General features: G+C 37.0%; 5 protein-coding genes across 6 annotated transcripts; 1 reads left to right on the forward strand and 4 right to left on the reverse strand.

The window, feature by feature from the left end:
* Positions 1–30,945: 30,945 nt before the first annotated feature.
* On the reverse strand, positions 30,946–34,748 carry foxa3 (forkhead box A3). The gene is made up of 2 exons (XM_073850534.1): positions 34,308–34,748; positions 30,946–33,591 (listed from the first exon to the last, which is right to left on the reverse strand). The coding sequence occupies exons 1-2, from the start codon at positions 34,377–34,379 to the stop codon at positions 32,347–32,349; spliced, it is 1,317 nt and encodes a 438-aa protein (XP_073706635.1). The 5' UTR covers positions 34,380–34,748; the 3' UTR covers positions 30,946–32,346.
* Positions 34,749–39,929: 5,181 nt separating this feature from the next.
* irf2bp1 (interferon regulatory factor 2 binding protein 1) lies at positions 39,930–43,817 on the reverse strand. Its single transcript, XM_073850322.1, has 2 exons — positions 41,725–43,817; positions 39,930–41,260 (listed from the first exon to the last, which is right to left on the reverse strand). Exon 1 carries the CDS (start codon positions 43,598–43,600, stop codon positions 41,738–41,740), a length of 1,863 nt encoding a protein of 620 aa, XP_073706423.1. The 5' UTR covers positions 43,601–43,817; the 3' UTR covers positions 39,930–41,260; positions 41,725–41,737.
* Positions 43,818–44,003: 186 nt separating this feature from the next.
* Positions 44,004–51,991, reverse strand: slc19a3b (solute carrier family 19 member 3b). The gene is made up of 5 exons (XM_073850323.1): positions 51,697–51,991; positions 50,475–51,240; positions 48,288–48,480; positions 46,351–46,492; positions 44,004–44,885 (listed from the first exon to the last, which is right to left on the reverse strand). Exons 1-5 carry the CDS (start codon positions 51,841–51,843, stop codon positions 44,688–44,690), a joined length of 1,446 nt encoding a protein of 481 aa, XP_073706424.1. The 5' UTR covers positions 51,844–51,991; the 3' UTR covers positions 44,004–44,687.
* Positions 51,992–53,913: 1,922 nt separating this feature from the next.
* On the forward strand, positions 53,914–67,786 carry daw1 (dynein assembly factor with WDR repeat domains 1). The gene is made up of 13 exons (XM_073851110.1): positions 53,914–53,953; positions 54,094–54,166; positions 54,628–54,772; positions 58,497–58,555; positions 58,642–58,764; positions 59,043–59,142; positions 60,768–60,875; positions 61,484–61,590; positions 63,759–63,861; positions 65,203–65,317; positions 66,773–66,849; positions 67,487–67,690; positions 67,739–67,786. The coding sequence occupies exons 1-13, from the start codon at positions 53,914–53,916 to the stop codon at positions 67,784–67,786; spliced, it is 1,302 nt and encodes a 433-aa protein (XP_073707211.1).
* Positions 67,787–70,783: 2,997 nt separating this feature from the next.
* Positions 70,784–145,159, reverse strand: sphkap (SPHK1 interactor, AKAP domain containing). 2 transcript variants are annotated; one of them, XM_073850676.1, is made up of 12 exons: positions 144,926–145,159; positions 133,945–134,047; positions 126,925–127,035; positions 100,730–100,789; positions 100,199–100,336; positions 99,844–100,102; positions 95,122–98,500; positions 94,227–94,403; positions 88,538–88,621; positions 88,061–88,107; positions 77,038–77,222; positions 70,784–72,221 (listed from the first exon to the last, which is right to left on the reverse strand). In XM_073850676.1, the coding sequence occupies exons 2-12, from the start codon at positions 134,026–134,028 to the stop codon at positions 72,066–72,068; spliced, it is 4,680 nt and encodes a 1,559-aa protein (XP_073706777.1). In that variant the 5' UTR covers positions 134,029–134,047; positions 144,926–145,159; the 3' UTR covers positions 70,784–72,065. The 2 variants fall into 2 exon arrangements, with proteins under 2 accessions (XP_073706777.1, XP_073706778.1); XM_073850677.1 differs by lacking the exon at positions 94,227–94,403.
* Between the last annotated feature and the right edge of the window lie 118,604 nt (positions 145,160–263,763).

A 263,763-nucleotide genomic window follows, 5' to 3' on the forward strand; every position in this document is an offset into this window, starting at 1 on the left:
TATATATCAGTTCTATAAACATAAATAATTTCAAATGTATTTCAAGAAATTACATTTTTACATTTGCATACAGAAAAAAATGTGTTTTAAAACTAATATTTATTATTTCTGCAACATTTTTGGGATATTATTATTATTTTTTTTTTAATTAAGCTAATTTCTCCCTAATTATCCTGAACAATTCTATATTATATATCAGTTCTATAAACATTATATATAATTTAAATGTATTTCAAGAAATTACAATTTTACATTTGCATACAGAAAAAAAGTATGTTTTAAAACTAATATTTATTATTTTTGCAACATTTTTGGGATATTATTATTTTTTATTAAGCACATTTCTCCCCAATTTTCCTGAACAATTCTATATTATATCTTAGTTATATAAAAATTATATACAATTTAATTGTATTTCAAGAAATTACATTTTACCATTTGCATACAGAAAAAAACATGTTTTAAACTAATATTTATTATTTTTGCAACATTTTTGGTATATTATATAAAAAACAGATTTCTCCCCAATTCTCCTGAACAATTCGATATTATATATCAGTTATATAAAATTAAAAATAATTTCAATTGTATTTCAAGAAATGACATTTTTACATTTGCATACAGAAAAAAATGTGTTTTAAAAATAATATTTATTATTTTGCAACATTTTTGTGATATTATTTTTAGAAAAAATAAGCACATTATTCCCTAATTCTCCTGAACAATTCTATATTATATCTTAGTTATATAAAAATTATATATAATTTAAATTGTATTTCAAGAAATTGCATTTTTACATTTGCATACAGGAAAAAAAGTATGTTTTAAAACTAATATTTATTTTGCAAAATTTTTGGGATATTATTATTTTTTTTTAAATTAAGCAAATTTCTCACCAATTCTCCTGAACAATTCTATATTATATATCAGTAATATACAAATTATATATAATTTAAATTGTATTTCAAGAAATTAAATTTTTTACATTTGCATACCAGAAAAAAAGTGTGTTTTAAAACTAATATTTATTATTTTTGCAACATTTTGGGGATTTTCTTTTAGAAAAAATTAAGCACATTTGACCCCAATTCTCCTGAACAATTGTGTATTATATATCAGTTATATACAAATTATATATAATTTAAATTGTATTTCAAGAAATTAAATGTTTACATTTGCATACAGAAAAAAAGCATGTTTTAAATCTAATATTTATTATTTTTGCAACTTTTTTGAAATCTGTTTGTATTATATTTTCACTGTAATGCAGTAAAATATTACTATTTTACAGCAGTGAGAAACTAATGAGAATCATAATTTGACAATAATGGGAACGACAATAAGTAACATGTCCAGATGTGTTAATTTATTGAAAACAAATGCAAAATGCCAAAAAAAAAAAAAGTGTCTTATGTATAAACTCATGTATAATCATTTTAAACTTTTTTCTTTTGATTTTGTTGATGAAATATGATTCTGCATATGTTATTGTGAGATTTACCCAAGCACAATTGTGGCCTAGACTGACCTACATTTACAATAACATGCATATTTAGTGTCCCGCACTCCAAGGGTCACGGCTAGTGCTCTAACTAACTCAGTGCAGGTCACACTGGTCCCAAAGACCCTCCACCCACATGCCATATTGAGCAAACATGACGAACAAACAGTGGGGTGTGCCTCAGATACCCCTCTCCTCTGTGTGTCTCTCTCACCCTCCTCCTCTCGTCTCTCCATCTCCAGCGCACTCCGCCCAGGGCCCAGGCCATTAGCAAACACTCCGAACAAAGGGGCGGATGAATAATCGGAGGGAAATGTCAACGTTTCATCATGGCCGCCCCGGCTGCAGCAGTTATCCATTAACCACACAGAGAAGTGCTGTATCGGCCAACCACCTAAACCACAGCACTACAGTCAGAGAGACAGGTGCGGACAAACAGATTTCCCTATTAGAGAAGTAGACAGAGAAAGAGACAGACACGTTTTGGGTAATGAGAAAAAGAATAGAGAACAATGAGAAAAACACAGTAGACAATAGCATTCATACGTCATGAAATCATTTTTTAATCAGATCTGATTGTCTTACCAAATCTTATGAATGTTTTGTCAAGAGACTGAAATCTTCTGCTTCTCAAATGTTTCGCCTCTTGTATTAAACTCTCGTAAAAAGTCGTAAAAGTTCAGCAGAGACAGAAAAAAATGCAGAAAAATGCAAATTGTAAATTGATTTGCATTTTAATGAGTGAAATAAGTATTTGACCCCTTCTCAAAACATGACTTAGTACTTGGTGGCAAAACCCTTGTTGGCAATCACAGAGGTCAGACGTTTCTTGTAGTTGGTCACCAGGTTTGCACACATCTCAGGAGGGATTTTGTCTCACTCCTCTTTGCAGATCTTCTCCAAGTCATTAAAGTTTCAAGGCTGATGTTTGGCAACTCGAACCTTCAGCTCCCTCCATAGATTTTCTATGGGATTAAGGTCTGGAGACTGGCTAGGCCACTCCAGGACCTTAATGTGCTTCTTCTTGAGCCACTCCTTTGTTGCCTTGGCCGTGTGTTTTGGGTCACTGTCATTTTGGAATACTTATCCATGACCCATTTTCAATGGTTCTCACCCAAGATTTGAAGGTACATGGCCCTGTCCATCGTTCCTTTGATGCGGTGCAGTTGTCCTGTCCCCTAAGCAGAAAAACACCCTGAAAACATAATGCTTCCACCTCCATGTTTGACGGTGGGGATGGTGTTCTTGGGGTCATAGGTGGCATTCCTCCTCCTCCAAACACTACGAGTTGAGTTGATACCAAAGAGCTCGATTTTGGTCTCATCTGACCACAACACTTTCACCCAGTTCTTCTCTGAATCATTCAGATGTTCATTGGGCCTGTACATGTGCTTTCTTGAGCTGAGGGACCTTGCAGGCACTGCAGGATTTCAGTCCTTCAAGGCGTAGTGTGTTACCAATTGTTTTCATGGTAATAATCGCACCAACTGTTGTCACATTCTCACTAAGCTGCTTGGTGATGGTCTTGTAGCCAATTCCAGCCTTGTGTAGGTCTACAATCTTGTCCCTGACATCCTTGGACAGCTCTTTGGTCTTGGCCATGGTGGAGAGTTTGGAATCTGATTGATTGATTGATTGCTTCTGTGGACAGGTGTCTTTTATACAATTAACAAGCTGAGATTACGAGCACCCCCTATTAAGAGAGTGCACCTAATCTCAGCTCCTTACCTGTATAAAAGACACCTGGGAGCCAGAAATCTTGCTGATTAATAGAAGATCAAATATTTATTTCACTCATTAAAATGCAAATCAATTTATAACTTTTTAAAATGTGTTTTTTTTTTTCTGGATTTTTTTGTTTGTTGTTATTCTGTCTCTCACTGTTCAACATTAAAATTATAGACTGATCATTTCTTTGTCAGTGGGCAAACAAACAAAATCAGCAGGGGATCAAATCATTTTCTCCTCTGTAATAAAACTAAAAAAATTCTCAGTACATTCTTCCAAGACTAAAATTATCGAATAGACAGTCAAATTTATTTTTATAGCTCTATAAATGTTTACTGTACTTGACTATATTTCTCTAAAGAACTTTTTGAACAAGGTAATATTTGAATTGAAATGATGGTAACAGCACTGTAAATGGTCAGTGCTACCTGACAAAAACTTTCAAGTAAAATGTCATTCAAGATGTTCATATCTTTCTTTCTTTAGTCGAAAAGAAATTAAGTTATTTGAGGAAAATATTACAGGACTGTTTTCCATATAGTGGACTCCAATGGTGGCCAACGGGATGAAGGACCAAATTGCAGTTTCAGTGCATCTTTAAAGGGCTCTAAACGACCCCAGACACAGAATAAGGGTCTTATGTAGTGAAACGATTGGTTATTTTCTAAAAAAAAAATTAAATTGAGATACTTTTTAACCACAAATGCTTGTCCTGCACTAGCTGGACTTTACGAATTTGTGTTTACAAAGCGAATGTGCGAAAAAGGTCAAATGTCCTTTACAAAAAACGTTAAAGAAAAATGTTGGACGATTTTGAAGTTGGAGGAGAAAATGAGATGGAGTTTTTTGCAATATCCTATCTTTTTGAACAAAGAACTAACTGTAGCTATGTAATGCATGAAGTCATAGATGTGCATCGCAGAGCTAGTGCATAAGACGAGCATTTGTGGTTTAAATGTATATACATTTTAATTTATTTTTAGAAAATGACCAATCGTTTGGCTAGATAAGACCTTTATTCCTCGGCTGGGATCATGTAGAGCCCTTTGAAGCTGCATTGAAACTGTAATTTGGACCTTCAATCCACTGATATTGAAGTCCACTATATGGAGAAAAACCTTGGAATGTTTTCTTCAAAAATCTTAATTTCTTTTCGAATGAAGAAGGAAAGCCATGAACATCTCGGATGATATGGGGGTGTTACAAATAAACATTAACTGAGATAAATAAAATGACAAAAAAAATAATAAATTATAATATGTGACCCTGGACCACAAAACCAGTCTTAAGTCGCTGGGGTATGTTTGTTGCAATAGCCAAAAATACATTGCATGGGTCAAAATTATTGATTTTTCTTTTATGCCAAAAATCATTAGGAAATTAAGTAAAGATCATGTTCCATGAAGATTTTTTGTAAAATTCCTACTGTAAACCTATCAAAATGTAATTTTTGATTAGTAATATGCATTGCTAAGAACCTAATTTGGACAACTTTAAAGGTGATTTTCTCAGGATTTGGATTTTTTTGCACCCTCAGATTCCAGATATTCAAATAGATGTATCTTGGCCAAATATTGTCCTATCCTAACAAACCATATATCAATAGAAAGCTTATTTACTGAGCTTTCATATTCTATATACATCTCAGTTTTGTAAAAATTTCCCCTTATGACTGGTTTTGTGGTCCAGGGTCACATATAATTTCAGTAAAACAACACTGGCCATTGGTTGATGTCATCTTCTAAAAACATTAACTAACAATAAACAATATATTTGTTGTATTTATCAATTTTTGTTAACATTAGTTAATAAAAACAACTGTTTATTGTTAGTTAGCTCAGGTCTATATTTACTAAATAATATAATCAGTTACAAATAAGTAATGGTAACGTAAAACTAAAATTAACTAAGATTTATAATGCTTTAAAAGTATTTTTTGAAATTAGTTAATGTTAAACTAATGTTATATTTTAGATCCTTGTTGTAAAGTGTTACCGAAATAAAACAAAACTGATATTTTCTAGAGCTATGAAAGAGCAACCTCTGAACAATAAAACGGTTACATAACTATAACTGAATCCAGTCATTTCTCTTCCATCCAACCAACATTCATTGATGTAAATGAGGCTCCAATCTATTTATTTGCTTTTATTACATAGGTCCACTGTACAAACGACAGTGTGTTGAACCCAGTAGGTTTGGGGGAGGGAGACGCAGCAGCACACTATTTTTTTTTTTTATTCCAAATGAAGCCGAGCTGAGGATCTGGAAAGCCAGGGGCCTGCAGCACAGCTAAATAAGATGTCTAATTCATGGAGCGGATGTTTTGAAGGAAACTGTCTGAGGATGTCGCTGTGCAGACCCGCTCACCGACGCTACCCTTCCAACCTCCGTCTCTCTGCCCGGCCACGCTGGCGTCGCACCATGCATGCAAGCGTAAATGTGTGTTTGTGAGAAAAAAAAAGTGTGTGCATGACCCCTAGAAGTATTTGGACTCATAAATGGATAAAAAAAAGCCACTAGCTCTAAGATGTTCAAGTTGTAATAGTATGAAATTAAAAGTTACATTTTAAATAATTTATGTTTTAATGATCTTTTGTCATGCTTTAAAGAAATACACTTACTTAAAAGTTCTTGATTATAATTTTAACTGTAGTGTGTTTTTTGATACTACAGTTAAGGGGAATATATGTTAAATGAACTAAATTACAATAAATATATTCTTTAAGTACATGACATACAAGTTTTAATAAAAATTACATTGTTTTGGTTGACATACACTGCTGCTCAAAAGTTTGAAATCAGTAAAATCTTAAATGTTTTTTAAAGACGTTTCTTATGCTCATCAAGGCTGCATTTATTTGATCAAAAATACAGGAAAAAATGCAATATTGTGAAATATTATTTTAATTTAAAATACCTGCTTTCTATCTGAATATATTTTAAAATGTAATTTATTCCTGTGATACAAAGCTACATTTTCAGCATCATTGCTCCAGTCTTCAGTCTCACATGATCCTACAGAAATCATTCTAATATGCTGATTAATAAAACAATTGTGCTGCTTTTTTTCAGGATTATTTGAAATAAAAGGATAAAAAGAGCAGCTTTTATTTTAAATAGAAAGGCTTTTCTAAAAAAAAATATACACTACTATTCAAAATTTTGGGTCAGTACATTTTTATTCTCTCTCTTTTTTTAAAGAAATTGATACTTTTATACAAAGGATGTGTTAAATTAATAAAAAGTGATAGCATAGATTTTACATTGATAGAAAAGTTTTTAAATAAATGCTGTTTTTAACTTGTTATTCATCAAAGAATTCTAAAAAAAAGTATCACAGGTTCCAAAAAAATACTTGTTTGCAACGTTGATCATTTTATAAATCAGCATATTAGAATGATTTCGGAAGGATCAAGTGACACATGAAAATTTAGATTTGCATGACAGGAATAAATTATATTTTAAAGCACATAAAAATAAAAAGCGTTATTTTATATTGCAGTAACATTTTGCAATATTACAGTTTTTTTTTTTTTTTTTGTATTTTTGATCAAATAAATGCAGGCTTGATGAGTATAAGAGACTTCTTTAAAAACATTATAAGTCTTACTGATTTGAAACTTTTGACCGGCAGTGTAAATGTAAAACTACACATTCAGTTCATATTTTACTATATTTCCGTAATAAATTATAGTATATTTTTTTCATAATATAATATAGTACTCTTTTTAAAGTTTTTTTAATAAGATAAAGTGCACTCTTAAAAATAAAGGTGCTTCATGATGCCATAGAAGAACGTTTTTTGTCTAATTGGTTCCATAAAGAACCTTTAACATGTGAAAACCTTTCTGTTTGAAAAAAAGTACTTTGTGGCAGAAGGTTCTCCAGATTATAAAAGGGCAAGAAAGAGATGGTTCTTTAAAGAACCTTTTACCGAATGGTTCTGTGGAACCAAAAATGGTTCTTCTATGGCATCGCTGTGAGAAACCTTTTAAAGCACCTTTATTTTTAAGAGTGTGTCACAAAAAGATCAACCCAAATAATAATATAAGAAATATAAAGTTTCTTAGTCTTTAAATATAAAAAATAATATATAATAACGATCAGAATGAGGACAAAAATCATTTGGAGACTTTTTCTATCATAATCATAGGTAATATGCTGAACTACACTTTTAAAAATAAAGGTGCTTCAAAAGGTTCTTCACAGCGATGCAATAGAAGAACCATTTTTGGTTCCACAAAGAACCATTCAGTTAAAGGTTCTTTAAAGAACCATCCCTTTCTTACCTTTTTATAATATAAAGAACCTTCTTTTGCCACAAAGAACCTTTTGTGAAACAGAAAGATTCTTCAGATGTTAAAGGTTCTTTATGGAACCATTTAGACAAAAAAGGTTCTTCTATGGCATTGTGAAGCACCTTTCTGTTGGCATACGCATTTAAATACTTCTTGACGCCAGCATGGCCAAAATATATTTCTGTCCTATTCATCATCTGTTAAAATGAATGGCAAGAACGCAGCTTGGCAAAGGTGGCTGTTCTTTTTCCGGCCATTAGTGTTTTTCAGGCAGGTAAGAATACTTCCTCTAGGAGTGATGCTGGAAAGTTAGCGTCAGGACAGCTGAAGTATGGAGACCCTGAGCAAAGCCTGTAAAACCGAACTGACCCACACTGGTTCAACTGACACATTAAAACGCTATTTACCCTTTCCTATTTGTTCACCTATTTATGTTTTGAGTGGGAAGTTTTTTTTTTTCTCAGAGTGGAATGACTGATAGAAAGAAAGACATGGCATTGGGAGAGAGAACAGTGAATGAGCCGGTGTTATTTATTTGGTTTGGAGCAGTGAAAAATCACCCGCCGTATCACTAATTCCGTCTCCCCCCGGCCACCGGACGAATGAAAGCACTTTGAGAGCCAAACAGACCAGAGCAGTGTGTGCCACACTACAGTGAACGTACAGCATCCAGCCGCTGTCACACACTCGCACACACTCGCTCTCTGTCTCGCGCACAAACACTCACACGCAAACTCACACTCAGGCAGAGGTGTCAACCACACCGCACCCATTCAATGGAAGCAAAACACTGTTGTTTGTGCTTTTATGATTTAAAAACGCAGATTATTTTCTGTTTTTTAGACATTGTTTTCTTTATTGGCATATATATATATATATATATATATATATATATATATATATATATATATATATACAGTCAAGCCTGAAATTATTCATACCCCTGGCAAATTCTGACTTAAAGTTACTTTTATTCAACCAGCAAGTTTTTTTTGACTGGAAATGACACAGGCTTCTCCCAAAAGATAATAAGACGATGTACAAGAGGCATCATTGTGGAAAAAAAATATTTCTCAGCTTTTATTTACATTTGAACAAAAAGTGGCATGTCCAAAATTATTCACCCCCTTGCAAACTGTCACAGTCTATGGGAAAATCCAAAGTTCTATACCATTCCAAATAGTCCAAGCTGTTCTAAAGCATCCTAATTACCCTGATTCATTGGGAACAGCTGTTTTAATCAACTCAACAGGTGAAAAACAGAAGCTCTCTGCTGTTGGTTTGTGGACAGTCATGGCTAAGACAAAGGAGCTCACTGAGGACCTGCGGCTGTGCATTGTGGCTGCTCACAAGTCAGGAAAGGGCTATAAGACCATATCTAAATGTTTTGAAGTTCCAGTGGCTACAGTGCAAAGTATTATTAAAAAATACAAGGCGTTCCGCACTGTGAAAAATCTCAGAGGACGTGGTCGGAAGCCAAAAGTGACACCTGTGCTGGCCAGGAGGATAGTGAGAGAGGTAAAATGAATCCAAGGATCACCACCAAGGCCATCCTGATGGAACACTGCACACCGCTGGGTTTCACGGACGCACACCAAGGAGGACACCACTTCTCCAGATAAGTCACACAAAAGCCTGCTTGGCCTTTCCAAATGCTTCAACCCTAAGAACACCATCCCCACTGTCAAACATGGTGGTGGGAACCTAATGTTTTGGGAGTGTTTTTTAGCCGGTGGACCAGGAAACCTAATCACAGTAAACAGCACCATGAAAAAGGAGCAATACATCAAAATTCTCAACAACAACAACAACATCAGGCAGTCTGCAGAGAAACAGTGAACATTTCAGCACGACAATGACTCAAAACACATAGCAAAAGTGGTGAAGAAATGGTTAGCAGACAAAAACATTAACATTTTGCAGTGGCCCAGCCAGAGTCCTGACTTAAATCCAATTGAGAATCTGTGGAGGGAGCTAAAGATCAGGGTGATGGCAAGGAGACCCTCCAACCTGAAAGAGTTGGAGCTCATCACTAAAGATGAATGGGCAAAAATACCAGTGGAGACATCCAAAAAGCTGGTCAGCAATTATAGGAAGCGTTTGATTGGCAATAAAGGCTTTTCTATTGATTATTAAGAAGGGTATGAATAATTCTGGACATGCCACTTTTTGTTCAAATGTAAATAAAAGATGAGTAATATTTTTTTCCACAATGATGCCTCTTGTATATCGTCTTATTATCTTCTGGGAGAAGCCTGTGTCATTTTTGGTCAAAAATAAACTTGCTGGTTCTGGTTGAATAATAGTAACATTAAGTAAGAATTTGTAAGGGGTATATATATATATATTATTTTATTTATTTTTTATTTCATGTACTTACCAAGCAGCATTTATTTGATCCGAAGTATAGCAAAAACTGCCAAATTTTGAAATATTTTTACCATTTAAAATAACTGTTTTCTATTTGAATATATTTTAAAATGTAATTTATCTCTGTGATCGAAGCAAAATATTCAGCATCATTACTCCAGTCACATGATCCTTTATAAATCATTCTAATATGCCGTTCAATTCTTGCTAAATTAAAGTATTACTTTCTTTGAATGATATAGTATATTATCTTACAAAAGCTTTTTGATTTCAGATAAATGCTGATCTTTGGATCTTTCTATTCATCAAAGAATCTAAATTTTTTTTTAAACCGGTTTAAATATTGATAATAATAATAATAATAATAATAATAATAAATGTTTATGAAACAGCAAATCAGCATATTAGAATGATTTCTGAAAGATAATGTGACACTGAAGACTGGAGTAATGATGCTAAACATTCAGCTTTGAAATCGCAGGAATAAATTACATTTTAAAATATATTCAAATAGAAAACAGTTATTTTAAATTATATAAAAAATATTTCACAATATTACTGCTTTTGCTGTATTTTGAATCAAATGAATGCAGGCTTGGTGAGCAGAATAAAATACTTTAAATATAAAAAAATCATTTTTTTATAAAAATAATTTTTAGAGTAGTGTATGTATGTATGTCTGTATGTTTTATATATATATATATATATATATATATATATATATATATATATATATATATATATATATAACATTTTGTGTCAGCTTGATTAACAGTGATTATTATCAAATCCAAAAAAGTCTGTGTTTACAAAATGTATTTGTGTGTTTGTATGTACATATGTTTAAGAAATATATAATATATTTACTTATATAGAAATCATATATCATGATGCCATATATGATCATATATATACATGCAAACATTTCTTCATTCCAAATATATAGTATATCTTAAGGGGAGACACTGCAAAAAAAAAAAAAAAAAAAAAAACAGTTTTTTTTGGGCTTTTTGGTTTTTCATTAAGTTTTTTTTTTTCAGACTAGCGACTAGATAAGTGTTACTTTTATACACTATTGCAATTACAATACATATAAGGCCGTTTTCTCAAAATAAGTTTTGTCTCTTACACTCAGCCATAAATCTCCACTTCAGTAGCACTTACACCAAACTTTACATTTTTATTCCTGTCTATATCCTGAAGGTTTTTACAGAGGGATTTGTTCATATATCATTTGCTTGATTTTAGACAACATTTTATGCCCCCCAAAACCTATAAAAATATATTGCTTTCTGTCTGTTCTAAATATTTTCTGAATATGGAGTGACAAAATGAAATACCCAAAATTCATTCTGTAAAAACATTTGACTCTAAAATGTAAAAAAAATTAAACAAGAATTTTGAAACTAACTTTATCCAGTGTTTAGATTTTTTGTACTAGAAATGTATGCAAATTAGAGGATATTGAATTAAATAATGCATCATTTGCATTTTAAAACCTAACATTTTAGAAAACTTAATTAATTATCAATTTAATCGATCAACTCTCTAAATAAGGTGATAACTATTAGTTATTTTTTTATTACCCTATTCACCAGTGTCTTGCCTTAAATACACAAATAAATATACACAGTACACACACATATATTAAGTATATTTTGTTACACAAACTTTTATTTTGGATGTGATTAATTGATTTGACAGCACATAGCACCTATATATAAATATATAATGCTAACATGTATTTTTGTGGTCTGGCCAATGGAAAAATAGTTGAGTCATGTAATGTATTAAAAAAATAATTGAAAGAGCTCTGTGTCCGTTTAGCTGTTCATTTATTTTGGAAGGAGTGTTTGCTTTTTTATAAAACTAAAATAAAAAAGCACTGACTGGCTAACTTTGGTTGAATAAAATGACTACTTCTAATTATAAGAGAAAAACAGTAAATTACATAGAAAAAGAGCGAGGGAAAGATAGAAGGCGGCTAAAAGGTTGAGTGAAGTTGAAGCAGCCATGAGTCATGAATGAGCACACATTGTTAGCTCAGTGAAAATCCTCGCAGGTTCTTGGAAAAAAAAAAATCCTGCGTGACACCAGGATGCAAGACAGAGCTGAAAAAAGAACAGAGAAGAACACAGCTGTGCTTCTGCTAACATTGCAGGTCCGGCGCTAATCTACAGCACAAACTATCCTCCCGCTGCCAGCACTGTTCAACCTACGTTAACAAGTGACGGATGGTCTCACATAATACATATAAGTACTTAAAAGAAAAGGAGTTTCGATATTTCCACTCCTCTTTAAACCGAGCTATTTTTTCATCTTATACCTTTCTATGTTTATCATCTTTTTCTGGCCTTCACCTTCCCTTCATTTGAATAAAGTACACAGCTCGTTTACGGGAACTACCGAGGAAAACCATCACTCCTGGCCCCTGTTTTCCGCTCTCGCGCGCTCCACCTTTTTCCAAATGGTTTTTGCGAGCCTAGAAATGTTTTTAATTTTACTCTACACAACTACCCGCACCTAAGAAATGGACAGCGGTGAAGAAGGAGGCTAAATATAAACCTGTAAAAGGTAGCTTTGTGAAGGCGGGCGCTGGAGAGAGTGAGACCTAGAGACATTCTCCCTGCGGCCTAACTGCTAGGAAGGAGCCAGGGGCCGAATTTTTTGCCCTCAATGAAAGAAGCGATTGTCCGGGGCCCTGCAGAGCCAGGAAAGTTACCCCAGTGGTCTGGTCCTATCTGGCAGGAATGCAAAAGAGAGAAAGAGAGGGGGACAGACAGACTCGCATTCGTTCGGTCAGATGCCTTCCACCTTTTAAGAAAAAAGCAGCTTTTGAGGTGTTTATAAATATCACCTGTGAAGCGTACAGCAGACCGACTGAAAAAGAGCATGTTGGGAATGTTCAAAAAAGACTCTCAACTTGTTTGTTTAGACAGCGGCCAGCAAGAGCGGGACGGGGAAGAGTGGAGGGGAGAGAACAGGTATTTTAGGAGCAGACTTCATTGAGAAGAAGGCCCCATTGATGATGATGGCGAGGAGGGGATGCTCTTTGGAGAAATGCGCAGGGAGACGCGGTACGCTCGACACTGCGCCGCTGTTTGTCTAGCCACGGAAATCCAACAATCTCTATTGCTGTTTCATTAGGTGTCTTCCTATTATAACACGAGACTTGAGAACAGTGAGCATCTGTGAGCAAATGAATGCTCAAAAACATAACTAGTGGAAAGCATTTTAAACACTGTTTGCGAAGGTAAACAATCTCTAACTGTAGTCAGTAGTCATTTTGTAATTTTTCTTCAGACTTTTCACCTGACAGATTATAAAAAATAACCTTTAGGACTCATTTTTCAATCGCTTTTACTCTAAGCATTAAAGTTTGGCACATAACTCATCCTCAAGCTACACTGGGAGTGCTTTTTCTAAGCTGTAAATAAAACTAAATTATTAGAGTGGATTTTACGTTAAATTACTGTTTCAGTATTTTCAGTCTAAATTTGACATTTTCCCTTTTTTTGTGATTTATTTATTAGGGTAAATGGTTTCAAATTAATCCTAAATCATTTCTAAGATAACCTAAGCCTTCAGTAGCTATTCTTAAGAAAAGAAGAACTAAACAACAACACAACAAAACAACAAAAGAACCAAAACACAAATTATATTATACTGAAAAACAGTATTTTTTCCGTCTTAGCCTGGACAAGGGTTTCACAAACACACGCACGCAAACGCCATGGAGGGAAACTGAAAAACATTCACAAACTATTTAATATATTTTACAGTTCAAGATAAAACTTAAAAGATGTAGTTATTAAATTATATGAAATGTTTCAATATATAGGAATTATCGATTCACGAGGCAGTAGATCAGTCTCAAGAGTGTCCACCTAATATATAGCACATATAAAATGAGCTTTAGCGGAAGTTTACGAGCTGCTTATCTTTATGCAGAAGTTCTAAAGAACGCTCCATGCATACGATCATTTCAATTTCCATCAGAGTTTCCACATTAGGTCAGGTGTCTCTTGACAGGCGCGAACACAGATGGCAGTGTGTTTCAAGATACTAAAGCAAGCGCTGAGATTGGTCCAGGAAAAATGTCATTTATAAGAATTGTCCAATAATGGCCTACATGGCACGCACGCCCACCCCACTCCCTCTCTTGACAGGCGCGAGCTCAGTTGAGATTCCGATCGGCCCAGATGTCAATTAACTCAAGCCCAACCCCCCCCCCCCCCTAAAAAACTCTCCTGTTCTACACGATTCACGTGAATGACCCAATTGACAATGAAAACGGCGATTGTCGCCGAAAAGCGACAAGTTTGCAGGTATGAAAATGAGATTTAAGTGTACTTTACTTATACTTAAGTATATTTGAGCTATACTTTTGCTCTGAGAATTCGTATTCTGTATCTTCTGTTCAGAATTTCCAAAACACAAGTAAAGAAGAAACCGAAACAACAGATGCTTTCACATGTAATTTAACACAATCGTCAGACATAAAACAGCATCAAAACCATAAGTATGTAAAACCGTGTAACATTATGGAATAAAATGTCGACCCATGAAGAGGTAATAATGACTGTCAAGCTTTAGGGCGTTGATCAACTCCATCTACATTTTGATTATCATTAATAGTCTTTATGTTCAAAATATTGTTTGTTTGTTTATTTATTTATTTATAAAACTATATGTGTGACCCTGGACCACAAAACCAGTCTTAAGTCGCTGGGGTATATTTGTAGCAATAGCCAAAAATACATTGTATGGGTCAAAATTATTGATTTTTCTTTTATACCAAAAATCATTAGGAAATTAAGTGAAGATCACGTCCCATGAAGATTTTTTTTGTAAAATTCCTACTATAAATATATCAAAATGTAAGTTTTGATTAGTAGGCTAATATGCATTGTTAAGAACTTAATTTGGAGAACATTAAAGGTGATTTTCTCAATATTTATATATTTTTGCACCCTCAGATTCCAGATTTTCAAATAGATGTATCTCAGCCAAATATATATAATATTTGTACATCTCAGTTTTGTAAAATTTAACCTTATGACTGGTTTTGTGGTCCAGGGTCACACATATAAAAGGAAGAAGCTAGAATTTTTAGATACCATGTTCTTTCTTTTGATGTTTTGTTCAGATATTTATATAACAAAATATATACAAATTAATACCTAAATAGGGACATAGTAGTATACTTAAAGTATGATGTAAAGTTCTCTTAAAGAAAACCTACGAGTATACTTACAGTACAAAACTACTAAACTAGTAGTTTTGTGAGACTACTTTAAGTGTACTAAAAATGTATTAAAAGTATTTAATTAGTAAACTATCAGTAAACCTATAAGTTCTCTTTTAGTAGACTTGCAGTACAAACTGAAAACATAGATGTAAACTAGTTGTGTACTCAAAGTTTACTACTGTTATAATTAAAAGTATACTTTTATATACTAGAAATTGGACAAATTTAGTCCCAATGAGTATTAAATTAGTACACTTAAAAGTATACTACTAGTACACTGATTTTGTTATACTTACTATTTAAATACTTGAACTTTACTTAAGTATACTTAATAAAATAAACTTGAAGTATACTCCTTTTTAGTAAGGTAGTTAGCAACACTGAAACTATACATCATACTTTTTACTGTGTGATATATTAAAAACAACAAGCTGTAATTTGCCTCAAATTAGCCTCAAATGCCTATTTATTATCTCCAATGTTTCTTCTATGCTATAATTTTCCCTCCCTTTTCCTTGTTGTTTTCCTGTATATAGGTTATTTGCAGCATTGCAAACTGTGAACCAGACCCGATTTTACAGGAAAAGGTAAAGCTTTAACAAGGTGGCTGATTTCGTATGAAAATGATTTTTTAGAAAAGTGTAAGCATGAAGGTTAACTCTTAAACCTAACAATCATTAGGGTATAATGAGATCATACATATACCATTTAGAGTATATGAAGTCATATAAATAACCCACTAATTCACCATAACATAGTTACAAATTGCCATGAGATATTACTTTTACCTTGACCCAAAATACCCTAACAAACCAATGCAGAAACATCCTAGCAATGCTCTGGCAATCCCTGCACAACTTGATAAATAAGATGGTACGTTTTGCACAGGCAAACACTATTCAAATTTTGTTCAGAAACTGTAAATATCCTGTTATAAGTGTTTAAATATTTTAAATGTAGAGACACTTTTGTGAACTGCGCTCATAGAAACAGCGACAGCTCATTTTGGCAATGAGCGCTGCTGGACATTACCTCTATTCATCCTTCTACCTCTCTCCCTGTCCCCCTCGGCTCCAGCCACGGCTGTTTATGGACCCCAGCAGCCTAAAAACAGATAGATGGAAAAAGCGAGGGAGAAGAGGGAAGAAAAGCTTAAACTCTGTTCTGTTCTGGATGAACCGCTCCAGTTTGGAAGGAAACCTCCACCCATTAAAACACTGACAGGTATTTTACAGACCTGTTGCATACCTTTAGATTTTAATTTAGATTCAATTATTTTCTGAAGAAAATTTGAAGTGGAACAAACCTCCAGGGCTGAGCAATGCTAACAAGTATACTAATGAATTTGATCATGCCTCTTTTTAGAATGTGAACTGAGTACAACTTGCAGAATCTGCAAAATGTTCATTATTGTACCAAATTAAGAGGGATCATACAAAATGCATGTTGTTTTTTATTTAGTACTGACCTGAAAAAGATATTTCACATAAAAGATGTTTACATATAGTTCACAAGACAACATTTATAAATCTGACCTGTTTAAAAGTTTACATACACTTGATTCTTAATACTGTGCATTGTGTTTTTGTTTTTTGTTCAGTGATAGTTGTTCATGAGTCCCTTCTTTGTCCTGAACAGTTAAACTGCCTGCTTTTCTTCAGAAAAATCTTTCAGGTCCCACAAATTCAGTGTTTTTTCAGCATTTTTGTGTATTTGAACCCTTTTCAACAATGACTGATCACTCTTAAAAATAAAGGTACTTCAAGATGCCATGGAAGAACCTTTTTTTGTCTAATTGGTTCCATAAAGAACCTTCAACATCTGAAGAACCTTTCTGTTTCACAAAAGGTTCTCTGTGGTGAAAGAAGGTTCCTCAGATTATAAAAATGTAAGAAAGAGATGGTTATTTAAAGACTGAATGGTTCTTTGTGGAACCAAAAATGGTTCTTCTATGGCATCGCTGTGAAGATCCTTTTAAAGCACCTTTATTTTTAAGTGTGTATGATTTTAAGATCTATCTTTTCACACTGAGGACAACTGATGGACTCATATGCAACAATTACAGGAGGTTAAAATGCTCTTCTCAAGGGCAGTACTAAATGGAAAAAAAAATTGGAAAAATAAGAAAAATCTACACATCCTCATTATGTTCAAAAGTTTACACCCCCTGACTCATAATGCATCGCGTTTCCTTCTACAGCATCAGTGAGCCTGTATCTGTATATATTAAGTGTATTATGTACAGTGCGTCTAATAAACATGTATATTGTTAAAAAAAACTTTGGTTACATTACTTGAAATTTTCACTTTCTGAAGGCTTGCCTGTTTTAGCTAAAGCGTTAGTTCGCCAAATCATTTTCTCACCCTGATGTTGCTCCAAAATTGAAAGACTGTTCTGTAAAACATAAAAGAAGATATTGTGATGTTTGGACCCTAACATTCCTCAAAAGAAAATCATACAGGTTTGGAATACTACTCTTTAAGTACGACTGATTTACTGTTCTTTAAATATTACATTGAAAGGTTGTGAGATGACAAGCCTACAAGACATTTGATCTGATGTCGGGGACAAATATAGCCTTAGAGAATGATCTGTCACAGTTTCTGGTGACCATAAAGAAAATGTGTGTTGTGTTTGGTAAATATACTGGTAATGCATATGTGAAGGGATGTGTGTGTATGTACAGATGTGTGTATGAGAGCAGACATGAGAGAATGTGTGAGTGCATGAGGAAGGGAAGTATTCGACACATTCCAGTGCTACGGCTAGTGAATGATGTGATTCTCTCTTTCTCACACGCGGGTGTTGTTTTTAGACCCTCGCGCTGCTATAAGGAGAGGAGGGTGCTGGTGGACCATTAATTTAGCCCAGCTGGATTCCTGTCATTGCTAATTGGTGCAAACGAGGGAAACCTGAGATTGGCAGGGCACGAAAACAAACCCCCCAGTAACGGGACTGTGGCAAGGGTTGGGAAGCCGGAGGGGGGCTGAGAACTTGGCGGCACTTACAATACTTTCACCTATATTCACCTAGAGATGTTTATCTCACCATCTTCAATGAGGTGTGATGCATCCATACGTTCCAGATATAATTGTCTAAAGCTACAGTTGTGGCCACAGGCAAGAAGCCTGTCAATTGAACACATCACTCAGTTGGCCAAGACAAGCTGATACACTACACAGACTGCGATGTTTCTTTACAGCTCCCTCGGGCCATACATGCAAATGAGAAGCTGCTTTCAAAGACGTTCAAAAGAGTGGCAAATAGTGAGAGTGAGCGAATAAAATATATATTTATTTTAAAATGTTCGTATACTTTACTTACTACTTTTACTTTTTTACGTGCTATCTTTTTTACGTGTTATTACACACATATACAGTGCCCTCCATAAGTATTGGAACAGTAAAGACAAAATTGCTTTCTCTGCTGTGGAGTCAAGACATTTAGAAAATATGATTAAAAGATGAATATGAGCCAAAACTACAGAATGTCACATTTTATTTTTGGGTGATTCAACACATACATGTTTTACCAGCTAAGAAGATCAGCACTTTTAGAGTTTCATCCCTCTATCTGATGTGAGCAGAAGAGCCTCACAGGATTTCTAAGTGATCAGCTGTGTCCTGTTGCATTAATTCTTCCGATATTAAAAGCAGGGAATGTGTCGTAGCAGTGATACCCATTGCTTCTACATTCAAATTCTTGCATTCGATGATGACACACACAAACCAGGATGAAGGCGAGGGAGCTGACTTCATGAGAAAAGCAACCAATTCAAAAGTTTGGAGACCACCGAAGACATCAGCAGCCAACAATGACCTGATCGGCTGAGAAAACAACAGCAGTTGATGACAGACAAATCATAAAAGCTGTGAAAATGAACCCTACAATGTCTGTAAAAACGCCAACAACCTCCATAAAGCTGGGGCACTGACAATCCACTGTCCACAGGAGACTTTGACACAGAATTCCATAGGCTACAGCAAGATACAAACCTCTGATCAGCACCAAAAATAGAAAGGCAAGATCAGAGTTTGCAAAAAAAAGCACAAAGGTGAGTCAGTAGAGTTTTGGAACTGAGTTTATGGACCGATGAGACAAAGATTAACCTTTATCTAAGGGTCTTTATCTAAGTGATGGGAAAGCAAAAGTGTGCAGAAAAAAAGGAACGGCAAATAATCCCAAGCATCTCATCTGTAAAGCAAAGTGCATGCATGCATGGCTGCTTCTGGAACAGTCCCTCTCAGTTTTAATGAGGACTTAATGTATGATAACAGAATCAGAATGAATTTGGAAGGGTACAAAACCATATTGGCTACCAATAATCAAGAAAATGCCACCAGACTCATTAGAAAGTACTTCATATTAGATCAGGACAATAACCCAAAACACCCTGCTAGTTCAGTCAAGAAGTTTATAATCCCTAATCAATCTCCAGATTTTTATCCGATTGAACATGAATTTTACCGGCTGAAGAGGAGACTAAAGGCAGAAACTCCCCCAAAACAAGCAACATTTGGAATTGGCTGCATTAAAGGCTGGGAAAAAGCATTTCAAAGCATAAGACCAAGAGTTTGGTGTTGTCTATAGGTCGCAAACTCACTACTGTTATTGGACACAAGGGATCTGCAACTAAATATTAGCTTTTAATCTTTTACATCTGCCTTAAATTCAACTGTTCCAATAGTTATGCTCACATCAAATATTGGGATGAACTCTAAAAGTGCTGTCCTTTTTATTTGGTAAAACATGTATGTGTCGAAAGACCCAAAATACAAAATGTGACATTCTGTAGTTTTGTTTTATATTCATCTTTTAATCCTATTTGCAAATGTCTTGACTCCACAGCAGAGAAAGAAATTTTGCCTTCACTGTTCCAATACTTATGGAGGGCACTGTATATACACATATACATATGACATGTCCACTTTAAATGATTTTCTCTAACTGATTGGATCTTTGACATGCCAGAATGAGTATTTATGGTGGATGAGGTCATAGATGAGGGGGCAGAGCCTGTGATGAACTGACCAATAACACTAGTGTTTGCACAGACGAACAGTGTGTGAGCAAGGAAGAGGAGGCGTGTTCTGCTTCAGTAGATAATTCAACACAATATGTCTGCACCTGCTTGTTATCAGTCTGCCATATTTTATGTTTGTGTTATGACCGACAATCATTCAGCTGTAGTCTTGTGGTCAAACTTCACTCTAACACTTTTAGTTTAGACCCACTAACCTTAACATACTCTAGACACTATCACTCCATTGAGAAATTTTTTTATTACTTATGGAGGTGTGGAAGATGATTCAACGTGGCTATTGGCCACTTTTTAGATATTTAGTAATACACTATATTGGCAAAAGTATTGGGACACCCTCTTCTAATGAACAGGTTTAACTACTTTAATAATTCCCATGAGTACAAATCTTTATGTTTAAGCATATAATGATATTCTAGGGAACTGTGTGCTTCTAATTTTATAGCAACAGTTTGGACACAACCCTTTTATATTCTAACATGACAATGCCTCGGTGCATAAAGCAAGGTTCAAACAGAAATGATCGATTCAGTCAATGTGGAAGAAGTCCTAATTCCATCTGAACACCTCTGGTGTGACTTTAAATGCAGACCTTGAGCCAAAAACTCATCACCAAACACCAATGACTTATACATATGGGTACTGTCATTTTAGCCACTTCCAAAACTGGTGCAACAGAGATGGAACATTTTTAAATACATGAATTATGCTTCCATCTTTGTTGCCACAGTTTTAGAAGTGCCTTTTTCTGATCTAAAGAAGGTGGTGTCCCAATACTCTTGTCCATAGTGTATGTACAAGTCATTGGTGTTTGAGATTTTGGCTCAAGGTCTGCATTTAAAGTCACACCAGAGGAATTCTGCTGGGATTAGGACTTCTATGCAGACCAGTCAAGTTCTTCCACACTGACTGAATCAATCATTTATCTATGTTCAAACTGTTGCTATAAAATTATAAGCACACAATTCCCTAGAATATCATTACATGCTTAAACCTTAAGATTTGTACTCACTGAAATTATTAAAGTAGTCAAACCTGTTTATTAGAAGTGGGATGTCTCAATACATTTGACAATATAGTGTATGACCAAAAAAGAGCAATCCTAATATGGATATTGAACAGTGCAGATAAATGAAACCTGTTTTTGGAAAGGCCTTTATCAGTTCAGTCAATTATTTGATCTTAAAAGTGTCTTTAGAGGTCAAAGGTGAGGTTTGAGGGTTTGTGTGCATGTTTGAAGACACTATGGGAATGAACTCAACAGGAATGTCTTCGCACATCTGGGGTCCATGTGGACATAAGGGGACAGATCAGGAAGAAAGTGTCAGTCTTGACTAGACCAAAAGACAACACAGCCTGACTTGACAACCACCATCCATGGCCTCGTAAATCACCGAAGCACTAATACACACTCACATGTATCTCAGCCTCCTCTATGTGAAATGTAGACCATATAAACCTCTTTTCTTTAACACAAAAGAGTAGTTTCTTCATAGCATGGGGAGATTTACCACCAGAACATTAGGCACACACATAGAAAAATGTATTCACTTACACTGAGAAAAACAATAAGTAAATTTGCTTAATTTTTATTTTGCTAGTTTTTGCACAAAAATGAGTGTTGCAAAAGTTTGATGAGTAATTTCTACTTAATTATTTTAATTTTACCCTGCAGTCCTTAAGTACAATTCACTCAGCCATGGTTTGTAAACTTTACTCAAACATTATAGCACTGAAAAAAATGCCATTAAAGCATGTGGTTCACTTACAAACATGTACATGAGTAGATAGCTCCTTATTGTTTTTAAGGTTATATGTTGATTCAATGTAGTTACTAACCAAATGAACACAGAGACCTCAATACTTGGCACATGATACACAATGACAGTTGAATAGCAGTAAATAGGTTTTGAGTATAAATGGGTCATTTTAAGTAGAAAATGAACATAAAATGTTACAAAACAGCAAGTTACTTAACCTACCAACAAAAGCAACCTAAAAACAGTGTAAACACATCTAGAAAACAGCAAAAATGTTGTAACCTTATTATTTATTCATGCCTAAGTGCATGATGGGAACAACGGTATCATGACTTTGATATTTACTTAAACAATCTTTGTAAACATAACAAACAATTCCAAGTAAAATATATGTTCATTTTTTAATTCTACAAGCTTAAATTGAGCACTAATATTGAATTTACTCTTTTTTCTTAATTTCTGCCTAACTAAATTATTTAATGTAAAAAATTATATTTGTTTTTCTGTATTATTTGTATTGTATCATTTTATCAGTTTAACTGATTAAAACCAGGGGTGCTTACCTTCTATATAAGCTTTATTTGTAATTTTACTCTAAATAGCCTATAGGTAAGCCAATAAAGCTGCACTATAAGATTGTTGGGTTAAAGATTAACAACATTACATCATTAAGCAAGTACATAAGAACTCTCAAATTAAATCAAATTTCTGTTTTTGCTTATCCCGGAATATTAGGATTGGCTTATCTTTTATCTTTCATTATTTTTTTTTTATACTTTGAGGGAAATCATAGCTTTTCCTGTTGAAAAAAAAACAGCATATGCTAGTTAGGTAGGTTTTGATGCTGGGAAGCTGGTTCTTTGCTGGTTTATGCTGGTCTTTTGCTTTGCTCGTTTATGCTGGTCCTTGACCAGCAACATGACCAGCAAAGGACTAGCATAAACCAGCAAAGCACCAGCATAAACCAGCTAAAACCAGCATCCCATCATCAAAACTTACCTAACCCGGATATGCTGTTTTTTTCAACAGGGTTTGCATGTTTACATCAAGACCTTAAACCAGGGGAGTTGCTAGACCTAAAGCTCTACTGGGGCACAGGCCCCCATTACTCGTTAATTCAAATGTTGAAAGTAGTTTAATGTCTTTATTTTTGGATTATCATCGTAAATTATAACTCAAATTTGAGATTTTACTGGGGCACAGCATATTTTTACTGGGGCACGTGCATTTACCATAGAACGTTCTAACCAGTAAACCCCGTTAACAACCCTGTGGGGAAAAAAAAAAAACAAGGACCTGCAAATGACCAGCTTAAACCAGCAACGCAGCATCAAAACCTCCCTAACCAGCATATGCTGTTTTTTTTTCAACAGGGCACCTGGGAAATTTAAACATTTGTAAATTTAACGTATCTGGCTTCCAGTTTCATACACTTCCAGGCTGTGTTTGTTTTGCTTCTTGATATTGCAAACGGGTGTGTCTTACAATATTTTAATGTATTATCTTAATTATGAGCACACTGGTTTGTAGTGCAAATAGTTTTACCGTTTACTGCACATAGTTATTCTTCTGATTATTTCCATACAGTGGCTAATGAACCGGAAGTCTCGCACATTCACAGAAAACGGCGTTTAAAAATAAGGTGGATAGAAACTTTGAACTGCAGAGAGTTTGCGATCAAAACTATTCCTAAATACAACAGCAGATATGATACTTAATTGCTTAGATGAAATTTTTATTGAAATACATACGCTTAGTTGGAATTTCTCTTATGGTCTAGATCCGATTTGATATGACGATCCCCGGTAAACATGGAGATTCAAAATAATCCGATTCATCCGGAAGAACTGACGCACAAATTACGTTTAATAACGCTCCTCGAAGTATGTGTAATTTTATATTAAACATATAGATGGCGATAGAGAGGCCATTTATGACAAAGTTACTTAGTGCAGCTTGAAATCTTGCCGTTTTTATTCTCCTCGCCAATTTTAAGTATCAAATGTGACCCTGGACCACAAAACCAGTCTTAAGTAGCATGGGTATATTTGTAGCAATAGTCAAAAAAACATTATATGGGTCAAAATTATCGATTTTTCTTTTGTGCCAAAAATCATTAGCATATTAAGTAAAGATCATGTTCCATGAAAATATTTTGTATATTTTCTACCATAAATATATAAAAATTTGATTTTTGATTAGTAATATGCATTGCTAAGAACTTAATTTGGACAACTTTTAAGGCGATTTTCTCAATATTTTGATTTTTTTGCACCCTCAGATTCCAGGTTTTCAAATAGTTGTATCTCAGACAAACATTGTCCTATTTTAACAAACAATATATCAATGGAAAGCTTATTTACTCAGCTTTCAGATGACATCTCAATTTCAACAAATTTACACTTATGACTGGTTTTGTGGTCCAGGGTCACAAATGAACTTAACTTTTAATATACTTTTAAATATATTTCTGGTTTTTAATAAACCTTTAGTCTATTTTAAACAACAAAGATTAGAGAGTAAAATATAAATGGAACGTTTCCTAATACACTGCAAAAAATGTTCTTCTTACTTAGACTTTTTGTCTTGTTTCCATCCAAAATATCTAAAGATTCTTAAATCAAGAAGGATTTTCTAAACAAGGAAAAAAATTTTTTTTTTTTTTTTTTTCAAAAGTTTTTGCTTAAAACAAGCAAAATAATCTGCCAATGGGGTAAACAAAATAATTTTATTTCAAGCAGAAAACTAGATTATTTGTCTTACCCCATTGGCAGATCATTTGGCTTTTTTAAGCAAAAACTCACAAAATTTTACCTTCTTTTTTCTGAAAACAAAACAATAATTTTCCATGTCTAGAAAATCCTTCTTGATTTAAGAATTTTTAGATATTTTGGCTGGAAACAAGGCAAAACTTCTAAGTAAGAAAAGCATTTTTTTGCAGTGCACGAAGGTCACCTCGACATATAAGCCTCGTAATGCCTCTGACTGATTTTATGAAGACAGAAAAGTTTACTTCCAAATACTTAAAGTACATTTAAATGTAGTAAATGTGTTTTGTTTGTAAATTGAGTTTACTCACAAAAATACCTAGAGGCCTCCTTTAACTTAATAAAATTTCGATGTGAATTTTACACCTTTTATTTAAACTAAAAAAAGGAAAGAGAATATTTAAATCTAGTTATGCTGAGCAAGTATAGCTGGGACTGGCTCTAAAGTGTACGTTCAAGGTAGAATGAACTGCCTCCATTGACAGACTGCATTTGACTGCGACTATGAGGCCTATACAGTTACGAGAACACCAGGTCTCTGTTTTGTTGACACAGTGATCAAGCCAAGATCAATCTGCCTCTGAAAGGAAAATTTAATCATGCTGTTCGGCTGTCGTTGTCTCTGTCTGGCCTAATCAGCAGCCATTTTACCTTCACCCACAGCATGCCACAGAGCAAAGTCCAGCCCTTTATCTGCCTCTAACCTGCACACTATGAATGCTCCCTGTGACACACACTCACTCGCTTGCTCGCTCTTTCCCGCTCTTGTTTATGTTCTTTTGCTGGCTCAGTTTCTTCAGCAAAACCTGTTGTGGACAGAGAGCCAATGGCGTGACAGTAACTTGTGTTCAAAATAGCTTATGGACGGTTTAAAGTAAAAATACACTGGAGATATTGTAGTACTTTGAGACAAGACAAGTTTTGCTTCTAAAAGTTCTCACTTATTTTGATTATTTGGTTTCATTCTCGATTAGATGACAACAGTGCACTCAAAACCACATCATTTACCAGTCACTCATACTAATGAAGTCACTTTCTACTTTCCATTCCAGAAAAAGTACATGTTATTGATATGCAAATGCTTCAAATGAATGTCACTTTGACAGACTCTTAATGACTAATATGCAAATGGCTCATTTATCATCATAAATGACTCAGACGTCAGCACTCATGAAGAGAAAAAAAGGAAAAGAAAGAAAGGAAAGTTTAAATCCATCCGCCTCAGGGCACACCTTGAAAAAACCTGACACCTAAGCAATCGCCTGTGGCATTAACAGGTTGTGGCTCCGTGAGGCCGTGAGCACGTCTTTAAAGAACGCCCGCTAAAGTCAACAAAGCACACCCCTCCTACAGGATACAGTTAAGGATGCTGAGCTTGTCATTTGCATAGCACATCTTCTGGGACAACCAAGTGCGTATATTACCTCTCCTTTTCCTTATTCCCTTCCCTCCATTTCAGTTTTATTACTCTGTCCATCTTTGCTCCTTGAAACGTTGTGCAGTTCTAAAAAATGGCTGATTTAAAAAAAAATGGCTTGTAAAGCTATATTATCAACATATTATTCTATTTTGGCCAAGCTGTTTATTAACAAAAAGAAGTATACTTCAAGTTTATTTTATTTATTTTAAGTATACTTTATGTAGTAAGTATAAAAATATCAGTGTACTAGTAGTATACCTTTAAGTACTATTTCAATAGTTTTTGGGACTAAATTGGCCCACTTTCTAGTATATAAAAGTATACTTTTAAGTACACAACTAGAGTTTGAGTACACAACTAGTTTACATCTATGTTTTCAGTTTGTACTGCAAGTATACTAAAATTAAACTTATAGGTATACTGATAGTTTACTAATTAAATACTTTTTTATGCATATTTAGGACACTTTGAAGTATAGTCTCAGTAACTGCTAGTTTTTACACTGCAAGTATACTTGTAGATTTTCTTTAAGTGAACTTTACATCATACTTTAAGTATACTACTAATTATTATTAAATATTAAGTTGTATATATTTTGTTATATGAATATATAAACATACAAAACATCAAAAAACATAGGAACAGGGTATCTGCTTGTAAACAAAAACATTTTTTTCTAGCTTAATGCATTCTTTTTTATAAACACTTGAATGTGAGTAAGTTTCATAAAAAATAAATAAATAAACAACATTTTTAACAAAAAGCTAAAAAAAATATTGCTTGACAGTCATTATTACCTCTTCATGGGTTGACAATTTATTCTGTAACGTTACACAGTTTTCCATATCTAGGGTTTTGATGCTGTTTTATGTTTGACGATTGTGTTAGATTACATGTGAAAGCATCTGTTGTTTCGGTTTCTTCTTCACTTGTGTTTTGGAAATTCTGTTCAGGAGATGTGCGCCCCTAGCGCATATAGCTTAATGAAAACATGGATTCTCAGAGCACAATTATAGTTAAAATATATTTAGACTTTCTAAGTATAAGTCAAGTATACTTAAATGTCATTTTAAATATATTTCTGAGAAGTATATAAAGCGCATTTCTGCGAAGTAGACTGAAAGTATATATATATATATTTTTGTTTAAAAGAAGTATACTAATACTTGAATATACTTCTTTTTCTTTTCGTAAGGGGATCAATGAGGCCTATGATTGAAAAGAAATATAAAACCTGTGCTATCTAAAAGAAAATGCGTAGATAAAAAGATTGAACCCAATATTTGATAATAATAAAAGATCTACAAGCAATTTTTGTAGGGTGGTCATTTTTGACCGGGAAAATCACAAGTGACACGGTAGAAAAAACCTGTAAAACATAAGTCAGTAAGTTTTAGTCCAAGGTAGTAACATTAACTAGGATTTTTTGGAAACTGGTCAAAATGATCAGAACACAACATTGCACATGCTTGATTAAGTTTAAAAAGTGGCAAACACTATCAGTAACTTAGCAAGTCTAAGGAAGCAATAGAGATGAAAGTGATTTTATGCACAAATGTCTCTTATCAGCTTCTGGTGGCCTATCAGCAGAATATGGCTCATAACAGCCTGGATTAATACTGCAAGAACGGAAGTTATTACTCACCTTCACGATGTCCAGTAAAAGACAGACGCCACAAGTGCCATGTTTTTCCACTATCAGCATCAGCGCAGTGTAGCACCTGTCGCAGTTTAGAAAAAACATAGTGGTTTATTGTTTGACACTTTTAGGGCTAATATTGTTGTGGGAAAAAAACTTACTTTTATGCACTGACTAACATACACATGCACATATAAAGATTATATGTTTAAGTGTACTGTGTTATGCACAACATACATATAAAGATGTAATTAAGTCCTACTTAAGTGGGTCAACAAAAAGTACTTATACAATCAACTAATTCCACTTTAATATAAATTTAAAGTATTATACATTTCCATTTTATTGTGAACAACATGCAATTAAGTGTCCAATTTTTTTTTTCTATAATCACTGCAAAAAATGATTTTCTTACTTATTTTTTGTCTTGTTTCCAGCCAAAATATCTAAAAAAATTTAAACCAAGAAGGATTTTCTAGACGAGTAAAAATTATTGTCTTCTTTTAAGCCAAAACAAGTCGAAATGAAGCGCGTTTTTGCTTAAAACAAGGAAAATAATCTGCCAATGGAGTAAGAAAAATAATCTTGTTTTCTGTTTGAAATAAGATTTTTTGCTTACTCCATTGGCAAAATGTTTAGCTTGTTTCAAGCAGAACTCACTTAATTTTGATTTGTTTTTTTCTGAAAACAAGAAAATAGTTTTTACTTGTCTAGAATTTCCTTCTTGATATAAGAACTTTTAGATATTTTGGCTGGAAACAACAAAACATCTAAGTGAGAAAAGCTTTTTTTTTTTTTTTTTTTTGCAATTATGAGTATTCTTAATAATAATTAGACTCTCTGTTTTTGACATTTGAAAACTGGTTTTCAAAGGGATACACTCTTAAAAATAAAGGTGCTTCTAAAGGTTCTTCAAGCAATGCCATAGAAGAACCATTTTTGGTTCCACATTCAGACAAAGGTTCTTTAAAGAACCATCTCTTTCTTACCTTTTTATAATCTGAAGAACCTTATTTGCCACAAAGGACCTTTTGTGAAACAGAAAGTTTTAGAGCCTACTGACTTTCAAAAAACGGACATAAACAGTTTTTGCAGAAGAAAGAAAGTCATACCGTTTCTGAGCAGCATTAGAGTGTGTATTTTGCGATGAACTTTCCATTTACGACTGAAACAACCGAAGTTCTTAATTAGGTCACAAAGGAAAAGGTACGTTCCAGTTTAGTCATCATGGGAAGGGCCCTCTGTTCCTTGTCCTTAATTTGCCATTGTGTCGTCATAGAAACCATATCAGTGGCGTATTGGCGTATCTTATCAGACTAGAGCCCCAGCAGCAAGGTCCCTTTGTGTTTCTCATGAAGAAATAGCTACTATAGATTCCCACCAGGAGACCCAGGGCAGAGTCTACTTTACATTCTCTCTCTTTCTCCAGGCCTGTATATCTTTCATCCTTCCCTCGCTTTTGCATGCGATCCGCTCTGCCTTTGCTCTCCAGAGTGACGTGACAAGAGAATGGTTTCACAGCTCTCTGTGATAAAGCAAAAAACACTGAGCTGAACCGTGGCTTCAGAACTCTGCGGCCATCAATCTTAGAGGAGAGAAGTAACGAGACAAAAAGAGACAGGGTGGGATATTTCACACCAAAAGAGAAAGAACACAATAAAATGCATGTTTAAAAATGATTTTTGGCGCTTGTGGTATAAATGATTCATTGCCGGATGCTCTCGGGACAATAAAACATAATAGGGTTATTATCCTGGCAGATGGAACATGCCTGCAACGTGGTGATTATATTGCTCATCCAGATTTTACAGTAAGGGTCTTCAATATGTCACTTACAGTTGAAGTCAAAAGTTTACATACACCTTGCAGAATCTGCAAAATGGCAATTATTTTATTATTTATAGAGGGATCATACAAAATGCATGTTATTTTTTATTTAGTACTGAGCTGAATCAGATATTTCACATAAAAGATGTTTACATATAGTCCACAAGAGAAAATAATAGTTGAATGTCCTGCACAGTTAAACTGCTGTTCTTCAGAAAAAAATGTATAGGTCCCACAAATTCTTTGGTTTTTCAGCATTTTTGTGTATTTGAACCCTTTCCAACAATGACTGTATGATTTTGAGATCCATCTTTTCACACTGAGGACAACTGAGGCACTCATATGCAACTATTACAGAAGGTTCAAACACTCACTGATGCTCCAGAAGGAAACACAATGCATTAAGAGCCAGGGGTGAAAACTTTTGGAATTTGAAGATCAGGGTAAATTGAACTTATTTAAATTGTCCAATGTATTTCTAAAATAGGTTTTATCCGTCTTAGTCAAACTTTTATCTCAAACGTTTTAAAAAATGTAAACTTATTTTTTCTCTTCTGTAGCTTCTGAAGAGCAGTACTAAATGAAAATATGATATTTAGGCAAACTAAGACAAATTTACACATCTTCACTCTGTTCAAAAGTTTTCACCCCAGGCTCTTAATGCATCGTGTTTCCTTCTGAAGCATCAGAGAGTGTTTAAACCTTCTGTAATAGTTGCATATGAGTCCCTCAGTGTAAAAAGATGGATCTCAAAATCATACAGTCATTGTTGGAAAGGGTTCAAAAATGCTGAAAACCAGAGAATTTGTGGGACCTGAAGGATTTTTCTGAAAAACAGCAGGCAGTTTAACTGTTCAGGACAAACAAGGGACTCATGAACAACTATCACTAAACAAACAAACAAAAAAACACAGCTGTGGATCATTCAGGTAACAACACAGTATTAAGAATCAAGTGTATGTAAACTTTTGAACAGGGTCATTTTTATAAATTCTACTATTATTTTCTTTTGTGGACTATATGTAAATGTCTTTTATGTGAAATGTCTTATTCAGGTCAGTACTAATATGCATTTTGTATGATCCCTCTTATTTTTGTAAAATAATTAACATTTTGCAAGTTCTGCAAGATGTATGTAAACTTTTGACTTCAACTGTATATGTGTATAAGAATGTGTGGGGGAACAACAGAAACTGGACAACTTTGTTTCTTATCTACCACTAAAAGGTGAATATTAGTACCTAATTTAAATAAACATATCATATTAAATTATTTTAAGAAAACATGTCACAATTTTACTTTATGAATATGTAATAATGAAAAGAACTCCAAAGCATATGTGAGAAGTTTTTTTTTAATAAGAAAAGAACATAACAAACTTTAAGAACATACCATGAAACGATCAACCAAATAAAGCAATATATATATACACATATATATATATATATATATTAAGACACTTATCTTCTAAGCCCAATGGCCAAAAAGCTGGGTTTAAATATAAACTAAACAAGAACATCAATTCTGACCTGCTTTCTTACAAATTCCAAAAAGACTTGAAAGAAATTTGTTTATGACATGATGGCTTGAGACAAAGTTTTTATTTTTAAAACTGTTTAGAAATCTCTGAAGGAGATTTTTAAATGACGAGATCTTACAAAAATACATCATGGCAATTTCAACAGGGTCTGTAGAATTTTCTGATTAAAAGGTAGTTACAAAGCATTGTTGTAACAAAATGATCTCCCCCCTCCCCAACAGTGAAGAACAGAGAGGTCACTAGTGCAAGTATTGTATGGAAATGGCCCTTAGTGCATTGTCTGCTGATCTTACTAACAGCCCAAGCCAAGGTGAGCAGACCATGAGGCACACTGGAATAACAGCGAAAGCTTGCGGACTTCTTTTTTTTATGAATGTTATTGCCAGTCTTTCTAAAAAAGGGAAGTCTGTAAAACAAACAGTTGGATTTACCACAGTTTTATCCGTCTTTGTCAAACTTTTATCTCTATATATACTTAAATCTTCAGAATATACAAAATGACTTCATGGCCAAGTGTAAAAAAGTAATTTCTTCAGCTTCTTCAAGGGACAAGCATAATGATACACACTCTCCATACATGTACACTGTATGTTAGCGCACTTCAACTGAACATGCGTTGTGCTGTAACACAAAACAGAAGAGTTTCCCTGTAACACAGTAACACCTGCTCACAGCAGTAACCTGAACTCAAACGCTTCCGCAATCACGCTCACGTCCTCTTGTTATCACATTGTTAACGTAACTTCACAACACAAAATCATACAAGATATATTAAATTCTTCCCTTCATAAATAAATGCCTGACTCCTGCTTCCCCAAAACAGTATATACATGTGGCATCATTTGTATACATCTTCTGTGTTACATCCGAAACCAAAACGTTTAGTTCCTGAATATATGTTAATTAAATTAGTTTTTTGGGAAAAAAGGCATTGGAACTCGTCCCTCGGTTCTGGTAAATTTTTCTCTCACACTCTTAAAAATAAAGGTTCTTTTTGGCATGGATCCATGAAGAACCTTTCTCATCACAGGTTCTCTGAGCAACCAAAAATGGTTCTTCTATGGCATCACTGTGAAAACCCCTTTTATTTTTAAGAGTTTAGGAACCCAAAGCTTAGTTATTACTGGCAAAGCAAGCTCTGTGTTGAAGATGAGTCCTGCCATTAAGAGTCTGTAGAGTTCAGATGTCTGGTAAACACATTAGGATGCATTGAGGACAGACCTGCTGTAGAGGGTCTGGTAGTAGGCACCAGAGTCAATAGCGGATGGACCTGCACTCTCATAGATCTGTTTGGTGGCCACCGGAGAAGTTGTGGTGTAGTTGTTGTAAGCCATCACCTGGTCCTGATACGACTTGAGGTCCATCTTCTGCTCGTTGGACATGAGGTTGGTGATGGAGAACGGATGGTTGAAGTTGTAGTGGGGGTCCATAGACTTCAGTGGGTCGTTCTGCAGATCCAGGTGCTGCATCGGGCTGGCCAACAGGTGAGGGCTGCCGCCCATTCCCTGAGAGTGCAGGTGCGAGCCAGACGGAGGCATGGAGGAGGACACTGAAGATGGAATTGGTACTGGCGAGCTGTGTGAAAGGTTAGGAGCTTGAGACGGGCAATCCAGCTGCACCATGCTCCTTTGCTGCTCCTCTGATGCATGGGAGCTGTCTGAATGGGCAGAGTCGGCACCTTCGGAGCCCGTGGCGGGACTGTGCTCCTCTTGAATCCCCTCACTGCTGTGACCACCCTTGGTGCTTCCGCCTTCCTGAGACTTCCCCGAGCTCTTTTTCCCAGATTTATCCTCAATCTTGAAGCGCTTCTGGCGACGCAGGTAGCAGCCGTTCTCAAACATGTTCCCGGAATTGGGATGCAGCGCCCAGTAGGAGCCCTTGCCGGGCTTGTCGGGGGACCGTGCCACTTTGACGAAGCAGTCGTTGAAGGACAAAGAGTGGCGGATGGAGTTCTGCCAGCGCTGCTGGTTCTCCCGATAGTATGGGAAGAGATCCATGATCCACTGGTAGATTTCGTTGAGGGTCAGCATCTTGCTATTGGACTGCTGGATGGCCATCGTGATGAGGGATATGTAGGAATACGGTGGCTTGGCATGGGTCAGAGAGCGACGATAAGGCTTTGGCATCTCCTTAGTCCGGTTGAGAGAGGTAGGAGAGGGGTAGCTGATCTGGGACATTGGCTGACCCATGCTTTGGTAATGCGAGAGGGAACCCAGGGAGGAGGCAGAAGAGCCTAGCTGGGTCAGAGAACTGGGGTTCAGAGAGGAGCCAACAGGGGACAGGCTCATGTGGTTGGGGCCTCCACCCATGCTGGTCAATGGGCTGCTGTTGAGACCTGCGCTGGGGTAGCCCATATTCATGCTGGTTGTAGAACAGGCAGAGTTCAGATTTATGTAGCTGTTCAAGCTGCTCACTGAGTTCATGGCGCTTGCAGAGGAATACATCTAAAAGAAAAAAAGACAGGACATTAATGTTTGTCATCAGTTTGTAGCTATAAAACAAATTCTACCATAAGGCATTTCGCCTAGGATGCTATATTATAAAGTTAAGGCCAAACTACAATGTATAGGCTACTTTGTTTGAATGCATTTCTTTTCATTTCGTTTTACACATAAAATCAATTATTAGTTAAACTCGCACTTTTAAATCTCCTCAGAAATATTAGAATTAATCAAATAAAAAAATAAAGTTAAGCAAATAAGAAATAATTAATTCCAATCTGACGCCGTGTTTGCGGTCACAAAATTGATGTGCGCAAAAATAACAGTTTAAATGCAAATGATCAAAAATCAAGACATTTCTAAGAAATAATAAGACGAAAATGAGAAATCAATACTGCTTTACGAATAGCCTAGTATCTATTTTATAGCATTAACCTGGAAAGTTTTCTATCAGCTCTACTGAAAAGTAAAACGGTTACACAAGAGTGTAACGCGAAATTAAAATCGAAATCTAATCGAAAGCTAAAAGTGGATCCCTAAAAAATTATATATTATATTAATACAATAAATGTAATATGCAAACATTACAACAATACATGATTTCATCGTCTTAGCTTTTAAATATAATATTATAATATATTTTATCTATATATCTATCTGTCTGAGAAGATAGATATTTTACTTTCTAAATAGAATGTTGAAGACTTTCCCGAACTTACCTCACTTGGCTCGCTGTAGAAAGCATTCCATTCCGGAATTTCGTGAGATTCCATCTTCACAGAGCTCAACATCCCCAAATAAAGTTGAAACTCGTAAGAAGCGCGATACTGACAGCAGACTAAACGTGTATTAAAATGCCGTTGAGTTTTTTTTAAAAGGGTTTCTTTAAGAAATAAAAATAAAAACACAACGTCCCGCTTTGTCAAGACGACACACTTTGTAATTCCACGTAATTCTACAGCATGAACCGTAACAAAAAGTTTTGTAAAGTTAGGCTCTTCAGTTGTCTTCAGTCCCGTGGATCAATAAGTTGTTTTCTCATGATTAGCTAGTTAACTTAGTTTACTCAGTATTTTTTTATTTTTTTTTGAGTGGCAGCACCTGTAAACATTTTCAAGTAATCCTGAGAAGTCCAAAGTTGAAGCTGTCGTGGAGACTGCGTCAGGTCTCTGTGGTGAGTAATGTAGGAAAGCCTCACCTCAGGCTTTAAACACGCGCAGGTGAGGGACCGCCCAACAGGCCCCGGGACTCAGGAAGACGTCCCTAAAGGTCTCTCTTGCCCCCTGCTGTTCTGTATATTGGCCGGCCGACATGTCCATCCCAATTGTCATCCCAGACAACGTCAGGCCTACAATGAAAATGAATAGAATGGAAAGGAAAGAAATGGAGAAGATTTAGGGCCTCTGCTGTGACTTACAGAAGTATAGGCGTCTTTATATTGCCAAAGCTGCTTAGAATTCAGTGTAAAAATGCAATAACGCATAAAAGCCAGACCAAATTATTCCAATACAAAGGTGAATTTACTGTGTAAATGCGTTTGTGCCATCACTAAAGACAGCTAAATGCCTCTTAGGAAGCGCTTCTGTGCCACCTTTGGAGGGTGAAAATTTGCATTACATAATCATACATGTATGTTAGTTTAGATAGATAAATAGATAGCCTACTGAAGTGTATGAAGTTTGCATTTATTCACGCGTTTCTTACATGACATGCCAGTAGTTGATTTGTCATCATCAGGCAATCATTTAATGCTTTTCTATCGTCAGTGATGTGTTCAGGCTGGTATAAACTCATCAGGGCTTAAACTCATCACGGCAGGGGTCCACATCAGTAATCTGAAGTGCCAGTTTTAAAAGTTGTTAAATCCCCTCGGCTATCACTTTCACATAGGTCACAGTGAGCGAAGGACCGTGATTAATTCTCGAGATTTAAAAAGATGATCTCATGCCGCCTTTTCTCAAAACTGAGTGCATTTGAACAACTACAAATCAAAATACAGAATCAAAATACAACGATTTGATTGATGAGCAGAATATGATTCGAATATGAAGTGACAAAATTGCCTTTCCAAGTATTTATTTTCGTCTTAATTAGATAGTCGCTATTTTATTTATTTTATTTTTCGTTTTAATTAGGCTGTAGCCTATTTTTTCCACATTATTTGCGAGGTTATTGTGGTCAAACGTGCGCATTTTCTTGCACAAGCGCAAATTCGAATTTTGAAGATTATTTCCCACACATTTAATTGTGAACTTAAACTTTTCCTGGCTTGAAATGACCCGTGAGCCTATCCGTATAGGCTGTGTGAATACACATCTGTTGTTAGGCGCAGACAGGAACATCACAATGTCAATGCATTTCCTAATGGCTAATGAATGGAGATGTAATTGATCAATTGACGGGGGGTCGAAAGGATTAGGAGAGACCTGACCCCCAAAATGCAACTTTATGAGATGTTCCCACAACCCGTGTGCCACCAAATGTCTAGCTAAAAGCTATATATTAATTCCTTCAATTCTTGAATAGCCAGTTGCTCTTAATTTTGTGATAGCATGCATCAGATCAGATTAATAGATTATTTTTTTTCCACTGCAAATGTTCCTCTAATAATTAGTAGCTACACGTTTAAAAATAAAATGCAAAAAGATGTCTTGCGAACTTGTAAACATGTCTATCTAGTGTTTGGCACGCTTTTCTTCCTCAGTAATCCCTGCAGTGTCTTGAGATGGTGTATTGGCGAACACACATCTGAACATCCTCCTGCTGTCTCAGCGCTTCTCATGCCAATGCAGCGGCGCATCGTTCATTAACACCTCTATAATTGGATAACAATAGTCTTAATGGGTGACGCTAATGGAGGAAGCAGAATATTAGAAACGTGTCTTAAGGCTTTTGACGGGTCAAACAGCAGTGAGTCATTAATGATAGTCTAAAACACATGGAAGCCTTCAAATAGCATGCAGGCTTCAGCCAGGAAATGTTCACCCGAAAATCGGTTGCGTCTTGCAAGAACAATGTTAAAGGAGTAGATCACTTTCAGAACAAAAATTTACAGATAATGCACTGACCCCCTTGACATCAAAGATGTTCATGTCTTTCTTTCTTCAGTCGGAAGAAATTATGTTTTTTGAGAAAAACATTTCAGGATTTCTCTCCATATAATGGACTTCTATGATGCCCCCGAGTTTGAACTTCCAAAATGCAGCTTCAAATGGCTCTAAACAATAAAAGCTGAGGAAATCCAGCAAAACGATCAGTTATTTTCTAAAAAAATTACAATTTATATACTTTTTTAACCTCAAATGCTCATGTCTAGCTCTGTGTGTACTAGAGATTATAAAGTATGTAAATTGTAAATGTTTTAGAAAATAACCGATTGTTTTGCTAGATAAGACCCTTCTTCCTCGGCTGGGATCATTTAGAGCCCCTTTGAAGCTGCATTTTGGAAGATCAAACTTAGGGGCACCATAGAAGTCCATTATACGGAGAGAAATCCTGAAATGTTTTCCTCAAAAAAATAATTTCTTTACGACTGATTAAAAGAAAGACACAAACATCTTGGATGACAAGGGGGTGAGTACATTATCTGTAAATTTTTGTTCTGAAAGTGAACTACTCCTTTAAGATATTTTTTGTAATGTAGCATGGTATTGTAGGCTATTTATATGTCATACATTGAATGTGTACTCTCTTATGTTTTTTTTAAATATACTTTTGAAGATTTGAAGTACATTATAAGTGCACATTCAAAACTTATTCACAAGGAGTGCTCTTTTAGGTGAAGAAATGTATAAAAAGTACGTAATATTATTAATTATTACTGGTTTGGCCAATAATTTTGTCGAGGCTGCATATTTGATTCAATTCTGTTATAATTCTATAGAAACGTATAGGCCTATCTGTCCTTTTGAAGTTGTACAGACTGCACGACAAAGCTAGAAAAGTGTGTTTTAAATCTAAAACAGTTTTCCATGTTTTGGTTTAGTTCCATGAGGAGTACGACCAATACCCTATTGAACATGACATATACTTTTTGTTTATTCATTTCCACTGCTTACCAACTTGTGTTTGCTAAAGCATCAAAATACAATTCTCTTTCTGTTGTAGTATGTTGGTAGAATATTTCCATCTGCTGGACAAAGTTTAGCATTACATCAAAGAGAGACATTTACAACCCTCAAAAGTGAAATCCGTAGACTTCCTATAATTTAGATAGGCCTACTATTATTATTTTTATTTATAATTAATAGTTTGAATATTATCTTGTTTTTTAATTTCCGTTTTAATGTTTTTTTTTACTACAGTTTTTTTTTTGCTTTAGTTATTTTAACATCACATTCAGCTAAATGAAATTCTTTGGCAACTAGCTGACATAATTTCATATTTATTATATTAAAATATTCATTTTATAAATGTATATAAATGTATAAATCTTTTTAAGTTTTTAGTTTTAGTAAATAATAACCCTGCCGACTGACATTACCTGGACATTGCAGTGGGTCACAAATTTGATAACATATAACTGCTAACTAACTGTAAACCATCATATATGTCTAATAATAATATAAATAACTCTAAACTGTGACGTTTGAAATCATGTCCTTTCCCCACAAAAACACAGCAGATAAGCAGCGGCTAAGAAAGCAAACATGCTCTGTCCTTGAACAGTTTTAGAGTCTCTAGTTATAAAAACAACCCAGTGAGGTTTACACATAATCACACTTTCATAATGATCAAATCAAAGTCCACTGCGGTTCCACCTTCTGTAGTTGCCTGGGTCTACTATACTGTAAAATGTTTTGCCAGATAAGCTAAAAGTGTAATTCAAGTTTACTTTTAGTCAAAGAAATTCTTAGCAGTAAAACTGACTACATTGTGTTACATCAATGAAAATCATTAAACGGGTTACAGTAGATCAGGCAGACAAAGCTAATCCAGCGAGCAATGTGCTCACTTTTATAAGCACAAAATAAAAACAAAAACAAGGCAGAGATTTGGTCTAGAATATAAAAACCTCAAACTGAACAATATCAAGCTGTATATGATTCATCCCACTGCAAGAAGTCAAAAGTTTACATACACCTTGCAGAATCTGCAAAATGTTAATTATTTTACCGAAATAAGAGGGATCATACAAAATACATGTTATTTTTTATTTAGTACTGACCTGAAAAAGATATTTCACATTGAAAACATTTACATATAGTCCACAAGAAAAATAATAGATGATTTTTTTTAAATGACCCTGTTCAAAAGTTTACATACACTTGATTCTTAATACTGTGTTGCTACCTGAATGATCCACGGCTGTTTTTGTTTTTTTTAGTGATAGTTGTTTATTAGTAACTGCCTGCTGTTCTCCAGAATAATCCTTCAGGTCCCACAAATTCTTTGGGTTCCAAGCATTTTTGTGTATTTGATCCCTTTCCAACAATGACTGTATGATTTTCCATCGTTTCACACTGAGGACAACTGAGGGACTCATATGCAACTATTACAGAAGGTTCAAACACTCACTAATGCTCCAGAAGGAAACACAATGCATTAAGAGCCGGGGGTGAAAACTTTTGAACAGAATGAAAATGCGTACGTTTTTCTTATTTTGCATAAATATATATATATATTTTTTCATTTAGCACTGCCCTTACAAGGCTACAGAAGATACGCTTCCCAGAAGACAAAATAAGTTAAATTTACCCTTATCTGCAAATTCAAAAAGTTTTCACCCCTGGCTCTTAATGCATTGTTTTTCCTTCATCAGTGAGTGTTTGAACCTTCTGTAATAGTTGCATATGAGTCCCACAGTTGTCCTTAAAATCAAGATGGATCTCAAAATCATACCGTCATTGTTGGAAAGGGTTCAAAATACACAAAAATGCTGAAAAACTTGTGGGACCCAAAGATTTTTCTGAAGAACAGCAGACAGTTTAACTGTTCAGGACAAACAAGAGACTCATAAACAACTATCACTAAAAAAATACACAGCTGTGGATCATTCAGGTAACAACACAGTATTAAGAATCAAGTATAGGTAAACTTTTGAACAGGGTCATTTTTGTGTACGTCTTTTATGTGAAAAATCTTATTCAGAACTAAATAAAAAGTAACACATTTTGTATGATCCCTCTTTTTCTGGTAAAATAACATTTTGCAGAGTCTGCAAGGTGTATGTAAACTTTTGACTTCAACTGTATTTAGATGCCTAAAACAACTACACTTGTATACAATATACAAAACATATACAAAAATATTGAATATCATTGATATCAACAGTAGCATTTGTAAACATTTGTATCACTAAACTGAATGAAGAATTAAAATAAGCAGCAATAGTCCGGGAGTTTGTGAAAAGTCAATCTTTTAATTTAAATACAATTTAAGCTGTAACATAAATGCCGATTAAACAAAACAGTACTTGTGCATTTATATATTTAGTCATATATTTTCCAAAGTCATAAAACAAGACCGAAGACATTGAAACAATATGGAGAACCAAACCTAGTGTTCCCAAAATATCTGGAAGCGTCCAAATACGTTTGGGGCTGCTGTATAACAAGACTACATGTCTAATAGATCCTGGCTCTTTCAAATCTTTTACAATAAAACAATTGTCATAAAGTATGCTTTGAACATGTAAAAATGGAAAGAAAACAATCTGGACCATATATACTTGTAAAAAACAGAGCAGATCTGTTGTGATAATATTAAACTAGTCATCGCCTCCAAGGATTTAAAAGCCAATGGGTTACAATAGAAAATATAGTGATCTGCTTACTTGTAATAAAAATCTATTGTGTCTACCCATTAAGGTTTAAATATAAGTTCCCAATGTAAAACGCTCCCCATATCTGTCCTTGTTATCTGACGAAAGCCACAAAACCATTTTACCACAAAAATATATGTTATAGCATCATATGATACGACAATATTCAGCATGTCTATCTTTGGTTTTCTATTCATTCAAAGACTTAGTGGTACATAAAGCAACATAGTATCAAATCTAGAGATTGCACATCTATAACCATTGAAAGGGATAATTCTTGTACAATCTACACGGAGTAAAAAACATAAAGATATCTATTATACATGCTGTATCAAGAAGCGATTTGAAGGAAGGGCTTTTAGCACTTAGTAATATTCCTGGACTACTTAACAGTTTTATGCAGCATAGACGACAGCAAATACAAGAGTGGGCCTGTAGTCGGTGCAGTTCTGTGATTGTAAAGGAAGTCGCCGTTTCCAAACAAGTACAATCTGCATCTGTCTGGTGGTTTGTAGCACAATCTAGAAAATCGCCCCACTGGATCTTTGAAATGTGTTTTTTTTTCTTCTCATAGTCAATACAACAGGACCTGGTTTTAGTTTGCAGGACTACAGCTGATGAAGAATCGATGCGGATCAACAAATCTGAAATAAGTGCTGGAGGGTTTAATACATGGGCATCTCTAAAGAGAAAAATGGCTGCATTCTCCACTGCCTCAGCCAAAACAGAGACGATGGAGAGAAGGAAAAAGGGGGGGGGGAAGACGGCAAAGGGCAAGAAGGGGCCTGGGTAGATGGAGGAAGAGGACCTGCCCGCCAGCAGCCGTCTCTTCAGTGCTGTGGGCCACACGATCACGGCGGCCATCTTTAGGGCTCAGGATCGCAGCTCCCTCAGAGTGAGGTTTGAGTTCTGTTGGGGAGACATTAAAAAAAAAGTTACATAAAGATTTAGCAAAATCTGTAATACAAACATATATTATCATTCAAAAGTTTATGGTTTTTGAAAAAAAGCCTCTTATGCTCACCAAAAATAAAGTAAAATCAGCAATATTGTGAAATATTACCATTTAAAATATTCAGTTTCAATGTGAATATGTGTTATATTGTAATTTATTCCTGTGATCAAAGCTGAATTTTCAACATCATTACTTCAGTCTATAGTGTCACGTCACCCTTCAGAATAATCTTTGCTACTCAAGAAACAAGAGCTCAAGAATTATCAGCTTTGAAAACAACTTCTTCATATTTTTGTGGAAACTGGTTTCCAGGTTTCTTTTATGAAAAGAAAATTCTCAATAACTATTTATTTGAGATGAATAAAATGCCTATTGTCTACTTCAAGCACTTTTTCTGAATAAAAGCATATTGTCAAACCTGCTGCTGGCCGTTAGGGGTCTCGTTCCTTCTTCACCTTCACATCACCCGCCAGGATCGTAGAGATCTCGCCTTGCATGAAGGCCCACGGCACGTTGGAGCCCACGAGGGGGCACTTCTCTCCACTGGGGCAGTACACCTCATTTCCTGAGCCCTGTCTGCAGATGAAGTCCCGAGTGCAAGGGAAGCAGAACTTGTGCCCGGGCACGGACGGACACTGGACGAAGTGTGTGTCCTCCAGGCGCTCGTGGCAGATGGTGCAGCACAGAGGGGCACCGCCGGCACCTCCGGCTCCTCCTGAGCCTTCACCTCCCATAACGGCACCCTGGTCAATGAGGGATGCAGTGACCGTTGTGGTCGGTCCTCCTGCGCTACTGCCCACCGACGGTTCTCCGTTGCGCGACGCCAGTCGCCGCTGACTGCCTGCGGGTGAAGGGCTTGCGCTGTTCTGCCGCCCTGCGTTGGCTGAGTGGCCTCCGCTGGCGCCTGGAGCATCTTTAGGGGACTGGGTGGCTGTGCCGACATTGTCGGCTACACTCATGAGCGCCGAGATGGGCGACGGGTCGCTCCCATGTGCCCCCATGCCCTCTGGAGGCTGTCCCACGCTGGCTAGCGAAGTTGCGGGCATATGGCCGGGCAAGCCCGGATACACTCCAAGCGGCCAGTGCTGGCGCATCTCCTCAGAGGTCATCCTCTCTGCACCGTCTGGCTCGGGCGAGGCTTTGCGCCTGCGTACTCTGGGTTGCGTGGGACGGCCGATGTGGCAGAGCGCACTGGGTAACATGGAGCAGCTGGGGTCCAGGTAAGGCTGCGGAAGAGATTCTGGTGCCGGCGCATCTTTGAAAGCCCGCACTCCATCGCTGAGAAGCTCAGACAGGAGGCGCCAGTCGCCGGTACCGTGCCTTTTCTCATACTCCACGTATTTAAACCCCGAGTTAATGACCTTGCCAGTGTCTTTCTGAGAGTCGTGGAACATCTGCTTGACCAGCGCCAATACGCTGGAGAACACGTTACCGGACCCGCACGGGTACTCGATGAAGACCTTCAGCTCCAACTCAACCATCAGCTTGGCGTCAAAAGCAAACACCCTTCCCACCAGGCCGTGGTCTTTCTTAAAGCGGACATTGAATGGGGTGCAACCAGAAAGGCCGTGCAAGGCCTCACGCATGTGTTTGGGGCGTCCAGCCCAGTCTTCCGCACGGTTCCGAACGCTTTCGGACAGCTCAGCGAGTGCTTCAGCGTTCCTTTGCTTCTCCTTGAACTCCTTTTCAAATTCTGGGCTCATGAAAGACGCCACACCCACGTTCATCCCCATGCCTATGGCCTGTCTTTTACTGAGCTCATTTAACATGGGAGCGGAAATGGTCAAGGGGGCACCCCCGGCTCGGGCATTCAGACCAGGCATGGCGGTCAGCAGGCCGTGAGGGGCTCCGACAAGCCCTTGCGCCATTAAATTGGGTGGCACAGCCCCCACTAAAGTCCTCCTGGCAGTTGGACTCTGTCTACTAACCTCGGGCGGACCTCCATCTTCCAGTCTAGGCAGTCCATTGGGCAGCCTGGCAGACACATATTCTCCCCTTCCCCGTTCATATCGCTCGGAGGGCGGTCTGCCGGCCTCCATAGGACCCTCCTTGCCAGCGGGACCGTGTTTACCGCTGGGCTGCGGACCCGGAGATCTGCCGTCCTGCATCACATGTGTTCGCTTGAGCTGCCGCGCCGTGTCGATGAGCAACTCTATTCTGTCCGCGCCCTCGTAGTTCACACAGCCTCTGCACACGGCCTCGCTGAAGTCCCAAATCATGGCCCACGGCATCTTTGGCAGGTCGCAAAGGTAGCACCATTGCCGCCTGGAAGATGCCTGCGAGGAAGAGGACATATTTGATAGGCCCTCGCGATCTTGCGTTCTCAAATCCACCCTGAATCTTTTTCACAGCCAGCCTCCGAGCGTTTGCGATCGACTATTTCCTCGTTACGGACGAATATATACAACTCCGTTGGGTTTTGTGTCATTCAGAAACGAGGTGTTTGATGTTTCTGCCAAGTCGTCTGGGCCGCAGAGTTTCTCCTGGAAGACGTTCCGAAAGTTACGCAACTCAGCCCCGTGGAATTGTGGGAAGTGGAGTTTTGTACAGCTGAACGCGCTTTTCCCCATAGAGCTTTTTCCTAAAGAAAGTCTTTTATTTCTGAAATAAGGTTGTCGAATATTTATGGAAGAGAGGCATCGGACATCACATTGTTTTTTGTTGCCAGGATACACTATATGTTTTGTAAACAGCTTATTTAATTATAATTATTGTGGAAATAATTGGTATGTATTTTTTGATCGCTTTTTCCTCTCATTTATTTTGAATATATGTTGTATAATTTTATTAGATTTATCTCAAACTATAGTGACATATATTACCTCGGTTATTTATTTATTATTATTCTTTGCGATCATTGCAGTGATCATTGTTTAGGCAAATAAAACTTAACCAGTCTAGCAATATTAAATATTAAATGTGAACGATAGTAACGTGTTCTTGCAAAAGGTTATTAGACTGCAATTCCCATTTTACAAACAGTTGACGTCACGTCCGCTATTCCCAACTGCGCGTTTCAAAAACTTCCGGTGTTATATTACAGAAATGACGTTCTGTTTGGTGTAACTGTAGTAATCGCTGTTAATGTGTTTATTTTATTAACAGTTTATAAGATACTAATGATATTTAGACTCGTGTTGACTTGTTTATAATACTTAACGTTACCATCTTCGAAACGTCCAGTTTACACAAGAAGCGTCTTGTTGTTTTTATCATTTTATTTGAATGTTAGCTTTTGGATACAATTTGCTAAATACAAATAGTAATTACTTATTTTAAATCGTATACATGAAGTGATATCACAGAACAGTCTATGCAAATATACTGGGCAAATAAATAATTATTTATATACAATGCATAACCGCTTGTGATTTTTCTTACTCATAATGCTGATTGTTCTTTCACATTTTGTGGGCGAAGATCGTGTCCGTCTGCTCCATATTTATCCTCCAAAATGGCAAAGGGTCGGTCTGTATTTGTTTCTTCTGTAGATTTGCGGTAATGCTTACAAACTGTGTACAAGCCTTGTATGAGGAAGAGCAATGATATGGTGCTGTAGTAACCTCCATATACAAGAAACTAATAGAAGGGGGGAAATATAATGTAACACATTTAAACACGTTAATTCAAACAGTTCACATCTGAATGCCTTTTATGCATGTTATGCATAGATTTCTGTTAATCTCTTAATCTTTTAACTGTATCATACTGTAGCATATTTGATACATCTAAATTATCATAATGTTCAAAACTTGTGAAAAACGTATTGTACACAATCTACTACTTGTCTTTTGCCATCTGATTGACAGTTTCTACTTTTAGTATACTTGTAAAAAAGGTTCACCCTCAAGTGGTGGTTCACACATTTTTTTTATACATACGTTTGAGGTCAAAAGTTTACATATAAAGTTTGCAAATACATTATTTGACCAAAAAAAGAGGGATCATACAAAATGCATGTTCTTTTTTATTTAGTACTGACCTGAATAAAGATATTTCACATAAAAGACATTTACATATAGTCCGCAAGTGGCAATAATAGTTGAATTTATAAAAATTATCCTGTTCAAAAGTTTACACACACTTGATTCTTAATACTGTGTTGTTACCTGAATGATCCACAGCTGTGTGTGTTTTTTTGTTTAGTGATAGTTATTTATGAGTCCCTGGTCTGTCCTGAACAGTTCAACTGTCCGCTGTTCTTCAGAAAAATCCTTCAGGTCCCACAAATTCTTTGGTTTTGTATTTGAACCCTTTCTTACAATGACTGTATGATTTTGAGATCCATCTTTTCACACTGAGGACAACTGAGGGACTCATAAGCAACTATTACAGAAGGTTCAAACGCTCACTGATGCTTTAGAAGGAAACATGATGAATTAAGAGCCAGGGCTGAAAACTTTTTGAAGATCAGGGTAAATTTAACTTATTGACTTAGAAAAAAAAACAAAGAATTTGTGGGACCTGAAGGATTTTTCTGAAGAACAGCAGGCAGTTTAACTGTTCAGGACAGATAAGAGACTTATGAACAGCTATCATAAAAAAAACACTGGATCATTCAGGTAACAACACAGTATTAAGAAACAAGCATTTGTAAACTTTTGAACAGGGTCATTTTTATAAATTCAACTATTATTTTCTCTTGTGGACTATATGTAAACATCTTTTATGTCAAATATCTTATTCAGGTCAGTACTAAACAAAAAATAACATGCATTTTGTATAATCCCTCTTGTTTTGGCAAAATAATTAACATTTTGCAGATTCTGCAAGGTGTATGTAAACTTTTAACCTCTGTATTATTGGGATTTGATATTAAATGTTATTGATATTTATGCATTTTATATAATTAGCCTGTTATGTAGAGATATAAAGATGTCAATGATTTGCATGTTATTTGAATTTTATCTTACATTTTCGCCATTTTTTCTTTAATATTTTGTTAAAAGATTCAATAAATGGTTCCACTAACAATAGCTGTTTCTGACTATTATTTGATAAGTCAGGCTTATATTTCATTAAGTTTAGTTTAGTGAAAACTTACCTGGGTCACAATGTCCAGTCCCAGGACTGAACTGTCCACCACAATAGCAGTAAGTATAGTTTGAAGTGTAAGAGCAGCAAAAGTGTTAATGCCAAATGTTAGAGCATAACATTCCATAGAGAGGTTAACAGCTATCTGAAACCTTCAACCATAAAGAGGAGAAAAAGTTTAAGAAAAAAGTTAGAGTCAAGGAAAAAATACCTATTGGCCATTCTACAGAATTGGACTTTTTCCAGTCCATTTCCACAAATTTTGTATATATGCAAACTGTATAATATCCAAGGTACACATTTTTAGTAACTGTGCAGTTAATTCTCATATTGTATTTTCAGAAAGTTTTGGAATATTTGTCCTCTTCTCAAATTTGTCACTATCGAAACAGCAATATATAATTAAAATAGGAAGGGTTATATTGACCTATTATTTTTCTTACATTGTAAATATAGATTTTTTTTTATTTTGTTACAAAATTTAGAGGTAAATCAATAATTATTACAATGTTAACAAAAATTCAAGTGTGATTTATGAGATTTGTTGTATTCTGAATCCAATTTTTCTTTGTAAAAGGCAAACAGTTGATCATACTGATTTCAGATTTAAGAATTTATTAGTTTAAATACACAATGAACCAAACACTATCATAACATCTTAGCTGATAATTCAGTATACTTTATTTTTGACAAAAATACCATGTTTCGGCCATGACTGCACATTTTAGATAGTGACAGATTTTTTTTTTTTTTTTTTGAAAGATTTATTTAAACAGGAAGCGAAGTGGGAGAGAGATAGGGGGCGGGATCGGGAAAGGTCCTCGAGTCGGGATTCAAACACGGGATGCACAGAGAAATTCGGGGGTTAGGGTTTGAGAAAGCCATCTTCCAACTAAATGATCATTTTATATATATTAAGCTTACTGATAATTTAAATATTATTGTGGGTTTCAATAGATAATAAAATGGTCTTACTATAAGATTTGAATACTTAAATGGTTTTTAAATGTGTTTTTTGATTGTGGGACAGCAGTGTGCACCAGTTCTGTAGAATGGCCCATATATCTTCTTTTTCATGACATTTCATGACACTATATTGCCAAAAGTATTGGGACACCACTTTCTAATTAACATGTTCGACTACTTTAGAAATTTCCATGAGTACAAATCTTAATGTTTAAGCATATAATGATATTCTAGGGGATTGTGTGCTTCTAATTTACAGCAGCAGTTTTGACAGGACCCTCTTCAATTCTGACATGACAATGCCTCTGTGTATAAGGCAAGGTTCAAAAAGAAATCACTGATTCAGTCAGTGTGGAAGAACTTGACTGGTCTGCAGAAAGCAAAGTCCTGATCCCAGCTGAACACCTCTGGTGTGACTTTAAATGCAGACCTTGAGCCAAAAACTCATCACCAAACACCAATGACTTGATACAATCTATGGACAAAAGTATTGGGACACCCCTTCTTTACAACAGAAAAAGGCACTTTCAAAACTGTGGCAACAAAGATGGAAACAATTCATGTATTTATAAATTGTATTTCCATCTTTGTTGCAACCGTTTTGGAAGTGTCAGAAATTACTGTACCCACTGTACAAGTCATTATGTTTGGCGATGAGTTTTTGTCTCAAAGTCTGCATTTAAAGTCACTCCAAAGATGTTCAGCTGGGATCAGGACTTTGCTTTCTGCAGACCAGTCAAGTTCTTCCACACTGACGGAATCAATTATTTCTTTTTGAACCTTGCTTTATACACAGAGGCATTGTCATGTTAGAATAGAAAAGGGTCTCTTATCAAAGCTGTTTCTATCAAATTAGAAGAACACAATACAGTAGTTGTACAGTAGTCAAACCTGTTTATTAGAAGGGGGTTGTCCCAATACTTTTGGCAATATAGTGTATATCATACGCTTCATATGTCCATTGTGTAATGACTAACTTACATTGTGATTGTGATGAGGAACATGTATGATGCTTTGAAGATAGCATAGCCTGCGTAACACAGCCAGATATTGTTGGTGAGGCCCATGAGAAAGACACACCCTGCACCAATGGCAGAGAAAACACCCAGCGAGAACTCGCCCCACACGCCCCACTGTACTCTGATATAACCCACAGAGAAAGCTGCCGCTGCACCTGAAAGCAACAATCACAACATGAATCACAATAAGGGAGATGTCAAATCTGTGAACAAAGAAGAGGCACTACACAAGGCGACAATTAAATCTGGGAAATGCATTTAGACAGCATTTCTATTCTGTATGGCACTCAGAACTCATTTATGTTGCCTTTGTTTGAATGTTCTTGTCAAAGCATCAAAACTGAGAGACATTCTCTTCTGCTGAAATAAAATGACTAACCAAACCCCTACTGTTGTAATTGCTTAAATTTTCTTCCCCCACACATACTGAGCTGCTGAATTCCTATGCAAACCGTAAAACAATTAAGCGTTAGAAGTCTTTTGCGTAACATACATGAAGATTCAACAGATGATTTGCGTATAAAGCTGGACAGGTTCGGCTATATATTCCGATATCTTTCGCTATAAAGATAAAAAATTTATTACACTTTTGATAGTGTTTATAGTTAATAAAGTCGCTGATTCTTATTGGCATGTGGTTCAATGAAGGACCTTTAACATCAAAACCCTTCCCTCTGCAAAAAGGTTCTTTACACTATTAAAGGCATAGTTCATCCATTTTTGGCATCATCTATTTACCCTAATGATGCTCTTTCTTAGTTTTGAACACATAGTATTTTTTTTCTCATACTATGAAAGTCAATGGCTACCAGCAACTGTTTGGTTCTCAGCATTCTTAAAAATATCTTCTTTTGTGTTCAACAAAAGAAACTCATGTTCCACATAGAACACTGGTTCCAAATTCCAGGCCTGGGATACCAATGCTCTGCACATTTTGTATGTCTCCCTTATTTAACACACCTGATTCAGATCATCAGCTCATTAGAACAGACATCCATGAACTCAAATAGGAGAGACGTACAAAATATGCAGAGCATTGGTACCCCAGGTCTGGAATTGGGAACCACTGCCACAGAAGAACCATTTATGCTTCCACAAAGAACAGTTTTTTGAAAATGGAACAATGGAAAGGTTCCATGGATGTTATAGACGGTTTTCACAATGCGTCATCAATCGGTCATATTGGTGGCACTTAATGTAAAAAAAGCAACTTAACCGAATAAAACATGCATATTTTGCTGTTTGTGGCTGCTTAAAATGATCAATTAATGTCTGTACTAATTGGTCAGACCAGGAAAAACATTTGGAGTACTACAGACTGCCAAAAGTTATAACAAATCAAGAAGAAGAGCAGTGCAGAAAATGTCTGAGGAACTGGTTGGCCAAACTGAACTGGAATTCAACATTCATGTTTGTTCTTATCATTTCCAGTCAGGTGGGTGAAATATTAGGCTAATAGCTTAATTATTACTGCTTGTACGTATCTTTACCACCTATTAACTTTAGTTTGTCAAAATATTGCACCCTTTCCTGCTTACTGCCATGATTTAGCAGCTTCCACACATTTTTTTTCATGGTTTAGACAGCATTTAATTATCAGAACAACCTATTCAGTAGTAGACTAATTGTGCAATTCATGCTGTTGTTTACATCTGAGTATCTCCAATATGGCTGCGCATCCAGGTAAAGGCCTTTCTACACTGAGCGCAAAAAAGTGAAACAAATATTGCACGCGATGACAAGCTGGAATAAAACAAGAACAAAAACCAGCAGGGAATAAAGGATGCTTATGATAATAAGCAGTGTGGCATTATTAAACATACAAAGAGTGCATGTCTGCCTATTATAGAATCAAAATTAACTGCAGATCACAATTAGAAGTTATTACAAGCACTCAATGGACGATGTTATACAACATACATATCTGAGAAAAAATGCATTGTTGGTCGATGCCACCTCGCTTTGTGTTTTCACATCGCGCTCAGTGTGGAAAGTCCTTAACTGACTATGGGTTCTTTATGGAAGCAGATGCCAAGAAAAAATATATATTTTAAAAATGTTTTACTGAAAGGTACTTTTTGGAAACTCTTCTGTTGCAATGCTGTGAAAACACCCTTTTGGAAATATTCCACAGAACTAAATACCTCACCTACAAGTGCGCAGACCGCCTCCACTCCCCCATTATACACAGAAGATGTACTTGAGGGCTCAATGTGGTCCCACATCAGCTGAACGTAGTTAAAGACCTGTCCATATCCAGCTGTAGCCAAAGCCCACCAGAGGGACCACTGCACCAGCCTTCTGGAGGAGTAGGACTCTTTGAGACTCCCCCACATTTTTCCCCCAGACGTTTTAATGTTTCCCCAATCGCAGCATGTTCCTGTAGCCTGCTTTCCTAGATCCATTTCTGCCCCAAATGCATCTGTAACCTCTTTTAGCGTGTCTGTAGACACCTCCACCTTTTTCTTGAAAAACATGCCGTGTTGAGGCATTGGCAGGCCCAAAGAAATACAGAAAGCCACTGACACTATACCCAGAGTAATAGTGTTTACATGAAAGTAGCTTGTGTCAGCCAGTGAAATTAGTAGTTGTCCTAATGTGGCTCCAAAGGTATATCCAGCCAGCATGGCACTGCGAACGTACCCCGTGGCTCGTTGGTAGCGTTCAGGAGGAATGACGCTGTAGATGTATGAAAAATAGGCCACATCGGTGGAGGTGACCATTGCAAAGTTGAACTGTAGGTAGGTCATAGCGGTCAAGCTGGAAGCAAAGCATAGAAGTAAATAATTTGTGACAAGAAATAGACCTTGGGTTACTATTAGAGGTTTGTATTTAAGCAAGTCCGTCAGTAGGAAGACTGGACAGAGCACAGCCAGATATGAGTACGTCCAGATGGGGAACATGTAGTTAGTTACCTGGATGAGAGGAAAGAAGACTGTTTTTGGTCATTTGAATAAGAAACGGCAGGAAGTGTTTAGGTAAATGATTTGAAATCATGGTATATTGCGTAAGAGATAAGACTCACGAGGCATTGGTAGCATGAGTGAAGCATAACTATGGTAGTAATTAATAGAGTTAATGCAGTTAATCAATATTTTGACTAGTTTTAGTTTAGTTATACGATTCTGAAGTTCTAAAACAGATATTATGATTCTTTTTCACCCCAGAGAAAGGTTCAGGTAAGGAAATATGTTTTCAAGAGCACCTATTATAATACATCTAGCTTACAAAATCAACACTACACATGTAGCCTTTATCATTCCCGTTGTAATGCTCAGTGCATTATAGTGTAAATTGTACTGTGTGTACTGTCTGAGCTCCTAAACAATCTCTAAGCCAACATGAAAATATGAAAAAAAAGCAATACTTACCACTTCCTCTGATATGTTTTTGGGTCCCACCAAGTAAGGAGTAAGAAAAGGCTCTGCCGGTCTGCAGTTCGCAAAGAATCCATAAAGAGAGAGCAAAGCAGTGGGGAAGACCCAGTCTGACCTCTTCATTTTCTTCCAGAAACTCATTCTGATCTGCCTGTCCTGTCTGTATTTTCACTACCACAAGATTATGCCTCTTCTTTTAGGTCCAGGAGTTGGTAGTTTGGTGTATTGGTGTTGTTGTTTTTTTTTAGCTGTTTGCATAAAGAAAGCCAAGTCCAGTCCCTGATTTCCACAAAAGGAGCAGTGCAAGGTTGGTGAATGAAGATATTTATGATGGAGACTTTGATCTGTGTGCAAGTATAGGCCCCAATTGTTGGTGCGTGCGTATATGCGTGTGTGTTGACAAAAAAAACAAAAAACAAAAAAAAAAACACTGTAATTAGTTAGGTTAGACTAGGGAAAATGCCCCCCTTAGGAACTGTATTTTTTTCTGTGAAACAAAAGTTAAATATATTTAGAAAAGTTATCATAGTTTTATTGACAATGACATAAATTCTAAACAAAGTATGAAAAATGTCCAGTTTTCATGTTATTAGATTTTTTAACAAAAATTTAATTTGTACAAGGGCCGTTTTACCCCACCTATGGGGTAAATAGTCTGACCAAGCTATTTGCTTTAAACATTTACAGCAAAATCAGAGTACAGTCAGTTTTAGCTTAAAATTAAAAAGAATATAATCAATAATTATAAATTACAAAATTATAATAGCCTACCCTGCTAGAAATTTGACGTTCACAGAATGTTCTCAGAACGTCCCCATTGGTGTAAAGGACGTTGCCCATTAACGTTCCCAGAATGTTCTGAGAAGGTTATGATATGGAGTTCTTTAAAGAGTTGGGGGACGTTATTTGGGGGACCTTTACAGAACATTCAGGACGTTCTCAGAACGTTTAGGGGACCATACTTTTTTAGGAAATTTGACATTCCCAGAATGTTCTCAGAATGTCCCTGTTTGTGTAAAGGAGGTTGCTCATTAGCGTTTTCAAAATGTTCTGAGAAGGTTACGATATGGAGTTCTTTAAAGGGTTGGGGGACGTTATTTGGGGGACCTTTACAGAACATTCAGGACGTTCTCAGAACGTTTAGGGGACCATACTTTTTTAGGAAATTTGACATTCCCAGAATGTTCTCAGAATGTCCCTGTTTGTGTAAAGGACGTTGCTCATTAGCGTTCCCAAAATGTTCTGAGAAGGTTACGATATGGAGTTCTTTAAAGGGTTGGGGGACGTTATTTGGGGGACCTTTACAGAACATTCAGGACATTCTCAGAACGTTTAGGGGACCATACTTTTTTAGGAAATTTGACATTCCCAGAATGTTCTCAGAACGTCCCTGTTGGTGTAAAGGATGTTGCCCATTAGCGTTCCCAAAATGTTCTGAGAAGGTTACGATATGGAGTTCTTTAAAGGATTGGGGGACGTTATTTGGGGGACCTTCACAGAACATTCAGGACATTCTCAGAACATTTAGGGGACCATACTTTTTTAGGAAATTTGACATTCCCAGAATGTTCTCAGAACGTCCCTGTTGGTGTAAAGGACGTTGCCCATTAGCGTTCCCAAAATGTTCTGAGAAGGTTACGATATGGAGTTCTTTAAAGGATTGGGGGACGTTATTTGGGGGACCTTTACAGAACATTCAGGACATTCTCAGAACGTTTAGGGGACCATACTTTTTTTTAGGAAATTTGACGTTCCCAGAACGTCCCAGCTGATGTTAAGGATGTTGCCCAGTAACGTTCCCAGAACGTTCTCAAGATGTAGAGTTCTTTAAAGTGTTTGAAAACATTTGAAATATTTTGTTAGATGATGCTGGCTAGCTAACTAGCTACCTGATGCTAACTTAAAGCCAATCTACAGGCCCTGTACTGTATAATACAGTAATATTCTGCAGTTTGTCATTAATATCATGCAGTATTTTCAGTGTTGAAAAATTTAAAATTATAAGAAAAAGTGCAACTTTTTCTAAATAAAAAGTAACTATTTTACGAGGTGATGATTTCGTATGAACCGTTAGTAGAACATAAGCAGATTTTACAAAAACGTATTAACCACAAATCCGCCAAGTAGGTATGAATTTGCGCATGCGCAGTATCCAGCACATGTGTCTCTCGTCGCCTTAGTAACGGTTTGTTGACAGTGTTCATTGGCGTCATGAGACTGAAACGGCTACACATACGATACTACCCACCAGGTAATATACGTGTTTAAAGTTTTATATTGCACATTAATCACCTCGTACAGTTTTGCTGATTTTCAGGTTCAATTTGAAAATGATAAACCGTTTGATTGAAGGCTTGTTTGCAAAATAAAGCTTGTTTTGTTGTTGTGCAGGAATATTCCTGGACTATGAGAAAGGGGGGCAGCTTCGGACGAAATCCATCGATCTGCTAAACTTGACTCCAGAGTAAGTATGACTATCAAACTACTTCACGTAACTAACGTTACACATGCACATTTCCTCGTGTTGTGGTGTTAACAGTTTAAAATAAGGTTCTACTTGTTTTCAGTAGGTACATACATTAGTAAGATTAGCTAACAATGGAAATACTTCTAAAGCATTTATTAGTTGGTGTTAGTTTCAGCATTTAATACATAATTAAAATCAAAAGTTGTGTCTTTTAGTATTGCTGGTATTAATGGATCTGAATTAACATGAACTTACAATGAACAGTTGAATTTTTATTATCTAACATTATAAAGCTAAATAAATACCGTAACAAATGTATTGCTTATGGCTAGTTAACGCATTAACTAATGTTATCTAATGGGATCTTATTTAAAAAGTGTTACCATATGACTGACTACATATTTATCTGATAAACAAGTCTACATCTTTATACATAAGTCTTAATTTTCCTCGTCTAGGACTGATGTGAATGAGTTACTGTCAGACATTAGAGCAGCTGAACCTCTCATCACCTCATCCTGCGTTGAGCAGGTGAAAGTCCTGATCTGCAAACTACAGGAGAAAGTCGGCCAGAAGGATGACCGCAAGTTCTACCTTTTCAGGGTAATAATAAATGCAGACCAATCATGCACAAGCATATTTGGGTCTTGCATATTTGATCTGTTTTGCTCATTTAAAGGAATAGTTCACCCAGAAATGTAAATTTACTGTAAATATACTCACCCTCAGGCAGAGCTGAGTAGACTGCTTGCAATTTGTAATCCGTTACTGATTCCAAATGACATGACAAAAATTATAGAAGCTTAAGAAACGTAATCCATTACATTACACATTTAAGGTAATATTTAGACTACTTATAGATTGCGTTTGATCTAACTTGTTTATCACATTGATTTATATAGGATAATCTTGTACCATACTAACAAAATATATTATATTTGTTGGTTTTAACATAAAGTGCATTAAACATTTTAATTACATTAGGTTTCCCAAACTGTTGTTTGTGAAGGAACTGCAGGGGGTTTATTTGTTTAATGAAAAGCTAATAATTTAAATATCAATTAAAAATAAATAACTAAAATAATTATTAAATCAGTCAAAAAAAAAAAAAAAAAGAAATATTTTATTTGTTTACCTGCATGTCATGTGACCGTAACCAACATCAGAGAACCAATGAACATGCAAATGTAATACTTAATTATTAAAATAGTTATTTTAAAATCTCAGGGGCACTTCAAGTAAATATATCAGGTGATAAGATGACAAAAAGTGAATTTGTTCATTTTAATGTGCTTGAAAGACAAAAGCCTTGGAAAAAAACATAGAAATACATGGTTAAATAACCCACAGAGTGATATTTCAAATTAAAATCAATGTGTTCATTAGCAGTTGGTGCAATATTGAAACTGAATTTACAATTGAAACTGAAACTTGATTTTTGTAAATCCATCAGTCAAATACAGTGTAGCCACCTGACTAATGACTGATCTCTGTGTCAAATGACCACAAAACTGAAAGACTTTCTAAATGTATATAAGCAGTAGTCTATTTTAGAAAGGAACATTTAAAAGATAAAAAAGAGGAATTAGGGAGAATCAATAAATTATGTATCAATAAATAATTTATTGATATTGTGTAAATAATATGTAATCATAGTCTGATTAAGAGTATTTTAAGATGTAACATACTCTAATTACAAGTACTTAATTTCTGGAATCTGATTACATAATCCAGATTAATCAGGCCGTCCAAGATGTAGGTTTTTTTTCTTTATTGAAACAGATTTGGATAAATCACCAGTGGATCCCCTTGTAGTGAATGGGTGCCGTCAGAATGAGAGTCAAAACAAATGATAAAAACATCACAATAATACACAAGTGATCCACACCACTCCAGTCCATCTTGTGAAGCCAAAAAATTGCATGTTTGTAAGGAACAAGTCCATCATTAAGATGTTTTAACTTCAAACAAGTCCTCCATTCATAATAGGCCTTAAAGGATTAGTTCACTTCCAGAACAAAAATTTACAGACAATGTACTCACCCCCTTGTCATCCACGATGTTCATGGTTTTTTTCTTCAGTCGTAAAGAAATTAAGTTTTTTGAGAAAAGCATTTCAGGATTTCTGAATGTATGGTGCCCCCAAGTTTGAACTTCCAAAATGCAGTTTAAAGGAACACTCCACTTTTATTGGAAATAGGCTCATTCTCCAACTCCCCCCGAGTTAATAAGTTGAGTTTTACCGTTTTGAAATCCATTCAGCCGTTCTCCTGTTCTGGCGATATCACTTTTAGCATAGCTTAGCATAGATCATTGAATCCTATTAGACCAATAGCATCACGTTCAAAAATGACCAACGAGTTTCAATTTTCTAGGCTGATAAGATTAGGAACTACACTTCCATTCCGGCGTAATAGTCAATGAAGTTTGCTGCTGTAATATGGCCAAAGCAGGAGCAGTAATACCACGCAGCACGTGCAAATGCTAAACTAGCTGGGAACTCATTTCTGATAATACTCCGCCTGCTTCGGCCATGTTAAGGCAGCAAACTTCCTTGACTATTACGCCGGAATGGGAGTGTAGTTCCTAATCTTATCAGCCTAGAAACTCACAGCTTTGCATTTCCACCGGTCTTAGTACACGATATAACTACAGAAGAGTCAAGTTTTAAATACAACAAATATGGAAACTCGTTAGTCATTTTTGAACATGATGCTATTGGTCTAATAGGATTCAATGATCTATGCTAAGCTATGCTAAAAGTGATATCGCCAGAACAGGAGAACGGCTGAATGGATTTCAAAACGGTAAAAATCAACTTATTAACTCGGGGGGAGTTGGAGAATGAGCCTATTTCCAAAAAAAGTGGAGTGTTCCTTTAAATGCAGCTTCAAAGGGCTCTAAATGATCCCAGTCGAGGAAGAAGGGTCTTATCTAGCGAAACAATTGGTTGTTTTAAACAAATTGACAATTTATATACTTTTTAAACTCAAATGCTCATCTTGTCTCATCTCTGCCATGTGCATGTATAGTCTGTGTAATCCGGGTCAATACAGTTAGGGTATGTCGAAAAACTCCCATCTCATTTTCGTCTTCAACTTCAAAATCATCCTACAATGCTAAATGTAAAGGACGTTTGAACTTCTTTATATGTTCACTTTGTAAACACTGGGTCGGTACTTCTGCAGCGATGTAGGATGATTTTGAAGTTGGGGAAGAAAACAAGATAGGAGTTTTTCGACATACCCTAACTGTATTGACCCGGGTCACAGAATACGTCCCTTCTTCCTCGGCTGGGATTGTTTAGAGCCCTTTGAAACTTTAAACTTGGGGGCACCATAGATATCCATTATATGGAGAGAAATCCTGAAATGTTTTCCTCAATAAATATAATTTCTTTACGACTGAAGAAAGAAAGATCTTGAATGCCAAGGGGGTAAGTACATTATCTGTACATTTTTATTCTGGAAGTGAACTAATCCTTTAAAAAACTTGTTCAGGTGTGTTTTTTGGGGGGTAGGAGCTGAAATCTGCAGGATGGTAACTCTTTGAGCAGGGTTGGAGACCCCTGAATTATAGTATTTTGGCTAGAAATGACGGTTTAAAGTTAAAATGCCTACATGATGGATTTGTTTCTTACAAATGCAGCTTTCACATCACAAGATGTTAACTGATAGACTGGAGTGGTGTGGATTACTTGTGAATTATTGTGATGTTTTTATCAGCTGTTTGGACTCTCATTCTGATGGCACCCATTCACTACACGGGATCCACAGGTGAGCAAGTGATGTAATTCTAAATTTTATAAAGAAACAAACTCATTTACATCTTGGAGGTGAGAATTTCATAAAATTTTCATTTTGAAGCGAACTATTCTTTTTAAACAGCTTGTTGCTACTTCATTTATATTTATTAAACATGTACCCTTTTACAACTGAGAGACATGACATTTGTAGTTTTATTAATTTATCCGTCACACAGCACAATTTAGATATTGAAAATTAATCATTGAACATTAGATCATTATTTTATCCAGACTTTTATTCTATTCTTCTGCTTTTCTTCATTACCACCATAATTATATATACTAAATAGCCTAATTAAATGCATTTAAAAGATATTCTAAGGACATTTACTGTGATCAACACATCTTATATCGCTATTACTCACTAGGTGGCAGCAGAGGGAAATCTGCTGCTTTTGTACATCAAAGGCATAGTAATTATGTATGGAAATTACACAGTCAAGCTTATAGATCTGAAATGAATTAATGTGGTTAAGTGCATCCCCCCTCCCAAGTATTTGTCTTCTCTGTCTTCTTCTACAGGCACTTCAGGCTCACATCTTGCCCCTGACGAATGTAGCCTTCAATAAATCAGGATCGAGGTGAGTTTATCAGCTGTGCTCACATGCCTGCTCCCCCTCCCTCCTTCTAATTCTGCCTCTCTCCTTTACTTTCCGTCTGTTTGCAGTTTTATAACCGGAAGCTATGACAGGACTTGTAAAATATGGGACACTGCATCCGGAGAGGAGCTGCATACTTTGGAGGGTCACAGGAATGTTGTGTACGCCATCGCCTTCAACAACCCTTACGGGTAACAGCGAGGGTCTTGCGCATTTGATCGCATATGCCCTGAATCATTCAGAATGGCTTACCCTTCATTTTTCATTTTTCTTTTCTATGAAATAGAGAAAAAACCCTTTCCGTTACCTCTCTGTCTCTTTCTGCAGGGTTAGGGCACTGCAGGGTAACTGGTGTTGTTATTACAACAGGACCATTTGTCACTTTGAGTCATAACAGAAGCCCTTGTCCTTTTTTCCCCTCTCTCTCTGCCCTCTTTCTCGCTTACTCTCTCTTGTTTTTTTCTCTCAGAGACAAGGTTGCCACAGGCTCCTTTGACAAGACCTGCAAATTGTGGAGTGCTGAAACAGGAAAGTGTTTCTACACGTTTAGAGGGCACACAGCAGAAATCGTACGTCTGCATTCTCACTGTTTTCTCTCCGCATTCAGTCTAGTCTCAGCAGTTTAAAGAACAGTTCATCCCAAAAGGATAATTCTGTCCTCATTAACTCAACCTCATGTCGTTCCAAACCTGTATGACCTTCCTTCTTCAGGAGATATGTCCTGGCATAAGACCACTCACAATGTGGCACAGTGTGGGTTGATATGTTCCAGTGTATGAACTTAAATAGAAAGTCTTTTAATTGTTAGTCGGTTCCTCGAACAAAGGCTTTGGAAGGCTAGAAATATAGCATGACTAATATTGGTTATAGTTATGATACTTTTATCATTTTTGCCCTTTGTGAAGCTCGACAGCCCCATTCCATTTCACTTTATATGAAAAAAGTAACTGGACATTCTGCCAAATTTGTGTTCCACGGAAGAAAGGAAAACAAATGGGTTTGAACTTCAGGAATTCAAGGGAATGAACAAAATTAATTGCATGTTATTTTTTTATTTAGTAGTGACCTGAATAAGATAGTTCACATAAAATACATTTCTATATAGTCTACAAGAGAAAATAAACAGTTGAATTTATAAAAATGACTCCACAGTTGTTGTTTTTTCTTTTAGTTAAAGTTTGTTCATGAGTCCCTTGTTTGTCCTGAACAGTTAATTCTTCAGAAAATTTCTTCAGGTCCCACAAGTTCTTTGGTTTTCCAGCATTTTTTTTTGTATTCGAACCCTTTCCAACAATGACTGATGCTCCAGAAGGAAACGCGATGCATTAAGAGCTGAATATGAATATTCTGAAGTATCTTCTGTAGCTTCTAAAGTGCACTACTAAATGAAAAAGAAAATTATATTTAGGCAAAATTCTTCAAAATTCTTTTGTTCAAAAGTTTTCATCCCCTGGCTCTTAATGCATTGTGCTTCCTTCTGGAGCATCAGTGAGTGTTGAACCTTCTTTAATAGCTGCATATGAGTCTCTCAGTTGTCCTTAGTGTGAAAAGATGGATCTCAAAATCATACAGTCATGGTTGGAAAGGGTTCAAATACACAAAAGTGCTGAAAAACTAAAGAATTTGTGGGACCTGAAGGATATTTCTGAAGAACAGTGGGCAGTTTAACTGTCCTGTCCCTCTCACTTTGGTAAAATAATTAACATTTTGCAGATTCTGCAAGGTGTGTGTAAACTTTTGACCTCAACTTATATATATATTTAACTGAACAAAAAAAAAAAAAACAGAAAAATTGAAGTATGTTGACAGATTTTGTCTAAGGGTTTGACTTGCCAAATGGGGCTGAACTTTGTGCATGTATACTGTGCTTTTGGTATTTCGTCACCTTAGAATTATAAGGTTCTATCTGCATTCTGAGCACTTTCGAGATATTGAGCTTCAAAGTTTTTGCGTTCCATAGTCTTCTGTAGATAGAACCATTTTTCTTTTCTTAAAAAAGGCCCAAAATGTACACAGCTTACAAAGAAACATCAAATAATGTAAATAAGTTGTTACAGAACAAGAATATGTGAATAACTCAATTTTGACAAAAATGTCAGATAGAACCTTATAATTCTAAGGTGACGATTTGTCAGACACCATTTGTTCGATTAATCTCAAATACTGTCTCTATTATCTTTGTGTCTACTATTAGGTCTGCCTGGCCTTTAACCCTCAGAGTACCTTGGTTGCTACGGGCAGCATGGACACCACAGCTAAGTTATGGGATGTTGAGAGTGGGAAAGAGGTGTCCACATTAGCAGTACGTGTCATCCTGTGGATTTTCTGCGTTATCATTCAACATACACATTTCACATATCCTACTTAGTCATTTTCCCCCTCATCTGCTCATCTCCTATGGGATTTTTAATGACTTCTCAATTATCCGCTGTGATCTCCAGTGATCAGTGAAAATTCATTCATGCTTGTGTTTATTAATGGATTTGTCATCAAATCTGTCATTACAACCATTTAAGGGATAATTCAAGCATTCCACTTTTACTCAAAAAGAAGCGCACGGAATACAAACAGATGCGTCATGCAACACGATCTGAACCGGAGTTGTATAGATGTGAGAAACGTGCGGCCGGAGGGAGAGGGGATGAGACGGAGCGTTTGGAGGTCTTTTCCTCTCTGCAGCATATGGCAGAGCAGTGTGACTGAGCACAGTGTCTGTGTGTGCTGCGTAATTACCCCTCTTAACTCTCCAATTATTCCTCTATGAATCTAAATTATGAATAGCTCAGTGAGTTCTTACCGATGAATTGGGGAAATTAGTTTGATATTTCTTTGCTGAAGTGAAAAAGGCTGCCTTTTTATTAGAGCTTCCTCTCTCCACTCATAGTGTTTCTCTATTCAACACTTTCTCAGGGTCACTTCGCCGAGATCATCTCTCTCTCCTTTAACACAACGGGTGATCGTTTGGTCACAGGGTCCTTTGACCACACTGCCATTCTGTGGGACGTTTCTTCTGGCAGGTCAGTGAACTTCCTTTTCAATACAATAACGGGCAATATTTAAACCTCTTAATTGTCTTGAATGCACAAATAAAGTTGAGGTCAAAAGTTTAAATACACCTTGCAGAATCTGCAAAATGTTAATTATTTTACCAAAATAAGATGGATCATGTTCTTCAAAAAAATCCTTTAGGTCCCACAAACTTTTCATCTCAATTGTATGTCACTGCCGGGGCCTCATTTATAAAACTTTCTTACGCACTGATTTGATCTTAGAGTGTTCGTACGATCAAATCCACGTCAAAGTACAGATTTATGAAAACCGTCTTTGACGTGGAAAAGTACTTATCTCCACGTCAGATTCCAGCTTGGCGTACGACCGTTTCCTTGTGGTAATGCCTGGTATTGCAGATAGTTCAGCCTCACTATAATTTGATTTCTTGCGCTCCTTTTTTCTTGCCATTGTCACAGAGTTTTTGCTTTAGGAATGAGCTCATTTTATTTGTTAATTAATTAAGCAGGGGCGTTTCGACGGCGGAACATTCAGCTGCACACAATTCCACGATCATTTGTGATTTATAACCGAATGACTGGCGTACGCATGGATTTCGTGGTACGTTCGTTTTCTCTGAATCGCTCTTACGATCAAATCAGAAAAGTTCTTAGATAAAATCAAGGATGGTTTTTACGCAAGTCTTTATAAATGAGGCCCCAGCACTGATATCATTGCTATATATAGACATAACAGTTTGACTTTCTGTTCATTTTTTAAACAATATGTATTATGAAAAGAGCTTAAGAAATAACAGGGTTTCTACAAGTTTTATGAACTTTTTAAGACCAGAACATTTTAGCACCAGATTGAAGTAAACACAATAAGTTAATATGTTCTCAAAATGTATTTTTCTAGGGTGCAAAAAAATTGTAAACACACAGTGCCTTGCGAAATTATTCATACCCCTTAATTTTTTTCACATTTTGTTATGTTGCTGCCTTATATTAAACTACTTTAAATTACTTTTTTCCAACATCAATCTACAATCCCTACTCCATAATGGCAAAGCAAAAAATAGGTTTTTAACATTTGTGCAAATTTATTAAAAATAAAAAACTGAAAAGATCCCATTGCATAAGTATTCATACCCTTTTCTGGGACACTCGAAATTTAGCTCAGGAGCATTCATATTGCTTCTAGATGTTACTACACTTCGAGTGGAGTTAAACTGTGGCAAATTCATTTGAATAAGTATGATTTAGAAAGGCACACACCTCTCAGAAGCTAAAAATGCACATCAGAACAAAACCCAAGTCCTGAGGTCAAGATAACTGCCTGCAGAGCTCAGTGACAGACTTGCATTAAGGCAATGATCTAGGGAAGAGTTCAGAAAAAAAAATCTGCTGCATTGAAGGTTCACAGAAGCATGTAGCCTCCATTATCCATAATGGAAGACGATTGGAACAACTAGGACTCTAGAAAATGTCTGCCAGCCCCCATCCAAGCTGACAGAGCTTGAGAGGTGAAAAGGTGAGGCAAAGAATGGCAGATAATTGCCAAATGCAGATGTGCAAAGCTTGTCACATCATACCCAAAAATACTTGAGGCTCTAAAGGTGCTTCAACTATGTACTGAGTTACGGGTATGAATACTTATGCAATGTACTTATTTCAGTGTTTTATTTTTAATAAATTTGTAAAATTTGCTAATCTGGTTTTTGCTTTGTCATTATTATGGTGTATGGAGTGTAAATTGATGTGGGGAAAAACTAATTTAAAGCAGTTTAACATAATGCTGCAACAAAACAAAATGTGAAAAAAATGAAGGGGTATGAATACTTTGGCACTGTACATCTCTTGAACAGATCTCCATTACTCTTAAATACTATAATAATCGTGAGTAGAATACTTACATTGAGAAGCAACATGACAAGATGAGAAGTCTTGTTTTCTGAGAAATTTATCTAAATGACAGTTCATGAATAAAACAAGAACTTATATATCAGCCAATGCATGGGCTCAGAAAAACCAAGGGAAAACACACTTTAAGACTTTATGCTCTGATTTAAGACTTTTAAGGCCTTAATAATATGTGGGACAGCAAATTAAGACTGTTTAGAACCTGCAAAAACCCTGATTTGACTTGACTTTTCAGACAGCCTAATAGCAATTTGTGTTTTGTCTGTCTCTCCTAGCAAAGTTCACGTTCTCACAGGTCACAGAGGAGAAATCAGTTGCGTTCAGTTCAACTGGGACTGTTCCCTCATTGTCACGGCCTCTCTGGATAAAACCTGCAAGGTTTCTGTCTCTCTTCACTTTGTAATTCTCATTCTGTCTCGTAAAAGAGCTTCTTAAATTATGATTTTTCCCCTGAGGTCCTTTTATAATAATTTTGTATCCAAATTTAGTTTTTCCCTTACCAGTGCTTGACAGTTGCAAGCAGCTTGACAGCAAGATGCTGAATCAGATTAATTGGGTTGTCATTAGTTTATATTTACAAATGTAGCAAGTTTCCAGACTTCCTACATTTAAATCTGGAACAAGACATTTTGCAAATGGTCTTTTTGAGTTTTGAGTAACTATGTTTGCATGGTACATGACTCAACTCTTTTATTTCAAAAGGACAATTCTGTTTTGCAGGATGTAACCCGTTTAATGTTTTTTTTTCTTACATGTTGCATTCACTTTCATCCGAGTAACTCTCTGCCTCTGATTGTCTGTCTGTTCCTAGAAGTGTGAGGACTTTTAATTATTTAGCACAGTCTGATGTTTCTCAAAAACACAGTGAGACAAAATTCCTCTCACAGTTTTGTACAAGTGTCAGTGTCAGTTCATTTGGTGTGTTTGTGGTTAGATAACAGCACTGAGATGTCTGCATGAATATGTCAGTGTTGAATTAAGAAAATGAGCAAATTCCATTGAAGGGAACATGCACTGCACCCCTCACAGCACTCACACTTCACGACTGACCAGAGCAGAGTGATGCCCACTTTCTAATGGAATTCACTCAGTCTGTCTGAACAATGTCTAAAAGCTGTATGAGACAAGGTGTACAGTAAACAAGCTAAAAAACAGAGAACTACATTTTTATAAGCTGTCGACCTACAAAACGAGTGTTTAAGGACACAAAAGTAGAGCACAACGTGTCTTATTACTCTAAGAACTACGCCCGCTGGAGGGAAATTTAACGGCGACAGTAAACATTCATTATTTTTAACCATGTCAAAGTATTATTTCACCACCCTTAAGAGGAGGAGATGTATTGAGAACCAAAAGTGAACTGAATGGCCCAACGTGAAATACCCTGACATCTATAACTATCTGTGTCCTTAAACACTCTTTTTTTGGGTCGACAGCTCATAAAAACGTAGTTCTGCGTTTTTTAGCTTGTTTACTGTACACCTTGTCTAATAGCAGCTTTTAGACATTGTTCTGTTTTTGTTATAAGTCAGAAATACAAGGAGTCAGCTTCCGGCAATACAAAGTCAATGGAGAGCGTTGGATTGTTTTTCCCCCCGGTGTGGGCGTGGCCTAAATGCACTCTGTCTCTATATAGTGTGTTTGTGAGGTTACAGTATTTTTGGTCGTGGTGTGGTTTGTATGTGTTATTTAACAGGTTGTGTGTGTGTGTGTGTGTAGGTGTGGGACGCAGACAGTAGTCAGTGTTTGGCTACTCTCTTGGGTCATAATGATGAAGTGCTGGATGTGTGTTTTAACTACACTGGTCAACTGATTGCTACGGCCTCCGCTGACGGTGAGACATCTCCAAACGGCACAACTTTCTCATATCTATGCACCTGATTCTCACAATATCTGCCTAGAACATGTGAACAATATATTTTTATTTAATATAAAAAGAATTGAGAAATTACATTTTTTGCTTTACGTTAAGAATATTTGGGTGTTGTGCTCACAAAATGTTTTAATGTACCTAAGTCTATCTATTTATCTATCTATATATCTATCTATCTGTACCTAAACACTTCATTTACACACACACACACACACACACACACACACACACACACACACACACACACACACACACACACACACACACACACACACACACACACACACACACACACACACACACATGTTGGGTTTACATGTTTTATGGGGACATTCCATAGGCGTAATGGTTTTTATACTGTACAAACCGTATTTTCTATCGCCCTAACCCTACCCTACACCTAAACCTAGCCCTCACAGGAGATTGTGCATACTTTTACTTCCTCAAAAAAACTCATTGTGCATGATTTATAAGCCTGTTTCCTCATGGGGACCTGAGAAATGTCCCCACAAGGTCAAAATTTACTGGTATTCCTATCCTTGTGGGGACATTTGGTCCCCACAACGTGATGAATACCAGGTACACACACACACACACACACACACACACACACACACACACACATACACACATATACATACTCATAGTTTAAGTCAAAAGTTTCTTCAGAATCTGCAAAATGTAAATTATTTTACCAGTACTGGCCTGAATAAGATATTTCACATGTAAGATGTTTACATATAGAGGAAATAATAGTTGAAATTATAAAAATGACCCCATTCAAAAGTTTACATATGCTTGATTTGTAATCCTGTGTTGTTACCTAAATGATCCACATCTGTTTGTTCTGTACAGTTAAACTGTCCACTGTTCTTCAGAAAGATCCTTTAGGTTCCACAAATTCTTTGTTTTTTCAGCATTTTTGTGTATTTGAACCCTTTCCAACTATGACTGTATGCTTTTGAGATCCATCTTTTCACACTGAGGATGACTGAGGGACTCGTATGCAACTATTACAGAAGGGTCAAACGCTCACTGATGCTTCAGAAGGAAAAACGATGCATTAAGAGCTGGGGGTGAATACTTTCGAACAGAATAAAGATGTGTACATTTTTCTTATTTTGCCTACATATCATATTTTTTTCATTTAGTACGTGCCTTCAGAAGCTACATATGTTTCCCAAAATACAAAATAAGTTAAATTTACCCTGATCTTCAAATTCAAATAGTTTTCACCCCCTGGCTTTTAATGCATCGTGTTTCCTTCTGGAGCATCAGTGAGCGTTTGAACCTTCTGTAATAGTTGCATATGAGTCCCTCAGTTGTCCTCAGTTGGAAAAGATTGATTTTGTGACCTGGACATGTTTTGGTGAGATTAACCTATAATCGAGTCTGATCATGTGTTTTCGTGTCCAGGTACATCAAGAGTGTTCAGCGCAGAAACCTTCCAATGTTTGTGTCAATTAGAGGGCCATAAAGGAGAGATCTCAAAGGTAAGAAATCACATTAGCTCTCCATCCCCACCTTGTCACTCCAGGTTCAGACTCAATAATCCTCTCATATCTCTTCACTCAATCTTTCTTGGTCTGCTCAGGCACTCATTTCCTGTCTGGGTCCCTTCCTGTTTATATCCACCTGTTCTGCCCTGTTGCCTCCATCCCAGCATCCATCCAGCCTGTCGTTCGTCATCTTCTCTGCATATTCATGCGGCCGTTTGCCTTCTTATTGCTCATCTCTTCTCTCAGGCCTATCCCTAAACCATCTTACCATAATATCCTCTCCTTTCTTTTCCATCCCCCTCCCCACCATCATCAGCAGAATATTTCCATTTCCTGTGTAAAGGTGATAACTCAAGTACGCACATACACACTTGCTTCTTCAGCGCTATAATAAAACGCCTGTCATACCAACACAGGTCAAATTCAGTTCAGCTGTCTTTCTCTCCGTCCAACGCACTCTTCCTCCTCCCGTTTTTCTCCTGCATGTTGAAAAGGATGTTCCACATGCAAAACAAAAAGTCATTGTTTCATGACAGAATATGACAAAGGGCTGTCCCGATGCATTATCATAACAAAAGGCAGAAATATAATTCGCTTCTTATTCGCTCTTCCTTTTATTTTCTCTCCGTAGGTGTGTTTTAATCCGCAGGGGAGCCGCGTTTTGACAGCGAGCGTGGATAAGGCGGCTCGTGTGTGGTGCGTGAACACGGGAGCGTGTTTGCAGGTGCTGGAGGGACATTCTGATGAGATCTTCTCCTGTGCTTTCAACTACGAGGGAGACACCATCATTACAGGCAATTACACGCACCTGCGTAACACTCATAAATCCACAAAAGTAATCATACGTCAGTAATTTTAAGCCTTGTTGTCAATCTTTCCGCAGGCAGTAAAGACAACACCTGCAGGATCTGGCACTGATAGAGCGGACTGAACTCTGATCTTACAGTATTTATACACATCTTTGATTAAGACATTGTGTGTCATCTTGTCACACTGCCATGGTATTTCTATTCACAGTAAACGTGTTTGTGTGAAGGACATTAGGGTAACACTTTACTTGAAGCCTTTACATATAATGCATGCAATCAGCCCATGATTTACTCACCTTCAAGACATTCTAGGTGCATATGACTTTATTCTTTCAGACGAATCTAATCGGAGTTGCATTAAAGGAGTAGTTCACTTTCAGAACAAAAATTTACAGACAATGTACTCACCCCCTTGTCATCCAAGATGTCCATGTTTTTCTTTCTTCAGTCGTAAAGAAATTGCTTTTTGAGGAAAACATTTCAGGATTTCTCTCCATATAATGGATATGTATGGTGCCCCCAAGTTTGAACTTCCGAAATGCAGTTTAAACGCAGCTTCAATGGGCACTAAACGATTCCAGCCAAGGAAGAAGGGTCTTATTTAGCAAAATGATCGGTTATTTTAAACAAATTGTCTTTAAACATCGTCTTGTCTCGTCTCCCATGTCGTTTTCGTCTTCAACTTCAAAATCATCCTACAACGCTGTTTTACTTTTTTTGTAAAGAGCGTTTGATCTTCCTTGTATGTTCACTTTGTAAACACTGGGTTGGTACTTCTGCAGCGATGTAGGAACATTTTAAAGTTGAGGAAGAAAATTAGTTGGTAGTTTTTCGACATACTCTAACTGTATTGAACCGGAAGACACAGACTATGCATGCGCATCGCAGAGATGAGACGAGATGAGCATTTGAGGTTAAAAAGTATATAAATTGTCAGTTTGTTTCGAAAATAACTGATCATTTCTCTAGATAAGTCCCTCATTTTTCAGCTAGGATCATTTAGAGCCCTTTGAAGCTGCATTTAAACTGCATTTTGGAAGTTCAAACTTGGGGGCACCATAGATATCCATTATATGGAAAGAAATCCTGGAATGTTTTCCTCCAAAAATTTAATTTTTTTACGACTGAAGAAAGAAAGACATGAACATCTTGGATGCCAAGGGGTTAAGTACATTATCTGTAAATTTTTGTTCTGGAATGATCCTGGCTCTTCCAAGCTTTATAATGGTAGTGGGCGGGGGTTTCTCTAAATCAGTCCAAAACAAGTCCAATAAAGTGCATCCATCCATAATAAAAAGTGCTTTACACTGCTCCGGTGGGTGAATAAAGGACTCTTGTTGCGAATCAATGCGTTTTTGTAAGAAAAGTATCCATATGTAAAACAAAGTAATCACTTTTCTCTAGTTTGCGGTAACTGTTGTACACAAAGCTGTTTTGGACGGATGACGTAGGACATATACGTTGTGCATGCGTTGCTGAAAAGTGACGAACGGGGAAGTGGAGAGGAGAGAGCAAAACAAAACACCAGTCACAAATTAGAAGTACAAAACAAGGATTTGTAAAAAAAAAAATATTGGAGGATTTCGATAAAAGTTTTTATTTGCTAAAGTAAGGAAACTTTGCTTCCATTGCTCCTGTAAGCAAACATTGGTTTTCGTCTTACACATATGACAGCGCAAGCTAGAATAAAGTAATTATTACATTTTAAATATGGATATTTTTCTTACAAAAACACATCAGGAGGCCTTTATTCATTGTATTAATTAATTTATTGTGAGGCACTTCTTATTATGGATGGATGCACTTTATTGGACTTGTTTTGGACTGATGAAGAGAAACACCCACCCACCGCCATTATAAAGCTAGGAAGAGCCAGGATCATTTTTAATATAACTCCGATTGTATTCGACTAAAAGAAGAAAGTCATATACACCTAGGATGCCTTGAGGATGAGTAAATCATGGGCTAATTTTCATTTAAATGCATTATTTGCAGATTTGTCATGTTTTAATGCATTAAATTAGCTTTTTATGGGTGTAATGCTGAATAGATAAGTATTATGATATATTTTAACTGTTACAATACATTATAAGGTGCATAATTTATGCATTTTGCATGTTTTTTTATAATGCATTATATATAGGGCTTCAAGTAAAGTGTTATTTTTGCCATTATCTTTCACCCTTAAAGAATATTCTTGGTCAAATACAAGTTAAAGTCATATGTGACATGTTGTCAATTATTATAAAAATCATTTTGATTTGTACCCATTTTGGTTTGCTTAACCAAAAATGATCATATGTAATGGAAAGCCAATGGGCAAACTGTTGTGCATGCTTGTCAACATTTTTCAAACAAGCTTTTCAATATAAAAGGCTTACTGTAATAAATTAAAATTATTTTCTTCTGTATTTAACCTGGGCCATCTCTATTTTAGCATTTTTTAGGTTAAAGGAATAGATGACCCAAAAATGAAAATGTGCTTGAAATGTGTCAGGCCAAGGAACCGATTTGGAGAAATTTAGCTTTACATCACTTGCTTACCAATTGATCCTCTGCAGTGAATGGGTGCCGTCAGAATAAAAGTCCGAACAGCTGATGGAAGCATCACAATAATTCACACAACTCCAGTTAAACCATTAACGTCTTGTGAAGTGACAAGCGGTGTGTTTGTAATAAATCCATCAAGACATTTTAACTTTAAACCATCATTGCTGGCAAAATACAAGATGAGATGTTTTTTTTTTCTCACAGGAGAAAGCAATATTATGACTAGAGTACTTATATTTTAGCCAGAAGCAATGGTTTGATAGATTTGTATTATTAGAAATGCACATCTTTTTGCTTCACAATACATTAATTGATGGACTGGAGTCATGTTTTTATCAACTGTTTGGACTCTCATTCTGACGGCACCCATTCACTGCAGAGGATCCATTCAATTTCTCTAAATCTGTTCTGATGAGAAAACTAACTCGTCTACATCTTGAATGGCCTGAGGCTGAATAAACGTTCATCAATTTTTCATTTTTGAGAGCACTATTCTTTGAACAGCTGGCTGAATGTTGTTTATTCAAACACGTATCGCTCTTTTCAAATAAACGCTGTTGACATCAAACTCACCGTACGCAAATTTTATTTTGAAAAGATAAATACATTCAGGTATACCGTGACAGACTGGATACAGTTGTGTGCCTTCTACGCTGATATTAAAACACATTACTATTATGTTACTATGCGGAGAAAACCAGAACGCCACCAGATTTCACGTTTACACGTCAACTTTTACGTGACAGAACTGTACTTGTACTTTAAATATACTCTTATGTTCATACTTTTATATTCAAACTTTTACAGTAGTCTGGTGAGACTTTCAGTGCTGCCATCCTGTCAGTCATAAAACGGAAAATTGAAATTTCCATTTGCAGCCCAAAGGTACAATAGCTCACAGTCTAGACTATTTACATCTAGCCAAAATAAAATCTCTTGAATAACAGTAGTCACACAAAACTAAACACAGAATTCAGTCTCAGAGATACAATAAAATGGCCGAACGTGTTCGCCAATGTAAACTCAAAACAACAAAATGTGTTTGGAATGGGATCTCACTAGATTTCACTCTAAATACAAACATTTAAGTATCTTTAAATCCCTACGCCAGAGCTCGCACGTCCAATGTCCTTAATTAAAAAGTCACGTTGTGCATTTGAAACGGATTCTTTGTATAGTAAAAATCTGCAAGCTACAAAACCTCAAGGCTGATTGGTCGGTTTAAACCATGTTCCTCTAACCAGCGCTGGCTGGTGATTGGTGGATCTAACGTTACGTGCGCATAAAGACAGGAACATGCGTAATTTAAAGGGAAGTGTCGTCAAATCACAATCTATGCGAATGTGCATCTCTAGCACGTATTTATGGACAAGGCATTTCTTCCAACCGTATATCCCATAACTCCTGTGATCTAGCAAAGACATGTACAAGTGTGACAGAGAGGGAGGTATCAGAATAAAGGTTTGGTTTGTGCAAGCTGTGAATCTTAAGGATATCATATGTGGATGTGCTGGTGGTCAGAGAGGGCAAGTTCAGTACTAAGGAAGCCTCATGCTAAGGATCTTGGGATTGGGAGCCGTTAATGCGTGTGGACAACTTGTAAACCTTGCTATCCTGTGATAAACAGAGATTTTGAGCTGAGCTCTAGAAAACGTGCTGATGTACAGTCATGGCGGTGCCTGTGGATGAGTCTGTGGGATCTACGAGTCTATAAACAGTTTGGTCGTGTGAGGGTGTATTAGCGGCTCAGATGGGATGCTTGTTGGTGTTTTCACACTGGCTCCTGACTATGTACGTGTGCTAGAACAGGACGGATACGTGGCGTCTCCTGGTCCATAGATGGATGGCACTCTAGCGCTTGGTTTTCAGTATCCAGTCAAACAGGCTGGGCACGGGTCGTCCTCTGTGCTCCAGGTCCTGGTGGAGCTGACAGAACTGAGCCACGGCGCTGAACAAGTCACCAACACGCCAAGCCTTCTGACCTGCCAACTGCACCACTCTGTGGAACTGAAAAACAGACACACGCTGTTCAGTTCTTTATCAGCCATGAGTTCTATCATTATTCTTTTTTATGATTAACTTTTTATTTAAATTTAAAATATACACATCAATTTTGTTATGCAGCATACATGTAACAGTTACAAACATCCAGATGCCAAAGTCAAATTATTAGACATGTTTTCTTTTACAGATAAAATCTGTAGTCAAAAATGAGATTTAACTCAGTCTGAAAAGTCAAAAAATTATTAAATGCCCAATGGAAGCAGGGTTCCCACTCTAAGCCAAATGTCAAATTCCCTGACTTTTCCCTGACTTTCACTGACGAAAAAGCTGAATTTTCATGATCTATAATGAACAGATCCATCCACTTGTAAGCTTTATTTACTTGTGCACAGATGTTTTTAGCACAAAACACTCTTTTGTTTTTGTGAAATGCGTAAAACAACATGATAAAAAATACGGAATAGAAAAATTACATTTTGATAAATGGAAACTAAAATTTAAACCAACAAACAAAAATCACTGATATTTCATGACTTAAACAAAAAACATAAAATTCCCTGACTTTCAATGTCTGAAATTGACCTTTTAAAATTCCATTATATTCCAGAAATTCCAGGATGCAATACTAATGAAATACTAGACTTTGCAAAGTTAAGGCATGACCATTGGACAGCAAAAATGCTTGTTGGGTCTGCATGGTCAGAAAAATTTCCATGACCTATAATGAACAGATCCATCCATTTGTAAGCTTTATTTACTTGTGCACAGACGTTTTTTTAGCACAAAACTAAAGTAAAGGTCTTGACATTTACATTTTCCTGGCATGTCAGTCTGGTGACTGCATTTGACTTACATGATTGCCAGATGACAAGTGGGAAGGGAATAAAATGGTGCTAAAAAATAACCTACCATAACAACCCACCATAACAATAGGCAAAACATGTAAAATAAAATAAAATAAAATTCCACGATATTCCAGAAATTCCATGACCTGTGGGAACAATGGAGAAGGATGCAATACTAATGAAATACTAGACTTTGCAAAGTTAAGGCATGACCATTGGACAGCAAAATGCTTGTTGGGTTTACATGGTCAGAAAAAACAGGTGCAGGAGAAAAGATGCATGTTAACTGCAAAAGAATTAAGAAATGACCATATGCATGAAGTGTTCTTTAGAACTTCCACATAATGATAAGCCAGCTCATAAACTTCCGCTGAAGCTCATTTTATATGTGCTATATATAGGTGGACACTCTTGAGACTCCTCTACTGCCTCGTTCTTAGGCTCTCGTGTTTAGCCTAACGTGTTTAGGCTAACGCTAACTAGCAAGCGATACTTCTCTTCAAGGCATCTTAATCATATTCTTGATATTTAGTAACTTGCCTTTATAGTCATGAACACATTTTTAAAATCTTATAATATTTTAAAGCCTTTATTATTTTTCAACTCTACAGCTGTGCAATAAAATTCACTTCAAATACTCACTTTTCATTCATAAAGACATGGAATTTTTTTTTCATGGAAAGCAACATCTTTTTAAAATGAAAATGACATGGAATTACCCATATAACCAGAAGATGGCAGCAGAGGATCAATTATTGGCTGCAGCTGCCATTTCAATATAATACATTTTTGTACTTTTATCGCACTGACATAGCATAGCAAGTGCAGAAAGTCGTTAAATTAAATAAATAAATAAAGCTCAGACACAAACAGCCTATGTGAATTTTCATTAATCCAGTCTTCAGTGTCACATGATCCCTTCAGAACTCACTCTAATATGCTGATTTATTATCAATGTTGGAAACAGTTGTGCTGCTTAATAATTCTTTTGGAACCTGTGGTACTTGTTTTAGTATTTTTAGATAAATAAAATGTTAAAACGAACAGCATTTATTTTAAATAGAAATCTGTTATAACAATATTCACTACTGTTCAAAGTTTGGGGATGGTACATATTTCTTTCTTCTTTAAAAAAAAAAAATTAAAAACTTATTCACCAAGGATGTTTTAAATTGATAAAAAGTGATAGTAAAGACTTGTTAGAAAAGATTTCTATTTTAAATAAATGCTGGTTCCAAAAATATTAAGCGGCACAACTGTTTCCAACATTGATTATAAATCAGCATATTGGAATGATTTCTGAAGGATCATGTGACACTGAAGACTAGTGTAATAGCTGATGAAAATGTAGCTTTGCATCACAGGAAGAAATGACATTTTAAAGTATATTAAAATAGAAAACTGTTATTTTAAATTGCAATAATATCTCATAATATTACTTTTCCCCTCTATTTTTGATCAAATAAATTGAACTTTGATGAGCATAAGAGACTTCTTTAAATGATATTAAAAATACTGATCCCAAACTTTTGAACAGCAGTGTACTGTAATAATGTAATATAATGCGACAAAATCTGAAAGCTGTTTTTGGATTAACAAAGTAGTTTTTTTTATAGTACAATGACCTCTTGCATGTCAAAAAAATCAAGGAAAATTTGATTTCCCAATTTATGAACCCTTTAAGTGATGTTAACCACAACCCTTATTTTCCTCACAAATCGAAAACTGCTTTTCTAAAAAGCCATTAGAAATTCCAGAGGGAATCCATGCTAATTCTTTTTCAGGTTTTAGGACTATAAACTGAACAGCTCTACACCCCGGAGCCTTGCTGAAGGGCACAGTGACGAAGGGCTCATTCCTTTGCGGTGCACAAAACACTGCCTTTGTACACTTCGTCCTAATTTTTCTAAAAACAGAATAGAATGTGAACTGTTCTATATTTGTAAAATGCAACATTACTGTGCATTACTGTGTTTTATCTGTAAGAATAAAGACCCAGATAGATTTCACAGTTTATTTAAGTTAGCTGTTGTTAGAACTTGATTCTGATTCTGCAGAATGAATTTAAATATTGTAAAATTTAAGCAATGTTTACCAGAGCTCAGAGTATTAAATTCTTATTGCTAGCTGACACTATAATAAAAGTAGGAAAATAAGATCTTAAAGGGATAGTTCATCCAAAAATGAAAATTTGATGTTTATCTGCTTACCCCCAGGGCATCCAAGATGTAGGAGATTTTGTTTCTTTAGTAGAACACAAACGAAGATTTTTAAAAACGTTGCAGTCTGTCAGTCATATAATGGCAGTCAATGGGACCCATGACTTTGGGAGTCAAAAAAACATACATAGACAAAACCAAATTAAACCCTGCGGCTTATGATGATGCATTGGGGACTTAAAGGGGTCATCGGGTGCAAAACTAACTTTTCCAAGTTGTTTGAACATCAATGTGTGTTGGCAGTTTGTGTATACAACCACCCTACAATGATAAAAATCCACCCAGTGATATTTTTTTAATCTTTAAAAGTAATATCTCCTTTTTAAAATCAGTTCATTCTCAGCTTTTTGTCAGTGTGACAAAACAGTTGATTGACATGAGCATCTTACCTTAGACCCGCCCTCACCGAGCTGAAACAGTCGAATACGATCCTCATTGTGTGACTCAGGTGCAGAGGAAGACTCTAATTGAGCGATTGAGGTGTTCTGTTGTTGGATGTAATAATGAACATAGCAGTCGTCATTTACTCCCGACATCTGAGCCGCTGAAGACGCAGAGGACAACGCTACTTTCGTTTTTAAATGGAAAGCGCCAATCCCGATCTACATATGCATCTATCTTCTTGCAAATCGTTCCTGATGCAGCTTCACCCACAGCAGAAGTGAGTTTAAGGGTTTTTTATGCATTTTTGCAAATGGCCTTTCTTAATAATGTGCTTGTTGGTAAGTTTTGCTGATAAACGCAGCTAAACGTGGGTAAAGTAAACATAATCCCAGAGAGGGGTGGAGTGAGCAGAGCTCGATGGCATTTAAAGGGGCCATGTCTTAAAATGAGCTGAAATTTTGCAGAGCTGATTTTGACAAGGTAAAAGAGTGTTTTTTTACACTACTATTGAGATTTTTTAACCAAAGTATATTAGAGACTTTTCATTAAGACCCTAAAGAATCATATGAACTTGTGGAAAATAGACAACTGATGACCCCTTTAACACACGAAACAATCGGTCTGTGCAAGAAACTGAACAGTATTTGTGTAATTTTTTACCTCTGTCCAACTGTCCTGAGCGTGTTCACAACAGCCGGAGCGTGATGCGTCAACATGTTTTGGCATAGTAGACGCATGAGTGGAAGCGATCCGTCGCTTGTATACGTCACTCATTGTTTACACAGAGAGATTGTGGGTACGAAGGCTACTCAAAATGGTAATTACTTGCGCTTATCCTGATTGTTGCAACTGATTAAAAACTAAAAGATTATGTTTGCTTGTGCAAACTCATCTGGGAGTGTTGACTTTTCACAGACTCCCAACTTTTAAGCCTGACTGAAGTTATGGTTGCTTGCTCTTCATCAGGCACCGGCTGTTGTGAACACGCTCAGGACAGTTGGACATTGTGGTGGATCAGAGAAAAAAATGATATAAATACTGTTCAGTTTCTTGCACAGACCGATTGTTTTGTGTGTTAAGTCCTCAATGTATCGTCACGAGCCGCAGGGTTTCATTTGGTTTTGTCCGTGTATGTTTTTTTGACTCTCAAAGTCGTGGGTCCCATTGACTGCCATTATTTGACTGACAGACTGCAACAGTTTGAGTTTAAAAAAAATCTTTGTTTGTGTTCTACTGAAGAAACAAAGTCACCTACATCTTGGATGCCCTGGGGGTAAGCAGATAAACATCAAATTTTCATTTTTTAATGAGGTGCAGATTCTGCTTGGACCTGATTATTCTAACAAATGCACAACCACCGTTTGTCCTCACCTTAGCGAGATTGTGCTCCTGAGTCTTTCTGAAGTAGAGTGCCGGTACGCCGAGCTCAGACGCGGCGATCCACTGAAGGGCTGCTCTCAGTTCTCCATCCACATGCTCTGAATCCATGTCAAAGTTCAGCACCAGGAGCTCCCGCTGACAGCTGCTGCCGGCTGTGGACAGCCCAGATGTGACTTCTGTGAGACAAAACCAGACCGGTCACTTTCAGCCACTTCTGTGAATGTTACTCTGTGTGATAGATAGATTTCTATAGATCTAATATGTTGCAAGTAGAATCTGATGGAAAGGGAAGGTAGCTCTGATAAACATGCATCTTTTAACCTTCTGGTGCTGTTCAATAATTTTTTCAACTAAATACACTACCTGTCAAAAGTTTTTGAACAGTAAGATTTGAAATGTTTTTTTTAAAGGAATCTCTTGTGCTCACCAAGCCTGCATTTATTTGATTCAAAGTACAGCAAAAACAGTACAATTTGGAAATATTTCCACTATTTAAAATAACTTTCTATTTGAATACATTTTAAAATGTAATTTATTCCTGTGATTTCAAAGCTGAATTTTTAGCATCATTACTCCAGTCACATGATACTTCAGACTTCTAAAAAAAACATTACAAAACCTTTTGAATGGTAGTGTACATTCTTTTTTTTACTTCAAGGACATGATTTAAAAAAAGTTTAAATGGTCCTGAAAACAGTCAAAAGTGTACTGTTTGCAGTCAAAAATGACCACACAGGAAAATAACAGAAAGTGAATTTCATTTAGTGGAAACGCTTGGCACTGGGCCTAATCAAAATCTTACTGAAAGCTCATTTTTTGTATACCTCAAATTTGAAACACAACTCGTTTAGATTTATTTTCAGAGTAAAACCGGAATTATAAATTGTGCTTCCTCATACACATAACTTTTTTGTTTCACTTTTTTTTACTTCAATTTATTATTTTGTATATACAGGCTAATATGACTCAGCTTTTTAGTCTTATTTTAGTATCACTGAGATATTAACATGATTTTTAAAACCTTTATTTGTTGGAGTAGCTCTTTCTGTGTATTTGCTAATGATTTGCACATTTTAGAGAGAACAGAAGAAAGGAAAAAAAAGAGAAAAGAATCAGATCATCATTGCTTTGATGCGATAAGCAAGTTTAATTAAATGATCATGTTATATTTTGCTTGCATTTGTGAGTTAATAAAAAGTACATCATATTATAAAATAGGCACATAATTAGTGTTATTTTAATATCATGAAGATACTATTATAGTCTCTTATTTTCATTTAATTTATTTTCATTTAAATTCGTTTTTTGAATAATTTTGTTGTTTTGTCCTTTTTTGTTGTAAATATGTCTATATAGTTTCATAGTTTTATATAGTTTTACTCTAGTACATCAAGATAAGCTAAATAAAAATCGATAAATGTTTACTTGGTAATTACCAGCAAAATATTTATTTTTATTTCAATTAATGTTTCTAACCCTGCACATAATATCAATAGTATAGGGTCAATGTAGTAAGGGTCAATTTTTGGAAACTGCGATTTATACATCAGCTTAAAGGATAACTATTGCCAAAATGCAACCTGGGCTGTTTTTTTACTGTAAACGAGACAAACTTATATCTAAAAGCATAATTACGACAAACGAGCCGTTTTTGAGATTGACCGCGATTTCGTTTTGTGGTCAATGGCCGGTGAACGGGAGTACTAGGGGCATAACTTTGAGCGCATCAAAATCGATATTTTTACAACACTAAGAAGACTCGACACACCATGAAACTTCGCTCGAAGTATCGCCTGGGTCTCTACACATGAACTCAAGCATTGAGAACATTGTTTGTGTACACAGAGTTTACTAAAAAGAAAGTTTTTGAACAACTCACTTTCACTGTTTGGGTTTCCGCTCGCAGCCGTCTTGCCACTCAAGAAGTGTCGATCTCCGAATGCGAATGAATGGACTCCATAGGACGAAATATTAGGCAGGGTGGCCGCGGATCCTTAAAAAGTCTTAACAGGGCTGCCAACTCTCACGCATTCAGCGTGAGACTCACGCAATTGACACTTTTCACACGCTCTCACGCCACACATCCATTTTCTCACGCAGTCAAAAGCACCCTCAGTTAAAACTAATAATAAGATATTGGCTAAACAGATTTGGCAAAAGCTCCAGTGCGTATTTGTGTTTGTGCTCTGGAAATCGCCAAAAGACAACGTGTTTTCGTAGCGCTGAGCAATGTAGCCAATCACAGACATTTATGTTGATCTAGAACGCCTGTGATTGGCTACATTGCGTTCTGAATTCACTCACCTCTAAACGCCAGATTGCACTTGTGGACTCTCACTGTAAATAAGCGGTTCATTGATAATAAAAGGACTTTTGCGATTAACTGAAGCGACACGTTTTAGTGATTATCAATGAAGGGCTATTGCGCACTCCAAGGCTACGTATAATCCGTTTAGAATTTGAATAAAAGTTTTGTTTTTCGTCCTGCTAACAGCTGTATACCCGGTACAAGAAGCAGAATTTCGGGAGTGATAAATCCCTCATGAATGAAGGATTAATTTTCGAATATGAGAAAAATATAATTTCTCAGAACAGCAGACTAAAGAAAAATATTTGAATTTTCGTGTCAAAATATATATATATTTTTTTTAAATGCAGTTGCAATTATTTATAATGACTAAATCTAGGAATTCTTTTACTGCACATAACTTTTTACCACAAGAAAAGTAAATAGTTTTGCAGCACTGCAACAGTTATTTTACATCATTTTATAATAAAAACACAGTATGACATTTTTATAAATATATTTAAAAATAACAAATAATTTCACAATGCTGAAGTCAGACCAAATTTTAATAAAAAAACTGCTCATGCGAACGTGTGTAGCACCTTTTTTGTTTCATGATTTAAAATGCAGTGTTTAGTTCTAATTTTCAATTTATTAATATTTTTTTAACTGCAAAAACATTTCATTGCCAGAAAAAAAAATATTTATGGCTGGTAAATTCTCTCAAATCACCAAAAAATGTCGCTTGTATCATGAATAAAATGGCAGATATGGCAAAAAGTTTTAGGCCGTGCTTGTAAGTGTAGAAATTACAACTAAAGTATTGTAATTCCCCTACTGTAGAATAAGAGAAAATAACATACTGGTGAAATACTCATTTTTATTTACTTTACAGAATTGTTTTCCAATATTACTGTCGTTGGAATAATAATATAAAATTATTATTATTATTATCATTATTCTTTTTTCAAATTATTTTTTATTCTAATATAGACTGAGACACTATATCACAACTAATAAGAGGATTAAGTCCCCTTTAAACCTCAAGATCAAGTCAATTCACCAGCTTTTTTCTTTGTTTAGTTTTCACACTGAAACTGTATTGGAGCTCTGAATTGTGAACTCTCAAAGTACACCAGATAGATGAATTTAACTGTAAAATGTACAAAATTTTCTTACGGGGGAGCATGCCCCCGGACCCCCCTAAAGACACTGCTGTGGGAATTCTCACTCCAAGCTGAACTCAAAAGTTGGCAGCCCTGGTCTTAAAAAGTCTTAAATTCCGTTGTCCTAAAATAAGGCCTTTAAATGTCTTAATTTGTCTTAAATCTAAATCCAAGGGTCTTAAATTTTTTACACTTTGAAAAGGAAAAGTTTATCGTTTTGAGGAGAATCTCCTGCGCAGGTTCTAAATCTGTTCTGTTGCTTGACAACGCCTCAGTGTTGCCAGATTTAGCGGGTTTCCGCCCAACTACACGCATTTGAATCGCAGATTAGCTGTTAAGTTTAACCATCATAGAGTAAAAGTTTATAATTAGCACATGTTTTTACGTTGCCGCACACAACTGGCGCGAGCACGCGCAGAGAGAGAGAGAGAGGAGAGAGAGGCGCGCGGCGCGATTCACACAGATTGATTCCTCTTTAACTGCTATTTGAACGGAAACGTACATACCAAGTCATGTCTTAATACCCGTTTTGGTATTCTGTTTAACAGTCGTTTATGTCTTCAGTGAACCGAAACAGCTGAGAAAGAGATGCGTGCCAGTATTCGGTTTGGGCATTTGGCCTTAAAGAGACAGCGTCCTATAAATACCTGCAGTGAGAAACACTAGTTATTTTACAATTAATTATTAAATTTCCCCTCCTGAATACTAGTGTTATTGATTTTATTACTAACTTTATGTTGTATTCATTTACACTTGTCATTTGTGTAATTGTTCTTGTTTTGTTACTGAACTTTAGTTCAGATAGTAGTTTTTGCTGTGGATGAGAAGTAGCCTACCTAAAGTAAGCATTCAGTAATTAGGAAAAAACAAACTTTTTTTTTTTTTTTTGCTGATCCGAAAAATGATCCGATCCATGACTCAAAATCCGTGTTTGTTACACTGTTACATTGGCTTCAAAGTGTGTGAGAGCCTTGACTTTGTCATGGAATAGAAAATAATTTCTTCTTCTGGAATAGTGTTTTCTGTTGAATATTCCCAAGAATAATCAGTTAAATAAAATAATAATTTAAAATATCTTCATAGTTTTGTGCTAGACTTTTGCGGGACTTTCAATTTGGTCTTAAATTTTGTTTGAAAATGGTATTAAAAAGTCTTAAAATGTCTTAAATTTAACTTGGTCAAACCTGTAGACACCCTGTTAGGCTTATATGAGGCTCTTTTTACAACTAAAAGGTTAATATTGTTTTTCCCTTCTAACAAAACAACGAATTAGCCGTGCATTTATATGGAAATATGCTTTAGGAGCTATCCATCCTCGCATTCGACACCTCTTGACTGGCAAGACGGCCAAGAGCAGAAACTCAAACAGTGAAAGTGAGTTGTTCAAAACCTTTCTTTTTAGTAAACTCTGTGTACACAAACAATGTTCTCAATGCTCGAGTTCATGTGTAGAGCCCAGGCGATACTTCGAGCAAAGTTTAATGGTGTGTCGAGCCTTCTTAGTGTTGTAAAAATATCGATTTTGATGTGCTCAAAGTTATGCCCCTAGTACTCCCATTCACCAGCCATTGACCACAAAACGAAATCACGGTCAATCTCAAAAACAGCTCGTTTGTTGTAATTATGCTTTTAGATATAAGTTTGTCTTGTTTACAGTAAAAAAAACAGCCCAGGTTGCATTTTGGCAATAGTTATCCTTTAACATTAAAGCTGAATAAAATAAGCTTTCCATTGATGTATGGCTTGTTAGGATAGGACAATATTTGACCGTGAAACAACTATTTAAAAATCTGGAATCTGAGGGTGCAAAAAAATAAAATAAAATAAAATAAATCTAAATATTGAAAATTGAAAATCGCCTTTAAAGTTGACCAAATGAAGTTCTTAGCCATGCATATTACTATTAGCCATGCAAAGTACGTTTTGATATATTTGCGGTAGGAAATTTACAAAATGTCTTCATGGAACATGATCTTTACTTAATAACCTAATGATTTTTGTAAAAAAAAAAAAAAAAATGACAGTCCCATGTTGCGTCAGTCCTCAAATGACAAATGACTGTCATGACCAATTAAAACGTATGTTTATTTAAATGCAATGTGTGGAGTTTTTATACGGTCCCTTACCCACCATCTGTCCCATTTCCGTTTTCCAAAACATTTTACATTTGCATTTATGCATCAGGCAAGTGATTCAGAGTGCATATCGAACCCACGATCACATGATTGAATATTGTACCACAATGCATTACCTATTGAGCTACACAAAACCCGAATTATGACGCAAATAAATAAATATGAAAGTGTCCTGTTGTCCATAAGGGTGCAAATTTAGTAAACGCTCCGATGGGTTGTATTTCAGGGATTTGACAAATGACCTATACAGGCGTATTGGTTGAAGGACATGTTGGAAGGATCACATATGTGACCCTGGAAAAACCAGTCATAAGAGTAAATTTGACTGAAAGCTGAATAAATTAGCATTCCATTGATGTGTGGTTTGTTAAGATAGGACAATATTTGGTCGAAGTACAGAACAAAGTTGTCCAAATGAAGTTCTTAGCAATGCATATTACTGATCAAAAAATACATTTCGATATATTTACGGTAGGAAATATCTTCATGAAACATGATCTTTACTTAATTTCCTAATGATTTCTGGCATAAAAGAAAAATCGATCATTTTGACCCATAGGCCTACAGTGTATTTTTGACTATTGCTACAAGACTGATTTTGTAGACCAAGGTCACATATATCAATTACAGAGCAATGAATCAAATCAAATCGTGGGATGTCTTGAAGTATCGGCAAATTGTATCTGGCTAACAAAATTAATGTCAGATCATATTCTGATGAAATGTCTGATTTACACCACTAGTACTTGTGCATTTTAAATTCACATTATAAAGTCAAAAGCCAACATCTATTGCGAGTCGAGACCTTTACTTTAAGATCCACTGTTCTATTTAAATGTGGATCAGTGCGAATAAAAAAGAGCTCATGGGAAATAAAGAGGAGCTTAACCATTCAGACAGCCCACCGTCTCACTGCTAAAACCTATTGTGTTTGAGGAACGATAGGCTAATCTTCTCTCCCTCCACTTTTCTGGAGTTACAACATTTTTCTTGTTTTTTAGCTTCTTTTTAAAAGCAATTCACACTTCACAACTTTTTCTTTGCCTCAGTCATCATGATATATCTATGCTCCTCCCCAGCACTCTGAAAACATCAAGATCTGTTCCAAAATTAAGCTATCCTGTTTTCTTGTTCTATCACACATCTTCCCATTTTAACACCCTCTCCTCATTCCTCCATCTTTCTCCCAGCAGGATGATGCTTCGCCTGTCAGCTCCTGTGTCTGAACGTCTCTTTTGTTTCTTCTGCATGTGAATGAGTCTGCATGTGAACAAAAGTCTCTGTGGATTTCTCTCTCTCTCTGCTTAAGAGCGCCTATCCGTCTGCCAAAGACTAGAAGCACACTGAGCGATGAGGGGCAGAGGGCAAGCAATGCACATGTACTGTACTGTAGATGTTACTCAGATAGAGGAGGTCAAAGATTAAAGGGCAATGAAACAAACATCAGAGAGAACAATACATCAAGGTCATGAGAAGAATCAGAGGAACCACAACAGGGCTGTACAGTGCCATATTTGTGCTTGCAATCTTTAAAATTATACTAAGGAAGACTATTTTAATCAATTAGCATGTGTGAGGTACTGTAAGTTTCATTGCTGATGCTTGGAAAATCAAACAACGAACACGTGCAATGAGTCTAATGCTTTGCCTTTGCCAAAGCCTGAGCACTCAGAGCTGCACTGCATAATTTAAGGCAGAACAGTAAAAACTAAGACGATCAATAAAAGATAAAAGAGGATATATCACTCTCATAATGATTTGTAGCATGTTAGTAAGACACAAACATCCAATAGGCTATTTAGATCAGAGGTTAACATATGTGGGTTTTCAGTGGGCTATTCTTAGACCACTAGAAAGAATATGCTGAGGTCAAAAGTTTGCAGAATCTGCAAAATGTTAATTATTTGAGCAAAGTAAGAGGGATTATACAAAATAAAAGTGTTATTTTTTATTTAGTTCTGACCTGAGTAAGATATTTCACATAAAAGAGATTTACATATAGTGCACAAGAAAAAATAGCTGAATTTATACAAATCACCCCATTCAAATGTTTACATACACTTGATTATTTATACTGTGTTGTTACCCGAATGATCCACAGCTGTGTTTTTTTGTTTAGTGATAGCTGTTCACGAGTCCCTTGTTTGTCCTGAACAGTTAAACCCGCTGCTGTTCTTTAGAAAAATCCTTCACGTCTCACAAATTCTATTTTTGTGTATTTGAACCTTTTGAGATCCATCTTTTCACACTGAGGACAACTGAGGGACTCATATGCAACTATTACAGAAGCTACAAAAACTCACTGATGCTCCACAAGGAAAAAAAAATATGCATTAAGAGCCAGGGGTGAAAACTTTTGAACATAATGAAGATGTGTACATTTTTCTTATTTTCCCTAAATATCATGTTTTTTATTTTATTTAGTACTGCCCTTCAGAGGCTACAGAAGATACTTACATGTTACCCAGAAGACAAAATTAGTTAAATTTGCCCTGATCTTCAAATTCAAGCATAGTTGTTCCTTCTGGAGCATCAGTGAGAGTTTGAACCTTCTGTAATAGTTGCATATGAGTCCCTCAGTTGTCCTCAGTGTGAAAAGATGGATCTCAAAATCATACAGTCATTGCTGGAAAGGGTTCAAATACACAAAAATGCTAAAAAAAAAAACAGAAGGGTGGTTTAAGTGTTCAGGACAAACAAGAGACTTATGAACAACTATCACTAAAAAATCATTCAGGTAAGAACACAGTATTAAGAATCAAGTGTATGTAAACTTTTGAACAGGGTAATTTTTTATAAATTCAACTATTATTTTCTCTTGAGGACTATATGTAGTAATCTTTTATGTGAAATATCTTATTCAGGTTGGTACTAAATAAATAAAAAAAAAAACGTGTTTTGTATGATCCCTCTTATTTTGGTCAAGTAATTCACATTTTGCAGATTCTGCAAGCTGGATGTAACTTTTGACTTCAACCGTAAATAAGAAGGTATCCCTTGTGTATTTGTGATATGACTGAACAAAACCAAGTGTAAACAGGGCCTGAGTCATTGTGAGATACTAAAAAAAGGTTCACTCTAAAATTCAGTTGCAGCCTGATGGTCCGTGTACTTTGTGTTCATTTGTTTTTGAATTTAAAACGAAATAAGCAGAAATGAGAAAACAGTTCCTATATTCGTTTTTTTCATTTGTTCAGAAAACGAAAAAACGAAATTTCGACTCGATTTTTCGTTTTTTTTGTTTCATGGGTAGAAAACTGATAAAGGACTTCAAAATTCGTTTTCCACTTGTGGGCGATTACAAGACGCCCCTTTCCGCCGATTGGTCAACCAAATCTGGACAGGTGCCATCCATTGTTCATTCAACAAAATAAAAGACCATTATTTATTTATTTTCATTCATCATAATTGCAGTCTTTGAAACAACGAACATACAAGGATAATAACATTAATCGTTACAAATTATGCAAACAAAAGATTTTCAGGCTTTAAAATAATTCACAGGTTGTCGCGTTATTTCTTGTTTCTTTTAACGAATACAGGTTGCTATACCTGTTTCTATTAAAATAAGTAAAAATAGATATTATATTTTTGTTTCAACACATGATGATGGCTTTCTTCTGTTCAACCTATCTCGTTTCATAAATATTAATCTGCATGTTTTATTTTTTAAATCTGACAGTGCAAAGAAGAACGGATCAATGTTCAGCCAAGTGTAAATACACAGCAGTCATAATTTTTCTTTTAGACATGCTCAGTTTTGGACTAGAGATGGTAAGTGCAAATACTGTAAAGCAAATCGACTGAAGGTACTCAGGTGGAGAATTTAATTTTTACTGTACTGTAGACCTATATATCATAGCCACAGGAAAGTTTCATTTTGACAGCTTTGCCAGCTATTATAAATGTGCACAGCCTAGATGCTGATAAAATCAAATAAAATAAAATATTATTATATATAATAATATATAATATTATAAAATAAAATGCTGATAAACAACTAGTTAAATTACGCTTAGGCTTGAAAAGTCGGTGTTGGTGTTAAATTACTTGCCCACCGCCCCAGTGTAGTTTTTAATAGAAATTTTATAAAGAAATCATTTTTATAGAAATAATATCGATAGTTCAGCGGGACAATCATCATTGTGGTCGTGTCAATCATCTCGCTGGATCACTCGTCTCATACGCTGTTGCTCATGCTGTATGAAGCAGACGATTGTCGCTGTACTACCTTGATATTATTTCTTTAAAAAATATTTCTATATAATATTTCAATCAAAAACGATGGTAGGGCGGAGGGCAAGTAATTCAATCGTTGAATGACCGAACACCGTGAATCACCGACTTTTCAAAGCATTATTAATTATCTAGCTGATATCAACATTGTACTTAAGCATCTAGGCTGTGCACGCTTATAATAACTTAAATCCTGGCAAAATGAAACGTTCCTGTGGCTATGATATACAGTAAAAATTAAACTATTTGTACTTCTTATGTACATGTGATTTTCTTATTCTTTTCCTATTTTATTATTATTATTTTTGACTTAGTTTATTATATTTTGGTAATTAATGTTATTGCACTTGTATGTTTGTAGTTTTAAAAAACTGCAAAAGAATGAAAATAAATAAATAATGGTCTTTTATTTTGTTGAACGAACAATGGATGGCACCTGTCCAGATTTGGTTGCCCAATCGGCGTAAAGGGGCGTCTTGTAATCGCCCACAAGTGGAAAACAATTTTTTTTAGTTTATCCGTTTTCTACCTGTGAAACAAAAGATTAAAAATTGAGCCGAAATTTTGTTTTTACGTTTTCTGAACAAATGAAAAAACGAATAAAGGAACCGTTTTCTCATTTCTGCTTATTTCATTTTAAATTCAAAAACAAATGAACTGATAATCTAACTAAGCCATTTTGCGATGTTGGTTTTATTTCGATTAATCACACAGCCTATTGCAATGGTTGTTTGCTTTAGCAGTCCAACATGTAACTTCAGTCTCAGAAGCGTTACGCCCACTCACGCTGCCCCCTCAGATTTCAGAGCCAAGTGGATTTGAATAATTACATTCAATAACTTCCGAAATCAAGTTTTAGAGAGTATCACATTTGCATAAAGAACAACTGAAATTGAAAAAGTATCTCATCTAGGGCTCCAAGTGAGCCTCTGGTGCCTCTTAAAAAAAATCTCAAAATCCTCATTCGCAGAGAAATAACATGAAGTTCACTTTCGAGAAGAACATGCAACATTTATATAAAAGATCAGGCTGCCAGAAAATGAGAAACGCAAACGGCTTCAGACTGAATACATTAGCGCAGAAGTGTGAAGAGCGAGAGCATGATTTCTTTTTAATTCCAAACACAGTTCCAGCGATGAGCCATTTTCATTCGAATATGTATGTGTGCATGTAGAGGACATATCACTCACCGTCCATCTGATCCTGACAGTGTGACGCCTTCCTCTCTCTCTCCTCACTGCAAACAGAGACACTATCATTATCATGCTGTATAGAGCAATGCTGGCCTTGTTCCAGTCACCTCATGGAGCCCTTCAGGAGCCATGACTATACTGCACTCATCTAATAAGAGCTCAAAATAGTAAATGACTGAAGGCTTTTGGCACCCATTAGAACTGCCCATGTTTGAGACCATTCCCAGACACAGTAATCTAAGCACATTTGCATATTCGTAGAAGAAACTATCGCTCTAATATGACAGAATGTGATCCAAGTTTGACCCATATTTCTTGTCCTCTAACTGTGGCTGTATCCTCACGAGGAGTGCTGCAGATGTAAGGATTTGGACAGCGCTCTGGGTTATGGATGAGCGCTTAACAGCCATTAGCTCCGCTGCTCTGCGCAAGTCTCTCTAAGTGTGCCGCGGTTAGCGTGTTGCTGTTGGATACCTGATTAGGTTGCTGGAGATGGAGTAGTCTAGAAAGCCCTCCAGGTCTGCCAATCCCAGACTAGAAGCACTGCTGTTCCCATTTCTGAAACACACACACACACACACACACACACACACACACACACACACACACACATAAAAAGATAAATGTGTACACATACACTAGTCAGAAGTGTGGAATAATTATGACTTTTGAATGTTTTGAATGGTTTGATGCTTCTTGATTTGATTAAAATGCATCAAAAACAACAATATTGTTAAATATTATTACAATTTTAAAAAATTGTTTTGTATTTGAATATATTTTAGAATATAATTTTATTCCTGTGATCAAAGCTAAATTTTCAGCATCATTACTCCAGTCTTTAGTGTCACGTGAACCTTTAGTAATCATTCTCATACTGCTCAAAACAATGCTTTTTTATAATTTTTTATTTGTTAAAAACTATTTTTGCTGTTTAAATATTTGTGTGGAAATCATAATGCATTTTTCAGGATCCCTTACGAAAAATAAGTTTATTCAAGTGTGCTGTTACTTCTTTTAAAATAAAAATAGAAAAGTATACTTTCATTCTACTTTTTATATACTTCTCAGAAATAAACCTCAAAATGACATTTAAGTATACTTGATATATACTTTGAGCTATATTTGTGCTCTGAGAATCTGTGTTTTCATTGTTATACGCTAGGGGCGCTGTTATACATCTTCTGAACAGAATTTCCAAAACACAAGTGAAGAAGAAACCAAAACAACAGATGCTTCCACATGTAATCTAACACAATCGTCAGACATAAAACCTAGATATGGAAAACTATGTCACGTTATGGAATAAAATGTCGATCCATGAAGAGGTAATAATGACTGTCAAGCTTTGAGGTGTTGATCAACTCCATCTACGTTTTGATTATCTTTTTTTTAGCTTTTTGTTTAAAATGTTGTTTATTTATGTATTTTTTTTTATTTATGAAACATACCCACATATAAGTGTTTATAATAAAAGAAAGCGTGAAGCTCGACTAAAATGTTTTTGTTTACAAGCAGATACCCTGTTCTTTCTTTTGATGTTTTGTTCAGATATTCATATAACAAAATGTATACTAATTATTACCTAATAGGACACAATATTATACTTAAAGTATGATTTAAAGTTCACTAAAAGAAAACCTACAAGTATACTTGCAGTATAAATCTGCTAAACTAGTAGTTTACTGAGACTATACTAAAAATAAAGTGCACTAAAAATGCATAAAAGTATTTAATTAGTAAACTATCAGTATACCTATAAGTTCACTTTTAGTATACTTGCAGTACAAACTGAAAACATAGATGTAAACTAGTTGTGTACTCAAAGTTTACTACTGTTATACTTAAAGTAAACTTTTATGTACTAGAAAGTGGGCCAATTTAGTCTCAATGAGTATTGAAATAGTACACTTAAAAGTATACTACTAGTACACTGATATTTTTATACTTACTACATAAAGTATACTTAAAATATACTTGAACATTACTTAAGTATACTTAATAACATAAACTTGAAGTATACTTTTTTTTTTTTGGTAAGGTATTCTTTCCTGAAAGTTCAAAAGGACAACATTTATTTGAAACAGAATTAAAAACAGTAAAATTATAAAAGTCTTTACTGTCACTTTTGGTCAACTTAACACATCCTTGCTGAATAAAAGCATTAATTTCTTTCTTTTTTTAAATTAAAGCTTACTTGAAGCTGAAAGATCATGTGACTATGGAATACCTAAAGGGACATGGTGGTGAAAAAAAATTTGGGGTTCAATTTTTTGCATTCCCTTGCAAAACTTCTCTCACACAGATAAACACTTCATGTTTACTTTACAGCATGTCCCTTTAGGGTCTCCATATGTGACACTCAAGATGCTGAAAATTCAATTTGCATCACAGGAATAAATTACTTTTTAAAATATATTCAAATAGCAAACAGGTCTTTTAAATTATAATAATACTTCACAGTATTACTGTTTTTACGGTATTTTTTGAGCAAATCAATGCTGACTTCTTTCACCAACATAATAAATCTTAATTATTCCACACTTTTTCTTTCTACGCATCCTCTTGTTGGTTCTGTAAGGGTGCGAACAATGCAAAAGCTACTAATTGTCTCAGCAATGATCACTAAGCCGTGGACAGCAGCAGGGCTTGGAGTAGAGCGAGTAGGCATGAACACTGGCATGAGATTAATTAGCATGGGCATCGTGGGCAACTCACTGCCAGCTAATGACTATGAACGTGAGCCACCTGTGCCCGTACCGACAACAGCCGGATGAACAAGCAGAGCGTAACCTTTCCCCCTGACAGGGCGGAAAGACAATGAAGTGGGGGTTAAAGCCAGATGGAGGCGAATGGCCGCATACCCAGACTCAGGTAAGTGAGGATGGCGTTGGGTTGGCACAGGTTAGGAAGCCTCGGTGAGCGTGGCAGGCTGGGCATGATTTAATCAGCAAGAGGTACTCACACAGCCATTACGTCCTTTTCGTTCTAGAGTCAAAAGGATGTGACATATGACACCTGCCTGTCACTGTGAGGTACATCCTGTCAGGACTATAAGCACTGGCTGTGGAGTCTTTGGGTGAAGACCTCCAGTCATGCTGTCAGAGCCGTTAACTCACACAGCTGTACTGGACTGAACTCGCAAATGGCATCTCTCTCACTTCAGAGAGTTACATTACCTCAAGTACTGGCTTAGAGTGTGTTTATAGGTGTGTGTGTGTAATTGAAATAATAATACTTTGTTTTTTTGTGACCTGGACCACAAAACCTGTCTTAAGTAGCATGAGTGTATTTGTAGCAATAGCCAAAAATACACTGCATGGGTCAAAATGATCGATTTTCTCTTTCATAAAAGATATTTTGTAAATTTCCTACCATAAATATATCAAAACATAATTTTTGATTAGTAATATGCATTGCTAAAAACTTCATTTGGCTTCAACTTCAACTTTAACAAAACTTCAACTTTAAAGGCTTTTTTCTCAATATTTTGATTTTTTTAGATTTACACTTCTCTCATGTTTTCATCAATTTGCAAAAGAGAAAGTAAGTAGGCCTATAGAAGAAAGTAAATAACTGTAAAAAAAAAAAAAAAAAAAAAAAAAAAAAATGGTGAAAAAAAGCCGAAGTCGAAGAGGCCGAAGCCACAGAAACCATAGATGGGAAACCTAGGCAGAAGCAGAGAAGAAAGTAAATAACTGTAAAATAAAAAAAGTAAATAAAAAAACGGTGAAAAATCTGCAATTTATTAAGACATGCATTACCATTCAAAAGTTTGGGGTCAGTAAGACTTGTAATAGTCTTTAAAGAAGTCTCTTATGCTCATCAAGGCTGCATTTATTTGATTAAAAATACAGAAAAAAACAGTAATATTGCAAAATGTTTTTACAATATAAAATAATGTTTTTTATTTTAACATACTTTAAAATAGAATTTATTCCTGTGATGAAAAGCTGAATTTTTATCAGTTGTTACTCCAGTCTTAAAGGAACACTCCACTTTTTTTGGAAATAGGCTCATTCTCCAACTCCCCCCGAGTTAATAAGTTGATTTTTACCGTTTTGAAATCCATTCAGCCGTTCTCCTGTTCTGGCGATATCACTTTTAGCATAGCTTAGCATAGATCATTGAATCCTATTAGACCAATAGCATCGTGTTCAAAAATGACCAACGAGTTTCCATATTTGTTGTATTTAAAACTTAACTCTTCTGTAGTTATATCGTGTACTAAGACCGGTGGAAATGCAAAGCTGCGAGTTTCTAGACCGATAAGATTAGGAACTACACTTCCATTCCGGCGTAATAGTCAAGGAAGTTTGCTGCCGTAATAAGGCCGAAGCAGGCGGAGTATTATCAGAAATGAGTTCCCAGCTAGTTTAGCATTTGCACATGTGCTGCGTGGTATTACTGCTCCTGCTTCGGCCATATTACGGCAGCAAACTTCCTTGACTATTACGCCGGAATGGGAGTGTAGTTCCTAATCTTATCAGCCTAGAAAATTGAAGCTTTGCATTTCCACCGGTCTTAGTACTCAATATAACTACAGAAGAGTCAAGTTTTAAATAGGACAAATATCGAAACTCGTTGGTCATTTTTGAACGCGATGCTATTGGTCTAATAGGATTCAATGATCTATGCTAAGCTATGCTAAAAGTGATATCGCCAGAACAGGAGAACGGCTGAATGGATTTCAAAACGGTAAAACTCAACTTATTAACTCGGGGAGAGTTGGAGAATGAGCCTATTTCCAAAAAAAGTGGAGTGTTCCTTTAAGTGTCAGATGATCTTTCAGAAATCATTCTAATATGCTGATTTATTATTAGAATGATCAATGTTGGATAATATCAACAGTTGTGCTGCCAAATATTTTTTGGAACCTGTGATTTTTTTTCAGGATTCTTTCATGAATAACAAGTTTAAAAAGTGTTTATTTAAAATATAAATATTTTATAACAATGTAAATTATTTATTATTAACTTTTAATAAACTTTTAATTATTAACTTAATACATCCTTGGTGAATAAAAGTATTAATTTCTTAAAAAAAAAAAAAAAAAATGTACTGACCCCAAACTTTTGAACGGTAGTGTGAAATGTTCATGTTTTCATCCCAATATTACTATTAGTTTTGTTTTATCTATGTCCTTAACAAGCCATACATCTCAATTATTCAGCTTTCAGATGATATGTAAATCTCAATTATATATAAAAAAAGGCCCCTTATGACTGGTTTTGTGGTCCAGGGTCAAATTTTATTTCAGTTCAGTTAATACTTTTTTAATTTAGTAATTATGTTAGTTTTGTTTTGTCTGTTTCCACTTTTGTCCTATCCCACTAAAAAAATAAGGTTCTTTAAGATATAATCTTCCAAGAAGTGACATTACATTTTGTGGGAAAACACTTGTATTAACAAAGGATTTGATGTTGGTTAATAAAACAGTCCAAATCTTGTTAAAATTAGTACTTTAAAAAAATCAGGATTTCAAAAGATGATTAAGAAATACATCCAATTGAACAAAGCTGACAGCCTCATGTAAGCTAACTCTAAACTGGCTATATTTCCACCCTTCTGTTCTGTTAGAAATCCTTGAATCATTTTCTTGCCATTGTGTATATAATTTAGTTAAAATGAATTATGCAGTACTGAGTCTGGTAACTATAAATTACATCACCTAATCATTTTTTGTTTAATTTACAGAGCTCAAATAGTACTGCATAACAGGAATGACATAAACGTCTAGTAGGCAATTTTCTTATATTTATTACTCTGTATATGCATGTCTCTTCAAGTCATTATGTCTGAATCTGTATCACTATGCGTGTGCATTTGTGTGCTATAAGGTGAATTAAGGGCAACTGCTACAGACTTTAAAGACTGAGGACTAATCACACAAGCCACATCACATTAGTATCGATTAAGATGTTTAAAAACTGTTACATTAGTAATGCAGTGAGGGCAAAGTAAATGCTTTAACTCTTAACTCTCGCCGGAGCTCTAAATGAATCAATCGCTGCTGTAAAGATGAGGGAAGCAGGCTCGCATATAGGCGCTACACTGCATTCTGGACGTGCCCAGCGCTGTTTTGCATCTAGCACATTAATGAAAAGCCAAATGGAGAAGCCACACTGTCCAGCAAGGCATGATGGTCTACTGGAAGACTGACCCCTCGCTTAGCTGGATAAAGCTACTGGTGGTCTCCTCCTGGGGGTCGTCTTCAGGGGCAATCTGGGCCCAGCTGCCTGAGCCACTTTCCTCACTGCTAGCGCTGAGAGAGCGTCGCTCCACCTCCACATCTGCAGAGGGCGCTGTGGCCACTGAGGAGGCCCTGTCTTTGTCACTGCTGAGGGGGGAAAGAGGACACACGGCAAAACTGCAGTGTCACAATAAGCCAGTAATTCTACCTGACGACTGATCCTCAGGCAGCAGCTGAGTTTTTTCTTCTATGAAAAAGTGCTTTCCTTTTTAAATTTAAACTGCTAACTTCCCCCAAAGTATCTTTCAGTGTCCAGAGATTGGGTCAAGAAAAGGAAAAATCAATCTATATTTCTCTCTTTTTTTAAGCACTGTAAGAAACTACGCCAAAATGAGGAGAATCCACTTTTTAGAGATGTGAGGTTTTGTTTTTGTGTGACAACACATGAAGCAAAATTGTCACATTTTTGTGTTGTGTAAACTTCTGAAAAAGAGTCATGAATTGACAATTCTCCATGGTATTTCGACATATAACTGTATTATAGAAAAACACTAAGTTGTTAGTCCAAAAAACAGCTTTTATTGAAACCAAGGTGCCAAAGCAACTAATTTTGTACTTTTGTCTCTGTATTACGTAATAAAGATTAATGCATCAGCACAAAACTGCCTGTGCAGACACAGATCAATGCCTACTTCATCATCCCGTCTTTGGCCCACCAACTTGCACGGTAAATTCAGGGCAGTATACAATTTAAGAAAAATGCAATTCATGACACCTTTTATATTTCTGTAGTCCTTCCTTCTTACAGTAATAAGAGGCTTAACCTCTGAATAAAGGATGTGAGGTTTTTTTTTGTAGACTGTACCTGCTTTTGGTCGCTGTCTCACTCTCTTTGCCACTTTGTAGCTGGACCTGATGCGATGCTTCTCTGTGGTTGGGCCCAACCCTTCCCCTGTCTTCTGAGGCCTCTTCTCTTTGATCTGGTTCAATGTGAATCAAGGGTACCTCCCTCTGTCCACGCCACGCTTGCCTCATACAGGACGAACTGTGAGAGCTACCGCTATTCTCCTGATGCTCTACACTTGGCCGGTTTACACCATTTTCACGACGAGAATGTTTAAAGCCATGTCTCCTTTCTCCAACTGGAACTTGTGGCTGACAAGCAGCCACAACGCCATCCTGTTGGCCTCCAAGCAGGGATTTGCCACTCTCTACGATGTCTGCCGCTAGACGGTTAGCAAAGAGCTGTACATGTGGCTGTGAGTCTGCTGAATCGAGCTCCACACTGTCCTCTGAGGGCTCTGCAATTATTTTATTCTTGCGCATTAGAGACTCGATAGAGCTGGCCCAGGTTTCGTGAATCAGCATGTCTGTGATTTGGTCCGTTTGGCCACGTTTATACAAGCAGGAATCAGACTTGCAGAGTCCTGTTGATGACACAGAGTTGGTTGGATAAATGTTGAGCGAGTCCCCGTGTACATTTCGGGCAAAGCCATCGAATGAATTGGCCTTGATGGGTGAGTTTACAGTTAGTCTGGAATCTGAGGATCGCCTGTCAGGAACAGAAGACTGACGGATACAAAATGGGGTTCTGGGGGACGGGGGTAATAGGCTATTACTCCACTCTTTGGTCTTGGTCATATTGTAGTCCTTGTTCTCTTTGTCCATGTCTTTCAGCATGAAGCGATAAAACTCCTCGGTGATACTCTCAGTGCTAGACTGCTTAGAGAGACAAGATGATGTGCGCACATTGAGGTGTCCATTTTTTTTACTGGCAGCTTGCTGAACAGCTGCAGCAAGGATGCTGCTGGCATTTTTTCCAGCATAGTAGTCCAGCAGAAGGTCAAACCCTCGACCCTCTGTCTCCATCTGGTTCACCATGAACCGAGAGAACTCATCCGTAATGCTCTCACAGCTGGACTGCTTGGAGATAGAGCTACCTCTGCTTAAATTGTGCCCAAGCCTATTTCCCGGTCCCAAAGTGTTTGATGTTCCGGAGGGATCTGCGTCCTCCTCTGGAATGCTCTCGTAGCTTGACGCTTTCCCCCTGCTGCTCCATCTTTCACACTGTAGGCGACTGCGAGAAGACTGTCCAGATTTGGAAGTGTCAACCACGCTCAATTCTGGACAGTTCATTATCCTGGCTGTGACCTCTGATGCAAAGAGTGCAAATGGATCAGAGGGTGTAGGTTCGTCTAGATTGACAGTTTCATCCACGACGCGGTTGACCAGGCGCTCCATGAGTTCAGGTTGTTCTTCGGTTTTACGTTTGATTTCACTGAGACGTGGAGGTCTGTGTTTCTTGGTGACTGCGGTGCCATTTTGTGTCTCTTTCCGGCGGAGGGCTGCAGCTGTGCGACAAGGCAGAAGCAGCCCCTCTGGACCTTCCGAACCACCCTTTAAGGCGCAGAACCATGGCTGCTTTCCGCTCGAGTTCTCCAGGCATATCGCTGCCAGCTCTGTAGCCATGGAGACCACTGTGGTCGCCAAGTCTTCAGCGAAGCATGTGACAGGAGTTTTGGGCTCATATGAATCCATTTTAAGAGCCACAAGTGCTCCTGAAGAGGACAATAGAGATTGCTGCCTGATCTCGCTCTCTCCTCCTGCCCTCCCTCGTGGCATGTGAAGTGGTGAGCTTTCAGCTGAAGGGAGCACAGAGTCTCCGTTCTTGTCACTCCTGCCAAGCTGTGCTTGCAAGTCAGATTGCTCTTTGACCATAGTGGCAGTCACCCTGTTCAGAGTGAGTCTGTAGGGTTCTTTCAGTTTTGTCTCACTTTCTTTCTCCTCCTGTATGTGCTTTTGCTCTCTCTCTCTTTTCCCTATGAGAGCAGACAACTTCTCCACACTGCTTCGCCTCTCACCATGATTGTAAGTCTGGCTTGGCTCAATCAAATGCTGTAATTGGCTCAATGCTTCTCTGCCAGACTTGGTATCAGCCTCATACTCCCTAAAGCTTATGCTGCCTTCTTGCCCGTCATATGATCCCATATTACATTTTGAAATGTCACTGATTTTCTTTGATGTTACACATAAGACATCAAATAGCAAATTATTCACACAATCCAAGAGGAAACCCTCAATGTTTGGGGCGTCTTTTCCAGGACCCTCAAGCTCTTTTCTCTTCTCGGCCTTCTCAAGGGCATACTGAAAGATATTATCTGATATTTCCTGGGTGAAGTTATCAAGATCCTGTTGTTCCTGATAAGGCCTTCTTGGGTTTGTGATGCCATCCACTATCTTGTTATGTGTGGTCTCAAGGAAGTTAGCAATGCTTGAGTAGCTTTGTTTGTGGGTAAGTACAGCTGAAGCTTCCCTGAGGAGAACCTCAGCCACATTGGCTCTGAAAGCCTCAACGCTGGTGCCCTCTGCAATGCTACAGTGGAGAGGCACTGCAGTTGATGCTTGGGCAACTGACAGAAGTCCCACAGAGGCAGAGTACATGTCTGTTGAGTCTTCATTATCCCCAGAGTCGTCTGCTAGATCTACCGCGGCTACGGCTCCAGCAACCTGAGACATTCCACATACTGCAGAGGAAAACGAATACTCCCCTTGTTCGGTCTCACTCTCTTCTTCTTCACCCTCACACTCATCTTCTTCTCCTGAGTCCAGTGTCAGTTGTTCTGTGACCTGAGGGGTGGTAATGGTACCGATGACACTCGCAGCACATGCCAAAGCTATTTCCACTGGTTTAGTGGCGTGTCCAATTGACGAGTTGTGCTGGGGGTGACTACCATGCTTTGTTTTGGCTCTGTTTACTTTATCTTGCTCTGATGCACCATGTGACTGCGCATCCGGCCACTCTGTTACCTCCTCACTGTTGTCAGGACTCTGGACTATCACAATTTTAGGAAGTTCAAAAGAGCAGGCTCGTGCCCTCAGTGGCACTTCAGTAGAATGGCTTACTTCACTTGAGTGCTGCGAGGTGGTGGACACACTTACAGCTGCCTCCGTGACAAAAGAAGGTTCGTCCTGTGACAAGTGAATAAAAGCATCCTGCAGGACTGACTCAGCCAGATTAGTGGCATAGTGACCAGCTGACTCGCTGGTGTGACGACTGACTTTATTTGGCGTAGCAGGTGGGCCTCTTGAGGGGGCGGAATATGTTCTTGAAAGCTTTTGGGAGTTAGACGAGGTGCAGAGGGTCTCCGAGTCTTCACTGTCCTCTCTTTCTATTTCATTCCTTCTTTGAGCGTGGGCTGCACTCAACACCTTAACTGACTGAGGCATGATAGAAATCTCAGGATCTGCAGAAAGAAAGACATTTGGCAGGGTTGGCGAGGAACGGGGTGAGGGGCACACAGAGAGAGAGAGAAAATAGATTAAAGCCAGACCTCTGAAAATGACTTCATAATCCTACACAAATAGTCAAATTCAAAGCACATGTGAATGATGCCCATTTATAGGACAAGTAAGAAATTAGTAACAGAAAGACAGCCGGGACAAAACTGAGAAAGGAAGTAAAACGTGTCCAGATTTATCCTCTCCTGTTGCTTGCTACTTCAAATTGTTATAGCTAGGTTAGAGTGAGTCCAGTCAGACCTATTCATACCACTCTGTTGTGTGTGTATCCATTTTCCTTTTCCATAACAAAGACCGTACAAACGCAGATCTCTATCTGGGGTGATCTGATTATGAATATTACATTGCCTTTGAGGAGAGCATAACCTTCACACAGTGTTACTTCTAATTTCATATGAGAGATTAATTATAGATTATCGCAGTGTATCTTGTCTCTTTAATATTAGACTTGAGGCAAGTATCATAACATGTAGACATTCAGGGGATTGGCTTACTGTTAGAGGCCAAAGCAGGGGCACAGAACAATGCACGACAAACAAGCTTTCAGACATGCACAATGGAAATGCACAAGACATTTTGGGGACAGTGCTTCTATGTTAGGGAGTCTTCCATGACATATTTGTAAAAACAACCTTCATATAAAATGTTTTGCAACTCTTTCTGTTTGTCCCTCTTTCTCTATCATACACTTACTCATTAACATATACTGAAGAGAATTAATTGTTTCACTGCTGTATGTTCTGATGCATCCATGCTGTTGCTTGGTTACTTTGTATCTAAATAAGTATAGCAGATTGCAGATCCGAATAAGAATATTATAACCAACACAACCCAGACAAAAGTTGAAATCCAAATTATTCCCAAAGGCAAAACTAAAGGCTTTGCTTTTTATAGATGCAAATTTATGTGACATGCCCAAATTGTTTTGAAAACCATAATCTCATCCGTAGTGACTAGGGCTACATTGTGTTACTAAACTAAGAAATAGCCTAAGGGTGGAAACACTCCCGAAAAGTGCTAGAAACAGGGCCACTCTTATCGAAGCAGGCTCACAGAATGCTCATTCAGCCATAATTCAAGCAATTTTCTCCCCATTCACAAGGTGGACAGGAGGGAAGATGCAATGAAAGTGCCAGAGCTGCACTGAAGTTGCATTTTCTGTGCAACAAGGACATAGAAAATACCATACAGAAGATCAGATATTGACTTTGGATGAGGTTTCTGACTGATCTGGATGGACAGATGAACTGGATTTCTGGGTGGACTGGTAGATGTATGGACTGTTTACCATTTCTGAATGGGTCATCCTCGCTGTCTTCCCCAAGCTGTTCAGAGGCAGTGAGGAAGTCTTCTTCGATGGATGAAACAGAACGGTTGGTGTCATCTTCAGCAGCCCGCTGACCAGCCAATCGGCCATGCCTCTGCCTCTCCTGCCCTGACTGTAGTCCAATCAGGAATTTGTTGATCTCAAAAATGACACTATTGGTTTGGGCAGGGTGGCGCCCACAGGAACAATGCACCAGACAGACATCCGCTGTTCTGTGGCTCTGAGATTCACATACATAATCACAAACACAGTTCAACCACACAGACTGTAAGCGGTGAAATTATGTCAGATGTTCCGGTCTATATTCATAACTTACCTGTGGGTGGCTGGGGTCATGCTGGCAGGAGTCCGGTGACTCTAGGCTGCTGAGAAGCAGAATCTCATTTTCTTTGGGTTGCCGCACTCCGAGAGACTCAATTAACCGTGGCAGCTCTGGGCACACTGAGGCCAGTTTCTGTGGGGAAATTTATGCTAATATTCAAGTCACATAAATGTGGGTCTTTGCTCACATTATCTTGGTCAGTTGTATTGTTTCTAATTTCCCTTTTAATTAGACGAAACATTGTTTATGTCGTACGCTTAGGAAATGATGAAAGACATTCATCTATTTGTTATTAACTTTAAATGAATTGGAAATGAGAGGGTGGACGATATTTATTTGGATATTAATGAAAAGGTCAACTGGAAATGAGAAAACACTAGCCTATTATTAGTGATAGTTAAACGTTTTTAAAGATGCTTTTCCAAAGCAACCTGTTTTTTTTAGCAGTATATGCATTGCCTGAGAATCAAGCCCATTACTTTTGCATCATGCACATCTTGAAATAAAGGAAGGAGAATTTTTCACCTTAATGTAGCTGTCGTCATGCCGATCAGGGGTATGTCTGTCCAGGTTTACGAAGCAGATCTGCGAAAAGAGAGGCTGAGCTTAGAGAAATAAGCACATACCTGAAAAGTGAAGTATCTGTACATGCGTTATAACACACACACAGCGTACCACAAGGACACACAGGATACACAACAGCAGCACTGAAAATCCTCTGAACTGTTGCAGCTTTCAAATGTCATTTTTCATTCCGCATATTCATCACTTTCATTTACATCGTCAAATCTTATGCAGCGCTGCCTAAAAGTGCCATATTGCACAGAATGTAGTGAATAATAACTTAAAGGGGGGATCCAATGTTGTTTTATGCATGTTAAGTTATTTACACTGTTAAAGAGTTAGATTCCATTGCTAAACATGGCCAAACAAAGTTTCTAAAAATAATTTGAATTTATAACAGAGTATTTCTGTGCCGAATACACACTTTCGGGTTTATTACAATTTTCAGAAAGTTTTTTTTTGATCATGGCTCTTCATGACATCCTGAAGGGTGGAACTCTTTCTATGGGCATTTCCCCCAAAAGAGCGTGTCTGCGCACACATCAACCAGAGCGAGCGCAAAAGTGCGCCCATAAACGCACTTCATTCGGCTGCACTGCTGCATGGGACTCAGGAAGAATGTCTCTAAAGAAGTGTCGTTTTGGTTGTAAGGCTGTTTTCAGAAAGAATCGTGAAGCTGTATCTTTATTTTGTAAATATGATAAAACTAAATCTTTTTGGAGATATGAAGGATGCATTACTACTTTATAGATCCTCAAGATTAACATAACACTGGGTGAAACTGTGTGTGTTATGCCCCCTTTAAAGTTTACAGATTTTCATCCAGCTCTGTATTGTTACAATGTCGGTATTATAAGTAACCTGCACATTTGTCAGCAGTGTAGGGGAAAGTTACTTTTAAAAGTAATGCGTTACAATATTGATTTACTTCCTAAAGAAGTAACTAATTATGCTACTTTGTTACTTTTTATGGAAAGTAATGTGTTACGTTACTTTGCGTTACTTTTTAAATCTGGATAGGGCTTGCTTGTTTGTTTTAATATAAAAAGTTCTATTTTTGGCAAATGTAAATGCATTTTCACACCAAAATCCTCAGGCTTAGAGAAAAGTAAATTCACGCCTGTACAGTAGACCGCAGAAGAAAAATGCCAACTTTTCAGCAATAAAAAAAGGAAAACAAATGTTAGATTATCTGAGTACTTTTTTGCTTATTAGTATAGATGAATTGGTTTATCGAAGGTCGGCAGCAAAGACATCGATTAATAAAATATGGTTAAATACATAAAGGATATTTGTATTATTTAACATATTTAATTATTGCAGGTTTGCGTAGAATTTCACTGTTTTTATTCATTTTGAGGAATAATGTATCTGTGTTTTTAGTGAGTGAGATGAATTAATGCATGTTTACATTTACTCTAGAACTAAAGTAACACCTTACTTACAATTTCTCTCAACATGGGGACAGGAGAGCTTTTGATCAATAAATGGGGGGAAAAAGTAACTGGGGTTACTTATTTGAAAAAGTTTTTGTCCATTAAAAAGTAATGCGTTACTTTACTAGTTACTTGGAAAAAGTAATATTATTACGTAACTTACGTTACTTGAAATGCGTTACCCCCAACACTATTTGTCAGTAAATTGAGGACTTTTGACAGCATCAGGGCTTTGTTAAAACCACAGATCAAACATCTGTATTTTTGTACACCAACCATTGGCAAACAGATCAGGCACTGCCAATTTTATCTGTTTCTTTTGGTCATGTAGCACCGATTTTGCATAGACAGCCAAGTTTGATTAAAAGCCCATCTTGCAAGCAGTGAATTACTCCCTAAATGTTAGTCTTTTCCTCTCACAAAGCTACCATTGGACTTCGAAGACTTGGCATACAGTGCAGGAGTCACAGACCACTTTTATGGTGTTTTTTTTTTTGTCGGCTTTGACAGCTATGTCACTATGAACAGCCAGTGTATGGAAAAGATTTCTCCTTTTGTGTTTCACTGACAAAACAAGGTGGAGTTGTAAGCCACTGCATACAAAACCTTCATCTCCTTCTTCCTCATGTTTACACAGCACATATTATCAGTTATTTATCACTCTTTATCACTGTTAAACAAAGCTTTCTCACTCTCTTTTCTGTCTGCATTCATCTCACATCACTCTATTCACTTCACATCATTTTGATTTTGAGTTTTAATTGTTTTTTATCGACTCTCACACGCACACAATCACACAGACGCTGCACCTTACTGATTCTGATGACTCATCGCTATCTTAAAAGCATATCATGTTGCTCGTCGCATGTTTATTTCAACTGTGTCCTTGTGAATGTGAAAGAGCTCTTCTTTCACTCTTCACTCAAGACATCACTTAAGATCACATTAGTGACAAATGTCTCTGGAATCTGTAGGTTTCTTTGAGTGAGGATGGATTTCACCTTCAGGTATCACAAATGTAGCACTTCATCTCTCTTATTCCTGCTGCTGGTACTTAATGCAACAGTAAATGATCTAGTACATCTATAAGGGTTTATATTTAAGTGTATGAAGTGTGTTAATAGTTCTGGCCTGAGGAAAGCATCTGCTATTGAAAGACAGACAATGAGAGCAAGAGAGAGCAAGAGAGAGAGAGAGAGTAACCTGCCATAATTGTCCTGAACTGTCATATTCACATAAGAACCGATCTTGTGCTGGAGGATTGGAGTGTCTCAGCCGTCAGCTGGCACCATTAATGTATTGTGGTGCACTGTCACTGCCTTCTTTTGACACACACTCACGTAGTAAACAAATAAACACACACACACACACACACACACACACACACACACACACACACACACACACACACACACACACACACACACACACACACACACACACAATGTGCATTCCTAAAATAAATGGTAGGTCTAATTAGATTTATTTTTTTCAAGAAAATATGCATTGTGCTTGGCCATGCAGAAGGTGCTGGTTTGCCATAATTCTGAATGGTTGCTAAGATTTGGCTAGTTGAGTGTTAGGGTGTTTCTTAGTAGTTGCTAGGTGACTGCTAGGTACCTATTGCAAAGAGGAAATTAGCTCGTATGATGCAGTGAGTGACACAATGACCGCTGTTTGTCATTAACATGCACTGAATAAGCAACCAACTAAATAAGGATTCAAGCTTATTTTTTATGAATCTAATCCAAAAATCTAAATATGTATGCCTGTTTATGCTATCAATTCAAACTAATAACTAATAATACACTGGATTTTCTGAACCAGGGTTATTATAGTTAACTTAAATTAAAACAATTAAAACTAGATGAAAAAAGTTCTTAGACAAAGTCGGCTTGAGAAAGCATTGTCTAAAAGTTCGAAAATTTTGAAAAGCTAAAAGTTTGAATTTAATTGTTGAAATTGAAGTTTGGGACAATGTGGGAACACACACGTTTCTAGCATGAATCAGCATGTTTCTATCATAATTTAGCTTTAACCATGTTGCTAGCATGATTTAGCATGAATTAGCATGGTGCCAGCATGATTTAACATGAATTAGCAAGTTTATAACATGATTAACAAGTTAGCATGTGTTGGCATGGTTAGCATGCCACTAGCATGATTCTAGCATGATCAGTATGTTTCTTGCATGTTTAGCATGTTGCTAAAATGATTCTAACATCATTTGCATTTGATTCTAGCATTTTTAACATTTTATTAACATGTTGTTCACATGTTCCTGGCATGATAAGCAAGTTACTAGCATGTTGCTACCACGATTCTAGCATGATTAACATGTTACTAACATGATTAGAATGTTACTAGCATGATTCTAGCATGATTAGCAAGTTACTAGAATGTTGCTAGCATTCTGCCAACATGATTCTAGCATGATTAGTATGTTTCTAAGATGATTAACATGTTTCTAGCATGATTTTAACATGATTAACAAGTTACTAGCATGTTGCTAGCATGTTCTTAACAAGATTAGCAAGTTACTAGCAAGCTGCCGACATGATTCTAGCATGATTAGTATGTTTCTAACATGATTATCATGTTTCTAGCGTGATTAGCATGTTACTAACATGTTGTTAGCATGTTCTTTACATGATTAGCAAGTTACTAGCATGTTTCCACCATGATTAGCAAGTTACTTGCATGCTGCCGACATGATTCTAGCATGATTAGTATGTTTCTAACATGATTAACATGTTTCTAACGTGATTAGCACGTTAATGACATGTTGTTAGCATGAGTACATTTTTTTAGCATATTTCTAACACGTTTCTAGCATGATTAGCAAGTTGATGTTGATGTCCTAAAACACGAAACGATCGATTTTTGTGAGAAACTGAACAGTATTTATATCATTTTTACCTCTGATACACCATGAGCTCAGCATCCGACTCATTACACATGTACGTGCTCTGGCGTAGTATACACAAACGCCGGAAGCTATCTGTCGCGTGTATACGACACTCATTGTTTACACAGTGCATAAAAATTGTGGGTATAGCGGCTATTCAAAACGGTAATTACTTGCGCTTATCCTGATTGTTCAAACCCATTTAAAACTAAAAGATTATGTTTGCTTGTGCAAAGTCATCCAGGACTTTTCACCGGTTTCCCCTTCCGGCGCGTTCACGTGTAACGAGCCGGATGATAAACTCGTGCTCAGGACAGATGGACGTGGCTGTTTATCAAAGGTAAAAAATGATATAAATACTGTTCAGTTTCTCGCAAAAATCGATCGCTTCATGTCTTTGGACATCAATGTATCGTCACGAGCCACAGGGTGTAATTTGGATTTGTCTGTGCATGTTTTTTTTTTTACTTTTAAAGGTCTGGTGCCCATCCACTCCCATTATATGGCTGACATGCTGCACCAGTTTTAGCTAAAAATCTTTGTTTGTGTTCTACTGAGGAAACAAAGTCGCCTACATCTTGGATGCCCTGGGGGTAAGTAGATAAACATCAAATTTTCATTTTTGGGTGAACTATCTCTTTAAGTTTAAAAAATAATCCTTTTTCAAGAACTACAACAAACGGCTCATTTGGACTACAGAATATCATTCAATTAAATCCCGCCTACGGATATTCAAATCGTTGGTGGGTGGGGAGGGACGAGGTGGGGGATTCGCCTAACTTTAACTATGTAGGATGGACATCCGCTTCTGGGATGCTTCATAAATGCGAGCATTGACTAAAGTGTCCGCAAACTGCTCCGGTAGCCGTGCTGGAGCCACGCAGTTGATGTGTGCGGTATCGAGGGTCGAAACAAATGTGGAGCTGCGGCTGATGTAAACACAGGCATTGACCAAAGTGATGATCATCGGTGGCCGTAGACGTGTGCAGTGTGTGGTAAGAGATTTACATTTTACATTTTTTCATCATATAGTGTAGATAGCTTCACTAGCCTTATGCTGGAGCTGGTTTCGGGCATGTAAATAATTAAAAAAATTAGCGCAATAATGATAATGAATCATGAATCGGCGATCTCACAGGCTGACGTTAGGAGCAACACTACTGTAACGTATTATTTACTCACTCTCCAGGCATCCTAGGTGTATATGACTTTCTTCTTTCAGACGAATGAAATCGGAGTTATATTAAAGGTCCCATATTGTACACATTTCTCGAGGTTTATTTTAGTTGTTGATGTCCTTAAGAATATATATTTCGGGTTTAAGTGCCAAACTCCATCTCAATATATTTTTACAGCACATTTTTTAGGAGCTCTGTCAAGAACAGGTCAATTTTGGCCCATCTAATTAATAATCATGAGCCTCTCTTCTGATTGGCCTGTTGTTTTCTGAGTGACGCACAGCCAGGCCAACCACAGGTGACTACGGTCATGTATGCTGTAGCCTAGCCCAGAGCCATAGAGAGAGCCTAGCCTGCTGATACTCAACAGGATATTTCAGAATGATCATTAATGTTTTTTTTCTTTTTCAAACACCGAATGCAGTAAGCTACATAACTGTTGCTTTAGTAAAGCCCCTTTCACAATGCATGCTGATTCCGGAAAATTACGGGAACGAGCGCTGTGTGAACAAAAGCCAGAACCAAATGCCATAAAGGCAGTGTTGTAGTGATGATGCACGTTACCGTGCGACTCTTCACGACGGAAAAATACGTGCAAAGTGGAATGAAGCAGCGACCAGGGAGCTCCTCACTATCAGCGCTGAAGCACAGATTGTTCGTCAGGTTAGTTTCAGTTTAGTGAAATGTACGTGTCGCATTACATCTCACATCCAAATGTCACATACTGGTTGTGTGTAAAGCACGCACAGATTCCGGAAAACAACTGTGAATGAACCAAATTTAACAATTCCGGAACAAATCATGGGACACATTATCCGTGTATTTTCCGGAATGGCTGTGTGAAAGAGGCTGAAGTTGACGTGCCACTGGTCTCATTAACATTGTTCAGAAGCCTGTGCAATGATGTAGTTTCCTGACATCCATTGACTGAACAGCGTTTACTCGACTTGTTTTCGTGTTGTTGTTGCTTAGCAAAAAAATGGATGCGATGTCTGGGGGTTTGACAAAAGGAGGGTGGGACGTGATTGGTGCTCGGGGTGATGACTGAAGGCGGTGACTGAGTAGATCGGATGTCACATTTTTACGGAAGTCACAGAGGCTCGTGAAAATGAACAGCTACTTTATGCAGGCTGTGTGCCTTTTCCTGTGGATTGACTGTTTTGAAACTTATATGGTAGTTACATAGCCCCTAGACCTCAGTTATCATGAAAAAAAGCCAGGAAATTCGATTTTGACAATATGGGACCTTTAAAAATAATCCTGGCACTCCCAAGCTTCAGAACAACATAGATAAGTGTTTCTCTCCATCAGTCCAAAACAAGTCCATAACAAAAAGTGCCTCACACGCCTCCAGAGGGGTCAGTAAAAGCCTCCTTTAGTGTTTTTGTAAGAAAAATATCAAAATTTAAAACTTAAGAATCTCTTTTTAAGCTAGTTTGCACAGTTGTACACTTTGGGACTGCTAACCAATCACAACACATTTAGTATTTCGGAAGGTGGATCTTCATCAAACCCGGAACTAATCGAGCCATTTGTGCCATTGAGAAAGCTATTGTAATAATGTAAATTATGTGAAAAATAATGCGTTTTTCGAACCACCAAGCATGAGAGCATGTTTTTGTGCACCCCCAAAAGAAAATAAAGACTTGGCTAAGTTACTTTATCAGTTATTTTACTGATATTAATGGCATATATTTCTGTTTTTATTAATATGTTTTTAATGTTTTTATTTTTGCCATTTTTCTATGAAATGTTCTATGAATACATCTTTTATATTTAATCAGATGGGGTGTACTCATTTATGCTGTGCACTGTACAATTCACTGCAGTTTCTGAAATAACTGAAATTAACACTAACATCAATAAAAATGCAACAACTTCTTTCACTCAAATTTCTTTTCACTCAAATTATGATTAATGGGTTTAATATCATGTGGTTCCTTGCATTACATAACCAGCTCCATCTGTATGGTATTTCTAATGTAGGTAACTTGCTTGGTATCTCACCCGGTACAAGTCTAGATACAAACAAGTGATAATAAAAGAGACCAACGACTTGAAGAAGAAAGCTAAAATGGTTGCTTGTATTTAGTGTAGGCAGTACATTATTTTCATGTTATTTTAAAGCCACTCACTGGACATTTAATTCCCGAAACTGCAACGATACTTAGACAGACATAATAAAATTGAGCCACATTCATGTCCATCGGATTAAACAGGATTATAGTGAATCTAATAGCCAACTCTGCTACATTCTCCAAATAAGACTAGCTGTCAGTGTAAATCCCTGTATAAATTTATTACCAGGCCTGAATGAAATCTGCTGGCTTGTTTATTGTGCATTTTCTAGGCTGACTTTAGGAGAAAATCTGTTCCACGGAATGGCTTTATATGTTGTAATACAGTATGTGATAAACATAGCTGATGTTCAGTTGCAAATATAATCAAATTGTCCAAAATATTTTATAAACAAGCAAATAAAGCATGAAAGATGCATATAATTTTGAGAAAGGTGATGGTTTCTGTTTTGTGGAAATCAGCAGAGATTTCTGTGGGTGCAATCACATCCCGTTAAAGTCACACAGACTACAATCGAGCATTTTGAAATGCTTCTCACATCCTGGTCATTTGCTGTAACACTACATCGCAATCACAGGGCACCAGACTGCGACTAAACGGTCACATTTTGAAAGATCTGCTACAAACCTGAACAGGAACACCAAATGACTTGGTACTTTAACAAACATTAACAGCCCCGGCAGTTCCAGACAGCATTTATGAAGAAAACAGGCACCAACATAGTGTTTCAAAACCCCAAAGTTAAACTAACTGTAGAAACCATAGTGTTATCTCTAACTACAGTACTGAGGATGCATGGTTTAACGTGTTTGTCACAGTCTTTTTACAAAAACCATGGTTGATGATATACAAAACTATGGCAAATTTAAAAAGTAAAATCATGAACTTTAAAGGCTCACAGCTATTTTCCTCCTGTGTAATAAATGTGCCGTTCTAATGAACTGATGAAATCACCGGCTTTATTTGCCTTCAGAAACTCCAAGCTGTGACTGAACTTCAATAATTAAGATACTGATGAAGAGAAAACAATATCTGTTAAGGAGTCCCAAACTCAGTGTTCCTGCTGTGAGAATAATTTATTTTTCAGCCTTATATAAATTATGTGCTAATTAACATACCAACTCAAACCCAATGCATATTAATTTGTCTACTGGATGAAATATGCAAACACAATAGCTATTTCCTTATTATTATTGATTTCTGTTCTGAAAATGTTTATTTTAATGGTTCGTTGCTCCAGTCTGTGCTTCTAAATCAGGTGCCACTGCTCTCACATGTTAGTCTGGATCACGTCAACTTTTCATTTATTATTCATTAAGCACGCATGGTCGTAGAAGCGTGTAGGTCATTTCAGTGTGGGTCCACTTAACTAAAGATACAGGCTTTTTTTTCTTACTATTGCTCAAAATGTACCCATCTATACATTACATTTCTCTTTACACAGTAGTAGTCAGTGTGCAGCTTGTATAGCAGTATAGATTTACTGTCCTCTGAAAATAACTAAACATACAGCTATTATTGTCAAAATAGAGTGAGTACACCCTAAGTGATAACAGCATGTTGTTTAACCATGCAAAGCCAAATGTCCTATTCATCCTCTTTATGTTTTTGTCTGCTTGACAGGACCATACAAAGTTGTGTATCTTGTATTAGAACAGTTAAAATTTGGTGATTCGGGTACAATTCTCTCATACTGACCACTGGATGTTCAACATGGCATCTCATGGCAAAGAACTCTCTGAGGATTTGAGAATTAGAATTGTTGCTCTCCACAAAGATAGCCAAGGCTATTAGAGGTTCAGTAACACCCTGAAACCGAGTTACACTACAGTGGTCAGGATCATACAGAGGTTTTCCAAGATGGGTTCCATTCGGAACAGGCCTTGCAAGGGTTGATCAACGAAGTTGAGCACTCGTTCTGTGCGTCAGGTGCAGAACATGGCTTCAAAAAACAGATGCATGAGTGCAGCCAGCATTGCTTTAACAGTTGCAGAAGTAAATGGTCAGCTTGTCAGTGCTCAGACCATACGCTGCACACTGCAACAAGACGGTTTGCATAGGCGTTGTCCCAGAAGGAAGACTCATCTGAAGCTGGCTCACAAGAAAGCCCGCAAACAGTTTGCTGAAGACAACCTGTCCAAGAGCATGAATTACTGGAACCATGTCCTGTGTGGCGATGCCCTGGTGAGGAGTATTTGCAATGGGACACCAAGACTAAAATATCTGCCTGTCTATACATCATTTAAGAAACAATAGGAAAAAAAAAAAAACTTTGATCTTTATATATACTACCGTTATGCTACAATTATTTTTATATTTGTATGTTTTTCTGCAAGGATGTATTAAATTGATCAAATATTTACAGTGAAGGCATGTATAATGATATAAAATATTTCTAGTTTTAAAAAGTTTAAACTTTCTACTAATATAAGAATCCACATAATATTAAGCAGCACAATCTACTATTAATCTAAAATCCAATATTATAATAATTTCTAAAGGATCATGTGACACTGAAGACTGGAGTAACAATGCTGAAAATTCAGCTTTGCATCACAGGAATAAATTACATTTCAAAATATATTCAAATAAAAATTACATTTTAAATTGTAATAATATTCCACAACATTACTATTTTACTGTATTTTCAATCAAATGAATGCAGCTTTGGTGAGAATAAAACTTACAGAGGACAAACCTTTGAACGTTACTATATAATTCTGTATTTTTATTTAATAATAAATAGGGATGCACGATATTTATCGGACAGATAAATTATCGACCGATATGGGTAAAAATTACGTCATTTTTATTGCTCCGATAAATAAATAAAACCCGATCCGATAAAGTACTCTTGCTGGTAAATCAATCAATCAGTCTGGTTTATCTGAGATTCATCTGCTTTCCGAGTGCAAGTGACTGCAGCTGTAAACTGCAGTGACTCTCGGCCTTTGTCGCGTGTAATACGTCATCATCTGTGTCGTCATCATCGCCTTCGCAGGTCTGGAAGTTTTTCATGGAGGCAGATGAGGACAATGCTACTGCTATTTGCAACACATGTTTAACAAGGATTCCGAGAGGAGGTAAAAAGCCGTTAAGTTTTAACAATCTTATATCTCACTTCAGAGGTCGTCATCGCGGTGAATCTGTTTTAGGGGCCGTTCACATGTCACGTCTAAAAACGCGTGGAAAACGCTGAAGCGCCGCCTTCTCTTTCTTTCCAAACCCAAAGTCTTTGCCAAACCGCTCTGTAGTTTGAGCTCCAGTGGCGTCTGCCGTTGCTAAGCAGCCATGACATGCGCTCTCCATAAAGACGCGGTAGTTTCAGCAAAGAATAAATAGATTTTCAGCATTAAAAATCGCTTGCAGTAGCTCTGTTATCAAATTTATTTAAAAATGTTTATTCCTGTACAGCTTTGATAAGCTGTTTCTCCACCTTGCCAGTGCTTTCAGTGTTATTAAGGGAAAGGATGAAGCTGATTGGTTGGTTCATGTCACATGACCTGCGTTGCGCTTGCAGCATTCTGAAGAGTTGAGATGTTTTTATCTCGATTCTGATGTTTTATTCCCCGCCTTGTACGATTTGGCTGCTGCACACATTCATAATATGATCAATGAGAATGGACTACATGTAAGCTTTACCACAGACATTTGGACATCTGACTTTACTCCATGATGCACTTTTCATTTTTTCCAGGTTGACAAAATGTCAAAGCATATTATTTTATTTAGAATTGTGGTGCCTTACACACAAAAAAAAAACATTTTTGAAGAGTCAGGACTGTTTGCTATGATTGTTAGACCAGATATATAATATAAATTTCATTAGTTTATCTTAGATTTTGTATTTTCCTGTGTGCACAAAATTATCATATCAAAATATGAATGTATTGGTTATCGGTATCGGTATCGGCATCGGCCAAAAGAAGGACTTAATTATCGGCTATCGGTATCGGTTAGAATTTTTCATATCGTGCATCCCTACTAAATAACCTTGAAGATTACAAAAGCAATTTAATATATAACTTGATTACTATTATACCTTAATACTTCATACTGCTATTGGACACATACAGCACTGTTTAGTTGTATCTCGGTTATATTGCTTGTAATTCATTTCTCTCCATATTAATTTTTCAGATATTTTGATGATATGACAACCCTAGTTCACACGATCTGTCACTGTCTCACATACGCACACACTGCACAAGTCCTCAAAATTGCTGGGTTAGAGAGGTCAACTCACAACTTAGAACATTTCACTCTTCACTGGAGTGGGAGACGGCAAGACAGATGGGAGAGAGAGAAATACAAGCTTGGAAAGAGGAGAGAGGCCGAGAAAGAGTGAGGGAGGAATTTGTGGGAATGAGATATCGAGACAGGAATGGAAGGACAGAGATGGCAGAGCGTCGTCCTTGCCAAGGACAAACTCATTTCACCCATTATCATCAGAGGGGAGACGGCAGGCACTCGCCACCGTGGCTAAAAATTACCTCCGCTGAGATGCGCCGCCACCTCGTCGCTCGCTACACCGCTGAGATTGAGAGAGAGAGAGATAGAGAAATGAAAATAATGAAAAGGGATGGAGAGGAGCGTATAAAAGAACAAAGCTGGGGATCATGGGAGTGGAAAGATGTTGTTTTGAGATGTTGCCATATTGCACTACTGGAACAAAGCAGACGTGCTCTTTATCATTTCCGACCGAGTGGGTTCACACACACCGATCTGCGCTTTCATATCCACTGAGCCTCTAAATGGGGCATGGAAGGAGTGAAAAAGCAGACACATGAACACACATTCCCGTTCCATGGCGAATCTGTGATGTGTCCTGTCATCTGAAGTTATCAGAGACCTTGACAGACCGTTGCGTCACGGAGAACTCAGGTTCTCATGGTTTGGACACAAGAATGTCTGTGTTTGTGTTTGTGTGTGAGTGTCGCCTGAGGCCTCAAGCCTTGGTTCACTAGGTGCCCAGTGAGAAAGCAAATTCACATCTGTGCATGTGGTTATGACTACGCAAGACTGTCACATCCTGAAGGCGAGATCTGCCTGCAACGAATAACCAGTTAAAGCCCCTTCTTAAAATTCTTTCAAATCACGTCATTTTGTTGACATCCAGGCGGAGATATTGTTGTGAGAAACTGGCTGTTCTTTTCTCACATCTCGTTTTGCTTTAAAGCTTTGTTTAAAGAGGTATCTTTCCATTTCAGGATTTTTTGATTGTTGTTTAGGGCAAGAAAAAAAAAAGCACAGGAAGAGATGCTGTAGTTGTATTTTCCCTCTAAAATTGCACACTGTTACTACTGAGACGTCTAAAACCACGTACCAGCTGAACTAGGTTGGTTTTTGGATGTTTTTGAAGGACTGAATGAGAATTTATACATAAAGAATAATGCTACAACTATAAGATATTACAATTTATTAAGGAAAACGAAATGGTTTTGCACAGTAACCACTACATTTAGTAAAATGTGTTGATGCAGCAACCACTATGCATATATGAAAATGCATAACTATGATAACAACAAGCATTTTATGTTTAGTGAAAGATTTGCAAGAATTTTTTAGAGTACAAGTTGTTATGGAAGCCTGTTTAGGACAAAAAATAAAAAAGGTTACTGAGACTTTTTATCTCACAATTCAGATTTTTTTTTCTTCAGAACTGTGTGATATAAATTCACAATTCAAATTCAATTCAAAGTCAGAATTGTGAGATAAAAACTCTCAAAAACGAGTCAAGTTTTGAGGGGGAAAAAGAATGTTCACATAATTCTCATAATATCTCACAACTCCGACTAAAAACTCACAAATGAGTGTTACAAAGTCACAACTGTGAAATCTACATTTTATTTTTATTCAGTGGTGGAAACAAGCTTCCATTATATATGGAGATACATATTCCAGAAAAGAGTGCTAATGAATTCTGATCTGTATGCATGCAAGAAAAATTTTTAGTCTCCACAACTGAAGATATTTCAGACATGTTATATTAATTAACACACAAGAAAATGTACTTAGTGCAATGTAGTGATCTGCACCAATCAAACCAAAACATTTGAAACTACACTAGGAGAACCCACCCTAAAATGTCCCTTGACCTCCAGCCTGCACAGTCAAACCTATCTGTGCCTTAGAGGGTTAAACAAGTATTAAAATGATCATACTGAGAAAACTTTCTTTGCAGTCCAAAAAGACATTCTATTGAAACTAAACTGCAAAACCAGCTCACTGCAAACGTTCTGATATCAAATAAACCAACACACTGACATCTAAATGCATTCCAGCAGCAGATTGTTCTATGAATCTGTCACAATGTAATGCAGGCTTTGCAAAGAGGCTGTAGTGGCCAATATAATGGACCCATAGCAGCTTAGTCCCAAACCCTTCACAAGTGACTAGTGACAGAAAACAGTACAGAAAGATGCTTTATGATTCTAGATGGTGTAGTTACAGCATCTTCTAGCACAAATTAACAGCCTGGTAAATTATTGCTAAACAACCTGGCTCTGTAAACAACCACTCTGTTTCACAGTATCCTGGATCTTTGACTGAATTATATATTATGATAGGTGTCATTTTATCCAAGATTCAAGGGACAGACAAGAATTTCAAATAAATCCTGTCATATCGCTGACCTTATAAAAGAGGTGAAAATGGGGTTTATGGTTAGCTGGCTGTAGTCAGTGAGGATAGGACTGACCTACAGTATCACTCCTACTGGAGGCACAAATACAAACAAAAGTCTGAATAAAAGATTTTGCTTGTCAGTGTGTAAGTGTGTAATCTCATGTGAGCAAACAAATCTAGGATGGCCTACAGCTTTGGTACAAAACACACACACAAATGTCAAAATACAGATACACATCATGTCTCTGTCGTGTCACACTACACACAGTGCCCTCCACAAACCTTCTGTCTGTCTGTCAGGACATTACATAACCTCCGTGGCTATGTACAAGCCTTCTGCTGCAACGAGACCAGACGACATGAGAGACAAGAAGAGAAGAGACGAGAACAGATGAAATAAGTTGGGATGAGAGACAAGAAGAAAAGAGACAAGATGGGATAACATGAGAAAAGATGAGAAGAGGTGGGAAGAGACAAAAAAGACAAACAGAAACACAAAAGACGAGATGAGAAGAGACAAGGTGAGAAGATGAAATGAGAAGAGACAAAAGGCAGTAAAAAATACAAGCCAAGAAGAGACAAAAAGAGATGAAGAGACTGGAAGAGAAGAAAGAGAAGAAGTGCAGAGAAAACAGAAGAGAACAAAAGAGACAAGAAACAGACCAGACAAAAAGAGAGGAGAAAATATGTCAATGAGTCAAGTAGGGAAGAGAACAGAGACAAGAAGACATACAAAGGGGACACGGGACAAGGCGAGGAGAAGAGAAGAGATAATGTGGGGTGGGAGGAGAATGGCAAAGATGAGGCAAGATGAGACTAAAAGAGAAAAGAGACAAGAAGACACCTGAGAAGAGGAGAGTCAAGGAGACAAAAGAAGAGACAGATGAGAGACAAGGAGTTGTGAAGAGATGAGATGAGAAAAGACAAGAAGAGATGAGAATAGGTGAGAAAAGACTAAAAGAAGAGATTAGAAGACGAAAGACAAGAGAAGAGACAAAGCGAGGAGATGAAAAGAGAAGAGACAAGAAGAGGCAGGAAATTCAAGCCAAGAAGAGACGAAGAGACTGGAAGAGAAGAAAGACAAGAAGTGCAGAGACAACAGAATAGAACAGGAGAGACAATAAACAGAAGGTGAAACAAGAAGGGAAGAGGGACAAGAAGACACAAAAAGGACACAAGACAAGGTGAAGAGACAAGAAGAGAATAGAAGAGAAATTCGTCCACAAGGGAACAGATTGCATCATTGTAGCACCAGACAGTTTGAAAAGACATCAAATCCTTCATCATCTTATAAAATTTTACCCAGTTCTTAAAAATAGGTACAATTTCACATACTTCTTCACCTTCTACTTTGTTTCTCCTACTTATATACACTGCCATTTCTGCTTCACCCAACAAAAAATTTAAAAGCTGTGATTTCTTTTTGCTTTTTGCTGAGTACCGATAACCCAAAATAAAGTTTTGAACATTAAAACTTTCGTTCAATTTATTAAAAACAAATGTAAGAAAATTAAATAAACAATTGAGTCTTAAACATTCTGTAAAACAATGAAAAATAGAAGAGACAAGGCAAGAAAATGAGAGGTGAAGAGAAGAGATAATGTGAGGTGAGAGGAGATGAGAAGAGGTGAAAAATGACAAGATGAGAAGAGAAGAGGAGGTGAAAAGGTGAAAAATGACAAGATGAGAAGAGAAGAGGAGGTGAAAAGAGGAGGTGAAGTGAGACAAAAAGAGAAGAGAGACAAGAAGATACCAGAGAAGAGGAGAGTCAAGGATATGATGAGAAGAGAGGCATGAGACAATAGATGGGAAGAGGCAAGAAACGATGAGATTAGGTGAGAAAAGACTACGAGAAGAGATTAGAAAACAAAAGACAAGAAGATGCATTATGAAGAGATGAAATGAGAAGAGACAAGAAGAGATGAGAACAGGTAAGAAAAGACTAGGAAAAGAGATTAGAAAACAAAAGACAAGAAGACACGAGAAGAGACAAAGCAAGAAACAGAATGGAAGAAAAGAGATGAGAAAAACAAAACAAGGTGACTCAAGAAAGAAAGAGAGACAAGAAGACACAAAACAGGACACAAGACAAGGTGAGGAGACAAGAAGAGAATAGAAGAGACAGGGTGACGAGAGGTGAAGAGAAGACATAATGGGAGGTGAAAGGAAAAGAGAAGAAGTGAGAAAAGACAAGATGAGAAGAGATAACAGACAAAAAAGAAGAAGGAAAGTGAGACACAAAGAGAAGAGAGACAAGAAGACACAAGAGAAGAGGAGAGTCAGAGAGATGATGAGAAGAGATAAGAAGAGATGGATGAGACAATAGATGAGAAGGAGAAAAGGGAGGACAAGAGGCAAGGAGTTGTGAAGAGATGAGAAGAGACAAGAAGAGATGAGAATAGGTGTGACTACGAGAAGATATTAGAAGACATGAAAAGAGACAAAGTGAGGAGATGAAAAGAGAAGACACAAAAAGAGGCAGGAAATTCAAGCAGAGAAAACAGAAAAGAACATGAGAGACAAGAAACAGAAAAACAAAACAAGGTGAATCAAGAAGGTAAAAGAAGGGACAAGAAGACACAAAAAAGGACACAAGACAAGGTGAAGAGACAAGAAGAGAATAGAAAAGACAAGGCAAGGCAAGAATATGAGAGGTGAAGAGAATAGATAATGTGAGGTGAGAGGAGATGAGAAGAGGTGAAAAATTACTAGATGAAAAGAGAAGTGAAAAGAGGAGGTGAAGAGAGACAAAAAGGGAATAGAGACAAGAAGATACCAGAGAAGAGTCAAGAAGACAATGAGAAGAGACGGATGAGACAATAGATGAGAAGAAAAGAGATGAGATGAAACGAGACTAGAAGAGATGAGAATAGGTGAGAAAAGACTACGAGATAAGATTAGAAAACAAAAGACAAAAAGACATGAGAAGAGACAAACGAGAAGATAAAAAGAGAAGAGACAAGAAGAGGCAGGAAAATACAACCCAAGATGAGATGAAGTGACTGGAAGAGAAGAAGGACGAAGTGCAGAGATAATGTGAGGTAAGAGGAGATGAGAAGAGGTGAAAAATTACTAGATAAAAAAGAGAAGTGAAAAGAGGAGGTGAAGAGAGACAAAAAGGGAATAGAGACAAGAAGATACCAGAGAAGAGTCAAGAAGACAATGAGAAGAGACGGATGAGACAATAGATGAGAAGAAAAGAGATGAGATGAAACGAGACAAGAAGAGATGAGAATAGGTGAGAAAAGACTACGAGAAGAGATTAGAAAACAAAAGACAAAAAGACATGAGAAGAGACAAATGAGAAGATAAAAAGAGAAGAGACAAGAAGAGGCAGGAAAATACAAGCCGAGATGAGATGAGAAGTGACTGGAAGAGAAGAAAGACGAAGTGCAGAGAAAACAGAAGAGAACAGTGGAGACAAAAAACAGGTGTAGAGAAGACATAATGTGAGGTGAAAGGAGATGAGAAGAAGTGAGAAGAGACAAAATGAGAAGAGATAAAAAGTGACAAGAAAAGAAGAGGGAAAGTGAGACAAACAAGAAGACACCTGAGAAGAGTAGAGTCAGGGAGATGATGAGAAGAGATGGATGAGAGAATAGATGAGAAGGAGAAAAGAAAGGACAAGAGGCAAGGAGTTGTGAAGAGATGAGATGAGAAGAGACAAGAAGAGATGAGAATAGGTGAGAAAAGACTATGAGAAGAGGTTAGAAGGTGAAAGACAAGAAGACAAGAGAAGAGACAAAAAAGGAGGAGATGAAAAGAGAAGAGACAAGAGGCAGGAAATTCAAGCAGAGAAAACAGATAAGAACAGGAGAGACATGAAACAGAAAAACAAAACAAGCTGAATAAAGAAGGTAAAAGGAACAAGAAGACACAAAAAAGACAAAATACAAGGTGAAGAGAATAGAAGAGACAAGGCAAGAAGATGAGAGGTGAAGATAAAAGATAATGTGAGGTGAAAGTAGATGAGAAGAGGTGAAAAATTGCAAGATGAAAAGAGAAGTGAAAAGAAGAGGTTAAGCGAGACAAAAGAGAAGAGAGACAAGAAGATACCAGAGGAGAGCCAAGAAGACAATGGGAAGAGACGGGTGAGACAAACGATGAGAAGAAAAGAGACGAGAAGAGGCGTCATGAACAGATGAGATTAGAAGAGACAAGAAGAGATGAAAATAGGTGAGAAAAGACCACGAGAAGAGACAAGACATTGAGAGACACTGAAAAGACAGAAAAAGTTAGAGCAGAGGAAACAAGAGGAAACTTGAGGAGAGACGCAAGATAAGAGAAAAGATGAGAAGAGAGAAGTGACAAGAAGATGAGAGAAGATGGAATGAGAGGATATGAGCCAAAGTGAAAAGAGATAAAACAAGAGGAGAAGATAAGAGGAGCTTTCTAAAAGAGGGACAACATTCTCTACCTTCTTAGTCATTGTGTACAACTGCACACTCACAAAAACGATTTAATTACAGACTGAACCTATCAATTATGTCATTCTGTTTCCACAGGAACTTGACACAGCCTCCTAACTAACCCCAGCCTGCCACTGACCCCTGCCTCTCAACCAAACCAACATAATCAGTTACAAAGCACACATCATTATCAAACTGAATTTAATCAGAGAAGAACATTCCTGGGATGGTTTTATCCTAATGAATTTTTTTTCTGATCTAATAATGAAATGGATGTACAGTAAATCCCAGGTATGAGTGACCCAGAAACTGGAGGCTTCTCTTGAGAAACACACTGAACATCAGACTGCCCCAGAGGGACTGGCTGTGCAATTAGCATTTTGGCGCAATTAACGCCTTTTTCCTTTACAAGAGACCTTCTGCTAAATGACAACTAATAATCTAAATTAGAATGAATGCCAAATTTATTTCCACACACTTTGTGGGTGCACGATTCCTCCTCCGAGCATGTCCAGCAGAGATCAATGCACAAGTTAATTGCTCTATTAGCAGGGAACTGATTATAAAGATGAGAGAAACAACATTAGATTACACAAACTTTAATGTCTTGTGATTTTTCACCAAAAAGAAAAGAATCAGAGGATGAAGACAACTGAGAAGAACTGAAAAATGTCAAGAAAGGTTGAAAAAGATATTAAGTGCGTTTATGAGCTGATGCTTAATGAACCGACAATGTGTAAGGTCATGTTAACACCTTAAACTGTTCAGTTATCAGGGAAAGGTCATTAACGGTTTAAACAAAACCCCTTGACGCTCTTAAATAGTGTGAAATCTCTATCAGTGGTCTGTCAGCTAATTCAATGTTCCCTTCCGAGGGAACTCAAACTGCATCCTCTAGAGGACACTAGAGGATGCAGTGTCTCATTCCCCTTCTCAGGGAACCATGGTTACATACGTAACCTGAGACTTTCCCTTCCAAGGGAACTCAAACTGCATCCTCTAGTGTCCTCTAGAGGACGCAGTGTCTCGTTCCCCTTCTCCGGGAACTATGGTCACATACGTAACCTGAGGCGTTTTCTACTGTGTTTATATTTTACTGTGCAAACATAATTTAAACAGTAATATTATTACAATTTAAAATAACTGTTTTCTATTAGAATGTATTTTAAAATGTAATTTATTCCTGTGATCATTACTTCAGTCTTCAGTGTCACAAGATCCTTCAGAAATCATTCTAATATGCTGATTTGTGACTCAAGAAACATTTCTGATTATTATCAGTGTTAAAACAGTTGTGCTGCCTTATATTTGTTTGATATATATATATTTTTTTTTCAGAATTTGTTTGACGAATTGAACGAACCAGGTCAGAAATGGCTAACATGAAATCTATTTTTTAAATGACAGGGCTAGGGAAAATATCTATTTTAATGCATGTAACTTCAATGCAATTTTCATGAAACCCACAAAGTCCATGCCTCTGTATTTTCCCCAACATAATGGAGTGATTACAGCATGTTTGATGGGCTGTGGAGGATATATACAGTAGCTGATTACTGATAATGGCAGTGAAAGCAGCTGTGTGGACGTGTGATACAGCAGGCTGTGGCTTTGATAAACAGCAGAGCAGTCATCATTAGACTACTTTACACTGGTTTAGAAGTTCCATATTCAAGTACAAAACTTTTTTTTTTAAACATCTAGAACAAATTACTTAATTTTAATGATTTGATTAAGTAAAAAATTAACGCTAAATTGTATCTATCTATCTATCTATCTATCTATCTATCTATCTATCTATCTATCTATCTATCTATCTATCTATCTATCTATCTATCTATCCACACACATACACATACACACACAAACAAACACACACACACACACACACACACAACACACACACACACACACACACACACACACACACACACACACACACACACACACACACACACACACACACACACACACACACACACACACACACACACACATTATTTTTTTAAACACAGCTTCTTCTTAAAAAAGCTCCAAAGGTCAACATCCCACATTCTTACACTTATTTCACTCTAAAAACAATAAATAAACAAATGACAAGAAAAAAGCTGAACACATTTTGCATTAATCTTTTTGTTAAAGAATGTAATCATTTATAGCATAAACACACATTTTTAAGTTGAGGACTCAAAAAATGAAGTTGTTCCAACTAAATTAGATACAATTGAGTTATACCCATGGAACCCATTAATCAAATCTTTTTCAATTGAGATAAATAACTACGCACAGGCTAAATGTAACCTATTTAACATGCACATTTAATATTTAATAGACATTAGTTGTTACCAGAGCATAGTGCAACATACTGTACTTGTAGCCTCATGTAACCACCCACAACCAAGAGTTCTATTCTTCAGCACAATAATATCCACAAAGAGTTCAACAGCATCGAAACATTTAAATATCAAACATAAAAGCATTAAACACTAATAGGTCTTTACTAAAGGCATGCAGGGAACTAGAAATGCACTGCTCAAGTTATTTATTATTATAGTTTTAAATTTATTAACGCAGAAATGATCAACATTATGTCAACAGAACTCGTCAAAATAATGTTTGCAACTTAAAATAGTTTAATTAAATCAGAAAATTATAATTTTTAACTTGCAACCATGCATTTACTTAAGTCGTGGCAATGTGTCTCCTGAATTTCTTTAGAGTGTATCTTTCTCACGTTCTCTCTCTCTCTATTTGAGTGTAGTGTTGGCACTCAGTGCTGGCATTAGTATCTCAGCGCCAGCTGGTGTGTGTGGGTTTGATTCCCTGTGTGGAGCTTTTGTGTTAAAGGAACATCATGTGTGACATCAGCGCAGTAAAAGCACAGCCCTGATGAAACCTGTTCTGACTGCACCTGAGCCTGCAGGCGGAGTAGTCACAATCTGACCAGCCCAGCGCACTGATACGGAACATGGTATGTGATTTTCTGCCATCACAAATTACGGGTTGTGGTTTCCTGGCCACAGAACCAGCAGTCATCAGCACCACTTTGAACAATTAAAATTGTCTGGGTTTTTATTTCAAGGTGCACTAAGTAGTTTTTTGTTCGACTGAAAAAAAAAATACAACTTGCAAAAAGTTCTTCAAACAAATGTAAAAAAGTAGCTCAAACAAAACTATTTAAGTTGGAGGAGTCAGTTTGCTATTTTTATGTACTTAAGAATACTTTAAACATGATGCTAACAAAAAGCTGTTCAATGTATTTGTTTAAAACTTGTCCAAATGCCCAAAATTAAGTCACCTGATCAAACAATTTTATGTTAAACAATGTTTTGCAATTTCCCAGCAGCCATTGTATTTTTACACTTGTTAGACGAACCTTTGCGAGTTATATATATATTTTTTACAGTAAAACAAACAAAAACAATGTGCACTTTGACATAAAAATAAAAAAAACGATATGTTGTTTAAACTCAAAATTTTAACAACGCAGAATTAAGAGATATAAACACAATTTGGAGAAGAAAAGTTCAAGTTGTGATATATACAGTGAGGGAAAACATATTTGATCCCCTGCCGATTTTGCACGTTTGTCCACTGACAAAGAAACTATCAGTTTATAATTTAATGGTAGGTTTATTTGAACAGTGAGAGACAGAATAGAAACAAAAAAATTCCATGACCTTAATGTGCTTCTTCTTGAACCACTTCCTTTATTGCCTTGGCTGTCCGTTTTATGTCATTGTCATGCTGGAATCGACCCTTTTTTAATGCCCTGGGTGAGGAAAGGAGGTTCTTACCCAAGGTGATGGTACATGGCCCTGTACATCGTCCCTTTGATGCGGTGCAGTTGTCCTGTCCACTTAGCAGAAAAACACCCCCAAAGCATAATGTTTCCATCTCCATGTTTGACAGTGGGGATGGTGTTCTTGGGGTCATAGGCAGCATTCCTTCTCCTCCAAACACGGCGAGTTGAGTTGATGCCAAAGAGCTTGATTTTGGTCTCATTTGACCAAAACACTTTCACCCAGCTCTCCTCTGAATCATTCAGATGTTCATTGGGCCTGTACTTGTGCTTTCTTGAGCAGAGGGACCTTGTGAGCACTGCAAGATTTCAGTCCTTTATGGCATAGTGTGTTACCAATTGTTTTCTTGGTGACTATGGTCCCAGCTGCCTTGAGATCATTGACAAGATCCCCCCATGTAGATCTGGGCTGATTCCTTACCATTCTCATGATCATTGAAACTCCACGAGGTGAGATCTTGCATGATGCCCCAGACCGAGGGAGATTGACAGTTATTTTGTGTTTCTTCCATTTGAGAATAATGGCACCAACTGTTGTCACCTTCCCACCAAGCTGCTTGGCGATGGTCTTGTAGCCCATTCCAGCCTTGTGTAGGTCTACAATCTTGTCCCTGACATCATTGGACAGCTCTTTTTTTTGTTGTTACTCTGTCTCTCACAGTTAAAATAAACCTACCATTCAAATTGTAGACTGATCATTTCTTTGTCAGTGGGCAAACCTACAAAATCAACAGGAGATCATTTTTTCCCCCCTCACTGCAAAAATTCACATGCGAGAAAAAAAAATTGTAAGGTAAAAATTTGTGGCGAAAAAAACAAAACAATTAATTGCAATTCAATTACCTTTTTTTGTGGCGGAAAAACAACAACAACAGAACAGCATAACCAAAAACATAAAAATTCAGAAAGTCACAATTACCCTCCATGGCAGAAATAGGCTTCCATAGTCACTGTTAGTTAGCTTTTAGGGTTAATATTTTCAATGTTTGTTGATCTCACAGTGTTTGAGTGTGTTTATATACTTTTTAACCTCAAATGCTCGTCTTGTCTAGCTCAGTGTTTTTCAACCACTGTGCCGCGGTACACTAGTGTGCCGTGAGAGATCGTCAGGTGTGCCGTGGGATATTATTCAATTTCACCTAATTGGTCTATTTAATACAGCAGTTAAATAAACAAGAAGTTATTATTAAGTGACTTACATTGACTGACTACAACACTATTGCTTGATTTAGCTCTATTTCTTCGTCAAACGTCGAACAATCTGAAACAAGTCACAACTGCGCGCATCTCCATTCAAACACAGTGGTGTTTCGTTTATGAATGAAACGTGCGTTTTTAAACGAATCTAGTGAAATGATTCACTTTCCCATTCATAAAGACAGTCACTTGCTTTGTTCCCGAATGAACCATCCGTTCAAACGAATCAAATGAACGATATGATTCAGTAATTAAATCAGTGTCTTGCCGCCACCTGCTGGCAGATCTGTTCAGTTTTTTAAATTTCTGTAGTCATAATTTTATATTAAAAACATTAATCACAACATGAATTTATGATTTTGATTGCATTCATTTCACATCTGAGCTTTATTAAACAAATGAAAGGATAAAAACAAAGGTAAAAAACAAAATTCCCCTGTAAATCACTTTGAGGAGTCAAATAGCACCTCGTAATAGGAAGGCTATTTTTTTTTTTTATCAGAGTTTTGATTATTGGTTAGACTGTGCCCCTATTTTTTTTAAAGTTAGGAGCACAAGTGCTCCTAGCAAGAAAAGTAAGTATAGAGCCCTGAGCCATTTTTTTATTTATATTGTCAGACAGCTAAAACATTTTACAAAATGTGTTAAATCAGCTGCACAAAGGGATTGGCATGCTGAAAAGATTTGTCTATTCTTATTTTTGTTGAATGATAAATATAGCCTACTTAAAAATCATCATATTACAGTTCTTTTTTTTTTAAGAATTGTATATATTCTATTAATATTAATAATATTGTATTCTATTGATGTTGATTTTGATAGTAATATTCTAATCTGTATTCTACCTCAATTGATCATTGTTTGGAAAATATGTCTTGTTCTGACAATAAACCATAAATAATAATTAACTATCTGGTTTTTCTTTCATTAAGGAGAAAAAATCTGCCTTTAATATTGATAGATATAAAGATTTGACATTTATCGTAATAATTATCGATATCGACTGATATGAAAAAAATTATCGTGATACATTTTTTTTGCCATATCGCCCAGCCCTAATAGGCTACAGAGTTTCATTTTTTTACAGTTTCGATTGTTGGTGTGCCTTGTGATTTTTTTTCAATTAAAAATGTACCTTGGCTCAAAAAAGGTTGAAAAACACTGGTCTAGCTCTGCATCAACTATGTGTATTCCAGTTCATGACATTTAGGGTAGGTCGAAAAACTCTCATCTCACATTCTTCTCCAACTTCAAAATTGTCTTGCATTTGAGGTTAAAAATTATATAAATTGTCAATTTGTTTAAAAAATAACCAATCGTTTCGCTAGATAAGACCATTATTCCTCGGCTGGGATCATTTAGAGTCATTTGAAGCTGCATTTAAACTGCATTTTGGAACTTTAAAGTCATGGGCACCATAGAAGTCCACTATATGGAGAGAAATCCTGAAAAGTTTTCCTCAAAAAACATAATTTCTTTACTGAAGAAAGAAAGACATGAGCATCTTGGATGACGGGGGGTGAGTACAGTATCTGTAAATTTTAGTTCTGGAAGTGTTCTCCTTTAATGTCATGTAGTGGTTTGTAGTTTCTTGCATTATTAACACTAAACAATCTTTACTTGCCTTTTATTACTAAACACAACTCTCTTTATTTATTATAAAAATGTCAAAACAAATGATTCACAGAGGTTTTGAAGCTTCACAAAGCAGTGTTTTGACTAGTTTAGTTTTCATGAGTTCATTTAACAAAATGACTGCAACAGGATGGCAAATGTTTTAATTTATGTCAAATTTTTTCACAGTGTTTCTAATAAACTGACAGCTATCAGCAAGAAGGCATAATTTTGTTTAGTAGTTTTGCCAAAATAAATGCATGTTGAAATATATATAATATATAATTCAGATAACAGTACAATATTTTTTAAAGAAGTCTGCTGCATTTTCCAAACTAAATTGACAATTTCAATTGGTTGAATTGTAGTAAACACTTTGGAGCTCATAAAAATTAAGCAAAGACTTGCAACACTGAACAATCCTGACATTACATTTCCATAAAATTAGCATTACGCAGATAATCAGACAGGTAGCGTTTCATCCCCAAGGAGCAGAAATGCTAGCATGATCGTGGCATAATGTTATGCATAGTGAGATGGGTGCAGATTCGTCATTTACATGAGATAAGAAACTTGTCATTAAAGTAAAGAGAGGTATAAAATCTGTCATTAGACTCTAATTATCCCATCCTACAGTTAGTGCAGCTGTCATCTATGTGCAGCTAAATGCATTCTCTCAGTTCAGAGAATTACTGCATATATTATTCAGCCACAGCCAACATCATACCACATTATCACCCCAATCAAGAGCACATTTATCAGTGGGAGGCTGAACACAATATAAATGCCACCGCACTTTCACACGTACACACACACACACACGCAACATTTAATCACATGTATGGACATATGCGTGTGGATGGTTTCAGCACTTCTGAGAGCGTGTGATACGTGAGAGAGACTCACTGTGGGGCAGCCGCTGTCATGCTGGTCTTCCAGAAACCCAATTCTGCAGAGCGCCTTATCGTTCTTCAGCCAGTACTCCGACGAATCCAGAACACTGTTACTGCACAAAACCTAACACAAACACACTTTTTTCATAATGAGGCACAGCATTTAAAATTAAACATTACATTTTGAACTTACAGACCCTGTAAACATCTGTATCGAATGCCCTGCTCATACAGTTGAAGTCAAAAGTTTCCATACACCTTGCAGAATCTACAAAATGTTAATTATTTTATGAAAATAAGAGGGATCATACAAAATGCACGTCATTTTTTTAAAGTACTGACCTGAATAAGATATTTCACATAAAAGATGTTTACATATAGTCCACAAGAGAAAATACTAGTTGAATTTATGAAAATGACATTGTTCAAAAATGTACATACACTTGATTCTTAATACTGTGTTTTTAACTAAATGATCCACAGCTGTGTTTTTTTTGTTTAGTGATAGTTGTTCTTGAGTCCCTTGTTTGTCCCGAACAGTTAAACTCCTTACTTGCTGTTATTACAGAAGGTTCAAACAAACACATGCTTCAGAAGGAAACATGATGCATTAAGAGTCGGGGGTGTAAACTTTTGAACAGAATGAAGATGTGTACATTTTTCTTATTTTGCCTAAATATCATATTTATTTCATTTAGTACTGCCCTTCAGAAGCTACATGAGATTCCCAGAAAACAAAATAAGGTAAATGTACTCTGATCTTCAGATTCAAAATGTTTTGACCCCCGGCTTTTAATGCATTGTGTTTCCTTCTGAAGCATCAGTGAGTGTTTGAAACTTCTGTAGTTGCATATGAGTCCCTCAGTTGTCCTCAATGTGAAAAGACGGATCTCAAAATCACAGCCATTGTTGGAAAGGGTTCAAATATTCAAAAATGCTGGAAAACCAAAGATTCTTTGGGACCTGAGCTTTTTTCCTGAAAAACAGCAGGCAGTTTAACTGTTCAGAACAAACAAGGGACTCATGAACAACTATCACTAAACAAAAAAAAAAAAAAAAAAAAAAACAGCTGTGGATCACTTAGGTAAAAACAGTATTCAGAATCAAGTGTATGTAAACTTTTAAACTTGGCCATTTTTTATAAATTCAACTATTATTTCTCTTGTGGACTATTTGTAAACATCTTTTATGTGAAATATGTTATTAAGGTCAGTACTAAATTAAAAATAACATGCATTTTGTATGATCCCTCTTATTTTGTTAAACCTTTTTAAAACTGCTTAGAAATTTTGAGAAGTTGCCATGTGTGATTAGATTTGATCAAGAAAGGTCTCTGATTTCATGCAAGTGTATAATGTTTTGTTGATTTTAGACAAAACTATGGAGTCCAAGTGCTATTTAAATGTAAAATGAAATCTTAAATGTCTGGAATCAATTACAATGTGTGTAAAAAAAAAAATCATTAATAAGTTAATTATTAATTTATTAATAATCAATTATTTTAATGCAAAATGATTTGTTTAATCTGCTTAAAGATGGAAAATTATAACTTTTCAAATATTTAAAACATTTAATTCATGTTTAAAATGTTAGTTAAATGTAATAATAAAATAACACATTAATAACTTAATTTTAGATGCAACTTTTAAATTTTAAAATCTATTTGTCATACCAATTTAAATGGGTGTGGGATTTTTCCACGGTAAATTCTTAGAAAAGGCTCTCCCAAGCTCAATAATCCAGTGAATGGGTGTTGAGATTTTGAAGTCCAATAATGTGCATCCATCTATTATAAAAAGCACTCTGCACAGCTCTGGGGGTTAAATAAAGGCCTTCTAAACCTAATCGATGTGTTCGTGTAAAAAAATATCCATACTTAAAACTTTATAAACCATAATGTCTAGCTTCTAATTCGTGACCAGTGTTTTGCTTTGGTCTCTCCTCTGCACTTTCGCGTTTGTTAATTCCCAGCAGAGCTCATGTTACGCCTTCATCCTCCATCATCTGCTGGAACACCACTCTCATGTGAATGTGTTTTTGACAGTTAGCGGAAGATAGAGATTATTGTTTCTAAAGTTTTAAATATGAATATTTTTGTAACACAAATGCATTGATTAACATCAGAAGGCCTTTATTAATCCCCTTCAGGACTGTGTGGAGTACTTTTTAAGATGGATGGATGCACTTTTATTGGACTTGAAAAAATCTTAAAAGCCATTCACTAACATTATAAATCTTGGAAGATACAGGACATTTTTTTAATATAACGCCGATAGTATTCATCTGCAAGAAGAAAGTCATACACATAGGATGGCTTGAGGGTGAGTAAATCATAGGGTGGTTTTCATTTTCGGGAAAACTATCCTTTTAATATAACATAATTATGAATAAAATACAGACAAAATAAAACATGCATATTTGAACTTTCTTAAAATGTTCTTTAAAAATCCACTTCATAATTATTCAACTATTCAGGCTTCCTAAAAGCAAATATTCTGTCCATTTTAATGTTTCATTTACTTTATCTGTGTATTTCAATTACATTTTTAAACATAGACTAACTTGTTTAGACTTTTCCATTTCATATGATTGAATTATTGATTTCTTCATTTTATTTTAAACAGATCTCCCAGTCCTCCATTTAAACCCTTTGGCACAATGCTAATGTGTTAGTTTGAATAAGCAGCTCTTTGCCGTTAGGACTCTGGGACTATTCAGGACACATTAGCATTTACACTACAAATGTTAAGTGGCCACGTGAAACTGAATGTGCTTTAAAATTTCAGAAAATCATTTACACCTGTATTTAGCACTTTTTACTGATCAGATTTTCTAAGATGTGATGATTGTAGCATGACTACGGGACCACACTCTCCAAAATAACTCAAATATTGTATAAAAACTAAACTACCAGTATAGATTACAGTCAGCGTTCGAAATTAACACCCGCCAACCCACCAAATGCAGGTAAAAATCAGCTGTGGCGGGTAACGGTCAAATCACCAGCCAATTTGGCTGATTACATTTTGTGTATGTTCACTCATTAATTTATTTGGGGAAGTTCATGCAAGCCAAATCTGTGCAGGTTTAGTGCAAATACTGAACTTGTGAGACATGATGACATTATGGATTATGTTGCAAAAAACAAACAAAACACTCCTACAGAAATGCACGCATTCACGACTATGTGATGAAGTCAAATTTAGTGCGTGTGCGAATTTAAAGTGCATTTTTTCACTGCATGAATCAGTCTATTAATATGCATTAAATCAGGAAATCAGCAAGATTGCAAATGTGATATTGATTTTATACAGTTCAATAAACAATAAGACTTACTACGTACGTTTTAGACACCATATTGGCTGTTTTTGCTCTATTTCGCCAACAAATTATTCCAAACACAGCCACAGCACTGTTTTGCATCTCAGAGCAACATGATGGTGTTTCTTTCAACCGTTTAAATGATTCAGTTTAATTGCAATGACTCACTTATTAACAGTGACTTATGCCACCTACTAAAATAATTTCAAATATCAGTATTCAATGTTTTATGTTTAAAATATCAAAACGTTATTTATGCATTTGTAACTACAGGTTAAAGCATTCCATGTCCCTCTGGGCTTCATTAAACAGTGTGTAAATACATCTAAAAGGCACCTTAGATGCACAATGAATTTTGTTGATACTGATTTCATTTGTATGGTAACAGCCTTAATGCATTATTATATTATAATTGACTGATTAAATGTAGGAATTTCACTCAAAAGATGATGCACACTTTAAAAAATGGCTTTATAAAGGTAAACATCAATTTAAACTTACTGGAAAAGATTAATGTCTATCACTGGAGTGAACCGGCCACACAGAATATGAAGAATATCAAAGAATTCAGAAGTCAGTTGTCCAGACACAATAACACACTCCGCATAATACTGTCTAATTATCTTTAGCAATACCGTTAGCGATAAAATCCCCAGAAAATATTGAGATATTATTTTTTGTCAATATCACAGACCCCTAGTACTGACACAAAATGATCTGCAATGTTCGTTTTGTCACGTCCGGTATAGACAGTCTCAAACTGTTGGTTTATTTCAGTTTTTTTTTTTTTTTGGCTAGTAGAAGTTATGAATGGTCGGTAACTTAAAAATTTAGCTGAATTGGCTGGAGAGTGAAAAAGTTAATTTCAATCCTTGAATACAGTGCATATTACTAAGATTAATACACTTAAAAATAAAGGTGCTTCAAAGGGTTCTTCACAGCGATGCCATAGAAGAAGCATTTTTGATTCCAAAAAGAACCATTCAGTCAAAGGTTCTTTAAAGAACCATCTCTTTCTTACCTTTTTATAATCTGAAGAACCTTCTTTTGCCACAAAGAACCTTTCGTCAAACAGAAAGGTTCTTCAGATGTTAAAGGTTCTTTATGGAACCCTTTAGACAAAAAAGGTTCTTCTATGGCATCTTTATTTTTATGAGCTGAATTGCTGCAGTATGTGATTACAAATTTAATTTCTTTTCAATCTATCAATCTTAAAATGTATTTCCTCAATCAAATATTCAGCATACTAACCTATCAGGGGAAGCCATATCTTTGGTATCTGGTAATTTATTATCATCATTTCCATATGATTATTTAATACATACTTCTGGCAATCATGCTGTCACTGGTGTGTAACATACCAACTTCACAGCCAAGTAACCATGTCAGTAATGGACTATTATATATTATTAATGAAAAGTTAAGTGTGTAGCCCTTCAGTGAACCTTGCTAAATGTGTAATATTTCATAATGTAAACGTATTTGTGTAGGATGTGTGCAGGCACAAATAGTAGTTCTGATGCAAACTTAAAATGTTTGATAAAAATATATACCTCTTAATTGAATTAGCACTACTACTGATATGTGAGACGTCTCTAAAACAAACACAAACCCTCTCTGTTAGTGTGTAACCTTCAGCTTGATTCATTATCAGTGTGGCTATGTAAGCATTGATTTTCTCAGTGTGTAGTTAAGGAATAAACACATCCGTGTATGTGTGTGCGCACGTGTTTTCTTTGTTTAATTAGAGGCTGTGGGTGTTTGTATGTGTGAGCACATGTGTGTATTTTCTCTGCCCTTGCTGTGTGTGCCATCTGTACCGACTGTTTTCCTGGCAGAGTCGACCATATGACAGGGTCGCTGGGACAGTTGCGTCACGGTTCATCATGGTTAAACTACTGAGAGAGCTAATATGTCATTACAGGAATGGGTAACCTTCGGCAGATGGGTAATCATTAGCACACAAGGGATGAATATGTATTTATTTTATTTAGTAGTTTCATTTAGAAATGGACCTAATGGCATCTGCTTGCCAAATGAAATTACCTCTCACAGTAATCCTTTATTAATTTATGAAAATAAATCAGATTTTTTTTAATACTAAGTTTATCAATAAGTTCCAAAATTGATTCAAGTAAGAAGCACACTTTAAAACAAAACTATGATTTTGAGATGCATATTTTCACACTAAGGACAACTAGGGGGCCCATATTGCAACTATTACAAAAGGTTCAAACACTCACTTAGCTCCAGAAGGAAACACAATGCATTTTATAGCAGGGGGTGAAAACTTTTTGAATTTGAAGATCTGGGTAAATTTAACTTATTTTGTTAAATTGGGAAACATGTAAGTATCTTCTGTGGCTTCTGAAGTGCACTGCTAAATGAAAAAAAGATGATATTTACGCAAAAGTAGACAAATGTACACATCTCCATTCTGTTCAAAAGTTTTCACCCCCAGCTCTTAATGCACTGTGTTTCCATTTGAACCTTCTGTAATGGTTGCATATGAGTCCCTCAGTTGTCCTCAGTGTGAAAAGAAGGATCTTAAAATCATACAGTCATTGTTGGAAAGGGTTCAAATACAACTCAATACAACTTTAGCAAAAATGCTAAAAACCAAAGAATCTGTGAGAGCCGAAAGACTTTTCTGAAGAACAATGTAACTCTCCAAGACAAACAAGTAACTCACGAACAACTATCACTAAACAAAAAAAAACAGCTGTGGATCATTCAGGTAACAACACGGTATTGAGAATGAAGGGGATGCAAACTTTTGAACTATAATTCAACTATTATTTTCTATTGTGCACTAAATGTCTTTTATGAGAAATATCGTATTCAGGTCAGTACTAAATAAAAAATAGAATGCATTTTGTATGATCCCTCTTATTTTGGCAAAATAATTGACATTTTGCAGATTCTGCAAGGTGTATGTAAACTTTTGACTTCAACTGTATGTCCAAAAGCAGAAATAAAACAAATTAAATAATTAAAATGAATTCTACATATCAACTACTGGACACTTAAGAGTAAAAATAAGTTGCATCACTAATAATAAAAAATGGGGAAAAAAATCACCTCATATCAATCAGTTGTGGAGTACTACTGTACTATTCCCATCAATAAAGACCTGTTCACCTTAATCTCATAACAGCTCCTGTGAGAGCTACAAAAATGATTAGTACACTGTCACGCTATTGTAACTTCCTCTTCCCCTGATCCAGCATCTGCTCCCACAGGGCCAGCTTTCCTTTAAGACCAATCCACTAATAAAGCGCTTGGCTGAATGAGACAAAAGGTAAAAGAGCTAGAAGACAAGGGAGATATTGGACTAATCATGCTGCTTGTTCTGTCACACTCTTGGTTTCTCTCTCTCTCTGTTCTTTTTCTGTCTGGCAGAGCATCAGCTAATGTAACCTGACTTGTAGTGCAGCTGCCTACAGAGTAAAAAGTGCTGATGGCAAAAAGCCACAGTCTCTGTTCCCTGGACAGGTGGGAGCAGTCAGCCAATCAGTAAAGCTTCATGTTAATCACACTGTGATTGGAGCGTGAGATTCTTGCTAGTGCACAACCACAAGAGCTCACATGGTGAACATGGTACCTTGGGCCAGAAACCTACTGCACACTAACTAAATAACCTTTGTGTAGCTGGAAGTGTTGGCGCTCATGTATTTGCGTGATTTGGGTTTTAACAGACACATACACACACCTTCCTGCAGGCGGAGACAGAGGACCCAAGGGTGCTCTCAGATTTGACTTCCTGTGTGTCCGCGGACTCAGACCCCTCAAACATGGCAGATGGTTGGAAATTACTGTGGAAAAAGAGAAAGACAACAACTGAATCCACCATCACTTTAGCAGAGTGCATTAGCGGCCATCCACTTTTTCAGCTGTGTTGATTCTGCACTACAAAAAAATGTTTTCTTACTTATATTCATTTTGTCTTGTTTCCAGCCAAAATATCTAAAAATTCTTAAATCAAGAAGGACTTTGTAGACAAATATTGTCTTGTTTTCAGAAAAAATAAGTTAAAATTAAGTGAGTTTTTGCTTGAAACAAGCAAAATAATCAAGTTTTCTGCTTGAAATAAGATTATTTTGCTTACCCAATTGGCAGATTATTTAGCTTGTTTTAAGCATAAACTCACATAATTTTGACTTCTTTTTTCTGAAAACAAGACAAGAATTTTTAGATATTTGGGCTGGAAACAAGACTAATCTAAGTAAGAAAAGCTATTTTTGCAGTGTGAAAGTTTTTTCCATTTATTTCCATAAGGATTTTAAAAGCTTTTGTTAAAGGAATAGTTCACCCTCACCCTCAAGCCACTATATATGTATAATTTCTTCTTTTAGACGAATACAATCAGAGTTATATTAAAAAATGTCCTGGCTCTTCCAAGCTTTAGATTTGCAGTGAATGGCTGTTGAGATTCAATAGTTCAAGTTGAAGTCCATTAAAGTGCATCCATCCATCATAAAAAGTGCTCCACACAGCTCTGGGGTGTTAACATAGCTTTTTTGTGTTTAGCAGAAAATTCGTACAGGTTTGGAATGATATGAGAGTAAAATGTGAGAGTAAATGATGTCAGAAATTTCATTTTTGGGTGAACTATCCCTTTAAAGCTGAAATAGCATGAATGGACGCCTTCAACAAAAGCATTTACCATCGATTAACAACCTCAGAACCCAAAGCATGTCTGTATTTAAAGATTTATAAGTTGTCGTGAAAAATCAAATTCCCTCTAGCCATAAAGAATGTTTTTACTTCCGAAACCTGACTGTTGCACTCTATAACAAACTGTCTCATTTACTGAAAAACATTAGGTCTGAAGACATGTTAGAATGGGTTAGCAACTTTTAGGAGTTGGCAGTCTGGATGTCTGAATAAAATGAAGCAAATTCTCTGTTCATGACATTTGTAGATAAAGACAGTGAAAAGACAGTCAAAGTAAGGAAAAGAAAATAACATGGACTGTTTAATTAAATTTGTCAAGATTAATTGAGTACTGGGAATACATTAAGCAAGGATGAAACACTACAGCCAATCCTCTGAGGTGACAGAAGAATAACATTATGCAGATCTTACAATGTGCAGTTGATGTTTTTCTGCTCCAGAGCATTTCTATCTAAGCTCTATATTTTCCCCGAACACAGACAAATTAACCTCTTTTGTTTATATTATAAATGAGCCCACAGTTTATTCATAAATTATCCCTGTAGAATGCATGTGCTCTTCATTTTTTTATGGCAGCAGCGGTTGGTCCCTGGTCAGGGTTAATTGTTGGACACCAACCGAATTGCATGTGAAAGCAAATTTAAGCGATAGTTTACTCAGAAACATAGATTCTGTAATAATTTACTCACTCTCACGCTGTTCCAGACTCCTACGGTTTTATTTTCCCTCAATTGTGAAACACTAAATGAGATTTTGGCCTGCTCTTTTCCATTTAAGTGGACGCTGATTTATATGGTGGTCAACCTCAACAAAGAGCAAAAAGCACCATAAGTGGATCATTAAATGATCTGCTCATAAATTAAATCATCATTAAATGTGACCCTGGACCACAAAACCAGTCATAAGGTTAAATTTTACAAAACTGAGATATATACAACATATGGAAGCTCAATAAATAAGCTTTCTATTGATGTATAGTTTGTTAGGATAGGACAATATTTGGCCTAGATACATCTATTTGAAAATCTGCAATATAAGGGGGCAAAAAAATCTAAATACTGTGAAAATCACCTTTAAAGTTGTCCAAATTAAGTTCTTAACAATGCATATTACTAATCAAAAATTACATTTTGATATGTTTACAGTAGGAATTTTACAAAAAATCTTAATGTAACATGATCTTTACTTAATTTCCTAATGATTTTTGACATAAAAGAAAAATCAATAATTTTGACCCATATAATTCATTTTTGGCTATTGCTACAAATATACCCCAGCGACTTAAGACTGGTTTTGTGGTCCAGGGTCACAAATGCGATCAATCAAAGCAAAATGAAAAAAAAAACAAAAAAAAAACAACAACCACAAATGACATTTGAAGCCACAGAATTTAAGACTTCAATAAAATGTTACTACATAAAAGCATTAGTAAAGACGTTTGCTGTGTTTTCTGTCATTTAAGCGCTTGCAGTATAAATCAAACACTTTTTTTGAGAACTTGTCCTCCTAAGATTTCTTTTTGGGGTCAAAATGACATGATAGTAAATAATGAACTGTGGTCAGTGTGAGCTATTCTTTATTATCTTTTACAAAAGATTTCAAAAGTCCATCTTGTGCTTTCTGAAACGGACTGTGAAACACATTAGCGATTGGTCAAAATTACCTACTTAGAAAATCAATTAGTAGTGGTTAACCTGAATGATACACTCTTAAAAAGAAAGGTGCTTCACGATGCCATAGAAGAACCTTTTTGTCTAAATGGTTCCATAAAGAACCTTTAACATCTGAAGAACCTTTCTGTTTCACAAAAGGTTCTTTGTGGCAAATAAGGTTCTTTAGATTATAAAAAGGTAAGCAAGAAATGGTTGCTTGAAGCACCTTTATTTTTAAGAGTGTACCTGATTTTCAGGTTATTGCATTCAAAAACATTTAGAGTGCATCAGAATGGAAAAGAGCACAGACGAGACATGTTTTTCAATGTCTGGACTACTGTAAACTGATTTAAAACACTACACTCATGGCAGACGGCTGAAAAACAGCTTGAGATGTGATGCATGTGACATGACGTCTGTCTAAATGTAACATTTCAGAGAAGGTTACATACCGTGCAAACTGTCGAGCAGCTGAAACACAGCATGTGAGCAAGCTAAAAATGTCAAAATAAGAAAATAAAATCTAAAACAGTTACTAGTCAACTATTGTGACTTATGCGTATGTGTTTTTATTTCATGCCGTTGTCTTTTCCTCTCACTAATCCGACTGTGTAGTCAAGCCATCCCTGAGAAAAGACCAGTTCTACTGGGCTTTCCTGAAGGTCATAAAGGTTAGATAGCAAATGACATAAGCTTTCCATCCAGGAAAACAAACACTGGAGCATCAGAAAGCTTAACCTCTTCATTCTGAGATGCTGGCCTATATTCACCCAAAATGTCTATGAATATCTTTCAGCCTCAATCCTCAATCGAGGACTACCTGAGAGCCTTAAGGGATCTTTCAGCACTAAACACTCAAAGAAACACTCAAAATAGCTGCAGATATGAGCAACTGTTTTGTCACAATGTGTGGCTTGGTTGATGGAAATGAGAGAAACGTACTTCAAATCCCTTTCATCAACACTTTGGCAGATCAAGCGCCAGGGCTGCCATGATAATGACAAAACACAGTTCTTTCTCAGTTATTCTTAGTTAATTTTGAGCTTAGCTCAGTCAACTCGTCAATATGATCAATAATTGTTTGTTTCTGGCTACGTGACTCAAACATTGTGTCCAACCTCAACGACAAGCAATTTGTGTCTGTCAACACCAGATGAAGCTACAAGATGCAACAAAATCAGTCACAAGTCACAGCCAATCAGAAGAGTGCATGGGCGGAGCCAGCACTGCTGCACTACGAAATGGATAAATACACAACTTTGTGATTTCTATTAAAGTCATGCAAAATATTAGCCTGACAAGCCAGACCCACATAAATGTAGGGTCTGGGCACTCTCCATAGACAGAGCTCAATCAGAGGGGTGGGATAAACGGTTGTCTTTCAAACTCCCTCTCCACGCAATAGGATAGCGCTACAACCAATCAGAGCAACGAAGAAGGTGACATACTACGTAGTCAGAGCGACGGAAAAGCGAGTTCCTTGCATGTGTGTTGTGGAAAAGCTTAACTTCAAGTCTTTCAGAGTGGCGGCCAAAGTCGATTCGAAAGAAAGTTGTTTGCTAGCGGCAGCCATCGCTCTATCTCTCACGCGTTATTCACGAAACCAGAGAATGTCTGACGCCTGTTTCACACATACTCCGTCTACAGTGCATCTGCAGTCCGTGTGCGTTATGTATGCGGTGCAAAAGCAGCACGGACTCATTTTGCTTTCACACAGCGTCCGTAACTGATCCGCGGCTCTTTACCACAAACACAACATTTATCCGTTATTTTGATTTAAAATCCAAACATGCTTTTTCAGCATTGTGATCCTCTTTAATCACAGTACACTAATACAATAATGCTAGACATTTTCACGTTTAAACTGAAAATAAACAACGTATTATTCATCCATTCATCCTCAATAGAGCCATCGCTCTATTTCTCACGCATAATTCACAGAACCAGAGAATGTCTGACGGAACTTATGGTCGCACGTCAGTAGTCATCATGTTAAACCCGCCCACTGACTCGTGATTGGCCCGGTCGATTTTGGATTTTTAGAAATCTCAAGTGAACGGAGAGTAACTAGACTGCCCTTGGAAGCAAATGTAATTTGCTGCCGCTAGGGGCGCGTCTAGATTCTAGGCTAGCAAAATATATATTCAAATGCAATTTACTATATTTTAATATTGTACAAAACAAACAAGCACCTGAGATAATCATTGAGCTGTTGCTGAAATAGAAACCACTGTATGATTAACATAGGTTAACATCTGGTTAGAACACAGTGTAAAGCATTTCTAAAACAAATCAAGCATATATTGATAAATTCCAGCAATATTCAGAGAGACGTAAGTGAATTTCCCTAGTGAAGTCTTGAATTAAGAGTCATCTTGAGTTCTATAGCCCGTTAGTCACAGTTCCTTTAGTCTAATGGTAAGTCTGCATTTTCTCTTTTAGGCACCGTTTATACAGAATTGCATTTTTCCATTCCGTACTACTTTGCCATTGTTTTTTATGCAAACTTGTGCTAGACTGACGTCTTTAACCATTGCACTCACATCTGACATGTTGCAGCATCACATGCTTTTAAAAAATGCATTTGGAGACCTTGCATTTTGTTTGTGTTGCATGTTTTTAAATGCAAAAATGTATTTTCAAAGGCAAAAAGTTGTTTTTAAACACAAACAAACATTCTGTATATTTGTAGCAATAGCTGAAAATAGACTGTATAGGTATATATACCAAAAATCATTGGGATATTAAGTAAAGATTAGGGTTGGGCGATGTCGACCAATTTGGCATCGTACGATGTCCAATGTGAAACATCGCGATGGACGATGGCATCGTCGGTGGGGGGCGGGGATGAGGGGTGGTGGTTGTTAAATAATTAATTCATGACGAATTAATTAATTGTAGCCTACCGTTTCCACCAGTGCTTAATTTGAGCCGGACTTTTAAAGATCCAGCATTAAGAAGTGCATTAGATCGTGACAGTGCATGCGTGCATACGAGACAGAGCAAGCGCGGGTTTATGTAAATGTATTTGGAGGATGTGTGTTGGTCCTTAACATATTTTCGATCAGCCAGCTTTTTTAAGTTCAAAATCGCTCTCATGCTTACTGCTTAACCCACTCTCTCCAAACGCATTTAATGAGCAGCGGAATGTTTAGAGAGAAAGTGTAATATCAGAAATAATATCAAATCAAGCGAAATATTATTATGTATTAACATTATAAACTAGGGCTGGGAAAAAAATATCGATTCTCCGATTTTAATCGATCTTCAGTTTAACCCAACGATATCGATTCGGGAAATATACATGGTGTTCAATGGATGCACATATTTATGACTTCTTTACAGTGTTCATTTAACATAAAAGTTGTTTAAAATAAACAACTGTGTGCACCCTATTATTAATGTAGATGTGTATTTCAGTAATAAACTCAAGTAGGAGAGTTTCAGTTACCAGCATTTATATCAAAATAAGGATCCCATGTCTGCAAAACTAACATTTTAGATGAAATATTGATAGCTAATTGATATCGAATCGAATCGAAATCGGAATCGGAATCGAATCGAATCGAAACCATAAAAATAAGAATCGAATCGAATCACCGAATTGGTCACAATACCCAGCCCTATTATAAACACTATAAACATAGCTATAAGTGAGTTACCCTGACTCCAAAACGAATCATTTAAATGTAACGGTATTCAGAACAGAACAGGAATGAAACAAAATATATAAAGTTAAGAAACCAAAACAAAGCGAAACTAAAAATAGCAGGCGTTGGGCTCACGTACCTCTGTAATTCGGCACAAATCCAAGTGTTTCCATATTCTCAATGTATTTGAATGATAAACTGTTATTTATAATGTATACTAGGCTTTGTATTGTACGTTTCTTATGTCGATGGAAAAAATATATATATTCTCTTGCTTTTTGTTCCAAGCTCTGTTCGTTATGGTAAAACCATGAAAAAGGCATATTTGGTGTAGCTTATTTAATCTAATTTAATTAAAATTATTTTTATTTTTTTCTGCTGTTTTTGTATGCCTCATTTATTAATGTAAACGAACTAGTTTGTGTAATTCGTTTGGAGTTCACTGTAATTTGTATTATGATCGATAACAACTTCCTTGTTATTATTTCCTCATAATAATAAAATAAAGTAAAGTAAGGATATGGAAATTGAAAGCATGCATTTCATCCGGCTATATAGTGTGATTCAGTGTGTTTTTCGCGAGCGGGTTGCTGCTGCGGCGGGGGCGGGGCGGAGGATCGCGATGCCGGCTCAGCATCGTGACGTCTATGGGCCATCAGCGATGGACGAAGGCATCGTCTATCGACCCAATCCTAGTAAAGATCATGTTTCATGAAGATATTTTGTAAATTTCCTACCCTAAATATATCAAAACGTAATTTTTGATAAGTAATATGCATTGCCATTAACTTGGACTACTAAAGACGATTTTCCCAGTTTAAATTTTTTTGCACCCTCAGATTCCAGATTTTCAAATAGTTGTATTTCCTCCAAACATTGTCCTATCAACCTTACATCAATAAAAAGCTTATTTATTCATTAAGCCTATTTTGTCACCTAATGATGGTTTTGTGGTCCAGGATCATATATGATGTACTAAATGAACTAAATATGAAGAAAGTTCCCCCATAAGTGACATCCATTCCCATTGCTCAAGAAGAAGTCACATTTTTCGCTACATTTACTGTAACCATTACTATTTGTAGCATTTGCAAGACAGCAGACACTTGTTTGCACAGCTCGTGCCAGCTTGAACTCTTTCTCCTTCTAATGCAATGGGTTATGACACAAATCCATAAATGCCATTTGACAGCTATCATATGCACCACTCTTGTGATTGCTTTGCAGCTGAATGAAAACAGATGTTAAAAATCCTCAAATTATCCCTTGAGGACATGCCTGATGTGTTTGCATGTGTCGTGGGCCTGAGCTACACTGAAGCTCCAGTCTTTATGAAAATCATGTTGATGGTTTTGTGAAGGGCCATTATTATTTATCAACAAAAAAAGGCGCGCTGGAAACATTTTATAGCCGGAGGACAGTAATGGTGTGTAAAGTGAAACGCGATTAAATATAGAGTACATGCATGAAATACACACTCCCATGTGCGTTTTGCTCATGATGACCTGTCAAAAGCGCTTTCAATTTTCTCAGTCTGTCAATCACAGCATTGGGAAGTGAATGCAAATGCTGTTTAAGCCCTGTTTACACCATCAGTGAACTCAATTTTTCAATTAGAGCTGGTGACGTTCTGTGGCATGACAAGATGACCTCTGTTAATAGGATGTGAGTAGAACTTTATGCAAATGCGGAGTGACTTGATATGAACACACTCTTCCGGATCTCATGTGATCATGTGAGTTTATGTGGTTTGGTGGTTTAATTTTACTGTGAAATTACTTAAAGGTGACATATCATGAGTCTAAACGGCATCTACCAACCCAGAAAAGGTGAAAAAAGACAACCCAGTAATTGTTTTGGTAAGCCTTTTTCTGCAAGCATGTGAAAATACAAGTGTATCAGATTTCGCTTTCCTCGATGAAGTGCTAAAGGGATCTTATTTTGCCATTTTGTTTTCGTAAGTGACAACGGTGTACCAGTTCTAACACCATGGCAAACTTTCAAACAAAGCATGCTAACTGTTCTGACGTTGGCTGCACAGAACACTAAATACAAAACACTACTTTGAGTCCCAGCCTCAGAGCAGTGGATTTTTTGATTTATCTACTGTATATTACGCTGCTGCCACACAGATCTAATATAAACATGAGATTTCTTTCCCAGCTGTTTACCTTCACATATATAACCAACTGTTTTTGTAACTCCTGTGTGTTTTTAACATAAACTTGTGTGTATTTAACAGTTTAAGCACAATAAGACATGAAGGAGAACAACAGTAGTTTAGTACTCACATGCCGCGTGACAGTCGCTTTCTGTGCGCATTTTCCGGATATGTGTGCTCAGAAAACCGTGTATCAGAATTTTGAACTAATATGATTTAAAACGCATACTTTCAGAACAATAGACATTGTTTTAGCAGAGTATCTGAGGTACAAGCTGTAAAGGCACAGCTCTATTCTTGAAAAGGGGGTGGGGAGCAGCAGCTCATTTGCATTTAAAGAGAAATGCACAAAAACAGCGTGTTTCTGCGTCCACTCAAAATGGGCATTTCCAAAATGATATAATTAATGATCTGTGGGGTATTTTGAGCTGAAACTTTACAGACACATTCTGGGAACACCTGAGACCAGAGGTCGCATTAACAGAAAATTGTCCGTCATTGATGGAATTTTTTATCAGTGATCGAAAAATCTGAAGGCTACAACAATAACAACAATAACGCCACATTAAAGAGCGTCAAAATGGTATTTATTGCTTGAATTTCCTAATGAAATGGACAGAACTTGAAAAAGCAACACAAAGCTTAGCCTATTGTGATTTATTGGATGGGAGGAGCACTGTGTACTGTTCATTCATCAACTGAAAACGGTAAAATAAAGATCGATTAGGATTTCTGAATAGATACTGGTTCATACTAATGAGAATATATTAAAAACGCTGTCACTTCGGGGTGTGACGTTGAACATGCATAGTTATGCAGTCTCATCTGTTCTCTTCAAAATAAATGCACAAGTCTATATTTTCATGTAGGTTTATAATTAAAAATGAAAATGTTAAGAAAAATAAAAGTAATTAAATGTGTTATTATAATTAAAATAAGACAATTAAAATGAGAGGTAATAATAGATTATGGCGGAATTGTCACGACCCTGTCTGTCAAAATGACGGACAATGTTAAAGTCTAACCTCTGCCTGAGACATATTACGTATTTAAAAAAAATTGGTCTACTTTAAAAATAACGCTGTTCTACCATAAATAACCAACACTTGGAAAAGCAAAATTAAAACAATAACAATGTAGGCCTATTAAAATATCAGTTAAAATAATGTCACTTGTTTGCCAACTTCCACTATAGACACAAAGCCCTTGATTTGGATAAGCATCTGCTAAATGAACAATGAATGTAATTTCCTCAGAGACATGTCAACAAACCTGAACAACATCCAAAATGATTGACAGGCAGTAAACCTTTTTGATTGGCTATACATGGGCGGGCCGTTCACCTGACTCTTATTTTGTTTACAGAACCTAGAGCTGTTACAGAGACAGAACGATTATTTCTTGACATACAACATCATTCTATCTGCAGAAACAATTTGCATGTGGTATTAAATGCTTCAGTACCTTAAATTCGGTTCTAAGTCCGCCTGGTCGGTCATTTTGCTACTGTAACTGCCTAAATCTAAAAAGAAAATGTAAACAGTGGGACGTACCCGTACAGAAAGGCAATATCACAATATCAAGTTGTTAATGAACGTTTCCGATATTTCTTTCGTGCAGTTGCCGCGCATTGCGCGTGCCAGAACGAGCCGTGACCGCAGACAGTTAATTTCTCTCTGGCACCTGTTCCCTCAAACCGGTGAACGCTTCATCTTTAATTTGATCTGGTTAATGAAGTTTAGGATTGTAATGACACTTAGTTTTAAATAATTCATTCCGCTGTCACGGTTAGTTTTAAATGACCCTGTTGACCGTTTAGGTCAGAGACTGAGGTAGAAAGTGCTGCTACACGCTTCCCACAGCTCAAAATCATTTAAGATTGACAACCGAGCACAGATATCTGTCAAGGTAGTTCAACATGGTAACCGCTATCTTTCATCATATATAAAAAATATAAAATATATAAAAATATAAAAGAAACGAGTTTCCTCACAGCCAGCGCGCAAACAGATGCGGAATAAACAAGCGTGCATTGCGCAACGTCACGATCCACCTGAGACAAATAGGTTGTTTTATCTACAAAGACACCTTATCTTGAGCTATTTTCTGCGCGCACTCGTGATGAGACATCAGCATTAATTCTACTACATTGCCTTTAACATTTATTCTGAAGAGTGAGCAAACAGTTCGAAGCTGAATAAACACCACGACGCTTAACGCATTTGAATCTAAACAAACAGTCTGTAAGTAAACATTCCAGTGTTTGCAAATCAAACAAATTAAAATACACATTGACGCCACATCTTGCAGCTTGTGCACTTTTTCACGTCTCGCACATGCCCCATGGAGCGCGGGCACACGAGCGCCTGCATATTATAAGAAGTCTTTTTCGTCTTTAAATACAAGTGAATTTCATTTTAATAGCTTGAAACGTTAAACTATGGTGCTAAGAAGCATATCAGAGGATAAAAGAAGATCTAAGATATATTTTATTAAGCACAGTGTCTCGTGCTACACGATTTATGATGAAAAGGTTCAAACGCGCACACTTACCCCAATATTTTCAGAAGGCACTGGGCTTTTGCCACTCCTCCACGAAAAAAAACGAGCACTAAATAGCCTTATGTTCCTATATTATCCAGTGTGCCAAGTAGCCAAAGCGCTGCGGCGCGTGCCGGTCCCCCTGTCCCGAGCGCGAGCACATCACACACTGTGTCCGTGCAGCGGAGGAATTTCCAGCGCCCGCGCCGCGCTCTGCTGTTAGTTAATATACTCGAGCGCGGGAGCTGCGCACAGACTGTAGTGTATGCCAGATAAGGCTATGGACCGGTCAGGCATTATCAAAACAGCGGGGGAACTCTACGTCACTGCGGTTTCATTTGATAAACAGAACGCGGTTACGCGACTGCGCATATGAAAAGACCAATAGTAAAAGGTAAATGAATACAAATAGGCATAGCGACAAGTCAAGTGTAATGTGTTATACAAAATATGGAACATCAGGCGCAGTTCGATATCAACACATAAAGAGAAATTGTCTGGACAGAATATATACAAGAGATGTTTACATGCAAATAACGTATTCTTTCACTTTTGTACAAACAGAAAGTAAAAATTACAGTTTAAGCAATTTTGGCCACTTACAGGATGTATACAGTATGTCAAAATGTATATCTTCCATTGTAAATAGTCACCATTTCCTCTTACCAACTGAATCACATTGCCCTTAATGTATTATAATGATCCTGCAAATGAATATTTAGAAGTCTCATATGCTCACTAAAGTTGCATTTATTTGATGAAAAATTATAGTAAAATTTGAAATATCATAATATATTTTGACATTTAAAATGATTGTTTTCTATTTTATAATTGTAAAATGTAATTTGTTCCTGTGATGCAAAGCTGAATTGTCATCATCAGTACTCTACTCTCATGATCCTTCAGAATTCATTGTAATATGCCGATTTGCTGCTTAATTATTATTATTGATGCTAAATTATTATTAATGGTTTTTATTATTATCAATGTAGAAACAGTTTTTGCTGCTTAACATTTTTGTAAACCTTTTTCATCATGCTTTTTTTTTTCAGGATTCTTTGATGAATGTTCAAAACAATCTGTTTCCACAAAAATATTAAACCTGCCACTGGGGTCTAGACAAATTGTACAAAATCGTATGAGTGAGGTCGTACAAATTATGAATCAGCCACCTCGTAAAATAAATACAAATTAGTCATGAGTTAACGCTGCAATAGTACACAAGAATCATTTTTATGTACATGTTACACTATATTTTTAATCAAATAAATGCAGCCGTGGTGAGCGTTAAAAATACTTCCTTCAATCGATCAATCAATCAATCAATCAATCAATCAATCAATCAATCAATCAATCAATCAAATCATTCATCAATCAATTTTGAAATATTATTCAAATAAATATTATTTTTGACATTTCATTTCAAACTTTTGACTGGTGTGTAATTCACTAAATTAATATGAGGTCATAAAAGCTACATGTATAAAATAATATGAGAAGAATCTTAAGTTTTGATTAAAATAGTTTTACATGAATTATTTTACACCATAGGACACTGACGTCATTGCTTGAAATGTGAAAATAGAAATTTTCCTCATCACAAGTGTTTTTACACTGCTTATGTATATTTCATTGATTTGTCAGGGAGAATGAGAGAGAATGAAGAAACTGCTGTCTGCGTCTTTTAGTGCATAATACATGACAGGGCTGACTAAACCTAGCAGTGATTCTTTCAGTTTCCCTAGAGTTTTTGCATCCTCAAGTAAGTATTACTAGTATGATTCAACCCTAATAACCATCAACACCCTCTCAAAAACATTTTCACACCCTGCAATGCAAAAAATCTTTTTAAAAATCATTTCTAGTTCCCAGGCAGTATTAAAGAAATAGTTCACCAAAAATTGCAGAAAATGTACTCATCCTCAGGCCATACAAGATGTCGATGTGTTTGTTTGTTCATGGGAACAGATTTGGAGAAATGTAGCATTACATCACTTGTTTACCAACGGATCATCTGCAGTGAATGGGTGCCGTCAGAATGAGTGTCCAAACAACCGATAAAAAATAATCCACACCACTCCAGTCCATCAATTAATGTCTTGTCAAGTGAAAAACTGCATGTTTGTAAAACACAAATCCAGCATTATTTTTTAATTTCAGTCAATAACCCACAATATTTCTTTCTTCAGTAAAAAAGTCATATCATCTGATTCAGGAGAGGAATATGGACAATATCAAGCACCAGGAGGACAACAGGAAATGCACGTTTTTAAAAATAAGAGTTATTATAGATTATAAACTCATATTTTAACCAGAAGCAACATTTTTAAGTTAAAATGCCTTACAACTGGATTTGTTTCTTATAAACATGCAGCTTTTGCACGTCACAATACATTATTTATAGACATACTTGGATTATTGTGATGCTTTTATCAGCTGTTTGACTTTCATTCTGACGGCACCCATTCACTACAGAAGATCCATTGGTGAGCAAGTGATGTAAGGCTAAATTTCTCTAAATCTCATCTTGGATGGCCTGAGAGTGAGTAAATATTCAGAAAATGTTTTATTATTGGATGAACTATTCTTTAAGTTATTCTGCACATAAAGTCTCTTTAGGGACTTGCTATTGTGACATTATTGCTTTACAGTTTCATTCTATAATATAAATTATGCAGAAGGCATACAAGCAGCAGATGTTTAATCATAGCCTCTACTGACATTATTTTGAATGCATGTGGTTTGATTTACTGCTTTTTTAATGACTGATAAGAATGGTATTGGCCAAACACTGATACAGCAATGACAGGTATCAGGTGACGTGACTCTGATGTCTCTCTCTCATCCGTCTGTTTAACGTGCATTATCTAGAACTGTCCCTGCTGGGTTCGTGATGGCGACTGACAGCTGTCACTGTGACTTTGATGGCAGCAGAGAGAGCTGACCTGAGGGTTAAAGCATGGACACACAATTTTGCTCATACTGTTTGTATAATTCTTTGCAATTTCTCTTTCTCATTAGGTAGTGATTTCAGTCAGATCCAATACTCAATATTTTATCAGTCTGATACTTTTCGTACTTATTGTATCAATACGAATTTTTTTCAGTTTGGATTCTGGTCATACAGGGCCAATCAAAGTCTGATACCCCTTACTACGGTTATAAAATAATATATATATATATATAAAAGTACAACAAAGCATTATAAGAAAAGAGCATAAATGCTTTTGTGCACTATATTCTAGATCTACGGAAGCTTCCTTTGAGGAACAGGCAATATATTGAGGTAAATTTACATTCACAGAAGCTCTTTGCTTCACTGCAGCAGTCACATCACATCAGTTTGTGCTCAAAACTTTCCATTATAAAGCGACATTCACCTGTGACTCAGAAAAGTGATGTTGCTTTAAAGCACATCATTGTGTGCATAAGCACTTTTGTGTCACTCTGCACTGGAACTTTTCTGTTTTTCACAATCATGTCATGATAATGTTTGGCCTATGCATTTTTTCTTATCCTGTTAAAGAATCTGTGATATACAAATGAGGTCAAAGGTTTACATAGACTTTGCAGAATCTGCAAAATGTTAATTATTTTACCAAAATAAGAAGGATCATACAAAATGCATGTTATTTCTTATGTAGTACTGAATAAGATATTTCACATAAATGACATATAGTCCACAAGAAAAAAATAATAGTTGAATTTATAAAAATGCCCCCGTTAAAAAGCGTTCTTGTTTGTCCTGAACATTTAAACTGCCCACCGTTCTTCAGAAAAATCCTTCAGGTCCCACAAATTATTTGGTGTTTCAGCATTTTTGCATATTTGAACCCTTTCTAACAATGACTGTATGACTTTGAGGTCCATCTTTTCACGCTGAGGACAACTGAGGGACTCATACGCAACTATTACAGAAGGTTCAAACACTCACTGATGCTCCAGATGGAAACACAATGCAATAAGAGCCGGGGGTGAAAACTTTTGAACACAATGAGGATGTGTACATTTTTCTTATTTTGCCTAAATATCATATTTTTTTTATTTAGTACTGCCCTTCAGAAGCTACAGAAGATCCTTACATGTTTCCTAGAAGACAAAGTAGGTTAAATTTACCCTAATCTTCAAATTCAAAAAGGCTCTTAAAGCATTGTGTTTCCTTCTGAAGCATCAGTGAGTGTTTGAACCTTCTGTAATAGTTGCATATGAGTCCCTCAGTTGTACTCAGTGTTTGTCGTCATTGTTGGAAAGGGTTCTTTTATGGGAAATATCTTATTCAGGTCAGTACTAAATAAAAAAACAACAAGCCTTTTATATATACAGTTGAGGGTACAAAAGGCTTGTACCCTCAACTGTATACACACACACACACACACACACACACACACACACACACACACACACACACACACACACACACACACACACACACTCAGCAGCTTTCTTTTTATTTATAAAGAAGCAGTCTGCATTTAGCAAGTTAATGAGGTATTGATATTCTAACCCGATCAAAAACAGTATCACGTTATGAAAAAGTATCGGATTGGACATGAAAAAATGGTATCAAGACATTTGTCACGATGTTGTGTAGATGATAAAGGAGCGAAATAACATATACGGCAAAAGAATACTAAACAGCTTTTGACTTGAAAACCTCCGAAATTCAGTGAAGACGGAGATGAGGAGCACTTGAGCCTTTTCCCAAAACGAGAGAATGTGAGGGAGCCTGCTTTGATGAAATAAGAAAAGTGAAAGCGAGAGACTCAGAAGAGAGAGAGATATGGAAATCAACTGAGAGTATCCACTGTACACAGAGACAGATGAAAAGAAACGCGAGTACGGCAGAGGCCTTGTAGGGAAAGAGACGGAGGAGGCAGACATGAGGAAGAGGAGATGTGACACCGACCGAGATATTTATGGGATATAGGTGGCGTGACCTGCAGGGCCCAGGGGCTCTTGGAAAAGGGCAGTCCGTGTGACGTATGCGCAGATGTGTGCACTTTCATGACGCCAGGGGCCGCATTAGAGTTATGCAAATCCCATGCAAATTTTGTGTCACTTTAATGATATGCTAATTCCCGGTGTTATCTAAATGCCGTAAAGACAGGAGTCTGTCATCTAATTAGGAGGGATGCATACGAGTCAGGGCTCGGTGTTTACAGATGCAGGAGATGCTATCGTGTGTGTGTGTGTGTGTGTGTGTGTGTGTGTGTGTGTGGATTACGATACAGCTGTGCTGCAGAACGAAATTAAATTGACAGTTATTTCCACCTAATCCCAACAGTCAGATAAGCGCGGCCTTTTATCACATCATCAAAGACACTGAGTGCCCTTTGTCAAGAGTACACACAGCACACGCCGTCACAAGCTCTCCAATCGAGTAAGTGCACAAATAGCAGAGTTATTGGAGGAGGCACACAGGGCTCGGCCCACGTGGGTGTAATTAGCGTTAATGGGATAGTTGATCAGTATAATTACTGAGACTCTGGCTGCTGTTATTCTAATCGTGGGGATTTATAAGTGTGTCTGTGTCCTCTGCACATCAGCTACCTCTCATAATTCAGATGGTTACGACCTGCATCGCTGATTATGTTAATCACACTCCACAGCCTTTTATCTTTTAAACGCAAACACGTTTGTGGGAGTCCTTTTCATGAGATTGCACTGTAGAAAATGATTTTTGAAGTTGTAATTAAAACAAATGATTGGAGTATATTTCACAAGGCCAACTAATATAAAGTGGGAATAATAAATAATGTGGGTAACCAAACGGTTGCTGGTACCCATAGTATTTTTTCCCCTTAATATCAAAGTGCTACTGTTATCCACATTCTTCAAAATATATTTTTTGTGTTCAGCACAAGAAAACAATTAATAGAGACTTGAGCCAACATGTGAATGACAAAATTTGTGGGCGAACTGTCCCTTTAATGACAATCGGCATCATGTTTAGCTCTGTCGCTTTAAGAGCTGCACACATCTAATATCCAGTTACTTTTATTCAACCAGCAAGGTTTTTTTGACCAGAAATGACATAGGCTTCTCCCAAAAGATAGTAAAACGATGTGCAAGAGGCATCATTGTGGAAAAAAAATATTTCTCAGCTTTTATTTACATTTGACCAAAAAGTGCCATGTCCAAAATTATTCATACCCTTTTCAATAATCAATAGAAAAGCCTTTATTGGCTATTACAGCAATCAAACGCTTCCTATAACTGCTGACCAGCTTTTTGCATGTCTCCACTGGTATTTTTCATTCATCTTTAGCGATGAGCTCCAACTCTTTCAGGTTGGAGGGTCTCCTTGCCATAACCCTGATCTTTAGCTCCCTCCGCAGATTCTCAATTGGATTTAAGTCAGGACTCTGGCTGGGCCACTGCAAAACATTGATGTTTTTGCCTACTAACCATTTCTTCACCACTTTTGCTGTGTGTTTTGAGTCATTGTCATGCTACAATGTTCACTGTTTCTCTGCAGACTGCCTGATGTTGTTGTTGAGAATTTTGATGTATTGCTCCTTTTTCATGGTGCCGTTTACTGTGATTAGGTTCCCTGGTCCACCGGCTAAAAAACACTCCCAAAACATTGGGTTCCCACCACCATGTTTGACAGTGGGGATGGTGTTCTTAGGGTTGAAGGCTTCTCCTTTTTTACGCCAAATGAAGGCTACATCATTGTGGCCAAACAATTCAATTTTTGTTTCATCTCACCATAAAACAGAAGACCAGAAGTCTTCTTCTTTGTCCAGATGAGCATTTGCAAAGGCCAAGCGGGCTTTTGTGTGCCTTATCTGGAGAACTGGTGTCCTCCATGGTCTGCGTCCGTGGAACCCAGCGGTGTGCAGTGTCTGTTGGACTGTCTGCTTTGAGATGTTGCCAGCAGCAGAGCCCAGATTCATCAGGATGGCTTTGGTGGTGATCCTTGGATTCACTTTTACCTCTCTCACTATCCTCCTGGCCAGCACAGGTGTCACTTTTGGCTTCTGACCACATCCTCTGAGATTTTTCACAGTGTGGAACGTCTTATATTTTTTAATAATACTTTGCACTGTCGCCACTGGAGCTTCAAAACATTTAGATATGGTCTTATAGCCCTTTCCTGACTTGTGAGCAGCCACAATGCGCAGCCGCAGGCCCTCAGTGAGCTCCTTTGTCTTAGCCATGACTGTTCACAAACCAACAGCAGAGAGCTTCTGTTTTTCACCTGTTGAGTTGATTAAAACAGCTGTTCCCAATGAATCAGGGTAATTAGGATGCTTTAGAACAGCTTGGACTATTTGGAATGGTATAGAACTTTGGATTTTCCCATAGACTGTGACAGTTTGCAAAGGGTATGAATAATTTTGAACATGCCACTTTTTGTTCAAATGTAAATAAAAGTTGATAAATATTTTTTTTCCACAATGATGCCTCTTGTACATCGTCTTATTATCTTTTGGGAGAAGCCTGTGTCATTTCCGGCCAAACAAAACTTGCTGGTTGAATAAAAGTAACTTTAAGTCAGAATTTGCCAGGGGTATGAATAATTTCGGGCTTGACTGTACATGCGCGTGTCTGTTTTTCTCTCAACTGTGTTTATATGTAATCCTTGTGTGTTTTTGACAGCATTAGCAAATCAGACGCGAAAGATAGCTTAGTCCAGTAATCAGGCGCTGTTTGACAGGCTTCAGGTTTACGTGCTCATGCCAGAACAGCGCCCGGACGAAATAACGCTATTTTACCGGCAAGGCTTTGAAGCCCATACGAATAATGTACTTTTGTGATTGTGAATACAAATAAGTGCAGTGTCCCGGGAGTGAATGTATTTCGTTTTGCACAGTATATTGAGATGAAGGCACACTCTAGCATGATACTATACAATATTTATTCCAAAGCAGATCGTGGTGTCATTTTAACCATCGCACACCCCTAGTGGGACCCAATTTTTTTTTTCCCCCAGTCTGAGCATTTTTCAAGAGGGAAATCATGTGTGCGTTTATGAGTTTGCGGTGGTGGTGGAAAGATTGTGTTGACAGATTGTGTTTCCAGACCACTGGTGAGAGAGCGTCACCATTTAGACCAGTAATCTACTGAGCCAAAATTATCTCTCTATGAGCATAAGTTACCCGTCATGTCTGTCTGGTATGGTGAGTTGTACATCTGCTATATGGCTGATCTTTATTCACTGTCTTTTGTCTATGATTATAATCTCCTCTCCACTTTCAACCTTTTCCTATCACTCATTGTCACTTGATATTTCTCTCACAAGTCCAACATCCTCCACTGTCTGTCACTATCTTGTGTGACTCAGTACAGATGAAGAATAGATCACCCAACATTTGCATTCTGTCATCATGTTGCCACAAACCCACATGACCTTCCTCCCTGGACAGAAGAAGATATTATGCAGAATGTTCATGCTGCTTAACATTCATAATACTAAATTGATCAATTAACCTATTTAATCCCACCCGTAAAAATATATACAGTTTTAAACCTTACTGACTGATGTTTTAGTGCACTTTCTGCAAATATGGAAAACAAATAAAAACTCTCAAATAAATATGTGCAGTTTCACATGATTAGTGCGATATCCTGGTGGGATAACAGTGAACTTAGGTATACAATATAAATCCAATTGCGGTTGTTATTGAAAATGACACAAAAATGTTGCAATGAGAAAATATTGCACTAAATTAAAAATTCAAATGTTACAAAAAATGTCAAATATGGATTTTAAATAACAATTTTGAAATACGTTTTCTGTCTTTTATCTCAGTGTTCCTATCAATGTTTCTTGATGCATAATAGTAACCCTAAAATATGATAAAAAATTTTTAAAATAGCTGGGCTAAGATATATAACAATTTTTATGACTGCAGAAATATGTTAATTCAGTATACACATTATCCCACCAGTCACAATTATGAGCGAACATAAAACAAAATTTTTTACCCACTTTTCCAAATTAAAAAACAAAAACAAAATTATTAATTATTTCAATGGGTTACTAATGACACATCATTTGGATATTTTCACGTCTGGGAAACATTTGCTGGTAGCCACTGACTTCCATAGTAGGGAAATAAAATACTATTGAAGATTATTGCTAAGAAACAAACACCTTTTGTGCTCTTTATATATTTGTTTGATCTATATCTCTCAATTCCTCTATGTTTGTTTGTAAGTATGTGTGTTTTGTGTGTGTGTTGTCATCCAAACCAGAGGGATTACTCAGATTTGTAATTAGTCCAACGGATGCTTCAGACAACTTAATTATGTTTCTTAATTAACATGCAGACCAAATGGAATACCAGGTGTTTGGTCTCCGCAATTCAATTAACGCTCCTTAATGCCAGTCGACCTGCATGGCAGGGCAATACATGCAACAATTATGGATCAGGATTAGAACTGAGACATATCTGAGTGGCATATCAGAGGACATTATCATATACAAAAGAGGCATAATTTACTGCTAATAATGGCACACAGACGGCCACGATCATTCCTGGAATATGGAAGCGGTTCTAATGATCTGTGGAAATGGGACTGAAATGCACATCATTAAAACAGGACTGAAAACAAAGCCATGAGTCTGACGCAACAGCGTGAACGCTGTTGGTGACATATGTCTTATGTTTTCAAATGAAATTGCACACATTAAATGCTATGTTAAACCTAAGACATTTCTCATAAACAACATTTGTTCATTTTATATTCAAAAAAATATATCTGTGCCTTTATCACTCTGTATTACTACTGTGTTCCTTGTCACTGCTCCCTTCTAGCTTGCTTGGTGTTTAAAAAACACTTAAAGAGACAATTCACCCAAAAATGCTGTTAATTTACTCACCCTCAGGTCATTAATTCTTCAGCCCGAGCAGTAAAGAAGATTTTTAGCTAATCATAAAATGCAAGTCAGAGTCACTTTCAGAGTCAAGAAAAGCAAATCAAGGACCACAAAATTAATACCTGTGGGTCCTAATGATACATCAAGGGCTAATGAAGCAAAACAATCTGTAAGAAACTGAACATTATTTACAATATTATTACCTGTAATTCAGATTTTCAGGCATTCAGGAAAGTCGGATTCCTTTCCACAAACTGGTTCTTTTGGACGGTTCGCTGCAATGACCTGTTTTAAAGGTGCCATAGAATGCATTGATACAATATTTTAAATTGTTCTCTGATATCTACATACAACTCCATTTACAACCCTAGGATTTGTCCCTAGAATTAAATGGTCTGTTATTACCTTATTTGGAAGGTTCATGAATAATAATGAGAGCTCTGCTCTGATTGGCTGTTTCACAGAGTGGCTCATTTCAGAAGCTCGCACATGGAGGAAATATATTTATTCACGAAGCTCAGCCGCTATAAATATGAGGTTAATTGAAACTGCTGTTTTGAATGTGCGATCATTTTACTTTAACTTTTGTGATCGCATGTGCTCTGTGTAACGTTATACTACAGCGGCAGTACTTACCACATAAGTTTAGATGCTTGTTAATGATACTCAGGATCTGTAAATCATTCGCTATCGTTTGCGCAGTCATCTCTCCTTACTCTGTTTATGTGGTAAGTGAAATCTTATGTACTGCAATGTAACAGGCTACCGCTAGCTTTAAGCTAACCGTGTCCCTTTAGTGGCTCGCCTTTTTCTAATAGAACACCTTATTTGTTTTCCTTGCCAACCATCCCTGCACTTAACATCTCCTGCACAACTTGGAACATAACATTTATTTCCATGATCTGCCATTTTTGCTATTGTCCTAGCTTTGTTTTTTTCACAATAGCCTAGCTGCAGAACTTCTGATGATTGGGCGATGCAAATGTTCGGGGCGTAACTATTAATGATCGCGACTCTTACGTAATAGTCGCTGTTATGTTAGGATTAGCCAATTTTTCAGTGGTCTTTTGCAAACACCAGATATAAGAAGGAGGAAGCGACGGTGTTTAAGACTCACAGTATGTCATGTCCACGTACAGAACTGTTATTATTCAACTATGCCAAGTTAAATACATTTCCATTCTATGGCACCTTTAAATAACTGATTCACCAGTTCATTTACATAAGTGTTTACACGCAATAGCATAATGTATACGCAATATTACTAAAGCACCTAATAATGATGTAAAATGTAGATATTTTACACATCTAAAGCATATAAAGTAAATAAACTGTGAATCTGTATCAGCTCACTTTTTTATGCCTTAAATCAAGTGCTAGGTTCACGCATGCACACATCAGCAGCTCACTGGTCTTTGTTTCGAACTGAACAGTTTCCTCAGTTCAGTACTGGAGCACTGAATGAGTTTATTTATCATATATTTTGCCTCATTTTGAATCGGAGTGACTGTCAGTGAGTTTTGATTGAGTAACTTGTAGATTGTGCTTTTTGAGCCACAGACTGTTTCAGATGGTCCAAACTAGTTGATCCAGTTCACTAAAAAGAACTGTTTCATTTGCGAACTGGACAACACTTCATAGGAGAACATTTGTCTGAAGCTCTTGATTACAGATCACACAAATTATGCTGTCAACTGACCATATGCACGGATTACTTCCTTGTTTTAAACAAGCCAGCTAAGTCATTTCCGGTCAACTGTACACTCTTAAAAATAAAGGTGCTTTAAAAGGTTCTTCACAGCGATGCCATAGAAGAACCATTTTTGGTGACACAAAGAACCATTCAGTCAAAGGTTCTTTAAAGAACCATCTCTTTCTTACCTTTTTATAATCTGAAGAACCTTCTTTTGCCAACCTTTTGTGAAACAGAAAGGTTCTTCAGATGGTAAAGGTTCTTTATGGAACCATTTAGATAAAAAGGTTCTTCTATGGCATCGTGAAGCACCTTTATTTCTTAAGAGTGTACTGTGCTGTAATAGGAGTGTACTTTGTTCGTTTTCTCTACATAATCCATTCACAATCGAAGAAAAGCTTTGTTTGTCTAAGAGGACCAAACATCCATGTATACCGTTTCAAGAATGACAAATGCGGGTTTAAAAAAATATGCTAAATATGTGCAAGTCATTGCTATGATTGACAATAATAACCGGACGAAACATCTGACAAGCTGATGTCAAAAAATGAGCTGTGCATTAAATGATTCAGACTAAATTCAGAGTAACAAAACTACAGCAGTAACAAGTTTGTGTTGGTTAAATATAGGCTATTTAATAGCTTTTAAAGTTCAAGATAAAGCTTAAAAGATGTAGTTATTAAATTATATAGAATATTTCAAATTCATATCGATTCATATTGAGTGCATTATATAATTCTTATACCATTCTTACTCAACTTATTTAATTTGTAGTGAACTATATATAAGTACTTACATAATTTACCCTCATAGGCTGTTTGTGTCTGAGCTTATTTATTTATTTTAGTGACTTTTTGCACTTGCTATACTATATACTTAAGTGCGGTAAAAGTACTACAATTTATTATACTAGTAATTTTACAATAAATCGAAAAACAAGATGTCTTCAAAAAACTAGGGTGTTGAAATGGCATCTGCAGCCAATGATTGATCCTCTGCTGCCATCTTCTGGTCATATGGGTAATTTCATGTTATTTTCATCTTATTTTCCGTGAAAAGACAAATTTTTCCATGTCATCTTTATAAATGAAAAGTAAATCTTTAAAGTGGATTTTTTTGCACAGCTGTAGAGTTGAAAAATAATAAAGGCTTTAAAATATTGCAAGATTTAAAAAGTTTGTTCATGACTATGAAGGCAAGTTACTGATTATCAAGAATACGATTAAGATGTCCTTGAAGAGAAGTATCGCTAGCTAGCTAATGTTAGCCTAAACACGTTATGATAATGTTTAGCTGTCAGCATTTAAATGTACAACTATGCAGGTACTCTCCTGGGATTACCAGGCTCTGCATTTATATTATATGTTGTTAAATAATATGAAACTGAATGTTCATGCCGCTATCAATATTTACGATGTTGCAATTATTATTTTTCCCAATTTCTGGTAAAAACGAGGCAGTAGAGGAGTCTCAAGAGTGTCACAATAAATAGCACATATAAAATGAGCTTCAGCGGAAGTTTACCAGCTGGTTTATCATTATGCAGAAGTTCTAAAGAACAATCCGTGCATATGGTCAATTATGTTCAGTTTCTTGCACAGACTGGTTGTTTCACTTCATAAGACCACAAAATATCAAGCTATAGGTACACATTTTGAATAGCTTTTTTGATTTTCTAAGTACCAGTAGCCATTGCATTTTATAAATCTAAATCTATTTTAAAAATTCTTTACTGTCTCCTACAGAAAAAGTCCCCTATAGTTTCATTTTTGGGTGAACTATTCCTTTAATATTTAGTAATATCTCAATTTTATGGCACTGAAACTTTCTCATGAGAACAAAGCTTGAACTGATTTAAAGGAGAAGTTTACTTCCAGAACAAAAATTTACAGGTAATTTACTCACCCCCTTGTCATCCAAGACGTTCATGTCTTTCTTTCTTCAGTCGTGAAAAAATTATGTATCTTGAGGAAAACATTTCAGGAATTGTCTCCATATAGTGGACTTCAATGGTGCCCCCAAAATTGAACTTCCAAAATGCAGTTTAAATGCAGCTTCAAAGGGCTCTAATTGATCCCAGCTCAGGAAGAAGGGTCTTATCTAGCGAAACGATCTGTCATTTTCTAAAAAAAATTGGCTACACTTTTTAACCTCAAATGCTAGTCTTGTCCAGGTCTGTGTGACTTCTGTTTTTTCCGGTTCGAGACAGCGCTGCAGAAGTACCAACCCAGTGTTTACAAAGTGAACATGCAAAGAAGATCAAACGCCCTTTACAAAAAAAGGTAACACAGCGATATAGGACCATTTTGAAGTTGAAGAAGAAAACGAGATGGGAGTTTTTCGACATACCCTAACTGAATTGACCCGGATTACACAGACTACGCAATGCTCATCGCAGAGACGAGACAAGACGAGCATTTGAGGTTAAAAAGTATAAATTGTCAATTTGTTTCGAAAATTACAGATCGATAGATAAGACCCTTCTTTCTCGGCTGGGATTGTTTAGAGCCCTTTGAAGCAGCATTTAAACTGCATTTTGGAAGTTCAAACTTGGGGCACCATTGAAGTCCATTATATGGAGAGAAATCTTGAAATGTTTTCCACAAGAAACATAATTTCTTTACGACTGAAGAAAGAAAGACATGAACTTCTTGGATGACAAGGGGTAAATTATTTGTACATTTTTGTTCCGGAAGTGAACTTCTCCTTTAAGCTAACTAATCACACTATTCTCTTCTGCTTTATAGCTGAATCAAATATGTTTGTAAATGACATGTTTTTACAACCTCATTTACAACATTGAATCAACATTAAAATGAAATGAACTGAATAATAACAATATTGTCTTTAGTTGGGGTACTCATCACTGAATAACCTGAGTTATTAAACTGAACTGAATAAACACTGAACTGACTGGGGCTTGAAAAATTGTTGTTTAATACTGTGAAGCTGCTTTGGAACAATCTGTATAAAATAAAGTATATAAGGTGACTTGACATGACTTGACTACTGCATCCAGCATCAATATTTATAACAATATGTACAATTTTGAGGTCAACGTTTGTCTACACATTATTTGCTTTAGTCATTTTTCATGTCTACTGCTATGAAATATACTGCACTTCCTCATCTAAATGCTTTACTAGTTGGCATGAAAACGGTTATGAGGTGCCAGCTCCTGTGGTCCTGCTGGCTAGCTTGAGAATGCCCTAGATTACACTGGCACAGACTGCACACCCACACCTATATCAGTGTTGCACAGAAAGACAGAGAGAATGCATAACATTAAAACAAAAACACACTTCAGGGTTTAAAGTTGGCAGGAATTTTAAATTCACCCAACAAATACATCCATTTGATTTTACTGTGACCATTTCATCCATGCATATTCTTCATTTTTAAAGAAATAGAAACAGATTTGGAGAAATGTTACATTACTTCACTTGCTCACCAACAGATCCTCTGCAGTGAATGGGTGCCGTCAGAATGAGAGTCCAAAAAGCTGCTAAAAACACTGGAGGAAGTGTTATTATGGAGTGTTTTGGCCAAAAGAGAGTTGTTGTCTTTAAAGGAGAAGTTCACTTCCAGAACAAAAAATTACAGATAATTTACTCACCTTTCTTGTCATCCAAGATGTTCATGTCTTTCTGTCCTTATACGTTTAGAATGTTTTTTGAGAAAATGTCTCTCCATATAGTGGACTTCTATGGTGCCCGCAAGTTTGAACTTCCAAAATAAAGTTGAAATGCAGCTTCAGAAGGCTCTAAATGATCCCAGCCGAGGAAGAAGGGTCTTATCTAGCGAAAAGATCAGTTATTTTCCAAAAAATTGACAATTTATATCTTTTTTAACCTCAAATACTCATCTTGTCTAGCTCTGCATAAATTCTGTGTATTCCAGTTCAAGTCAGTTAGGGAATGTTGAAAAACTCCCACCTCATTTTCTCCTCCAATTTCAAAATCGTCCTACATCGCTGCAGAAGTACCGACCCAGTGTTTACAAAGTGAACGTGCAAAGGAGATCAAACGCCCTTTACAAAAAAAAGGTAAAACAGCGATGTAAGATGATTTTAAAGTTGGAGGAGAAAATGAGACAGGAGTTTTTTGACATACCCTAACTGTCTTGAATACACAGAGTACATGCAGAGCTAGACAAGACGAACATTTGAGATTAAATTTTTTTTAGTAAACAACCGATTGTTTCGCTAGATAAGACCCTTCTTCCTTGGCTGGAATCATTTAGAGCCCTTTGAAGCTGCATTAAAACAATAATTTGGAAGTTCAAACTCGCAGATACCATAGAAGTCCACTATATGGAGACAAATCCTGAAATGTTTTCCTCAAAAAACAATTTCTTTACTACTGAAGCAAAGAAAGACATGAACATCTTGGATGACAAGGGGGTGAGTAAATTATCTGTTTTTGTTCTGGACTTTTTTTTAATTTTTTGTCTTACAATTGTGTAGCTTTTAATTTCACAAGACATTAATTGATGAACTGGAGAGGTAAGGATTACTTGTGGATTCTTATTATGTTTTTGTCAGCTGTTTGGACTCTCATTCTGACGGAACCCATTCACTGCAGAGGATCCATTGGTGAGCAAGTGATTCTGTTCTGATGAAGAAACCTTTAGCTTAATATGTCAACAAAATGAAACAAGATTTTTCAACTAGGCCTTATCCACTGTTCAGATTTCTGTTCTGGAAATGTGCATATTTGCATATGTCTCGTTTGCATATTTAAACATAACATTTCAGAAAACTAATACGAGAATGTTTGCTATACGTAATGTAATCAACCCACTGGGGAAGTGTGGTGATATCTTTCAAGACACATGCAGTGTCTTGCCATAATTTTTTGAGCCCATTATTTTTTTATCAAAATGTCATAGCTTGATCTCCCGGTCGAACGACAGCCTTGACTTCTCTCTGGGGATCTATGCCGAACAACTCCAATCATTTCATACAAATTGCATGTTGCTGTTCTCACACGATGGGTTTGCTGTTGCATCAAGTGTAGTTTGCATTGCCCCATGCTTCAGTAAGAGTCACTCTCTGACGTAAGGTAATAAGAAAAATCAATGGAGTGTCCTTTATGGACATCGCAGAGCTCAAGCAACTACGTATGTCTTTTAATGCGTCACATATAGTGTGCTAATGACTTTTGCAGAGGCAGTAACAGCTCTCATAAGAGCCATTCCAATGCAAAGCCTGCATTACATTTTGACAGGTTCACAAAACAATCTGCGCTGAAATGTGCTGCACAAACCGTTAAGGTCAGGCTGAGATGATTGGGGACCTTGTTAAAAATAAACTTCAGGCTCTCTTTGCTAATGTTAGGATGCTCTAGTCTAAAAGGATATGCAGTGTGGCAACACACAGCCAGGAAAAGCATGTTTTAGTGTTTAGAAATAAGAGCATCTTCAGCCTTATTCCTTCACAGTATGTTTATAGTAGATCAACGCTGAATTTAATATGTAAAGGAAAATTTGATTTTTTCTTCTACACTGAGCCATAAATCTCAACTTCAGTAGCACTTACACACACCAAACTTTACATTTTTATTCCTGTCTATATCCTGAAAGATTACAATTAGCTTGATTTTATACATTTACTCCCCCTAAAATGGTAAAAAAAAAAAACATGGTTTTCTGTACCCAAAACCCCCTCTGTAAAAACATTTGACTCTAATATGCCAAAAAAACAAGAATTTCGATACTTACTTGATCCAGTGTTTAGATTTTTTGTACAAGAAATGTATGCGAATGAGTGCATATTTAATTAAATAATGCACCATTTGCATATTTAAACCTGACATTTTAGAAAACTTGTAATACAATTTTTTTTCCCGCAATTATCAATGTGATCAATCATCAGGGTAAGTAAGGTGATAACTATTAGTTATATTTTTTATATCCTATTTACATGCAGTGTCCCACCTTAAATTGGTAAATTAATCACTTAGTAAAGACTAATATTGTTAGAAAATGAATTCAAAGAATCCTGAAAAAAAGTTTCAAAAAAATATTTAGCAATAAACACTGTTTTCAACATTGATGATAAATCAGCATATTAGAATGATTTCTGATGGATCATGTGAAATAGATCACAGAAATAGATTAGATTTTAAAGCATATTAAAATAGAAGACCATTATTTTAAATTGTAATAATAATTCACAATATTACTGTTTACCTCCAATTTTGATCAAATAAACGCAGCCTCGATGAGCATAAAAGACTTCTTTAAAAACATTAAAAATCCCAAACGTTTGAATGACAGTGTATATATTGTTTTTATTATGTTCATTCCCACTTTTAAGGTCCCAATTGATTTCTAAAGTAGGGGAATACGTCACATGTCTGCACTAATTACAGAAGCAATAACGACTCTCATAAATAGTAAATAAGAAGACAAAAACTCTTAATGAAGGTTGTTATTGCTTAACTTGAGAAAGAGAGAGAGAGAGAGAGAGAGTGACAGAAAAAAAGGGTCAAGATGAGATCATGTTTGACCACAGTAATGCAAGACTCTGTTATGCCAAAGTTGCCATCACACAGGCATGTCTGTGGGTGTCTGTATCAAAGTTAATCAATTCTTATCAATAATAAAACAGGGTCCAGACCTGAGCCAATATTCATTGGGAGTGTCAATTAACTGTGTGCCGGTAGAAAACTAATACTCAACTGGATCTGTCAATTTCTTTTAGGCCTCATTAGCAAACAGAGATGAATTATGTATGATCGCCTTTTAAATCAATTATAAATTAAACCCTGCAATGGAAACAGCAGGTAACAGGAATCAAAGGAGGCAAAAGGAGAAAGTGAGAGATTTAGTTTCACTCATGGCACAATTGGGCTTCATAGGAACTGCAATAAAAAAAAATAAAAAAAAATCTGCCACCTCAATATGTTTATGGTATTTTAATGGTTTCTTTTTAGCTACTGATTGAACTAGAATCTTCATCTCATGTGAGTGCACATCAGGGTTTCCACAGGTTTTATGAAGGTCAATTTAAGACTTTTTAAGAGCAAGTAAAGATTATTTAATGACCAGACTGAAGGGAACAGAGTATGCCAATATGTTCTCCAAATGTAATTGTCTAGGGAGCAGAAAATGAGCCGTAATTGCAATAAAATACAACATTCAGCATATCTCCATTAATTCAATACAAAAAGTATACTTAACTAGAATACTGAAATAACCGTATAATCACACTGTAAAACGTGCTGTTCCTCCTCAGTTTTTTTTGTCTTGCTTTCCAGTGCAAATGCCTACAGTTTCTTAAGATACAATGAAAAGCAAAAGAAGTGAGTGAAATGAGTTAAAACAATGATTAAAACAAGAACAAATATCAGCCAATGTGGGGAAAATTCAGGAAAACACATTTTCATACATCATTAACAGATATTTGTTCTTGTTTTAAACTGTTTTGAGAATAAAGTTGAAATGTTCAGAGAATGAAGTTTAAATGTTTAGAGAATAAAGTCAAAATGTTTCAAGAATAAAGTCAGAATCACGAGAAATTACAAGAATAAGGTCGAAATGTTGTCAGGAATAAAGCCAAATTGTTTTGGGAATAAAGGCGAAATGTTTCAAGAATAAAGTCAAAATATTTTAAGAATAAAGTTGAAATCACAAGATTAAAGTTGAAATCACGAGAATAAATTTGGAATGTTTCAGTAATAAACTCTAAATGTTTCTGGAATAAAGCCAAAATGTTTCAAGATTAAAGTGGAAATCACGAGAATAAAGTTGAAATTACGAGAATAAAGTGGAAATCACAAGAATGTTTCGGAATGTTTTGGGAATAAAGTCGAAATGTTTCGGGAATAAAGTCGAAATGTTTCAGGAATTAAGTGGAAATGTTTCAAGAATAAAGTCGGAATCACGAGAATAATGTCGGAATGTTTCAGGAATAAAGTCGAAATGTTTTGGAAATAAAGTCAAAATGTTTCAAGAATAAAGTTGAAATCACGATAATAAAGTTGAAATCACGAGAATAAAGTCTGAATGTTTCGGGAATAAAGTCAAAAAGTTTCAAGAATAAAGTCGAAATCGCGATAATAAAGTTGAAATCACGAGAATAAAGTCGGAATGTTTCGTGAATAAAGCTGAAATGTTTCGGGAATAAAGTCGAAATGTTTCAGGAATTAAGTGGAAATGTTTCAAGAATAAAATCAAAATCACAAGAATAATGTCGGAATGTTTCGGGAATAATGTCGGAATGTTTCGGGAATAAAGTCGGAATGTTTTGAGAATAAAGTCGAAATTACAAGAATAAGGTTGAAATTCTGAGAATAAAGTCAAATTGTTTTGGGAATGAAGTCTAAATGTTTTGGGAATAAAGGCAAAATGTTTCAAGAATAAAGTCAAAATGTTTCAAGAATAAAGTCGAAATTACAAGAAATTACAAGAATAAGGTCGAAATGTTGTCAGGAATAAAGTCATAATGTTTCGGGAATAAAGTTGAAATTACGAGAATAAAGTCAAATTGTTTCGGGAATAAAGGCGAAATGTTTCAAGAATAAAGTCAAAATGTTTTAAGAATAAAGTTGAAATTACGAGAATAAAGTTGAAATCACAAGAATAAAGTTGAAATCACGAGAATAAAGTCGGAATGTTTCGGGAATAAAGTTGAAATGTTTCGGGAATAAAGTCGAAATGTTTCAGGAATTAAGTGGAAATGTTTCAAGAATAAAGTCGGAATCACAAGAATAATGTCGGAATGTTTCGGGAATAAAGTCGGAATGTTTTGGGAATAAAGTCGAAATGTTTTGGAAATAAAGTTGAATAAAGTTGAAATCATGATAATAAAGTTGAAATCACAAGAGTAAAGTTGAAATCCTGATAATAAAGTTGAAATCACGAGAATAAAGTCAGAATGTTTCGGCAATAAAGTCAAAATGTTTCAAGAATAAAGTCGTAATCATGAGAATAAAGTTGAAATCACGAGAATAAAGTTGAAATCACAAGAATAATGTCGAAATGTTTCAGGAATAAAGTTGAAATGTTTCGGGAATAAAGTCGAAATGTTTCAGGAATTAAGTGGAAATGTTTCAAGAATAAAGTCGAAATCACGAGAATAATGTTAAAATGTTTCGGGAAAAAAGTCGGAATGTTTTGGGAATAAAGTTGAAATCATGATAATAAAGTTGAAATCACGAGAATAAAGTCTGAATGTTTCGGGAATAAAGTCAAAAAGTTTCAAGAATAAAGTCGAAATCGCGATAATAAAGTTGAAATCACGAGAATAAAGTCGGAATGTTTCGTGAATAAAGCTGAAATGTTTCGGGAATAAAGTCGAAATGTTTCAGGAATTAAGTGGAAATGTTTCAAGAATAAAATCAAAATCACAAGAATAATGTCAGAATGTTTCGGGAATAATGTCGGAATGTTTCGGGAATAAAGTCGGAATGTTTTGAGAATAAAGTCGAAATTACAAGAATAAGGTTGAAATTCTGAGAATAAAGTCAAATTGTTTTGGGAATGAAGTCTAAATGTTTTGGGAATAAAGTCAAAATGTTTCAAGAATAAAGTCGTAATCACGAGAATAAAGTTGAAATCACGAGAATAATGTCCGAATGTTTCGGGAATAAAGTCGAAATGTTTCAGGAATTAAGTGGAAATGTTTCAAGAATAAAGTCAAAATCACAATAATAAAGTCGAAATGTTTCAGAAATAAATTCTAAATGTTTCAAGAATAAAGTTGAAAAGTTTCAAGAATAAAGTTGAAATCACGACAATAAAGTCAAAATGTTTTGAAAATAAAGTCGAAATGTTTTGAAAATAAAGTCGAAATGTTTTGAGAATAAAGTCAAAATGTTTTGAAAATAAAGTCGAAATGTTTTGAGAATAAAGTCGAAATGTTTTGAGAATAAAGTCAAAATTAAGAGAATACAGTCAAAACGTTTCAGGAATAAAGTCGAAATATTTCAAGAATAAAGTCTAAATTACGAGAATACAGTCAAAATGTTTTGAGAATAAAGTCGAAATGTTTGAGAATAATGTCAAATTTTTTTGAGAATAAAGTTAACATTATAAGAATAAAGTGAAAATGTTCAGAAAAGGTCTGAACATCCGGCATTTCACCCTCATGTTGTTCCAAACCTGTATGAGCTTCTTTCTTCTGTTCTACACAAACAGCCACTGACTTCCATTTTTTCCATATTAGGTAACCCAATGGCTATTGTCAACTCCTACAGATTTGGAACAACATGAGGGTGAATAAATGATGACAGAATTGTCATTTTTGGGTGAACAATCCCTTAAAGGCTCTTCAGACAAAATACATTTAATGCCAAAAACGAATGCTTTTTAAGACCTTTTTTAAGGCTTTAATTTGTGGAAGGGTATATTAAGACCTACAGAAACCCAGGCTTATTTTATTAAACATTTTCCTCAAATGTTTTATTCATTTGTTCTGTGTAAAATATGTCTTAATGAGAAAAAAATGACTGAGTGCACCTTTAAGACCAGTATTTCTCTCTTCAAAATATATCAGCTGATGTCTCGTCTCATAAATTGAGAGCACAGATGAGCGACAACTAGACCGATCAGCAGATGCCACACAGGGCCGAGCAGGAGTGAGTCTAAAAATAGCACATGTATTTCTACTGTACCCACATTGGCTTCCTTCCTCGCTGCCCTTCCTCCGTGAGACACATTCGTGTCCCTTGTTGGCCCGATCCTGGGCTTTAGGGACCACTATCACTTATTAAAATCAACTGCAGGTTGCTGTGCCAGTAGGGGAACTCTTTACCTGGTGATCTGACAATGTGAAATTATCCAGGGCGCAACTCAACATGATGGCAAAAAATAAGTCAATAAACCAATATGAAGTTAGAGATTTATTCTGTTGGAGCTTCTTCTATATAAGCTCTTTTTCATCTGTTCTTGTTGTTGTTTATTTATGTTGGAGTTTACTATTGTTTGTTTTTCTGTGAAACTGTTAATACAATGCCTATTGTGTACATTTTGCATGGTTGACAGTTAGAGTCCCAGCTCTATGTCTCTCTCTTTCTTTACGCGCCAGAGCCTGACTGCAAGGGAAGCATGTGAGCGTTACTGTTACGGATTAAAATTCAAATTGCATTTCATGAGTTTATCTCGAACAACCAGAGAGAGAACAAGAAACAGAGAGTGAGAGAGGAAGAGGAGAGGAAGAACCAGCACTGTGCACAGGAACAACAAACATGGAGAAGATTTGAGACAGAAACACAGAAGGTGCCTTCAGGTTTAATGTGCATCCATGTCAGAAGTTCTAAAGGTAACTCCACTTGGAGACACTTTGTCCTCCATTCTGGAGGACTTTCAAGTGTGAAATGAAATTAGTTCTGCTGTTTGGACTGATACCTCCCACATTTTGTCTCACTTTCTCTTTCTAGAAGTCATATGAAACCCCGTATTTCATGTTGTGAACGTAAATGTGTTGCTTGAACATTAAAGCAGTTGAAGCAAAGTGTGGCTCAGTTCTCAGTCAATGCAATATATGGAGGCTAAAGTTCAAGTTAGGCCTTCAGAGCATCTGAATGTATTTCAAGGATGCTTCTTTTTAAAACGTATTATTATTTTCAATTACTGCCATTGTCATGAACAATTTGGTTCATCTGCTGGATTCATGGCTTGCAAATGCACGCTAACTTAAAAAAATCCCACAAAGAACAGCTTGAACAAGAATGGTTTTTATAGTTTTGGCAAGAGTATGCAACCCAGATATCATTGGTAAAACAAACTTATGTTCCTTCTTTTACACTTCACAACACTTCCAAGCTTTTATAAAATGCATTTTACAAAACTTTTACTTTTTATTTAGTACTGACATGAATAAGATATTTTACATAAAAGACATTTAAAGAGAAAATAATAGTTGAATTTATAAAAATGACTCCTTTCAAAAGTATAAATAAACTTGATTCTTAATACTGTGTTGTACCTGAATGATCCACAGCGGTGTGTTTTTTTTTTTTTTTTTGGTTAGTGATAGTTGTTCATGAGTCCCTTGTTTGTCCTGAACAGTTAAACTGCCTGCTGTTCTTCAGAAAAATCCTTCAGGTCCCACAAACTCTTGTTTTTCAGCATTTATATGTTTTTGAACCCTTTCCAACATTGACTGTATGATTTTGAGATCCTTCTTTTCACACTGAGGACAACTGAGGGACTCATATGTAACTATTACAGAAGGTTCAAACGCTCACTGATGCTTCAGAATGAAACACGATGCATTAAGAGCAAGGGGTGAAACCTTTTCAAAAAATTTTTTAAGATTAAGATTAGGGTAAATTTAACATTTAAGTATCATGTAAGTATATTCTGTAGCTTCTAAAGGACAGTACTATATGAAAAAAAAAATGATATTTAGGCAAAATAAGAAAAATGAACACATCTTCATTCTGTTCAAAAGTTTTCACCCCTGCCTCTTAATGTATCGTGTTTCCTTCTGGAGAATCATTGAGTGTTAGAACCTTCTGTAATTGTTGCATAAGAGTCCCTCAGTTATCCTCAGTATGGAAAGATAAATCTAAAAAAAACAAAAAAAAAAAAAACAGCTAAAACCAGCCTAGGCTGGTTGGCTGGTTTTAGCTGGCCAACCAGCCTGGCTTTGGCTGGTCATAGCTGGTCAGCAGGTTGGTTTTAGAGGGGTCTTGGTCATTTTCTCAGCCTGGCATGGCTGGTCAGGCTGGTTTTAGCTGGTCAGGCTGGGAAACCACCAGCTAAAACCAGGCTGGGAGACCAGTCAAAACCAGCTACTTCCAGCTTAAACCAGCTGAGGCCAGTCAACCAGCCTAGGCTGGTTTTAGCTGTTTTTTCAGCAGGGCAGTCATTGTTGGAAAGGCTGTGAGTCCACATGAAAGAAAACCAGCTGTGGATCTTTCAGTTAACAACACTAAGAACATTAAGAACATTAACAACATTAACAACATTAAGAATCAAGTGTATGTAAACTTTTGAACAGGGTCATTTTTATAAATTCAACTATTATTTTCTCTTGTGGACTACATGCAAACAGCTTTTATGGAAATGTCTTATTAAGGTCAGTATTAAAAAATAAAATTAATTTTGTATGATCCCTCTTATTTTGAAAAAAATAATTAACATTTTACAGATTTTGCAAGGTGTATGTAAACTTTTGACATCAACTGTAGGTACTTTCTTTGGAGTTTTTCAATACAATAATGGTACTACATTTTGGCAATGCTTTTAGAAAGGATGCCTCACCTACAACAGCTAAAAGCAACATTTTTGCAATTTATTAACATTCTGCTTGGCCTTAAGTAACATCCTCGAAAAAGGAAAGTTGGCAGAGTACGTTATCACATTCTGCTGAAAGATTACATAGACCAGTATTTTTTTTTCTTTTGCTTAATGGTACTGATCTCTCAGAGCATCTTTATTCTCTCCAGACTCTATCTGTCGACCAGGAATCAGGCCAGCAGACCACTCAAAGTATTAATCGACAGCGCAGGCCCACACAACCGACCTCTGTAGGATCTGCCAGACATCAGACAGCCTCCCGCCAAAGCTCTTGTTGGGGCATAACGAGCAAGAGTTGACGTTTCTTTGTGTTTGCTTGTATGTGTGTGCGTTTGTATGCTTGGGAGTGTTCGCAAACCTAAACCCCAGCTAATATCATTACCAGTCATGCTGCTCCAATATAACTCTACTATGGAGACATAAAAGACCTCAATCAATTCAGGTCTAGACGCTACTGGCCAATCAATAAACACATAACATCACAAATAAAATGGAAAACACAAAGAATGGCTTCAAGCCTATATGGTGAAGAGAAGAGGAAAAGAGAGGAGGTCCTGCGGGCTCCATTTGTTTGTTGTAATCAGGTCTGATGATCTCAGACACACATCTGCTGGAGTCTCAAACATGGCTAGATCATATAGAGCCAAAAAAAGGGTAAAACTCAAAGCAGATTCTATGAACTGCAATAAAACTAAAATGAGAAAACACTACACTAAAATACTGAAAAACACAAAATGGTCAATATATAGTGCACTACAGTCGTGGCCAAAAGTTTTGAAAATGACACAAATATTAGTTTTCACAAAGTTTGCTGCTAAACTGCTTTTAGATCTTTGTTTCAGTTGTTTCTGTGATGTACTGAAATATAATTACAAGCACTTCATACGTTTCAAAGGCTTTTATCGACAATTACATGACATTTATGCAAAGAGTCAGTATTTGCAGTGTTGGCCCTTCGTTTTCAGGACCTCTGCAATTCGACTGGGCATGCTCTCAATCAACTTCTGGGCCAAATCCTGACTGATAGCAACCCATTCTTTCATGATCACTTCTTGGAGTTTGTCAGAATTAGTGGGTTTTTGTTTGTCCACCCGCCTCTTGAGGATTGACCACAAGTTCTCAATGGGATTAAGATCTGGGGAGTTTCCAGGCCATGGACCCAAAATTTCAACGTTTTGGTCCCCGAGCCACTTAGTTATCACTTTTGCCTTATGGCACGGTGCTTCATCGTGCTGGAAAATGCATTGTTCTTCACCAAACTGTTGTTGGATTGTTGGAAGAAGTTGCTGTTGGAGGGTGTTTTGGGACCATTCTTTATTCATGGCTGTGTTTTTGGGCAAAATTGTGAGTGAGCCCACTTCCTTGGATGAGAAGCAACCCCACACATGAATGGTCTCAGGATGCTTTACTGTTGGCATGACACAGGACTGATGGTAGCGCTCACCTTTTCTTCTCCGGACAAGCCTTTTTCCAGATGCCCCAAACAATCGGAAAGAGGCTTCATCGGAGAATATGACTTTGCCCCAGTCCTCAGCAGTCCATTCGCCATACTTTTTGCAGAAGATCAATCTGTCCCTGATGTTTTTTTTTTTGGAGAGAAGTGGCTTCTTTGCTGCCCTTCTTGACACCAGGCCATCTTCCAAAAGTCTTGGCCTCGCTGTGCGTGCAGATGCGCTCACACCTGCCTGCTGCCATTCCTGAGCAAGCTCTGCACTGGTGGCACTCCGATCCCGCAGCTGAATCCTCTTTAGGAGACGATCCTGGCGCTTGCTGGACTTTCTTGGACGCCCTGAAGCCTTCTTAACAAGAATTGAACCTCTTTCCTTGAAGTTCTTGATGATCCTATAAATTGTTGATTTAGGTGCAATCTTAGTAGCCACAATATCCTTGCCTGTGAAGCCATTTTTATGCAACGCAATGATGGCTACACGCGTTTCTTTGCAGGTCACCATGGTTAACAATGGAAGAACAATGATTTCAAGCATCACCCTCCTTTTAACATGTCAAATCTGCCATTCTAACCCAACCAGCCTGACATAATGATCTCCAGCCTTGTGCTCGTCAACATTCTCACCTGAGTTAACAAGACGATTACTGAAATGATCTCAGCAGATCCTTTAATGACAGCAATGAAATGCAGTGGAAAGTTTTTTTCAGAATTAAGTTAATTTTCATGGCAAAGAAGGACTATGCAATTCATCTGATCACTCTTCATAACATTCTGGAGTATATGCAAATTGCTATTATAAAAACTTAAGCAGCAACTTTTCCAATTTCCAATATTTATGTAATTCTTAATTTGGCCACGACTGTATATAGGGGGAAGGAAGCAATTTCGGACACCTTTTGATTTCCTTTCTTAATAAACACCTGTTGACTCTCAACACAGACTCTCAAACTTTAGCTCAAGTACAACTGAGTGCAGCCTGATTATGTTCACTCAGTAGGGTTTTATTTGCCACATTATGCAGATTCACTTCCTGACCCCCTCCACACATGGACATGTGACTGAGGTAATGCAGCGGACAGAAGGCTGATTGCACACATGCAGAAAGTCCTCCAAACACTCATATCCATAAGCACATACTAATGAGAGCATCTTTTCATTACCTTTCTGACCCCAATCAGAGTGAAGATCCCCCCAACCCTCATTAATCTCACACTCACACACACTCACACACACACACACACACACACACACACACACACACACACACACACACTCACACACACACACACACACACACACACACACACACACACACACACACACACACACACACACACACACACACACACTCACACTCACACACACACACACACACACACACACACACACACACACACACACACACACACACACACACACACACACACACACACACACACGTTGGGTTTACATGTTTTATGGGGACATTCCATAGGCGTAATGGTTTTTATACTGTACAAACCGTACTTTCTATCGCCCTACACCTAAACCTAGCCCTCACAGGAGATTGTGCACACTTTTACTTCCTCAAAAAAACTGATTGTGCATGATTTATAAGCCTGTTTCCTCATGGGGACCTGAGAAATGTCCCCACAAGGTCAAAATCTACTGGTATTCCTATCCTTGTGGGGACATTTGGTCCCCACAACGTGATGAATACCAGGTACACACACACACACACACACACACACACATATATATGCACACACTCCTCCATGTGTCCTTCCTATCCCATTGACAAACTCTTCAGGACCTTTAAGGAATAGTGTTAGAGCAATAGTTGATCCTTCATTTACATTCTCAACATTTACAAGTCTAATGATGTTCTATAACTATATGTTTTTATCTTTGTGAGAACCAAAGAAGATTTTTAAAGACTGTATGGTTATAAATATATATTCCTAATTGGGTGAAATCAATAACTTAAAGAGAGAGAGAGAGAGAGAGAGAGAAAATGGTAGATTCAAAATATCTACTATTTTGTGCCACTGAACATAGAAAGTCATTCAAGTTTGCAATAACATATAACAACAAAATAACAGAAAATACTTGAATGGCATTTAAAATGGCATTCAGAGAGAGAGAATACATGACATTTGTCTTGTGCTTGATTACAGGAAACATTTTTACTTACGAAACATCCTGCCACCCACTCAACAAACATACATACAACAACATATAAACTGTCTATTTATTTGCAGCCATCTCTCAAACGGAAGTATGCAGTTACATACACACATACACAAACGCATTGACGAACACGATGAAAAACAACTTGTTCTTTTACACCTGCACACTCAGCACCCAGTCGGCCACTACAGATTTTACGATCCCCCACCCGCCGCTGTCTGGCGTATCTCTGCGGCACACAGAACTGCTGGCCTTTCCATTCTCATATCTCTCTTTCTCTGCACCCACTCGGCTATTACACCTCTACCATGATGGGTGGCACAGTTTAATGCATTAATGTCTAGGGGGAAAAAAACAGCTTGGGTTGCCCCCCAAAGGAGGGGAACAACATTGCAGATGGCTAATGACTACTGTTTTTTATATGTACCCACACATATATTTATACACTATAATGTAGTTCTTAAATATATATACACCCACATACATTATGTGAATTTTGGATGCAATTAATCGAGATTAATCGATTTTACAGCCCTATAAATGCTACCTGTCAATTGTTTGGGAGCAGTACAACTTTTTATTTTTGGACTATCTTCTGCTCACTGAGGCTGGATTTATTTGGTCAAAAATACAGTAAAAATTGAAATGTTACAATAAAAAAAAAAACAGTTTTTTATGTGAATATATTGTCAAATTTAACATATTCATGTGATCAAAGCTGAATTTTCACCATCATTACTCCAGTCACGTGGTGTCACATGATCCTTCAGAAATCATTCTAATATGCTGATTTGGTTTGTGTTTGGAATAATTAATAATTAAATAATGTTATGCTTACCAAGGCTGCATTTGTTTGATCAAAAAAATCTGTAAAAATAGTAATTTTATGAAGTCTATAATTTTAATAGTAGGGTTATTTGAACAGTGAGAGACACAATAACAGCAAAAATTTCAGGAAAATGGATTTTAAAAAAGTTATAAATTTATTTGCATTTTAATGAGTCAAATAAGTATTTGAGCCCCTATCAATCAGCACGATTTCTGGCTCCCATGTGTCTTTTATACAAGTGACAAACTAAGATTAGGAGCACTCTCTTGTTACCTGTATAAAAAACACCTGTCCACAGAAGCAATCAATCAATCAAATCCCAAACTCTCCACCATGACCAAGACCAAAGAACTGTCCAAGGATGTCAGGGACAAGATTGTAGACCTACACAAGGCTGGAATGGGCAACAAGACCATCGCCAAACATCTTGGTGAGAAGGTGACAACAGTTTGTGCGATTATTTACAAACGGAAGAAACACAAAATAACTGTCAATCTCCCTCAGTCTGGGGCTCACCTTGTGGAGTTTCAATAATCATGAGAACAGTGAAGAATCAGACAAAAACTACACAGGAGGATCTTGTCAATGATCTTAATGCAGTTGGGACCATAGTCACCAAGAAAACAATTGGTAACACACTACGCCAAGAAGGACTGAAATTCTGCTGGGTCCGCAAGGTCCCTCTGCTCAAGAAAGCACATGTACAGGCCCAATGAACATCTGAATGATTCAGAGGAGAACTGGGTGAAAGTGTTGTGGTCAGATGAGACCAAAATCAAGGTTTTTGGCATCAACTCAACTCGCCGTATTTGGAGGTGGAAGAATGCTGCCTATGAGCCAAGTACACCATCATCACCGTCAAACATGGAGGTGGAAACATTATGCTTTGGGGGTGTTTTTCTGCTTAGGGGACAGGACAACTGCACCGCATCAAAGAGACGATGGACGGGGCTATGTACCATCAAATCTTGGGTGGGAACCTCCTTCCCCCATTATGACTTAATCCTATAAAAAAAGCAGAAGGTTCGAGGTTTGCCAAACGCCCTCACCCCTCAACCAGAGCATTGGAAATGGGTCATGGATGGGTATTCCAGCATGACAATGACCCAAAACACAAGGCCAAGGCAACAAAGGAGTGGCTCAAGAAGAAGCACATTAAGGTCCTGAAGTGCCCTAGCCAGTCTCCAGACCTTAATCCCATAGAAAATCTGTAGACGGAGCTGAAGGTTCCAGTTGCCAAACATCAGCCTCAAAACCTTAATGACTTGGAGAGGATCTGCAAAGAGGAGTGGCACAAAATCCCTCCTGAGATGTCTAGCAAACCTGCTGGACAACTACAAGAAACGTCTGACCTCTCAACAAGGGTTTTGCCACCAAATACTAATGTTTTGCGGTGGGGTCAAATACCCCAGTGCAAAAACATAATAAAAAATACAATTAATTAAATCCAAATATAAGATTGGCAGTGATGTCTATTGGAAAATGGTGTGAAAATTCATTGCATTTATTCATGTTTAATATCTTGATTCTTTAAAATCCCAAACAGAACATTTTAACAGTGGATGTTTCATGGATGTTATTAAGATATAATAAGTTCCTCTAAAATCAAGAAAAGGCATAAAGTCATCAAACCTGACACTTTGAGCTATTAAATGGCTATTGGGGCTTTTCAAACCCCAAACACGAAAGTTAATCTAAATTTTTTCACACATTTCTTAATGTATCTTGTTACTTCAGTGGTTTTTAAAGCAGGCATTAAGCGGACGGATCAGATGAGGGTCTTATGCGATTAAATTTGCCAATTTAAATCAGTGTGAGCTTACTCAAACATCCAAAAACCGGATAAAGTAATAAACAGCACAGAATCCAGAAAAAGATAGCTGAGATTAATACAGCGCGAAAATGGCTATTTACAGCTAAAGCCTTTTAGCAGGCATTTAAATACACTAATATCTACACTGGGTGAATGAGAGCATGTTTATGGAAACACTAGGGAGGGGGAGCACTTAAGAAGAAGATTATTCACTCGATTATAACAGTGACTCAAAGACTAATCCTGTGTAGATTCTCGCCTGGCTGCCACCTTCATTTCCTAATGGCACAAAGAGGAATATAATCCACCTTTCTTGCAGGTTTTTAAAGAGCAGACATATTATTGTGGTCTAGTAAACATGCATGAAAAGATTAAGAGGCAAAAAGAGAGCGATAAAATAAAAACACTCATGAGCATGTTTAGAAGGATCATTCCAGTGTGGCGCACCTCAAGCTCATTTTTATATATCTTAACATAATCATCTTGAACATAAAAAGAACATTTATAATGAATGTACCTCTCTGTGAAGTTTCGGAGGACAGTGAGCAGGTTAGCCAACATCTTTGCTCACTTCTCGTCTTTTCCGGTGCTTAGGATGTGAGTTGTTCTACCTGGAAAGGAATGAAAAAAAAAACAATGCGAGAGTTTTATCTCTTTCTAAGGGTCTCTGATGAAATTTAATGGCATTGTAAAACTTTATATGCAATAATTATAATTACATCAGTTGTGAATCAATAATTCAAGCATTTGTTTTATTAGCATACTAGGGCTGCATGATAATGGATAAACAGTTACTCACACTTTATTATTAATCACAATTATTGTCATTTCAAATTTGTTTTTTCACATTTCATCAGAATTATTGCACTTTTCTCATAAACACATAAAGGGGAAGTCTTGAAATCTGGCAACCGCAACCATGAAAGCTTGTGCAGATGATTTTGCTTAATAAATTGAGAGAAGCAGAAATTGTGATTACGTTTAAAATACGACTCATCATGCAACCCTGATGCATGCTGTAACTTCATAACTGAAAGGACCAATTATGAAACTACAAGCAAATAATAAACCAATAACTGCGCTAACATATGACTGCTCTATGATGTCTATTTATATACATTTTTACTCAGAAACTGCTAGTAAATTTTTACAAATAATTACAAAGACATGACAAGTAACATACCAAACATGAATTTGTCTTTCTAGAATTAGTCTTTCGTGATTAAAATAGCATTTCCTTGTAAAACCTAGTCCAATGAACTTTAATTAGATTTAATTAGAATTTAATTAGAATTTTACAGTGTAGTTGATACAGTTGAAGTCAAAGGTTTACATACACCTTGCCGAATCTGCATAATATTAATTATTTTACAAAATGAATGTTATTTTTTTATTTAGTACTGACCTGAATACCATATTTCACATAAGAGACATTTAGAGATTGTTGAATAGTTTACATAATAGATACATTTATAAAAATGACCTCATTCAAAAGTTTACACACACTTGATTCTTAATACTGTGTTGTTATCTGAATGATCCACAGCTGGGGTTTTTTGTTTAGTGATAGTTGCTCATGAGTCCATTGTTTGTCCTGAACAGTAAATTCCCTGCTATTCTTCAGAAAAATCCTTTAGGTCCCACAAATTCTTTGGTTTTTCAGCATTTTTGTGTATTTTAACCCTTTCCAACAATGACTGTATGATTTTGAGATCCATTTTTCACAACAAGGACAACCAACGGACTCATATGCAACTATTACAGAAGGTTCAAACACACAAAGGAAACACAATGCATTAAGAGCCAGGGGGTGAAAACTTTTTGAAATTGAAGATCATGGTACATTTAACTTATTTTGTCTTCCAGGAATCATGTGAGTGTCTCCTATAGCTTCTGAAGGGCAGTACATTAAAAAATATGATATTTAGGCAAAATAGGAAAAATGTACACATCTTCATTCTGTTCAAAAGTTTACACTCCTGGCTCTTAATGCATTTTGTTTTCTTATGGAGCATCAGTGAGCATCTGAACCTTCTGTAATAGTTGCATATGAGTGCCTCAGTTGTCCTCAGTGTGAAACGATGGATCTCAAAAACATACAGTCATTGTTGGAAAGGGTTCAAAAGTGCTAAAAACCAGAAAATTTGTGGGACCTGAAGGATGTTTCTGAAGAACAGCGGGCAGTTTAACTGTTTAGGACAAGGGACTCATGAACAACTATTACTAAACAAAAAAAAAAAAAAAAAAAACAGCTGTGGATCATTCAGGTAACAACACAGTATTAAGAATCAAGTGTGTGTACACTTTTGACTTCAATTGTCAAAAGTCATATGGGAGTTATAAAAAGTGTGCTTGTACTATGTTTATTTCAAATAAATGCCACAACTTTTGTTATTTAACACCTCCAGGTATCTATTTACCGAATGTTGTCCTTTGACATTCAAGTGTCTAAATACTTTTTAGGGTGCACTGTGCACTTAAAAAAAATCTGGCAAAGAAACAATTTTCACTTAGAAATCACAATTAATCAATTAATTACAAAAACCTGCAATGAACAATGAATTAAAGGTTTTGAACTAGAGAGACTTAAACTGTATTTTTTGGTAAAACATACTTCATACAGCTTCAAGAAATATTTTTTAAAGTAGGTAGGTATAAAGATGCAGTTTCATTTAATCATTTAGCAGATGCTTTTATCCAAAGTGACTTACAAATGAAGACAACAGAATCAATCAGTACACATAGCAAGGTTGTTTTTTATAACAAACAAAAAGAATAAAAAGTTTATAAAAAGCATAGAAATATAATAGAGAGAGCTAGTGTTAGAGGGTGAAGTTATTATTTTTTATAATAAATAAACAAGTAGACAGAATATAGGGTGACCATATACGTCCTCTTTTCCCTGGACATGTCCTCTTTTTGGACATGATTCCTCAATCGGCCAAAATGTCCGGGATTCAGCTTTTGCTTTCTACAGTCGCGGTTTATTGTGTGTGTTTTTGTATTTAAGCCTTGCAGGAAAGTTTTCTTAATCCCACTCCTGCAAACATTCTAATATCAAATATAATTTCCGTGCATCACAGAGTCGCTATCAATATGCAGATTATTTAAAAAGCTTTGGATGCAGCTCGTGTTGGATGTAGAGTGGCCAAATCCGCATTTTTTCCACAGAATTGGGCTGATTTTAAACTGTTACTGCGGATTGATTTTCTTCCATACGTTAAAAGTTTGAAATATCGCATAATTTCCATTTGACTGAAATGCTTGTATTGAAACATTTTTGCATTCTACCTGTGATAAAACTGCTAGATATTAGTTTTGTGAAGGATGGCCACTGTGGTAGGAAGCTTTTTAGCTGATCAATATGCATAACTGCGACTGTAAAATATGTAGTTTTAGAATGAAAATGACCTCCTTGTTCTACGTCCTCTTTTTTGAAAACTAAAATATGGTCACCCTACAGAACAGAGAAAAATAGAGAAGAAATGAGAGGCTCAATTTTTACATTTTGATAGAATAGAAATAGAAAAGAGAGTGCTAGAGTTAAAGGGTCAAATGAAGATGGAAAAGATGTGTTGTAGCCCTTTCTCGAAGATGGTTAAAGACTTGTTTGGAGTGAGTTGGGCAGCTCATTCCACAACCAGCAGGAGGGAACAGTTAAGATAGAAGTCTGTGAAAGTGATTTTGTGCCTCTTTGACACTATAATGCGCTGTTTATTTACAGAACGCAAGCTTCTGGAGCACACATAAGTCTGAAATAGCGAATTTACGTAAAGAGATGCAGAGCTGTGGCTCTTTTGAAGGCAAACATTAATGCCTCGATCAAACTCCTCAAAATTGTCCAGTATAATGGGGTCATCTCTCATGAAGCAAGTTTTTGGTCTGCGTTGTGTATGTGTGAACTGGTGGGTTTGGATGTGAGAGAGTGTTCGTGCGTGTGAAACAGATGGCACTCTGTCTTTTCGCTTCCTGCTAAGCGCTGTGCTTTCCCTGGGCGTCATATGACAGGTGCTGCACTGCTGCTTTACGGCATAGTGAGAATGGATTCATCTCAAATCCAGCAGAAAACACATACCTTCACAAACGCCCCCAGTTTATGTGTGTGTGCTCAAATTTATGAGTATTTTACTGCCACATAAACCAAGCAATTACATTCTCTCTCTTTCTCCCTCCCTCAGCCTAAAAGCACATCACCGGTCCTGTATCACAGTTTAATGTGCCTGTAAACCAGTTCGATAAGCATGATGGTTTAATAATAGTGCTTTCCGTTGTGTCGTAGCTGACTCACTACTCTTGTGCCGTGTTTCAGTCTACTCCCTAGATCCCTACCTCATCAATCTGTATATTGTGGACATAAATTCAGGAAAAAGCAACAGCCCTGATCTAGTAAACACTGGGTCACCGATGACTCAATTTCCAGACACTATTACGAGGTAATACATCATAAGGTCATAAAAGTAACTGGTATATCAAAACTGCTGTGTAACATTTAAAATACACTGGCACTGTGAAATGTGAGCATGCAGGATTGTTTTATAAGTATAACTATATAAAAATAGTTATTATATACAGTGCCCTCCAAAAATATTGGAACAGTAAAGACACAATTCAGTTTGCTGTGGAGTAAAGAAATCTGTAAATATGATTAAAAGATGAATATGACACCAAATTACAGAATGTCACATTTTATTATTGGGTGATTCAACACATACGTGTTTTACCAGCTAAGAAGATCAGTTCATCCCCCTATGTTTTCTAAGTGATCAGCTGTGTCCTGTTGCATTATTTTTTCATATATTAAAAGCAGGGCACACACACACACCAGGATGAAGATGAGGGAGCTGACTTCAAGAGTAAAGCAAGCAATTTGGATGCTAAAAGAGGACATAAATTAGAACTATAGAGTATAGAACTAATTTAAAAGTTTGGAGACCACTGGAGACATCAGAAGCCAACAATGACCTGATCGGCTGAGAAAACAACAGCAGTTGATGACAGACAAATCATAAAAGCTGTGAAAATAAACCCTAAAATACATGTCTGTAAAATCGCCAACAACCTCCAGAAAGCTGGGGTGATCCTCTGACAATGCACTGTCCACAGGAGACTCTGACAAAGAATTACAGAGCGCTGCAGCAAGCTACAAACCTCTGATCAGCACCAAAAGTAGAACGGCAAGATTAGAGTTAGCAAAAAAGCACAAAGGTGAGCCACTAGAGTTTATGGACCGCTGAGACAAAGATTAACCTTTATCTAAGTGATGAGAAAAAGCAAAAGTGTGGAGAAAAAAAGGGAACTGCAAATGATCCTAAGCATACAACCTCATCTGTAAAGTATGGTGGAGGTGGTGTCATGGCATGGGCATGCATGGCTGCTTCTGGAACAGTCCCTCTTAACTTTAATGATGACTTAATGACAGTAGTAGATGACAGTAGTAGAATGAATTTGGAAGGGTACAAAACCATCTTGGCTACCAATAATCAAGAAAATGCCACCAGACTCATCAGAAAGTATTCATATTGGATCAGGACAATAACCCAAAAGTTCCCAGCCAGTTCAGTCAAGGAGTTTATCAGGGCAAAGAAATGGAAAGTCTTAGATTGCCCTAATCAGTCTCCAGATTTATATCTGATTGAACAGGAATTTTACCGGCTGAAGAGGAGACTAATAGCAGAAATGCCCCAAAACAAGCAACAGTTGGAATTAGCTGCATTAAAGGCCAGGAAAAAGCATTTCAAAGCATAAGACCAAGAGTCTGGTGATGTCTATGGGTCGCAGACTCACTGCTGTGATTGCACACAAGGGATCTGCAACTAAATATAAGCTTTTAATCTTTTAAATTTGCCTTAAATTTAAATATACTTATGCTCACTTCAAATAGTGGGATGAACTTTAAAAGTGCTGTCCTTTTTATGTGTCGAAAGAACTAAAGAATAAAATGAGACATTCTGTAGTTTTATTCATCTTTTAATCATATTTGCAAATGTCTTGACTCCACAGCAGAGAAAACAATTTTGTCTTTACTGTTCCAATACTTATGGAGAACACTATTGTGATTTTCTCAGTCGTGAACATGGATGATTCTGATAATGAGTCAGATTTAAAATACCTGACTCCCTGGATAGTAAATTTACTACTGAGCTGATTGAAACATACCGTTATCTTCCGACTGTATCATCCTGCAAAGCACTCTGGGTTACAATGGAATGGTTCAGGCATATGTGACAGACAGATCTAGCACAGTTTTGATTTAATGTGTTGTTCTCCACTGAACATCTGAGCCATTTTTTCAACAACAGCAACGGTGTTTATCTGAAGGGAAGAAAAAGAGAAAGCATGACGGACAGAACTGGAGAGTGATAATATTCATCACTCATTAAAGTCCAGTCTAGAGACATAGTGTGTATTCCATTAGTCTGGCTACTCTGTGAGTGTGTATGTGTGTGTGCGCTGAGTGCGCTTGAAGCCCAAAGTGCCTCTATCCATCTTAAGTTGACGGAAAGACAGGTGAAATATTGATTTTACTGTTCACACTCTAGTGAAGTACAGATAACCAGCTAAATCTGCTGAATGTGGTGTAAAGCGTAACACAACTTACAGGTGCACGGTGTCACACAACTAAAGACATACAACATGCTCTGTCTTTTCCCTCAGTCCAGAGTTTCTTCAGAATTAATTCACTTCAGCGCAATCATACTCTCCACAGGGGCTGTTTCAATATATGTGCTCAAACAATTTGCAATGAAATGGTAATGATAGTTTTTTTGTCTCTTCCTGACTGCCCAAGGCATGGAGCTGAACGGCATCATGCAGCATTACCAACTGCATTTATCTCACCTCCCCAGCTCTCACACTCATTATCACACACACACACTTAAAAAGTTTTAAAGTTTAGAAACTTCAGAAACTGTAATAGAACAGTATGAACCATCACCCTTCTTATACACACTTACATAAAGACAAACACTTACTGTAAGACTTGATAGTGTGAATATGACTGATTATGGAGAGCAGTGGGTGTAATTATACCAGTATTATGAGTGTAATCTTACAAAATACACAGCATTGCTATCTATCCAGCTGCTAAGGATGCTAGGATGTTTTGGTGGTTGCCAGAGTGTTGCTATTCAGTTTCTAAGGGTGCTATTGTGCGTGGGGGGATGTAGTGTTGCTATTCAGCTGTACAGTAAAGACGGTGTGTATGGTTGTTAAAATGTTGCTATATGATTTCTGATGCTAGAATGTTGTGTGCAGTTGTCAAGGTGTTGCTATGTGGTTTTTAAGGATGTGAGGATGTTTGGAGTGGTTGCCAGGGTGTTGCCATGTCGTTTCTAAGTACAATAGGATGTTGTGTGTGGTTGCCAGGGCAGTGCCTTGCACTTTCTAAGGATGCTAGGATGTTGTGGGTGGTTGCCAGGGTGTTGCTATGCAGTTTCCAAGAATGCACGATGATGTGGTTTTTTTTTTTACTAAGGAAAATAGGATGTTGTAGGCAGTTGCCAGGGCTTTGCTATTTAGCTGCTAAGGAGCTAGAATGTTTTGGGTGGTTGCCATGATGTTGCTATACAGGTTTTCAGAATGCAAAACTGCTGTGGGTGGTTGCCAGGGCATTGCTCTGCATTTTCTAAAGATGCTAGGATTTGTTGGGTGGTTGCCAAGGTGTTGGTATGCAGTTGCTAAGGAGCTAGGCACTGGTATGCATTAAGGATGATAGGATGTTGTGGGTGGTTGTTAAGGCATTGCTACAGTATGTGGTTTCTAATGATACCAGGATGATGTGGGTGGTTACCAGAGCATTGCAAAAGTTTTTTAAGGTTAGCTGCCAGGATGTTGCTATGCAGTTTCTAAGGGTGCTATGATGTTAAGGATGGTAGGATTTTGTTTGTGGATGCCAGAGTGTTGCTATGCAGCTGCTGAAGATAGTAAAATGATGTGTGTGGTTGTCAAGGCATTGCTATGTGGTTTCTAGGGATGCTAGGATGTTGTGGGTAGTTGTCACGATGTTGCTATGTGGTTTCTAGGGATGCTAGGATGTTGTGGATGGTTGCCTGGGCATTGCTTTGAACTTTCTTAAGATTTTAGGGTGTTGTGGATGGTTGCCAGAGTGTTGCTATACAATTTCTAAAGATGCAGGATGATGTGGGTGGTTTTCAAGGTATTAAAATGTTGTTGTTTTTTCTGAGGATGGTAGGATGTTTTAGGCTGTTGCCAGGGCATTGCTATACAGCTGCTAAGGAGCTAGGATGTTTTGGGTGGTTGCCAGTGTGTTGCTATGGATGCTAGGATGTTGTGGGTGGTTGTCACAGCATTGCTATGTGATTGCCATGCAGCTGCTAAGGACAGTAAGGCGTTGCTATATGACTTCTAAAGATGCTATAATATTGTGGGTAATTGTCAAGGTGTTACCATGTTGTTTCTAAGGATCCTAGGGATCTAAGGATGTTGTGTGTGGTTGCCCGGGCATTGCTTTGCACTTTCTAAGGATTTTAGGGTGTTGTGGGTGGTTGCCAGGGTGTTGCTATGCAGTTTCCAAGGATGCAGGATGATGTGGGTGGTTGTCAAGGCATTGAAATGCTTTTTTCTAAGAATAGTGTTGCCAGGGCGTTGCAATACAGCTGCTAAGGAGCTAGAGCTAGAATGTTTTGGTTGGTGGCCAGGGTGTTGCTGTACAGTTTTTCAGAATGCAAGAATGCTGTGGATGGTTGCCAGGGTGTTGCTATGCATTTTCTAAAGAAGCTAGGATGTCTGGGTTGGTTCCCAGGGTGTTGCTATGCATTTTCTAAAGATGCTAGGATGTCTGGGTTGGTTGCAAGGGTGTTGCTATGGAGTTTATAAGGATGTGAGGATGTTTGCAGTGGTTGTCAGGGTGTTGCTATGCAGTTTTTTAAGGATCTAAGGATGTTTGAGATGGTTGCCAGGGTGTTGCTATGCAGTTTTTAAGGATGTGAGGATGTTTGCAGTGGTTGTCAGGGTGTTGCTATGCAGTTTTTAAGGATCTAAGGATGTTTGGGATGGTCGCCAGGGCATTGCTATTCATTTTTTAAGGATAGTTGTCAAGATTTTGCTATGACGTTTTTAAGGATCCTAAGATCTTGCGGGTGGTTGTCAAGGTGTTGATATGCATTTTCTAAAAATGGCAGAATTATGTGGGTGGTTGCCAGGTCATTGCTATGCAGCTGCTAAGGATGCTAATATGTTGTGTGTGGTTCCTAGGGCATTTTCATGCAGTTACTAAGGATGCTAAGATGTTGTGGGTGGTTTTCAAGGTTGCACAGTTCTTGACGATGGTAGGATAATGTGGGTGGTTGCTAGGGCATTGCTATGCAGCTGCTAAGGATGTTAGGATTTTAAGTGTGGTTGTCACGCAGTTGCTAAGGTCTTCAGAGTATTTTTATAATGCATTGTCATGCAGATGCTAGGGCATTCTGCATGGTTTCTAGGTGGTTACCTACCCGCATGTTTCTGATCTCCAGATCGGGCTTCACCAGACTGTAAAAGTAAGCCATTTTTTCCCAATCATTTTATCATCTGCCAAGCTAAATATCTTAAATCAGGTCACTAATACCACTTGTCTCCTCAACAAGCTCAGTACTTAGGGTTAGAGGTTTAAAAAAGAGCTTTGCCAAGCACCTCTAATTATAACCGAAGCATGCAGCAACAGCATTACAAGTACAGATAGAAAGAGAAAAGATTTGAGGAAAGCACCAGTCACGAACACAGATAAAAAAAGAAGCAGCGCTCAGCTGATGCAAGTGTGTGCTGTGTGTATTATTTAAAGAGCTGGCTTGTTTTGTAAGAACATTAACCGCAGCAAAAAGACAATGTGGTTTGCAAAAGTGACCCCATGTAATGAACTCAATAATGATTACAATTACTGTACTCTCAATATGAATAGCAGTGAAACCACAGGGATTATTAGAGATGACAGCATGACAACGTGCAAAGAGCAATTACACACTTACACATGCATACTTATGTTCACAGACATATGAGAGAACATTCTCAAGGAGTGGAATATAGCATACGCACACAATGTTGTTCTTTCATCACATCGATTGCTCATTTTTCTGTGTTCAAAGAAACACTTTAGCACAACAGCATTTGAAAACACATAGGCGTTTTTCTAGTGCTGCTTTTCAGAAATCTAAGATGAACAAAAATCTCAACATGAGAAAATACATTTTCCTGAAAAAAATCAATCGGACACTTTAACAGCTGAGACACGATACCTCCAGCTGATATCCTCAAACCTCTGAAAAAAAGAAGAAAAAAACCCCCCATAAAACTGAAGATACATGTTGAAAGCTGGCGAGGAAAAAAGAGCGGTATTACTCTGGCGGGTCTGGATATCGGTTTCGTTATCCTTTGAAAATCCACGGCCTCAGACATTAAATATTTTATGTTGTGTATGCAAGTTTGTGCACTTTGTTTACTTGGATCTGACACATAAAAGGAATATGTGTATCTACTGTCTGCTTGATTGCAGAGGCCAGTGTGTGCATGTGTGTTTGTGATCCACTACATGTGTGTGTGTGTTTGTTGTTTGTCAGTTTCAGAGATGTGAAAGATCTGAAGATTGAATTATTGATCTCAACTCTTCAGAGAGGGTCAAAATCGACTGATCTAGAAATGTAAGCTGCTGTGTTTATATACCTTAAAGCGATAGTTCACGCTGTCATTATTGACACACCCTCATGTCAGTTCAAACCCATGAGACTTTCGGTCATCTATAAAACACAGATGATGCATGTTTAAAAGGGATAGTTCACCCAAAAATGAAAATTAGCCCATTATTTACCCTCAAGCCATCCTAGGCGTATATAACTTCCTTCTTTCAGACAAATCCAATCGGAGTTATATTAAAAAATGTTCTGGCTCTTTCAAGCTTTATCATGGCAATATGCAGGTGTTTCTCTTCAACAGGGCAAAACAAGTCCAATAAAGTGCATCCATCCATAATAAAAAGTGTCTCACACAGCTCCGGGGGTGAATAAAGGCCTCCTGTAGCGAATCGATGCGTTTTTGCAAGAAAAATATCCATATTCAAAACGTAATAATCACTTTAATCTAGCTTGCGCTCACTGTTGTACACGTGAGTCTCGCGAAAAACCAACATTTGCTTACAGGAGCAATAGAAAGAAAGGTTTCGGAAAGGAAAACCAGTCTCTTCTTGGCATATATTGAAATCCTTTGACATTTTTCTTTACATATTAGTGTTGAACGATATACCGATACTAAAAAGGTATTGCAATATCCTACTTTTAAAAACTGTACGATTTAGAATGAGTCCCGGTACTTTAAGAATGCATAAGAGTAAAACACTGTTTCTTTATGGCCCTATGATAATCGCAAAGCAGAAAACACGACACGGAAATGTACAAACAGAAACTCAAAGGTCTTCACAGCAACCCGTCAAAATAAAAGTTCGATTTAACTTGACAGAAATATCACTTGACGTAATGATAGTGCTACTACTGCTAATAAATTTTTTTTAAAACAACATTTAAGCAATATTTACCAGAAAATGCATTTAAATTTGTAAATACACAATACAGTATTTCTAAAAAATAATAATAATAATAATAATAAATTAATTGTTTATAAAATCTAATTAATCCATGCTTTTGATTAAAAATAAATCTGAATTTGTGAAAAAAAATAAAATGTATTTCATAGGGCCTTTTTGCTAAACTTTTGATAAATTGCTGTTAAATTTTGTAAGTTTCATGATTTTAATTAATTAGACATGCTTTTTAATAATATTTTTTATGTAACCATGAAAACAGAGTCTAGAAAAATCAAAACGCAAAAAACTGAATCCAGAAAAATTTAAACGCAATGCAATTTGGGAAGAAATAAAACAGATTTCATAGGGCCCTAAATTAATTGTAATAAACTGTTATTGTAAAATAAAATTACTATATCATGAAATAAGATTTGTATAAAATTTATAGAAACTATAACCTCCATTCTGATCATCTATTAATCAGTTACTTTTCCTGTTGTTCTATGTTTGTCGTAGTATCGGTTCGTTGGTAGTACACTCTTACAACTAAAGGTGCTATAAAAAGTTCTTCAAGCGATGCCATAGAAGAACAATTTTTGGTTCCACAAAGAACCATTCAGTCAAAGGTTCTTTAAAGAACCATCTCTTTCTTACCTTCTTTTGCCACAAAGAACCTTTTGTGAAACAGATGTTCAAGGTTCTTTATGGAACCATTTAGACAAAAAAGGTTCTTCTATGGGATTGTGAAGCACCTTTATTTTTAGTGTATCCTGATATTTTACTCAAAAAAAAATGGTATCGTGACAACACTATTACAAATCCTGGTTTTGTACTTCTAATTCGTGACCGCTGTTTTGTTTTGATCTCTCCACTTGTGCGTCCACATTAGTCACTTCTGAGCTTCATCTGCCCAGAGCTGCTTCCATGTACAACAATGAGCGCAAGCTAGATTAAAATGATTATTACATTTTAAATATGGATACTTTTCTTACAAAAATGCATTTATTTATTTAGCCCCCGGAGCCGTGTGAGGTACTTTTTATTATTGAAAGAATGCGTTTTATTGGACTTGTTTTGACCTGTTGTAGAGAAACACCCATTTATTGCCATGATAAAGCTTGAAAGAGCCAGGACTTTTTTTAATATAACTCCGACTGGATTCATCTGAAAGAAGGAAGTCACAATGGGCTAATTTTCATTTTTGGGTAAACTAACCCTTTAATTCAGCAAGTGTTGTCCAGTTATCTGCATTTCTACTTTAATATTATGAAACATTTCTTGGAAATCCAATAAAATAATGAGTCCCGAAGGAGATTAAAAATGCTGATTTTGCTTCTTTTAGTGCACCGTTTTGAAATGTCACAAAGTCAACTTGCTGGTGCTTACAGTACTGCAGAACTAACCACAGTAAGCACAGCTACAATATAACTAGAATGACATAGTAAGAGCAGTTTGGTCACAAGCTATTGTGAACACAGGAGGAGGGAGAGGGACAGTAAGTGTAGGTGTTAATGCAATTTTGATCCACACAGCAGTTCTCCAGAGAGGCAGATGGGACAGGGGAGACCTGTTCCATAATTTCTTGTTCCTGGATGACTCACAGGCCAAACAGCAGGTGTGTTCTGTCAGCGGAAGCGACATGTCCTGTCCTGTGTGTGCGTGCGTGTGTGTGTGTGTGTGTTACACACATGTTCCATCATCCTCTGCTCTTATCTCAAACGTGTGCACTGTGGCAAAGCGGTTAGTCATGAGCAGCAGGCAGTTACTGGGTGAAAATATTATGTTAGATAGGGGAAGGGAGTGCTTGTATAACAGAAGTTGTGATTAGGAAATAAAATATTTTGTAATGGAGGCTTCCTCCTGCATTATATTGATCATGTGTCTTTTTGTCAGTATGCCTGTGTGCCTTGGGCTACTAGAGCATGACCTTTCTTGGCTCGAGACATGTATTTAAAAAAATCCATGACCTTTTGAACAGCCAAACAAGAATACAAACACTAAAACAACCCCATACACACATAAGATCTTTTAAGTTTGATAAGTTTGTGTACATAAAAAGCAATCAATACATCTTTCTGTTTACCCATTCCAGACGTTTAAGTATTTTAAACTATTAAAAATTCCAGAACAAATATTTACAGATAATGTACTCACCCCCTTGTCATCCAAGATGTTCATGTCTTTCTTTCTTCAGTCGTAAAGAAATTATGTTTTTTGAGAAAAACATTTCAGGACGTCTTTCCTTATAATGGATATGTATGGTGCCCCCAAGTTTGAACTTCCAAAATGCAGTTTAAACGCACCTTCAAATGACTCTAAATGATCCCAGCCAAAGAAGAAGGGTCTTATCTAGCGAAACGACCTGTTATTTTCTAAACAAATTAACAATTTATATACTTTTTAACCTTAAATGCTCATCCTATCTCGTCTCTGTGATGTGCATGTCGAAAAACTCCCATCTCGTTTTTGTCTTCAACTTCAAAATCATCCTACAACGCTGTTTTACCTTTTTTTTGTAAAGGCTGTTTGGTCTTCTTTGCATGTTCACTTTGTAAACACAGGGTCGTTACTTCTGCAGCGATGTAGGGCGATTTTGAAGTTGGGGAAGAAAACGAGATGGGAGTATTGAACCAAATCAAACAGACTACGCATGTGCATCGTAAAGACGAAACAAGATGAGCATTTGAGGTTAAAAAGTATATGTCCATTTGTTTCGAAAATAACTGATCGTTTCACTAGAAAAGACCATTCTTACTGAGCTGGGATCATTTAGAGCCCTTTGAAGCTGCATTTAAACTGCATTTTGGAAGTTCAAACTTGGGGGCACCATACGTATCCATTTATAAGGAGAGAAATCCTGAAATGTTTTCCTCAAAAAACATAATTTCTTCACGACTGAAGAAAGAAAGACATGAACATCTTAGATGACAGGGGGGGAGTACATTGCAATTTTTGTTCTGGAAGTGAACTAATCCTTTAAGCTTTTGACATATATTAACCCAAATTGAAATCTGAGGATTCTCGATCAGAGGAAAACTACTTTTCATCTGAGCTTCAGCCCTCTCGCTCTTCTTATGAACTCAGAATACTTGTTGAATTTTTTTACTTTGATCCTCCTCCATTTATTTTTTGCCACGGGTAAATGTGCCCGACATTGTGCTTTCTTAGTCAAACCAGCTCCTACTGCTGCTTCCCTTTCATATCATACAGCTCAGCTCGACACAGGGGCGGACTGGCCATCGGGAGAACCGGGACAATTCCTGGTGGCCTGGCAGCCAATTTGGCCCGCTGCCATTTTATTTATTTATATTTTATTTTCATATGTATATTGTTGTTGTTGTTTCTGTTGCCTGCCGAATGTACTAAAGTGGTTATTTCCAAATTTGCCATTCAATAATAATACTCTAATAAATCGCAATCCGGTTTGTCTTGACTGACAACCAATTCGCCACGCGCACGCTCCGGCCATCCGCGCGTCCGCCAAAAGAATGCAAGACTCGAGAATGGAGCGCCCAGGTGGAGCAGAGTCGAAACTGTCCTGTTCAGTACTTCATTTACAGGTCAGATACATCTGTAAATAGACTATTGTAGTTTTGTTTTCTTAGATAAGCATTAAACTGCTTGCAAATATTATCAATAGCAGCCAGTTTGCTGCAAAATTAACAAAATGGCATAATTTTGTAAAGAGTAGGAATTTAGCAGACCAGTGTTGTTTTTGACAACCATCTTAGATTTAGTCTTAGTTTTAGTCTTTTGGACTAAAATGCTTATTAGTTTTAGTCAAATTTTAGTCACTTCTATATGTGATAGTTTTAGTCCAATTTTAGTCGACGAAAAGTCAAAAAGGTTTTAGTCTAGTTTTAGTCGACGAAAAGTCAAAAAGGTTTTAGTCTAGTTTTAGTCAAAAAAGGGGAAAAAGTAGTCTTTTAACAAATTAATGTAGGTCAGTAAGTATTTTGTTGTTGGGTAGTGTCACTTATAAGTTCTGAAAATAGCAGATCTATAGTTCAACACAATGTGAGCTTCCGGATCGACTATTTTCATCAATAATTACAATAATGAAGGAATGTTTTAAAACATAAAAGACAAACAAGGATGGAATGCTAAAACGGCTTGCCATACTAGTATAGCAAAGAGTATTTAATGCTAAAACGGCTTGCCATAGCGGCAGATATTTTCTGGTTTTAATTGGCATACACAATAAGCAGAAATGTCATGCATTTTAAACGTCTGACGGACCACCCACTAACATTTTCGTCTATTCTCGTCTCGTCAACGAAAACTCACACACGTCTCGTCATGTTTTAGTCATCAACGAGCCATTTTTGTCTCATCGTCTCGTTATCGTCATGAAAAAAAGTGGCGTCAACGAAATGATTTCGTCATTGTCATCGTTGACGAAAACAACACTGTAGCAGACAAATATTCACATTGTTTTTTAACACGTTTAGAGGGAGCTAACAACTAACAACAATACAATCCTTAAAAAAATTAACCATGTTTTCACTAAAAACCAAAAACCATTGTTACTATAGTTAAACTATGGTAACCACAAATTAAAAAAAGGTTTTGCTACACTTTATGGTATTTGTAGTAAAACTCTGGTTATACAAATTGTAATCAAAATGCCAAACAAACAAACCAAAAAAAAAAACACAGTTACTACTATACTTTCACCATAGGCCTAATTAAACCATGGTTAATTTTCCTAAGGATAAAACATGACCCATGATAATGCAAAAAAAAAATAATTCAGTATTAGGATTTTACTAAAGATATATTCAAGATGTAGCTATTATTGTAGGCCAACAGTTTTTACATTTGGGCAAGATAAAACAATAGCACATGGTCCTGATGTAATACTTACATTTTTATAAAAAGGTAAATGGAAGTTCAAGAGATAATCTTTAATTATTTTGCGTGGCACCAGCCAATGGATTATACTTTTTATGTGATAATAATAATGGCTTTACAAAAAAAAAAAATATATATATATTGTCCATGGTTTCAGAATTTGTTGTGGGTTTTTGGGATGGCCTGGATGAGTGTGAGATTTCCCGGCCTGAAATTTTGTCCCAGTCCGCCCCTGGCTCCACATATTTACAAGTCAGAATCACGTAACTATGGTGAACTCACTTTTAATATATGATATTCTAAAAACCAAATAAACAATTTAAATTTTTATTAATACTGCACATAATTGAAAAAAAAAAATACATAAAATAAACAACTCTCACTATTGCGGAGTTTGTCGCACACATTCAGGTAGCTACGGTCTCATCTTTGTTTGTCTCTTCAGTGTAATTTTTTGTTGGATTGATTAACTGATTATTGTGTTTGCTCATTAGCTGACTGCTTGAGTGCCCACACAGGCCTGTTTTAACAAGCTCTGCAGCATGGGCCCAAAACCCTGGTCTTCGTTAAGCCTCGTTAGACTCGTTAACAGTCATTAGAGCGCTCTTAATTGCTCCACCGCAGTGCCAGTCCACAGTGGGCAGCGGTGTGTATACCATATCCCACTAAAAGCAGACAAGGACCCTCTTTTAAAGAAACACACACACCAAATCCTGCATGCTATATTAAGTACTGTACTTTTCTTTCTTACATTGCTTTTATCCCCTTCTATCCTCTTCATACTCTTTGAATTATACGTGGATATCTTCAACTTGCAAACTGATAGAAAAGCCAGAAATGTCAAAGTCAGAACAAGAGTTTGAGTGCATGTTTGGAAGTATAGAATAAACTGAAAACAGGAAAATGTCCAGGCACACTTGTGTGATTTACTTCATTAATGTTTACTAAGCATTTTTTAACATTCTCTTTTATTACACAGCCAACATGCCTGGCTTCTGCAGATGCTGTGCAAATACACACACACTGTAAGTCACATTTGTCCACTTCTAAAGGAGCTTGTGTGTGTCAAGACTTGCCCACCAGACCAAGATCAATTTTCCACATCTGTCAGCTTCCATTAAAAGCCAGCTGCATCACACACACACACACGCACGCACGCACGCACGCACGCACGCACGCACGCACGCACGCACGCACACACGCACACACACACACACACACACACACACACACACACACACACACACACACACACACACCTTTGTGCTGTCCGTTCTGACAACCAGCAGGGCAAGCCACACGATGCTAATGACATGTTTACACATCAGGGTTGACTTCCTCTCACTAATGCTGATCGTGTGAGGGTGTGTTGGTGAGTTTACATGTAAATTGTGACCCTGGACCACAAAACCAGTCATAAGGGTCATAAGGGTTTGATATATCTGAATGCTGAATAAATGAGCTTTCCATTGATGTATGGTTTGTTAGGATAGGACAATATTTGGCCGAAATACAACTATTTGAAAATAGGGTGAGGGTGCAAAAAATATCTTTATGAAACGTGATCTTTACTTTACATTCTAATAATTTTTTGCATAAAAGAAAAATTTTGACCCATACAACGTATTTTTGGCTATTGCTACAAATATACCCGTGCTACTTAAGACTGGCTTTGTGGTCCAGGGTCACAATTGTTCTGTAAAACATCCATTTCTATAGCTATCTCTGATAACCTCAGTGTTATGACTTTGCTATGGTCAATATATTGGTTTCCCCAAGTATGTATGTATCAGGCTTGTGCACAATTCAGAATTTCAGAATTGGCCGCCATTCCATTCATGAGTTGGAATTTGAATTGAATTGACTCCGCCTCTCAGGAAGTTGAATTTGAATTGGAGTTGGAATGACAGGAAGTGGAATTAAATTCATGGCAATTCAAAGACATTCCACACAGTCATACAACAGAAAGAATGTGTTGAATCTTACATACAATTACATTAATTTTGTAATTTAATAGCATAATTTCCTTACACATAACTAGTCACTCTTCAACCCTGCATACATTTTGTTCCAACATATAGATAATGATCAAATTCTTGAAATAAATTAGTAATCAAATAACACAATGTAATCTGTACAAGTAGTTCAATTATCATTTATAGAATATGTAATGAAATCATATCTGACATATATTGTAAAGCTTCATTGTTAAACACTTCACTTATGTATATGATTTCTTTGAATTTGCAATGAATTGCAATTCTGCATCCTTTAATTTCAAATTCGAATTGTAATTCTAGATCCTGTTTTTGACATCAATTCAAATTCAATTCAAATTCAAGAATTGAATTGGAATTTAGGAGTCATTCTCAATTCAATTCTGAATTGTGCACAAGCCTGGTATGTATGTATGCATGTATGTATACATGAGCAAATTCACACCTGTAACTGTGTGATAGCATTTTTATAATAACATGGCTGTGATTTGCCCGTAGACACGAGGCTACAGACCAAGGTATTTACAGCCATGCTGCTTTAGAGCAATATCACACGACTATGAGTGTGATGTTGCGTTTATACAACAGCTCGATGCTGAACGAGACGAGACGATAGACAATATATAAACAAACAAAATATGTAATGTTAATCTTAGGGATGCACCGAATCCAGGATTCGGATTCGGATTCGGCCGAATCCTGGGCTTTTTGACGGGGTTCGGTTTCAGCCGAACCTTAGATTTATTTTCCACCGAAACCGAACCCTAGACTTGCACTACGACGTCACACGGCCGTTGATTACGTGAAGGTGTTTAGGCTACATAGGACCCGTTCGAATGTAGTAGGCTGTAAGAATCTGAAAATGGAACTCGTAAGCAAAAAAAGTTTTGTTTGGCAGTACTTTCCACCAAAAGAAGGCGATTCAAGTCGAGCTTTGTGTTCAATTTGCAATGCCAATTTGTCTCGTGGTGGCAAGGACCCTAAGCAGTACACAACATATCGCCGATGTTAAAACATTTGCGTCTAAGGGGCCGTTCACATGTCGCGCCTAAAAACGCGTGGAAAACGCTAGGCGCGCCTCTTTCTTCCTTGTCAACAAAGCGCTCGGGCGCTTGCGCTCCGGAAGCGTCTGCCGTTTCTAAGCAACCATCAGCTGCGCTCTAGCTCCAAGCTGCGGAGCGCTTGCTGCATTCTGAAAAGTTGAGATGTTTTTATCTCGATGCGGCGCGGACGCGCCTGGAAAAACGAGCGCGTCGCACCGCGTGCGCGGCGCTTCCATTATGCGCGCGCAAGCCGCGCATCTACATTTAAAATAACGAATTTGAGCGCGCAAAAGACGCTACATGTGAACGGCCCCTAAAACATCCAAAAGAATACGAGTTTTGCATGAAGGAATCTACAGACAGCAGCCAAAATGCAGCAACTTCAGGTACGGCAGCTGGACAGTCACAGCTAAAAACGTGTAATTAAGGATGCGAGTAGGATTCGGTATTCGGTTTCGGATTCGGCCGAATCTTAAACAGTGTATTCGGTATTCGGCCGAACCCCAAAAATCTGGATTCGGTGCATCCCTAGTTAATCTTCAAGAGGAACAAGGTAGGAACAGGCAGGAACAGAGATCTTCACACATGTAACACAAAATTAAGGACCGACATTGAACTCAAGATACAAACAGACTTATAAAGGGAAACTAATGATTACATACAGGTGAAGGGAATTCGGACAAACGAGGGCTAAACCAAAGTACAAAGATCAACGGGGGGAGACAATGGGAGAAACCAAGTACCAAAACAGACATAAATGTGACAGATGGCACAAGTGTGTAAATAAATGTGACCTTGGACCACAAAACCAGTCTTAAGCAGTACAGGTATATTTGTAGCAATAGCCAAAAATGCATTGTATGGGTAAAAAAATGATCAAATTTTATTTTATGGCAAAAATCATTAGGATATTAAATAGTTCACATTCCATGAAGATACTTTGTAAATTTCCTACTGTAAATATATCAAAACATATTTTTTGATCAGTAATATGCATTGCTAAGAACGTCATTTGGACAACTTTAAAGGCGATTTTCCCAGTATTTCGATTTTTTTTGCACCCTCAGATTTTAGAAAATTTAGCCTTATGACTTGTTTTGTGGTGCAGGGTCAAAAATAAGAAACAACCACAGTGTATTTAAACATTTTGCATGCAGCAATGGATTCAAATCTGAGTTTAACAGTTAAACACTAATTCGAAAATGTCTCCTTATAACTAGTAAAGAAGGAATGTTGAGTTGGTTTACTGAAAGTTTATTGTATTATGTAAATTATTATAAGAGAGAGAGATGCATTGAGCGAGTGCGATTACCTGCATCTGATAAAGCATTTATTCTTCTGCTCAGTCTCATATTCAGCATAAAACATACGTTTGAATGTCAGCTGAGGAAAGCGATATTGTTGCACTATTCTTTCATCTGTTAAAGGTGATTTCCGATGACAGCGCTGCTTAGTGCATTTGTTGGCTGTCTTATTAAGTGTTGTTATAAGTAAAAATAACTTCCTTGTTTACAACCCTGTTTTAGTGTCTTTCAACATAAAAGTCCTTACTGCTGACTCACAGAAGCATTTAAAAAGCCTATAACCCACACTGATGTTCGAAAGTGTAAGTCAACATGATTTATTTATTAAAAATACATTTTTGTTAAGCTAAGATTTATGATTTTTTCAAATAAATGCTGTTCTTTAAAAAAAAATCCTGAAAAAACTTTTACAAAATTGTAAAAAAGCACAGTTTAAGCTATCCTTCTTTCTGAAGGATCATGTGACACTGAAGACTGAAGTAATGCTGCTGAAAATTCAGCTTTGATCACAGGAATCAATTAAATTTTAAAATATACAGTGCCTTGCAAAAGTATTCATACCCCTTCATTTTATTCACATTTTGTTTTGTGGCATCATTATGTTAAACTGCTTTAAATTAGTTTTTCCCCACATCAATTTACACTCCATACACCATAATAATGACAAAGCAAAAAACAGATTTGCAAATTTTACAAATTTATTCAAATTAAAACACTGAAATACGTACATTGCATAAGCATTCATACCCTTAACTCAGTACATAGTTGAAGCACCTTTACAGCCTCAAGCCTCAATTTTTGGGTATGATGTGACAAGCTTTGCACATCTGCATTTGGCAATTATCTGCCATTCTTTGCCTCACCTTTTCACCTCTCAATCTCTGTCAGCTTGGATGGGGGCTGGCAGACATTTTCTAGAGTCCTAGTTGTTCCAATCGTCTTCCATTATGGATAATGGAGGCTACATGCTTCTGTGAACCTTCAATGCAGCAGATTTTTTTTTCTGAACTCTTCCCTAGATCATTGCCTTAAACACAAGTCTGTCACTGAGCTCTACAGGCAGTTATCTTGACCTCAGGACTTGGGTTTTGCTCTGATATGCATTTTCAGCTGTTAGACCTTTTCTGAGAGGTGTGTGCCTTTCTAAATCATACTCATTCAAATGAATTTGCCACAGTTTAACTCCACTCGAAGTGTAGTAACATCTAGAAGCAATATGAATGCTCCTGAGCTAAATTTCGAGTGTCCCAGAAAAGGGTATGAATACTTATGCAACGGGATCTTTTCAGTATTTTATTTTTAATACATTTGCACAAATGTTAAAAACCTATTTTTTTGCTTTGCCATTATGGAGTAGGGAGTGTAGATTGATGTGGGAAAAAAAGTAATTTAAAGTAGTTTAACATAACAAACAAGCAACATAACAAAATGTGAAAAAAATGAAGGGGTATGAATAATTTTGCAAGGCACTGTATTCCAATAGAAAACAGCCATTTTAAAACTATAATTCTATTTCACAGTATTACTATTTTTACTGTATTTTTTTTAATTCCAATTCTCACGATTAACTAGTTGCTTATTAATATGCATATTAGTAACATATTGGCTGTTTATTAGTACTTTCATAAAGCACATATACCGCATCCTACCCACTTCCAGAATGTAACAACTACCTTACTAACTATTAATAAGCAGTAACTGAGAGTTTTTTGAGGCAAAAGTTGCAGTTAATAGTTAGTTATTGGTGAAAACTGGACCTGGACCAGTTCTCTTTTAGGAAATTTAACATTAGCAGTTCCAACAGTTAGTAATTTTTCAAAGGTTCTGGAAGCTGCCAATGAGACTAAAATGGAGATTTCTTATTTTTGTGTTCAGTATGCATCAGCAAATATGAAGTGGGTCTAATTGCAAAAAAAATGGCAGTGCTGAAAAGCACTGAGCAGGTTGCCTGACTGTTTGAAGTGATGTCAACATGTACTTAATTGGAGACTCTCATTAACTCTTTCAAAAGAGCAAGCGGTTGGCTGTTGAAAAACACAGGATACTCCCACTGGCTAATGTGGAGCAGAACTCACTTGTAATGGCTGAAAAACACTAAAACCGTCAAAAGAAGCTGAGAGGTCTCCCTCTGCTATAGCTGATGATCAAAAGCTCTATTTAATGCTTCTAAACACCCGCTTGACTGTCCGTCCTCCGTGCTCGCACACATAATAATAACCCAGGTGAGTTTCATTTCCATGTGAGCAGCAGGCAGTTTAGCTCCAGTCCACCGCCTGAAATAGCTTCAGCCTCCCTGGAGACCTGACTCACCCAAGCCTAACATCTGTGAGAGGACTGAGTCTTAGCGAATCAGCTGAGCTCTTTGCTGTATGCTGTGCGTTCGGAGATGAACCAGTGTCTGGATCAGTAAATTCATCCGAGACCCTGAATGTTCAAAGTAATCTAAATGGAGTCAACACCATTACAAATAAAACGGCAGACAAACCGTTCGTATCCCGCCTGTACATCCTGCTGTTTTAATGGCTGACAAACTGCACAATGCCAGTCATCATGCCAGCAAGACTGAGTTTATTAGGATCATGCAAATATTGTGCAATCCTCTGGAGGACACAAAAATAATACAAGAAATTTCATGCACTACTCTGGAGACAAGACGACAGACAGCAGTATAAATAAGCAAACTATTGTTATTAAATATAACTGCTGGGTTTTAGTCATACAAATAGTCCACCCAAGATATTTTTTTTTCTTGCAGTTATAGCTGCAATATTACATAAATAATTTTTCAACTACATGTGTGTACATTTGTGTACACAAATCAAAATTCGGCAAATTTTGTGCAGAAGGTGTAGAAATTATTAGTAAATTTCACAAACAATTGCAAAAAAATGCTAAGTAACACATTGAATTTTATTGAAAGGTAAAAAAAAAAATACTATTTTATTTTAACATATACAACAGCTAGTTATTTTTAATCATCAGTGATTATTTTCAGGTCAGACTGCCTTTCATCATCATGTTTTTAGAAATATTTATAGTTTTATAGAAAATATAAAAATGTGTTTTTGAACTGGATGGTTCTTTAAAGGTGCAGTATGTAATATTGACAGCTACTTTCGGATAAATGAGGCCTACAATTACTCATATGCAAATAGAAACCAAAACCAGTCCTAAATGAAAGAAAAGTTGACAAAAAGATTGAATCCAATATTAGGTGATAATATAGCATAATGAGAGATTCATAAGCAGTTGTTTGGAGTCCAGTCATAGCAACAGTAACTAAGTTTATTTAACCATGTTTTAATATGCCTCTAGGTGTCACATCTGTCACAGGGACGGTCGGAGACGAGCGGATCCATTCGCAGCATTTATTAGATAAGACAAAACAAAACAAACACACAGGGGCAGGCAGAAATCGTAGTCAAAACACAGGCAGAAAGGTCGGGGCTGGCAGCGAGAATCAAACACGGGAGGGAGTCCAGGAATCAAACACGGGAAAACAAACACGGGAAAACAAACACGGGAAGAAACGCTCAGAAATGCAGCCGGGGCCCGGGGCAATACAAGACTTCGCGAAGAAGCGGAGTGTGAGAGTGGCTTAAATGCAGTCCTAGAAATGAGGTGCAGGTGCGAGCGGTAATCAGTGCAGTGAGAAACAAGGAGCAGGTGAATGCAGTGATTAGTGCAGTGGCTTGTGGGGAATGAAGTCCATGATGTGTAGTGCAAGAGTTTATGATGACAGGACGACTCAATTCGTGACACTAGTGATGGAGTTTCTTAGATGGATACAGAGGCTTTTTAGGTCAGGTAGAATCTGCAATCTCTGAGCCAGTGCGTTTGCTCACTTCAATGGCTTCAATATGTGTCGAAATACCTACCTGGTGTCTCATAAAAAAATTTACCTCTGGGAACTTTTTCGCAAGACGTGAAATATGTACCAATAAGTACATATAACTGCAGTTTTCAACAGAAATGAACACTAGAGGCGGTAAAACAGCAAACAGCACGCACTAATGCAGCAAACATGTCGACAGTGTGGAATTATTTAAAACTAAATTATTTAAAACAAGCACCGACAGTGAGAGACTGTTTAGTATCTTCGATGAGAAGAGAAAGGGGTGGTTGTTTTTGGTTGATGACTTGTATGATGACTGAAATCGCGAAATGGCCTTAAACCATTAGTAAAAAAAAACTGCAGAACGTTATGTTGTCTAATACACGCACAAATTGTATTTATTATGTCGTTAGCCAGGGTTCAAAGTCCAAAGCGCAAGAAAAATCTGCTGCTGTCAGCAAAAAGTAGTACTGAGATCTTCTTGTGGGTTTCTGCCAAAATAAAAGTCAACATTCATAAATGTTAGTACTGTAATTTTACTGTTCTTCTGTAAATAATATGAAGAAAGAGACAAATATAATGATAACCATTTTTATTTATTTGTACATTAAAAACACATGCCTTATTCAAGAAGGGGGTCCTAAAATGGCCAAAGAATGTTATTTTATTAACTTATTAATTTTAAGTTAAATTGAGCTTTGGTGGTAACCTATAATGTCTACTAGTATGTTAAAAATGTTCAGCGTTAAGAAAATATTTAATTGTTGTTTTGTAATTATTATTATTATTAGCATTAACCAGCTAAGGACCAGCATAAACCAGCTAAGGACCAGCATAAACCAGCAAATGACCAGCATAAACCAGCTAAAACCAGCATCCCAGCACCAAAACCTACCTAACCAGCATATGCTGTTTTTTTCAGCAGGGGTACAGTCAAAAAATTACATACAGCACCTTAAAAGCAGCTTGTTTGTCGTAGAGCACAATATATTTTTTAACAATGAGAATTACTCCCCGCTCAGAACATAAACGACTCCTGACAGATTCTGACTGTTCAAGCTCAAGTGCACTTCTGACCTCACATCTACACTACACAAGTGCACATACGCGTGCTTGTTTGCCTCTTTTATCCCAGAGCTTTTGGTCACACAGAGTAAATTAGAGGAGATTGCACAGTTGTGATCATGAAAGGGAACTTAATTTCAGCCCAAAGCCAGTTTAATTGGCAGCGCCAGCATGCGTGAGTGTATTTGTAGTTGAGGACGGATGTATGGACCAAAGGATACTTGAAGAGGAGAGGAAAAAGGAAAGAAGAGAAGCGAAAATGAAGGAACATATAAAGCATAAAAGGAGAAAGTGTGATGAGAAAATGGCATTGACATCATGCAGCTATATTTACACATCTATAGTTCATAAACGTTTCTGGGGCACAATGCAACAAACAAGGCATCAAAATCACAGTGTTTCCTTTTCTTCTTCTCACTCTTGCTTCCAGACTTATCAGTATGTCGATAAATATAATAAGAGGAGGGAGAATGTGACCTATAAGAAAATCCTACGCACACACTCTTACAAACATGGATACAAACACTTTGAGCCACTAAGATGCAAACAAGATTAGCATATGCTGACAGCTGTAGCTTCCTGATTGATGGCCAGTCTGATAGAGCAGTAAATTTGGCTGTCAGATGACAACCTTCAAACCTGTGTGCTGAATGTTCCCCAATGACTGATATCTATAGAGATCCATCTGTATGTACTTATGAGAGAGAGATTTATGCGTCTGTGGCTAAAGTGTATAGTTCTGACAGCTCAATCCATCATGTAGACGAACATCCTTCTATTAAACTATAATAAGACATAAATAAACACATTATAACTGCACTATTGAGGTGTCTGTAAACATGATATGATAACGTATGCTAGTAACAGGGATAAAAGACTCTCAGGGGCAATGGGCATCTGTTCGGAGTCTGTAGATGCCAGTATATCAGGCTGTGTTCACATATGGTTTAATTGTTTGGTCTGTACTTGGACTGAGATCAATTCCGTCCCTCTTCTTCTAAGCCAGCTTCTTTTAAGAATATCAGTTAGCTTCTCTAATTTACAACAAGCTGAGTTCATAACTGCGAACCTTACCAGTGTTTAGATTAACTGTAGCCAAGATCACTTTTCCCAAGTGTTTCACATACAGTTGAAGTCAAACGTTTATATGCAGCTTGTAGAATCAAAATGTTGAATATTTTACCAAAATAAGAGGGATCATACAAAATGCATGTTTTTTTTTATTTAGTACTGACCTGAATAAGATATTTCACATGAAATATGTTTACATATAGTCCACAAAAGAAAATAATAGTTTAATTTATAAAAACGACCCTGTTCAAAAGTTTACATACACTTGATTTTTAATACTGTCGTCACCTTAGAATTATAAGGTTCTATTTGACATTTTTGTCAAAATTGAGTTATTCACATATTCTTATTCTGTGACAACTTATTTACATTATTTGATGTTTCTTTTGTAAGCTGTGTACATTTTGGGCCTTTTTTTTAGAAAACAAAAATGGTTCTATCTACAGAAATCTATGGAATGCAAAAACTTTGAAGCTCAATATCTCAAAAGTGCTCAGAACACAGATAGAACCTTATAATTCTAAGGTGATGCTGTGTTGTTACACATAATGAATGATCAACAGCTGTGTTGTTTTGTTTTTTTTGGTTTAGTGATAGTCATTCACAAGTCCCTTGTTTGTCCTGAACTGTTAAACTGCTCGCTGTTCTTCAGAAAAAACAGAAGGAAACACGGCGCATTAAGAGCCGGGGGGTGAAAACTTTTGAACAGAATGAAGATGTGTAAATTTCTCTCATTTTGCCTAAATATTATATTTTTCTTCATTTAGTACTGCCCTTCCAAAGCAACAGAAGATACTTACATGTTTCCCAGAAGACAAAGTAAGTAAAATTTACCTTCAAATTCAATAAGTTTTCACCCTCCGACTCTTAATGTATAGTGTTTCCTTTTGGAGCATCAGTGAGTGTTCAAAGCTTCTGTAATAGTTGCATATGAGTCCCTCAGTTGTCCTCAGTGTGAAAAGATCTCAAAATCATACAATCATTGTTGGAAAAGGTTAAAATACACAAAAATGCTGAAGAACCAAAGAATTTGTGGGACCTGAACGATTTTTCCGAAGAACAGCAGGCAGTTTTACTGTTCAGGACAAACATGCAATTGTTTTGATAGAGGAAAACAAGATATATTTCTATATTTCTTGCAATGTTATTAATTGTTTAGACCTTCCCCTTTAAATACAATTAATATCAGCTGTATGCCCAGTGACCAACATTTGGTTTTCCACCACTAGAAATAGGTTTTAATCTGCACATGAAAAAGTTTGTTAAGGGACTTTAGAGGGGTCATCGGATGCCCATTTTCCACAAGTTCATATGATTCTTTAGGGTCTTAATGAAAAGTCTCTAATATACTTTGATTACAAATTCTCAATAGTAGTGTAAAAAACACTCTTTTACCTCATTTTAAGACATTGCCCCTTTAAATGCCACTAGCTCTGCTCGCCCAACCCCTCTCTGGGATTATGTTTACTTTAGCCGCATTTAGCTGCGTTTAGCTGCATTTAGCCACGTTTATCGGCAAAACTTGCCAACAAGCACATTATTAAGAAAGGCCATTTGCAAAGATGCATAAAAAACCCTTAAACTCACTTCTGCCGTGGGTGAAGTTGCATCAGAAACGATTCGCACGAAGATAGATGCTTATGTAGAACTGGATTGGCGCTTTCCTTTTAAAAATGAAAGTAACGTTAAACCTCTGAGTCTTCAGTGGCTCAGATGTCGGAAGTAAATGACTACTGCTATGTTCATGATTACATTCAACAACAGAACACCTCAATCGCTCAATTAGAGTCTTCCTCTGCACCTGAATCGACACAGTGAGGATCGTATTCGGAGTCGGAGAGTTTCAGCTTGGTGAGGGCGGGTCTAAGGTAAGAGGCTGATGTCAATCAAATGTATTTCGTCACAACAAGAAGCTAAGAATGACCTGATTTTAAAAAGGGGACATTACTTTTTAAAGATTAAAAAAATACCACTGGGTGGATTTTTTTCATTGTAGGATGGTTGTGTACACAAACTACCAACACACATTAATGTGCAAACAACATGTAAAAGTTAGTTTTGCACCCGATGACCCCTTTAAAATATTACTTCAGCCATGCAAACTTTGAAGAAAAAAAAAAACTTGAAAAGTGCTTTTTCCCCATTTTCGAACGGTCTCCACTGGCATATACTGCAACAAAGATTGCTAAAGTCAACAGATTTTAGTAATAGACCTACCAATCTGTGTATAAAAATCTTTCACCTTGTAATTTGGCTCTGAATCTCAGGTGACCCCCCTCTACAAAATAGTGGACTACTCAGTAAATATACATCCATGACATTTAATATTTTGGCTTTCATCACTATACATGTTAATTTTTCATTAGAGAAAATACTGAAGAAATGTACTTCATTCAATTTTATTAAATAGCATTAATAATAATAATAATAATAATAATAATAATAATAAAACCTTTTATTTTACCTCATTGTATTTATTTAGAACATTTTGATGTATGTATTAGTATTGTGCAGAGACTTGCTTGAGGTTGGCTGTTTTGAAATAGCACTAAGGGTGCTATTTTTGGGCATTTTAATTTAATAAAGGAAAAAACAAACTTGCGATCTAGTTATTCACCGAGTAGGATTGAGGGCAAAAATAGAGGAAGGTGTAACATCCGTCGAGTCTGCGCTATTTTTGGACGACTGAGTCATAGACGGCATACAAACTACAAGGTGACAATGTGTTTAGTGATTCAGAGGTGTTAGGTTCATTGTGTGTGTGTGGGGATATGAATGCTTTTGGGATTGAAAATGCGTCTGTGTACTATGCTTGGCTGGCAGGAGTAAGCTTGTTTTATTTAGGAGCATGCTGATTCGTAACGTGCAGTGCTTAGATGTGTGTGTGTGTGTGTGTGAGTCTATAAATATTAGCAGCCCTTGCACAGAGATGCTGTAGGGTTTGCAGCTCTGTCTTTGATGTGCAGCTCTTCTCTGATGGAAAGAAACAGGCATGTGTATCTAAATGCGTGAAGCATGTGTCTGATATTTAATGAGAAACTCTGATCGAGACAAGCCGTACATCAGCTGCTCTTTTAATGTATGTACATAAAGGCATGATGGATCGGCTGAGAGTGTGTAACAGATGGAGACGCCTAAAGAGAGAATAGGTGGTAAAAATTGGTGTCTAAAATCCAACTTCTGTTGAGGGATTCCCTATTTGAACCAGAATATGAACCAAAAGACCCAAAAAGTTCAACGTGCACTCATACTAATTACACGACGACTAAGAAGTCCATGTGAGGTTTAAAACGTGACACACACACAGCGCTCCCTTCAGTTCTGGTAAAGCTCAGCTGTGGAAGTCCCTGACTGCACACTTTTATTATACATGATCTTTTTAGTGAGATGCAGAAGTCAAATGTGCAATTTCACTTCACCGTTTCCTGCATGCTAATGTAACGGACGCCAGCTAGTAGATGCTGTGGTTCCAGCCTTTAGCCTTCTTGTTAGTGCGTCCGCCTCCCGTGCCGGAGACCCGGGTTCGAGACCCGCTCGGAGCGGGTGCGGTAGGACCCGGGTGTGAGGGGTTACATTGGTGCCGTGACCCGAACGGGAGTAAGGTTTAGGGGGGTGAGTGTAACGGACGCCAGCTAGTAGATGCTGTGCAGGTCTCTTGAGATCACTCCTCGATCTCAAGAGACGCACTAGCGACTGACGCTAGAGATTGCTAGAGACGCTAGAGTCTCCCGTGCCGGAGACCCGCTCGGAGCGGGTGCGGTAGGACCCGGGTGTGAGGGGTTACACTAAACAGCTCGTTTATTAACCAGAGAACAAGGTTACGGTTACAAATGAGGTTGAGTCTGAATGTTTAGGCATGAATATGTCAGGATAGCTCGACTGTGAGTGTTGTTCTGCAATCACAGAACCAGTATGGCAGAAAAAAAAAATGTGGAAATGTCTGTCAAAACATGCAAAATATTAGAGAGCATTCTGTAACAAATTTCAAGGAATGAAGACTTACAGATCTTACAGTTGAGGTCAAAAGTTTACATACACCTTGCAGAATGTGCAAAATGTTAATTATTTTACTAAAATAAGAGGTATCATACAAAATGCATGTTATTGTTTATTTAGTACTGACCCGAATAAGATATTTCACATAAAAATATGTTTACATATAGATCACAAGAGAAAATAATTACTGAATTTATAAAAATGCCACCGTTCAAAAGTTTACATACACTTGATTCTTAAGGATCCACAGCTGTGTTTTTTTGTTTAGTGATAGTTGTTCATGAGTCCCTTGTTTGTCCTGAACATCTAAACCGCCTGTTGTTCTTCAGAAAAATCCTTCCGGTATCACAAATTCTTTGGTTTTCCAGCATTTTTGTGTATGTGCACTCTTTCCAACAATGACTGTATGATTTTGAGATCCATCTTTTAACACTGATATGCAACTATTACAGAAGGTTCAAACACTCACTGATGCTCCAGGAGGAAACACAATTATTTTTGGATTTGAAGATCAGGGTAAATTGAACTTATTTTGTCTTCTAAGAAACATGCAAGTATCTGTATCTTCTGTGGCCTCTGAAGGGCAGTACTAAAAAAAAAAAAAAAAAAAAAAAACCCTGTGATATTTAGGCAAAATAAGAAAAATGTACAGATCTCCATTCTGTTCAAAAGTTTTCATCCCTGGCTCTTAATGCATGCTTTTTCCATCAGTGAGTGTTTGAACCTTCTGTAGTACTTGCATATGAGACCCTCAGTTGTGAAAAGTGTGAAAAGATGGATCTTTATATTTTAATAACATTTTTTTAACAATAAAATTTTTTTATTGATTTATTTGGATTTAAAGTATATTGTAAATCTAGTAAAAAGCATGTTTCTACTCAGTTAATTAAAGAATAAATATATATGAATAATTATGATTTGTTGTAATTGTTTTTTTTTTTACACATAATTATATATTATATTACATTATATTATATTATATTATTAAATTATGACCATTATTTTGATTCAAGATAAATTAGATATATCTTATCTAGTAAAAATAGTGTATTTTTCACTTTTGCAATTCATGGAAGAATAATATTTATTCATATTTTTTCAGATATAATGCTATAAATATGAATAATTATAATAAAATCATAGTGACGTTTAGGAATGCACCGAAATTAAAATTCTTGGCTGAAGCTGAAGCCAAACAAAATTAAACACTGGGCTGAAGGCCGATTACCGAACACGGTTTTTCGTGTTTTTTCCCCCCATGTATTTTGCCAATTATTTTTTCACCATTGCATAAATTAAATAGCCAAAATTTTGCTTTTTACAGTTTTGTCTTGCTTTTCAAAAAACAAAACAAAAAACCTTTAAAACTATTTACTAAACACTGAACATGTTTAACATTCTAGTAGACATTATAGCCTACCAACAAAGCACAATTTAACTTAAAATAATAATCTTTGGCCATTTTTAAGACCCCCTTCTTGAATCACGCATGTGTCATTTAATGTACAATATAGAGTATAAATACTATGTTAACATTTATGAATGTTGACTTTTTTTGGTGGAAACCTACACAAAGTCCTCAGTACTACTTTTTGCTGACAGCAGCAGATTTATGAATGATTCTCATTACGCTGTTTCAGCAGAGATTTTCCTCACTCTTTGGACTTTGAACCCTCGCGCAGCGCTGTCTTTCTCAGACAGTTTTAAATGCTTCCACACAGCCGACATGTTTGCTGCATTAGTGCGCACCTCTATTTGATTGCGTCACGTCATTGTTCGTATAATTTATTCTGCCTTTTCGCTTATTCGACCAAACACGGAAATAGCTTTTTTTTGCTAATTTTTGGCCAAATATTTTCGGTTGCCGAACATTTGGTGCATCCTTAGTACCATTTATCATTACATATATAAATTGACACTGATAGCATTTAATTTACATATATGTGGCACTCATTACCTCATTTAATATTTCTGTAAACATTTAGTAGTTTTTTAAGCCTTCAAATAATAAAAAGTGGATTTAACGATTTAAACACTGTTTTTATTTAAGCTTATTAACACCACTCAACACAATCCCATGAGCCACCATGATGGCTGTTTTCACAACATACAGTTCAATATGAGCCAGCTCGTTTTTAATGAGAAAATAAAGCCTTGAAAAAGGCATGAGGATTTGATTCTGCAGCTAATGAGAGTGAGAACGACTGCTAATTACTGCATGTGGCTTTTCTACACATGATGGAGATAGTGGCAGGAGAGTTTGATTTTTTGTTTTTTATACACATACAAAAAGCAGTCTCTCTCACACATCAACAAAAGGAACTGACGTCTACAGAACAACACAACTACTAAGTTTTACAGAGTTGAGATGTTTACAATAGCTGAGGTAAAAGCCCAAGAGTACAAACAGGAAGACTCAAATGCCATGCTGATAAAATAGCTTTTTAGATGCAGCCGGAACATTTAGCGACAGTAACTTACCAAGAAATTGCCTTAAATGTCGACCGTACAAGGCAGGAAGTTGAGGGACCCGAAACGGCAGGAGGCAGAAAAACAAATCCACCGCAGAAGATAGGTGGAAGATAAGACATTTTTTTAACAGCTCTCTTTTTTGACATCTTGGCTGGACTGAATACTGATTTACATGAAGTTAACAGCCAATTTAGAAAGCATACAGAGATATCCAGTCACAAGAAAGATGTTCAAACTTAGACTTCCTGCACAGTAAGCATCCTAAGTGAAAGAGACAGGAAACTTCATAGGCAACGACTACACCTGAAATAATGGGATAGTTTACCCTAGTTCTCAAGTTGTTTCTTTCTTCTGTTGAGCAAAAAAGAAGATATTCTGAAGAATGTTGGTAACCAAACAGCTGATGTAGCCATTGACTTCCACATTAAGGAGAAAAAAAAAAAAAAAAAAAAAAAAAACGCTATGTAAGTCAGTCATCGAAGTATATTCTTTAGAGCTCAACGTAAGAAAGAAATTATGTCTGCGCTGATAGCCTTGTACATACAGCGCCGTTGCACTCCGGGCGTACCGTGTTTGAATCCTGACTCAAGGACCTTTCCCGACCCCGCTCCCTATCTCTCTCCCACTTCACTTCCTGTCCATTCTGATCTGTCCTATCAAAATAAAGGCAAAAACGCCAAAAATAAATTTTTAAAGAAGAAAGAAATTATACAGGTTTGGATGAGTGCACAATAATTTTTTGGGTGAGCTATCCCATTTATTTCCTTGCATGTTCTAAGCGTGTATTTGTAAAAAAAAAAAAAAAAATGAATTAATCAGTTTACCTTGAGACTATAGAAATATTTTCACTGGCCATAACTAAACTGATAATCCAGATCCAAACCAACACAACCATGATGGGAATTAATCTGTGTGTTATTTTTAAATCTAACATCTTAAGGACTCTACTCAAAATTAGATGAGTTTTTCCTTAAAACAACAAAAAACATCTGCCAATGGGATAAGAAAAATAAACTAGTTTTCTTCTTGAATTAAGTTTTTCTTATCCCAAATATTTATTCCTTTTAAGCTTTTTAGAAAAACAAGACTTCATATGTAATGTCATTTTGTTTCTCAAGTAAATATATATTGATTAAAGAATGTTTAGATATTTGTGACCCTGGACCACAAAACCAGTCTTAAGTAGCATGGGTATATTTGTAGCAATAGTCAAAAATACACTGTATGGGTCAAAATGATAGATCGTGTTCCATGAAAATATTTTGTAAATATCCTATCATAAATATATCAAAACTTTTTTGATTGGTAAAATGCATTGCTAAGAACTGCATTTGGACAACTTTAAAGGCGATTTTTTCAATATTTAGATTTTTTTTGTTGTTGTTGCATTTTTTTGATTTTCAAATAGCTGTTCCTCAACTAAATATTGTCCTATCCTAACCTTTTCATACATAAATTGAAAGCTCATTTATTCAGCTTTCAGGTGATTTATAAATCCTAGGAAAAAAAATTAACCCTTATGACTGGTTTCATGGTCCAGGGTCACATTTGTATTGGAAAACAAGACAAAAATACAATGAAATCATTTAAAGTGTGCATAATTACACGATTGGTTCACTTCCAGAAATTTTCCTGATTATTTAGTCACCCCCATGTCATTAAAGATTTTCATGTCTTTCTCTCTTTCTTCAGTCCAAAAGAAATTAAGGTTTTTGAGGAAAACATTCCAGGAGTTTTCTCCATATAGTGGATTTCAATGGGGTTTCAATGTAGTTTCAAAAGGGCTCCCAAATAAGGAATAAGGGTCTTTTCTAGTGAAACGATCAGCCATTTTTACCATATTTTGAACCACAAATGCTCGTCTTTCACTAGCTCAAATTAACTGTAAACTGCAGTGATTCATACATATAGGTATGTTTTTTTTTCAGTTTTGCATAAATGTATATAGATGCAAGTATTTTCAATGAGCATGAAGTCATGGATGTGGCTTTGTGGTTAAAAAGCAGCCTATTTTTTAAGAAAAATGGCAGAATGTTTCACCAGATAAGACTCTAAAGGTGCGTTCACACCGGACGCGAATGAAGCGGCAAGCGCGAGTGATTTACATGTTAAGTCAATGCAAAGACGTGAATAGCCATCCTGCGGCGCGAAACGCGCGAATAGCACAAATGAAGCGGCGCGCATTGAGCGTTTCAAGCGATTGCCGCGCCATTCGCGCGAGTTCAAAAATCTGAACTTTGGCGAAAATCCGCGCCGCGTTAACCAATCAGGAGCTTGCTCTAGTAGTGACGGAGGCAGAAATCTGAAACAACAATGGAGGACAAAATCACCGTTGCTGTCTGTGGTTACTCGGAGCTGGACGATACATCTTTGGACTTTTGTAGAAACAGGAATAAAAAGGATTTGGCTAGGAAGAAAGTGAGTGAAGAGGTCGGACAATCTGGTTAGTTTTAAAAAACGCTCTTTACTCAATTTGACCTACATATACATACATATTGAGACTACAAGCAAGCTAAAGCTGGCAAATTGAGCTCATTCACCTATTTTACAACTACTTTCCCGCTGACGAGTGGCAGAAGCCCCACCCATGACGCGAATTCGCGTCTGTTGTGAAGAAAATGTCACGCGCGAATGACGCGAATTTTACCACGCGAATGGCGCGAGTAAACTCAAATGTTCAAGCGTTCAACTACGCGCGAATAGCGCGTTTTTTCCGCGCAAGTCGCGTCCGGTGTGAATGCACCATTATTCCTCGGCTGGGATCGTGTAGAGCCTTTTGAAGCTGCATTGAAACTACAGTTTGGATCTTCGACCCTTTGGCCACCGTTGAAGTCCACTATATAGAGGAAGAAACGTCTAGGTTACGTATGTAACCCCTGTTCCCTGAGGACAGGGAACGAGACGCTGCGTCCTGGTGGACACTTTGGGAACTGCCTTCAGCATGACCGGTTCTGAAACAAGCTATAGAACAACGACAGTGAACTTGACACTGTCCGGCGCCAGCCTATGACATCATCAACAGGCGCCTGCTAGTATAAAAGCAGGTGCCTGAGAGCACAACACCATCTTTTTGTCTGACAGAGGTCTGTGCAGGGCCCGAGGCATGGCCCTGAGACGCAGCGTCTCGTTCCCTGTCCTCAGGGAACAGGGGTTACATACGTAACCTAGACGTTCCCTTCCGGAGGGAACTCTACGCTGCGTCCTGGTGGACACTTTGGGAACGTTTATCCCAACGCCGCCATGCCGAGGGATAGGTGATCAAACTGACTGAATGAGGAGTCAAGAAGGAAATCACCCCTGCATCAGCGAGAGTCGCTGGGGCCCAGTGACCTGCCACGGCTAGCCCGGCTACCTGTGCACGCAACTCGCAAGCGTGGAGGCCTAGAGGAAGCCTACTACACTTAGCTCTCTAAGTGAAGGAGCTCATAAATGCCCTGACCATAAGGGGCGGAGTTTAGGGAATGGAGGTCTCGGCAGGGCGAACGCCTGCTCTAGGGACCTGACAACATTCAGTGCTACAGGTATAGATGGGGAAGCGGAGCTTCTGGAGAATGGAGGCTTCGTAAAAGACTCTCTAAAAGAGAGGAAGCCTGATTACATTCAATCCACTAGCTCTTAGGAGTGGAGGTCTCAAAATAACCCTCCAGTGAGGGGAGACCTGGCTACACTCACGCTTGAAAGTACTGAAAGCGGAGCTTCTGGAGAACGGAGGCTTCATAAAAGACTCTCTAAAAAGAGAAGAAACCTGACAACATTCCATCCACTAGCTCTTAGGAGTGGAGGTCTCACTAGCCCTTCAGTGAGGGGAGACCTGGCTACACTCACGCCCGGAGGAAAAAGCCTATACTCGACACTGGGGGTATTCAGTGAGGCTGCATAGCCTATGCAACCCGAACTACCCGAGTGGAGCTTCTGCTCAGAGGGAATCTACAGGGTGGAGGTCCCATGACCTAACTACACTTGACACTGACGACGGCCTGTGAGGCTGAATAGCCTGTGCAGCAGGCCTGTCTAAGTGGAGATTTCCCGAGGAGTGGAGGCTTCGCCGAAAGGAAGCCTGGCAACGCTCTGTGCCTTCCAGGGTGCAACTCTAAGAATGGAGGTGCCGTGGCGCCTCTACACTCAAAACCTGGGGGTAGTCAGTGAGGCCGAATAGCCTGTGCAGCAGAACTACCTGCAGGGAGTTCAGAGGAGTGACTGCTTCAAAGGAAGCCAGAAAAACACTCTGCGTCTTGCAAAGGAAAACTCTAAAAGTGGGGGTATCGTGACCCACTCCACTTTCAACACTGAGGGTAGTCAGCGAGGCTAAATAGCCTGTGCAGCAGAACTACCTGAGTGGAGTTTCTGCAAAGTGGCGGCTTTGGTAAGAAAGAAGCCTGGTACCACTCTGCACCCAGCAGAGGACGACTCTAAGGATGGAGGTCAGTGACCTATCTACACCCATCACCAGAGGTGGTCCGCGAGGCTGAATAGCCTGTGCAGTCGGACCGCCTATTTCTAGTGAGTCTCTGGAGGCAACGAAGGACTCTGAGCAATGTTCTGCGAGCAGCAGAAGGACTCTAAGAGTGGAGGTCCCAAGACCTACTACACTTCAACACTGCAGGCGTTCATCGAAGCTGAACAGCCTAAACGACAGTACTGCCTGAGTGGAGTCTGGAGAGTGGAGGCTTTCTAAAGAGGGAGCCTAACACACCTCCGTGCTTAGCAAGGAAGAGCTCTGAGAGTGGAGGTCTCAAGACCTAGCTACACTCTAGCCTTGAAGGTCATCCGCGAGGCTGACTAGCCTGTGCGACAGAAATACCTTCATTTTGGAGCTCTTCTGGAGAGTGAGGCCTGAGGAGGCCCGACACTCGATCCTGCTAGCAGCGCTATCTGGATTGGAGCTGGAAAACTAAAAGGTTTTTGAGAAAAACCAGCTCAGAGAATGGACACGGAGGAACCCTGCGTGGTCCATGGGAGAAAGGAACCTGCCTTTACGGGAGGGACCTTACCATGAGTATGGATTTTAGTGAAGTGCCTGAACAGTGCACTTACCACTCACGTGGATTTTAGAGAATGCCCAAAGACTTTGCGTGAGCAAACACCACAAATGTGGTTTTGAGTAGGTGTCCTGAGCATAGCGAGGATCACCAGATTTGCAGTCTCTAGGCGATAGCGGAGCCTGAAAGCGGAGCTTCTGGAGAGGGGAGGCTTCAGCAGAAAGACTCTCTAAGCGAGAGGAGGCCTACGACGCTCTCCCTAGGAAACTCTTCAGAGTGGAGGCCTCAGGTAAAACGCTCTAGGCGAGGGGAGGCCTGACTACACTCGACGCTCAAGAAAGGCAGATACTCACAGTCAGAGCCAATAATGAAAAGTTCTCATTTATCATCTAGCTCTGTGTAGTGGAGGCTCCGAGACTACATCTCCAAGGAGAGAAGCCTACAACACTAGTTTTTGGTGAGTGGAAGACCGCACTCCCCCAAAAAATAGTCAGCGAGGCACTCATGGGCCTGCTAGCTTCTATAACTGTGAGAGTGAAGGTCTCAGTACTGTTGGCTGTGACAGAGGGAGACCTATTACACTGTGCTATCGAAGGAGTTGTAAAACTTAAGGGTTTTGGAACCAACTCGAAAAACGGGCACGGAGGATTACCTGCGTGGTCCGTAGGAGAAAGGAACCTGCCTTTACGGGAGGAACCTTACCATAAGTATGGATTTTAGTTAAGTGCCTGAATTAGTGCACTCACCACTCGCGTGGATTTCAGAGAGTGCTCAAAGACTTTGCGTGAGCAAACACCACAAACGTGGATTTAAGAAGGTACACCTGTATTAACCCGGGTGATAGCAGAACCCGGAAGCGGAGCTTTCAGTGAGGGAGGCTTTAATGGTTTTACAAGCTCTCGAACGTAACCAGCCTGACGACGCTCAACTGAGGAAGCTCTATCGAGTGGAGGCCTTGGAATACACGCCCTCTCATGGAAGGGAGGCCTACTTTGTTTTACACTCAACGCTTGTAGTGACAGGTCCACGGAAAGAGTTCACAAGCTGCCTTAACCTTGTGTTCTCCCGGCCTGTATTTCTGGGAAGTGGAGGCTTAACAGAAACACCTCACATAGAGGGAGCCTAGCAACACTCGACCCAGTAAAAAGCTCTCATGAATGGAGGTCTAAAAATGACCTGGCTACATTCAGCGCTAAGAAGTATTATCTTTATATGTCTCTCTTCACAGAGGACTTCACAGAGAGGAGGCCTCCTAGGCCTGCTACACTCAATTCCACTTCAAAGCGGGGCTTTTTAAAGAGAGCGGAGGCTCCAGTAAAACACCTCTCTCTCAGAGAGGGAGCCTTGACAACGCTCTATTCACCCTAGCACACAAACTCCCAGGAGTGGAGGTCTTACATATGTGTATATGAAAATACACAGGGAAGGTACCTGACCACACTCATGCAAAAAGAGTATTACTCTTAGCAGGGTTTGAGTGAGCGGAGGCTTCGGCAGAGCGATACTCCGCCTGAAGCAGCTTGACAACGCTCAAGAGGGTTATTCTCGTATGTATATGTATGTTGGATCATGTCTATACCAAGCTCACTCTAGCGGAGGTTTCAAAACCTGACAACGCTTAACCCACGAGGGGGTTTCTACGAGTGGAGGTCTCTACACACTGTTTTCTTTTATAAAACGAGGGGAGACCTGGCTACACTCGGCACTTGGTGGCAGTAGAACTCAAGAGGAGCTCGAAACTGCAATAGTAAACACCCAAGCGGAGCTGGTAGACAAAAGAAAACATACACATACACGCTTGAATATTTTATTAAAGTGTCTTTACTGTTCACATACCGGGCCAACAGATGGAGCCTCAGTCTCATCGTTGGCCCGGCCCCGGAGTCAAGGGGAAAAGGAAGGGGCAGGTAGCCCCACACTGGCGACCTGGCCTCGTCTCTGGCCCTTGGGCCAGGACGGGCCTGGTTTCCCCCCGGTGTTTAGGTGGAGGCGTGGACCGGCAAGGGATGCAAACCCCCGGGGCTCGGTCCAGATCTTTCAGCAGATCAGCCTGGTGCGCCTCTGCAACACTGCCATCGTGTGCAGAGGAGCACCGGCCACTGCCGCATATGTGCCTTTGGAGCCTTCAGGGTCGATGTCCCTCGCTCTGAGAGATAGTTAGCAACCGTCAGCGAGAGACATCGTCACATATCCGCGCCCATGCATTCCCTCGACATCAGCATTATTCACATGCCGATGCCTGTGAATGCGGGCTGAATATGGCCTGTCCCATTCCCTCTCGATCTCTTAAGCAGATCAGGAAGGAATGGGAGGCTCACAGGAGTTGGCTTTGTCATGGCCCAGAAGAAGCCGCTCGTCTAGTCTGCCGAGAGCGGCCTCTTCCCTCGCGGGCTTCCACTGCAGATACAAGCGGGCAGCCGCGCGGTCCATAACAGACATCAACTCTTCATATGCGGGGCAGAGAGGCTGCATGGGCTCAAACGAGCTCATGTTTGTTTCCATTTCAACCTCCTGCTCGCCCTGGCTTGAAGCCAAAAGAGCACTCGCTGCAGAACCGGAGGATGTGAGAAACAACACATCATCCGCTAGCAGCGCATTCTCGTCTCCGGCTGACGTGCGCGAGCGATTAAACGCTCTCTCAAACTCGTCAGCCAGCTCCACCTGTGAGCCCCGCAATCTCAGCCGCCGAGCAGCCTCAGCTGTGGCGGGACCGGAGCAGCGTGGGGCAGATGGATGGCCCGATTCTCTCGAGAAAAGGGCCAGACGAGAACGGAGTTTCTTCAAAGTGAAACTCTCACAATGAACGCGCTCCGCTCTTCTAGAGCCGAGCGCGCGTGCTCTTACACCTAAACACACCAAACAAAGATTTCTCTGACACGGATCCGCACACTTCCTAAACAGTTTTCTTTCTCTAGGCATCGCTGTACTCACTCGTTTAGAACAGAGGACTCTGAAGACAAAAAGATGGTGTTGTGCTCTCAGGCACCTGCTTTTATACTAGCAGGCGCCTGTTGATGATGTCATAGGCTGGCGCCGGACAGTGTCAAGTTCACTGTCGTTGTTCTATAGCTTGTTTCAGAACCGGTCATGCTGAAGGCAGTTCCCAAAGTGTCCACCAGGACGCAGCGTAGAGTTCCCTCCGGAAGGGAACCTTAAGTTCTTTTCGACTGAAGAAAGGAGTGAATGGGGGGTGAGTAAATAATCAGGATTTTTTTTTTATTCTGGAAATGAACTAATCCTTTAATAAATTAGACTAAACTATTTTTTTATACTTTTTTGTACTATAGTTGTATAAAATCCCCATTTATCTCAAGTTGGTCCACCTTCTCTGTGAATAACATGTGATACTACACTCTTAAAAATAAAGGTGCCTTCATAGCAATGCCATAGAAGAACCATTTTTGGTTCCACAACGAACCATTCAGTCAAAGGTTCTTTAAAGAACCATCTCTTTCTTCCCTTTTTATAATCTGAAGAACCTTCTTTCGCCAACAAAGAACCTTTTATGAAACAGAACATTTTAAACAAAAAAAGGTTCTTCTATGGCATTGTAAAGCACCTTTATTTTTAAGAGTGTACTGTAGAATTTGACCTGTAAGACGCAAAGTGTCCACATTTCTTTGAAGGAAAATAAATGCCATCCAACCAGATTTCCATGATACTGAATATTGAACAACAAGCAGGAGACACACACTTCATCTGTTTTACACGCACAGAGCAGCTGACAAAAGGAATCAAGTTTTTACTTTTCAGAAATCTGACTAATCACCATGCAAATGAAACCTCACAGCCTGTAAATTAGACACACTGTGCAATTAGAGCCAATTATTACTGAAGCAGACGCAAACGTTTGATTAACATCAGAACAGAGAGAGTGATAGAGGACCAACTGATGCTGTGGACGCTGAGATTCAGTTTGAAGAAGAGGGAGAAGCTGCAATACATGTCAGAAAAATTGAAGGAGGGAGAGGAAGGGAAGGAAAGCAGGACAGTTCTCATTTGGCAGGGTGAGTGGCTTCACATCAGAAATACAGCAATCACTCATGAGGATAAGAAGAAGAGTGAGAGAAGGGGACGAGAGACCGGGTGGGGGAAAGACATCTGCTCCCAAGGGGAGATTGGGAAAAATCAGATAGTCTTCATTCCCATCTGCTTATGTCTTTCTGTCCTATTTCTTCTCTTTTTATCCCTCCCTATTCCTTTTTTCTTTAAACCCACATAATCACACTTTTTGTCTCATACTATGCCTATTAACCAGCGGCTAAACTGAAATTTTCAGAGGCCTATGTGAGATTTCCAGTTAATTACTGGAACCTAAGAAAATCATTTAAATTAGATTAGACATATCAGTTTAAATTAGCGTTCAAAAATGGGCAAATAAGGGGTCTGTAGAAAATTTCAGAGGAAAGCAGTACAAAAATATAGCTGCAAGCAGCGATTACGGGGCAAAGCCGCCGAAGGGGCTATAGCAAAGCGCAGAGCAGGAAGAACAAAAACAAGCAGAAATTTAATGAACATGAAAAACAGCCAGTTCAGAATTATCAATGAGAATGAACTTAGAACGAGCAGAAGTTCAAATGAAAATGAATGCAGCATGGATAAATACATTTGTCCATGCTACAGAGTAATACCGACTTGTACAATACTGATCTGGATAATAAATTAATCTAAACAGCACAACATTACACACAATTTTATAAAGTTGCACCACACAGGACTTGAACCCACAACGTGACCGGCTTTACGCTTTGGAGCCAGCAACTAAGCAGAGTGCTCCACTCAATTGACACACAGTTAACAGGCTCCAGAAAAGAAGTTTAGGAGTGAGAATGGGCTGACAAAAGCATGACTTAGCATTTTAGACAGATTAGCATGATAGGCTAACTTAAAAATAAAGTAGCTCACGGTTAACCTTGTTGAAGCTGAAGAGCCACATTGGAACGAATGGCAATCGGTTGGCATGCTAAGCGATTAGCATGAACGCTAGGTGGCACTGTGTTTAAACTTTTCAGGTACCTCCGGGACATGCTGTCGATGATCCCTACCAATTTTTGTGCAGATATATCAAAAGGTTCAAAAGATATTGCAAATTATGTCAAATTTCGAAATGGCAGACACATGGTTCAGGCAATCCTGGCAAGATTGATATTCTCAGATTCAACACGAGCCAAGGAATCCACCGACACTCTACTCTTTTGACAAACTGTTCAAAAATTATAAGCAAAAATGTCCATTTTTAGTATCTCATGGCCCATACGTGGTGCTGTTCCTTTGACATGGGTCCTCAGATAATGGTGTTGGTGAAAGGTACTAAGTTTTGTTTTGATTGATCAAAGTTTGGCCGAGATACAGCCTCTGAACCATAGACTGTACAAAAAAGATGGACGACGCATCTCTGCTTCATTCCATATAGAAAAGTGAAGCTAAAGCGTCTCAATATGGCCGCTGCCATCTTGGGGGAAATTATGGCATTTGGAGCCAGAGTCTGCGCAGTAGTGTCGTGAGGCGGAGCCGTGGTATCAAAGTCCCACCCAAACTCCCGCAGACCCAATCGCAAGATTACAAACATGACACCACACCCCGTTTTATAGCATTAAATAACTACCTACAAGCGAACTTTTTAGGAAAATGAACACTTGAACATGAATCAGCATTATAAGAACTACCTCACACGACGGAAACCATCTTTGGAAAAAAAATATTTGAAGTGTAATTCGATTATTTAGTTTGGCTCACATCCCATTAGATTACATGGAGAGGGCGGGGTTTATGACCTATACTGCAGCCGGCCACTGGGGGGTGAAAACTTTTGGCTTCACTTTTCGGGACTCCTGCGGCATACTTGCTCTGAACCAATTTTGGGTTGACCTTGTTCACAACATCATAACTTTTGAACAAAGATAAATAATTTTTAGTGTATTTTGTGCAGCCCAGTCCAAAGATCATCTGAGCCAAGAACTGGATCAATTCTGAAGGAGGAGTAGCAAAAAAACTGAATACTGTACTTTTCAAAATGGCCACTACTTTAATGGGTGGAGTCTTAATGTAAGCTATTGAATGTGATAAGCATGAAGAGAGTAATCAGGTGCACTAAGTTTCATTTTTCTAGAATTAGGGGTTGAGGAGTTTAAATGTGGAAATGTTTGAACTGGTGGTAGGGCTATAGCGTTGGTCCTAGGGACCCCAAAGTTGGTCAGATCACTATTCATGGTCATCACTACAAGTGTGCCAAATTTCATAATTCTCCTATGTTCCGTTCATAGGGCGGCCATAGACCCCCATTGGGGAAGAAGAAGAAAGAACACATACAGATGCAAAAGGGGCTACAGCCCTTCAGGCTTGGCTCCTAATGATTAATATATCAGTTAAAAATGGTCAGTTTACATTGCGAAGGATTGGAGTTTAAATGAGGTCTAAAACGGTGGCACTTAACTTTATTTTAGAGTCTGATTAAAAATCTGGGTTGTAAAGCAACCAGTCAAAATCACTCGATATGATGAAACATGGTGAAGTTAAAGCCCTTTTTGCAGAATTATTCACACACATGCATAAAACCTGTTCTCTGAAGAGTGCTTATGATGGCAAAAATGACCACAATGAGTCACAAACTCTCCCAGTCCTCATATATAACCTTTCCATGCTTTTCTGTTGCATTTTCCACAGGTGAATTTCTGGCCATGCTCTCTAAGGCACTTTATACTGTGTGTGTGTGTGCGTGTGTGCGTGTGTGTGTGTGTGTGTGTGTGTGTGTGTGTGTGTGTGTGTGTGTGTGTGTGTGTGTGTGTGTGTGCGTGTGTGCGTGTGTGCGTGTGTGTGTGTGTGTGTGTGTGTGTGTGTGTGTGTGTGCGAGTATAAGAGACAGAGTAAAAAGTATTTGCTGCTGTTCTCAATCAGAAGACGGCTGTGCAGGCTTGAAAGCATAAAGAGCAAAGGCTTCCATCGCTCATGGCAAAGGCATGCACATTTCCAAACACTTAATTTACTTCCAAGCTGCTTAGCAGTGAGGGAAATATTGGCTATGCATTGAACAGTCTGTGCAGAGACATGTTCTGCTGTGGTCAGGCTGAAGCTGTGATCATCAATCCTGCCCTTCAAGAACAGGTGTGGGATTTGCCCTTTTTGTGCGTTCGCTCTAATAATGCCTGTGGTCAGGATTTGTGTTCGGACATCTGGCCTTAGATGAGCTTAAAATCCGGTCTTGCTCTCAGCTCTGCAGCAATGCACTCCAACTTCAATAATGCAATTGTGTGCCTGAGGTGTGTTATGTTCCCTTAACACCTCACTTTTCTTCTTAAAGGTACAGTTCACCCAAAAATGAAAATTCTGTCATTGTTAACACTGCCATACAGTTGTGTGACCTTTTTTTTTTTACTGAAAAAAATAAATAAAAAAATTCAGTAGGGTTGTGCGATATTTACAGTAAGGGAAAAATTATTTGATCCCTGCTAATTTTGTATGTTTGCCCAATGACAAAGAAATGATCAGTCTATCATTTTAATGGTAGGTTTATTTTAACAGTGAAAGACAGAATGGCAACAAAAAATCCAGAAGAAAAAAAACATTTTAAAAAGTTATAAATTGATTTGCATTTTAGTGACTGAAATAAGTATTTGACCCCTATCGCAAAACATGGCTTAGTACTTGACGGCAAAACCCTTGTTGGCAATTCCTTTAAGAGAATGCTCAGCTTGTTACCTATATAAAAGACATCTGGGAGCCAGAAATCTTGCTGATTGATAGGGGATCTAATACTTAATTCATTCAATGGAAATCAATTTATAACTTTTTTGAAATGCATTTTTATGGATTTTTTGTTGTTATTCTGCCTCTCACTGTTGAGATAAACCTACCATTAAAATTATAGACTGATCATTTCTTTGTCATTGGGCAAACATACAAAATCAGGAGAGGATCAAATATTTTTTCCCCTCACTGTTTCATCTACAATAATATCGTAAACTGTTGTTTTAAGAATATTTCAGCAGACATCATCAAATACACTCATTTCGCAAAAAAAAAAAAAAAAAAAAAACATCTTGAGAGAAAGCAAAAGCATTCACCTCATGATGAAGCTTATAGGGATGCAGTTAAAATGGCCTTATAATTCACAATATGAAAGCAAAAAAATCCCTGTATGGTTTTTTTTTATATTTAATAGGATATAATAGAGTTAAGTAATATCAGACAAGCAACAGTGCAGTTTTCCTGAATATGAGTGTATGAGAGGATTTGCAAATGTGATATTAATTTTTATACAACAGTTCAAAAAAACAATAAGTTAATATTGAACATATTACATTTTAGACACAATATTGTCTGTTTTTTTTCCCCTCCCTTTTACCAACGAAAATAGTTCCAAACAAAGCTGGAGCATTTGCGTCTCAGAGAAACACACAATGGTGTTTCATTCCTAATGAATCTGTTTTTGAACAATGAATCTGTTTTGATTCAATGATCCATTCATAAAGACAGCCACTTGCTTTGTTTCTAAATAAATCAGCGTTTTGAATAAATTGTTTGAATGAATGATTCAAAGAATGATTTAAACAAAGCTGAAGCATTTGCATCTCAGAGAAACACACAGCAGTGTTTCGTCCCTGAATGAATCTGTTTTTGAAGAATGAATCTGTTTTGATTCAATGATCCATTCATAAAGTTACTTGCTTTGTTTCTAAATGAATCATTTGTTTTGAACAAATCATTTGAATGATATAATGAATGATTCAAACAAAGTTGGACCATTTGCATCTCAGAAAAACACAGCAGTCTTTTGTACTTAAATTAATCTATTTTTGAACAATGAATCTGTTTTGATTCAATGATTTATTCATAAAGACAGTCACTTCATTAGTTTGTAAATGAATCAGTTGTTTTTAATGAATCATTTGAATGAATGATTCAATTATTGATTCAAACAAAGCTGGACCATTTGTGTCTCAGAGAAACACACAGCACTGTTTTGTCCCTAAATTAATGTTTTTGAACAATGAATCAGTTTCGATGGAATGATCCATTCATAAAGATAGCCACTTGCTTTGTTCCTAAATGAATCCGTTTTATCTGAATGAATCATTTGAACGAATGATTCAAACAAAACTGCACCATTTGCATCTCAAAGGAACACACAACAGTGTTTCGTCCCTGAATGAATATGTTTTTGAACAATTAATCTGTTTTGATTTAATGATCCATTTATAAAGACAGCCACTTGCTTTGTTTCTAAATGAATCTGTTGTTTTAAATGAATCATTTGAATGAATGATTCAAACAAAGCTGGACCATTTGCGTCTCTGTGTTTCATCCCTAAATGAATCTGTTTTGATTCAATGATCTATTCATAAAGACAGCCACTTGCTTAGTTCCTAAATGAACCTGTTGTTTTTAAGGAATCATTTGAATGAATGATTCAAATAAAGCTGGACCATTTGAGTCTCAGAGAAACACACACACAGTTTCATCCCTGAATGAATCTGTTTTTGAATAATCAATCTGTTTTAATTCAGTAATCTATTCATAAAGACAGCCATTTGCTTAGTTTCTAAATGAACCAGTTGTTTTCAATGAATCATTTGATAAATGATTGATGAATTATTTAAACAAAGTTAGACCATTCCCATCTTAGAGAAACACAACAGTGTTCGTCCCTGAATTAAATGGTTTTTGAGCAATGAATCTGTTTTGATTCAATGATCTATTCATAAAGACAGCCACTTGCTTTGTTTCTAAATGAATTGGCCATTTTTAATTAATCATTTGAATTAATGATTAAATTAATGATTCAAACAAAGCTGAACCATTTGCATCTCAGAGAAACACACAGCAGTGTTTCGTTCCTAAATGAATTTGTTTCTGAACAATGAATCGGTTTCAATTGAATGATTCATTCATAAATACAGCCACTTGCTTTGTTTCTAAGTGAATCAGTTGTTTTTAATGAATCATTTGAATTAATGATTCAATTAATGATTCAAACAAAGCTGGACCATTTGCATCTCAGAGAAACACACAGCGGCATTTCGTCACTGAATGAATCTGTTTTTGAAAAATGAACCTGTTTGGATTGAATGATCCATTCATAAAGATAGCTGCTTGCTTTGTTTTTAAATGAATCAGTTGTTTTAAATGAATCATTTGAATGAATCATTTGAATGAACCAGTTGAATGAATGAATGATTCAAACAAAGCTGAATCATTTGCATCTCAGAGAAACACACACAGAGTTTTATCCCTGAATACATTGTTTTTGAACAATGAATCTGTTTTGATTCAATGATCCATTCATAAAGACAGCCACTTGCTTAGTTCCTAAATGAATCAGTTGTTTTCAATTAATCATTTAAATGAATGATTCAATTAACGATTCAAACAAAGCTAGACCATTTGCATCTCAGAGAAACACAACAGTGTTTCATCGATAAATGAATCTGTTACTGAACAATGAATCAGTTTTGATTCAATGAACCATTCATAACCATTCATTGTTTCTAAATGAGTCAGTTGTTTTTAATGAATCATTTGAATTAATGATTCAATTAACGATTCAAACAAACCTGGACCATTTGCATCTCAGAGAAACACAACCGTGTTTCCTTCCTAAATAGATCTGTTTTTGAACAATGAATCTGTTTTGATTCAATGATTTATTCATAAAGACAGCCACTTGCTTCGTTTCTAAATGAATCAGTTGTTCTGAATGAATCATTTGAATGAATGATTCAAACAAAACTGCACCAGTTGCATCCCAAAGAAACACACAGCAGTGTTTAATTCCTGAATTAATGTTTTTGAACAATGAATCTGTTTTAAATAAATGACTTATTCATAAAGACAGCCACTTCCTTTGTTTCTAAATGAATCAGTTGTTTTTAATTCACCTTTTGAATGATTGATTCAATTAATGATTCACACAAAGCTGGACCATTTGCATCTCAGAAAAACACACAGCGGTATTTCGTCCCTGAATTAATCTGTTATTGAACAATGAATCTGTTTTGATTCAATGATCCATTCATAAAGACAGCCACTTCCTTTGTTTCTAAATGAATCAGTTGTTCTGAATAAATCATTTGAAGAATGATTCACACAAAGCTGGACCATTTGCATCTCAAAGAAACACACAACAGTGTTTCGTCCCTGAATTAATGTTTTTGAACAATGAATCAATGTTTTGATTCAATGATCTATTCATAAAGACAGACACTTGCCTAATTTCTAAATGAACCTGTTTTAATGAATCATTTAAATTAATGATTCAAACAAACCTGGACCATTTGCATCTCAGAGAAACACAACAGTGTTTCTTCCCTAAATAAATCTGTTTTTGATTCAATGATTTATTCATAAATACAGCCATTGTTAATGAATCATTTGAATTAATGATTGAATGAATGATTCAAACAAAGCTGGGCTATTTGGGTCTCAGAGAAACACACAACAGGGTTTTGTTTCTGAAGGAATCATTTTTTTAACAATTAATCTGTTTTAAATCAATGATTCATTCATAAAGACAGCCACTTGCTTAGTTTTTTTAACTAATCGGCCGTTTTTAATGAATTATTTGAATGAATAATTGAGTAAATGATTCAAACAAATCAGGACTATTTGGGTCTCAGAGAAACACACAACGGTGTTTCGTCCCTGAATTATTTCTGTTTTGAACAATAAAAGTAAAGGAAATCAACATAAAAGGGAAAGTCTCTGTGTGTTGAGCCAAATGACTGAATAGGAAGAGAAATCAATTACATTGACAAAAATTTGCACCGTAACATGATTTACATCATTATGGTTTCGATTAACACCAGATATTCCTCATAGAAACAACACAGATCACCTAGTTAACAAACCAGAAAAAAAAGACAACAAGAGCATAGGAGACTCTAAAGATACAGACTGACTATTTCAAATGTGGAGGCAATGGAGAAGACTATAATGTTACACATGTCTGTCATCAAGCTCTAATAAAGCTTACAGACAGACATCAGCTTCATCAGTTTCCGACCATTTCTAAAGTTTACCTTCATTAAAAAAACGTATTAAACCAAGCTAGGGCCTCCCCTCGCAGACTGCTGATTTCATTTCCAACATCAAATGGAATAAATCCAACACTGAGAAAATCAAAGGGAACACAAAAAAAGCCCTTAATAACAGAAAAACTAAACTAATTTTCTATCCGACATATCACGGCAAATCAATCAAAGCATGATTATTATATTTGTAAGGCTGTCAACAGTCACGCAGAGATCAAAGCAGAGGTGGACTGGGCCACACTTTTTACTCAAGTTTTGAAAGTCAATTTCTCTATAGACACATTCATTAAAGATTTTACTACAAAAAAGCTATTGAACATTTCCACCATTATAGCCAAGAAAAAAAAATCCAGTTCACTGAACACACGCTGACCTTTTGTGAAAACACCAGGAAATGAGGTAAGCTGTCACAATGGAATCTGCAATTAAACCACCTATATAGTTAAATCTGAACAGTGAAGCAATTATGCAGGACAAAAAAATATTAAATATGAGTCATTGAATATTAAGTATCTGCCACCCGATCTGATACTTGTATTTTCCTAGTGCTTGGTGCACACTGAAAATCAATTCACTATTTCAGAGATACCAGTTGGGAAAGTAGGATGCAAATATGGAAGATCAGTCCTAAAACGCCGCACCAACTATAATTATCCTGGCAATTAAACAAAGTGCTTTTGGGAGTTTCAACCTATTACGAAGGCATTTTAAAATCATGACACAAGATAAATATGTTAATAAAAATATGGATAAAATTGTTTCTACATTAGAGGAATAATAATGTGAGCTGAACATCCCTGAGGGAGTGAGTCGTGACTCCACAATGACATTCATAAAGACCTCTTAAATTTTTCTGTCTCCTCAGTCAAGTGAATTGATTTAATTCTGTTATAAATGTTCTTGTCAATCAAATGTCAAGTGAGTCATGGCCCTGCCGTGCATGTGCTCTTCGACTAATTGACAAATCTGAGTCTATAATTATGACTTTAATACAACCCTAAAATCAGAATTAGACAAATTAGTGACATTTCCATATTCAACAGTGATGAAACAAAACAAATTCAAATCATTTAAAATGTGTGAAAGCGTAAATGTGCTCAGACCCTGTACTGTTGATTCTGTTGCATTGGTGACTTAGTAAAACAATGTAAAGAAATTCCTTGCCACAAAAATACATAAATAAATAAATAAAAACAAATAGATGCATTTTCCACAGTCTAGAAACTGAGAAAACAAAATCTAGCCTGATTATCAGGACAGCAGAAGTTATGTAGGAAGTGCTGAATAAAAGAAAAAGAAGTCAAACACATTTTCTATTCTGCTGGCCAAAATACCAATCAGTTAGAGATGGTGAATACTATGAAATCTGAAAATACCAACTACATTGAAATAAAAAATTCTTCTGTTTCATATTAAAATAAAAATTTCTCATGTAAATTTACATTTGATCTAGCCTGAAGTCAAATGTTATTATTTTGATTATTTATTGTGTTTTGACAGCCATGCCACTGAAGAGTCACTAAACTGGAGGGACAGTTTGTGGGGTTAAAGGTCAGCTGATGTTCTTTGACTGGTCTGAATATTTAACAGAGACACCAAGATGAAAGTGTGTGCGTCTGCGCATGCTTAGGTGTTTTTAAAATGTGTGTAATTCACTTCCAGAATAAAAATTTCCTGATCATTTACTCAACCCCATGTCATCCAAGATGCTCATGTCTCTCTGTCATCTGTCGCAAAGAAATTAAGATTTTTGAGGAAAACATTCCAGGGTTTTTCTCCATATAGTGGACTTTCATGGTGGCCAGTGGGTTGAAAGTCCAAACTGCAGTTTTTAAAGCAGCTTCAAAGGGCTCTACACGATCCCAGTCGAGGAATAAGGCTCTTATCAAGTGAAAAATTATAAACGCAACACTTTTGTTTTTACCCCCATTTTTCATGAGCTGAACTCAAAGATCTAAGACTTTTTCTATATACACACAAAAGGCCTATTTCTGTCAAATATTGTTCACAAATCTGTCTAAATCTGTGTTAGCGAGCACTTCTCCTTTGCAGAGATAATCCATCCACCTCACAGGTGTGGCGTCTCAAAATGCTGATTAGACAGCATGATTATTGCCTCTCTAAAATGTGCAGTTTTACTGTATTGGGGGGTCTGGTATCTGGTGTGACCACCATTTTCCTCACGCAGTGCAACACATCACCTTCGCATAGAGTTGATCAGGTTGTTGATTGTGGCCTGTGGAATGTTGGTCCACTCCTCTTCAAAGGCTGAGCGAAATTGCTGGATATTGGCAGGAACTGGAACACGCTGTCGTATACACCAATCCAGAGCATCCCAAACATGCTCAATGGGTGACATGTTCACTGAGTACGCTGCCCATGCAAGAACTGGGATGTTTTCAGCTTCCAGGAACTGTGTACAGATCCTTGCAACATGGGGCCATGAATTATCATGCTGCAACATGAGGTGATGGTCGTGGATGAATGGCAAAACAATGGGCCTCAGGATCTCATCATGGTAAAAATGCCATCAATAAAATGCACCCGTGTTCGTTGTCCATAACATACGCCTGCCCATACCATAACCCCACCGCCACCATGGGCCACTTCATCCACAACGTTGACATCAGCAATCTGCTCATCCACACGATGCCATACACGCTGTCTGCCATCTGCCTTGTACAGTGAAAATCGGAATTCATTCGTGAAGAGAGCACCTCTCCAAAGTGCTAGACGTCATCAAATGTGAGCATTTGCCCCATCAAGTCGGTTATGACGACAAACTGCAGTCAGGTCTAGACCCCAATGAGGATGATGAGCATGCAGATGAGCTTCTCTGAGATGGTTTCTGACAGTTTGTGCTGAAATTCTTTGGTTATGCAAACAGATTGTTGCAGCAGTTGTCCGGGTGGCTGGTCTCAGACAATCTTGGAGGTTAAGATGCTGGTTGTGGAGGTCCTGGGCTGGTGTAGTTACACGTGGTCTGCGGTTATGAGGCCGTTTGGATGTACTGCCAAATTCTCTGAAACGCCTTCGGAGACGGCATAAGGTAGAGAAATGAACATTCAATCCACGGGCAACAGCTCTGGTGGACATTCCTGCAATCAGCATGCCAATTGCATGCTCCCTCAAAACTAGCAACATCTATGGCATTGTGCTATGTGATGAAACTGCACAGTTTAGAGTGGCCTTTTATTGTGGCCAGCCTAAGGTACACCTGTGCAAAAATCATGCTGTCTAATCAGCATCATGATATGCCACACCTGTGAGGTGGATGGATTATCTCGGCAAAGGAGAAGTGCTCACTAACACAGATTTAGACAGATTTGTGAACAATATTTGACAGAAATAGGCCTTTTGTGTACCTAGAAAAAGTCTTAGATCTTTGAGTTAAGCTTATAAAAAATAGGGGCAAAAACAAAAGTGTTGCATTTATAATTTTGGTCAGTGTAATTATGTTGGAAATGTTAGTTCTTCATCTGTACACATTGGTTAAAAAATGTATAGTTGGGCGAAAAAACCTCCGTCTTCCAACTTCAAAAACATCGCTGTTACCTTTTTTTGTAAAGGGCATTTGACTTTCTTTGCACGTTCATTTTATAAACACTCGGTTGGTACTTCTGCCTCCATCACGCATGACATTTCCAACGTGATTACGTAACACATGGGGCCAGGCTAGTGCAAGACGAGCATTTGTGGTTAAAAAAAGTACTTTTTTCTTGTTTTAAGAAAATGGCCAATCGTTTTGCTAGATAAAACGCTTTTTTTCTTTCTCGTGTAGAGCCCTTTGAAGCTGCACTGAAACTGCAGTTTGGATCTTCAACCCGTTGGCCACCATTATTTTTATTTTCCTTTGACGAAATAATGTAACCATTCTTATAAATGTTCTTTTTAACAGTATTATTGTATCTTCAAAAAATGTACAAGTTGCATGGAGTGTAAAGTGAAATATAAAGTGTAAAATGCACCTAAAAATACATCAAAGTATGGCTTTTGTATTATGTTAATATGTGAAAACGCACTCTATATGCCTGTGGAGGCATTCAATAGAAATGAAACATGAATTTACAGTGAATGAAAAAACGCAAACCCATAGAGGGACTCTGCGCCCTCATTTCAGACCACCACAAACACACACACATGCACAGTTTGAAGCTGCTTTGTAGGTAAGAGCTAATCCCAGTGAAATAGAGAAATAAAAGGCCAATTTTCTCTTCATTCAGCCTGTTGTGACAAGCAGTAATTTCTCTTCTGTTTTCTGCTTCTACTATAACAGAGAACGAAAGAAAAGGGAGCGAGAGAAATGGAGTGTGAAAGAAACAATTCACCTGATTTTTGTAAATAAAAAAACCTGACTTTTGAATGCATGTGATGAATACACTACATGCAGAATATGCGTTTCACAGTTAAACTGAACACAACCTGTCTGAAAGAAAGAAATGAGATAAGAAATTAAGCCAGATGCGTAATATGTAATAAAAGCTTATTTTGCATAATGATAATACAAGTTTGCATTGAACAGAATGATAATTATATACTTTAAATGTTCATGGGTCAATGCTACGACAGCGCAGATACTGCAGCAGCTGATTAAACTGAATTAGGGGTGGTTAATTTTAAATAAAACACAAGGTTTTGTGCTGAAATACTGAACACTAAAGCAGTGCAAGCATTTTGTGAATTTAGACAGAACTGTTGATATTGAAAATGATAGATATATAATAAATATAGACAGAATAAGGACAACAGAGATCAGCAAAGAAAAGGACAGAGAAACAAGACAAATGATAAACACTGTGTCATGGGAGATGAAGGGACATTTAACACAAGTTGAAACACTGAAGGACAAAACAATAATAAAAAGAATGAAAAGCATGAAAAAGAGTCTCCACAGAAGGACTAAACATGAGTATTGACTCAAGTGCAGGGGAAGACAAAAATGTCTCCGATTGAGCGATTCAGGTGTTCTGAAGACGCAGAGGATTAACGTTACTTTCATTTTTGAAAGGAAAGCGCAGATCCCGATCTACATATGAGTCTATGTTGGTGCAAATCATTCGTGATGCAGCTTCACCCACAGCAGAAGTGGGTATTAGGGTTTTTTATGCATCTTTGCAAATGGCCTTTCTTAATAATGTCCTTGTTGACAAGTTTCACCGCTAAAAGTGGCTAAAGTAAACATTACGGCTCATCATCCCATGGCAGAGAGGGGCGGAGCGAGCAGAGCTCATTAGCATTTAAAGGAACATGCAACAGAATAGCTCGCTCTAAAAAGGACTGATTTTGACAAGGTAAAGAGTGCTTTTCAACTTGTGGAAAATGGGCATCCGATGACCCCTTTAAGAGGTGTGTTTAGAGCATGTCATGTTGTAAGAGCTGAATCGATATTGTTATCGTGGGCACATCAAAATACTGAGAATAATTATTTATAACAAATTATTTAGAATTATGAATGCATTTTAAGATAACTTTTCCCATCAACTGGTCACAATGCACAACACCGCTGTATGCTGCATCAAAGACGCATGTGTCTTTTGATGTAAACAAGCACGGATGAGAAGCACATGGCGGAGCACCTGAGAGACACTGGACGAAAGTGCACTTTCATTCTCTGACAGCAGATGGTGCTAAACATAATGCAGCCGTTACCCCGGAAACCCTGTAAACAAAACAGCTTTCAGTTTCTAAAAAAAAGGGTTGTGTATTTGCTTTGGTGTTCATCACAGCACCAAATACTTCAATAGACTTAACTGGCTATACACATAACATAAACTGCCAATGAAAAATTCTTCTTAACATTTATTAATCTTAGGTAATTCCAATATTTAATAACAATCTTTTTAAATAAAAAGTTGCAACTGTGTTTTTTAATGAGCTTGTAATTTTTACCAAAGATTAATAACTTATGTAGCAAATGTAGCTATTGTTCATTGTGAATATTAATGCATTAACTACGAGATCTTACTGTAAAGTGACACCTATTGGTCTTTATAATTTTTTGCACTTTAATCAGTGTAAAGTGTTTAACTTTATACATTTTTGTGTATTGCTTTATTGTATTTAAATGTTCAGTTATTTTTGTTATAAGAAAATAGTTATTAAACCTGTTATACTTGTCACATCCCCGGACTTTCTTGTTGGTTTTTCCCATTTTCCCCGCTGTTCTGAGTGTTTTTGGTTTCTCCGTCATTGTCTGCACCTGTCTGTGTAATTAGTCTGTCTATTTAAGGTGTGTGTTTTCCCCTGTACTCTTGTCGGTCTTTGATGTTATATGGATGTCTTACCCTGCTGTTTCTGTGTCTGCTTGTATTCCGTTGGATTTATTAAATATTTGTCTTTTACTACGTCATTGTTCGTGTGTTCCTGCCTACAGTGACAATACTGTATTATGACACCACTTTTTTGCAAATAAATTTCAATATCATGACAATACTGTATACCGTGATAAAAGTATTATCAATTAATCGCAACATGAAAATTGATACCAGCATATCCCTATGCATATTGCATATTTTTACTTTTTTTAAAGAAACCAAACAAATGTATTGTTGACTTTCGTTGTAAAGAAAAAAGCAATTAAATTATTTCAGGAAAAGTGTTTTTTTATTTTTATATAAAATTATGGCACACAAATATATAATATAAATAAATATAATATAAATATATAATATATATATACTTGACACACAAATTTAGCTAGAAGGAAATACCAATCAGAGTAAACAGAACGGGTAATTGAAGATGCTCATGATAACTGGAATAACCTTTCAATAACAAAAACCCAGGAATTTTACCTGAAAACCTCTCTACAAAAATGTATACTATATCCGAATCATATTTCTTCAATGATTTATTACTTGGGATGTCACTAGAAAGTCCCAATGGCTGTCTGCAGTCATCACAAGTCAGAAATGGAAAGATGTTGAAATTCTAAAGTAACCAACATAAGGATGACCTACATAGATCAACGCAATGTATGTGATGTACATATAGCGTTACAAGTGTTATCACCTTCGAGGCCTTTAATGTACATGAAGCCATTTCAGAGGTGTTTCTGCCATGCAATAGACATTAACAGATAGACAACCTCTAAAAAATACAGTTCTTGAGGTTCAAGGTGGAGAAATAAGAAGGCAGTAGGTACTGCTGATGATCTGTAATAGAAATAATATACTTTAAAGAATTCCAATTCTGAAATTCATAAGGGCTGTACTTTCACATCCCATTGCCCCTGGATGTAGTTTGTTGCATAATTGTGGGAAGAATGGGAAAAGAAAAGATGAAAGCGAGGCAGGTAAGAGAGAGGTAAAATGGTAATGGTGATGGAGAAGCCCATGGTCTCAGTCAATCAGTGAGACTCAATTACTTAATAATGTCTCATTATCGAGCCCTGATTAACCCTCATCCATCTCCTGATATCACTGCAAGGACACGCAGAGGACAAGAGGCTTTCATTCCCTCTTCCTGCTTTTTAGCCCCCAGTTTTTGCCTGCAATTACTCCTTCATTTCACTTTCTGGCTCCATTTATCAATCTTTTCCTGCATTCATTCATCTCACTTGTCAGCATGTCATTTTTAGATCTAAGAAGTTCTGCCCGTAGGAAACCGCAAATCACAAATAAGATCTCTTAATATTTCAGTTGTTTCTTTAGTAAGATAAAATCTAGAGCAAATTAAGAATTGAACAGCATTCAGAACTCAACAATGTATTAAATACACTAAATTATTAAATAAAAAAAATGAGCCTAAGCCAACCTAAGAAATGATAATTCAGATTTTAATAAGACTTTTCTTATGAAATCTTTCAAGAACTAAATTACAGTCAAAGTCAGAAGTTTACATACACTTTGCAGAATCAAGTTAATTATTTTACGATTTTTTATTTAGTACTGACCTGAAAGTCTCTTGAGTCTCTTGTTTGTCCTGAACAGTTAAACTGCCCACTGTTCTTCAGAAAAATCCTGCAGGTCCCATATACGCTGTTTTCAGCATTTTTGTGTATTTGAACCCTTTCCAACAATGACTGTATGATTTTGAGATCCATCTTCTCAAGCTGAGGACAACTGAGGGACTCATATGCAACTATTACAAAAGGTTTAAATTCACTGATGCTTCAGATGATGCATTAAGAGCCGGGGATGTAAACTTTTGAACGGAATGAGGATGTGTATATTTTTCTTATTTTGCCTAAATATCGTATTTTCCCCAGAAGTCAAAATAAATCAAATTTACCATTCAAATTCAAAAAGTTTTCACCTTTTTTAAATAATTTCAACTATTATATTCTCTTGTAAACATCTTATATGTGAATATCTTATTCAGGTCAGTACATATAAAAATTACAAGCATTTTGTATGATCCCTCTTGTTTTGCTAAAATAATTAACATTTTGAAGATTCTGAAAGGTGTATGTAAACTTTTGACCTCAAAATGTAATTATAGTTTTACTATAATACATTTTTTAAGTAATTTTTTAAATATATATATTATTATAATATTTTTTTATTTCAGTTTTAGTTGTAGATGTTTTAATTTAGTGCTTCAAGCACTACTATTATTATTAATATTATATATATATATATATATATATATATATATATAATTTTTTTTTTTTATTAACGCTTGTTTCAAGTAACAACCTTTTTTAGTTTGGCTTTTAGTTTTAAAGACAGGAGCACTATTGAGATCTCCATTAATGTCAACACAAAACTAAAATTTCCCCAATTTTCTTGCTCAATTCACACTGTTGCTCTCATTGTGTATGATTCATCAGATTCTTTTTTGAAAAATAAAAAAACAGTCATTTTTAATCAAAATGTAATAACTTGCTCTACCTCTGAAAAAGAATCCATTAGACTATTCACACTATGATGTTAATTAACATCCAAAAATAGCTATTTAGGCATGATTTTACCCAATCTAACTCCCAATCTAGTAAATTCCTAATGGATAAAATCAAAATGGTACATTGGGAAACACACCAGATTACAAAAGCAGAATGTTAGCAGAAGACTTTAAATGTGCTGCATAAACGTCTCACCTCAGAGCAGTAACATTTTCCATCGGGTGTCATTTTGTGACCTTGTTTTCTTTTGAGTGTGAAAGTGCTTGAACTAGCCTGCTTGTGTTTGGATCAATGGAAACCAAGCATGAAAGTCAACACTTGACCACAATGACTCTCTCGGCTTATCGCCGTGCTACCGTGGCAACGTTGGTATCCATAGTGACACTGATATCTGCATCGCCAGTCGACGTCTGATCTATAACATCGCTCTCGACAGATACCTTTCTAATTAAATGCCATTGATTGGATCTCACCTCTCCACCTGTCTCGTTTAACTTCCCTATCTCTCGCTCACACAAACATACACATGCACAAAGAGTGAAAGAAAGCCAAATAATGAGAGTTTCCACATAAATGGAGAAACCCCTATCCTATCGTAATGAAGATCTTAAAGGGTAGGCACTCAATTACATATCAAAACATCTTCCGAAGGATCTGATTGGACCAGAAGTACAGTATAATTACATCAAAGACAGCAGGATGCACACTGATAAGACAGAACTGAACACCTGCTGTATTGACTCTGAACTACTTCCTTAAAGTACAAAAGACAGCGTGACACCAAAGGAGTTCTGGCGATCTGTTTCAGCGAGATTCTGCTTAAATAATGAATTGCTTTTTGATGTACCTTCTCTGACAGGTAAAAGAGCATTCTCACATTTCATGCGGGTAAAAACAGAAAAGCTAGCTGCCATTCACTCAGCCAGTGACATTTTAGATGCTCCTACGTTTACATCTCCAAAAATGTGAAATACACTCCGTGCATGAACACACACAGACAGTGGTTTGAGGCCATTTGAGATGAGCTCTCCGAAAACTGAAATTGCTGTGGCCTGTGTCACTCAGTCGGTCTCTGCTGCTGAATATTAATAGACGTATGCTAACTACTATCCTTTCGCTTAATAACAAAAACATTGAAATAGCTCCGCTAGGAAAAGGCGAGAAAAGCAAAAGAGCATTTCAAATTAAAAAAACTATACAGATAACAAGATGGTACACTTTTCTATTTTCATTTTTTCTTCAGTAGCAGATAAATATACTCTATGGGAATGTGAAAACAGAGCAACAGGATGCAGTTATGATGAACATATGCTGTGCATTGGATGCCCCACTTCTCTTAAACTTTCTGCCCCATAAATTCCCAATTCAAAGCTTATGAGCTTTTAATGTCTTTCACAGCAGCTGATTCCACTGCATCGCACTTTTTTTTTTGTTTTCTTGCTCATTCTCATTTCAGCTTATTTGTTATCTCCTGTTCAGCTTTCGTTTTCTATCAGCCGTTCATTGTGCATTTTAATGTAATTATTTTACATAAAAGCGAGCCTTAAAAAAATTGTTTTATCTCATAATAAGTTCATAATTTAATTTTTGGGGGTCTGCTAGAATGCATTAACATTATTTAAAGTTCAAACAAACATTTTTCTCATGCTGTACATTGCAGCACTTTTTGCACCCTTTGCCTGAAACACTCCAGCTGCATCCAACCTCACATTTTAATAGTATAAAGTAGGTGAAAAACAGAATGTGAACTGAGTAGTATGTGCAAATTCACAGTATAATACGATATGCAAAAAGTTTAAGATGACCTACTATTTCCAGGGAGATTCTGAAATGTGCAACCAATTTACACTTCACTATTCAACAAGGGCACAGGAGAGTGATTTGTGCAGTAAACAGACACAACTGCCTCTGTTAGGTCAAGCATGTGTGCAAACAAATCATGATTCATTAAAACGTTCGTACTAAAATTCATTCTAAATTTAAGAAAAAATATAGCAACAACTAAAAGCATACGTACGGAAAAAAAAAAAAATCACACTGATTATTAAGACTCCCAGTCTCCCAGCCGCTCTTGATCATGTTCAAGGTAGTCATGGTAGCCTGGTCTGTTGTTTCCACCAGCACTGCATTTTTTTTTAACACCATTGAATGTCTGAAATATCATTTTAAAAGTGGAACATGGAAATATAATGGATGCATTGCGAAAAAAGTTTTATATACCCGGTATTGTTTCCTAATGGTTAAATGTGAGATTCTGGAAACGAGAACTAAATTTAGCGGGAACGGTCGGGTCGGGAAGAAAATTATTCTAAACGGGCAGCAGGTGAACAAAGCCTGAATATATAGCGGGAGCGGGACTAGAAAAGCAGTCCCGCGCAGACCTCTACATTGCACTATGTACCATTCACTGTACAGAGAACACTGTAAGCAAGTGACTAATTTCAGCCGCAGATTCAGCGCCTGTTTATAATGTAGGGGGCGGGACACCTTGGATTCTAGAGACCATTTGATTGGACAGAAAGTTTGATGTTCATCCAACATCCAAGATGTTCATGTCTTTCTTTCTTCAGTCGTAAAGAAATAGTTTTTTGAGGAAAACATTTCAGGATTTCTCTCCATATAATGGATATCTATGGTGCCCCCGAGTTTGAACTTACAAAAGGTAGTTTAAATACAGCTTCAAAGGGCTCTAAATGGTACCAGATGAGGAAAGAGTGTCTTATCTAGTAAAATGATTAATTATTTTCTAAAAAGAGTTTACAATTTATATAGTTTTTAACTGCAAGCACCCATCTTAGTCTAGCTCTGCGTGAACTGTTTGTATTCCTGTTTCTGACAGTTAGGGTATGTCAAAAAACTCCCAAAATTGTCCTCAAACTTCAAAATTGTCCTACATCGCTGTATTACCTATTTTTTTTTTTTTTTTTTTTTTTTTGTAAAGGGCTTTTGACCTTCTTTGCATTTTCACTTTGTAAACACTGGGTTGGTAAAACAATTTCGATTTTTTTTTTAAAAATCTGAAAACAAATATACATATACTATTATTTTAAAAAGTGCTTGAGTGCTGCTGTCATTAAGCAAACTGTCCCCATCTGCTTTCATTGTATGGAAAAGAGCAGCGTGAACATTCTTCAAAACATCTAATTTTGTGTTCCACAAGGAAAACTCGTAGGTTTATACTTTTTAACCGCAAGCGCTCGTCTTGGTCTAGCTCTACATGAACTGTGCGTATTCCTATTTATGACAGTTAGGGTATGTCAAAAAACTCCCATTTTATTTTTGTCCTCCAACTTCAAAATTGTCCTACATCGCTGTTTTACCAATTTTTTTTTTTTTTTTTTTTTGTAAAGGGTGTTTGACCTTCTTTGCATGCTCACTTTGTAAACACTGCGTCTGTACTTCTGCAGCAATGTAGGATGATTTTGAAGTTGGAGGAGAAAATAAGATAGGAGTTTTTCAGCATACCCTAACTGTCATAAAGAGGAATAAACAGTTTTCCTCAAAAAACATAATTTCTTTACGAATAAAGAAAGAAAGACATGAACATCTTGGATGACAAGGGGGTGAGTACATTATCTGTAAATTTTTGTTCTGGAAGTGAACTACTCCTTTAAGGCTAACATATTCATACTCTAAAAACCAAAAAACTTCAATTTTGAAAAAAACTTTAAATTCTGCCTTTTTTAAGTCTCTGAATGGCCATCTTTCCCATTTTATTTTATTTATTTATTTATTTTTTTTTTGCCTTTGCACCAAAATAAAAACTAAAAAAAAAAAATCTTAAAACAAAATTTACATGTACTATTATTTTAAAAAATGCTTGAGTGCTGCTGTCATTGAGCAAATGGTCCCCATCTGCTTTCATTGTATGGAAAAGAGCAGCGTGAACATTCTTCAAAACATCTAATTTTATGTTCCACAAGGAAAAACTTGTAGATTTGAAACAACATGCATGATGACAGAATTTTCTTTTAAGGGTGAGCTACTTTTTTTTTTTGAAAGTTACTTTTATTGCAGCACCCTAATGTAGTCAGATTGAGGCAGTCCAATAATAATTTGACAATAATAATTTGACATCTCAATTGAATGATTTTACACATGAAGCACATTTTGTAGTTTCTAAGACAAAAATGAATTACCTTGTTCTTTATTCTAGACACATAAGAGGAGCTGTGTTCACACACCAGGAATCACACCAGGATAGAGCGTGAGAAAGAGAGCTGCTTATCATAACTAATACATATACATGTTTAATTTCAGTTTATCTCTCTCTATCTTTCCTGCTGTGAATTGCCCTACATGAATCAGTGAGGCTAAACAGCAGCCATTCTTGTTCTCCAAACCCATGAAATTGAGCTGAGAGTATGTGTGTGTGTGTGTGTTTTTTCATTGAATGAAGGATTAAACCAAGATGATTTTTATTGACTCTGCATGCAGATGTAGCCAGACTCAGAATACCATATGCTGTGTGTGTGGTATGAACCCTGCCAGTGGAAAAACTAGGGTTTATACCCAAAAATATGTCATTTACTATAACCACTGCTCACAAATAATTTAAATCAGCATGTAGGCGAAATGAGCAGGCAGATGAAATGAAAGAGCTATATTTTGTGTCTCTCTTCCAGGTGTTTGCTAAGTATTTGAAATGATACTGTGAACATTGTCAGGCATTTGCTTTTTACTCAGTCTGGCTTATAGGATGAACATATAAATCTATTTTCTCATATGCTGCAGCAGGCTTACACGCTCAATCCTATTATAACTGGAAAGAGTGAATTAACTATTCTGATATGCTGACATCACCACAACCCTTCTGAATGCACCCTGAGCAGCCAGACTTTGGACCATCAGTATGAAAGCTGGCCCAGTGTGCAGTTTATTCAGTTTATTTACTGTTACTAAGTACCACTATAAGAATGATTTCTGAAGGATCATGTGACACTGAAGTCTTAATTCTGTGTTGTTACTTTTATTTTTTATTGTGGTGATAGTTGTTCATGATTCCCTTGTTTGTCCTGAAAAGTTAATCTGCCTGCTTTTCTTCAGACAAATAGTTCAGGTCCCACAAATTCTTCAACTTTTTGTGTATTTGAAACCTTTCCAACAATGACTGTATGATTTTGAGATTTATTTTTTCACACTGAGAACAACTGAGGGACTAAGTTCAATTAACCTTGATCTTCAAATTCAGCAGTTGTCCTCAGTGTGAAAAGATGGATCTCAAAACCATGCAGTAATTGTTTGAAAGGATTACAATAAACAAAAATGCTGAAAAACCAAAGAATTTGTCTGACCTGAAGGATTTTTCTGAAGAACAGCGGGCAGTGCTCAGGACAAACAAGGGACTCATGAACAACTATCACTAAACAAAAAAACACAGCTGTGGATCATTCAGGTATCAACACGGTATTAAGAATCAAGTGTATGTAAACTTTTGAGCACCATCATTTTTATAAATTCAACTATTGTTTTCTCTTGTGGACTATATGTAAATGTCTTTTACGTGAAAAAATTGTATTCAGGTCAGTACTAAATAAAAATAACATGCATTTTGTATCATCTGTCTTATTTTGGTAAAATAATTAACATTTTGCAGATTCTGCAAGGTGTATGTAAACTTCAACTTCAAACGGTCAGTGAAGGGTCTGTGGGCGGTGAGCTGCCATGCTGTTTCAGGCTGACACTGTCCCCTGTAGTTCACTGCTATTCTTTTATGGCACAACTGACCTGAAATCAGGTGGCTCTTTGGCTATTAGGGGGCACAAAAAAGCCAGCTGGCCAGAGAACAGATGTAAGGACTTCACAGAGGGGTGAGCACCCCTGTTTCGTGATTGGACGCAGTAGAGCATGAAGGCACGCTCTGAGCAGGACATTAAAGAGAGAAGGAGGACAAACCTAGAGCTCCATTTATCACTTCATCAAATGAAAACAGCCTGAAAACAGCCTTTGAGAGCTGATAGCTCTCAAACTTTTTCCTGCTCTTTGGGACAGTTCACCCAAAAATTAACCATCTGACATTATTTACTAAACATTTATTAATTTATCTGACACAACACATTCAAAGATGTCATATTTAAATACTGTATGTGGACAAGAATTGAAAAAAAAAGAGAACTGAAAGCTACAGTGAAGATTTTTTTTTTTTGTGGCTTACATATTAGTCATATGACTACAATCGTGGCCAAAAGTTTTGAGAATGAAACAAATATTACTTTTCACAAAGTTTGCTGCTAAACTGCTTTTAGATCTTTGTTTCAGTTGTTTCTGTGATGTACTGAAATATAATTACAAGCACTTCATACGTTTCAAAGGCTTTTATCGACAATTACATGACATTTATGCAAAGAGTCAGTATTTGCAGTGTTGGCCCTTCTTTTTCAGGACCTCTGCAATTCGACTGGGCATGCTCTCAATCAACTTCTGGGCCAAATCCCGACTGATAGTAACCCATTCTTTCATAATCACTTCTTGGAGTTTGTCAGAATTAGTGGGTTTTTGTTTGTCCACCCGCCTCTTGAGGACTGACCACAAGTTCTCAATGGGATTAAGATCTGGGGAGTTTCCAGGCCATGGACCCAAAATTTCAACGTTTTGGTCCCCGAGCCACTTAGTTATCACTTTTGCCTTATGGCACGGTGCTCCATCGTGCTGGAAAATGCATTGTTCTTCACCAAACTGTTGTTGGATTGTTGGAAGAAGTTGCTGTTGGAGGGTGTTTTGGTACCATACTTTATTCATGGCTGTGTTTTTGGGCTAAATTGTGAGTGAGCCCACTTCCTTGGATGAGAAGCAACCCCACACATGATTGGTCTCAGGATGCTTTACTGTTGACATGACACAGGACTGATGGTAGCGCTCACCTTTTTTTCTCCAGACAAGCCTTTTTCCAGATGCCCCAAACAATCGGAAAGAGGCTTTATCAGAGAATATGACTTTGCCCCAGTCCTCAGCAGTCCATTCGCCATACTTTTTGCATAAGATCAATCTGTCCCTGATGTTTTTTTTTTTGGAGAGAAGTGGCTTCTTTGCTGCCCTTCTTGACACCAGGCCATCTTCCAAAAGTCTTGGCCTCACTGTGCGTGCAGATGCGCTCACACCTGCCTGCTGCCATTCCTGAGCAAGCTCTGCACTGGTGGCACTCCGATCCCGCAGCTAAATCCTCTTTAGGAGACGATCCTGGCGCTTGCTGGACTTTCTTGGACGCCCTGAAGCCTTCTTAACAAGAATTGAACCTCTTTCCTTGAAGTTCTTGATGATCCTATAAATTGTTGATTTAGGTGCAATCTTAGTAGCCACAATATCCTTGCCTGTGAAGCCATTTTTATGCAACGCAATGATGGCTGCACGCGTTTCTTTGCAGGTCACCATGGTTAACAATGGAAGAACAATGATTTCAAGCATCACCCTCCTTTTAAAATGTCAAGTCTGCCATTCTAACCCAATCAGCCTGACATAATGATCTCCAGCCTTGTGCTCATCAACATTCTCACCTGAGTTAACAAGACGATTACTGAAATGATCTCAGCAGGTCCTTTAATGACAGCAATGAAATGGAGTGGATAGTTTTTTTCGGGATTAAGTTCATTTTCATGGCAAAGAAGGACTATGCAATTCATCCGATCACTCTTCATAACATTCTGGAGTATATGCAAATTGCTATTTTAAAAACTTAAGCAGAAACTTTTCCAATTTCCAATATTTATGTAATTCTCAAAACTTTTGGCCACGACTGTACAATCTACAGTATATCACAAAAGTGAGTAGACCCCTCACATTTCAGAAACCATTTTAGTAAATCTTCTCAAGGGACAATACTATACGCCGTACAATGCAACAAGTTGGTTTGCATGGGCGTCACCCCAGAAGGAAGCCTTATTTGAAGCTGGCTAACAAGAAAGCCCGCAAACAGTTTGCTGAAGACAACCTGTCCAAGAGCATGAATTACTGGAACCATGTCCTGTGGTCTGATGAGACTATAAGATAAACTTGTTTGGCTCAGATGGTGTCCAGCATGTGTGGCGATGCCCTGGTGAGGAGTACCAAGACAATTGTGTCTTGCCTACAGTCAAGCATGGTGGTGGTAGCATCATGGCTGCATGAGTGCTGCTGGTATGGGGAGCTGCAGTTCATTGAGGGACACATGGATTCCATTATGTACTGTACATTCTGAAGCAGAACATGATGCCTTCCCTCAAGAAACTACACTGTTAGACATTTCTGTAATTTCTACAGTTATTTACTGTATATCACCCAGTATAAAACAGCAAATTCCCTTTAAAGTAAATAACTGTATTTCCCTTTGCATCATGGGAATTTTCTGTGACGTCAAACACCACATACAGAGACTAACTGTATTTTTAAAAATTGCTGTATACTACTGTATTTGCGCTAATGACCTCTTTGGCGCCACTCCATTGAGATAATTCTTTTCCTCATTTCTTACATTTGGACTGACAGGATTTTGCTCTAAAGGAGTTTATCCTTCGTGTCAGAAGCAGCGCGAGTGAAACAGCGTGCTTAGAGTACTAATCTACTTCAGAAATATACTGCGGCATCAGTTTACTGTCCTGCATCTATTGTGGATAGTATCACGGATTTTAATGGTTTCTATACTGTCTTTTGTCGCGTCGCACCGCTCGCATCTGAGGACACGGAACCAGCGGGGCAGAGCCGGGGGTTTTCCCCGGGGATGGAACCCGTGAGCGGGAGAGTTCCGGAGAACATCTGCGCTGTGTATTGATGCACCTTACGAGATAATAAGACAAGCAAGCAAGGTATGTCTGTTTGTGTGTGGTTTGTAAGATTTTTGCCCAACAGTTTAACCTAGTAACATTTACTTGTCAACATTATGGGTACATAAACTTTACCACAGTAAACTGCTGCGTACTTTCAATTAACAAACGACGCTGTCAGCTTATTAAATTTCCAAATACAATTATTTTAACGCACAAGGCATAATCCTATATTAACTGTACGTAAACCAATGTGAAATTTTGATCGTGTTAATTAACGTTGGCCAGTAGCCTAGTTAAGAATACAAAATCGTATGTTAGCTAGGTTAAACAAAAGTTTTATGACTAGCTGCCTTGCTAGTTTTAGCATTAGATTTTTTAAATTGAATTTAATATTTACTGCATTTTGTGTGTGTGTTTAAAGGCAACTAAAATGAAGCATCACAACGGACAGAAGCCACCAACATGATAACTGCCTTGTTGAGAAAGCTGAAGGTGAAGGTCACGGGGTGGCCAAGTATGTCTCCAGACCTGAACCCTATTATGCACCTGTGTCCTCTAGCGGAAAGTGGAGAAGCACCATGTGTCTAACTTCCAGCTCTGGTCAATTCCATGTCCAGGATGATTAAGGCAGTGCCAGATAACAATGGTGCTAACACAATATATTGACACTCTGGACAAGTGTTAGGGTGTACTCACTTTTGTCGCCAGCTATTTTGACAATAATGGCTGCATGTTAAGTAATTTTCAGGAGACAGTAAATCTATCCTGCTATACAAGCTGCACATTGACTACTCTAAAATATATCCAAGTTTCATTTCTATAGTATTGTCCCTTGAGAAGATATACTAAAATGGTTGCTGAAATGTGAGGGGTGTACTCACTTTTTTGAGACTATACTGCTTTTTTGTCATTTAGGAGCTTGACATTGTCAGTCCTCTTTTAATCTCCTAGTTTTAGATAAAGCTAACTCAGGTTGTTTTTATCTGCACAGGACACAGTGAAAAAGAGGAGAGGGACGAAAGAGAAGAGAAACAGTGGATGAAGAGTAGAGACACTAACTGATGAAACAAGAAGAGACAGAGGATAGTTGAACTAGATGGGCCATCTGTCTACAGATGATAAGATGCCTCTGCGGGGCTGCCACCACAAGCCATGAGCCTGAACACAAGCCTCTCTCTCGTCCTATCGAACACATGCACACTAATCCAGTAGCTCGTGACTTCAACTCACTCTATATAGTGACTGTTCTCACCCATATCTCTGCTCACAATCCATAATTACGGAAAAGTTAATACATAAACTACTGGTCAAAAGTTTGGAATAATTAGGCATTTTTTATGTTTGCCCAGGCTGCATTTAGTTGATAAGTTTATTGTACAGGTAAAAAAAATGCAGTAATATTATGAAATATTATAATTTCAAATAACTGTTTCTATTTGAATATATTTTAAAATGTATTTTTTTTTTAATTCTGCATCATTACTTCAGTCTTCGGTGTCACATAATCCTTCAGAAATCATAATATGCTGATTTGCTGCTCAAGAAACATTTCTTATTATTATATGTTCAAAGACATTTATAATGTTGCTAAATATTTCTAGATTTTTTTATTTCTATTTCTGGCGTATTTATGCTGAAAATTTCAGCTTTGATCACGGGAATAAATTATATTTTAAAAATCTATTGAAATAGAAACAGCTATTTTAAATTGTAATAATATTTCATAATAATACTGATTTGACTGTATTTATTATCAATTAAACGCTGCTAAATATTTCTATTTCAAATAAACGCTATTCATCTGAACTTTCTATTCATCAAATGATCCTGGAGAAAAAAATCCATAAAATATTAAGCAGCAATCACTTTTTTTTAACAGACAATAATAAGAACCATTATTAAAAATTAAGTACCAATAATACATTCAAATAATTAGAAGTATTTCTGAAGGATCAAGTGACACTGAAGACTGGAGTATAAATTAGACAAGAATAATGTATATTTTAAAATATATTGAAGTAGAAAACAGCTATTTTAAATTGTAATAATAATTCATAATAATACTCATTTTACTGTATTCATTATCAAATAAATGCTGCCCTGATGACCGTAAGAGATTTCTTTAAAAAATAATAATAATAAACATAATTATTCTACTTATAATTGTTATCTTAAAGGGATAGTTCACCCAAAAATGAAATTTGATGTTTATCTGCTTACCCCCAATGCATCCAAGATGTAGGTTACTTTGTTTCTTCAGTAGAACACAAACAAAGATTTTTAACGAAAACCAGTGCAGTCTGCCAGCCATATAATGGATGTGGATGGGCACCAAACCTTTAAAAGTAAACAAAAACATGCACAGACAAATCCAAATTACACCCTGCGACTCGTGACGATACATTGATGTCCTAAGACATGAACGATCATTTTTTGCGAGAAACTGAACAGTATTTATATAATTTTTTACCTTTGATACACAGCCACGTCCATCTGTCCTGAGCACGAGTTTAGCATCCGGCTCGTTACACATGTACGCGCTCTGCCGTAGTATACGCATAGTATTCGTTTCGTGTCTTAGGACATCAATGTATCGTCACCAGCCGCAGGGTGTAATTTGGATTTGTCTGTGCATGTTTTTGTTTACTTTTAAAGGTTTGGTGCCCATCCACTTCCATTATTTGGCTGGCAGACTGCACTGGTTTTCGTTAAAAATCTTTGTTTGTGTTCTGCTGAGGAAACAAAGTCACCTACATCTTGGATGCCCTGGAGGTAAGCAGATAAACGTCAAATTTTCATTTTTTGGGTGAAATGTCCCTTTAATTATTGCAAAATTTGTAAATTAAAGTTCTTTTAACATTTACTCACTCTCTCCCTTCTTTATTCCACTGGCAACGCAAAACTGGAAAATAAAGACTCAAAGTGACCCATTTACAAGACAATAAAGACACACACACAAAAACAATCCGACTTGAAAACAAAGAGTGGGAGGAAAAAACTCTTTTTGTTAGAGAAAATTATTGGCATAGGGGATCTTTGGCCGTTCTGATTGGTGGATTGTTTCAACGTTCTGTGTGTGCTCAGTAATTATCTTGTCTATCTGCCTCACAGTACCATGGTGACCCCAAACCCCACAATGCAGCATCGCCATCACGACACCCGGTAGGAAAAGCACCTCCTATTGGCACAGGCATGCAAACTGACTGGCATGGCACGGCAGGCTTTTGCCCTTTAAGTCTGCCCACATATTTTACAGCATGTTTTGTGTTTAGCAGTGCAATATTAATGAGGGTTATTTCTGAACTTACCTCCATGAAATGGCCATTTGGACAGCAAATGCACACACAAACTTAATGTAAAAGAAAAGCGAGTCTTTGGAATAAGAGATTCCATTAGAGTAAACCAATAGTGGAGCTTGAGATGTGTAGTTAAAAGCTCTCAAACAGCACAACAGAAATCATAGTCTGCTCCTCTCTCTAGATAACAGGATTATCCTCTCTGTGCTCTCACAAACACTCTGTCTGTCTCTTTCAAATGAACAAAGACTGGCACACACACAAATACAGATTTGATATAACAAAAATACATAATGGCTTTGGACTAAGTGGACTTTTTCTGAGTGGTTTTCCCTCAACTCTGTTGTCAAGTGCCAAATGGCAGAATCAACCAAACTTTGACATTTTGTGAGCGGTGCTTGCTGATCTTGAAGCCATTATGTAGATGGTTGTAGGGTGTGGTAATATGGTTGCTAAGTTCTTCTAGCAAGTTGCTGTGCTGTAAATATTGATATCAGTGATGCACTGTGATTTCGGCATCCAAAATCTTCAGTGGAAACCAATAATTATTTTTTTGCCAAACAAATTTGGTTTACAGAAATGAGCATAGAAGCAAATTTTAACCAAAAATTTACTGAAACAGAAATGTTTATTTAGCGCTTCACAGATTATGTACTGTACCTTAAGGCGAGACACTGCAGGTGAATAGGGTAAAAAAATGAACCAATAGTTATCGCCTTACTTACCCAGTTGATTGATTACTTTGATAATTGTAAACATTTTTTTGTATTACAAGTTTTCTAAAATGTTAGGTTTAAATATGCAAATGAGGCATAATTTAATGAAATATGCGCTAATTTGCATACCTTTCTAGTACAAAAATCTAAACACTGGATGAATTCAGTTTCAAAATTCTTGTTTAATTTTTTTGACATATTAGAGTCAAAAGTTTTTACAGAGGGAATTTTGGGTATCTCAATTATGTCACGACATAATAAAAAAAAAACAGGAAACACTATATTTTTTCACATTTTTAGGGGAATAAAATATATATGAATCAATTCCTCTGTAAAAACCTTCAGAATATAGACTGGAATAAAAATGTTAAGTTTGGTTTGTGTAGGTGTTACTGAAGTGAAGATGTATGGCTCAGTGTAGAAGAAAAAACTTTTTGAGAAAACAGCCTTTAAAAATATGCATTGTAATTTAAATCTAATGACACAAATTGATAAAGTGCTATAAAAAGAAACATTTAACAGTGTTTATTTAATGATTTTTTTTCCAATAGTCTGAAAAAACACTGAAAAACCAAAAAGTCCAAAATCTCAAACCTTCAGCTCCCTCCACAGATTTTCTATGGGATTAAGGTCTAGAGACTGGCTAGGGCACTCCAGGACCTTAATGTGCTTCTTCTTGAGCCACTCCTTTGTTGCCTTGGCCATGTGTTTTGGGTCATTGTCATGCTGGAATACCCATCCACGACCCATTTTCAATGAGGGAAGGAGGTTCTTACCCAAGATTTGACAGTACATTCCTTTGATGTAGTGCAATTGTCCTGTCCCCTTAGCAAAAAAACACCCCCAAAGCATAATGTCTCCACCTCCATGTTTGACAGTGGAGATGGTGTCTAGGGGTCATATGCAGCATTTCTTCTCCTCCAAACACGGCGAGTTTAAGTTGATGTCAGAGAGCTTGATTTTAGTCTCATCTGACCACAACACTTTCACCTAGTTCTCCTCTGAATCATTCAGATGTTCATTGGCAAACTTCATACGGGCCTGTACATGTGCTTCCTTGAGCAGTAGGACCTTGCAGGCCTTCATGGAGTTGTGTGTTACCAATTGTTTTCTTGGTGACTATGGTCCCAGCTGCCTTGAGATTATTGACAAGATCCTCCTGTGTAGTTCTGGGCTGATTCCTCACCATTCTTGTGATCATTGAAACTCCACAAGGTGAGATCTAGCATGGAGCCCCAGACTGAGGGAGACTGACAGTTATGTGTTTCTTCCATTTGTGAATAATCACACCAATTGTTGTCACCTTCTCACCAAGCTGCTTGGCGATGTTCTTGTAGCCCATTCCAGCCTTATGTAGGCCTACAATCTTGTCCCTGACATGCTTGGACAGCTCTTTGTTCTTGTTCATGGTGGAGAGTTTGGAATCTGATTGATTGATTGCTTCTGTGGACAGGTGTCTTTTATACAGGTAACAAACTGAGATTAGGAACACTCCATTTGAGAGAGTGCTCCTAATCTCATCTTGCTACCTGGTAACACTTTACAATAGGGTCCCATTGGTTTACATTAGCTAATGCACTAATACATTACAACTGTTTAAAGGGACACTTCACCCAAAAATGATCCAAAAATGTCATTAATTACTCACCTTCATGTCCTTCCAAATCTTTAAGACCTTTGTTCATCTTCAGAACACAAATTAAGATATTTTTGATAAAATCGAGAACTTTCTGACACTGCATAGACAGCAACGCAACTGACAGACTTTCTCATGATCGCATAGCGAAGACTTACATGGCAGAGAAGAAATTGTTTAATAAAGAAAAATGACATTATTTTAGTTTTCTTTGCACCAAAAATAATTCTCATAGCTTCATAATATTATGGTTAAACCGCTGATGTCACATGGACTATTTTATTGATGTCCTTGCTACCTGTCTGGGCCTTGAACGTGGGAGTTGCGTTGCTGTCTAAGCAGGGTCAGAAAGCTCTCGGATTTCATAAAAAATGTCGTAATTTGTGTTCTGAAGATGAATGAAGGTCTTACAGCTTTGTAAAAATATGAGGGTGAGTAATTAATGACAGAATTTTCATTTTTGAGTGAATCAACCTTTCAGATCAAACCCTAGTTCTACAGCATTACTGACATTCTGTATTACTACTCCCTTCCTTCCTCCTTATTTTACTTGACGGTCGTAATAGCGAGACACCAGAGATCCTTAACAATGTCCAGCAGGTGTTTCTGCATTTCTCTGGATATTACAGATTGGAGTGATGACAACAGAGAAAAAGCACATGTTCTACTGGAATACACTGTATCTGTCATCCATCTCACAATACTTCCAACACAAAGAAATGTAATAATCTTTACCTTTATAAACCCACAGTAACAATTGGACCCCAAAATTTGATTTTCTCCTTTTCCGTCTTCTATTTCTTCTTTTTCCATTTCTTTTTGACCTTTATTTTGCTCTCAATTATATCCAGATTTTTCGCTATGTTGCTCTTCCCTTTGTTCAATCTCTCGTTCTTTCACTGAGTATCATCTGAACTCACTCTCATCTCCCTCACACACACACACACACACACACACACACACAATTTCTGTACCCAGTGGGGAAAAATGCATTGCTGGGAGGTCACTGCTGCTCAGGAGACGCACAAAAATTTGTTTTGAGTTACATTTCATTTTCTATGTTTGTTCTAAAATTGCAAATGAGATAATTGTTAACCTACAATAACAATACAGAGCATTTATAGCTAAACTCCTCTCATTATTTCTCGTTTTATTCAGAAATACATCAGATTATGGATGCAAACAGGATTTTCACACTGCATAAACTCATTGCTGTCTAGCGGAAGCAACTTGAATATCGAGGAAATCTGAATTTGTGGCTTTTAATTCATGAGACTCATGAATATGAGTGATATTAAGGGGAGACACTGCAGGCAAAAACACAGTTTTTTCATGCACCTATCAAGTTTGAGATTTTGGGCTTTTTGGTTTTTCATAAACGTTTTTTTCAAACTAGTGGAAAGAAAACATCCAAAAAACACTGTTAAGTGTTTTTTATAGCACTTTATCTATTTGTGTCAATAGATTTCAATTACAATGCATATTTTTAAAGGCTGTTTTCTAAAAAAAAATTCCTACACTGAGTGATAAATCTCCCCTTCAGTATCACTTTCACACAGCAGACTTTACATTTTTATTCCTGTCTATATCCTGGAGGTTTTTACAGAGGAATTTGTTCATATATAATTTGCTCAATTTTATACAACATTTTATTCCCCAAAAAATGGTAAAAAAATATATAGTGTTTCCTGTTTGTTCTAAGTTTTTCCTGAATTATGGCGTGACGAAATGAGATACCCAAAATTCCTTCTGTAAACCTGTTGACTGTAATATGTCAAAAAAAAATTAAAAGAATTTTGAAACTGACTTGATCCAGTGTTCAGATTTTTGTTCTAGACATGTATGCAAATTAAGGCATATTTAATTAAATAATGCCTCATTTGCATATTTAAACCTAACAAACTTGTAATACAATTTTTTTTTTTTTTTTGCAATTATCAATGTAATCAATCAACTGGGTAAATAAGGTGAAACTTTTTTTTTTTACCAATTTTTTTTTTAATCAATTTAAGCAGGGTTGAGGGAAAGCATAAATGAAGAATGAGTATTTGCTCTGTTGCCAGATGAGTCAGTTAGGTCAGTGTAAAGCTATAGGGCTAATCCTGTTAGCCCTGGAGTTAGCACTAGCACTGAGACATGTTCGTGAGTATTACATCAGAAAGGGCACATCAAAATAAAGAAATCACATCCAAGACGAGTCACACTGCCACTATGCTCTGCCAATCTAACATCACACACAGTGTTAATACTGCTGTCAGTATATCAGCTTATGTAAGTTAAAGCAAGCATGTATCAGACTGAACAAATACACTACAGCGATGGCTACTGGAGAGCTAACAGATGTCTTTGGCCTACTTTGTTTGAAAAAAAGTATGATATTTTGAGATTGATTGGTTTTGAGGTGAATGGAAATAGCCCAGAAAACAAAGGGAATTAAATAAAAACAATCAGTCAGTCCCAGATGTAAGCTGCCATTTGACCACTTTACTTACAGTACCATTCCCCCATGTGCCATCTCTTCTCCCATATATATACACACACACATACATATATATATAATGGAATCATGAACAACTATCACTAAACAAAACAAAAAAACACAGCTGTGGATCATTCAGGTAACAACAGTATTATGAATCTTTTAAACGGCTTGTTTTTGTAAATTCACCTATAATTTTGTAAACATCTTTTATGTGAAATATCTTATTCAGATCAGTACAAAATAAAAAAATAACATGCATTTAGTATGATGCCTCTTATTTTGGTAAAATAACCACCATTTTGCAGATTCTGAATGGGGGATGCAAACATTGACTGACCTCAACTGTATGTATATATTACAATCTTAAATAACTGTTTCTATTTGAATATATTCTAAAATGTAATTTATTCCTGTGATCGAAGCTGAATTTTCAGCATCATCACTCCATTATAATATGCTGATTATTGATGTTACAGTTGTGCTGCTTAATATTTTTGTGGAAACAATGAGAAACTTTTTCAGGATTCATTGATGAATAGAAAATTTTGTATTTATGTTCAACATAAATCTTTTGTAATATTTTACATGTCTTTAATTTGTGTGAGTGTGTATATAAATACAGGGATGGCTGGTCAAAGATCCTTCTCAAAACAATAAAAAATCTTGTTCTGAAAATTATTATGTACCAAACGTACAACTGTACACACATAATTGTATCATCATGGCATGTGAGGGCCTTACAAACATATATAGTCAATAAAGTCACTCCAGGAACCCCGGTTGAACCCCGGCAATTCCATAACAATACTTCAGTCACACTGTATACAGACCAACTCACAAAACACACACACTTTTGCATTCACACATTTCTCTGTTAACAAACTGCCCCACAAAAATCTCTCAATACGACACAGACTGTGTAAAAACACTCACACACACAACTAACAGCAGGCAATGAGCAGAACCAGACTGTCACTTACGTCAAAACGACCTTTCTTTCTCTCTCTTCACCTTAGGATGAACAATTGTATTTTTCTTGAAGTCCTGCAGGATCATTTGCTTTCGTCTTCTCCTCCTCTGTCCTTCTTCTTCACTCTCTCTGTCATTGTTTTTAAGTGCCGGTTGTGCTCTTACTGCAGTGTGTTTGTGTGCGTGTTGACATAATTAATGTCTTTTTTAATTGTTATGCATGCAAATCATCAGTTTTCTCGTTGTTGCGGCACGAGTTGTGTTTCGGTTACGATACGGTTCCGTGTGTGTGTAATGCAGATCTAATCCCTTTGAGGAGGTGAGAGAGCGGCTGCTTAGCAGCGGGACTCCATAGGGAATAAAAGACAAATGTTTCAGCTCAACACACACACAGTGCAAATGATGCTGACATATACTTCATCTTAACACCATCCTATTATGCATCAAACATCAACTGCTTATTTAACCTCATCCTAAACACTCGCCTTCCACACAGAAAAGAGCACTCACACTCACACATACTTGTGTAAGTGGATTAGACTGTCAAAGTAGGACACAGTTTGAAGCTCTTAGCTACAAGCGTCCTTGACACTGCCATCATTATGAGCAGGCAAAACAAGCCCAAGACCTCATATGCAATCAATACGCTGGACAGTTCGCAGGCACACAAGTTTTGACCCACTTAAACTGACTGAGCCAATGATTTCTGGTTCGTAAAAGTCTGACTGTGATTTGCACAAGGTGTACAAAACCTAAATGATATCAATGGCAAGCAAAGCAGAGCTTAAGCTAGTCAAAGCGTGAGGTCAGTAGGGGTGGCACGGTACATGAAAAACAACCGAACCGTTCGGTTCGCTCGTCTCGGTTCGGTGCGTGTGTGCACCGCACGGTTCAACGGTTCAACGCATGCGCAATGTAGCCTCGTGAGTGTCCTTTTTGCGCGAAATAAGAGGTGTGTGTAGACATACACACAGTAAAAGTGGAGTGCTGCAGGTTACGTCACGTGTAGAAATGGCAAGTGTGAGAGATAGGTAAGGCTGCCCGGAGTTGGAAGATGCGCCAGATATGATACGCTGTTCATCCAACTTGGCTGTGCTTTCAATTTTATTAAAGGAAAGGATGAAGCTGATTGGTTGGTTCATGTCACATGGTCTGCGGTGAGCTTGCGGAATTTTGAAAAGTTGAGATGTTTTTATCTCGATGCGGCGCGGACGCGCCTGGAAAAAACGAGCGTGCCGCACCGCGTCGCTTCCATTACGAGCGCGCATAACCACGCGTCTACATTTGAAATAACAAAGTTGAGTGCGCAAAAGAGGCTTCATGTGAACGGCCCCTTAGCCAGGTCAGGTGTGTGGGAACATTTTGGATTTCATCTTTATTTGTCAGTTCATCTGAGAAGACATCACGCCAGTGTGTTGGTAGACAGGCAAGTTAATTCTTCAGTTCAGTCTTTATGTGCTAAAAAAGGCACGCAAATTCCTGTAGAGATACACATTGTCCTGTTTTTGCCAAATAAATGAAAAGCATGTTATCAATGTCTTCTCTCTTGCTGTATCAAATCTCCCCTAGCTTTCCTCAGAGATGGTCTCAAAAATGTCAAGTCCAGTTCAGTTTGTGCATGATTACATCATGATATAACTTTTTTTTTAATAATGTATCCTTAATTGTGGATAATCAAGCTACATTTCATATGCCAAAGAAAACTTCTGGAGTGTTAAAGATTAAAATGAAAAATAAAAACAAGAACCGTACAGAACCGAAAACCGTGACCCTAAAACCGCAATACGAACCGAACCGTGGATTTTGTGAACCGTGCCACCCCTAGAGGTCAGGTGATCATTTGTGATGGACTCCATGTTCCATCTGGCACCCTGAGTATATGTGCACGCACAAAGGTGACCTGGGAACTGATCAATAGCTTCCTCTCTGTTAGAATGAATTGTCAAGTATACAAGGAGACAAACAAACCAGCTGTTGTTCTTGATTTTCTTTCACTCCCACAGCTTTTCATTTTATTTCAGTTCAGAAGTAGTTTCTCTGAATGTGAAGTAGTAATGCAATTAGGGCTGCATGATATTGGGAAAAAATTACATTGCGATATTTTTTTTTCCTGCGATATATATTGCGATGTGTACAAATTAATTTATGTTCATCAGGTGTTTTGAACTGCTTAAAAAATCAAATAATAATTCAAAAATAATTGGGATAATTTTGTAAGCATTTTCAAAGAATAAAAAAATGTAAAAGTATAATCAAAACCCTGAAATAAAATACTTTTGAAAGGGTTGTTTCATAAACAGTTTGACTCACCTTATTCACTGTCAATTCAGGCAAATGCAGGCTCTAATATGTTATGAAATTAATAATGAATGTTGCTTTTACCCTGATGAATGGGAACTCATTTTGAGAATGAAAAGAGGACACTTCATTATCACATTAAGGAATTAACATGAGTGACAAAATAAGTAATTTAACATTTTATTCAACAACTTCTTTTTTGTAAACAGATTAGTAAATATATTTTGTCACAAAATTAAAAAAAAAAAATGTCAGAAGATTCTTTTTTTTTAGTTTTGCATACTTTCTTTAGCCAAAGTAAAACAAGTGTTGTTCATCAGCTAACAAAAGATTAAACTTTTCAACAACTCTATAAAAAAATTGGCTTCTTTCTCAGAACTGTTGCATAAAGTAAATATAAATATTCAAATACACCAATTTGGTGCTTCTGTATGCATTAATTTACTCATTGAAGCGGCTACATAATATTCCACTTGTGCCTTGCATTTGTTGTACTGCTCTGGGAAGGCAATTTGAGAAAAATAAGTGTGTGACGGCATAACATAAGGCTTGTCAAGCGAGCGGATCATGTTTGTAAAACCCTGCTTGGTGACCGTGTTTATTGGTACCATGTCTTTGGCAAGGTGAAATGTAATGGCATCAGTGACATCTTTCTGTTGCTTAGAGCCCTTCTCGTAAGGCGTCACACTGGCAAACGTATCTGAAGTAGTTTTTTGCTTTGGACGGCAATCTGATCTGGCTTTGCATTCGTCATACAGTGCTTTGTGGTGCCGACTTAAATGGTCAAACAAATTCGTAGTGTTTCCGCGAGTTGTGGCAACAACTGCCAGGCACTCCCGACAAAGCACCTGTTTTTGGTCAGCATCATCGTTTTTGTATCCAGAATACTTTCATATGACCGACATTGCGTTTCTTTTTGCGACCAAATCTTCCATTTCGGCGTTTTTCTCCCGTCCCGCGCTCATTTCGTAATGCGCACCAAAGAGTATGTGCGCACGCAGAGACTGCATGCATGAAGTAGGTGAAGCAATGTGTGCTTTGTAGTTTTTAAAGAACCCTTAAATATGAGTGAATTACTTTATATTAGACAAATATAGATCCGTGAATAGAAAGTTTAGAAATATAGAAAGTAAAATTTTAAATCAGGCACACATAATTTTATTTTTATTTTGCCCAGCATCGTGACTGCCGCGATGTGACTACCGCGCATGCTTACATCGCGATGACGATGCTGAAACGATGTACCGTGCAGCCCTAAATGCAATTCTCATTTTCAGCATGTAATAGCTGATATATGAAATATAGTGCCCAAAATATATCTTTAAAAGGGTTCAGAGGTCACGTTAAACGAAAATTGTCCGTCATTGACGGATTTTTTTAAATCAGTGACGGAAAAATCTGAAGGCCATCCGTCATTTTGACATTGCACTGGGGTGATCTATTGTAAATTTTAGCTGTAATTCCCACCCCTGTCCAGTTGGTGGCGAGCGCGCTCCAGTTTGGCGGCAGAGCACTGGATACAGAACAAAAACGAAACTGTCACAACGAATCTTTATGCATTTGATACACACATGCGAGCACCCAGTTTAAACTACAGCGATCTATCATGCCACATTAAAGATCGCCATAAGGGTATTTATTGCTTGAATTTTGACTTTTTCCATGTTGAAAGTAACAGCACAGAGCTTAAGAGCTTATTGCGATTTATTAGATAGGCACACTAACTGTTAATTCATGAACTGAAAGAGGCTAAATCCATTGAAATTTAAAAATAGATATTGGTTCATTAAAATAAGAATCAATTAAAATCGAGAAATTATTTTTTTTACCAGCCCTGTGTGGTGTTGAACATGAAAAGAGACACAGTCTCTGTTCATCTGTTCTCTTCGTAAATAAATGCATAAACCTACACAAAATGAAAATGTGAACAAAAATAAAAGCGATTAAATGTGTTTTCAATATTAAAATATGAAAATTTAAGTGACGGGTAATAATAGATTATGACGGAATTTTTATCTATCTTTAGCTATCTATCTATACGATTAATCTCCCACATAATAAAAATCAACTATTTTTCTTTCATTTAATTTTTTATAAAATCAAATAATTGGGTTTGCTTTTAATTCCTAAAATTTAATAGAACCATTAAAATGGAATCCAAAAAAGTAATGGAAAACATCTGGTAAAAAATAAAAATAAAACTGTGAAAGTCAATTAACTAGACAGGCTTTTTGATGAATAAAATCTAATTTAAACATTAAAACAGAATATAGAAAAATTAAAACAGAAAAAAAAAGAATTTGAAAATAAAATGGATGGCCCTATAATTATAATTAATTTTTTTGGTAAAAAAAAAAAAGAAGTGAACAATTGTCTATAAAATTACTTAAATACATATATAATAGAAATGAAATGATATGGTTTAAAATGCATACTGTGGTGTGAAAAAGTGCCACACCCAGGCCTGATTACTGCCACACCTGTTCACAATCAAGAAGTCACTTAAACAGGACCTGCCTGACAAAATTAAGTAGACTAAAAGATCCTCAAAAGCTACACATCATGTTGAGATCCAAAGAAATTCAGGAAAAGAAAGTAATTGAGATCTATTAGTCTGGAAAAGCCATTTCTAAAGCTTTGAGACTCAACGAACCACAGTGAGAGCCATTATCCACAATTGGTGAAAACATGGAACAGTGGTGAACCTTCCCAGGAGTGGCCGGCCGACCAAAATTACCCCAAGAGCGCAGCGACGACTCATCCAAGAGGTCACAAAAGCCCCCACAACAACATCTAAAGAACTGCAGGCCTCTCTTGCCTCAGTTAAGGTCAGTGTTCATGACTCCACCATAAGAAAGAGACTGGGCAAAAATGGCCTGCAATGCAGAGTTCCAAGATGAAAACCGCTGCTGAGCAAAAAGAACATAAAGGCTCGTCTCAGTTTTGCCAGAACACATCTTGATGATCCCCAAGACTTTTGGGAAAATACTCTGACAAGACAAAAGTTGGAAAACTTTTTGGAAGGTGTGTGTCCCATTACATCTGGCGTAAAAGTAACACAGCCTTTCAGAAAAAGCCAACAGTGAAATATGGTGGAGGTAGTGTGATGGTCTGGGGCTGTTTTGCTGCTTCTGGACCTGGAAGGCTTGATGTGTTAAATGGAACCATGAATTCTGCTGTCTACCAAAAAATCCTGAAGGACATTGTCCGGCCATCTGTTCGTGACCTCAAGCTGAAGCGAACTTGGGTTCTGCAGCAGGACAATGATCCAAAACACACCAGCAAATCCACCTCTGAATGGCTGAAGAAAAACAAAATGAAGACTTTGGAGTGGCCTAGTCAAAGTCGTGACCTGAATCCTATTGAGATGCTGTGGCATGACTTTAAAAAGGTGGTTCATGCTCGAAAACCCTCCAATGTGGCTGAATTACAACAATTCTGCCAAGATGAGTGGGCCAAAATTCCTGCACAGCGCTGTAACAGACTCATTGCAAGTTTTTGCAAACGCTTGATTGCAGTTGTTGCTGCTAAGGGTGGCCCAACCGGTTATTAAGTTTAGAAGGCAAACACTTTTTCATGTGGGTTTGGATTTAGTTTTCCCTTCATAATAAAAAACTTCATTCAAACACTGCATGTTGTGTTTACTTGTGTTATCTTTGAAATCAGGAAGGGGGCCCTCACTTTTTCACACCACTGTAATGTAAAATAAACAGTAGAGCTAATGTACATTATGCATTACAACAAAGGCCTGCATAGGGCACCAAAGGCCCAACGATTGTTTTTACTAGGGATGCACCGATCCTTATCGGTCGATAACTTGCGCGTTTTGTCAGTAAAGCCGGTTCTGTTACGCATTACTGTGCGATCTAATCCTTATTAAATATTGACCAAACATAATTTAATTTAAGCGTCCACTTAATCTTTAACATTTGGCTATTTTTTTAAGACAAGAATGCTATAGCCACTGTAATTTAATGAATATGTGGATATCAAAACATGTAAACTCTTTGAGCTTTTATTTTGAAATCGCGATGAATGTATTCTTCTGAGCTTGCACAGGTTTATAAATGATTTATCTTACAAATCTGATGTAATGGCGCATGTTGTGTTCCCAGATGAACCTTATAATAAACCTAAACACATAGCAATATGCAGAGATGGGGTTTGAGACACTGAATTTACTGTGAACAGAATGGAAATAATAAGCCCATTTATATTCAACATGCATCGCATTTATATTTATTTAACCGAATCATAATTCACAATTATGCTTAATTATGATTTTTAAATGGGTTTAATATATCATGCAGCCTTGGAAAACAGTCTAATAATGCCTTTCATGAATTCTCATCCATAAAATGAGCACCTTCCAATATTTTGCTGATTATTCGATGCAGGCCAAATTAAATCAAGGATATTTTTTTAATCAAATAATCAAATAGAATTGAGGAATCATGACAGCCCTAGATCATATAATAGAATAGAATATATTATATCAATTTAATTTCAAGGCCCAAACTAAACAAAAATATATAATTTTGGTGCAGATGCTAATATTTACATGGCCAAAAATTAAGATAAAATTCTGATTAACAGTATAGCATAGTACTAATATAAAATGCATAAATATAAGTTGTCACTCTTTATCTTTAATAATGTCTTGGTAAGATGATATTTAAATGTTTAGGTTTAATAATAATCTTCTAAAAAACTTTTTAAGGCTCTGTACATAATATAAACAATAAAATCAATGAAAGTAAGGATGCTAAAATAAATGAAAAAATAAACCTTAACAAGCAAATGCAAGTTGAAGTATAGTTTTAAGATCTAAGCTCTGTCATTTTTATTGTGGTTGCAAAACAATGCAAGCCATATAAAGAAAAAGTGCTTATCAAGTATGACATGAAGTAGCCTTTATAGGGTAAAAGTCAATGTAAACACAACATTTACTTTCTTGAAATGGAAGTTTTTGTCAAGAGGTTGATTTATTTTAAATTCTGTGACATACACTACCAGTTTTTGAAGTTTTTAAACAGTAAGAAGTCTCTTCTGCTCAACAAGCCTGCATTTATTTGATCCAAAGTACAGTAAAATTTTGAAATATTTTGACTATTTAAAATAATCGTTTTCTATTTGAATAATTTTTAAACGTAATTTATTCCTGTGATTTCTAAGCTGATTTTTTTGCATCATTACTCCAGTCATATAATCCTTCAGAAATCATTCCAATTTTCTGATTTGCTGCTCGAAAAAACATTTAGTATTATTACTATGTTGAAAACAGTTGAGTAGATTTTTTTGATGAATAGAAAGTTCAAAAGAACAGCATTTCTCTGAAACAGAAATCTTTTGTAACATTATAAATGTCTTTATCATCACTTTTGATCAATTCAAATCATCATTGCTAAACAAAAGTATTTAATTAGTAATTCTCATTTTCTTTTAGATATTTACCTGCAGTGTAATTAAGCAGACGTCTCACACATTCAAAGAAAAATAGCTTCTGTCAAAATTCATGTTGACTTTAAAGTGTGTCTATACAATGGCACATCCTTGTCATACCTTGTCATTTGTGGTTTTAAGGTTAATATTGTTTATCAAGAGGTTTTTCTGCTCGGATCAATACAAGTCTTTGTGAAAGGTGCAGAGAAATGAAGAATGAGTGAGGGAGAAATGAAGAGAAACACAGGGGGATGAGGAGAAAAAGAGAAAATGCGTCTTGACAGTAATTGAAAACATTCATTATTTCGCCTCAGAACCTGTCAAGGTTTGTTCATCCATCGGACGCACATTCACGAGTAAACACAAGACACTGGAAAGGGGCCAAAGAAACCATATATTCTGTAGAAGAATACCATATTTAAACCAGCCCATTATTCTACAACACAGCGGCAGTGATGTCTTTTTTTAGCTGGTTATCAGGCAGATAAAGGGGCTGATGGGAAGGATCTCATGTCCGTGGACGAGAGAAAAGACCTGTCCCTCTACTAATGGCATCGTTCAGGTGTGAAATGAATCACCTGACCTTTCCAACACACACTCACAAATACAAACACACACCTCTCTATTAGGGTGAGTCAAGTTGTCTTTCAATCTCTACACAGCTGAATTTCTCCTGAAGGAAAACCAATCCCTAAGGGAGGCCATTCATTTATCCGTTTAGTTTCTCTTTCTGTCAATCTATTCCCTCTTCATCCCAACATAACCTCTTCCTCTACAATCCATTCACAAGTTTCAACAAGAAAAAAAAAATGTCTGTCCTCTGTGTATTTTATCTCTCACAAGCAGGCGCTGGCCATATGATCTATTTCAGTCTGTTCTGAAATCCACAAGCTTTGCAAGATACATCGATCACTGAGCTCTAAAGCTGCGGAAGGCAATGGCATAAAACATAGGAATAAACAAAAATGCGCTACTAGTGTCACCAAAGAAAGTGCAAAAATAATACCAGAATGCAACATTTTAGAAGTTGGAATGTATTTTTAACATTAACTAAAAACCATTAAAGACAGACCTACTGTGAGCTGCAAGGTTAAAGGATAACTATTGCCAAAATGCAACCTGGGCTGTTTTTTTTTTACTGTAAACGAGACAAACTTATATCTAAAAGCATAATTACGACAAACGAGCCATTTTTGAGATTGATCGTGATTTCGTTTTGTTGTCAATGGCCGGTGAAGGGGAGTTCTAGGGGCATAACTTTGAGCGCATCAAAATCGATATTTTTACAACACTAAGAAGGCTCGACACACTATGAAACTTTGCTGGAAGTATCGCCTGGGTCTCTACACATGAACTCGAGCATTGAGAACATTGTTTGCGTACACAGAGTTTACTAAAAAGAAAGTTTTTGAACAACTCACTTTCACTGTTTGAGTTTCTGCTCGCGGCCGTCTTGCCAGTCAAGAAGTGTCGATCTCCGAATGCGAGGAGAGTAAAGATGGATAGCTCCTAAAGCATATTTCCATATAAATGCACGGCTAATTCGTTGTTTTGTCGCAAGTGAAAAACAATATTAACCTTCTAGTTGTAAAAAGAGCCTCATATAAGCCTAATATTTCGTCCTATGGAGTCCATTCATTCGCATTCAGAGATCGACACTTCTTGACTGGCGAGACGGCCGTGAGCGGAAACTCAAACAGTGAAAGTGAGTTGTTCAAAAACTTTCTTTTTAGTAAACTCTGTGTACACAAACAATGTTCTCAATGCTCGAGTTCATGTGTAGAGACGCAGGCGATACTTCGAGCAAAGTTTCATGGTGTGTCGAGCCTTCTTAGTGTTGTAAAAATATCGATTTTGATGCGCTCAAAGTTATGCCCTTAGTACTCCCATTCACCGGCCACTGACCACAAAACGAAATCACGGTCAATCTCAAAAACGGCCCGTTTGTCGTAATTATGCTTTTAGATATAAGTTTGTCTCGTTTACAGTAAAAAAAAACAGCCCAGGTTGCATTTTGGCAATAGTTATCCTTTAGGGTGCTTTCACACCTGCCTTATTTAGTTCGGTTGAATCGCACTAGAGTTCGTTTTCTCTCTTGGTGCGGTTAGTTTGGGCAGGTGTGAATGTAGCAATCGCACTCGAGTGCGCACCAAAAGCGGACCAAAAAAGCGTACCGAGACCTCCTTGAAGAGGTGGTCTCGGTACGCTTTCAAACGAACACTGGAGTGGTTCATTTGTGGTGAGAACATGAACCGAACTCGAACACACCCAACCGCAAAAAGTACTGCGCCTTTTTGGACTAATCCAGCTGCCGTAGTCCGCTGCGCTGTTCATTATGGGATGAGGACAAGTATTTGTTGACAGTTAGCGCTTTAGCAACATAGCCCCATGACAGCTCGCGGACAAACTTGGAGTTGTGAGGAGGTGCGGAGCATCATAAATTTGGTCTGATGATCATATAGGTCCCAACTTTCGAAAACTCACAAGAACATCACAATCTTTCTCATTGTTTAAGGGGCCGTTCACATGTCGCGCCTAAAAACGCATGGAAAACGCCTGTACAGCTATGATAAGCTGTTTCTCCAACTTGTCAATGCTTTCAATGTTATTAAGGGAAAGGATGAAGCTGATTGGTTGGTTTATGTCACATGACCTGCGGTGCGCTTGCAGAATTCTGAAAAGTTGCGATGTTTTTATCTCGATGCGGCGCGTTCGCGAATGGAAAAAACGTGCGCGTCGCGACCACGTCGCTTCCATTCTGAGCGCGCATACCGCGCGTCTACATTTGAAATAACGAGCTTGAGCGCGCAAAAGACGGGACATGTGAATGGCCCCTAACAGTTTAGAAAATACGTTCAACACAGTGATCTATAAAATTCTCTATTATAGATCAGTGGTTCAATGACACGATCTGGCCAACGAGTGAGTTGGATGTTGTCACATGACTGCATTTTGGTTCGTTTCAACTGGTTCGGACCAGAGCAATCAGTGTGGTGTGAAAAGGACCCAAAACGGCAGAAAAATGCTACAATGTATCATTTGTTGCTCTTGGTCCGGACCAAATGAACCGAACCACAGATGTGAAAGCACCCTTAATCAATGGTATACATTCTTAAAAAATTAAAGTGCTTCATGATGCTATAGAAGAACCTTTTTTGTCTAAATGGTTCCATAAAGAACCTTTCTGTTTAACAAAAGGTTCTTTGTGGCAAATATGGTTCTTCAGACTATAAAAAGGTAAGAAAGAGA

The sequence above is a fragment of the Garra rufa genome, chromosome 11, assembly GCF_049309525.1.
Source record: "Garra rufa chromosome 11, GarRuf1.0, whole genome shotgun sequence".
In the NCBI taxonomy this organism is placed as follows: domain Eukaryota; kingdom Metazoa; phylum Chordata; class Actinopteri; order Cypriniformes; family Cyprinidae; genus Garra; species Garra rufa.

Excerpts from the sequence above, each read along its gene's own strand:
- foxa3 (XM_073850534.1), bottom strand. The coding sequence starts at position 34,379 with ATGTTGAGCTCTGTGAAGATGGAATCTCACGAAATTCCGGAATGGAAT. Across the intron at positions 33,592-34,307 it reads TCTACAGCGAGCCAAGTGAG|ATGTATTCCTCTGCAAGCGC; the intron begins GTAAGTTCGGGA and ends TTTTTCTTTTAG.
- irf2bp1 (XM_073850322.1), bottom strand. The coding sequence starts at position 43,600 with ATGTCCTCTTCCTCGCAGGCATCTTCCAGGCGGCAATGGTGCTACCTT.
- slc19a3b (XM_073850323.1), bottom strand. The coding sequence starts at position 51,843 with ATGAGTTTCTGGAAGAAAATGAAGAGGTCAGACTGGGTCTTCCCCACT. Across the intron at positions 51,241-51,696 it reads AAAACATATCAGAGGAAGTG|GTAACTAACTACATGTTCCC; the intron begins GTAAGTATTGCT and ends CCTCTCATCCAG. Across the intron at positions 46,493-48,287 it reads TTCCTCATCACAATCACAAT|GTTTCAGATAGCTGTTAACC; the intron begins GTAAGTTAGTCA and ends TTATGGTTGAAG.
- daw1 (XM_073851110.1), top strand. The coding sequence starts at position 53,914 with ATGAGACTGAAACGGCTACACATACGATACTACCCACCAG. Across the intron at positions 58,765-59,042 it reads GCCTTCAACAACCCTTACGG|AGACAAGGTTGCCACAGGCT; the intron begins GTAACAGCGAGG and ends TTTTTCTCTCAG. Across the intron at positions 67,691-67,738 it reads ACACTCATAAATCCACAAAA|GCAGTAAAGACAACACCTGC; the intron begins GTAATCATACGT and ends ATCTTTCCGCAG.
- sphkap (XM_073850676.1), bottom strand. The coding sequence starts at position 134,028 with ATGTTTGAGGGGTCTGAGTCCGCGGACACACAGGAAGTCAAATCTGAG. Across the intron at positions 98,501-99,843 it reads GGATGACCCATTCAGAAATG|ATCCTGAGATTTCTATCATG; the intron begins GTAAACAGTCCA and ends TTCTTTCTGCAG. Across the intron at positions 88,622-94,226 it reads TTTATCCAGCTAAGCGAGGG|AAATGGGAACAGCAGTGCTT; the intron begins GTCAGTCTTCCA and ends TGTGTGTTTCAG.